The sequence below is a fragment of the Oncorhynchus keta genome, chromosome 23 (assembly GCF_023373465.1).
Source record: "Oncorhynchus keta strain PuntledgeMale-10-30-2019 chromosome 23, Oket_V2, whole genome shotgun sequence".
In the NCBI taxonomy this organism is placed as follows: domain Eukaryota; kingdom Metazoa; phylum Chordata; class Actinopteri; order Salmoniformes; family Salmonidae; genus Oncorhynchus; species Oncorhynchus keta.
The window spans coordinates 28306870-28554567 of NC_068443.1; the positions used below are offsets into that span (position 1 = coordinate 28306870).

Consider the following 247698-nt stretch of genomic DNA (forward strand, 5'->3'; position numbering starts at 1 on the left):
ACAATTTGATTTGATTTGATTTTGAGCATCTCAGGATAGAAGGGTAAAATGTGTTTATACCACATTGTTTAGATTTCTATGTTTTAACGATAGGGCAGTTTGACAGCTGGTGTTCAAAATCTACCCTCATGATGGTATTGCTGGATATTATCTGCAAGTATAACTTCGTACCTTTGCCTTAATAAGGATTGAGTAGAATACCATTATGGTATTTAAAGTAGTCTATCAAACCAATAATCAAATAGGACCTATCCTCCTGTGACTGAGAATGTATCTTTAAGACACAACAACGAAATGCCCATCTACCTGGGTGGGCATTGTAAGATTTGACATCCCTGTACACAGTGTGAGACAGCACATACACTATAATCAGCTGCAGAGTACAGACCACACAGAGTTGCCCTGCAGGTAGAATATTGCTAGCACATCGTTTTTACATACTTCATTATTTATCCTCATTGTCAACTTCTTAAAATAGCCACTTAGAGAATCTGTAACAGGCATACTTGAATAGGATTCTATTTATTTCATTTTTATTTTTTAGAAACGACACATTTCTTTATACCCCACAGTTAAACAAGTGACTCTTACTATCTACAGGATGTCGTAAAGCTCGTACCTGGGATGAATGCAAACTTCAGACCTAGCTACTATAAACATTAAAGAGGACCATTAATACTATCCAAATCTCCCTGAAAGACTGCAAAATGAAATAAACAGTGCAGACCTATTTTGGGGTTTTGATAAATCCTTGACAAAGCAACCATTCATAAACAGTGAAACAAATCTAACAATTTGTCCACCTACTTTAACATCCGTGGACTGACAAACATGACATAAAACCAAACCAACCATTTAATGGCAGAACCAATGCCTTCAGAAAGTATTCACACCCCTTGACTTTGGTAAATAGGTACAAAAAGAAAGAAAAAGCAGACATTGAATATTGCTTTGAGCATGGTGAAGTTATTCATTACACTTTGGATGGTGTATCAATACACCCAGCCACAACAGAGATACAGGCGTCCTTCCTAACACCATTGCCAGGGTGGAAGGAAACAGTTCAGGGATTTCACCATGAGGCCAATGGTGACTTTAAAACAGCTACAGAGTTAATGGCTCCTATCACAGGAGAAAACTGAGGATGGACCATCAATATTGTACTCTACAATACTGCAATACAATACTAACCTCTACAATACTAACCTAATTGACAGTGAAAAGAAGGAAGCAAGTACAGAATAAAAATATTCCAAAACATGCATCCTGTTTGCAGCAAGGCACTCAAGTAATACTGCATAAAATGTGGGAAAGCAATTCACTTTTCGTCCTGAATACAAAGTACCACACTCCATATTTACAAGCATAGTGGTGGCTGCATCATGTTATTGGTATGCTTGTAATCGTTAAGGACTAGGGGAATTGTTCAGGATAAAAAATAAACTTAATGGCACTAAGCACAGTCAAAATCCTTGTGGAAAACCTGGTTCAGTCTGCTTTCCACCAGACACTGGGAGATTAATTCACCTTTCAGCAGGACAATAACCTAAAAACAAGGCTAAATCTACACTGGAGTTGGTTACCAAGAAGGCAGTATATGTTCCTGAGTGCCCAAGTTACAATTTTAACTTCAGATATCTCCCCCCAGTCATTACTCAGGGTTTCCAAAGAGGAGTCTCTCCCCTCTCCATTCCCTCAGTTCAATAGTCCTTATGGGCCATATGGTGTATGGTGCTCTCTTATAGATAACTATCTTATCAAACATAATCTAGTGCAATTGTTGTCAATTGTGATTGATAGGAGACATCATGACATGGGATCTGGAACTTTTTGGGGGCAAAGTAAAATGGTTTAGTTCTGTTGAGATGAAGCTGGATTTCTAAGAGGTGTTAGGTTATAGTCATGCTTTCTGGAGGCTACTGGTAATACACTTTTTTTAGTTTCATTGACAGATTTTCAATTGAATGTTTGTCCACGTTGAATCGTTTGTTTAGCACTTCACCTCACATCTACAGCCATCATTCAAATAATGTTTTGTCCTTCTCATACCACAACTGGTTTTGACCATTAAAGAGGATATAAAGACATTTTAGTGAGCTGTAAGCTAACAGCCAAGGATCACAATAAAACACAGGCTAGTCTGTATTCCCACTGACTGTAACTGTTAATAAAAAAAAGAGAACAAAGCTACGTTTATTGGGTTTGATCCTAAATGCCAAATAAATAAAGTTTCTGAATAGTTTCGGAGCAGCGTCTGTTAAGTCACTTAGGGTGGGACCACCAGGAATAAAAGGAAGTGAGATCCCTAAAGCTCAAGCAAGAAACTCTAAATCCAAATATCAGGTGTATTAGGGTACAATTTTGAGGTGACTTGTATTTCTTAAAAGCTCTGTCTGTTATAACATTAAAACGAAAATCTTGAAACTAGGTCAGAGGCCACTATACACACACTGCTGTGTGACTACCACTAAGACCCTAGGCACTGTCACTGATCTAAAACTTTCAAATGCGACCCAAATTAACTACCAAGACAGCTAGGGCCTCACAGACACAATTAACTACCAAGACAGTCAGGTCCTCACAGACACGCCCATGACAAGCTTGGGCAAACCAGACGAGTGCTTTCCTCATTAACTTCTTCATCAATAGTCCATCAATTCCTCTCATTAGCTAAACATTTGCTTTGTCTATTTTAACTAATTCTGGCAGCACATTACATTTGGCCCGTAAATCCAAATGAGATTTCACCTGTCAAGGGATGAGGGGAAAAGAAGAGTGACATTTCTCAACATAGGCCTACAGACCAAAACCACCGTTGCTGATACATTTCTTTCAACATTTATAAAAGAAGTTGTGATCTTGCCATGTAAAAAGGATCAACCTTTAATCATGTTATAGCATGTTGTATTCCAGTGAGGAATGGAGAGGATGTGGACAATGGGAGAGGCATGAAGCCATTATCATACCACCCTGCATACCACTGCTGGCTTGCATCTGAAGCTAAGCAAAGTTGGTCCTGGTCAGTCCCTGGATTGGAGACCAGATGTTGCAGGAAGTGGTGTTGGAGGGCCAATAGGAGGCACTCTTTCCTCTGGTCTAAAAAAATATCCCAATGCCCCAGGGCAGTGATTGGGGACATGGCCCTGTGTAGGGTGCTGTCTTTCAGATGGGACGTTAAACGGGTGTCCTGACTCTTTGAGGTCATTAAAGATCCCATGGCACTTATCGTAAGAGTAGGGGTGTTAACCCTGGTGTCCTGGCTAAATTCCCAATCTGGCCCTCAAACCATCACGGTCACCTAATAATCAATTGGCTCATTCATCTCCTCTTCTCTCCCCTGTAACTATTCCCCAGGTCGTTGCTGCAAATGAGAACGTGTTCTCAGTCAACTTACCTGGTAAAATAACGGATAAATAAATCAAATCTTTGGCGTCCTCCATAGGCCACAGGTAAGAAGATTCTGCGTAGTTCTTATTAACTAAAGGGGCTCATGTACACTGAGTGCACAAAACATTAGGAACACCTTCCTAATATTGAGTTGCACCCCCTTTTTTCCCCTCAGAACAGCCTCAATTCGTCAGGGCGTGGACTCTACAAGGTGATGAAAGTGTTCCACAGGGATGCTGGCCCATGTTGACTTCAATGCTTCCCGCAGTTGTGTCAAGTTGGCTAGATGTCCCTTGGGGCCATTCTTGATGCACACAGGAAACTGTTGAGTGTGAAAAACCCAGCAGCGTTGCAGCTCTTGACACACTCAAACCGGTGCGCCTGGTACCTACTACCATACCCTGTTCAAAGGCACCTAATTATTTTGTCGTGCCCATTCACCCTCTTAATGGGATACATACACGATCCATGTCTCAAGGCTTAAACATCCTTCTTTAACCTGTCTCCTCCCCTTCATCTACACTGTTTGAAGTGAATTTAACAAGTGAGATCAATAAGGGATCATAGTTTTCACTTGGATTCACCTGGTCAGTCTATGTCATGGAAAGAGCAGGTGTTCTTAATGTTTTGTACACTCATTGTATATCCTCATGGTAAATCTATGTGCTGTATGGATTCAGCCAAGCTGAATGTCCAACAAAAGGCTCTCTCAGTAAATTAACCCAAACCGCCAACTCCATCTGCTGATTCCAACCTCCTGAATAGCAGCTAGGGGAAGATAGCAACAACAACGATAAAATCCATTTCAAATGTTAAATCGAATACAGTACACGTACAGTAAGAGGAGAATGTGTAAAATTAAGGGGGGGGGGGGTATAGAGGAAATGAAGTGAGATTCTGCCACTGAAATTAACATTCCTTTGACAAAGGCTGTGAATAACAAAAAGGGAATATTCTCATGAAATTCAAACCGCGGCTGACTGGGACTCATCAATGTTAGAAAACTGGCATTAGAACAACCAACTAAATGGAACACAGCAGCCTTTTGTAGTGTACTCTTCTACCCCCACAAGTACATTGAAACCATACTTACATATTTACAGTTAATGAAAGTCCCTCTCCATGGAATACATGCCTTTCCATCATGTTACTGTTCAGGGTTATGGAGGTTATGCTTAGTGGGCCTGTTATCGGCTCTGTTCACCCACTAAAGGAGTTTAATAATGTCAGACCAGGGCTACTGTCAGTAGGAAAATGTATGGGGGGAATCATGCCATCTGCAACTCATTCACACGGGTCCAATGAGCTACTATAAAGCAGTACCTAAATCCAATGGATTACTTCAACATCAGAAGTATGTAGTTGATTTTATAGGAGAGTGATAACAGTCAAACTCAAAACAACAAACCTAACTGCAGCCCTGGCTATAATGTTACCTGAAAGAATACATCTCCCTATGCTAGCAGCTCATGACTAGGGGCCAACAGTTTGAAAACGTGTAACCCTTATCATGAATGCAATAACATTTTCTAAAAACATTCCTAAGTATAGTATAGAAAAATCAAAAAGACAAATGGAAGCCTGTGTGAGTGTTTTTGGTTGAATGGAATGCAAGTGGCTGCTGAGGGAACAACGGCTCATAATAAATAAAATCAAATTGTATTGGTCACGTGCGTCGAATACAACAGGTGTAGTCGACCTTACAGTGAAATGCTTACTTACGAGCCCCTAACCAACAATGCAGTTAAAAAAAAATATGAGTAAGAATAATAAATACAAGTTACGAGTAATTAAAGAGCAGCAATAAAATAACAATAACGAGACTATACACAGGGGTGTATCAGTACAGTAGTCAATGTGAGGGTTAGTTGGTTAGTTGAGGTAATATGTACATGTAGGTAGAGTTTTTAAAGTGACTATGCATAGATTATAACAACAGAGAGTAGCAGCTGTGTTAAAGAGAGGGAGGGGGGGTAGCAATTTAATTAGATGTTCCGGAGTCTTATGGCTTGGGGGTAGAAGCTGTTTTGAAGCCTCTTGGACCTAGACTTGGAGCTCCGGTACCGCTTGCCGTGCGGTAGTAGAGAGAACAGTCTATGACTAGGGTGGCTGGCGACTTTGACAATTTTTACAGCCTTCCTCTGACACCGTCTGTGGTGTAGAGGTCCTGGATGGCAGGAAGCTTGGCCCCAGTGGTGCACTCTGGGCCGTACGCACTACCCTCTGTATTGCCTTGCAGTTGAAGGCCGAGTTGTTGCCATACCAGGCAGTGATGCAACCAGCTCTCAATGGTGCAGCTGAAGAACCTTTTAAGGATCTGAGGACCCATGCCAAATCTTTTTACTCTCCTGATGGGGAATAGGTTTTGTCGTAACCTCTTCACGACTGTGGACACTAAGGAACTTGAAGCTCTCAACCTGCTCCACTACAGCCCCGTCGATGATAACGGGGGCATGCTCGGTCCTCTTTTTCCTGTAGTACACAATCATCTCCTTTGTCTTGATCAAGTTGAGGGAGAGGTTGTTGACCTGGCACCACACAGCCAGGTCTCTGACCTCCTCCCTATAGGCTATCTCATCATTGTCGGTGATCAGGCCTACCACTGTTGTGTCATCAGCAAACTTAATGATGGTGTTGGAGCCGTGCCTGGCCATGCAGTCATGAGTGAACAAGGAGTACAGGAGGGGCCTGAGCACACACACCTGAGGGGCCCCTGTGCTGAGGATCAGCATGGCGGATGTGGGGCGTCCCGTCAGGAAGTTCAGGATCCAGTTGCAGCGGTAGGTGTTTAGTCCCAGGGTCCTTAGCTTAGCAATGAGCTTTGAGGGCACTATGGTGTTGAACCCTGAGCTGTAGTCAATGAATAGCATTCTCACATAGGTGTTCCTTTTGTCCAGGTGGGAAAGGGCAGTGTGGAGTGCATCATCTGTGGATCTGTTAGGGCGGTATGAAAATTGGAGTGGGTCTAGGGTTTCTGGGATAATGGTGTTGATGTGAGCCATGACCAGCCTTTCAAAGCACTTAATGGCTACAGACGTGAGTGCTACGTGTCGGTAGTCATTTAGGCAGGTTACCTTAGTGTTCTTGGGCACAGTGACTATGGTGGTGTGCTTAAAACATGATGGTATTACAGACTTGGATAGGGAGAGGTTGAAAATGTCAGTGAAGACCCTTGCCAGTTGATCAGTGCATGCTCGCAGTACACGTCTTGGTAATCCGTCTTGCCCTGCGGCCTTGTGAATGTTGACCTGTTTAAAGGTCTTACTCACATCGGCTGCGGAGACCGTGATCACACAGTCTTCCGGAACAGCTGGTGCTCTTATGCATGTTTCAGTGTTATTTGCCTCGAAGCGAGCATAGAAGTGGTTTAGCTCGTCTGGTAGGCTTGTGTCACTGGGCAGCTCGTGGCTGTGCTTCCCTTTGTAGTCTGTAATAGTTTGCAAGTCCTGCTACATCCGACGAGCATCAGAGCCGGTGTAGTATGATTCGATCTTAGTTCTTTATTTATGCTTTGCCTGTTTGATGGTTCGTCTGAGGGCATAGCGGATGTTACGGATGTTGGCTTCTGGTTGGGGTATGTACGTGGTCACTGGCAACGAGCACTCTGCAGGCAGGCTGCCCTCCAAAGGGATGGCGCGACACAGACAGAACATGCTTTCCATCCTGCAACCTCTGTTACAAATAGACTGTGTGATTCTTCTTGCTCTGGACTCCAGAGAAGTGACATGACATATACCGAGTTCATATTAGCTGCTAACATAAAATACCATTTTTGGGGGGTTGGATATAGTAATGGTAGGATATACTGTAGTATTTCTTTCAATCTTCTATTTTTACTGTTATTGTTTTGGTGACCGTACAGCATTTATTCCAGTTCAAAATAGTTTTGCAAAATACTTTACACATCAGCTTGTGCTGCTATCCCCTCTTCTTGTATTCACCATTGAACTAGTCCGCGTCAGCAGGATATTTATAAAATATTTATAAAAGGTGCCCCTTTTATTTTTGAGCACATGCCCGCCAAAAGCCCAGCCTATGCCGTAGCAATGTGATACCATATACAGTTGAAGTTGGAAGTGTACATACACCTTATCCAAATACATTTAAACTCCGTTTTTCAAATCCAAGTAAAAATTCCCTGTCTTAGGTCAGTCAGGATCCCCACTTAATTTCATCACATTCCCAGTGTTTCAGACATTGGGTTTACATACACTCAATTAGTATTTGGTAGCATTGCCTTTAAATTGTTTAACATGGGTCAAACATTACGGGTAGCCTTCCACAAGCTTCCCATAATAAGCTCGCACACTCTTTTTCAGTTCTGCCCACAAATGTTCTATAGGATTGAGGTCTGGGCATTGTGATGGCCACTCCAATACCTTGACTTTGTTGTCCCCAAGTAATTTTGCCTCAACTTTGGAAGTATGCTTAGGGTCATTGTCCATTTGGAAGACCCATTTGCGACCAAGCTTTAACTTCCTGACTGATGTCTTGAGATGTTGCTTCAATATATCCACATAATTTTCCTAGCTCATGATGCCACGTATTTTGTGAAGTGCACCAGTCCCTCCTGCAGCAAAGCACCCCCACAACATGATGTTGCCAACCCCGTGCTTCACAGTTGGGATGGTGTCTACGACTTGCAAGCCTCCCCCCTTTTCCTCCAAACATAAAGATGGTCATTATGGCCAAACAGTTCTATTTCTGTTTCATCAGACCAGAGGATATCTCCAAAAGGTACGATCTTTGTCCCCATGTGCAGTTTCAAACTGTAGTCTGGCTTTTTATGGCCATTTTGGAGCAGTGGACTCTTCCTTGCTTAGCGGAATTTCAGGTTATGTTGACATAGGACTCGTTTTACTGTGGATATAGATACTTTTGTACCTGTTTCCTCCAGCATCTTCATAAGGTCCTTTGCTGTTTTCTGGGATTAATTTGCACCTTTTACACCAAAGTAGGTTCATCTCTAGGAGACAGAACGCATCTCCTTCCTGAGCGGTATGATGGCTGTGTGGTCCTTTTTTCACGGCCGTTGAAAGAACTGGACCAAGGTGCAGTGTGGTGAGCGTACAGTGTGGTGAGCGTATTTAGAAAAGATGACGAACAAAACAATAAACACTACAAAACAAACAGTGAAGCTAAAGGCTATGTACCATAAACAAAGTCAAATTTCCACAAAGACAGGTGGGAAAAGGGCTACCTAAGGACAGTTCTCAATCAGAGACAACGATAGACAGCTGTCGCTGATTGAGAACCCTACCTGGCCAAAACATAGAAATACAAATAATAGAACATAGAATACCCACCCCAAATCACACCCTGACCAAGCCAAATAGAGACATGACAAGGATCTCTAAGGTCAGGGCGTGACAGCCCCCCCCCCAAAAAAGCAAAAAAAGTGTTTTTACAGATGAACGTGGTACCTTCAGGCATTTGGAAATTACTCCCAAGGATAAACCAGACTGACTTGTGGAGGTCTACAATTTTTTTTCTGAGGTCTTGGCTGATTTATTTTGATTTTCCCATGATGTCAAGCAAAGAGGCAATGAGTTTGAAGGTAGGCCTTGAAATACATCCACAGGTACACCTCCAATTGACTCAAATGATGTCAATTAGCCTATCAGAAGCTTCTAAAGCCATGACATAATTTTCTGAAATTTTCCAAGCTGTATAACGGCACAGTCAACTTAGTGTATGTAAACTTCTGACCCACTGGAATTGTGATACAGGGAGTGCTAAGTGAAATAATCTGTCTGTAAACAATTGTTGGGAAAATTATTTCTGTCATGGACAAATTAGATGTCCTAACTGACTTGCCAAAACTATATTTTGTTAACAAGAAATTTGTGGAAGGGTTGAAAAACGAGTTTTAATGACTCCAACCTAAGTATATATGCCATTTAGCAGACGCTTTTATCCAAAGCGACTTACAGTCATGTGTGCATACATTCTACATATGGGTGGTCCCGGAATCGAACCCACTACCCTGGCGTTACAAGCGCCATGCTCTACCAACTGTGCCACAGAAGGACCACTAAGTGTATGTAAACTTCCATTGTCAAATATATATTTAGAGACAAACAGATGCCGGTGAATATTATAACCAACCTCGACACCTAGTCTCTGGTGATGCTGCCTGTCCATTAGGCAAGTGTGGGGGGGGCTGTGGTGTTGGTATGAATTCATGCTGTTGCTGAATTCATGGGTTTCTATTGTATTTGCGTCATTGTTGTTATGTAACAAACCAATATGCTTAGCGATTCAATTCATAATAAACACAACACTTTGGTACTGTTTAATGATTTTGCTCTATCCCTACCTTAACATTGTACATGTGTTGCACAATGATGGTGTGATTTATGCTTTCATGCTGGCTTAGCTGAAGAGTTGCCAATTGTTTTCTAGAAACAAAATATCTGTGTTTGCTTCTTTTTTTCGAGCAGTTAATGTGGACATTTCTCAATGGTAAGCACAGTGTTTGTGCCAAATTGAAGTGGTTTATAAAATCTGTGTTTATTTGATTTCAGACCACATAAGGATGTCCATGTGTTGTGTTGTAGTAGTTTATGTAATGAAAAAAAATCCTACAGTACAAATCCTCCTGTAACGAACGTCTGTAATCTAGAACTAAATTCACACTTCAGATAGACTGATACATGTTTGCTAATGTGATTGGAAACTTAATTCCCTGATATGACTAGACTTGTGTTTTCTTCATGAACGTCCGTATTTTTCTTGGCTTGAGCTCACCATTAAATCCAAGCTTTCTCCGATTGCCTTACAGCACGTATTACTACTGTCCTGGACTGGTAAAATGATTAATTGCATCCATCGCTGCTACTGTGACAGGAAACATATAAAAAAAAGTGTCTAAAACTCAAACTCAAAAGTTGGTAGTGACGGGGTGGGGGCAACATGTGTGGGGGTCATGTTGAAGTATTATGATTAGTTCCAGCCTAATTTGTTTTTCAAAGGAGGAATGTCTCTCATTATCTATCTCTATTCTCATTCCATTATTGAGGAGCAAGAGAAGAGACACTCCCAAACTACTGCCCATTGGCCAAAGGCATTTCGGAAGGGGATTTAACTACTTGAGGGAAAGGCTGTTGCTTCAGGAGCCACAGAGACATTGGTTATAAGGGCCCCTTCAAACTCATGCCCTGAGCTTGTCAACAGGTGTCAGAGAGAGAGAAGAAATAGAGTGACAGATTCTCAGGCTTTCAGAGGAGGGAGTCACAGGGAACTGCAACGGTGAGTGAAACACTGCTTTATGTCATTGTTTGATTGTTTTATTCTTGAATGTTCAATTTGAGAGGCTTTGTAATATGTGCATAAACATTTTATATGACTGCGAGTTTTTTTTTAAATTAGAGGTTGCATCTGATTTGATACATTGTTATTCATATTTGACCTGTTTAACATTTTACATACATTTTCATTTTCTTTTAACAAATGCAATTACAGACAAGATTCATACTTACTATTGAAATAAGTAATTACCTTGAAAAAGTTACACTTACTACGAAATAAGTCATTTGCAACATTATTCCCGTTTGAGTCATTATATGACATGTGATCAGGAAGCATATCGTTTTCATCAGAGCAAATGAGATGTTAACATATAGTAGTCGTCCTTGAAACAAAGTTTCACAATAATTAGAACAACTTCATTTACAAAGCTCTTTCAGTACAAGTTATACAGTCAAATAGAAAGAAACAAAGAAACAAAAATAAATGGGTTCGATTTCTTTTGATATTTTGCATCAACACCAAAAAAAGTGCACAAGCTGTAATTTAGGCATCAAACCCAATACGTTTAGAGGTCCATTTCCTTGTTAATAAAATTGCCTTCTCTCACTCCTCACATTTTCATCACAGACTAAACTCCAGCCTCCCTGGTACCAGACGGAAATGCTGGGCAGTCAAGCATCAGACGAAGCATTAACAAATTATACTTCAGTCAGTCAGACATAGAGCCAGTGGGGAAATAGCTGAAGTGTCAGCTATGTCCTTACCATGTAGTAAATATGTTGTTAATACAATATACAGCTTCAGTAGAATAATTGTATTTCTTTTTCTTTTCTTGTAAACCATTTTATTGAAGGTGGATTTTTTTTCTTCTGAAAATAAATAGTTTCAACAAGCTTCATAGACATGAACGGTGCTTGCCTGTGGCTCAACTTGATGAAATGCTACTGTACTGGCTCAAAGTTATCTTGGAAGCAGTGATAAAACGAACAACAGATGTAGAGCGTTGCCTGCAGCTAGCCATGAATGGGGTGGTTTCTAATATGTGATCATAAGGCCTACATAAAGCCAATGGGGTGACTATTGGGCTTTTGTAACCTTATCAAGGTTTTTTTGTGGTTTGGATGGCAGGACCAGCAGACAGAGCAGGGGGATATGAGTTTGAGCTCAGACTTACTCTAATTGCTTTCAGCTTTTTCTGCCTGCCAGTAAAGGAAAATTTGACAAATGTTGCAACCACATAAAGACCATGAGCTCTGAGCTCTTCCCCCTGTGTGCAGACTGCAGAGCGCTAAACTTTTCATCCCAGGCTTGTTGGTCCAGTGCAATTCCCCTTGAAACGGAAAAGAACAGACTGCCTTTTATCTGTCTGTTGGTTAATGTGTCTCATGAGAGGATGGGGCATTGCACACAGTCTGTCCTTACTTGCTTCCCTTCCTTTCTCTCCTCCCCATGCAATGATTTTGGAGGGAAAATTGGGTCCCTGTGAGGATCTGATATTGATTGCATTCACAGTCTGAGCCGGAAGCGTTTCTTGTTAGTGTGTGAGGGGAAACATTCTACCTCCTCTTATTCCGTAAGTAGATGATGCACAACGGTGATACACTTTTTGGTAAAATGCAGCTTCCCTTTCTTGAACCTTAACAATGAGAGGAGTGAGTCTAACATTTTTAGTAGCTGTTTGAAGTTTACTACCAGCACAACTTGCCAGTCTGCAATGCATGCTGGAATTGCTTAGGTACATTCCTGCCAATCCCGGTTGGAAGTCTGTCAAACTTCACAGCTCGTCGACAAGCCTGCAAAGAATGGAGGTTGAAAAGATGGGACAGACATCCTTGTGTCTGACTATTTGAATTCCTTGTTATGTGAAGGTAATTCCCCTGTGTGTCCATGCCAACTTTGAGTGCGGAACTGCGGATACTGTTTTCTCGAATCCTTTGAGACTGCTTCGGCTCTTCCATGACTGCACATCTGACATGCTTCACATAGAATGTGTCCCAAATGGCACCCTATTCCCTATAGCAGTGGTATTCAACTCTTACCCTACAAGGTCCCTAGCCTACTGGTCTTATGTTCTACCTGATAATTCATTGCATACACCTGGTGTCCCAGGTCTAATCAGTTCCTGATTATAGGGGAACAATTTAAAAAACAGTGGAACTGGCTTTGAGGTCCAGAGTTGAGTTTGAGGGCCCAATAAGGTGGAATAGAGCAAGGTTTCCCAAACTCAGTCCTTGGGACCGCAAAGGGTGCACATTTGTGTTGTTGTTGCCCGAGCACTACACTGTGGATTCAAATAATCAACTAATCATCAGGCTTTGATCATTTGAATCAGCTATGTAGTGTTAGAGCAAAAAAATAAATGTGCACAACTTGGGGTTCCGAGGACCGAGTTTGGGAAACGCTGGAATAGGTTGTCATTTGGGACACAACCATGGATTCACTGACTAAGGAGAATCTTTGGTCTTACTGCTGTATCATTCCTGACATTCCTTCCCTGCAGAGATTTAGGAGATCATGGTAGCTGGAAGAAGGTCACATTGGAATCTTCTCTAAGACAAATAAAAGCCTTAAAATGGCAAGCATCAAATAAAACCTTGACAGTAAACTATAAATGAGCTTGTTAAGGATCTGTGTGCGCCAGCGCCTGGTGCCATTCCACAGGGCTGTATAATGTTCCTGTGATGTGGGTTATTATAAGGCTGTCATTGACTTGCTGGTCTTTCCCCTTGGTCTGATCTATGTCCTGGTTGCTGATAAAGTGCCATCTACTGTAATTATTGCCAGAGAGTCAATGGGGATGAATGGCCATAGCTGTGATGTCATAGTCTCTACGGTCTGGCTACTCTAACCTCAAGGTTTTCACCCACTGAGTTGGATAACAGACACAGGACTCGTAGCAAACATGGTGGAAAGTTTGTGTGGCAGTAATACAGTTACTGTAAGTCATTAGCAACATAGCCAACATAATTTCTCCCAACACGTTGCTTACTGATACTACATTTTCACAAGTGTTGAGCAATTTTCCCTCTGTGAAGTCTACCGTTGGATGGAAGCTTAATGCCAAGGGTTATTTGACTAAGAGGTCACTATTAGACTAATGCTAACCACTTTCATTCAGGTAAATCCTAGCCATTTTCTTATTTAGGCTAATGTTCGCCACTTTCATGTTAGCCATTTTCATTTATGCTAATCACAGAAGAAAGAGAAAACCCAGATGTGTCACAGGGGGTATAAACTTGAAGCATCCAGTGAGGGCTTCTATTCAACACCTTAAATGGTAATAATGAAGTCTATTGGCAGGCAGAGGGTCAAGGAGGAGCAAGAGCTCATCATTTTCTCATAACGATCTGAATGCAGTTTTCTGTTCCAAAACTAGAATCTGTTACAAACAGAGCACACTTTTTGTAGATTTGACTCCTTGCCAAAGTTTTTAAAAATGGCGTGGTTTAGGAATGTAGGGTGAATTTGAGTTCTTGCACATGCACACTTCAGAGATTAGGCATTCCCTAATGTAAATATGCAAATACATGCTAAAGCACGTTAATAGGATCATGCTAGCTCTTGCTTGGCTCTGCCCACCTCATTGCCTGTTCTGACTACTGTGCTTTATTGGCTCCTATTGTAAATGATGCCTCTGTCCTATCTTGGGTTAGTTATCATAATATTTAGGCTAATGTTAGTGGTAAGGGGTGCGTAACTGGTGGCAGGGAAGTCAGACGCAGGAGAGCAGAACTAGGCAAAAGTCGGAGCAGTTTAATTTCAAAACCAACGACATAAAGAAATAACCAACATGGGTACAAAAACTGTCCCGTTGCACACTGCAGTATCACAAACATACTGTAAACTCTCCAGGAGCATCTAAGCCATTATGTCAAACTATGAACATCTACACTAATGTTGTAGGCTGCTTATGATGCCATAACACCTATGCCATTGTGCTTATCACTTATAGGTTACTTTCACAATCCTTCAGGTGACTACATGGACCAGCCTCAGATACTGTAGCACCACTTGTGTCACAGCTGACACCAACGTAATGAATTCAACCTGTAGATGAGGTTGCTAGTGTTGTATGATTGATATAATCATTGATGAAGATTTCTTTATACTGGTTTACAATGTTACAGGAACAATCGCTTTGCACTATTGGTCTACTGTACACCACTAGGGTAGCCTAGTGGTTAGAGTGTTGGACTAGTAACCGGAAGGTTGCAAGTTCAACCCCTGAGCTGACAAGGTACAAATCTGTCGTTCTGCCCCTGAACAGGCAGTTAACCCACTGTTCCTAGGCCGTCATTGAAAATAAGAATTTGTTCTTAACTGACTTGCCTAGTTAAATAAAGGTTAAATTTTTTTTTTTTAAATATCGTTCCCATAGTTTCAATATACCATATGTGAGTTAAGGTTAAAAGCCTAGTATTTGTGCATGGTTGAGTCATTTCACTTCTTTGATAGTTCCACATTGTGTGCTCCCAATTATCTATCCCGTTAGTGTTTTTGCGCAACATGCATATTTCATTGACCAATCAACATTCTTTTAAAAGTACCCTGCGCAATTTATTAAAGCATGTATGCTATTACTGTGGAGTTTCCAGTTGTCAAGCACCACGGCCTCTCTTTTAGAGGAGAGCGGAGCAGACAGTCACTTAAGTTTGGTTTTCAGTTTCCACAGACCACACAAGTTCAGACATCGACTATAAGTTGCTCCACGACCAAATTTCGAATGGCTACGTGCCAAGGACGCAGCGGTTCAATCGAACATGCTTGAGAAACAGGTAACCTCTTATTCACCATAGAGGTTTGAACCAAATCATTTCTGAAGAAGTCTTTTCAGATATATATTTGGCCTATTATTTTGATAGCATATAATTTCTCTTTCTGGGGATGTCAAAAGCTGGATGACATCACTGTCATTAGACATGACATCTTTTGGAAGACAGTGTTCCATGCGCCTTGAAGCCCTTATGGTTGGCTGAGCACTATTAATAGTTAGGAGCTTGGGATAAAAGTGTTTCGTTTCGAGTGATGATTGCTGGCTTTCTGCTGGAGGTTACGAGATTGCTTCATGTCCCATTTGTAAAACATAGTCTGCCTTAACTAGAACGAATGTGACTTCTTTAACAATCTTGTAAAAAAAAGCCATGTTCTCTCTGGAAAATCCCCCATAATAGACCAAAAAGGTGTCAAGACCAGTGCTCTTTGTGCATGTCAAAAGTTGCATATCAATTTCACCAATTATTCCACTTATTTTCCCCTCTAGCCATGACCACTAGACTTCACTGGCTCACAAGAGCCCTATGCCTGATAAGCATACTGTGCACTGTCACTTCCAAGTATGTGACAGAAGATTATTCATCCCCCGCTGAGAAAGAAGTCACCTTCAGCCACGTCTATAAGATTGACCTGGCCAAGAGCCCTGAGTGTAAACTCGCCTTGCAGACCCTCCCTTCTCAACAGGACCAGTTTTCAGGCCTGCAAGAGCTGGAAGGGGGTGCTTCTCTGGACGGGGAAAACAACATCGTTTTCAGGCACCAAATCAACCTCAAGTCCCCAAAGTGTGACTGTGATGAGTCGGAGAGCTTTACTTCTCTGCTGTACAGAGTCAACGGGCTGGAGGAGGAGGTGGAACATCTGAAGAGTCAGTGCTCCCAGGGCTGCTGTGGTGGAAAAGGTGGTGGAGCAGGAGGTAAGCCTACAGTGCAGTCCATCACCATGAGATCTGACAGAACATCTATATTCAATAGCTAAAATACATTGAGTGTACAGTTTTTGACACATTCAACCGGGTGCAGCTGATACCTACCATACCCTGTTCAAAGGCACTTCAATATTTTGTCTTTCCCATTCACCCTTTGAATGGCAAACATACACAATCCATGTCTCAATTGTCTCAAGGCTTAAACATCCTTCTTTAACCTGTCTCATCCCCTTCAGCTACGCTGATTGAAGTGGATTTAACAGGTGACATCAATAAGGGATCATAGCTTTCAGCTGGATTCCCCTGGTCAGTCTATGTCATGGAAAGAGCAGGAGTTCCGAATGTTTAGTACACTCAGTGTATATCTGAAAAAAAAAATGTGGAACTTAATCCCAGATGTTATTTAAAACTGTGAAACTGGTCTCCCATGTGGTGCAGCAGTCTAAGGCACTGCATCGCAGTGCTAGAGGCATCACTACAGATCCGGGTTCGATCCCTGGCTGTGTTGCAGCCGGTCGCTAGTTGGGAGGTGTTATCTCCGACACATTGGTGCGGCTGGCTTCTGGGGTATGCGATTAGTGTGTCAAGAAGCAGTTTGGCTAGGCAGGGTTGTGTTTCGGGAGGACACATCGCTCTCGACCTTCGCCTCTCCCATGTCCCTACGGGAGTTGCAGCGATGGAACAGGACTGTAATTACCAATTGTATATCACAAAATTGGGGAGAAAAAGGGGTAATAAGTACAAAAAAATATATATAATTGTGACACTGTTTGATGCACGGTCACTTACATTACACTTACAGTACAGACACTTCAGATGTCACATAACGCGATTTCCTAAACTTCCACAGGTGTGGACACTAGCTGTAGTGGCCACGGGACCTACCAGCACAACACCTGCAGTTGTCAATGCAACCCTAGCTGGGAGGGTCCTGACTGCTCCATTTCCACCTGTCCTGATGAGTGCAACGACAACGGCCGCTGTGTGGATGGCAAGTGTGTCTGCCACGCTGGCTATACGGGGAGTGACTGCAGCCAGCTGATGTGCCCAGGCGACTGCAACGATAAGGGACACTGCGTGGACGGCAAGTGTGTTTGCTTCAGCCACTTCACTGGCGAGGACTGCAGCGAACAGAAATGCGATCCTGACTGCATCCACGGCACCTGCGTGAACGGAATGTGTATCTGTGACGAAGGCTTCTTTGGGGAAGACTGCTCTACAGGTAGAAGTTCTGATATAGGCTGAGGTTATAATCAGGTCATAATGTCTTATTCATTATTATATAAAAGGGAAAACGGATCCAAGATCAGCACTCCTAGTTTGAAATGGCCTAGATCTACATAGCAAACTACCTTTTGTTGATTCGCAGAACTGAAATGCAGAAAATCTACAGCTGTAGGATCCTTAGGGTTCTAAGGTTTCATAAACACTTTAAACTTGCCATTAGGTACTGGTTATTTGATTATTAGTTAAATAGCAGTTAAGCAGAAAATTTGCAGTCAAAACATTCTGTCAGATAAATGCACTGCTTCCTCACTTGTGAAAGTGACAGCAATTGCTGCAGCCTCAAACTGTCTAAAAATTTCACTTTGTTAAAACCAAGTTTGTGCACAGACCCATGGTAGCTGGTCAGCTATTGCACTCAGCGATAGTAAGATTTTCAATCTGTGCTGCAAGAGAACTTTGGAGAGATTTATAGTAATGTGCATGTAGGAACTGTTGAACTGTTGCTTACAACAAGAACAGGGACGTGTCAAGGGGGAAGAGGGAGGCTATGTGAGTTTACGAGTTAGATTTGGAGGATAAATATTATGAGTATAGGACAAAAGCTACAGTATACTGAGACATTTTCTGTTTTGTGTGATCAGACCTTGAGGTGCATCATCATCACCAATGCTGTTTTCTTTTTAGTGACCATCAAAAGCAATGCTAACCATATTTCACAACTATGATCGAGACTGGGATCTGAATTTAGGCCTTTGGAGATTTGTACATTGATAAAGAACTCAGACACATTTCAAATAAATCATCTAGAGAAAACCTAAATAGTTTTATTCTGCCCACAAAATGCCTTGGTGGATTTCTGTGGATTGGTAAAAGCCAGATCAATGTCCTACAGATGCTGCATGTGGATTTGTAAAAGCCAGATCAATGTCCTACAGATGCTGCATCTGGATTTGTAAAAGCCAGATCAATGTCCTACAGATGCTGCATGTGGATTTGTAAAAGCCAGATCAATGTCCTACAGATGCTGCATCTGGATTTGTAAAAGCCAGATCAATGTCCTACAGATGCCGCATGTGGATTTGGTCTGCTTTCCATGTACGTCTCCTGAGTTGTCCCTTAATGCTCTTTTCACCATGGTACAGTAGACTCAGTAAAAACAGGACCTTATGTGAGTAACTGAAAAGTGGGATGTCTCACACCGACAAATGACAGTTCCATGCAGAAATGTACATTCACATTTCTGCTTCACATTTGAGAATCACATCCATTTTCAAACTAGTGGTCTTGAATATTATTTGAATAACATACTGTACCCTTTAGCAATGCCCAAATGCATTGACATTATGTATGGTCACTTTTAACTACATGGAAACAGTACATGTGCTTCCCCACTTGTTTTTCATATTAATCACGACAGAGAACACTGAGCAGCACACGTTTGGCCCAGTTGATGGAAGTCCTACTTACAGTTGTCTCAAAAAATGTTTAACACCATTATGATGTGTCTTTGGCTGAGAACCTGCCACTGTATGGCAGCATTCGCGCAAAACTGAAAGCGCGAACCACTGCTTTTAATCAGGGCAAGGCGACCAGAAACATGACCGAATACAAACAGTGTAGCTGTTCCCTCCGCAAGGCAATCAAACAAGCTCTCAGTATAGAGACAAAGTAGTCGCAATTCAACGGCTCAGATACAAGAGGTATGTGGCAGGGTCTACAGTCAATCACTGACTACAAAAAGAAAACCAGCCCCGTTGCGGACCCCGATGTCTTGCTCCCCGACAAACTAAACAACTTCTTTGCTCGCTTTGAGGACAATACAGTGCCACCGACACAGCCCACTACCAAAACCTGCAGGCTCTCCTTCACCGCAGCCAACGTGAGTAAAACATTTAAACGTGTTAACCCTCGCAAGGCTGCCGGCCCAGACGGCAGCTGGCTGGTGTGGTGTGTTTACGGACATATTCAATCAATCCCTATCCCAGTCTGCTGTTCCCACATGCTTCAAGAGGGCCACCATTGTTCCTGTTCCCAAGAAAGCTAAGGTACCTGAGCTAAACGACTATTGTAGCACTCACTTCCGTCATGAAGTGCTTTGAGAGGCTAGTCAAGGATCATATCACCTCCACCCTACCTGACACCCTAGACCCCCTCAAATTTGCTTACCGCCCCAATAGGTCCACAGACGACGCAATGGCAATCACACTGTACACTGCCCTAACCCATCTGGACAAGAGGAATACCTATGCAAGAATGCTGTTCATCGACTACAGCTCAGCATTTAACACCATAGTGCCCTCCAGACTCGTCATTAAGCTCAAGACCCTGGGTCTCGACCCCGCCCTGTGCAACTGGGTCCTGGACTTTCTGATGAGACGCCCGCAGGTGGTAGGAAACAACATCTCCACCCCACTGATCCTCAACACTGGGGCCACACAAGGGTGAGTTCTCAGCCCTCTCCTGTACTCCCTGTTCACCCATGACTGCGTGGCCATGCGTACCTCCAACTCAATCATCGAGTTTGCAGACGACACTACAGTGGTAGGCTTGATTACCAACAACGACGAGGCGGCCTACAGGGAGGAGGTGAGGGCCCTCGGAGTGCGGTGTCAGGAAAATAACCTCACACTCAACGTCAATAAAACAAAGGAGATGTTCGTGGATTTCAGGAAACAGCAGAGGGCACCCCCCTATCCACATCGACAGGACGCTAGTGGAGAAGGTGGAACGTTTTAAGTTCCTCTTCGTACATAACACAGACAAACTGAAATGTTCCACCCACACAGGCAGCGTGGTGAAGAAGGCGCAGCAGCGCCTCTTCAATCTCAGGAGGCTGAAGAAATTGGACTTATCACCAAAAACACTCACAAACTTTTACAGATGCACAATCGAGAGCATCCTGTCGGGTTGTATCACCGCCTGGTACGGCAACTGCTTCGCCCTCAACCGTAAGGCTCTCCAGAGGGTAGTGAGGTCTGCACAACGCATCTCCGGGGGCAAACTACCTGCCCTCCAGGACACCTACACCACCCGATGTCACAGGATGGCCAAAAAGATCATCAAGGACATCAAACGCTGCCTGTTCACCCTGCTATCATCCAGAAGGCGATGTCAGTACAGGTGCATCAAAGCTGGGACCGAGAGACTGAAAAACAGCTTCTAACTCAAGGCCATCAGACTGTTAAAAAGCCATCACTAACATTGAGTGGCTGCTGCCAACATACTGACTCAAATCTCTAGCCACTTTAATAATTAAAAATTGGATGTAATAAATGTTTCACAAGTCACTTACACTTACTCATCTCATATGTATATACTGTACTCTGTACCATCTACTGCATCTTGCCTATGCCGTTCGGCCATTGCTCATCCATATATTTATAAGTACATATTCTAATTCATTCCTTTGTTGTTGTGAAATTGTTAGATTACTTGTTAGATTTTACTGCATGGTCAGAACTAGAAGCATAAGCATTTCGCTACGCTCGCATTAACATCTGCTAACCATGTGTATGTGACCAATAAAATGTGATTTGATGATTTGATTTGTAGATGTATGATTCTCTTCTTTATGAAGTCCAAATATAATTTCATAATTTTCTTCTTCAAATTATGCCTCCCTCGTTATCAATCAGTGAGGACAAAAATGTCAGTTCCTTTTGCTTTTTCCGAATCTTTAGATGTTAATTTATTTGTACTTTTGCCTGTTCTGAAATATTATTTAAGGGCATAATTGTTACTGGCAGCGGTTGTAGAAAACGGCAGCAACAGTTGTATTAACTGCCACTGGATGGAAATGCTCCTCCTGAAGAGAAAGAAAACATTGAGCTTCCTGCCTTTAACATATGGAACAAGGTCCAAGCCTGCTGTGAATTCTTTCCTGGTAAATGTGGTCTCCTTAGCACCTATTTCATATTTCCCCCAATGTACACACACTTTTTCTGCACTTTAATTCCTCGAATTCAGCACATACGCTCGGTCGTCTGTGTCCGTATTTCCCTGTATCCGCAGGAATATCTTGGCTTGGAAAGTTTGCTTCGTACACTGCTGACTGGCCGTCTCCTGGGCTCTTATTCATGTTATTGAAAAGTCCCCCCATACTGTCTGATTCGCCCGACCCTATTTCCACCATCTTGATTGAAGGATCGTGTCTAGATACAGTATCACGCTGTAACTGCAGAAAATGAATATGTTTTCCCCAATTTTCTAAATTGTGTTTTCCTTAAATCAGATATGTTATTTCTGTCAGAGTAACATTGAGTGAAATGTGAAAAGAGTAAAAAAGAGAGAGCAATAACATAGTGAACTTAGTACAACCCACTGACTTCGCCAAGAAGTCCGGAATTCTTGGCGTAACAACTGAAGTGTTGGACTGACAGGCCCCCATGTTTATCCTGGTTGGGGCTACCCCTCAAATTCATCACAATAACATAGTGAGTAACATAGAGTTTTGAACCTTAACTAATCATACCTCTGTGTCCCCCTCAGTGTCGGGCCCTAACGGCCTGCGTCTGGTAAGGGTGACTGATAATTCTCTGCTGGTGGAATGGGAGGCTGTGAAAGCAGCAGAGTACTACATCCTTACCTGGCACCCTGAGGGCAATGAGGCAGAGCTGGAGCGGTTCACCGTGCCCAACACAGAGACCTCCTACCTGATCACAGGACTCAGCCCAGGTGTCACCTACATAGTGCAGGTGTACGCTGTCATCAAGGAGATCCAGAGCGAGGGGGACAGGATCGAGGCGACCACAGGTAAGGGAGTGAAGTGAACTACAGAGGAAAGTTCAGTATGTTTCTCATAACATTGATTTTCATATGTTACTCAAAAGTCCAGGTGCTTTTGTTTGTGGTAAGTGGTTCTGAATGCCAATTTAAATGTCCTGTCGTCACATAAAACTCTCTATGTACAGATCACCCCAATAACCCTGAATACTGTTTGTACTAAATGATTCCCTTAGTGATCGTTTGCTTACCATTAGGTTTAAGGTAATTACACCAGTCAGCCTAATTAAAAGGAAATGAAGCCGTAGACACATTTTATGGAAAGAGAGACACAGAGCACTGAGCCTTGGGCCCTGGGCTCTGCTTGTGCGGTTAGCCATGGAAAACATCTCAGTGCATGACATTCCTGTCTGGGTATGAGAAAAGCCCCGATCATCCGGCTATGATGAAGAATTAGCGTGAGACAAACAGTTCTCAGTCACACAATATGCTTAACTTCAAACGTTATCCTTTTCAAATGGTTTTAAATCATTTTTTTTTCTGATTAGAAAGAACTGTTAAAGAACATTAGCCAGACTATTTTCCCTGGCCTGGAATGGATTTATATGCAAAATCACATATAGGAAACCTCATAGAAATCAGTAGGAAACATGCCCTGGTCCTTGGTTCTGTATGATAGCGATGACACTCATGGGTACCCTATTAGACGTCTCTCATAACTTGTATCTAACTATAACACCATTAGTGACAATTTATATGTCAACGCAGGTGACATTTAAATGGCTAAATGTCATTATTCTGGCATATTCTAATGAGACTATGTTGAACCTACACAGAGGTGTCTGGTATTGATGTTATCCGGGTATTGGGCCAGACTGAGGACTCTATCCAGGTGGACTGGCAGAACCCTGCAGCACCTCTGGACCACTTCAGACTGACCTATGCTAACCCTGACGGGCAGGAGGACGAGCAGAACGTACCAATGAGTGCAGAGGCCAGGACCACCCACACCATCGTAGGTATGTAATTTAAATTAGAGAACACCATCTGAAATAGATTTGAATAGAATAGTGTGAGGCCCGATGCAGGACATGAGAATCGGGTACAGGGAGTGAACCATTTAATACAGACGGACATTTAACGGAACGGGCACAGCGTCTGGACATAAACACGACACGACAAAATGCTACTTCAGGGAACAACACAGAGGAGCAGACATATACACAGGGGCAATCAACACAGTGAGGGAGTCCAGGTGAGCCCAATGAGCAGAGCTGCGCGTAGTGATGGTAACAGGTGCTTATGATGACGGGTAGCCTGGCACCCTTGAGCGCCAGGGAGGGGGAGCGGGAGCAGGCATGACAAATAGTCCATCATATTTTACAACCTTTGAATAGAATAGGACTTCATGTTTTACAACTGCTACCTGTGTAACTGTCTGTTCACCAATGGTCTCCACCTCTCCCCCATTTGAGCAGAACACGCATAACCCTTTGAGTATTCACAGATCTATGTACCCGTAACGGCTAATCATTCCATTGTGTTCAAATGTATTGTGGTAGATTAAGAACCTTGAACTACTATGAGGTTTTGCAAACCTGTATGCTTACTTGCCCTGTGTGTGTGTTATACAGGACTGCAACCTGGCACCGAGTACCTCATCACAGTGCAAGGCATCAAAGGGACCATCGAAGGGAAAGCCTCCTTCGCCACCGGGGTCACAGGTGACTGCTGCTGATACTAAACAACAGAGACTCTCTGGGGGTTTCAGAAAGTGAGGAGACAGTGTCTGCGTCCCAAATGGCCCCCTATTCCCTATATAGTGCACTACTTTTGACCAGTGAGCCCTGGTCAGAAGTAGTTCATAGGGAATAGGGTGCCACCTGGGACATGGGTACTGTATCCAACATCAGCGAGCGGTAACCACCCTCTGTGGCCCACTGGACCATAGTCCAACTCGAAACCACATGTGGGGGGGACGATCTCAATGGACATTGAAAGGACTATAACCAAATCAAAATGATGTAGAAATGATAATAGACCTTCATTTATAGTCTCTTTTCACTCTGTCCAGCTTGCTAATAGTCATCGTAATGGAAGCTAGACTGTCAGGGAGCATCAAAAATTCCAAAAGCGTTAGATAAAGGACTATTTTTGCACATTTTGACGGCAAGGCAATATAATCCATTTTAAGTGCGGCCCCCTGGACCTCGTTGAAGACCGAATGTGGCCTGCGGAGAAAATGAGTTTGACACTTCTGCTCTAAACCATTCCCAACTCTACTGTGAGAACAGAGGAGTAAAATAGGCACAGAATGTGTTAGAGTCCATAGCTTAATAAAGTACAGTACTGTACCCTGGTATTAGGTCTCACTACAACAGCCAATGATAGTAGAATATGAACGTGGTCAGGAAGACTAATAATTATGGGTAGTGATTATGGGTCATAAATCACAGTTTAATCATCTGGACAGATTCTAATGATCGTGGTAAGAGTGTCTGGACCAGGATCCGAGCCCTAAGGCCAGTGTAGTCCATGATTTACATAAGCCACCTGGTCCTTTAAAAATATGGGAATCACTTCTTTGGATCTCACAAGCATTCTCTTGAGTATTTTGCGTGAGGATGAATTCATAAAGGATGTTAACTTCTACAGCCGGTCCTGCCAACCCGATACCTGCCACTTATTTGACCGACTGAAATGACTGTCTACAATTGCAGCTTGGCCTGCTCCTTTTGTTGGCTGTTTATTTCTGGAGATGTATTACAGTAGTTCAAAAGCAGAGCTGTCCCTGTCTCATTACGGTGATGGTGCTTTTTGTTTTCTCGACCCTCAGGTGACATTTCATGGGTTTCATTTGGGAGTTAACCATTGTAGCGTTTCCGGGTTTGATGGTTGTCAGTTGTCTTTCCATTACCTCACACATCCGTCTTCACAGAGCTAATCTTCACACAAGACAAGGTGGCCTGTCTCAACTTCCACCACGGAAACCTTCACTTGAGGAGTCGCACGAAAGGCTTATAGTGATTTTGGAAGTTGGAACTCCAGAGTTCCCTTAGATAGGCGTGGAATTGTTTCAAGATGAGTGTGTGTGTCGGGAACTTTTAAAAGGTCACCTATTATTGCTACTTCCCAGTTTGTTCTCCTCAGAGCGATATAGTCACACACGCGATAGAAAAATAGGAAAATTCGAACATAATTACAATCACACAGAGGCAGTTTATTGTGACTGTCTGTGAGTATATGAGCCTCCTAATAACCGTACAGAGTATGAAACTGTATCCTGTGGGGCCACCCCTGACAGCTCACATTATGTAAGCCTCAATTAGAGGAGCTTTGTTCCTTCCTCTCAGCAAGTTATACATCACAGAACATTTTCTCACAAGTGGCCGGTCCACTTACAACAAGAGGGGGAAATGGCTTTTCAATTCCTCTCTCTTTCAGGAAAGATCTGCTATTTATTTACTGTGAAAATCAGCTAGAGTGCATTGTCTTCTTTTATTGAATGGCATTATAGTATTTTGTGAAACAAATCTCTCTCTTCTCCTGTCATAAATCATAAATCCTTATTTCATAGACAATGAAACGGTGGACTACGACGTTAGACCTTGTAACGTGTGCACTGTTCCTGCGTCAGTATTGTTGCCAGGGCTCAGTAAGGAGAGATAAATTGTAGCAACCTGAAAGCATTCGGGACAAGCCAAAATCAACAGAATTGCTACCTGTCACAGTAACCTGCCAGAGGATTGTAAAGGCTCATAAACACAACATAGTAGTCTACTGGTGCTACCGCATCAGATTCAATAAGGTTTACACAGGAGCGGCCATATAACTAGAAGCAGATGCATGGCTAGGTGAAAGTCAGGGAAAGTGTTTAGTCTTCATCATGGTCCCTGGACTCTAAGGCCATGTGGAGCTGTGCGGTACAGCTGGGCTGCAGTCAGTGATGTGGGCAGAGAAGTACTCTGGCATCTTTCAGAGTTAGTCTGAGGCACTGAAGTTACTAATCTCTCCTGCCACCTAATTGCAGTGTGGATGGACTCACGTACAGACTGACCCACATGGGACGAATTGCACCCTTCTGGCTCCTCGAGCACTAGACTTTCTGCTGTCATTGTCCGTTTAAATAAAGCTTGTGAATGGGAACAAACTACTAGCAGCTTTCTCCCCAGCCTGTAAGGATGGTAAGGAGGCCTACTGATGGATAAGCTGTTTTCCACATGGTAAACCGCAACCGGTGTTTTGTAGTCTCCCCACTCAGCTACCGTGGCAGCAGAAGCTTGAGCTATCCAAAGCCGTCATACATCACGACATGGCCTCGCCAAACGTGGTCTCTTCCCACGGAAACATAACACCTACCAACGTGCTGATCTGTTTAAGCGTGAGCAACCAAACATGGGAAAGGATCAGAAAGCTGTGGCACGTGTGGCTGTCTGCATTTTTAACTCCTACACGGTACATAGGCCGTTCTCTGATACTGATACTATGTGTAACTCATTTGCATTTTCTTGTGATTAACCCCTGCCAGCTTGTCAAGCAATGTACCCACATACAGTGGCAAAAAGACAGCAGCTAAACCTTATAAGTGCCTCCCGATGCCGGCACTCTCTCTTTGGACGCATCAATAATCAGTTTTCAGGATGCGGATAGCGTGGTGACATAGAGCTGACCTTGGAGGAGTCGCAGAGGGATAGCCTAAATGATGATTGCTTTTACATGTCTTCTCACTTCCTCTCTCTGTCTGGCTGCTGATGCCACTGATGCTTGCCTTCCCTGACCCCCGTAGAGCTGCAAGCTCCATTCACCTCACTCACCCTGCTCTGCTGGGTGCTCCTCTCTGGATCCTCCCTGTCAGTCTGCTCACATCCGCCATATATCTTCTCTGTCCCCTGAGACCTTAAGCCCCTTGACTTCCTCGTCATAGAGAGAGCGTGCCCCAGCAAGCATTGGCCCCATCTGGGTATTTGGTTAGCAAGGTGGGCACAGGCTAGCCCACACCAAGCCCACACCAGCCCAACACGGGCTAGCCCACAGTAATTCCATATCAGCCCAACAGAGACTATCCCAGCGTGGGCTAGCCCACACCAAGCCCACACCAGCCGACACAGGTTAGCCCACACCAAGCCCAACACAGTCTATCCCAAACCAGTCCCAGCTAGAGGCGGGGGCTCATTCGAATATTTGGTTCCAGTTAAAGTGTTCTGTTGTGTAATGCCCACATGTTTTAAAATCTTGTTTACAGCCAATGATGAAGTCTCAAAAAATACTTAAATAACATACAGTATGAGTTAATAGTTTCTCTTGTAAAAATCTATGTATTAGAGATGGGCATTTCGAGTCTTTTCGGTGAGCTGGCGCATGTGGCTCTTCGTTTATGATGTTAAAAAATAGCAAATCTCCAATGTAAAGCCCAAAAGGTGGTCTGCCTTTATGTCAGATCATGAAATGCAAGTTCAAAATATGTTTTTAGTTGGCCAAATTCTTAGATGGCCTGTAGTTATTATTGTTAATATTTTCCATGCACTGAAAAAATGTGCATGGACCAGCATGACGTGCTGTTTGTTGTTTCTGCAGTGAAGATTCACCTTCAGAGAATTATGTTGTAAATTAGCTGAAGGGAGGATGGCTCATAATAATGTCTGGAACAGAGCGAATGGAATGGCATCAAACACCTGGAAACCACGTGTTTGATGTATTTGATACCATTCCATAAATTCTGCTCCAGCCATTACCACGAGCCCGTCCTCCCCAATTAAGGTGCCACCAACCTCCTGTGGTAGTAGCAGTATGAAAAATCAGGGAGCCAAATGAAGACTTGTGCTGGGAAAAGATTGGCTTATTTCAGGCAAAGTAAGGACTGCCTTCAACAGATATGAACTGCCCACACACATGCCTTAGGGACCAACGTGAAGCTGATGAGCAAAGGCGCATTGGCAACCTATATATGGTCAATATTTTTACTCGCATTGGGCCAACATTGTGCCAATATAGATGTATATGCTGGGTCTGCGTTCCTCTTCCAGCCTGCTCCCAGGGTCTCTGTCTGCTCCTCACAGGAGTGAAGAGCCAAACAGAAAATCATTTGACCGACTTGGATAAAATGAATGCTTGAATGGTGTTTTATAAACCACATACCTGATTGTCCTTATAGAAAATAGTGATTCTTCATACAACGTCTTTTCTGCCTACATCCTCATATATGTCAACAGATCTTGACGATCCTACTAACCTCTTGACCGAAGAAGTGACAGAGGATACCGCTACCGTGGAATGGCAGAAGGTACAAGCAGAGATCGACGGCTACGTGATCAGCTACAGCTCTGCTGAGGGCTCCAGTGGGGAGATCCCTGTTGGGGCAGACAGCACCTCCTACAGGCTGACTGGGCTGAGGCCTGGAGTCATCTACACAGTCTACATCTGGGCTGTCAAGGGCTCCCGGGTCAGCAGGAAAAGCTCCACAGAAGCTGAGACAGGTAAACTGTTAACCAAATGCCTGACTTGTTTATGTTTCAGTTCTTGAAATAGTCTTAAGTGACGTCTGTCTTTATACTTTGGTCCTGATGGCTTGTCGATGAATGGGAGAGAACTTCTCATCCTATACTTTATGTAGGTCCTTTGTGCAAGAGGACATTTTTTAAATGTTGGGGTCTTGTGGATAGTTCTTAGGGCTGTATTTTCACTTTTAAAGGGATGCACATTACAAAATGACAACATGGTACAAAAAAAAAACAGCCAGCCAGACTTTCACCCTCAGCACTTTTATGAATATTTATCTTCTTTACATCTTTTCCAAGAGGGAAACTCTTGCTCAGACCTGTGCTGGGCAAGCTATTTAAAGTAATTAGGTCGACACTTCTTTTGAAATGAGTTTATCATAGCCTATAGCTGTGGAGCATGTTTGTGGAAATGTTTTAGAGACATTTAAGGAGAGCTTAAGGGAGCTAGAAATGGTTCCTTCCTCATTTAATTCTGCTCATTTGAAAGAAACACCAAACATATGCTTCCCTTGTGTGTCAATGTGATGGGATAAAGGGAGGAAGCAGTAACGGCTTGGTGGGGCTATTTCAATAACCCCTCTGTTCACCTAACTATTTGTTTAACTTTCACTTACTGGCAATCCAGTCAGCAAAATACTATCAAATACTTGAGATCGACGCCATACATAAAGGAAAGAGAGAGAGAGAGAGAGAGAGAGAGAGAGAGAGAGAGAGAGAGAGAGAGAGAGAGAGAGAGAGAGAGAGAGAGAGAGAGAGAGAGAGAGAGAGAGAGAGAGAGAGAGAGAGAGAGAGAGAGAGAGAGAGAGCCTTTTAACCGCTGTTTATGGCATTAAAACAGAAGGCTCAAGTACTATACCAGCTGACTCCCACCATCAGGAAATACAGGCTATAGATAAGCACTGTGTAGGGAATCTCCTCTTGGCTCTCTTAGTTAAAAAATATCACACCCAGTGGTACTATACTTTCCGTATCAGTGTATACATTTCCTCCCCCACAATCCCATTGATACCAAAAGTAAACAATATGCTACATTAGGTTGTAGGTGAGGTTTGGTCGTCTGGCCTTCAGGGACTGTTGGTGTGGGACATTGGAAGCCTATTGGAAGCCTACAGCTGCATTGTCATGGACGCCTGCTTCAGTGAGAAAATGAAACAGACATAGTACACTAACCTGTCCCATAAGTCAAACAAGGGGATTCAACATGGATACAAGCATCTGAGAGCGGTGAAATTCAAGCAGGGCTCCCCATGTTTCCCATGTTTGGTCTGCTGACTGGATGGGGGTAGGTTGGGGAAGGCTAGGATGACTGGATCAGTAAACGTAGATGAACTGTGACACAGGACTAATGGAAGGTGGTCCATAGAGCTTTCTGCTCTCAAACCAGTGTTAACAAGTGTTAACACACAGGGTGGTTGTAGGTACACTTTAAGGTAGGGTTAGTCATTGAGGTTACAGTGAACACTGATAATTCATTGAAAAATACCTTGAAAAATATATTTAAAAAAATACATTGTTAAAGATCTTCATGTGATAACACTGCACTGGTAGAATGACATAACATATGCTTTAACATAGTTCCTAACACATCTAGCTTTTAGTGCCTGCTACTTACATAGTATGTGCTGAAACTACTGAAATTAACTCACACGCATACCTCTCCAGAACTAGATGTTCCTACTAACCTGTTGACCAGAGAAGTGACAGAAGACACAGCGACAGTAACATGGGATAAAGTCCAGGCTGAAATTGACGGCTACCTGATCAGCTACAGCTCTGCTGAGGGCTCCAGTGGGGAGATCCCTGTTGGGGCAGACAGCACCTCCTACAGGCTGACTGGGCTGAGGCCTGGAGTCATCTACACAGTCTACATCTGGGCTGTCAAGGGCTCCCGGGTCAGCAGGAAGAGCTTCGTTGACGCTGAGACAGGTCAATAACTCGTCTCGTGATTCAAAGTGTTGAAAAACAGTGTAGATATGGATGTTACTTAGAATAGGAAGTGTTTGTGTTAGATAATTAATCTGGGACTATACAAAGTAGTGTTACCAGTAAAAGTGGCAAAGAGATAATCAATCAAACTTGTCTCACATATCCTTAGTCATTCCACAACTGACCATCACAGAAAATGATGTATTCTAATAATATGTATACTCAAAAATAGATTACACTTCAAAATTGAAGTTTGTCTGATGTTTTTAAATCTTAATGTCAAGATTAGTACACTGTCTGCACACCATTGACTGAGTACATCCAGCTATATTCCCCAACCTCCTTGAAACAAATTTGCATTGCAAAAGCTTGAAATGATATAGTGATAATCTTTCCCAGGTAATTTAGAATTTTGCCATATAGCTGCAGCTACAAAACGGATGGCCTGTAACGTGAATTTATCTCAACAGATGATCACTTTTGAGGCCTCAAAACATCCAACGAACATTGCTATTGGGTTGTAATTCCCCAATAATTCAATATTAGTTTGTTAATTATTCTATGCAAAATACTTGTGCTACTTTTTTAACAAATCCTGACATGAAAATGATCTCGCTCTTGGGAAACACAACTTTTATTCTCTCAGATGAAATAAAAATGTAATGCATGGTAGACTGTGTATAGTAATAATCCATTTACTAATGGTTCTCCAGATCTGGATGCTCCTACTAACCTCTTTACCAGAGAAGTGACAGAGGACACAGCTGATGTGTCGTGGGACAGACCTTTAGCGGACATTGATGGCTACCTGATCAGCTACAGCTCTGCTGAGGGCTCCAGTGGGGAGATCCCTGTTGGGGCAGACAGCACCTCCTACAGGCTGACTGGGCTGAGACCTGGAGTCATCTACACAGTCTACATCTGGGCTGTCAAGGGCTCCCGGGTCAGCAGGAAGAGCTCCACAGAAGCTGAGACAGGTTTTCTATCTGAATTTTCATGATAATCCCACACATTCATTGTCCAATGAGAGAGATAGTCATTTCTGAACAAGAGGTTATGGTGTTTTTGTTTTTCACCTTTATTTAACCAGATAGGCTAGTTCTCATGTAGGATAGTTCTCATAGGCTAGTTCTCATTTACAACTGCGACCTGGCCAAGATAAAGCAAAGCAGTGTGACATAAACAACAACACAGAGTTGTATAAACAAACATACAGTCAATAACACAATAGAAAAAGTCTATATACAGTGTATGCAAATGGGGTAAGATAAAATAAAATAATAACAATTTAGAAATTAAACACTGGGGTGATAGATGTGCAGAAGATTAATGTGCAAGTAGAAAAAAATAACAGTACGGGGATGAGGTAGTCTGATGGGCTATTTACAGATGGGCTATGTACAGGTGCAGTGATCTGTGAGCTGCTCTGACAGCTGGTGCTTAAAGTTAGTGAGGGAGATTTGAGTCTCCAGCTTCAGTGATTTTTGCAATTCGTTCCAGTCATTGGCAGCAGAGAACTGTAAGGAAAGGCGGCCAAAGGAGGAATTGGCTTTGGGGGTGATCAGTGAAATATACCTGCTGGAGCGCGTGCTACGGGTGGGTGCTGCTATGCTGACCAGTGAGCTGAGATAAGGCGGAGCTTTACCTAGCAAATATTTATAGATGACCTGGAGCCAGTGGGTTTGGCGACAAATGAAGAGAAGGCCAGCCAACGAGAGCATACAGGTCGCAGTGGTGGGTAGTATATGGGGCTTTGGTGACAAAACGGTCGGCACTGTGATAGACTGCATCCAATTTGCTGAGTAGAGTGTTGGAGGCTATTTTGTAAATTACATCGTCGAAGTTAAGGATCGACAGCATAGTCAGTTTTACGAGGGTATGTTTGGCAGCATGAGTGAAGGATGTTTTGGTGTGAAATAGGAAGCCGATTCTAGATTACATTTTGGATTGGAGATGCTTAATGTGAGTCTGGAAGGAGAGTTTACAGTCTAGCCAGACACCTAGGTATTTGTAGTTGTCCACATATTCTAAGTCAGAACCGTCCAGAGTAGTGATGCTGGAAGTGCAGGCAGGTGTGGGCAGCGATCGGTTGAAGAGCATGCAATTCGTTTTACTTGCCATTAAGAGCAGTTGGAGGCCACGGAAGGAGAGTTGTATGGCATTGAGGCTTGTCTGGAGGTTAGTTAACAGTGTCCAAAAGGGCCAGAAGTATACAGAATGGTGTCATCTGCGTAGAGGTGGATCAGAGACTCACTGATGTATACAGAGAAAAGAGTCGGCCCGAGAATTTAACCCTGTGGCACTCCCATAGAGACTGCCAGAGGTCCGGACAACAGACCCTCCGATTTGACACAATGAACTCGGACTGAGATGGAGTTGGTGAACCAGGCAAGGCAGTCATTTGAGAAACCAAGGCTTTTGAGCCTGCCAATAAGAATGTGGTGAGTCAAAAGCCTTGGCCAGGTCGATGAATACAGCTGCACAGTATTGTCTCTTATCGATGGCGGTTATGATATCGTTTGGGACCTTGAGCGTGGCTGAGGTGCACCCATGACCAGCTCGGAAACCAGAATGCATAGCGGAGAAGGTACGGTGAGATTCGAAATGGTCAATGATCTTTTTGTTAACTTGGCTTTCGAAGACCTTAGAAAGGCAGGGTAGGATAGATATAGGTCTGTAGCAGTTTGGGTCTAGAGTGTGTACCCCTTTGAAGAGGGGGATATCCGCTGCAGCTTTCCAATCTTTGGGGATCTCAGACCGTACGAAAGAGAGATTGAACAGGCTAGTAATAGGGGTTGCAATAATTTTGAGGGATAATTTTAGAAAGAGAGGGTCCAGATCGTCTATCCCGGCTGATTTGTAGGGGTCCAGATTTTGCAGCTCTTTCAGAACATCAGCTATCTGGATTTGGGTGAAGGAGAAATGGCTTGGGCGAGTTGCTGTAGGGGGTGCAGGGCTGTTGACCGAGGTAGGGTTAGCCAGGTGGAAAGCATGGCCTAGCATAGAAAAATGCTTATTGAAATTCTCAATTATCCTGGATTTATTGGTGGTGACAGTGTTTCCTATCCTCAGTGCAGTGGGCAGCTGGGAGGAGGTGGTCTTATTCTCCATGGACTTCACAGTGTCTCAGAACTTTTTAGAGTTTGTGCTACAGGATGCAAATCTCTGTTTGAAAAAGCTAGCCTTTGCTTTCCTAACTGCCTGTGTATATTCTATCCTAACTTCCCTGAAAAGTTGCATATCGCGGGGGCTATTCGATGCTAAGGGCAGTCAGGTCTGGGGTGATCCAATGGCCATATCTGTTCCTGGTTCTAAATTTTATGTCGCATGCTTATTTAAGATGGTGAGGAAAGCACTTTTAAAGAATAAACAGGCATCCTCTTCTGACGGAATGAGGTCAATATCCTTCCAGGATACCCGGGCCAGGTTAATTAGAAAGACCTGCTCACTGAAGTGTTTTAGGGAACGTTTGACAGTGATGAGGGATGGTCGTTTGACCGCAGACCCATTACGGACGCAGCCAATGAGGCAGTGATCGCTGAGATCCTGGTTGAAGACAGCAGAGGTGTATATGGAGGGCCGGTTGGTTAGGATTATATCTATCAGGGTGCCCGTGTTTACAGATTTGGGGTTCTACCTGGTAGGTTCATTAATTATTTGTGTGAGATTGAGGGCATCAAGCTTAGATTGGCCGGGGTGTTAAGCAGCACGAGCTCTGAAGATAGATGTGGAGCAATCAGTTCACATATGGTGTCCAGGCAACAGCTGGGGGCAGAAGGTGGTCTATAGCAAGCCGCAACGGTGAGAGACTTGTTTCTGTAAAGGTGGATTTTTAAAAGCTCAAATTGTTTGGGCACAGACCTGGATAGTAAGACAGAACTCTGCAGGCTATCTCTGCAGTAGATTCCAACTCCGCCCCCTATGGCAGTTCTATCTTGTTGGGAAATGTTATAGTTAGGGATGGACATTTCAGGGTTTTTGATGGCCCTCCTACGCCAGGATTCAGACAAGGCTAGGACATCCTGTGTGGAGGCATAATCATCTTTGAGGAGCTGTCAGGTTCCTTCGCTCTTAGTGGAATTCTGGTCAACCCAAACCAACAGTTCAAGGATCTGCTCAATATGAGATACAAACAGTGACATTTATTGGAGAATAGAGATGGAGGAATGTAAGGCATGATAAATAGTTCTTCATCAGCTGTCATATTCTTATTTTGCCATCCAATTACTGCATCTGGATATTTTCATTCATGCATTCTATTTGACTAAATGGCTTGTGTTTTGGGATGTTCTCTCCATAGAAATTGACGCACCAAAAAAACTGAAAGCATCGGATGTTAAACTGAATGTAGCTACCCTGACCTGGACTGCTCCCTTAGCCAGAATCGATGGCTACATCCTCACATTGAGAGCTGAGGATGGCAGTTTGAAGGTACTAATTCTCAGTAACACACACTCTAGTTGTGGGCATGGAAATATGCAATGTCATGATATATGTGTGTAGCTATAGAAACCTATTATATAAGCCAGTTGTGTTTTTTTCATAGCTTTCGGTATTGGAGATCACAATTTAATTTCATCCTATATGAAAGGGAAAGGAAAGGGAAAGGGGGATACCTAATCAGTTGAATGCCTTAACTGAAATGTGTCTTCCGCATTTAACCGACCCCCTCTGAATCAGAGAGGTGCGGGGAGCTGCCTTAATCGACAAAGTTACTGTTGGTGTGCATCGTGTACAAAATACAAGTATTCTCAGTGTTATACCCCTGACCTCTAGTGGCGAAACATTTGTAAAAACCAACGTCAGTGGTCTTTAGTTCTGTGTCAGTGACTCTTCCTTGTCTCAGTGAATGATTGCAATTCCACTGTGTTCTGAATAGGCTGTGGAGAAGAAGCTGAGGGCAGGAGAGAGCAGCTTTGCCATGTCGGACCTGGAGAAAGGAAATAACTACATTGTTACCCTCCTTGCTTACAGAGGACCAAAGAGGAGCAGAGTGATAGAGATCACATTCAAAACAGGTACACTGTGCCCTCTATGATCATCATCCACACACCAGACTAGTCTGACTCAGTGTGGGGAGACGTTAGCATTTCACTACACTCTTGTACTATAATTTCAATTTGATTAGTAATGTTTCATTTCTTTCTCATCTTACAATTAATTGGTCACTTGTGAAATATAACTGAAAGCCAACTTTCAGGGCAATTAGCTTTGCTGCTATATCAGAGTAAATTACTTGACACATCGTTACATATTTCCCCCCCCCCCCTGAATCCCATAACGTTATAGTTTACTGGCATCATTGCACTTGTATCCTTCACAGTGGGTTTGTTGTACCCATTCCCCATGGACTGTACTCAGATTAAGAAGAATGGTAACGTGGCAAGTGGAATCTACACCATTTACGTCAACAGTGATCGCACCAAGCCCATGGAGGTGTACTGTGACATGGACACTGATGGCGGTGGATGGGTGGTACGCTCAAGCTAAAGTACATTTTGATTGATGGTATTGATGACTGAATGAAAAAAAAAACTGTCTGGATAGATGGACCATCGATTTAAATGTGTGCGTGAGCAGAGACTGAGACCTACAGTACATCACTCCCCAGGTGTTCCAGAGACGCAACAATGGACAGATGGACTTCATGAAGCGCTGGAGACAGTACATGGCTGGTTTTGGGAACATGACTGATGAATTTTGGCTTGGTTAGTACTGTATAAACATCCTTTTCATCTCCTGTATCTCAATAGGACTGTTATGTCCCTAGGAGTTCCTCTCATGGAATTGATATTGACGATAATGATGATGTAAATGTAATAAGTCCTCAAAGTTCTCTTACTCTAACCCACAGGTCTGGACAATATCTATGAGCTGACCAATACTCCCACGCAGTACGAGCTGCGAGTGGACCTTGGTGTGGGTTCGGAGAAGGCCTATGCTGTCTATGACAACTTCAAAATAGCCCCGGCTAAGCAGAAGTTCAAGCTGACCATCGGTGAATACAGTGGAACAGCAGGTGGACCATCTCTTTGTATCTTTCTAACAATTAGTTGAGGAATACAAGCATAAATATTCCACACATTAAACAAACTCAGGGCTCCAACCCACACGCATAACCAATTACCACACAGCTGTGACTGTAATGAACAGAATTTTCACAATGGATGCTGTGAATCTGGTATATGATTGTTTTCCAGGCGATGCCATGAGCTACCATCAAGGTCGCCCCTTCTCCACGGTTGACAATGACAATGACATTGCTCTTGGTAACTGTGCCCTGACACATCGTGGTGCATGGTGGTACAAAAACTGTCACCTTGCCAACCTCAACGGCAAATTCGGAGACAACAGACACAGCATGGTAAGACTTGTGCGGCATAGTTTTTTGGGGGTGTAGTGCAAGATCGTACAAGCAGATGGCGCTGATAGCATAATACAGAATCCATGGTAGTTGCACGTGAGTGTCTGGTAGGGGTTTTCTATTCTTAGTGTGAAATGGCTGTCCTAGATTTATCAGCTTCCATAAAGATACACTTTTCTCAAAAAGCCTTATAAATAGCAGGTGTTTATAGCTAACTTTCATTCTCAGGGAGCCTAACAAGAACCTAACAAGAACTGTTTTGTGAGGAAATTAAAGGGAATTGTTTTGTCATATCAAGTTATACCATCCCTCTCTTAATGAGATGCATAATATGTTTGTGTCAGTATTGATGAAGACATCACCGACACAGATAGAACTTGATAGAAGTTTCAATCTGGATCATTCTATATTTTACCTTATTTTGATAGATATGAGACAGTATGAAATCCTCTTCAGTGTGTAGCAGTTACTAGTATCATGAAACATCTGGCTGACTGTGGCTAATGTGTTGTCCTGTCTCTCTTTCTAACCTCTACCAGGGTGTGAACTGGGAGCCATGGAAGGGTCACCTGATGTCTCTTGATTTCACTGAGATGAAGATTCGGCCTGTGGGCACTGCCAGGAAGAGGAGGTCGCTTAGAAGCAGTACAGCTCCCAGGAAATAGTCCCTCTGATGAACTAAAGCAGTCAATGGGAACCTCATTACAAACCAGGCAAAGTAGCTAGAACCTCAAACCAGGAACATCAATCTATCTCAAGATTATTGTAACTTACTTTATGTTAACATATCATATGGCTGCAGCCATAAACGTCTTTATTTTTCATAGGATATTTTGTATTATATTGGTTTATTTCATATATATTATGAACAAGTGAACTGCAACTTTCACTGTATAGTGTTATCACATGGGCAAAGTAAAAGGATTTCGTATCTTGGCTCTGTCCTAAAGCGGCATTCCTCGCAGACGTAGATTCTTAGCAAATGACCTCTGTCCTATTGTACTGTATATGATTACATGTTATAGGCTGGCTCCATGGCATAAAACAGTCACCACATTCATAACACTGTCTGCTCCTATTATGCATAATCAGTTAGATTACCCAATGATACCGTGTTTTTAGAATAGTTATACTGCTCTTGTTCACATTCATAACATAGCATAGACCCTGACTCTCTGTTCTAAGTTCTGGTCTCTGGCCTACCCAGCCTACAGAGTTAGCTACATTTCACATTTCAGATGTTTTGCATAAGAAATAGAATGTATGACATGCTCCTTTGTAAGATTGTATTTTCAAGTGTGTATTGTAATTGTGTCGTTCCACGAAGAGTGCCTTTTGGGTCCCTTTGATATTTTAAGTAGAAATTAAAAGCCTGCTATATTAAATGAAGTACCCTTTAATATAGACCACATGGATAATTCAATCAATCGGATTCCTAAAATGAATATAGGCTTGCTAAAATGCCAAAATTCAGCATTTTGACATGTCCCTCCATCAACCCTGTATCACTTCTAGGAAGATTTTAACCGACTTAATCCCAAAATGTCTCCAAGTTTTACCATCATTGTAAAGCCCTACTTAAAGTGTTGCTATGACAGTCATTTCTGAAGGCTATTATGTATTTCATGTGATTAGTGATTAATTTACATCTGTTCCTCGTTTTAAGGTCAACACTTATGTGAACTGAACATGGTGAAACTATTCCTTTTAAAATATTTTTTTTGCGGAAGAAACATTGAATATCTAATAGTCAAATCATAGAGTAAAAGCTTTTTAGGCCATTTTCGGGTGTTTTGTGGTTTCAAGCATAACATGTCAACCTTTTTACCCATAGATCGACAGGCTATAGATGTTTCAAGTTCATTTTTTGGTGAAGCTTGCATCCAATCGCCACTGCCTGTTGCACACAACATACTGTACTTCCATTCCTCCTGTCACAGGGGAATTTATGACTTCAGAAGATATTGTCAGCCCTGTTACTTTATTTCACACTTAATAGACATTTACTATAGTCATTTGAGATGGGGAAACATGATTTTCATGAAGTTGAATGTTAAAAAAACAAAATGTTAAAGTTAGGTGAAATCAAACTTTTTTTCTTTCTTCCTATCTTTTTTTTTTCTTATACATTTCTCAAAAGGTAGCAAATTGGTGGAACGACCCAGTTGCTGTGTTATATTGAAGTCCTTTTTAGCACTATGTAACGGCTCTCGTCGAAAGGAGTGGACCAAAGCGCAGCGTGGAAAGTGTTCATGATTTTATTATCCAAAAAACACTCAAACAAAATAACAAAAACGAAAGCGCCCAGTTCTGTCAGGTAACAGACACTAAAGAGAAAACAAGACCCCACAAAATCCAAAAGGAAAATGACAACTTATATATGATCCCCAATCAGAGACAACGATAAACAGCTGCCTCTGATTGGGAATCACACTCAGCAAAAACCAAAGAAATAGAAAACATAAGACTTTCCCACCCGAGTCACACTCTGACCTAACCAATCATAGAAAATAATAAGGATCTCTAAGGTCAGGGCGTGACACACTAGCATCTATGCCTGCAGTGACAGAGAGTGCTATTTGAATGGGACATGACGTCACACAGTGTTTATCAAAAAGATGCAGTGCAGTTGATGTTAATCAACTAATTCAATTCATACTTGAAGAGGAACGAAGTAGAACACGTTTGATTTTCACCATCTCTTTCCCAGAAACAGGGTTAGACAGAAAAAGGAAAAGGTTAGATATACCAGAAAAACAGAATAGCAGATTTGCAGTTTCCTTTTGTTGAATGACTATGGTTTTCTCTTTGAAAGACACAGTCTAGAAGAACCTACACTTGAGTTGTGTATCATACCACAAGTTGAAGTTTCTCAACTTCCCCTGGTTTCTCAGCTGTCGTTTCAATGCACTGCTGAGGAATGATTTCACACATTGGACTGTGTGAATAACAATGCAAGAAAGATATTCACAAAGTTAAGCGAGAATGAAAAAGAAGGACGAAGAGGATGGGGCCTACTGTGGAATATTCTAGCTGAGCTTTTGAAATGTCTCACAGGAGCCAATTGATGCAATAGCTCATTGAACCACATTGATTGCAAATTACTATAAAGAAGATTGGTTCCTATAACAGCACTGCGGGGCAAATGAGCTCTTAAAGAGATTATCTAATACTTTTTAGCCACTAGTCTGAAAGTAACACTCACGAGCCAAAAGTGGTCCCCGACAATTGCGTACTACCGTATGCCACATATGTGCAGATATGTGCACCACATCATTGCTCTCTCTCTCTCTCTCTCTCTCTCTGCTGTGTCCAATGAGCTGTTGGGCCAGTCCTGCAACCTCATTAGATAATGAAGGGCAGGTCTCTTGCTAGAAATACACAAATGCGAGGGGCTGAAACTCATTGGCTAGAACTCTAATTTCTATGGAGACTAGGAATTAGGAATTGTGAATAATTGAGGTAAAACAGTATTCTGCTCTTAGATTATACATGTATGAACTACACATTCACACATCCAGCCCAAAGTGGGAGGTTTAAAAATACTTTCTTAGTCGGCAAAGTAGCGTAGCATGTATTTAATGCTGAGATGAATGTAATAGGGATGGAAAGGGAAGGAAATGCCTCACACACAGTTCTTCACACATTTTTATCCAGTTAGACACATGTAATCTCCTGTAGAAAAAATAAGTAAAACAGTTTTACCCTGAGAATGACTCCTTTATGCGCTTATTCCTGCTTCAAAGGTTACTTCAATTGTCAATTAACATATGCTTATTTTGTCATCCCTGCACTTTTGTGTATACATGCAGCAGTGTTTAGAGTCTGTGGCTATTTACCTCACTCACAGAGAACAAGTTCAACATGAGGTCAAGTTTGGTGCTCAGATTCCAAAGTGGCATCTGACAAACAGTCTTTTTCATACAACAGAGTACCTACCCATGAGCATACACTGAATCTCCATTGAAGTGTGTGTGAGGCTAAGGGAAGGGTTGATGTAATTTTTCCATGAGTGGTAGTGTAGTATTCAAACAAGACTTGTTTGTTTAAAAGTGGAGTACTGCTGGGGTTGGTGGGTTGTGTCATGGCAGACAAACTGCCATCAGCCCACATAGACTTTCCACTGCATGTCTGTGCTCTGCCTCTGAATGTCTGGGCCTGTCAGAGCTGTAGGACTCAGCAACACGGCATGTCTGACAGAGAGTAGGAAACCCCCAAATCATTATCTCGACACATAGAATTGGCTAGTCGCTGCTCCAGAACCAGACTATCACTACATATCAGTTTGGAATGACAACAAGCATCCAGAGTGTGTGGATGCTAATGCTTTATGTTGGTTACCAAATATCAGATTCAATTATGATACATTTGCCCAAGTTCTCGAGGGATGAAGTCAATTTACGCAACAAACAAGATAACAGAAATCTAGACACATCTATTGTGAACCACACATGAACCAACCAACAAATAATCAACAAAGCTACAAAAATACTTTATTTTGTCCCTCTTTTCTCCAGCTGTTTTGTAAAATCAAATGACAGGATAAATGATTCACGCAGCCGCCAGTGTGGCCTGAGCTCATAACTCGAAAAGGTATCACCTCAGCGATTTCTTGTGTGATGACAAACAGACAGATTATATAGGTAACTGACAAAATAAAGGAAACATTTGAGTAAGGCCTAGACTCAATCAGATCAAGGATTAACTGGCGGTAGCCGCCACCCTCATAACTGATGTTCTGGCGGTGTCGAAGGTGTAACTGCGTTTGGAGCTGTCAAATTGGAGAGCAGCTGCTCTTGATCATTGTAACCCATCAATCACCCTTGCATTAAAAGTTCAAAACGAGAGTGTAGGCTATACAGAAATAATGATGTTCAAATCAAAAATCATTAAAGTAATGAGGATTTCTATCAGCCTAATCGAGGTGTAGATTACATCTCACATTCCAGCGTTCAAACCTGTAAACAAGGCTGCAGGAGATTTATCTTAATGCGACTCCGTGCAGTCAATGGCAACGTCCCCTTTAGGTAGGCTATAATGCCAGGAGCCGCTTGTGGATTTGACAGCTGTAACACAGTTCCACCTCAGACACGTCAAAACAAGCGCTATCTGGATGTCGGCTAAAGTGGATCTGATTGAATATAGCCCTGCATGAGTGATACCAATTATATTGAAAGCAAGTACTTTTACGCAGGTGTGGTTCCTGAGTTAATTAAGCAGTTAACATCCCATCATGCTTAGGGTCATATGTAAAATGCCCAGTTTCCCATTGTTTTGGCATGACTAGAAGAAGAAATCTCATTGACTTTGAAAGAGGGGTCTCAAAGGAGCTTAGGGGGGTTTAAAGTGTGTGTGTGTGTGTGTGTGTGTGTGTGTGTGTGTGTGTGTGTGTGTGTGTGTGTGTGTGTGTGTGTGTGTGTGTGTGTGTGTGTGTGTGTGTGTGTGTGCGTGCGTGCGTGTGTGTGTGTGTGTGCGCGTGTGTGTGTGTGTGTGCGTGTGTGTGCGTGCGTGTGTGTGTGCATGCATGCATGCCTCATTCACCAGATCATGCCTGAGACAGAGTTTTCCACCACCATGAACAAAACACCAAATTATGGAATTTATTGTGGGAAAACGGTGTTGTGTCCCTCCAATGGAGTCCCAGACTGTAGAATCTATGCCACAGCACCTTGAAACTGTTCTTGCAGCTTGTGGTGGCCCAACGCCCTATTTATGTTGGTGTTTCCTTTATTTTGTCAGTTACCTTTATGTTCTAATGCATAATTTGTCTCGATCAAAGTTTAGTGAATAACTAATACAGAAGCCTATTAGGCACAAATTAAGGATCTTAAAACAGGGATAATAAAAAAAATAACAAATGAAACTGATTTGTCATCGGATTTGTAAATCAATTATAAACTTCTATTTGCATACATTTTTATTTGATTTAACTAGGCAAGTCAGTTAAGAACAAACTCTTATTTTCAATGGCAGCCTAGGAACAGTGGGTTAACTGGTCTAGGAACAGTGGGTTAACTGGTCTAGGAACAGTGGGTTAACTGGTCTAGGAACAGTGGGTTAACTGGTCTAGGAACAGTGGGTTAACTGGTCTAGGAACAGTGGGTTAACTGGTCTAGGAACAGTGGGTTAACTGGTCTAGGAACAGTGGGTTAACTGGTCTAGGAACAGTGGGTTAACTGGTCTAGGAACAGTGGGTTAACTGGTCTAGGAACAGTGGGTTAACTGGTCTAGGAACAGTGGGTTAACTGCCTTGTTCAGGGGCAGAACAACATATTTCTACCATGTCAGGTCAGGGATTTGATCTAGCAACCTTTCGGCTACTGGCCCAACACTCTAACCTCAAGGCTACCTGCCGTCCCAAAATGTGTGCATTTAGCACACAATGCCCCATATGCACACAACTTATATTTTATCAACACAATGGTGTAGAAAATACTGAATGACGGCATAGTACCTCAACTATGATATGCCAGTAAATATCACTACATGTGAAATGATGGCTATTGGCACTGAGGGATAAAGATGTAAGAAGGATCCACTTGAGAGCCTGGAGATAATAATAATAACAACGCATAATGATTTTATGAACCAATAGGGACAGTGCAAGACAGTACACATGGCAATGTGAGCATAAGGTAACGTAACACATGGAACTGTTGGGTAGAAACACTCTACGGGAATGTAAATGGAAGATCTCAGTGCTTCACTTTGTTCTATTAAATTCAGCGATTGATAGTCAACTCAGGAATGGAATTGAGATCTCCATTTAGTGGATAAAGCAGATACAGCAAAAGATTTCAAAGTAGTTACATAAGTTCACATTGTTCACATTGTAAGTGCAATAACTGCAAGTGCTTTGAACTTGAAATGGTCTAACCTATAAAAAAAACATGATCTTTCTAACCGAATCACAATACTAGATTGCTGGCCTCCAGCATTGGACATAAAAAGCAGTCCTCAACCTTCTGGTTGAGTGCACACTCTAACACAGGGGTATTCAACACTTACCCTTTGAGGTCTGGAGCCTGCTGGTTTTCTGTTCTACCTGATCGGTAATTGCACACACCTGGTGTCTCAGGTCTAAATCAGTCTGTGATTAGAAGGAAACAATACAAAACATGCTGTGGAACTAGCTTCAAGGTACAGAGTTGAGTTCGAGAGTAACACGTACGTGCATATGCACAGGCACACATATACATGCACGCACACACACAATCAATCACATATTGTTGGCTCTTTTAGTCTCTTTCAGGAGTTTCTGTGGAGCATATTGAACACCAGTGCCGGCTCCAGGCATAATCATGGCTGAATACCGACTGGGCACGCAGTTCACGTTCCTAGGGGCCCTGACCTCCATGGGGCCCTCGTTGATTTTGTTCGTCACTGTCACTCAAGTATCATTAAATCATGGCAAAATATGTCGAATTGCAGGAAAGTTGCTTTCAAACGGTCAAAAAACGTATCTCTACCCCATGGCAAAATGTGTAGAATGGCATGAAATTTGTTATAAAATTGCAAAAGTTCTTTCTGCGCCATGGCAAAATGTGTAGAACTGGAAAAAGGTGATTTAAAACGGCAACATTTTCTGTACACCCCAAGGCAAAATGTGTAGAATTGCAGGAAATGAACTTTAAAACTTAAAAACAAATATCGCTTAGGGCCTTTAAAAGGCTAAGGCCTGGCCTTGCCCGGCATTATGTACCTGTACCTTGCAGTAAAGAAGAGCTTCATATAAATACAAAAGAATGAAACCTGAACATCAGTCACGACTACTACACCATCGTCAGGGCAACCCTGTCTTGTGTCATAGGTCCTGTTTTGACCGAGATCCACAAGTCTTCATTTTTGGGACTCTTCTTCTTCTTTTTGTCTGAGTTTGCTGTGTCTGAACTTGGGCTGTCTCCGCAGCAACCAGTGGAGTTGGCCCGGCGACAGCAGCAGCAGTGGCAGCACACCACCAGAGAAGTGAAGAGCACCACCATAGGCAGGGCTAGCAGCACCACCAGGCAGACTGTATTGTAGATCCCCTGGTCATGCTTGGTGGTGGCCACCTTCCACAAGTTACTGAAAAAATCCAAGATGTCTTCCTGCATGGTTCACTGACAGTGAGTGTCTTAGCAACTCCTTTTGAGGGTCATCTATTGAAGAAGTCAACCACAATAGCAAACAAGGATAGATTATTGAATTAGTCAGCCAAGTGTGTTGCTGATACCAGGAAGGGGATTGTTTCTATGGTGATTTGACCCTGAACTAGTGCTTGTGAACTCTTGACAGTGAAGATGTTGCTGATATAGTATCACATGCCAAGGGAGGATAGCAAGAGACTGGAAAATTCATTGATGCAGGGAGAATCTCTTTATCCTCCCCTCCTTCCTTAAGTGCCTTGTCTGGGGGTTTAAAGACCGAAGCATTATTTAAGAAAGTTTGAAGACCAAAGATTAAGTTTTATGAGAGATGGACGTTTTCCTTTGAAATCCTTCAGTTGCTGTAATGATTCCGATCTTGCCTCGCTGCGATGGGAAGGTCTATGGAGTCTGCCTCTCAGAGTAGTTTGTTTGTGTCCCTCTTTTGGGATTTGGGGATTCTACCTCAGGTCCTCTGAAGTCTCCTGTCTATTTTAATCCACTCTCCTCTGGCTCTGAGAGATTTTCTGCGGAGAGAAATAGAGAGAAGAAGGTGAGCAGAATGAACTCCAGTCCCCCTGGTGCGTCTTCACTCTCTCCCCCCTCTTCCCTCTCCTGCTCAAGTATATTATTCAGCTTTACTCTCATTAAAGTTGGAGGAGAAAGTCATGGCTCTGGCTGCCTGATTGCACCATAGAGGGAAATGCACTCGTTCTGGACTAATTTAAATGTACCGGCTAATGGAGCTCTGAGGGGATTGGCCTTGATGGACAGAACCTAGCTTTGATGGTTTTGACTTTAACATTAACTGATTGTAGCATTCCACTGCAACTTGGATGAACGGTAACCCTTATGGCTAGCCAGGAGGTCAAATGGTAGCTGTCTCTTGTTTATAGGTTTACGGTGACTAGGATTATGGATATTAAAATGTTGGCCAGGTTTTTCCTCTGTCATCTATTGCCTGCTCCACATTCTAAGCCAAATGTATCTGACTGCAACTGAACTGCAAATAGGCTGTGCATTGTGTTTTATGTCTCACAGCCCATAGGTGAAATCGGTTTACCCATAGTCAGTTTCCCTTCCGTTCCCGCATCACTCAACAGGAAACAGTGCGCTGCTGCTATTTTGTAGCGTTGAAGTAAGAAGGCTGTACCTACTTGCAGTTTGTCAACATTAAGGTCCCCATTTCCTCTAAACGAATTTGTTCACCAAATCCATTAAATGTAAGCCTATCCATTACTCATGTATGAAGGCCTTTGCATTTCGTGTTTGATGAAGTTGAGCCTGATGTTGAGACAATACAGCCCACTAAATGATCACACATAGGAAGACGTGTTGACTGGAATAAATGAGTATCACTATGACTCATTAGCATTTCCTAGCAAGGTGTGAGAACGTTTTTCTCACCAAAGATCAAAATGGTCACAGGTCATTTGTAGGGCACACCACGTGTACTTACAGAGGCTGTGAAGACCTTAGAGACAAGTTTTCAAACATACATTGACAATTCAAATAATTCATTCAAACTCAATGCTTTTAATGGGGAGAAAAGATATCGATGTCTTATTCTTCACCCCAACATCCCCATTTCATCGATCATGACATCATATTATCTACGTTGTAACCTGGCCAGGCTGTAGAATTCATGTAAAATAACAACCATGTAACATAATTACCTAACATTGTCTTGGCCTAGGATCAGCGGTAGACAGAAAGATACTTTCAGTGGCAACACAAAGCCAGGATGGGGCAGAAACTGTTATGACTGCATGCATAAGCTACAGCTATTTAGGAAGCTTGAGACCCTGCTCTGCCCAACCTAAAAGCCTGAATGACAGACGGCAATACAAGAGCACACAGGAATGGCCCAAGGCAATCAGTTGTTGCAAAAACCCTTTTGACTCGTCAACACAAACTTGAAATGTGTGATTTGACATTTTTATCCTCTTATTAATGTGAGACAATCAACATTCTTTTGCAGGGACAGTCAGTAGTTTAGAGACACGGAAAGTCACATTCACAATTCACATCTTTACTCAATATCGCGGTGTCATGGTAAGAAACACAAGATGGAAAATTTTTTATGGGAACAGTTGGGACTGTGAAGAGACAAACACAGGCACAGACACATGCATGCACACACGATAACATACGCACTATACATACATGGATTTTGTGTTGTAGATATGTGGTACTAGAGTAGTGGCCTGAGGGCACACACTTATTGTGTTGTGAAATCTGTTGCGAATGTATTGTAATGTTTGTCAAATTGTATAACTGCCTTGATATTGCTGTACCCCAGGAAGAGTAGCTGGTGCCTAAGCAGCACCTAATGGGGATCCATAATAAATACAAATGCAAACATTATCATATCGCCTCACAGTATAAGACAGGATATTGTCTTAATGCGTTACAGCTCATGCCGAAAAGGTAACCTCCGAGTCAGTGGGAGTGAAATAGTGTAAGCGGTGGAGGAGGGAGAGAGCATGACATGATCTTATGGTGAACCTTAGGTTTGAACCATCACCAAAACTGTACACGGCTCAACGCCCAAGACTATATTTAAGATGAGGTTTACGTTACTTAAAAGAGTCATGCTGTAGAATGGCACTGAGTAGTGACTGAACAGCAAAGTATCATCTGGTACGTCACAGTACCTGTTGAACTGATCAAATCGAATCCAATATTATTTGCCACATGCATCGTAAATAACAGGCGTAGACTAACAGGGAAATGCTTACTTCCTGGTCCTTCCCAACAATGCTGAGAGAAAGAAATAAATATAGAAAAGGAATAAGACGTAATAATAAATACACAATGATTAACGATAACATGGCTCTATACATGAGGTATTAGTACTGAGTCAATGTGCAGGGGTATGAAGTAACTGAGGTAGATATGTACATAATATATGTATCTACAAATAAAAACCATGGAGGGGTGATGGAAGGGACGTTCCAAAACAACAGACTTACAGTTCACACATAGTATTATAGGTATATTCATTGGCTCCTGAATCACAGGTACTCAACCAAATAAGATCAAGAGCTTTTAAGGTCTTTTGAAATGTAAACCTTACCGGCAAACACTTCAGAAGTCCGGGCCAGTAAAGCTCCTCTTCCTCCTTTCCTCTTCCTAGTATATCCTCTTCAATATCTGCTGCTGCTTATTGTTGATATACTCTAAGCTCTCAATTTTGCCCCATACTTGGTCTCTATTGAATTACGCTCTTTGTGCCTCTCTCTTCCTCTCTCCCTGTGTGTGTCACTCTCTCAGGGCAGAGTCACTTCTCCCTGCCCTGCCCACCCTGTGTAAGAAAGGGCCCTCTGTCTGTGCTCACACTCCCTTGCCTGACGCGCTGCATTCTTGTGTTTACTTTATACACACAAGTTCCCAGTGATGTCAGAGAGAGAGAGAGAGAGAGAGAGAGAGAGAGAGAGAGAGAGAGAGAGAGAGAGAGAGAGTCTCGCTGGTCATAATTCATTTGATTTGTCTGCAGTTTTTCAACAGTTTTTCAAAAGACCTGCTGACTTCAGAGTATTTGAACACTACCAAAACATAATTATGAAAGGCGATCTAAAAATAACCAAAACACCTCACCCTTTTCAGCCCCACCTCACTAACTTCAATTGGACAGAGGAAATGAAAGTGTGTGTGTGCATGTGTGTTTCCTGTATGCTCAGGGTGTGGACAGAGCAGGGAATCAGGTGAAGCAGAGAGAGAGAGATGCACGGATGTGTGACTGTTCTGTAGAAAGTTGTGAGAGGTCATGTGACCCTGATTGCGAGGAGAATGGACCTCATACATTTCCTTTCGGGATCCTAAGTGGTGCAGCGGTCTAAGGAACTGCATCCCAGTGCTAGATGTGTCACTACAGACCTGGGTTTGATCCCGGGCTGTATCACAACCGAGTTTGGGAGTCCAATAGGGCGCACGCAATTGGCCCAGCATCATCCTGGTTTGGGGAGGGTTTGGCAGGTGTAGGCCATCACTGTAAATAAGAATTGGTTCTTAACTGATTGCCTAGTTAAATAAAGGTTAAAAAAATGTATTATCCATGGCTATAGCAAACAGGAGGCACTTACTGGTAAGAGACTGTCATATCAGGAAACATACACACTTTGACTCTCTCTCCTGTACAGTAATTCACAGCAAGTGATGAGGAACAGGAGGGAAATGACCCACTGAAAGGTGCTCTTCGGAACCAAATAGGTGCTCTGACTGACACCAAAAAGGGTATCGGATTTTTTCAACCTCGTACTGATCCTTGAATATGCTGGCCATACGAGTATCTGTGTTTCATGACCATAGTATTCCAACAGTTCTATACTAGAAGGTGAGCTTTATTCTGTTTTCTCCAAGCCATGATTTTAATTGGCATTTAATGTCATAATCTACGCCCAGTTCCTTGTCTGTCGGCTATTCTGTCATACATCACATTGAGGGGGTGTTGACTGCATCGTAGGGTGCGGAGAGTAAAGAGGTCCAATAACTGTAAGCAGGCTAGACATCAGGATTTAGAGATAGTTGGAAAAGCACCACCACATTCAACTCTTAAAACTATGATCCCCTTTACAGTTGAAGTCGGAAGTTTACATACACTTAGGTTGGAGTCATTTAAACTCGTTTTTCAACCACTACACAAATTTCTTGTTAAGTCTGTTGGTTCATCCTTGGGAGCAATTCCCAAACGTCTGAAGGTACCACGTTCATCTGTCTCAAGATATCAGTCAGGAAGTTAAAGATTGGTCACAAATTCACCTACAAACAAGCAAGATTTCTGGCTCTCACAGACCTGTAAGATGCTCCTCTGTCCTCCACTCGTTACCTGTATTAATGGCACCTGTTTGAACTTGTTATCAGTATAAAAGACACCTATCCACAACCTCAAACAGTCACACTCCAAACTCCACTATGGCCAAGACCAAAGAGCTGTCAAAGGACACCAGAAACAAAATTGTAGACCTGCACCAGGCTGGGAAGACTGAATCTGCAATCGGTAAGCAGCTTGGTTTGAAGAAATCAACTGTGGGAGCAATTATTAGGAAATGGAAGACATACAAGACCACTGATAATCTCCCTCGTTCTGGGGCTCCACGCAAGATCTCACCCCGTGGGGTCAAAATGATCACAAGAAAGGTGAGCAAAAATCCCAGAACCACACGGGGGGACCTAGTGAATGACCTGCAGAGAGCTGGGACCAAAGTAACAAAGCCTACCATCAGTAACACACTACGCTGCCAGGGACACAAATCCTGCAGTGCCAGACGTGTCCCCCTGCTTAAGCCAGTACATGTCCAGGCCCGTCTGAAATTTGCTAGAGAGCATTTGGATGATCCAGAAGAAGATTGGGAGAATGTCATATGGTCAGATGAAACCAAAATATAACTTTTTGGTGAAAACTCAACTCGTCGTGTTTGGAGGACAAAGAATGCTGAGTTGCATCCAAAGAACACCATACCTACTGTGAACATGGGGGTGGAAACATCATGCTTTGGGGCCGTTTTTCTGCAAAGGGACCAGGACGACTGCTCCGTGTAAAGGAAAGAATGAATGGGGCCATGTATCGTGAGATTTTGAGTGAAAACCTCCTTCCATCAGCAAGGGCATTGAAGATGAAACGTGGCTGGGTCTTTCAGCATGACAATGATCCCAAACACACCGCCCGGGCAACGAAGGAGTGGCTTCGTAAGAAGCATTTCAAGGTCCTGGAGTGGCCTAGCCAGTCTTCAGATCTCAACCCCATAGAAAATCTTTGGAGGGAGTTGAAAGTCCGTGTTGCCCAGCAACAGCCCCAAAACATCACTGCTCTAGAGGAGATCTGCATGGAGGAATGGGCCAAAATACCAGCAACAGTGTGTGAAAACCTCGTGAAGACTTACAGAAAATGTTTGATCTCTGTCATTGCCAACAAAGGGTATATAACAAAGTATTGAGATACAATTTGTTATTGACCAAATACTTATTTTCCACCATAATTTGCAAATAAATTCATTAAAAATCCTACAATGTGATTTTTTAATATTTTTTCTCATTTTGTCTGTCATAGTTGAAGTGTACATATGATGAAAATTACAGGCCTCTCTCATCTTTTTAAGTGGGAGAACTTGCACAATTGGTGGCTGACTAAATACTTTTTTTGCCCCACTGTAATTCCGAAGTTGTGGCAAAATGGCCTAAGGACAACAAAGTCAAGGTATTGGAGTCATCACAAAGCCCTGACCTCAATCACATAGAAAATGTGTGGGCAGAACTGAAAAAGCGTGTGCGAGCAAGGAGGCCTACAAACCTGCCTCAGTTACACCAGCTCTGTCAGGAGGAATGGGACAAATTTCACCCAACTTATTGTGTGAAGCTTGTGGAAGGCTATCCAACACGTTTGACCCAAGTTAAACAATTTAATGGCAATGTTACCAAATACTGATTGAGTTTATGTAAACTTCTGACCCACTGGGAATGTGATCTGAAATAAAAATCTGAAATAAAACATTCTCTCTGCTATTATTCTGACATTTCACATTCTTAAAATAAAGTGGTCATCCTAACTGTCCTAAAACAGGGAATTTTTCCTAGGATTAAATGTCAGGAATTAAAAAAACTGAGTATAAATGTACTTGGCTAAGGTGTATGTAAACTTCCAACTTCAACTGTATGTGCTAGTATATCAACCTAGTATGTCTCCTAATCTTATTGGATATTTAGGGAGAGGCTAGATGTTGCACTGCATAGCTGCATTAAACATTACGCCGCACAGCTTATGAGCTTGTCTGCTAATGAAAAGTAAACCAAGAGGACTGTATTGGCATCTGACAGGATGCCAAAAAAAGGCTAGGCCACTCCGTTGCTAACCAGTCCCAAAAGCAAAACAGGCCATGAGTCACTCCTGTAAAATGTTTCGGCCCAGTGCTATGAAAACAGTAGGAAGGATCTGAGGAGCATACAAAGTGGAGTTGATGGGGATTATTCTATATTTGGAAGTACCTCTCCCCCTTTTCAGTAATGGCATAGTACAAAAAGTAGTTATTAGCTCTGATGGAAACAAAGGCCTTGTTTGGGTACTTTTCGATCCACTTTCTGACGGACTGGTCCAATATACAGCTGTGTTAATGCCACTGAACTAAATGTATTTGACTGTGTCTGTAATATCAGATAGACATTGAAGAGATTATTGATTTTGAAAGTACATCAATAAGTATCCAATTAATTCCAGGCCAAAGGTCGAGGTACATTTGACCACATGATATATTGGACACACTGTATGAACCGGTTGGTTATTCCCAAATGACTCATGTCTTCGATCCCCTTAGTCAAGTCTTTTAAAATGCAGAATTAAGAAGGTACCTGTCCAAACATGGATTAAGAGACTCTACCAATGTTTTGAATTGTTATTCCCATTTGTTCACTACAAGGGTATACTGCCTGGTACATACAGTGAAGTAAATCAGACAACATCTACAGTATAAATAGAAGTGTCTGATTGGCAGTTTTAGGAGGAAAGCAACAAGACCGAGTCATGAACTTGTGTAGTCATGAGATTACTTAGAACACTGTGAACAGACTTCCTGTTTTTCCTTCTGTTGCATTTCTCAATTTCTCAATAAGTTACCCAGTATCACTATGTGGTCTGTACACAGAGAGGAAGAAACTCCACAGAAACTGGTAAAGAAGTGCGTAAAATTGTTATTTTTCAAGTAATAGTTAGCTACATTATTGTATTCACAATGAGTTGCAAGTTCAATGTATACTGAACAAAAGTATAAACGCAACATGCAACAATTTCAAAGGTTTCGATGAGTTACAGTTCATATAAGGAAATCAGTCAATTGAAATAAATTAATGAATCCCTAATCTATGGATTTCACATGACTGGGCAGGGCTGCAGCCATGGGTGGGAATGGGAGGGCTTAGGCCCACCCACTTGGCAGCCAGGCGCAGCATATCAGAATACATAAGTGCTTTATTACAGACAGAAATAGGGTTGCGGATGTGAGGCTGGTTGAACCTACTGCCAAATTCTCTAAAACAACGTTGGATGCAGCTTATCGTAGATAAATTAACATTCAATTCTCTGGCAACAGCTCTGGTGGACATTCCTGCAGTCAGCATGCCAATTGCACTCTCCCTAAAAACTGGAGACATCTGTGGTATTGTGTTGTGAGACAAAACTGCACACTTTAAAGTGGCCTTTTACTGTCCCCAGCACAAGTTGCACCTGGGTAATCATGCTGTTTAATCAGCTTCTTGATATGCCACACCTGTCTGGTGGATGGATTATCTTGGCAAGGGAGAAATGTTCACTAACAGGGATATAAACACATTGGTGCACAACATTTGAGAGAAATAAGCCTTTTCTGCGTTTGGAACCTTTCTGGGATTTTATATTTCATCTCATGAAACATGGGCCCAACACTTTACATGTTGCATTTATATTTTGGTTCAGTGTAATTTCCCACACTGTCATGAAGAAGAAAACACCTTTCATGTTCATTTTCTGTCCAATAAACACAATCCAGTCTCCAGTATTTTTCCTTAATTGAGAGGCTTGGTTAATGTCGGATCTCTTTTGTATTATGAATGCCACTGACATCCATTTTCCACGTAACTGTCATTAGTCAATCATTATATGCAACTCAAATAAGTAATCGTTTAATTGCTGGTAATAATCTATACAGTTCCCATAAGGAAACATGCCGCAACATTTCTAACTAGATTGTTTTATACATTTTCTAAGTTTTCTTGTTTTCTAAATTTGTTATTCAGGCGTCTTATGATAACAAGCACATTTCTCCCCTTGTCTAAAAGAACAGACACATTGTAGAGAGTTTCCCACCAGGCAGTGGGTTGACCTCATGTTCTTTCCTGGCCTAAAATACTTCATGAGCAATGAGCTCTCTTGAAATAAGACAAACATAACAAATATGAGCTATAGCTCCGAGCTCGTCTGGAATCTGGAGGCACATGCTACACAGCATGATTTCGATTATGATTCGATCATCAATGTAAAATTGAAGTAAATAAGGAACCGTAAGTGGCAGGTAGCCTAGTGGTTGAAGCATTGGGCCAGTAACTGAAAGGTTGCTGGATCAAATCCCCGAGCTGACTAGGAAAAACACTCTTGTTGTACCCCTGAGCAAGGCAGTTCACTGGGTGCTAAAGACATGGATGTTGATTTAAGGCAGCCCCCTGCACCTCTCTGATTCAGAGTGGTTGGGTTACATGTGGAAGACACATTTCAGTTAAAGGCCTTCAACTGACTAGGTATCCCCCTTCCCCTAATAGAGGTGAAACATAGTGCTTTCCATCATCAGTGCTTGACTTGGGTTGTAACAAGTGCAGGAGCGGATGTCTTCCAAGTCGGTCTATTAGACTACATTCACAAATGACATTATACTATAGAGACCTCTGATTATTTGCTGTTAAAATGGTTTATACACGGTTACATTTTTAATGACTTCTCCATGACTTTCAGCCAAATTCCATGACTATTATTATAGCCTTCACGACAAAGTAAGCACTATTTACACTGGAAATCTGCTGTGTTTGATCCCATGTAGACCTACCACCTCCTGCCGTTGTGCCTTTGATCAAGGCACTTAGCCTCCCCACATAGAACTGCACTGGTAGTCACATGTTGCTAACATGTGGTCAACCCTACATCTGGAGATCTCCTGGGTGTGCAGGCTTGGCTTTTTCAACATTACATCCAAATACTTTTATCTTTATAAAATTATTTCGTCATTCAATAAATCAGGGATGTTGGGCGATTAGGCCTGGCTCGCAGTTGACGTTCCAATTCATACCAAAGGTGTTCATTGGGGTTGAGGTCAGGGCTCTGTGCAGGCCAGTCACGATCTTTCACACCAATCTCAACCAACCATTTCTGTATGGACCTCTCTTTGAGCACAGGGGCAGTGTCATTCTGAAACAGGAAAGGGCCTTCCCCAAACTGTTACCACAAAGCACAGAATCGTCTAGAATGTCATTGTATGCTGTAGCGTTAAGATTTTGCATCGCTGGAACTAAGTGGCCTAGCCCGAACCATGAAAAACAGCCCCAGACCATTATTCCTCCTCCATCAAACTTTACAGTTGGCACTATGCATTGGGGCATGTAGCATTCTCCTGGCATCCGCCAAACACAGATTTGTCCGTCGTACTGCCAGATGGTGAAGCGTGATTCATCACTTCAGAGAACCCGTTTCCACTGCTCCAGAGTCCAACGGCGGCGAGCTTTAAAACCACAATGCTTGGCATTGCACATGGTGATCTTAGGCTTGTGTGCGGCTGCTCGGCCATGAAAACCCATTTCATGAAGCTCCCTACAAACAGTTATTGTGCTGACGTTGCTCCCAGAGTCAGTTTAGAACTAGGTATTGAGTGTTGCAAGCACGGACAGATGATTTTAACGTTACGGGCTTCAGCATCCGTTCTGTGAGCTTGTGTGGCCTACCACTTCACGGCTAATCCATGGTTTCTTCTAGACGTTTCCACTTCACAATAACAGCATTTACAGTTGACGGGGGCAGCTTTAGCAGGGTAAAAATTTGATAAACTGACTAGTTGGAAAGGTAGCATCCCATGACAGTGCCACGTTGAAAGTCAGTGAGCTCTTAAGTAAGGCCATTCTACTGCCAATGTTTGTCTATGCAGATTGCATGACTGTGTGCTCGATTTTATACACCTGTCAGCAACATGTGTGGCTGAAATAGGCGAATCCACAATTTTGAATATTTTTCTCTCTCTACAGGTATTTCAATGATAACAATTAAGGAACAACTATAAAGTCTCAGTAAGCTAACATTCTTTTTTGTCCTCAAATATGATTTATTTCCACGTACTTTTGTATATATAGTGTATGTTTCAGAGGAGATCTATGTACAGCAAGTCATCCGTTTTGTCACCAAAGCCCCATATCCTACCCACCACTGCGACCTGTACGCTCTCGTTGGCTGGCCCTCGCTTCATAATCGTCACCAAACCTACTGGCTCCAGGTCATCTACAAGTCTTGCTAGATAAAGCCCCGCCTTATCTCAGTTCACTGGTCACCATAGCAGCACCCACCCGCAGCACACGCTCCAGCAAGTATATTTCACTGGTCACCCCCAAAGCCAATTCCACCTTTGGCTGCCTTTCCTTCCAGTTCTCTGCTGCCAGACTGGAACGAACTGCAAAATTTGCTGAAACTGGAGACTCTTATCTCCCTCACTAACTTCAAGAACCAGCTGTCAGAGCAGCTCACAGATCATTGCACCTGTACATAGCCCATCTGTAAATAACCCATCCAACTACCTCATCCCCATACTGTGTTTATTTATTTATTTAGCTCCTTTGCACCCCAGTATCTCTACTTGCATATTCATCTTCTGTACATCTATCACTCCAGTGTTTAATTGCTATATCGTAATTACCTCACCACTATGGTCTATTTTATTTCCTTACCTCTCTCATCTTACCTCATTTGCGCACACTGTATATATACTTTTTTTGTACTGTATTATTGACTGTATGTTTGTTTATTCCATGTGTAACTCTGTGTTGTTGTATGTGTCAAACTGCTTTGTTTTCTCTTGGCCAGGTCGCAGATGTAAATGAGAACTTGTTCTCAACTAGCCGACCTGGTTAAATAAAGGTGAAATACATATAATTTTTTTTTTTAAATTTGGCTATTCTTAGAACATCTTTACATGGCTATGTTTAATAGAATGCCCACTCTCCATTGCTATTCAATGAAGACTCCGCCTTCATTCCGCTTTTTTTGCCTTATCTTTTCACTTAACGTTTCCTTAACATTGAGTCAGTTGCACAAACATTTTAAGATAAATTTCCCTCTTAAATCAAGTGAAAAGGTTAAGGGTCCCCATGAGGTCAGTATGGATATCAATGTAAAAGATGAATGTTGCTTTCCTCTGCCCTGGTTGCAAAAGGAAAACATCAACCTTTACTTTTACTAGTTTACAACTAGTCTATGAGACCAGGCTGATCAACCAGCTAGCTAGGTGTATAGATAGCTGGCTACTTAGCTAAACATTGGAAGGTACACAATCCATGGCTACAAAGCTAGCTGGCTAGCTAGTTACCTTGACATGCTAGAAAGTCATAAAAAAAAGTTACCGAAATAACAATTTCATTATCTTCTCGCTTCTCCTGTCTTGAGTGTAAAAGTTATATTTTACGATCTTCCAAAATAAATGCGATCTCTTTGAGGAGACGTTGAGCCAGTTAATCGGGTCGTGTCCATGGTAACCTGAGATTATTTCCGCTGTACATGCCTTCAAAACTACCGTAAAATCAAATCAAATACATTTGTGTTCATCAAATGCTTCGTAAACAACAGGTGCAAATAACTTTAAAATACTTACTTACGGGCCCTTCCCAACAATGCAGAGAGAAAGCCCCTTATGTATTCCCTTACCTAACGTTTGATGGTCTCTAATGCCGTTAAACAATTCCCTCAGTTAAGGGGAAATGATTAATTCAAGTAAATCCTTAAGGGAAACACTTAACATGTTGTATGCAACCGGGCCCAGAGCTCTGAGGCAGAACGATGAAGACATGCTTGGACTCCCTCCAGAGGGGTAGAGAGAGATCATCCAATCATAAATCAGAATTAAGGTCTCCAGGACAAAACACATCTTACTTTGGAGCTGATGAAGCAAAGCATGAACAATGCTTGCCCAGTCCACAGCCTTATGAGGCAGTCTTGTGATTGTATACAGTGTATGCTGTGACATGTTAATACATTGGACAAAAGGGAATGGTTCAAATAGGCCCATGGATGGAAGGAGGAAGGGATTTCTACACAGATGGTACCTGTGAGCATCAATTTCTACATGGCTGGGAAGTTAACAAAAGATTGTACTTTGCAGAGTAGGTCTTTACCTTCTGGCCATGTTGTCTTATGCACAGATGCTCTCTGTCCTGTGTTGTCTCTTCACTCTGCATGTAATGAGACTCAACTCAGACAAGAAGATGTACATTCCACATGCAATTATTAAGTCTTTCATGGTCCTCTCCATGGACCGTTTATCAACATATGAAGACCGTCTTATAATTAAATGCTGACATAGTTTGCCTTTGTAATCATGGCTATTGATGAGCCTACAGTCATTTGCTGGTAGAGTTGCAAAATTCTGGTAACTTTGGCAAAAATCCTCCAACTGAAATTTCTGGATCATCTGGCTATTTTGAGAAACTTGATGGAATTTTACAACCGTGGTCAACACACCTGTTCAGTTCATGACCAACTAGTCTACATTCTCACGGTCAGGTCACACTCCTCGCTGACTACACCTTCTTCTTAAGAGGGGAATGGAGGAAACAATGTGGTCTCATTGTGGTTGCTGACCTAAGCTGCCCCACTGTATCAAGTATGTGGGTCAGCACCCTGACATGAACTGCCTGTTCTAAACCACCGCTAAAGCTCTAGATCTTTCTTCTAGACTCGGATCTTTCATCTCCTCTCTCCACTGTGCAGACATCATGCAACATGCAAAAGGCACAGCTGTCAGAGTAGATGATCATCAGGACTGAGCCTTATTGGTTGAGCAATGACGCCGTCTCTAATCAAGTACGAGAGTACATTGAGATACAGAAAAGAAAAGCTATAGACTCTGACTTACATTAACTCTAATACTAGATATAGTTCCTTTTTAATGCAAAACCCCATATATATTGGCTAAGTGTGATACAGTATGTCCCCACATCACAAGATGTTTCCTACTATATACCGTCCAATCAACGGTTTAGGACTACAACTCCATGTGATCAGTTCAATTAATGATATCATCACCTTGCACACAAACTTACCAGATCACTGAGTAAATCATGGCCTACAAGAAGAGAAAAAGCAAGAGAGAGACAGCATTCCATGCAGCCAAATATTCTTACCTCTTATTTGTCTGCCTCCAATGGAGTTGTCCCTAGTCTTCTTCATGCCCTGCAAACATGCATGTTGAGTAGCCCCACTGGCTTACTAAATGTTAGCTAAGTCAGAAGTATCAATGCTGTGCATCAATCCATTTCCGTCCCTCAATTCTCAATTAAGCCAACGTGTTCTACGGCACTATTACCCAGTCCAACGGGGAGCAGCACCTCCTCCCATTCACTTGTCAGCCCCAATTTGCTTCCGGGGCTCAGTCAGTTGTGAAGGCAATGCAAGCCGCTCAGCCAGTCTTGGGGCTGGTTTTACAGTGCCGCCTTTCATCACATTCAAACCAGTGATCTGTGAAATGACTGGAGGGATGACTGTAGGGAAATGAAGAGGGGTGAAGGGGCCTCATGACCCATTAATGGTTGGCATCTTTAAACGGTATGTGTGAGACAATTGAACAATTAAGCAGGAGTGCACGTGTTAATAGCAGCACATAAGAATACCTATTCTGGTGTTACGCTCAAGCTCGCAACAGACAGCAGACATCTAGGCGTGAATGACATTTACCCAATGTTACTGTTTGTTATAGGGCAAAAGTTCAAGTTCATCATTTTTTTACGACAGAATATTGCAATATCTTGTGACAATCTGGTTGTCATATGGCAGTCAGTGACATGTTGGTTTTGATTAAGGCAGAAATAATTCTGTTTTTCAAAAGCAGCGCTAACCATGGTATATTTTGGTGAGGACAGAATATAGCTAGCCATGGCTTGGGCCTAATATTTGATCATTCCCACAGTATGCTGTCCTGTTTAAATCATAACTGCTTCGTGTAATTGTAATTGTGTTGTTCATTATTTACTGGACCATTTCTGCATGCTAGCCATTTTTAATGAATTAATGACTAATTAGGACATGCCATCATTATATGCCTACAAACGATTTATCTGTAAATATGAGCATGCTCTCAAATACAGTAGTGTATAGTGTTCAACATTATACAATTCTGAGGTGGATACTGTTTTGTGTGTTTAAGCATGATCCTATGCAAATTGTGTGACCTTGACCTGGTCATGACCTTATTCACTATGTAGTGCACTACTTTTGATCAGAGGTCTATGGGTCCTGGTCAAAAGTAGTGCACTATATGGGGAATAGGGTGCCATTTTTGGATACAGCTTGTGTCTGTGTTAGGCTCCGACTCTGTGGTTCAGTTAGCGTCTAGTTTGATGGCAGACCCTTTGCTGCAGCCACCACAGAGAACCCCATCATCATCACAACAAACTATAAGTGTGAGTTAATGAGAAGACATTCTTTGTAAAAAAAAATAGGCCAAGTGATAAGAGTATTGAATTATTTAAAAAAAACTATTGGCGTGATTTAAATTATTGTTAGATTGTTGTGTTTATTTATAAAGCATGTGAAAGGAAGTTGAGACAAAAAAGGACATCTGAAACAAGAACTGCACTTGTAAACAGCAAAATTGACAATTGGAATATTTTATTAATATGTAGAAAATGTATTAAAAAAGGAACTATACAGTACATGTTTTAAGTTAAACTAGAACTAATCTCATCAGTAATATCCAGGATTATCCAACACAATCCAGATACTCATCAAAAGAGCTTTTCCACAGTCCCAACCTTCCTTCACATTCTTCATGGCAAATAATACAGATATTATAGAACTGGGATCTTAATCCAAACAGGTAAAGTACACATTTCAACAATCCTTGTGGCTATTTCTCAGCTAAACAGTAATGTTGCATCAACTGACAAATGAATTACATAGCTGTGTCTAGTAGTCATAAATACAATGAAATAAATAAAGGACGGGAAATGATTCCACTCATTAACTATGTCTGATTAAATCACACAACAAAGGGACAGATTGTGGGTTTGAGTTGGGATCCAGTGTGAGTTGTTGCTCCAGTGCATTGTGAACCTGTGATTGGTAAAGTAATGGGGGGGAAGATTGACAATTCTGAAACACTAGATTATCTTTTCCATCTGCTATGCATCTGCTATGCAAATGATTAATAGAAGTCTGTAGAAGTATGTTCTCAACCTTGTTGGATAAATGCAGTCTTTTGATTACACTCCCCTCACACAGACAAATCTTCAAACCTTCTCTCAGATGTCAATACAAATATCTGCATGCTGTGCACCAGATAAAACAGAGAGATACTTCATAGTATCTCATCTGTTCAAATAGAAGAGCAGACCACATGTTAACTTGGCCTCTGGTTATGGCATTCGAAAACAGGTTGTGTCCTAAATAGCACCCGATTTCCTGTTTAGTCAACTACATTTGACCAGGACCATAGGGCTCTGCCCAAATGAGCTACTTTTGATCATGGCCATAGGGTTCTGGACAAAAGAAGTGCACAAAATAGGGAATAGGGTGCCATATGGGATGCAACCCAAATTCACCTATTGATCTGATCCTCCTACCACAGCTCCTGGGTAGAGCAACAGCAACAACATTCACTTGGAATGCATACTAAGAGGGGAACAGCAATATTAGTCCTACAGCATATCAATAGGTGAAATGTGTCATTCTGATTTTAAAAAATGATGTAGGCTATTTCATGTTAGATCATTTACTTATCGAATATGAGTGGCGTGTGACATATCCATGTCGAAGCACTTATTATTCTAGGCCAATGTAATCATCTTAAAGTGATGGGATAATTCACCCACAATCTGTTTTTTTTGTACAGCCATGCAATTGTCCCTTAGTTAATTTACATATGGACTGTGATGAACTGTGATTAAAGCATTAGAGTATATTCTGCGAGGTGGATTATGTGGTGAACTAAAGTCCTATTATGTCAAAATACATTTCAACTCATGGCTATATGACGCATCAGAACCATAGAAATAGAATCACAGTGGTCTGTGTTATTCCCATTCGAGTTATTCCATTCTATAATCAGAACTATACATTCACCCTCCTTCAAGTGATGGCATGGAAGCAATAGTAGGAACAATAGTAGCAGGTTTAAGAGGCCGGACGTGGTAATCACATTATTTCACATATTATTCTGCTTCAACGATGTCTGGTGGAGGTCTGACGACGCCTGGGAGAGGTATACTTGATCTACATGACTCGGTTTTCACAGCTTATGGAGTTAGTAACAGCATCGCGTATACTATTCCTGTCAGACACGTGCGTTGTGTTGTCTACAGTAGTCCTGAAGTGCAAAGGCACGGAAAATAACTTTATATTCAGCATATTGATATTCTATTATCTTTCTTACTGACAATACATTTTCTTCTGTGAAGAGTTTATCTCGCTTTTATTACCCTCCTCAGTATTTCCCGATCTGTTTGTAATTATTTTTTTTTAGCACTCAGCATTTTCGCAGCCATCATTGATTACATGCATTTGTATTTGAGGTTCCCTCAATAGCTAGATGTCCTATTACATCACAAGCCAATAACAGTGTCCTAACGCTCTATTACCTTTCCTGCAAAATGTAAGCAGAATTCTGTAGATATTCTCTCTTTAGTCACTCCAATTGAAACATAACTTTACTAGCTCAGACTTGAATTCTTGGCAGAGGTTCTGGGGGTTGACATACTGACAAGCATAACAGGGGTGTGAAGGAGAAGGCTATGCCTTGCAGAAAGGAACCATAACATAAATAACTACTACATGTCCCAAAGTTTGGAATAGGCCTTCTGGATAATCTTGTCAGAACACCTCACCTAACCAAATGTTTTTGTGGACAATAACGCTGTACAATTCTGATTGATTGACTATTATAAATTCTGAAAAACGGCGTGACATTTTTGGGGGGGGAGGAGTCCATAAGCATTCGGGTTAGAATTTGGGCACACCAGGATTTGCCAAAAGAGACACCTCTTTTGTTACATAAAGTACATTCCATCTGTTATCTACAGAGCTTCATCACTCTCATTCCTTGCACAAAATGCACTGAGACATACAGTAGTTAGTCTATGTAGTTAATAAACAAGTACACAACCTATTCTAGTAAAAACTAAACAATGTCTTGCTCAGGGAGTTTGGACGCATTGCATTAACAGCTCTGAAACAGTTACTTGACAATTGGAATTCTGAGGAGAAATTCAACACTTAAATACAAGAATATTCTCATTACACATTTCTTGTTACCATGGAAGTATTGCTCATACTGTTAGCATGCAATAGCCTCCTCCCTTCTCAAAACAAGTCTGTCTTAACAACTATGATTAGAATAATAGGGGAAGTAGTATCAGCTTTTCATAAAGCTCCTGATTCCTATACCAATATATTAGTACCAGCAGTCTACAGGATGGACAATCACCAAAGTTTTAAGTCATCAAGTCTAAAGGACAGTGAATTACCAAACACATACACAGTCATTATGTTACAAACACACTGTGTGGTTGGTGGAGTTTGTAGAGATTGGGTGAGAGAAAATAAAGTTAATTGGTCAATAAGAAACACACAAAAACGGAGAACAATGGTAAATGAAATGGTTTGATGAACATGATTGGATGATTAGAACAGTGTATTCATCCATCCAATGTACATTGAGGACAAAGGGGTTCGCTATAGCAGGCCAAATGGTACTTGCTCTGGTGGCGTAACACAGTTAGACGGTAAATACGGGTGAGACAGGAAGAATGTACTGTATATAGGACGACTATTGTACACCATAACATAATAACTGTGTAGAAATGAGCTCACCAGTTTCAATTAATTTTGACAAAGAACAAGTGCTCAGAATGTAACCATGACAATTGTTTCTGAGATTAAAACCAAGAATCCCCCCCCCCCCAAAACAAATCTGCTGAAGTGAGGATGAGGTTACAAAGAAAGGGGGCTCTGTTGACAGTTTCTCTTCAGCAAATCTTTGGTTTCATGTCGGAACAATTTTTAGCACCATCACTGCAAGTAACACAACGAGGAAACATTTTAGAGTGCTAATTCACATACAGTATCTTTATACCACTTTATATTTGTTTGTAGAGTTGGAATTTCCTCAAGGAGAATACTGTGTGTGAATATTGGTCAATAATGTTATATATTTGAGTTATGCAGGGCAGTATACAGACCAGTATTGAATGACAGTGGTCATACTATGTATAACCTCAGTGCAAATAACTTGCTCACTGTTGTTTTCTTAATAAATGGGCACTGGAGATAAGTTTGTACATTTCAAGTTGTGCACAATCATTGTTTGGTGCTCAACGTTTCTTCCATTCCAATCAGGGTGTGGATTTAGGATTTTATTTTACATTCAAAAGTAAATTGGCCACATGGACATAAATATGTAAATAACTGATGTTGAATCCACTATTACAGGCTGGTACAGTATGTCACTTGGTGATGGCTAATACTGATTAGCTCATTATGAGTGGCAATGTTTTGTCTATGACCAATGAATTGCTCCATGCAGGCCTTTGTCTATAAAACTCATGGAGGGTTGCTATTTCAATACAAATCTCAATAACAAGGCATCAAATCATATCATGTAATAAATGGACGTTTACCATATCAGTTATAAAAATAGAGATATCTTACATGTTTATGGGCATATAGAATTTGGTTAAAATGACTATTTTAAACGGGAGAAATAATCTTAGCTCTCGTGTACTCGTATTTTATAGATAGAGAGAAGTTCATGAACTCTACTCTGAGCTCACCAGGACAGGGCAACTGGCTAAACACAAAAACCCAGTGGTTTACATCTCTTCCTATATTAGCAAATAGATACAGTAGCCTCAAAATTCAGATTGACTCACACTATGTTTCACTCGTTTCACTAGTGGAGTGAAACAAACACGAAACAGAACTGAATTCAGTCTGGTTTTCCGGGCTAGCGAACACAACCATTGTCATTCAATTGTTTTAATAAATGACATAGCTCATCCTATTGTCTTTCAGCCTTATGTAAAAGTGGGAACAGCTAGCTGGATTGGGGGTAAGAGTGTACAGGGGTAAGGGGTTTATTCTGGAGGAGTGGACCTCCTTCGCTTGCCACTGATGCTGCGGTAGTTAAATGGCCTCATCTTCATCTCTACGAATGGGATAGAGAACTCATGACCCTTCCAGTTATGCCAGTTGATACCCTGTAAGATCAAGAGAGGACATTGGTTAGAAACCTACACTGACATACTGTATTAGTTATGTAACTTTCGATTACATATTGCTTATGTGCCAAGTGAGATAGGTTTAGATATGGTTCTCAAATGGACAGTTCTCTTCTAATTTGAACGTAACAAATGAAGGCTTTCTCCTTATTATCAGACCAACCTTTTTTCTTACAATGGTATTTCCTATAGTATTGAAATGTTCAGCAACATTTTGGACATTGGAACACATTTTCCGTATATTTTGTGGTTTGAACTCACTGTGGTCATTGTAGCTCAGCATTCAATTAGTGGATTAAAGTATGCAGACAGTCTTATCTTACCTACAGTACAATGTCGCTAGTTCCTCTTGTTATGTCTTTCTGGTTTCATTTCATGTCATCATAAGGTTGAGGAGATTGGGAAACTGCTGAATTTGTGTGATGTTGCAAGCCTTTTGTAGTAGCCTCACCAAAAGCTCTTTTCAAGATTTGTACTTTTTAACAAAATCACACTGGTGTAAAGGCAGCAGGAGCTTTAAAGTAAAATACAAAGGAGCTGGCCTTACTGCCTTCACTTTCTTTATGTCTCTAATTGAAATGACAGGGACTGTGGTGTTTAATGTCAGTCGTCACCCCTCAGTTTCAGTATGGAGTACAGGGACACGCACCTGACTGTGTCTCGACTCGCCATATTTTCCATTCAGGTTGGCCCGATGGCAGTTTTTGTACCACCAGGCTCCTTTGTAGGACAGAGCACAGTTGGTCACAGCAATGTCATTGTCTCTGTCCTTGGTGGAGAAGGGACGGCCTTGGTGATAGATCAGTGCATCCCCTGTGACAGGGAATGGAAATAAATGAAATAGAAGGAAGCAGCACAAGACATGGGCACACTGACAGTCTGAACTGAATAAAACTGCAGGGCTGGAGCCAAGCGGTGGGTGGATGGGTTTAAAGAAGTACCTTCAAGACACCATAAGAGAGATGGAAGAGAATGGCTTTTATGGTTTTCTAAAGAAATTTATTTTGATCGTCAATTGCACACAAGGCCCAACCAATACTTGACTTCCTCTTTTAACCCAACCCCTCTAAATTGGAGAGGTTTGGGGTCCTGCCACAATGGGCGCCAAGGGAGCTGCTGTTGTGGTGGGTACGGGGACTGGTTAACTGCCTTAATCAAGAGCAGAATGACAGATTCTTCATCTTGTCGGTTCGGGATTTGAGCTAACAACCTTTAACTGCTAGGCTATCGGGTTCAGTATTAAGCATCTCTTCACTGTTCAAAGTAATATACTGTACATTTAATCGGGATACCTAGTCAGTTGTACTGAATGCATTCAAATGAAATGTGTCTTCTGCATTTGAACCCAAACCCTCTGAATTAGAGAGGTGCAGGGGGCTACTTTAATCAACATCCACGTCTTCAGTGCCCAGGGAGCAGTGGGTTAACTGCCTTGCTCAGGGGGAGAATGATTTATACCTTGTCAGCTCGGGATTCAATCCAGCAACCTTTCAGTTACTGGCCCAACGCTCTAACCACTAGGCTACCTGCCGATCAGTTGGTTGATCTTAAATCAGTGCCACATAGAGTAAATAAATGCTCACCAGCTGTGCCATTATACTCTCCTATCCTGAGTTTGTATAAATTCCTGGCATCACCGATGGCGAATTTGTCATAGTTGGCATAGACTGACTCCTGGCCATCCTTCATGTCGATCCGGAGCTCGTAGCGACCTTGAGCTGCAAGCTTCTGTATGTTGTCCAAACCTGAAGAAGAAAAAGAGATAACCAATGGCCGTTCAAATTATAAACTGGGTGGTTCGAGCCCTGAATGCTGATATGCTGACAGCCGTGGTATATCAGATCGTATACCACGGGTATGACAAAACATGTATTTTTACTGCTCTAATTACGTTGGTAACCAGTTTATAATAGCAATAAGTCACCTCAGGGGTTTCTGATATATGGCCAATATACCACAGCTAAGCACTGTGTCCAGGCACTCCACGTTGCGACGTGCTTAAGAACAGCCCTTAGCCGTGGTATATTGGCCATATACCACACCTACTCGGGCCTTATTGCTTAATTAACTCACTCAAGTCTGACATAAACCTTTACCTGCACCTTGACATGGTAAGAACCGATGCACACAGGAAATGACATAGAGATAAGAGGAGGTGGACAGTGAAGTGAAATTTGTCCATATCTTCTAGTCAACAGTCTTTGGTCCATTTGGCCTTGCTGCCACTGCTGCTGCCAGCCCAGAGCCCAGCCAGGCTGTGATAAGGACCAGGGAGATTAGACCTTGCTTTCCCAAGATAACAAATCTCTCCTCTTGGCAGGGATGTTTCAAGTTTAACCTCAAGCTAGAAATCATATGATGTTGTACATGCCTCATGATAGCAGATAGCAGTTATTTTTTACCCCACGAAAAACTTGAAGCCTCTGATGATAAGCATTGGACTGAACGAGGGAGAAACTGGGCTCGGGCTCCGACATGTCAGCAAAAGATACAATCGGCATTACAAACAAAAGAAATCCCTGGTGACAGGGGAAAAGCAATTGGTGTAATAAGATTTGTTAAACATTGAGTGAAGTCCAATTTGCCCAGTGCATAATGCAGGATCATCTGCTATTAACCTGATAGCAAAGCTTTTGCGTCAGCCTGATTAGAAATAGCCAGCAGGATTAAAAATGCATTTGGAGGCTGTATTCTGTTCTCATTATATTTCATAAATTAATTTCTCTTATCATTTTATTACCCAGCTTACTCCTACACTTCCACAGAAATTAAGAGGCAAATTAAAAAGAGCGAAAATGATCGCATATTGCACAACTGCATCAGTTTCTTTATAATACGTCCTCAAATTGACAATATATTTGGCCGGGGTCGGGTTAGTCAGTCAGACTAATGGATAGCACCGCAGCTGAAATGAAAATGTTCTCTTTTCAACTACTGATAGTAGCATCCGTTAATTCCTGTTTCTTCACTGTGAGGCAACCTTAATGTGAAATGTTTCCCTGTAGAAAGAGCTATTCTGTCCATAGCAGGATAGTTCAACCAAATGTCAGGTCTAACACACAGTCTCTGCGGCACGATGTCGGATAAAAAAAAAAGATCAGATGCTGTGTGCTTACATCATCTGAAGCCCCACTACGATGTCCTCTGAGAGCACCACTATTCTCTTGAGGTCATAGCTTTACCATATCAGTGTCAGTCACAGGAATGGTACAGTACATGGCTACAGTGCTCCTGTCATGGCAGGAGGTGTTTTTGCAGTGTGGACAGACAGTTATCTATTAGTACGAGACTGGGCAAGGAGGAGCATTGGGTGTGCTTGCCAGAGCCAGAGGTGACCTCCTACTGTGTAGTTAATGACAGACAGGGGATATGGGATGGGCCTGGCAGTGTAGACTGGAGCGGCAACCTAAATGGCACCCTATTTCCTATACTGTACACTGCAACTCTTTGGTCAAAAGTAGTGCACTATATAGGGAATAGGGAGCCATCTGGAATGCAGCCTGGCTCAGCCAGAGCTGACGCCTACCGTCCCCAACAGGAGTGAGCACAGCACTGAGTCAGCAGAAACGAAACAGGTCATAAGGAATATCTACTGGGTGAGAAGTGCTTTTAGCTTTTACCAATCAGGAATGAGTCAGGATTCATACTGTTTTCCCAGCACATTGGATCTGTGTGTCATTAGTAGATGATATACTGAAGTACATCTTGGGTAGGAACGCAGTGGCAATTGGTAACATAGAAAGAGGCATGACAAAGACTGGGGACTAATCTTCTGCAGGGTCATCGATATTCTGCAATATTCTAAAGTAGGGGCATCAAACTCATTCCACGGAGGGCCTAGTGTTTGAAGGTTTTTGGTTTTTCCTTTCAATTAAGACCTAGACAACCAGGTCATGACCTAGACAACCAAGTGAGGTGAGTTCTTTACTAATTAGTCCTCTTAGTTCATCAATCCAGTCCAAGGGAGGAGTGAAAACCCGCAGACACTCGGCCCTCCGTGGAATGAGTTTGACACGTGTTCTAATGGTTAAATTCATTAACAATCATTTTTTTGGTTATGAAAGTGTACTCTACTTTAATTATATTTTTCTAATAAAATTACAAAAACTAGTTCTCAGGGTTGGGATCTCTGCTATGAAATATTGATGTTGACGTCATCTTTTATCTATTTACAAAAACAACAGCATGAAAACTAGCCCATGAAGAAACATTGTTCATTTCTAGCTTTTCTAATGAATATAATTATGGATGTTATAATGAATTTTGCAGAAATATTCCAGAGTGCATCAAAGGAGAGAGCCCTTTTGTTTTGTATCAAAATCAAAGCATTTATGAAAAACAATTACCATGTAATCTCAAAGAGAAATGAGAGCTGAATACATCCATTAATAAATCACAGAGCTAGTATTTGTGAAGTAAAGTAATGAAAGAAAGAGAGGAGAGAGAGAGACTAGAAACAACAGACTAGGAACAACAGACTAGAAAGACGTGTAAATTAAGTCAACTGTTAATTCTGAGGTGGGAGAGATAAGCAGAAGCAGAGACTGCAACACAAACACCCCCTATTCCTATATTAAATAGTGTAAGTAGCCCCAAGAGATACCTCCTAATAATAATAAGTGTTATGGGGCTGAAATGAGCTGCTGAGAAAACTTACCGAGCCAGAATTCATCCTCTAGGTTCCCAAAGCCGACCCTGTAGTCACTCCACTTCCTGGAAAAGTCGGTAAGGCCATTCTGACGACGTTGGAACACCTGGAACACAGACCAGATACAGAGTGAAGACCAGGTGGCACCACTCTGATTCCACCTACAGCCGTGTCCAAAAGTTTTGAGAATGACACAAATATTAATTTCCACAAAGTCTGCTGCTTCAGTGTCATTAGATCTTTTTTTACTATGGAATACTGAAGTATAATTACAAGCATTTCATTTCATAAGCAAAGACTTTTATTGACAATTACATGAAGTTGATGCAAAGAGTCAACATTTGCAGTGTTGACCCTTCTTTTTCAAGACCTCTGCAATCTGCCCTGGCATGCTGTCAATTAACTTCCGGGCCACATCCTGACTCATGGCATCACATTCTTGCATAATCAATGCTTGGAGTTTGTCTGAATTTGTGGGGTTTTGTTTGTCCACCCGCCTCTTGAGGAGTGACCACAAGTTCTCAATGGGGTTAAGGTCTGGGGAGTTTCCTGGCCATGGACCCAAAATATCGATGTTTCCCAAGCCACTTAGTTATCACTTTTGCCTTATGGCAAGGTGCTCCATCATGCTGGAAAAGGCATTGTTCGTCACCAAACTGTTCTGTGATGGTTGGGAGAAGTTGCTCTCGGAGGATGTGTTGGTACCATTCTTTATTCATGGCTGTGTTCTTAGGCAAAAGCAACCCCACACATGAATGGTCTCAGGATGCTTTACTGTTGGCATGACACAGGACTGATGGTAGCACTCACCTTGTCTTCTCTGGACAAGCTTTTTTCCGGATGCCCCGGACAATCGGAAATGGGATTCATCAGAGAAAATGACTTTACTCCAGCCCTCAGCAGTCCAATCGCTGTACCTTTTGCAGAATATCAGTCTGTCCCTGATGTTTTTCCTGGAGAGAAGTGGCTTCTTTGCTGCCCATCTTGACACCAGGCCATCCTCCAAAAGTCTTCGCCTCACTGTGCATGCAAATGCACTCACACCAGCCTGCTGCCATTCCTGAGCAAGCTCTGTACTGGTGGTGCCCCGATCACGCAGCTGAATCAACTTTAGGAGACGGTCCTGGCGCTTGCTGGACTTACTTTGGCGCCCTGAAGCCTGCTTCACAACAATTCAACCGTTCTTCTTGAAGTTCTTGATGATCCGATAAATGGTTGATTTAGGTGTAATCTTACTGGCAGCAATATCCTTGCCTGTGAAGCCCTTTTTGTGCACGTGTTTCCTTGCAGGTAACCATGGTTGACAGAGGAAGAACAATGATTCCAAGCACCACCCTCCTTTTGACGCTTCCAGTCTGTTATTCACACTCAATCAGCATGACAGAGTGATCTCCAGCCTTGTCCTCGTCAACACTTACACCTGTGTTAACGAGAGGATCACTGACATGATGTCAGCTGGTCTTTTGTGGCAGGGCTGAAATGCAGTGGAAATGTTTTTTTGGTGATTCAGTTCATTTGCATGGCAAAGAGGGACTTTGCAATTAATTGCAATTCATCTGATCACTCTTCATAACATTTTGGAGTATATGCAAATTGCCATCATACAAACTGAGGCAGCAGATTTGGTGAAAATTCATATTTGTGTCCTTCTCAAAACTTTTGGCCACAACTGTACATATTGACAAAGTACATGTCCCAAATGGCACCCTATGCACTATAATATTGGGTGCTGTTGGGGTTTTGTCTGTAAGGTATATCTCCTGCTATGAGACACTTACGATCCAGCCTCCTTCGTCTGTGGTCATATCACAGTAGACCTGCACTCCCTGATTGGCGTCTCTGTTGATGTAAATGGTGTAGACGCCGCTCACAGACTCCCCGTTCAGCAGATGCTGGGCACAGTTCTGAGGGGTGGCAAACAGACGGTTTCCTGGAGCGGAGAAGAAAAGAACACATGACATAAGCTCAACATAATGGAGAATGACGAGGACTGGGCCTGTATTCATAAAGTGTGTCATAGTAGGACTGCTGATATAGGGTCCGACTTTTTAGATCATAATGAATAAGATGAAATGGACAGGGGGGGATCTGATTCTAGATCAGCTATCATACTCTGAGATGCTTATTGAATATGGCCCTGAAATCTGGATAGAGTGTGGAGTGGGGATGAATGGTGTGTGTGTGTGTGTGTGTGTGTGTGTGTGTGTGTGTGTGTGTGTGTGTGTGTGTGTGTGTGTGTGTGTGTGTGTGTGTGTGTGTGTGTGTGTGTGTGTGTGTGTGTGTGTGTGTGTGTGTGTGTGTGTGTGTGTGTGTGTGTGTGTGTGTGTGTGTGTGTGTGTGTGTGAGAATGTGTGAGAATGTGTGAGAATGTGTGTCTGCATGCATGTGTGGTTACCTGTTGTGAAGGCTGTAGAGATGATATCGCTGGTCTCTAATCCTCTGGCAGCCTGCAACCTCACAGTGTATTCTGTGATCTCTGCAAGGCCCTCCAGACGGATCCACGTGTCTTCTGCATCCAGGATCAGCTCCTGTAGCACCACACACACACCACAGTGGGGAGAACACACAGATAAGGGAACAGTAACTGATCCTAGATCAGCACTCCTATTCTGAGGCGCTTTTTGAATGCAGGCCCTGATCTGATAATCCCTGTTGTTATGAATAGGAGTGTAAGCACAGCATTTACCTAGGGTTTTTATCATAATTTATGGGCCTGTGAGTGGATACGGTACAGCAAATAGTTTTAGCTAGATCCAATCCAAAGTGTACAGCAGACAGTAACCCATAGCGGTGATACCATCTGACTCCTACCAACAAACAACAAAAGCACCCAGGCACATTTACAGACATAAAAGATTTATGTCAGGCCCATATAAATGTTGAATTCATTTTTCACTGTTGTTGGCTCTTGTACAACTCTGCCCTGTGTTTTTCTAAATGATAAGAGGGAGAACTGAAAAGGAGAGGAAAAGGACCTTATCAGACACTGGTGCTATATAAGGAGCTGCCAGGAAGAGGAAGAAGAATGGCTATTTCAGTCTAAAACTCAGTTCCCTTTCATTGTTTTTGACAAATCCACTTTTATCAAGCTTATCTTCTGTCGCAGAGTGGATGGCATACCATTTTTCTCAGAGATCTCTTTTTCTGGCAGATGAAATAAAAATATGAGCTCTCTAGGAGCTGGCCGTGACAGCAGCGTTGAACTGCTGAATCTGATGAGGCTTTGAGCCATATGAAATATCTATGAAGAACTGAATGAAATATTCAGCCATTTTGGAAAAAGTGACACATTTTAAGAAAACATGTTGGGTGAATTATGCAGCTATAGTTTTTTTGTTAAGAGCATTATTTATTCTAATCTGGAAGGTCAACATATGATTCATAATCAAACTAACACAGATCACTGTGGTGAATATGACGATTATATTAGCAGAGAGAACAGGTTGGGAAGAATTTATGGGGACTGAAATGAACCTAAGCAGAGTAAAACAACAGAGCGTGTTACTAAAACCAAATCCTCTGTGCATGACTGACACCCACTGGACAAACACAAGCACCAAAAACACACGAGGTCAATATAGTGTTAGTGCGTGTTCGTGAGTGTGCATGCATGTGTGTTGAAAGACATATACAATTGAAGTCAAACGTTTACAGACAATTAGGTTGGAGTCATTTAAACTCGTTTTTCAACTACTCCACACAATTCTTGTTAACAAACTATAGTTTTGGCAAGTCGGTTAGGACATCAACTTTGTGCATGACACAAGTAATTTTTCCAACAATTGTTTACAGACAGATTATTTCACTTATAATTCACTGTATCACAATTCCAGTAGGTCAGAAGTGTACATACACAAAGTTGACTGTGCCTTCAAACAGCTTGGAAAATTCCAGAAAATTTTGTCATGGCTTTAGAAGCTTCTGATAGGCTAATTGACATCATGACATCATGACATCATCACCTCCACAAGTCTGGTTCATCCTTGGGAGCAATTTCCAAACGCCTGAAGGTACCATGTTCATCTGTACAAACAAAAGTACGCAAGTATAAACACCATGGGACCACGCAGCCTCATACCGCTCAGGAAAGAGACGCGTTCTGTCTCCTAGAGATTAACCTACTTTGGTGCCAAAACTGCAAATCAATCCCAGAACAACAGCAAAGGACCTTGTGAAGATGCTGGAGGAAGCAGGTACAAAAGTATCTAAATCCACAGTAAAACGAGTCCTATATCGAAATAACCCAGCAAGGAAGAAGCCACTACTTCAAAACCCCCATAAAAAAACAGACTATGGTTTGCAACTGCATATGGGGACAAAGATAGTACTTTTTGGAGAAATGTCCTCTGGTCTGTTGAAACAAAAATAGAACTGTTTTGCCATAATGACCATCGTTATGTTTGGAGGAAAAAGGGTGAGGCTTGCAAGTCGAAGTACACCATCCCAACTGTGAAGCACGGGGGTGGCAGCATCATGTTGTGGGGGTGCTTTGCTGTAAGAGGGACTGACTGGTGCACTTCACAAAATAGATGGCATCATGAGGAAGGAAAAGTATGTGAATATATTGAAGTAACATCTCAAGATATCAGTCAGGAAGTTAAAGCTTGGTTGCAAATGGGTCTTCCAAATGGACAATGACCCCAAGCATACTTTCAAAGTTGTTGCAAAATGGTTTAAGGACAACAAAGTCAAGGTATTGGAGTGGCCATCACAAAGCCCTGACCTCAATCCTATAGAAAATTTGTGGGCAAAACTGAAAAAGTGTGTGTGAACAAGGAGGCCTACAAACCTGACTCAGTTACACCAGCTCTGTCAGAAGGAATTCACCCAACTTATTGTGAGAAGCTTGTGGAAGGCTACCCGAAACGTTTGACAATTTAAATGTTAAACAATTTAAATGCAATGCTACCAAATACTAATTGAGTGTATGTAAACTTCTGACCCACTGGGAATGTGATGAAAGAAATTAAATCTGAAATATATTATTCTCTCTACTATTATTCTGACATTTCACATTCTTAAAATAAAGTGGTGATCCTAACTGACCTAAGACAGGGAATGTTTACTAGCATTAAATGTCAGGAATTGTGAAAAATGTATTTGGCTAAGGTGTATGTAAACTTCTGACTTTATCTGTATATATATATATACACTGCTCAAAAAAATAAAGGGAACACTTAAACAACACAATGTAACTCCAAGTCAATCACACTTCTGTGAAATCAAACTGTCCACTTAGGAAGCAACACTGATTGACAATAAATTGAACATGCTGTTGTGCAAATGGAATAGACAACAGGTGGAAATTATAGGCAATTAGCAAGACACCCCCAATAAAGGAGTGGTTCTGCAGGTGGTGGCCACAGACCACTTCTCAGTTCCTATGCTTCCTGGCTGATGTTTTGGTCACTTTTGAATGCTGGCGGTGCTTTCACTCTAGTGGTAGCATGAGCTCTGGATAAGAGCGTCTGCTAAATGACTTAAATGTAAATGTAAATGGAGTCTACAACCCACACAAGTGGCTCAGGTAGTGCAGCTCACCAAGGATGGCACATCAATGCGAGCTGTGGCAAGGTTTGCTGTGTCTGTCAGCGTAGTGTCCAGAGCATGGAGGCGCTACCAGGAGACAGGCCAGTACATCAGGAGATGTGGAGGAGGTCGTAGGAGGGCAACAACCCAGCAGCAGGACCGCTACCTCCACCTTTGTGCAAGGAGGAGCAGGAGGAGCACTGCCAGAGCCCTGCAAAATGACCTCCAGCAGAACACAAATGTGCATGTGTCTGCTCAAACGGTCAGAAACAGACTCCACGAGGGTGGTATGAGGGCCGACGTCCACAGGTGGGGGCCAGATAACACCAAGATTGCCAAATTCGCCACTGGCGCCCTGTGCTCTTCACAGATGAAAGCAGGTTCACACTGAGCACATGTGACAGACATGACAGAGTCTGGAGACGCCGTGGAGAACGTTCTGCTGCCTGCAACATCCTCCAGCATGACTGGTTTGGAGGTGGGTCAGTCATGGTGTGGGGTGGCATTACTTTGGGGGGCCGCACAGCCCTCCATGTGCTCGCCAGAGTTAGCCTGACTGCCATTAGGTACCGAGATGAGATCCTCAGACCCCTTGTGAGACCATATACTGGTGCGATTGGCAAGACAATGCTAGACATCATGTGGCTGGAGTGTGACAGCAGTTCCTGCAAAAGGAAGGCATTGATGCTATGGACTGGCCCGCCCGTTCCCCAGACCTGAATCCAATTGAGCACATCTGGGACATCATGTCTCGCTCCCATCCACCAACGCCACGTTGCACCACAGACTATCCAGGAGTTGGCGGATGATTTAGTCCAGGTCTGGGAGGAGATCCCTCAGGAGACCATCCACCACCTCCTCAGGATCATGCCCAGGCTTTGTAGGGAGGTCATACAGGCACGTGGAGGCCACACGCACTACTGAGCCTAATTTTGACTTGTTTAAAGGACATTACATCAAAGTTGGATCAGCCTGTAGTGTTGTTTTCCACTTTAATTTTGAGTGTGACTCCAAATCCAGACCTCCATGGGTTGATACATTTGATTTCCATTGATAATTTCTGTGTGATTTTGTTGTCAGAACATTCAACTATGTAAAGAAAAAAGTATTTAATAAGAATATTTCATTCATTCAGATCTAGGATGTGTTATTTTAGTGTTCCCTTAATTCCTTTGAGCAGTGTATATACGTATATACATAAAAAAAAGTTTAAAAGCTCGTTAAGATGAAGACCGTGAGGACAGTACAGTGTTGGGCTCTTCGTCCCAAATAGCATCCTATTCCTGATATAGGGCACTATTTGACCAGGGCACATAGGGCTCTGGTCATATGTTGTGCACTATATAGGGAATAGGGTACTATTTGGGACCCATTCTTGGGCTCTGCCTGAATGATGTAATTAGTTGAGAGCGATATCTGCTGTAGAATATCAGGGGAAATTGTTCTTGGTGAGTCATTAATAGGCATATTGCAACGGAATAACCTTCCTAATCTACTTTATTAATATTACTCAGCTACATCAAAGAATGTAATTAAAATGAAAACGTTTCCAGGAGTCAAATTAAAAGATCTAAACGGCTCTATTGCCGAGTAGAGCTGTGCAATGGATCTGTACTAAGCGGTCATTTGTCTGGGAGATATTTACACTGTTTTGATAGCTTCAAAACTCTACCGGTAACAGTCATATTATGGCTCTTGTATTATCAATCATATCTCCTGGGAGGACCTTTGGCTTATTGATTGAGCATCGTGTGGGAACTTGATTGGAAACTCATAGAAAAAGACAACTCCTACCAAAAAAATACACGTCGTATAAGTACAAGGTCACAAATACGGACCACAATACAATAAACACTTACTCACAAACAAACATGGGGGAACAGGGGGTTAAATAATGAACAAGTAATTGGGGGGATTGAAACCAGGTGTGTAAGACAAAGACACAACAAATTGAAAATGAAAAGTGGATCGTGGATGGCTTGAAAGCCGGTGACGTCGACCGGCGAACGCCGCCCGAACAAGGAGAGGGACCCAACTCTGCGGAAGTCGTGACTCCTTGCCACTCATTGTCATGCCAATGTTTGACTTGACAATGACAACAATGGAGAAAACAAGAGCACAGATAGATCTGGGAAAGGCTAGTATTTTGGAAGCTTGTAAAGCTTAACACGTAACACGTATGGCTCATATTCATTTCCCATTTGAGCCGCTTTGGCTTGATACTACAGTTCACAGTTCAGTGTGTGTCTGTGATTGGGAACTCTTGTTAATAAAGGTAGATACGCCCTACTGTTTTCTGCCTACCTTTCTGCTGCCATCGGCTGATTTGTATGTAAGCATGTAGTTGTCTATGTCTGCGATGGGCGGTTGCCAGGAGATGAGGGCACTGCGGTGGTTCACCTCACTGGCGGTCAGGTTCAAAGGAGCGTCCATGGCTAGAGGGGAGAAATCAGATAGCAGATAACTATGTCCCTGTTCCATTGAGTCAAATCATTAGTGGCTACAGTATGCCCATTTCTAGTATCCAAATACTGTACTTAAATTGGAAAAGTTGCCCAATTGTGATCTATCTCCTAATTTGATGAACACCCCTCTAGCGGACCTTAGTTGGAGTCATCCTGCTGCGAATGCATTCTAATCGTCCTTAACCCAGCATCCTTTACTGCTCAAAACTCATCAGCCTACCTGTGCTCAAGGGCTCATGGACAGATTTTTCACCTAGTTGGCTTAGAGATTTCTACCAGCGACCTTTCAGTTACTGGCCCAACACACTTGAACACCTGCTGCACACTCTTTTTCCGGTTTCACTCTTTTCCCTATCTCGCTCTCCTCCTGTTGTCCTCAGGTGTTTTCAGGGGAGATCTATGACAGTTCAGTAATTAACAGTGTTTTACCACTGATAGCCTCAGGCCTCTGGACTGAAGGACTTTCTACATGAGATGCAATGACATCTCCACACAGCAGTAGTACCCACTAGAGAAATCACAATGTGGGTGTCCACACTACCATATCTGTCTCTTCGAGGTCTTATCTGACAGACTGCCATTCTCCTCCTCTCTCCTCAACATGACTGCAATGCCTGAGAGGGCGTCAATCTTAATTTTCCTTTCATCCCCTTTCATTTTGATTTAAACTTTTCAAGCCATGACAATGCCTACACTTCTCTCTTGTTTGTTTCTTGTTTGTTCTCTCTCTCTCTCTCTCTCTCTCTCTCTCTCTCTCTCTCTCTCTCTCTCTCTCTCTCTCTCTCTCTCTCTCTCTCTCTCTCTCTCTCTCTCTCTCTCTCTCTCTCTCTCTCTCTCTCTCTCTCTCTCTCTCACTACACTATTCTGAGAGAACGGTGGTGTTTTTGGACATATAATGTAGAGGTGTCTCAACATGCAAACAGATGGCAAGTGAAGTAATGGATTATTACTATATGATAAGAAAACTTGTTTCCATCAAGAAACAATTAATAAGTGAATCCCCATGCACTGGTTCAGGTGTATACTAAACCAAAGTACTTATTTTGAAGACACATTATAATTTCTAAAACTTCCCTAAATAAAATCTCTCTCGCTGGTCAGGTCTTTTAGAAAGTGAGTCAGCAAATAACTTTATGTTCATAAGAGGCCATCAACACAGGCACATTTTTATCAGAGCATAACAGTCAGTGAAAACAAAGCGTAAGCGGAGAGTAACAGCATCGAAAATTAAATAACACCCAAATTAAAAATGTAAAAAGTCTCTGAAGTCTGGTGAACTTGGCTACCCCATTCAGTGATTACGTGTCAACATCAGAGAACAAGGCTGGCCCTTGAGTAGCAAAACCAATGGCCTGTGACACTTTTAGACAAATTAATTTGTCGAAAAACAGTGTCTATAAATAAGGTTTTGCAAAGGGAACTGGTTGATTAAATAAATATAGTGGAATTGCCCCTCCCCATAGGGAGACTTTTACCGCAAGACAAAAAAGCCCCAAAAAGCTACTAGTTTTTTTTTCTCTGAACATTTGTTTGTGTACACTACACAGGCAGCAGCCCACTTGGCCTGAAAATGTTCATGTGGTTCCACTATAGTGCAGCCTGGGCCGTGCTGCTCCCTTGGGGATATTAATGCCCTGCTGCTGACAGAAGTGTTTTGTTCATGAAACACTGAAAATAAAGTTCAGGGCCCGGTTGCACAAAACATCTTAAGTACATTTTCCCCTTATCTTTTCCCTTAGAGTTTCGTAACTTTAAGTCAGTTGCACAAAACATTTTAAAGCAAATCTACCCCTTAAATTAAGTGAAAAAGTTAAGGGTGCCCATGAGGTCCCTTAGGTGCTTCATTGAGTATGGATATCGATGTAAAACACATTTGTGGAGGTGAATGTTGCTTTCCTCTACCCCGGTTTCGAAAAGAAAACACCCATCGGCAAGCTAGGTAGCTAAACAATGAAAGGTGCATAATCAATGGCTACATAGCTAGGTGTCTAGGTAGCTACCTACTCTGCTAACTTGACGTTTTAGAAAGTCATAGAAACAAGTTCAGAAAAAAGTAACAAAAAAAACATGTTTCATTATCTTCTGAATCAATCTGTTTCTCCTGTCTTGATTGTGGAAGTTCTATTTTGCGATCACAAAATAAATGTAATCTCTTTGATGAGAAATTCATTCAGTGAATCAGGTCTTCTCCATGGTAACCTGATAGTCTTTCTGCCATATATGCCTTCAAACCACAGTAAAACACTTAAATTATGCCCTTCCCTAATGAAATATTTGAGGTGCTCTATGCAACACCCTTAACTTAGGTAAGGGAACATTATTCCTTAAGGTAAACCCTTAAGGGAAAAACAGATGTTTTATGCAACTGGGCCCAGAGCCCCAACTCTGCTAATCTACACCATCTTCCTCCCCTCCTCTTCTCCCTTCCCTAGAGTGGAGTAGGTATGATATGATTGGCTTGTGAAGATTGTTAGCTAGCAGTACGGTGTCCATTTTTAGGACAGCCTCAGTCCTGGCAAATGAGATTATTTTGTTTTATGTATGAGATTGAGGTTGTCCTAATATGAACACTGTATACCAGCATTAGAGACGTGGTCAGTCCGTGATCACACTGCAAGGGCCTCAATGAGAGGGGAAAGGATTCCTGTTGCTAATTAGACACACTTTAACTAAGAAATGTGAGAGGGCACACGTTAGTTGAATAGAAGTATGTTTCAAGGAGTTTTAAGTAGCTTGCCTTGCTCTCAGTAGTCTTTGTGGGCTAGTTCTGAATGGGTAGGTGGAACAGTAAGTAGCTAAGCAAGTAAAGTACGTGACATACGTGTTGCAAAGTTGGCGATGACCGTTCCACTGGTCAGGGGTCCCTTGGTAGCATAGAGGGCTACAGAGTAAGTGGTGCTCGGCAAGAGCTTAGTGAGCTGGTGCTCCTGTTTCCCACCCTCCACCAGGAAGGTGTCAGCTGTCACTTAAGGAGAAGGAGGAACACAAAGACTCACATTAGAATAGGAGACTACATGAGATTGCAAACAAACCTGGATTTTATGATTACATTAAACAATTTGAGTATATAACAGTTGCCTAGGATATGCGCAGTCGCTGTCAGGGTTGGTAGATTGGGGTTATTATTGGTCAGGTTTAATTGCATGTTGCTGAAATCAATTTCACTTAAATTCACAATTTCTTATTTGCTTGCACGACTAAACTTTGTATAACCAATCTAGATAAATTGCCTGTTTAATGAATGGCTTACTATATCCTTAGAAATAGGTTCCGTGTTGATGATGAAAAGTAACAGGTTAACAAACCATTTCTGCCAAGATGCTATTGCCTAGATGAGTTTGGATTAGTAAATGAGAAATCACACTTAATGAACACACTAGAGTCAATAGAGCACATTGGCAAGAGGTTGCTGAAGAACCATCATTTGTGGCCATATTGATGAAAGCGGCATCGACTAACAGGTTGATGTCTGAGCTGATTTACAAGTAGCTGTCCTAGGCCGCAGCCCAAATGGCAGCCTATTCCAAATATAGTGCACTACTTTTGACCAGAGATCTATGGGTAATAGGGTGCCATTTGGGACACAACGTTAGACTTTCTCTCAGAGTCGACCTGGCAGGAGTCCACCTAAAGACTCAGGGTGCTCCACACGCTCCACCCCTGTGGCGGAGATACATAGTGTGTGAGAAGAGAATAATTCTGCCTACCCTGGTTGCAGGTGAGGGTGAGCACGTAGTTGTCAACGCTGGACAGAGGAGGGTTCCACTGCAATAAAGCTCCTTGTGGGGTAATGTTGAGGGCTGTCAGTTCCATTGGCATGTCCATCGCTGCATCAAAGAGATAAAGTGAGAGAGATAAAGTGAGAGAGATAAAGTGAGAGAGATAAAGTGAGAGATGAATACAAAAAAGTGGGTCAGAGGGGTTCACAGATCCCACCCCATCACTTTACTAAATTCCATTGACTGTATGTTCCAATTACAGACCACCATGTGGACTATACTGTATAATTCTGCAGAGAAGTATATAGTCCACATGGTACTGCAAGAACCATTCTTGAGAACACAGAAGAAAACAGCTGGCATCCAAACATTAATAGTTCTAGACCACACCCTCATTAATGGGAAACAGCTAAGATCGTATCTAGGAATCATAATCACACTGCCTCACATCTCGCACCATGGATAGAATGGGTTTAATTAAACTCATTACTTTAAATATTTAATTGAATCCAATGAAAGCTGACAATTTGAAATGAAATAAAATGTAATTAGATTAGACTGAGTAAGCCAACACTACTTAATTAATCAATCAAGTATGTAATAATCTATTCATCAATCTCTGTGTAGTTATGATATGGCTGACGATGTGCCCCAACCAGACCAAAACCTTGAAGGGTATCCAAGGACTTCAGCACACATTCAATACCCCATTTATACCACATCCATAAGCAGAAGCCTATATAAGCATTGTATAAATTAAAGAATGTAGTGTAGCCTATGGGGTAAAAATGTGTTACACATTGCCCTGACTGTGTGAAAGCTGGTCAGCTACAGTATCAATACAATGCAGAAACATACAACCAGAGTCTGCTGAGCCACAGTACGTCTCTGTCCCAGCCACAGCCATCAGCTGGACAGTTGACTCCAGTCCAGTGAATCGTGGACACTAATTACCTTTGGAATTGCAGCGAGTGCCTCGGAGCTTGACATCGGTCGCTACCCGGCAGGCAGGACTCTCCAGCGACTGCAGCAAACTTTCCCTTAGTGCGAAGGATCTTAACAAGTTGACTGTGTTCGTGCTTCTGGCCTGCAAGTGGGGCGCCGACCCAGTTCGGGGCAGAGCTTCTCATCTGACAATCTGGATTTCGAGGCACTTTTATCAAATTCTCATCTCTCTCTCGTATAGAAGGTGAGAACCCTCTGCGCCCCATTTGTCAGATAGAGCGCCTCTCTCCATAATATGTTTTATCTCGCTCTGGCTGAATCACACCACAGTGGAATGATATTCTTGGGGCTATGACCCTGTTTTAATGAGCCCTGCCATTTGTCCTATAATGCTCCTTCACACCAATTTGTGCAACAGGGCCTGAGATTCATCATAGCGTCTGCGTTAGCAGAATTCTAGTGTTCCTCTGACAATACGTTATTAGAAAAGTAAACTCTATAACTACGAAATGGTATTGTGTGCTTTTTTTCTAGTTTTTAATTACACTGTGATACTGTACACTCCTAGATTTTTTTTGCAAAAGGATCCTGCGGCTGTCCCCATAGGATAAGCCTTTTTGGTTCCCAGTAGAACTCTTTTGGATTCCAAGTAGAACTCTCTGTTGAAAGGGTTCTACATGGAACCAAAAAGGGTTCTACCTGGAACTCAAAGAGGTTCTCCAAAAGGGTTCTTATATGGGAACAGTCAAAGAACCCTTTTGGCTCCATATAGCAACTTTTTGTTGTGAAAATTGAGATAGTTTTCTTTTTTCTGTGTATTTGGGGTCTTATGTAGCAGCAAATATGTATTTACTAAGCATTTGTATTCTATTCAAGTGTAAAAAACAACAATACAAATAAATTAGATTTGGGTATGTCATTTTAGGCTAACATTGAAAAAAAAGGGTCCGATCCTTAAATTAATTTAATGATGCCACTCTGGCATTTTATTTCTCCAGGCTATCCTCTGGCGTTATTACAGTAGCAGCACCACAGGCCCTGCGTCATTATAAGAAGAGTTGGCAAATGCAGAGCACTTTCTTCCGCTTTAAAAGTAGAGAGCAGCACAAGCAGAAAGACTTTAATTTTGCTCTTTCTACTTCTCACTCTATCCATCTCTCTCTGTCTCTCTCTCTCTCTCTTCTGTCTCTCTTCTCTAGTTATGAGCCTGCTGATTTTGGAGCAGAAATGTCTAACTGGCTCATCAGTATGCGGTGGTGCACTGCAGGATCAGCTGGATGATTATGCATGCAGTGGAGAGCTGGTTAAGCCCAGGTTAGTGGAGTTCACTTCACACACAGAGGAGCTGCTGCAGCCTACACACCTCTCTCTGGTGGCTCACTATCAGTGAAATATATCTCACATCTCACACAGATCAATGCTGAGAGGTCTATCTGACTGACTGACTGGCTGATATACTGACAGAGGAAATGCAGAGACAGATAGGAGGAGAGGCTACCAATTATAAGGTCAAGGGGGTAACAGTAACTACATTCACTGCGGCAGCAATGAGAGGCATGTAGCCAGACATTATTCTACAGTCTGTATGTCTGTGTTGGAACACAATTTCTCAGTGTGCAGCTGGCGAAGTGAGCGCTCCACAGAGTTGGTACTAGGAATAAAATTCACCGAAAAGACAGAACGTTCCATTTATCTTTGAAATAGGCAATGTCTGACTCCAGAACATTTTGTCCCCCCATCTCAGACCCCTAGGCGCAGACATATAATAACAAGGCTAGCTTTCATTTTTGTATACAAGCTAAATTATTGAACAAAACAGGATTGCATTAGTTGTTCTGTAGAATTGTGCAGGATGTGGAGACAAAGATTCCATAAATACAATGTGTACTCAATGTGTGCATACTGACCTGTGAAGACACTGGTGGTGATGGACTTGCTTTCCTGGCTTCCCCTCACGGCGTTCAGGTTGATCTCATACTCTGTTGCTGGGTGGAGGCTGGACAGGGTGTAGTTGGTCACGTCGTTGTCAATCACGATGCTGTCCACTCGCCCTGAGGAAAATGAAATGAAAAGTATTTTAATCTCATTTCGCACTGTTGCTGCTGTCATGCTATCTTTCCTCCACGAGACCATGGAATAACAGTTTGGTATTTTATTTAAAGGCCCAGTGCAGTCAAATGTCACATTTTCAACTGAGGAAACTAACACTGTTAAAGGGGTGGAAAAAGTGATCCGTTTTATTTCCCAATAGTTGTTGGTTGAAAATACAATCTACACAGGACCTTCTAATCAGCATGTTTTGCACAGATGGAGTTTTGGCTTTGCCTGGTGTGCGACAGACCAATAACAAAGCAAGTTCCTTTCAGGTTACATATACCTCCCATTAAGCCCCTCCGCTCTGGTGGATTGGTCCACACTGTGTTTAAAGCACCTCTTTGGCGCCCTTCCCCTCCCCGCACAGACCCCTCCCAGACAGTCTTGACAAACATTTTGCTTGAGAAATGTTTTTTGTTGTTGTTTGTTTCATGTTGACCATTGAATGGAAAACTAATCCAGTAAGTTATTTCATTATTACCCAGAATGATTTTATATGAGGATCAAAATGGCTGCATTGGGCCTTTAAGTAACTTTTCAAATAAAACATGTCTTAGCCTACCTCTTGCTGATTGGTAGGACATCTTGTAATAGTCAAAGGGGGCAAAAGGTCTCAACCATGATATGATGACAGAGTCTTCAGTGACATATGACACAGTCATCTCTTTAGGTGGGTCCATTCCTACGACAGAGAATAATAGTACATGTTACACTTGTTGAAATTGGGCCAAATTGAATAACTCTCTCTTAATTGAGAGAACACGTTGGAGATTATGGTGAAATTATCAGACCAAAGGTGAAGACACAACAGTTCACCTGACACAATACTGAATCCAAACACTTTTACTGTATGTGCATTTGACATTTCCTGTACTTTTCACAGCATTTCTTAGTAACGAAATCTGAAAATACTCTGGATACAATAAGTAACATAATATGATGATAATTTACATCTTGCACAAGGTGCAAGATACGAAAAAATGATTACAAGGGTTTGAGTGAGAGGTCTAACTGTGGCCACACACCTCTCCAAACTGTGCACAGTTCCTAAGTCATTTCAATGCTCTTTTATGACTAAAGTAAAGAGCTTTCAGCTATACTTTTTTAAATATATATTTTTTAACTCTCATAGCTTTGCCATTGAGGAACTGAAACAAGCACACTTGAAATTGATTTGGTTTGGAACACAGCCCTGCATCCCCACCATTACACAATTACTGTTGTTGTTTACTCAATCCAAAAACGTTCCATTAAATCGCAATCTGGGTCAGGTGTACATCATTTCAAAGCTTATTCTATTGACAACGTGGCTAGCTACATTTTAAAATACAATTGTACAGTGTTAGGCTTTCAAAAGGCACTTCAAACAAAGAAATTGTCATTTTGGTGGGCGTAGAATGGAGTCATGAGCACATTCAAGTATGTTTTCTGTGGCAAATTTTGATCACAATATGACAAACATAGGCTCATTCTGTTCAGGACAACACAGGGTATAACGCATGTCATCCTTGCAACTATGGATCAAACATAGTTGTCATATGGAAATGTTAAGTGCACATTTGGAGTCGTGTGTGTGTGGTATGACATCAAAGCGGTTCTTATTATGATGCTCAACATCTCATCTTTCAGAACACATCGACTCCTCTCAATTTACAACATTTCCCTCCTCAGACAACAACAAATGTGCAAAAGTGAAGTGGAGAAACTGAGCTCTGACATCCTGTATAGCATGTTACAGTAAAGCCACTGCTTTCCAATCTAGGTGCTTATCAATGATAAAATCAGTCATTTTCAACCTGAATTCGGGAAGATGGACTGTGAGTGGAAAGGGCTATTAAGCCACACACTATACACTCATATAAGACACTCTTGACATTTAACTTAACCTTCTTATCGAAGCTGCTACCTCCGTGTGTTCAATATATTTCAGCACTTTGAAGTCTATGCTTTCCATATATGAAAGGAAAGGGTTTCAAGGGAAGACTGCCACTACCTCTCTCTCCAACCAAGGTGGCTGAATTGAGGAGAAAACTGAAGAAGGAATTTGGCAAATTTTGGAGGGCAGTGGAAGTTAAATGAAGTGTATATACAGACACTTCTTTATTGATATAACCAACACATTTTCCTGTCATAGTGTAAGAAGCACTGTGTTTATCCTGCACATTGGGTACATTATAAAATATGTAGGTAAATAGCATGCTGTGCTGGCCAGAGCCAGGAGAACAGTGATGGATATTTGCATTGTGATCAAGTGCTGTTGCCCATACGGGATTAGTTCATGATTTGTTTCTGTCCCCAGGGCCATTACTGCTGCGGCAGCAAAGGTTACCAGAGACCATGTGAGCAAACAGTTAACCTCTAAAAGTCTAAGCCTTTGGGGAATGGGGGGGGTACAAACCAGTTAAATGTAACTAAATGTAATTGAAAATATAATCTATGTAACCACCAAAAGTAATTATTTATCATGAGAGGGCCATAAACAATAACTAGTCATGTTGCACACTCAAAGAAATATGAAATATATCACCTTTCTGGAAAACATTGTTATAAATTGTTTAGGTGTAGTCACTTTTGAGGACACAAGCTCAAGTACACAGTACAAATATGATACATGTTATATGATGTATTTTCGATTCAATAAAACTGTAGGCTTGGAATGACCTTTATGCTTTCTAAATATAGTATAATCAAATTATAAAATGACTATAAGATTTCACCTTCCTTATCACTGTAAAATGCATAGTTGTGTGTTTTGTGATAAAAAACATCTGCCCCCATCCCTGTGAGCATCCCACAGAGTTATAGCTTGGCTTACCGAACTCGTTAGGACCTCGCCTTGCATCTCATATTAATTACATCCATCTATGACAAACAGAAAGTGTTTTTTACATTTAATTTAATTTGAATTATTTTGGATTAGCGGCTATAAATCAATCTCTGAATGTGCTACAGTGAATTTTTTTTGATCAAATATTGAATTTGGCCTTTACTTACTATGGCCCTTAGAAACACTTTGAATAACACATTCATAAATGGAAAAAAAGACAGTCAAAAAATAAATAATAAGGAATAAGGTTTTGAAGTGTATGTCCTATATCTAGGAGATACAGTGTCTTGCGAAAGTATTCGGCCCCCTTGAACTTTGCGACCTTTTGCCACATTTCAGGCTTCAAACATAAAGATATAAAACTGTATTTTTTTGTGAAGAATCAACAACAAGTGCAACATTTTTCAGCCCCCTTAAGTTAATACTTTGTAGCGCTACCTTTTGCTGCGATTACAGCTGTAAGTCGCTTGGGGTATGTCTCTATCAGTTTTGCACATCGAAAGACTGATTTTTTTCCCATTCCTCCTTGCAAAACAGCTCGAGCTCAGTGAGGTTGGATGGAGAGCATTTGTGAACAGCAGTTTTCAGTTCTTTCCACAGATTCTCGATTGGATTCAGGTCTGGACTTTGACTTGGCCATTCTAACACCTGGATATGTTTATTTTTGAACCATTCCATTGTAGATTTTGCTTTATGTTTTGGATCATTGTCTTGTTGGAAGACAAATCTCCGTCCCAGTCTCAGGTCTTTTGCAGACTCCATCAGGTTTTCTTCCAGAATGGTCCTGTATTTGGCTCCATCCATCTTCCCATCAATTTTAACCATCTTCCCTGTCCCTGCTGAAGAAAAGCAGGCCCAAACCATGATGCTGCCACCACCATGTTTGACAGTGGGGATGGTGTTCAGGGTGTTGCTTTTACGCCAAACATAACGTTTTGCATTGTTGCCAAAAAGTTCAATTTTGGTTTCATCTGACCAGAGCACCTTCTTCCACATGTTTGGTGTGTCTCCCAGGTGGCTTGTGGCAAACTTTAAACAACACTTTTTATGGATATCTTTAAGAAATGGCTTTCTTCTTGCCACTCTACCATAAAGGCCAGATTTGTGTAATATACGACTGATTGTTGTCCTATGGACAGAGTCTCCCACCTCAGCTGTAGATCTCTGCAGTTCATCCAGAGTGATTATGGGCCTCTTGGCTGCATCTATGATTAGTCTTCTCCTTGTATGAGCTGAAAGTTTAGAGGGACGGCCAGATCTTGGTAGATTTGCAGTGGTCTGATACTCTTTCCATTTCAATATTATCGCTTGCACAGTGCTCCTTGGGATATTTAAAGCTTGGGAAATCTTTTTGTATCCAAATCCGGCTTTAAACTTCTTCACAGCAGTATCTCGGACCTGCCTGGTGTGTTCCTTGTTCTTCACGATGCTCTCTGCGCTTTTAACGGACCTCTGAGACTATCACAGTGCAGGTGCATTTATACGGAGGCTTGATTACACACAGGTGGATTGTATTTATCATCATTAGTCATTTAGGTCAACATTGGATCATTCAGAGATCCTCACTGAACTTCTGGAGAGAGTTTGCTGCACTGAAAGTAAAGGGGCTGAATAATTTTGCACGCCCAATTTTTCAGTTTTTAATTTGTTAAAAAAGTTTGAAATATCCAATAAATGTCGTTCCACTTCATGATTGTGTCCCACTTGTTGTTGATTCTTCACAAAAGAATACAGTTTTATATCTTTATGTTTGAAGCCTGAAATGTGGCAAAAGGTCGCAAAGTTCAAGGGGGCCGATTACTTTCGCAAGGCACTGTATACAGTAAGAAAGCTCAGGAAATGTTTTGTTTTTTTCGGACACATTTAACCCCTTATTTTTGTTGACACAACACTACCTCCATTTGTTTGTACGTGTTACCTTCAGACGAGTCCCATGACACTTGTGTGGGTCGTAGAGCACAACAGAGAACATCATCATGTTCCTGAGAGTCTCCCCCTTTCCATTTGGATGCTACAGACATTTTAGTGAGAAGACCGATATACGCAATGTCTCATGGTCTGACAAACACTGCAGTAGCTCGGCCAACATATGCAGATTTGGTGGATTGAGAAGCGGCCCAGGCAAAAACCTGAGATCTCTAGCTTAAACTGACGGATTTTGATGGGGATTTTTTTATTATGTTACTTAGATTGATGCTCAAGTGCGAACGGGTGCGTGAATAGAATCTTAATTAAAGAGACTTATAAGGTCGGCATGCATTATGGAAGGGAGGGATAGAGGGATTGGTTCTCTACTGTTGACTGAACACAGAATTGTTTTTGATAAACCAACACCCCCACCCTCCCATTTCCATTACAATAACCAATATTATTCACCAACATTGAGGACAATTCATAAGTTAGGCTTCAGCTTCATTTAAATTTTGCAAGTATAAAACAGCGGCGAATGCCTATATTTTATTTATTTCCCAATCAGCAATGGAGGCTGCTGTAATAGCTCTGAATTTAAACTAAATATTCATGTGACATAATGTGGGCAAACTGAAGACAGAATGCAGCAATGAGATGTGCTTCTAGAGTACAAGTCTAACCTGTATTCACCTAGGTCTGTGTCCCAAATGGCACCCTATCCCCTATATAGCACACTACTTTTGAACAGAGTTCTATGGGCCTTGGTCAAAAGTAGTGCACTCAATAGGGAATAGGGTACCATTTTGGATGCATCCTATGTGTTGCACTACAACACATGGTACAGTAAACATGTTGTCATCCCTTTATTCAGACTTAGCATAAGAAGTGCCACTTGAAAACATAAAGAAATATGTCAACCTTCAAAGACAGCCAGGCACCACAGCATGCCCACCAACCCTTTGGTTCATTTGCATATAATAACGTGGCTTGATAACAACAAGCTGAAAATAGCAACGCAATAACAAGAGCAGTAATCAGACGGCAGTGTGCAGGTGGCTCCATAGTGTTTATAGAGTTGTCCGGTCCTCCTCAGACAATACACATTTCCTTTTACTTGGCAGCTGCGACTGTGAGTAACAGCCTGCTGATGCGACAGCTGAATATTCCCGACACCTCCACGTTCAAGCAGGGGTAATTAAGAGAGGATTACACACAGAAGCATTAATAAAGAAATGAAAGGTGGTTCTGTGTTTCATCAGTAGTGCAGCTGGGAGTGTAATAATCTTAATGAGCAAGAGACATGCCATAAAAGTGTCTGGGTGGTGTTCTCTTCTGGAGCTAGACGACTTGCTGACAAACAGAACAAACCACAACAAACTCCAAGCACGTACAGCATGCACAATGGGACGTGTGTCGTCTGATGTAAAAAGGGCTTTATAAATACATTTGATTTGATTGATTGATATCCTAAGTACGAGAGGTTTGTACAGGAAACTCTAAGTATGGGAAAATGCTGTCCTTCGTTAGCAACTGTCTTGTGTCAGCAAACCGTCAGCCGAAATCAGACATCAATGCACCCTGTGGTGAGTGTGGTCAATCAATGTATACAACGTTGCAGCAGTTTTGCATTAGTCAGTAGTTTAGTGTTGTTGTTGTCCTTGAATGAACCATATTGAACCATGCGAACCTTCAGTATAGTTCTGGGTTGTATGCAATAGGGCACACCGTAGCAAAACTTTTTTGTCATTGGACAAGTTTAGGTAGTCTCTCCCTGTCTCATTCTGTTTTCGTCCATTTGGTGACTAATGAATACAACCCTATTTCCCTTTTTTTATTTTATTTTATTTCACCTTTATTTAACCAGGTAGGATAGTTGAGAACAAGTTCTCATTTAGAACTGCGACCAGGCCAAGATAAAGCAAAGCAGTTCGACACATACAACAACACAGAGTTACACATGGAATAAACAAACATACAGTCAATAATACAGTACAAAAAAAGTATATGTACAGTGTGTGCAAATGAGGGAAGATAAGGGAGGTAAGGCAATAAAATAGGCCATAGTGGCAAGGTAATTACGATATAGCAATTAAACACTGGAGTGATAGATGTGCAGAAGATGAATGTGCAAGTAGAGATACTGGGGTGCAAAGGAGCAAAATAAATAAACAAATAAAGTAAGGGGATGAGGTAGTTGGATGGGCTATTTACAGATGGGCTATGTCCAGGTGCAATGAACTGTGAGCTGCTCTGACAGCTGGTGCTTGAAGTTAGTGAGGGAGATAAGAGTCTCCCTTGCAGAGATACAATAAGTAGCCTACCTGTGGTGAGCGTGGCTGTGACAGCTTCAGACGTCACCTCTCCCTGTATGGTGATAAGGCTGACTGTGTACTGTGTGGAGGGCAGGAGACCCTCCACAGAGGACCAGGTCTTGGATCCATCCAGGGTGACCTTGGAGGTGTCAGTGCCGTCCTCAGAGCTGTAGCTGAGGATGTAGAGGTCTGCGGGTGGGGCCGGGGCGCTCCATGCAACCGTCACCGAGTCCCACGTGATGTCAGACAAGTAGAGAGCAATGACAGGGCTGAAGCCTGAAAGTCAAAGGTCAAAGACACCAGCTGCATGGTCATAAAGGGCTGTATTTCATTTGAATTTATTTGATCTGTTCATCTGCTGTCAATATGGCTGGTGGTGCTGGGGTTCTGAGGATGGCAGGCAAAGGACAATCAGTCAGTCAGTGGATGGCTGGTTCAGAGGCAGGCATAGCAGGGGAGAGTCAGTCAGTCAGTGGATGGCTGGTTCAGAGGCAGGCATAGCAGGGGAGAGCCAGTCAGTCAGTGGATGGCTGGTTCAGAGGCAGGCATAGCAGGGGAGAGTCAGTCAGTCAGTGGATGGCTGGTTCAGAGGCAGGCATAGCAGGGGAGAGTCAGTCAGTCAGTGGATGGCTGGCTGGTTCAGAGGCAGGCATAGCAGGGGAGAGGCTGGCTGTCAGTCAGTGTGATGGCTGGTTCAGAGGCAGGCATAGCAGGGGAGAGTCAGTCAGTCAGTGGCTGGCTGGTTCAGAGGCTGGCAGGCATAGCAGGGGAGAGTCAGTCAGTCAGTGGATGGCTGGTTCAGAGGCAGGCATAGCAGGGGAGAGTCAGTCAGTCAGTGAATGGCTGGTTCAGAGGCAGGCATAGCAGGGGAGAGTCAGTCAGTCAGTGGATGGCTGGTTCAGAGGCAGGCATAGCAGGGGAGAGTCAGTCAGTCAGTGGATGGCTGGTTTCAGAGGCAGGCATAGCAGGGGAGAGTCAGTCAGTCAGTGGATGGCTGGTTCAGAGGCAGGCATAGCAGGGGAGAGTCAGTCAGTCAGTGGATGGCTGGCTGGTTCAGAGGCAGGCATAGCAGGGGAGAGTCAGTCAGTCAGTGGATGGCTGGTTCAGAGGCAGGCATAGCAGGGGAGAGTCAGTCAGTCAGTGGATGGCTGGCTGGCTGGCTGGTTCATTGGCAGCCTTGGCAGGGGAGAGTCAGTCAGTCAGTGGATGGCTGGTGATTAAGAAGCAGGGGACAGTCAGTCAGTCAGTGGATGGCTGGTGATTAAGAAGCAGGGGACAGTCAGTCAGTCAGTGTATGGCATGTCTGGTCAATAATGGACAGATCCCTCTGGAGGCTCTCTCCCTCTCAGTGAGACGTGGATATGAAGAGCTGAAGATGACAGACACACAGAGTAGGAGACCAGTGACAATGGAATGATGACGAACACAAAGGGAAAGAAGGATGTCAATGTTTACAGTAGAGATGGGATGAAAACACGTCCGTCAACGAGGCTTGGCTGTTTTTGAAAGATTCACCAATAAAAGACACTGAAAGGCGTGTGTTGTCAAAGCAAGAAGCAATGGAAAGATGAAGACTACCAAGACAGGAAGCAATGGAAAGATGAAGACTACCAAGACAGGAAGCAATGGAAAGATGAAGACTACCAAGACAGCTTGCTGCCTGATGTAGACAGATGTACAGGAGTGCGAAGAAAAGAGGGACAGGAAAGATAAATGGAGTAAAGAAAAAAAGCAATAAATAATATATTTTCTCTGCTGGATAGATGAATGGATGAAGGATGGTGATGCGATTAGCAAGCACATGTAATGAGCACGTTAGCTAACTGTGAATTATTTACATGAATTGTTGCATCAAAGATTGACACTGCCTAATAGCTTGATTTGTATTCACCTTCCCAACAGTAGTTCCACATTGCATGCATAGCAAGCCTATTCTCTAGTACAGCAGTCATTGCTACACTTCAGCTCATAATTGCCTGTTCGGGTATAGTGATGTGGGAGCTTCACTGAATAAGCTGACCTTTAACCAGTGTATTTGAAAAGAAATAGTTATTAATAGACTACATATTTTATTAATCTAATAATACAATATATTTCCAGGTTCCTGGAACTGGTACATGTGCAGATACAGTACAGGCTGTGTCCTAAATGGAATAGCTAAATGGACCAGAGACCAAAAGAATCCATAGAAGGGGTATATAACCTATGACCTGTTAACTCATGGTGTAAACGCTGTTTATATGGTTAGACTACTTCTAGCTCTGCTCTTAATAATAGTAGAATGTGACGTCAGTTATGTCACTTACTTGGCCCTTGTACAATACAGTTACTGTACCTGTGAAGGCATCGATGGTGGCTGCAGTGCTCTGCTGCCTGCCTCTCTGGGCAGCTACAGTGATGGTGTATTCTGTGCCTGGCTCCAGGTCATCGAGAGTGGTGGTGGTCACGTCCTTGGGGACAGTAACCTCCATGGTCAGTCCAGATGAGGAGGTGTAGGTGACCATGTAGTGGTCGATAGGCCCCTGGACCACCCCCCACAGCAGGGTGATGGTGTTGTCTGTGGACGCTGTCACAGTCAGGTCCATGGGGACATCTAGACCTGAAACACACAGTAAAGAGTGGTTCAAGTGTAATCAACCGAAGTTGTTAGGAATTTGATTTAGTGCAGCTAATAAAACAAAGAGACAAAAATACACATTCTGTAACTAGACTCATTTGCATAGCCTATAAATAAACGCATGTACAGTAAATGGTATTTTGACGCTGTTTTTTCATGCTTCAATGAAATTCAAACAAACAAAACACGTAGGGTACAAAAGAGAACAGGGTGGTGAATTTCTGTTTACTGATACTGGTAGTTGTGATTTTCTGTGTCAGATCACTGATTTGCACAGATGAGCCAGGCGATTAACTCACTTACCAGTTCTGGCGTTCATTGTGGCAGGAGAACTCCGGTTGGTGCCAAGCATGGCCGAAATACCAATGCCATACTCTGTACCTGGCAACAAGTCTGTGGGTAGAGAGGGAGGAAGAGAGAGGGAGAGAAAGGGAGGAAGATAGAGGGAGAGAGAGCGAGGGAGAAAGAGAGAGTATGACAGATGGACGATGAGAGACACAAGACACCGAGCCAACTATTGATTTTAATTAGTATGTGAATAGAAAACGATTAAACATTAGCTGGTGATGTGAATGAATCTCTCCATGCAATACCCTGGCGGACAATACAGTATGATGATATTAAAGAGAAAGGATTAGCAAGCAGATGGAGCCTTACAGACCTGCCTATTAAAAACTGCGTTAAAAATGAAGGGCTTGCCAAATACCCTGTTCATCAATACGTTTTCTTAAGATTTGTGTTAACCTTTTTTCAACTGCATAATTAATCAGTAAAGTAAAAATTGCTATTACATCATTGAGCTTATAAGGTTACAGAAATGGAGAGAGGAAAGCATTGATAGATGTCATCCCACAGACAATGCGTTCCCTTATTCTGATATTCCCTTTACATAAGACAGACATCTGAAAACTCATGTCTGGAAACCTATCAGTACTTTGATAAGAATTGAAATAAAAATCCACGACATTAGAATCTCGCTCAGTTATTCAACAGACGTCCTTATCATATCACACTAAAGCATGAACGTTATCTTATATATATATATATTTTTAACCCCTTTTTCGTAATATCCAATTGGTAGTTATGATCTTGTCTTATCGCTGCAACTCCCCAAGGACTCGGGAGATATTAGGTTGAGAGTCATGCATCCTCCGAAACATGACCGGCCAAGCCATGTTGCTTCTTAACACACTGCTCGCTTAATCCGGAAGCCAGCTGCACCAATGTGTCAAAGGAAACGCTATCCAACTCCCAAGCGTGGTCAGCTTGCAGGCACCCAGCCCGCCACAAGGAGTCGTTAGAGCACAATGAGCCAAGGAAATGGCCCACGGACTAACCCTCCCCTAACCCAGACAACGCTGGGCCAATTATGTGCCGCCCCATGGGGCTCTCGGTCATGACCGGTTGTGACACAGCTTGGGATAGAACCCGAGGCTGTAGTCGTGCCTCAGCACTGTGATGCAGTGCCTTAGACCACTCTGCAACTTCGGAGGCCCCACATTATATTATTTGTCTTAAAAACAGAGGTGTAACATGAACTAAAGTTATCCCCACCAGTGAGTGTGGTTCTGCTGGTGGGTCCATCGTTGCGTGGAACGATGACCTTATCATACCGCTCCCCTGCCAGGGTGCTGTAGACCACCTGGTACCCCTCTACGTCCACCTCGCTGTTGTCCCATTCCAGCTCCAGGGTGGTGGAGGCCTTGGACAGCACCTGCAGGTTCTTGGGTGCGTCGATCTCTGAGAGGAACAACAGAACTGACAATGTTGGGGCCACTGAGACCAATCATCAGAAGTTGGACATGGTTTCCACATGCAGTTTCATCAGTCAGTCAGATAGTAAAACATGACAATATGACCATAGAAATAGAAAATAATTATAGATAATAATAGATTTTAAAATATTACATTCAAAGTGACACTTATTTAGATGGCTATGACTGGTATTGTTTCTGCCCTGAATACATATTTAAAAAGCATGCCAGTAGGCCTACATGTTTGGCATTCTTTAATGTATTTGTAATGGAAGACATTCTGAAAATGTAAAGAGCTTAACAAATAGTACAGGATATTTGAAGAATGTAGAGTTATGTATAAAGTGCTGTTTGTGTTCACATGAAATACACTTAATCCATCAAACATGGCATGCACAATGATCTAGAAGCAGCTGTTGTATGGTCCAGCTGTTTTTGGCGGTCCTCACCGGTACTGAATTCTGTGGAGATGGTTCCACTCTCATTGCCCTTGCGAACACCACTGATGGACACCTCGTAACGCGAGCCTGGTCTCAGCACCTGCAGGGAGTACTGGCTGAGGGTGGGCTGCAGACGGAAGGTGGTCTTAGGCCCGTCACCCCCCACCAGGCCATAACGCAGTACTATCTGGTCCATCTTAGCCTTGGGATTGGTCCACTCCACGAAGGCCACCGTGTCCGAGACGTCACGCACTATCAGCTGAGTCGGCCCATCAATCACTGTAAGGGATAGCATAGATAAATATGGAGACAGGGTTCATGATCTAGAGATCCATATGGGTAGTTAGCATACCAGTACCAGTCAGAAGTTTGGACACCTATTCATTTCAGGGTTTTTCTTTATTTTTACTATTTTCTACATTGTATAATAATAGTGGAGACATGAACACTTCGGATTAACACATGGAATAATGTAGAAAAACAAAAAGTATTAAACAAATCAAAATATATTTTATATTTGGGATTCTTCAAAGTAGCCACCATTTGCCTTGATGACAGCATTGCACACTCTTGGCATTCTCTCAACCAGCTTCATGAGTTAATCACCTGGAATGCATTTCAATTAACAGGTATGCCTTGTTAAAAGTTAATTTGTGATTTCTCTTTCCTTCTTAATGCGTTTGAGCCAATCAGTTGTGTCATGACAAGGTAGGGGTGGTATACAGAAGATAGCACTATTTGGTAAAAGACTGGGTCCATATTACGGCAACAATAGCTCAAATAAGAAAAGAGAAACGACAGTCCATCATTACATTAAGACATGAAGATCAGTCAATTCGGAAAATGTCAAGAACTTTTAAAGTTTCTTCAAGTGCAGTCGCAAAAACCATCAAGTGCTATGATGAAACTGTCTCTCATGAGGACCATCACAGGAAAGGAAGACCCAGAGTTACCTCTGCTGCAGAGGATAAGTTCATTAGAATTACCAGTCTCAGAAATTGAAGCACAAATAAATGCTTTACGGAGTTCAAGTAACAGACACATCTCAACATCAACTGTTCAAAGGAGACTGTGTGAATCAGGCCTTCATGGTCGAATTGCTGCAAAGAAATCACTACTAAAGGACACCAATAAGAATAAGAGAATTGCTTGGGCCAAGAAACACGATCAATGGACATTAGACCGGTGGAAATCTGTCCTTGGTCTGATGAGTCCAAATTTTAGATTTTTGGTTCCAACCGCTGTCTTTGTGAGACGCAGAGTAGGTGAACGGAGGATTTCTGCATGTGTGGTTCCCACCGTGAAGCATGGAGGAGGAGGTGTGATGGTATGGGGGTGCTTGCTGGTGGTACTGTCTGTGATTTATTTAGAATTCAAGGCACACTTAACCAGCGTGTCTACCACAGCATTCTGCAGCGATACACCATCCCATCTGGTTTGCACTTAGTGGGACTATCATTTGTTTTTCAACATGACAATAACCCAACACACCTCCAGGCTGTGTAAAGGCTATTTGACCAGGAAGGAGAGTGATGAAGGTCTCCATCAGATGACTTGGCCTCCGCAATCACCTGATCTCAACCCAATTGAGATGGTTTGGGATGAGTTGGACTGCAGAGTGAAGGAAAAGCAGACAACAAATGCTCAGCATATGTGGGAACTCCTTCAAGACTGTTGGAAAAGCATTCCAGGTGAAGCTTGTTGAGAGAATGCCAAGAGTGTGCAAAGCTGTCATTAAGGCAAAGGGTGGCTACTTTGAAGAATGTCAAATATTAAATATATTTTGATTTGAAAACACGTTTTGGTTTACTACATAATTCAATATGTGTTACTTCATAGTTTTGATGTTTTCACTATTTTTCTACAAGGTAGAAAATAGTTAAAATAAAGAAAACCCTTGAATGAGTAGGTGTGTTCAAACTTTTGATTGGTACTGTATGTACAATTCACACTAACACGACATGAGGAAGTCATGTCTAGTTGTGTACCAAACAGCACCAGAATTGATACAAAAACACGGATTTGCACATTTAGAAACGTAAGCTTAAAAGAAAGTGATACTAGGAAGAGCAGTGTGCAGGTTTCACTTTTCTTTGAAATTATCGCTTTGTTCCTATGCACCTGCAAGAAGATATACCAGATATACCATGTGTGTGCCTTTCTGAAATTTGAATCACATTTAGAAAGGTAAAATGAAGCTGTTGGCAGTGAATGCAGTTAATTAATTGCTGACCATGTAAAACAACACAAGAGACTTGGGGCGTTATAGAAATAGGTACTGAAAATACACCCAATAATCAAATTGTCCCCATGTCAATTGTGTGGATCCAACAATAATTAGATTAGGGGAAAAACTGGGGGAAAAAACACATTATGCTGTTGGCTATATGAGCATTAAAAAAACAAACATTATTGGAGGTGGGAGGAACATTTGCTGCAGTGTAGATCTACTGAACAGAACACTTATTTCATAGCAGTGTCATTCTGGGAGGGAACAATGTCAGAGTGGTGATTAGTCACATGTCTCTCAGAGTGTGCTAATTGGCTTCCCATAGAATTAACTTGTTTTTCACTGAGGCTGCAGCAGGGGAACATCTGCTGCTTCAACAGACCTTGTAACAAAGCTACACCTCTCGCATGCTTCTGACCCAAACATTAACACCTGGAACACCTACTGTACCTGACCTTCGAAACTCTTCCTGCAGCAAACCTGACAGAAAAGAGCGTATGATGTTTCCTTGAAGATTGCAAAAGGGGTTTCAAGATTCTTGGCCAAGAATGAATTCCCTCATTCCCTCACCAGAAGTTTGATATTGTTTCATTGTTTGTCTTTCCTCGAAGAAGGATGGCTAAATCTTTACACCCAGAAATAATTGAGTCACTTCAAATGTGTCTTTATTTATCCAATAAGGTATCTGCGGGTGGATATGTTGAAAAATGTATGAATGCTCATGAATTATGTACGGCCTACTTAATTACAACTGACAGTGGGCCAGGGTTGGAAAATGAATGGTGTTTTCACTGCAGACACGTAACTTGAATTGTTATGGAAACATTCAATTGAATCTACTCCTACTGTCTGGAACTGTCACTCTGAGGAATTCCTGGGGGAAGTTTACATTGAGTGCATAATTGCTGGCAGACCAAGCCATTCGTCAAGGTGACATGTTCAGTTAGTCTCAGCTGTGTGATGCATGTGGTGTGTGTGAGATTTGTATGTGTGAGTTCCCCCCATCTTGAGTGGTCTTTGTCTGAGCTACACAGATTAGCCTAAAGACTGTCACATGGTGAGAACAGGGTATGGGGTGGGGATACCGGAACATATAGAGACAACATATGAGAGGCAAAGAGACTCATTTTCAGTGTCACAGGGTTTAGCCTATGGGACTTCCTAAAATGGATGCCATACATTGAGACGTCCACAGGTCTACGCACTCGAACACCCACAAGTAAGGATATTTCTACAACCAAATGTTTATGTATAATAGTAGATAGATAGAAGTTTGATAATGATGGCTTTGTGAGGTTTATGGGATCACCGACGAAACCGTACATACACGTGGTGACGATGGCGGATACGGGCTGGCTGCGGCCCTGGTCCCTGAGAGCTACCAGGTTGACGGTGTACTCCTCCCCTGGTCTCAGGCCTGTCTGGTGGAATGAAGTAATGGTGCTGGGCAGCTGGGCTGTCATCCCTCCATCATTGTCCTGTCAAAGAACACAGACAGGCAGAACCCTCTGGCTTCACTTGGGCTCCTCTTGTTATATACAGTATGGTTTCCAAATGGAACCCTATTCCCTATATAATCCACTACTTTTGACCAGGGTCAATAAGGATCTGGTAAAAATGTCTGCACTATAAAGGGAACAGGGTGCAATTTGGGACACACTTTCTGGCTTCACTTCGGCTCCTCTCCTGGGACAGACTACTGCATTTGGGGCACTGACAGTTTTAAATACAATTTACTGCAGTTCTACACATTTTTCTATCATATGCTATCTGAGAGCCCCCATTCTCCAGGGGGAGACCCAACCTCCCCCCAAAAAGGTGCCCTGCGTGCCTGTTCGGTAATCTGGCCCTGGTCCTCTCATACATACACAGGTTAACAATCCCACCTGCTGTTGATGGAGGAGTGATGCATGGTTCCATGTGAGCTACTCCCCCAGACAGATGTTTATGCAGAGGAAGGATCTGAATAAGGATCTGAATAAAACTCAACCCTTACTGCTCTGACGGGCACCAAGTTATGGCATCTATAAATATGATATTGGGATTGGCTTTATGATAAATTCTGCTTGCGTTGGTTGTTCTTTTGGTGGTTAATCTCCAGGTCTTGTTAAGAGTTCTGTGGTAAATGACTTAGTAAAAAGGGTGATGTGCACAATGTTTGATTGACAGGATGATGAAAGATAGGTGCAGTGTACTGTGTTGATTTTCCGGTTACTGGCCCAACGGTTGAACAGCTAGGCTATCTGCTGGTTAGAGCATTGGACTAGTAACCGGAAGGTTGCAAGTTCAAATCCCCGAGCTGACAAGGTACGAATCTGTTGTTCTGCCCCTGAACAGGAAGTTAACCCACTGTTCCTAGGCCGTCATTGAAAATAAGAATTTGTTCTTAACTGACTTGCCTAGTTAAATAAAAAATAAAAAATAAAGCATTGGTATAATAATATTGGGTAAAAAAAACAGTGAATATATTCATTCCAGGGTCACTTCGTCTCAGATAACGGCTGTTGGTGTGGGGTGACTCAGTGGGCGAGCTCTCATCTCTTTGTGCTTTTGGCGCTGTGAACTCTTGTTTGTCCCCAGCCGCCACTTTTATGCTCACATCCATTACGTTATTGTTAATCTTTTCTTTTGGATTAAATCCAGAGGGGTTGAGACTCTGACTTCTAATGTGATTTCTAAGTGACGACGTTGAGTCTGAACTCAGACCCCTTATGGAGAAGGAGCTAGCTTGCAGAGTCTACTGTAGTAGGCAGCCTCACACCCAATGATGTAGATTAAAGTGCACTGTGACCCAAAACACTCCCATGTCGCTTTGTATTCATAGTCTGTCACCTCTAAAAGAGCTTTCCCGAGTTTGTTTCCATGGCATTTATGCTTTTCATCTAAAAGCCCCAGCTTTAAGTCCTTGAGCCCAGCCAAACTTCTATCCTCCTAGCTGGGAACACCTAAAGGAGAAAGTCAATTATAGAGAGAGGGACTGAGGATAAGAGTACCTGGTGTTTATAGAGGGAATTAAAGGGAAAGCTCTCCTAACTTTGAACCTGTGGCTAATATGGCTATGGGTTTTAAAATGTCTCCTGCTTGCTGATCCACCTAATCGTCAATAAGCCTTGGGCAATCCATCATCTAATTTGGGACTTTAAGTTGAAGGGTAAAAAAATCAATCCCCTCCCCAAATGTTCCACTATTTCTACCATCCAAGAGTAAAAATGTAACCATGGATCATATCAAAAATTATAATATAATGTTGCAATATAATGTTGTAGTAAAAAAATATAGTAATATAATGTTGCTATTTTATCCTGAGATGTAAGCAGACTGAGTTGAAAATGACAGGTTTTATTGTTCTGTGTGGTGTGTTGTTGCTGTTCAGCATACTGCTGTGTACAGTGCCACACTGCTCTTCCCAGAACATCGCCAAACCTGAATTCTTTCATCTCTATGGGGAAGCTGTTCTTGAATACATTTTTCTTTCAGAAATACCGTAGGTAAGGTTGATGTCAACATTTCTATGGTTTTGATTAATGTTTTATACAAACTTCTGTTTTGTTCAAATTCAAACCAGTTTTCCACCAATCCCAAGGCAGAAAGATTATCTGCATGGTCGGGGATCCTAGAGATAGGGTGGCAGGTAGCCAATTGTTCCTGTAAGTCACTCTGTATAAGGACATCTGTTAAATGTAACAAATGTATGTAACAATATGTCTACCCTGTAACTTTTTATTTTATTTTTATTTCACCTTTATTTAACCAGGTAGGCAAGTTGAGAACAAGTTCTCATTTACAATTGCGACCTGGCCAAGATAAAGCAAAGCAGTTCGACAGATACAACGACACAGAGTTACACATGGAGTAAAACAAACATACAGTCAATAATAAAGTATAAACAAGTCTATATACAATGATGGCTAAATAACAACATTCAACAACATTCATTCATTCAAATGTTTAGCGATGTGGCCAGTATTGAATAAATATTTCTCCTCTCTGTTGGTGAAACCTTACCTTTGGAATGAAGCTTATTTCCCAGCCATCAAACGAGTAGTAGAACGGTTGCCACTGCACCTCCACGGCCGTCTCTGTGATGGATTTGAAGACTAAACCGTCTGGATTTGAGAGATCTTTGAGGCAAGGAGAGCTGTATTATAGGCCTCCATCTTCTGTATGCTCAATAAATCTCCCTTTTTACTACAGAGATTTCCATGCGTAGGGGCAGGGGGAAGAGGACCTCACTCTGTGGCTAAAGTTTCTTTCTTAGTGGACTACAACAGGCCAGGCAGCAGGTGCACATCCATTACTTTTGAACAAACTGTTTAATTAATACAGTAATTGTTTACATGGTCCCTATATAAAATGTTTCTTCATTTGGTCATCTTTGAGGTATAAACACGTAATGAAAACACAACATGTCCAGATCAGTCATATGAAACATGAAATAACTTAGCAAAAAATGAACGATTCAAAGCTTAATAATTATATTATAGGGAGAGAGAGAAAAAAAACTTAATTGCATGAACATACTCCTGTCTCTATTTACTTGATCATTTCAAAATTAGTGATAATATCAGAACCAGGAGTGTTGCCTGCTGATGAGAGTTGTAATTTTTTAGCAAAGGCCCCATCAGTCCGTGACAGATAATTGAATGTTTACTGTGTAAACATGTTCTATTCTGGGCCTGAGTGAGAGTTCTGCATATGTCTGAGAAATATTGACTGGAAACTGAGAGCCTGCGGCAATTTGCCAATCTGGCATTTATACCCAGCAGGTGGCAAGAGTCTTATCACATCCTGTTGGCAAAGATGGGCCTCCTCCTTACAGGACTTTTTTCAAAACTTGTCTGTGAAAGTATGTGTGAGTTTTTGCGTTGTTGTTGTGGAAAATCTAAGTGCCCAGATTTCAATGGTGAGGACAAGGTGCCTAGTGTATACAGTATAACAATGGTTGTTTTGTTTGTAGGTAAAATTTACGTGACATGTTTCAATTCTGCCAAGTTGCATTTTTTTCCCATAGCGTCCATAGTACAATCACTTTTGCGTGTGAAAAGTTTCAAGTGTTCTGACCTTGGCGTTAGCTAATGGGGATCCTAATAAATCAACTGAAATCAAAAATCCCTCCCCGGTCTGTGATGGTACAATAAACCTTCTAAGACCACTTTCCTGTAAAAGAAGAAGTGTGATAAGTTGTGGATGTCTGTATGTTGTAGTACTCAGGTTGACACCTGAAAGGAAACCTAAGCAGAAAAAATTGGACTTTGTGGAGGACTTAAGCAGAGGTCCCAAATAAAATAGAAAAAGAAAATGGCTGCCTGTTGTACTCACAGGTTGACACCTGAGCATTGGCAGGAACACTGATGATGTTGTTGAGCACAGCGTAGACGTTGATGTTGTACTCGATGCCAGGCTCCAGGTCTGGAATACTGCAGGTGGTGGTGTTCCCAGGGACCCTGATCTCCAGCTGGACCCCACCTGGGCTGGTGGCCACGTAGGTGACTAGGTAGTCTGTCATCAACACCGACCCCTCCCACTCCAGGTCAATGGTACGCTCTGTCACTCCCCGCACACGCAGATTCAGATCCGGAGCCACTGTAGATGAAATGTTGTGTGCATAGTATGAAATCAAAACCTTGCAAACCTGAACTTCCATGCATTATATTGCACCTACTGTAGCAGGTGAAGACTGACTTACTTATTTTCGCTTAGGTCCCACTTGACCCACATGTGCTGTATAAATAACACATTCTGATGTGCACTTGACTTCCAAATGTGTGTTGAAATCACCCAAAGTGACCCAAAATGCAGAGGAAACATTTTAACTTACAATAGCCAAGTGGTGCCACTACCACAACTAAGCTTGCATATGAGAGTGGATTCGTGGAAGGGATTGATATTCTTGGGGGCAACTGGGACAGAGCCATGCCATAAGCCTGAGAGGGTTTGAGTGTAGAATGCAAATGAAGCCCTGCATAAACAGGAGTGTATAAGTTTACAGCTCAATCAGAGAGAGTGAGTAACAGATCTTGTCCTGAAGGCAGCTATTGGTGTGGGACTTTCCTCTGTAGATTGGGCTCAGTGGTGGTGGTGGAGCATTAAACCCTCCTAGGGGAGCCGTTGAGGGACTCGAGGAAGAGTTTGAGTTACTTGCACACGACAGATGGAGCCAAGCCTGCCTCCTCGAGACTGACCCTGGAGTGAGGAGGAGAAGTCCTGCGGCATCACTTAGGAAGATTTATCGCATGGACGAGATTCAGTCTTAAGTAAGATACAAAAAAGTGAACCAGTAGTACGGTGATTGATATGGGGTATAGGGAGTGAGCACTTTAACTAAGCTTTCTAACAGAATGAAGAGAGTCTCCATGTGAAGCCAATGCTTAGATGCTTAGAGCAACGTTTCTTCTGAAGAGCTTTGGGTACATTCCAAATGGCACCTTATTGTCAATTGTAATGCACTTCTTTTTGATGTCCCATAGAGCTCTGGTTAAAAGTAGTGCACTATAAAGGGAATCGGATGCCATTTGAGATGCAGTCTTACTATTGTATTTGACATTTTTTTAGGGGGTAGATCAGCTTTAATTTTGCCGACAGATTGTGGGTTCTATGAATGTAATTTCCATTCGCCCATATACATATATATCTGTATGTATATATTTTCCTAACCCTACTACCCCTCGATTAATTGGAGTAAACTAATGGACAAGGCTTCTACTTCCAGCGTATACATACAATACATATATACTTATATTTTTCCTTCTTTTTAGTCCCACCCTTCAGCTACACTCAGCCCTTTCCATCTTGCTCTGAAAACCATCAAGTGATTACTAAATGCCATATATTTTTCAAGTGTGCTGTAATGTTTCACAAAAGTTCTGAACCTTTTCATTCTCATAGTTTCTACAGATTTAAATCAAATAAAATTGTATTTGTCACACCGAATACAACAGGTGTAGGTAGACCTTACCGAAATGCTTCGGAAAATGCTTACTTACAAGCCCTTAACCAACAATGCAGTTCAAGAAATAGAGTTAAGAAAATATATATGTATATTATAAATAAAGTTTTTTTTTTAAAGTAACACAATAAAATAACAATAACAAGGCTATATACAGGGGGTAGCTGTACCGAGTCAATGTGCGGGGGTACAGGTTAGTCGAGGTAATTTGTACATGTAGGCATGGGTAAAGTGACTATGCATAGATAATAAACAGCGAGTAGCAGCAGTGTAAAAACACAGTGTCAATGTAAATAGTATGGGTGGCCATTTGATTAATAGTTCAGAAGTCTTATGGCTTGGGGGTAGAAGCTGTAAAGGAGCCTTTAGGACTTAGACTTTGGTACTGCTTACTTCTGTAAATGTGATATTTCCGTTTCTACATATGCAAAGAATTCTAAATACCTCTTTTTGCTTTGTAATTATGAGGTATTGTGTGTAGATTTAATACATTTCATAATAAGGCTGTAAGATAACAAAATGTGAAAAAAGTCAAGGGGTCTGAAAACTTTCCGAATGCACTGTATATTCTGGAGAGTATTTCATATTTTTTGCTTATATAATTTAAGGCAGAGCCATAAGTAAATAGGTAAAATGGGATATGACTAAATTAATAAGGGTGATTTTTCCACAAATAGACAGGTTTTTACTTTTCCATGGCAACAAGTTCTAACTTTCTATTGAAATGTATAGCAGTGAGATTGTTTCTTTCTTTCTGGAAATTAATACTGAGTATGTCCACTTCACCATCAGACCATTTTCTTGGTAAACTACACAGTATCGATCCAATACGTAATATGGTACACTTATCATAGTTAGGTTGTTATCCAAAGAGGTTTGATCAATTATCTAGATCCTCTATGAGGCTGTGCAGGGATAAAATTTGGATAGATAACACCTTGATTGCCATAATAAATAGATATGCTGACAGTGGACAACCTTGCTTCACTCCCCTTGACAGTACTGTCTGAGAAGTAGTCATTATTTACTATTTTACAACTGGGGTTACTATTCTCCAAAATTAGGCATTTTTATATAAATTCTAGTCATACTTTCTCAAAAGCCTATTCAAAATCAGCTATGAATTCTATGACACAGTCTTTGAGACAGGCCAGACCCTCCCTCCAGTACTAAGCCTACAGTATAGCTGCCTCTCATTAATCACAGAGAACAGCTTCTACCCCCCAAGCCACAAGACTGCTAAACAGTTAAACAAATGGCCATCAGGACAATTTGCATTGACCCCCATGCACTGGCTCTATGCACACTCACTGGACTCTACCCACCCACTTACACATACTACACTGATACTCCAAAACACACATACAAACACTACACATACACACACACACATATATATTATCAACCCACACACACACGCAGGCGCACACACACACAGTTTCACACTCTTTCACACTCTTCACCTACGCTGCTGCTACTCTGTTTTTTAAAATCTATCCTGATTGCCTAGTCACTTTTACCCCTACCTACATGGATATTTTACCTCAATTACCTTAACTACCTCGTACCCCTGCATATTGACGAGGTATTAGAACTCCTTGTATAAAGCCTCGTTATTGTTATTTTATTGTGTTACTATTTCCTTTTTTTTTATTTAGCAAAATGTTCTAACTTTTTACATCTACATTGTTGGGAAAGGGCTCGCAAGTAAGCATTTCACAGTAAAGTCTACACCTGTTGTATTCACTGCATGTGACAAATACAATTTGATTTGATTTGATTTGTATGGGTCAGCAGAGGGAGGAGGGGAGTGAACCATTGTACCGCTGCACTGCGCTACACTGAGGGTCAGCAGGGTCAGGACTCTGGCATGATGAGGCCAATGCCCCACAGCACAGCTGAGTACCACATCACGCCACTGTTTTCCGTTTCCATCCATCTCACTTATTATTGCTCACAGCAAACAGACTCGCTGCTTGACTGATCTTCTTTTTTTACAGGGCAGCGAATGACTTATGAAAGCGTAATTAGAGTTTAGTGTTTTGGGACTGTTTATCGGAAATTCTAAATAGGCCAAAGGTCATTGTATTACGCAACATTATGGAAGATTGTTGCATTGTTTAAACTGCTGTAATGAGGTTATCCTGAAAATGACACACAACATTGAAGTTAGCTATGCTTTTCGGAGTGAATACATTAATGAGGACATGGTGAAGACGTGTGGCTCCCGAGGAGGGTAAGCAAAGATACTTCTACCTCTGGTGGATTGAGCTATCGATTCCAAATTCATATTCTCTTCCATCACTCAGTTCAGTTGAGCAATAATGGAAAAGGGTGATTCAAAGTGCAGGTGTCATGAAGACCGAGTAGGAAAATCAATTGTCTATTTAATGCAGCTGAGCTACTGTATGGAAGTTGAAAGTGTAGGTTTTGTCAAAGAATGTTTGAAGTCAAAAATTGTTGGTTCTGGAAAGGCAAGGTCATTGATGTGTTCTCTCTGGCTGAAAATGTCTGTCAGTCAGTGAACAACTCTGTTAACAAGAGGAGGCGAGAGGATTGACAGGCTCACATGCAACCACCTGACTACTCGTGAGAGCTCCTGTACAGTATCTCTCTGGCACAAACTTCAAAACCATTTGCATTAGGAACAGTTGAAGTCGGAAGTTTACATACACCTTAGCCAAATACATTTAAACTCAGTTCTTAACTATTCCTGACATTTAATCAGAGTAAGAATTCCATGTCTTAGGTCAGTTAGGATCACCAATTTATTTTAAGAATGAGACATTTCAGAATAACAGTAGAGAGAATGATTTATTTCAGCTTTTATTTCTTTCATCACATTCCCAGTGGGTCAGAAGTTTACATACACTCAATCAGTATTTGGTAGCATTGCCTTTAAATTGTTTAACTTGGGTCAAACGTCTCAGGTACCCTTCCACAAGCTTCCCACAATAAGTTGGGTGAATTTTGGCCCATTCCTCCTGACAGAGCTGGTATAACTGAGTCGGGTTTGTAGGCCTCCTTGTTCGCACATGCTTTTTCAGTTCATCTCACACATTTTCTATAGGATTGAGGTCAGGGCTTGTGATGGCCACTCCAATACCTTGACTTTGTTGTCCTTAAGCCATTTTACCACAATTTTGGAAGTATGCTTAGGGTCATTGTCCATTTGAAAGACCCATTTGTGACCAATCTTTAACTTCCTGACTGATGTCTTGAGATGTAGCTTCAATACATCCCCATCATTTTCCTACCTAATGATACCATCTATTTTGTGAAGTGCACCAGTCCTTCCTACAGCAAAGCACCCCCACATCATGATGCTGACACCCCCGTGCTTCACGGTTGGGATGATGTTCTTCGGCTTGCAAGCCTCCCCCTTTTTCCTACAAAAATAACAATGGTCATTATGGCCAAACAGTTCTATTTTTGTTTCAATAGACCAGAGGAAATTTCTACAAAAAGTTGGATCTTTGTCCCCATGTGCAGTTGCAAACCATAGTCTGGCTTTTTTATGGCGGTTTTGGAGCAATGGCTTCTTCCTTGCTGAGCGGCCTTTCAGGTTATGTCGATATAGGACTCGTTTTACTGTGGATATACTTTGTACCTGTTTCCTCCAGCATCTTCACAAGGTCCTTTGCTGTTGTTTTCGGATTGATTTCCACTTTTCGCACCAAACTACGTTCATCTCTAGGAGACAGAACGCGTCTCCTTCCTGAGCGGTATGACGGCTGCGTGGTCCCATGGTGTTTGTACTTGCGTACTATTGTTTGTACAGATGAACGTGGTACCTTCAGGTGTTTGGAAATGGCTTCCAAGAATGAACCATACTTGTGGAGGTCTATCATTTTTGTTCTGAGATCTTGGCTGATTTCTTTTGATTTTCCTATGATGTCAAGCAAAGAGGCACTAGTTTGAAGGTAAGCCTTGAAATATATCCACAGGTACACATCCAATTGACTCAAATGATGTAAATTAGCCAGAAGCTTCTAAAGCCATGACATAATCTTCTGGAATTTTTCATGCTGTTTGAAGGCACAGTCAACTTAGTGTATGTAAACTTCTGACCCACTGGATTTGTGATACAGTGAATTATTAGTTAAATAATCTGTCTGTAAACAATTGTTTGAAAAATTACTTTTCACGCACAAAGTAGATGTCCTGACTGACTTGCCAAAACTAAAGTTTGTTAACAAGACATTTGTGGAGTGGCTGAACCACTTAGGTTGGAGTCATTAAACCTTGTTTATGTCAACTTCCGACTTCAACAGTACATTTGTTTTGGGGGGGTTAAAAACAACTGTGACAACCTTTTAGTCATGCATAATCATTTTCCAATATGAGACATTTTAGCAAAGTGGTGGAGTCATAATGACTAGAATTTTGAATGATAGTGATGTTAAGGCAATTAGCATTCTATGATAGGTAAACTCATCCTGTGAATGCAGCTGCTTTGTTTTTACATTTTCACATCGCCAAATGCCTAATTTAAATTCCATAGTCTCATTATTTTCATAGTAGGAGAAAATGGGGCTACAAAAGCATATCCGGATTTTTCTACTTTGATAATATGAAACACTTACAATACAGGCCAACCTATGAGTCCTGAATAAGCGCTGGTAATTGAATGGCCTCTTTTTGCATTCCGCAACCTCTCCCACATGCGCCTCTGCTATTTTATCTCTAATTGCAAAGAAATAAGCTATTTTACCTCCAGCAGGTTCTGCTGAAAATGAGGTAGAGTATAGGTAGTATAGGCTCTTTTTCATTTCACTTGTGAGATGACAGATGTCTATAGCAAAAGGAGGAATCAGTACTGGCACACCGGGATATGAGGAGGGGTGGGAGGGGTGGGAGGGGGAGAAACTGCGTTACGCCAGTGTGAATCAGCAGCCTTTTCCTGAGAATTAGCTGTGAATCCAGGCTAGTGTGATTCAGATATTGCCTCAGCTTCAGTTAATGTGACTTTTGACAAATGAATGCTGTTACACAGCAAGCCATCACCAATTTTATAGCTACTATTTGAAACACAGAGGGGCTGCAAGAGGTATTTGACTACTGTTTTGTAGGGAAAAATCTGTGGATTCAGCTGCTATTGCATGGAGAATATTGCTATTATCTGTAAAAACATAATTCTTGGAAATATTTGGCAGACACGCAGGCTTAGATATCCCCAAAGAACCAAATGCAGACTGAGACAACTTCTTACCATAACCTCTGTGAATATTCGACCTGTCACCAAATTAATATAGATGATTCAGAGTTCGTTTTGATATTTCAACCTGCGTGTCCTGATCGTGTCTGGTGTGGATAGACAAAATCAACATGCAAGCGGACACACGCGTGTGCCCGTTCTAGTCAGCAAATTAGACTAATGCTTGTCTCATATAACCAAATATCCACCCATATATCCAACCTACGAAACAACAATGGCAAAAAGTATAAAGGTAAATAATCCTCTCAGAGGAGCGACTGTGTCTTCCTGTTGTTCCCTTTCTCTCACCTAAAGAGCAGTCGTCTCCAGCGAAGCCCTCTTGGCAGGCACAGAAGCCCTCCTTACAGATGCCCTTCTGACTACAGTTGTTGGCGCAGTAGGCCAGAGAGCAGTCTTCTCCAACATATCCCGGGCGACACTGGCAGGTCCCATTGGTGCACAGGCCCTGGTCAGAGCAGTCATTGAGGCAGCGACCAAGCGTACAGTCCTCTCCAGTGAAATTCTCCTCACATATACACTCCCCGTCCATGCACAGCCCTCGACCGGAGCAGTCCGCAGGGCAGCGGGGCTCCGAGCAGTTGTCCCCTCCGAAGTCGCGGTCACAGACACACTCGCCCTCCACACACTCTCCCTGTCCGGAGCAGTCGTCTGGGCAGCGTGGCTCAGAGCAGTTCTTGCCCGTCCAGCCGTCCTCACACACACAGCCACACAGGTCCATGTTGAAGCTGCCGTGACCACTGCACTGGGGGATGAAGTCCAGGCGACCTAGAGGAAGAAAGAAAGACTCAAAATCACATCACTAAATATACCGTATGGTTTACTAATGCTAACATCGTCTGTTGTAACAGTGTACATTTTGAAAAAAATGTAACAGTGTAACAGTGTAAAATAAACCTATGAACCTAAAAAAATGCTATATAACTTTGTTCTCAAGCTGTGTTCACACCCATTGTATGTAGTGATCATAATGTAGTGGCTATATCTAGAAAAGCCAATGTGTCAAAGGCTGTGCCTAAAATAGTGTATAAGATTTTCAGACAAAGGGTTTTGTAGTGATTCCTATGTTGAAGATGCAAAAAAGGCTTGTTGGTCTGATTTGTTTTGTTGTTGATGTGCACTTGATGCATTTATGACATCGTTTCTTCCAGTTATCAATAAGCATGCGTCTATTAAAAAACTGCCCAGCAAACAGGAGACGTCCTGAGGACTTTCGGTGATGTTCCTATAAGGTCCCTTAATGGTTTTGGTGTGACGTCATCCCACTGACGTTCTTAAACATTCTAAGAACGTTGCTTGATGGTCCCAAGGGAACGTTCCCTTGGGGACCTTTGTCTAGGTCCCTGTCAGGACCATGTCAGGACCTTATTAGGACATTCTCAAGACTTTAATTTTACTAGTCTTTCAGATGTCACGTGATGGTCCCATGTGATGGTGCGAAGGGAACATTCTCTAGGGGACCTTTTTATAGTTCCCTATTAGTCTCGGGGACCTTTTTAAGACATTTATTTGGACGATATGTGATGGTCCCCTGAACATTCTTGCTGTTTTGTCAGTTCCCGGTTGTCCCAGGGACATCCCCCAAGATGTTTTTACGATGTTCTTTGTACGTTGTGTCATGGTCCCCCGAAGGTCTCCTGAGCGTTCTTGGCACATTGTGTCATGGTCCCCTGGAGGTTTTTGTCACCTGATGGTCCCAGGTGTCCCAAACCATTATAAGTAATGTAATGGTATGTGGGTTTTAAGGTAAGTGGTACACTCTTTTATCAATAACAACATTTGACATAATCACTTGATACTGCCTTTTCAATATGCCCCAACCTGGGACCCATAAAATATATTTCTAACCACCAGGTGATTATCCTGGGACAAACTGGGAACTAGACAAAAACATCAAGGGGACCATGACACAACATCCCATGGACCATGACACAACATCCCAAGAAAGTCCTAAACATTTCCTCAGGGCACAACCAGGGACTAGACAAAACCTCCAAAGAACCATGGCACAACATTCTAAAAACGTCCCCATGACCAACTGGAGAAAGTTTCTTTAAGACCATCAGGCGACGTCCCTGGGACAAACCGGAAAATAGACCAAAACATCCAGGGGACCATGACACAACGTCCTAAGAATGTTCAGGGGACTACGACACAGCATCCTATGAAAATCCCGGGGCCAATAAGGAACGAGACAAAAACTTCAGGGGACCATGGCAACGTTCTGACGACTTTAGGTGACCATTTTGTGACGTCCTAGGAACGTGCTAATGACTCATTACTGTTTGCAGGGTGACTGTTAACTGTTAAGACCCCTGGATAAATAAGGAAAACAAAAACAGTTTTGTTGAGAGAAATGAGGCAACGGGAGTGGAAAATACGCCAGGCTGCACATCTGATTAGCAGACATATTGTACATGTAGAAATTATGTGACTGAACTGACATACCACCAGGGGTGTTTTCACAGTCATCAAGTCTGAGCTGTGAGGGGAACGGCACCTCAGTACCTCCAGGCTCTGATCAGGCCCTACACCCAAACAAGGGCACTGCGTTCATCCACCTCTGGCCTGCTCGCCTCCCTACCACTGAGGAAGTCAAAACTGTTCGCTGCTCTGGCCCCCAATGGTGGAACAAACTCCCTCACGACGCCAGGACAGCGGAGTCAATCACCACCTTCCGGAGACACCTGAAACCCCACCTCTTTAAGGAATACCTAGGATAGGATAAGTAATCCTTCTCACCCCCCCCCCTAAAAGATTTAGATGCACTATTGTAAAGTGGCTGTTCCACTGGATGTCATAAGGTGAATGCACCAATTTGTAAGTCGCTCTGGATAAGAGCGTCTACTATATGACTTAAATGTAAATGTAAATGTAAGTCCAAAACAAATTTAAGGCAACACACAGAATTTTATAGAGTCGTGGTTACATGGAACTCCCATTTCAAATTACACAAGCAAACAGCCGAATTTGCAAACTTTTCTTTTTAAACAACACTTCACGGCAGGATGCCCCTCCGCTATCTGACCTAAATAACTTGTATGTATAGCCTATGTCAATTGATATGTACAATGCCTTGCGAAAGTATTCGGCCCCCTTGAACTTTGCGACCTTTTGCCACATTTCAGGCTTCAAACATAAAGATATAAAACTGTATTTTTTTGTGAAGAATCAACAACAAGTGGGACACAATCATGAAGTGGAACGACATTTATTGGATATTTCAAACTTTTTTAACAAATCAAAAACTGAAAAATTGGGCGTGCAAAATTATTCAGCCCCTTTACTTTCAGTGCAGCAAACTCTCTCCAGAAGTTCAGTGAGGATCTCTGAATGATCCAATGTTAACCAATGTTAACCTAAATGACTAATGATAAATGATAAATACAATCCACCTGTGTGTAATCAAGTATCCGTATAAATGCACCTGCACTGTGATAGTCTCAGAGGTCCGTTAAAAGCGCAGAGAGCATCATGAAGAACAAGGAACACACCAGGCAGGTCCGAGATACTGTTGTGAAGAAGTTTAAAGCCGGATTTGGTTACAAAAAGATTTCCCAAGCTTTAAACATCCCAAGGAGCACTGTGCAAGCGATAATATTGAAATGGAAGGAGAATCAGACCACTGCAAATCTACCAAGACCTGGCCGTCCCTCTAAACTTTCAGCTCATACAAGGAGAAGACTGATCAGAGATGCAGCCAAGAGTCCCATGATCACTCTGGATGAACTGCAGAGATCGACAGCTGAGGTGGGAGACTCTGTCCATAGGACAACAATCAGTCGTATATTGCACAAATCTGGCCTTTATGGAAGAGTGGCAAGAAGAAAGCCATTTCTTAAAGATATCCATAAAAAGTGTTGTTTAAAGTTTGCCACAAGCCACCTGGGAGACACACCAAACATGTGGAAGAAGGTGCTCTGGTCAGATGAAACCAAAATTGAACTTTTTGGCAACAATGCAAAACGTTATGTTTGGCGTAAAAGCAACACCCTGAACACACCATCCCCACTGTCAAACATGGTGGTGGCAGCATCATGGTTTGGGCCTGCTTTTCTTCAGCAGGGACAGGGAAGATGGTTAAAATTGATGGGAAGATGGATGGAGCCAAATACAGGACCATTCTGGAAGAAAACCTGATGGAGTCTGCAAAAGACCTGAGACTGGGACAGAGATTTGTCTTCCAACAAGACAATGATCCAAAACATAAAGCAAAATCTACAATGGAATGGTTCAAAAATAAACATATCCAGGTGTTAGAATGGCCAAGTCAAAGTCCAGATCTGAATCCAATCGAGAATCTGTGGAAAGAACTGAAAACTGCTGTTCACAAATGCTCTCCATCCAACCTCACTGAGCTCGAGCTGTTTTGCAAGGAGGAATGGGAAAGAATTTCAGTCTCTCGATGTGCAAAACTGATAGAGACATACCCCAAGCGACTTACAGCTGTAATCGCAGCAAAAGGTGGCGCTACAAAGTATTAACTTAAGGGGGCTGAAAAATTTTGCATGCCCAATTTTTCAGTTTTTGATTTGTTAAAAAAGTTTGAAATATCCAATAAATGTCGTTCCACTTCATGATTGTGTCCCACTTGTTGTTGATTCTTCACAAAAAAAGTTGATTCTTCACAACAGTTTTATATCTTTATGTTTGAAGCCTGAAATGTGGCAAAAGGTCGCAAAGTTCAAAGGGGGCCGAAATACTTTCGCAAGGCACTGTATGTAAAGTACCAGTTAAAAGTTTGGACACACCTACTCATTCAAAGCAAAGCACCCCCACACCATCACACGACCTCCTCCATCTTTCATGGTGGGAATCACACATGTGGAGATCATCCGTTAACCTACTCTGCGTCTCACAAAGACACAACGGTTAGAACCAAAAATCTCACATTTGGACTCGTCAGACCAAGGGCAGATTTCAACCGGTCTAATGTCCATTGATCGTGTTTCTTGGCCCAAGCAATTCTCTTCTTATTATTGGTGTCCTTTAGTAGTGATTTCTTTGCAGCAATTCGACCACGAAGGCCTGATTCACACAGTCTCCTCTGAAGAGTTGACTATTCTGTTACTTGATGTGTCTGTTACTTGAACTCTGTGAAGCATTTATTTGGGCTGCAATCTGAGGTGCAGTTAACTCTAATGAACTTATCCTCTGCAGCAGAGGTTACACTGGGTCTTCCTGTGGCGGTCCTCATGAGAGACAGTGTCATCATAGCACTTGCGACTGCACTTGAAGAAACTTAAAAAGCTCTTGACATTTTACGAATTGCCTGACCTTCATGTCTTAATGTAATGATGGACTGTCGTTTCTCTTTGCATATTTGAGCTATTCTTGCCATAATATGGACTTGGTCTTTTTCCAAATAGGACTATCTTCTGTATACCTCCCCTACCTTGTCACAACACAACTGACAGGCTCAAATGCATTAAGAAGGAAAGAAATTCCCCAAATTAACTTTTAACAAGGCACTGTCGTGGCTGAATCAGAATTAGTTAGGAAACATTGATAAATAGGATGTTTAATTTACATAATAATGCTTATGTGAGATGTTTGTCATTAGGATGTCTTCTTTTGGATAATACTGTTGGCAGTTTGCAGTTATCCCTTCTCTGCTAGGGCTTAGTCACTTGGGGCCCAGAGAGGGGAGAGGTCAGGCGTGTCTTCATATGTCAATGTATCTGTTAAACCATGTGAAGGGCTCCACAATGTCTGTACACCAGTCACTCCCTACTTTTCCCATTGGGGGGAGGAGTATGGCAGTGTCTGGAACTATTGTATGTCCCCTCTGAGGTTGCCCTTATCTTGATCTAGTACATGACCTAAGAGGCTCACTGTCTTTTCTGATCTTGTCCAGGAGGGGGTGTATTTGAGATGGGTGTATCTAGAATTGACAATTGATATATGCCATTGCATGAGGTAATGGTTTGGTACTATGTTGTACCAAGAACTAAATGAGAACTTCGTTTAGGAGACCAAACTGAACGATAATTTATAGCTAATGCTATCTAGCTATTGGATACTCCTCTTTCAAGTAAAAGGTTCTTTGTGTAATGTTCCTGAGATCTGGGTTTCGTCATGTGAGTTGAGATGGGTGTGTCTTGGCTATAAATTACACTAAGAATTGTTTTGTAAGCACTCTCAGATAATTATTTTATAGACACTGAATTGATCTGAGAGTCAAAAAGGGCTATGGTGAAGCTCATATAATTAAAGATGGACTATAATATAACTCTGATTTGTGTGTGGTTTGCCATCTCAATGTTTAGTAATACAGGAAATCACCACGACAGCACACCTGTTAATTTAAATGCATTCCAGCTGACTACCTCATGCAGCTGGTTGAGAGAATGCTAAGAGTGTGCAAAGCTGTCAACAAGGCGAAGGGTGGCTACTTTGCAGAATCTCAAATATAAAATATATTTAGACTTTTTTGGTTAGTACATGATTCCATACTATATGTGTTATTTCATAATGTTGATGTCTTCACTGTTATTCTACAATGTAGAAAATATTTTAAATAAAGAAAAACCCTGAAATGAGTAGGTGTCTAAACTTTTGACTGCAAGAATGAAATTAATATACTGTATATGACAATGTAGGCATATATTATAGGTCTCCCTGTCTTAATATTTTGTGATTACAGGACCTTTATCATTTCCATAGTCTTCTTTTAGATGAATGTAGCTCTGTCCTTGAGCTCTTGTCTATTGATGTTGGCTATTGTGTCATGTTTTATGTGTTGTGTGTATCCGCTGCTTTTAGAACAGCTAATGAGGATCCAAATAAAATAACAAATCGCAAACCCCCAGGCTTTATATCCTCGTGCTACTTGAACCAAGATGCTCAGTAACTGAATAAATAAAAACCTAACATTCCACATTGGCCTCAAAGTAGCCTATGACCAGGGTACAGTAACTCTAATAACAGTGTCAAGCTGTGCTATTATTCCCTACTTACCCATGGCTGAACTCTCCTCACAGCCACAGTTGCCAGAGCTGCACTGAACTCTGAGCAGCGACACCTCTCTCTCCAGCATCTCGATGCGGGTGGCCAGCTGCTGCATGCTGTTGGCTGCGGGACAGGCGCAGGCCTGTTTGGGGATGTTGATGCGGTGGGTGAAGGTGACCTGGCTGTCTGTGTCCACTGTCTGCTCTGTGAACTCTGTGGGGTCCTCCCCACCCCCACTGGACATTGCTCCCCTGGAAGCCTGACTGGGTGGAGCCGCTGCTGATTCAAGATCCACAGAGCACAGAGACTCCAGGGGAACATTGATGTTGTACACATGGTTGAAGACCATGGGCTGCTCCTTGACTGTCTGGTTGTTAAGTGGGCTGGTGGGGCCACCTGGAGGGGCCTGTCGTCTGACCCTGGTGGTCCGGACCAGCTTCTGCTCCTCACCGGATAGGGATGGAGCAGGCTGGGACCCCAGAAGGAGTAAAGCCAGAGCCAGGCCCAGCAGCCAGCCACGTGCAGGGGCCATGGTGAAACACCACAGCGTGAGAACCTTGGGCCTATCTAGGGCTCTCCTGACACCACCGTAACTTCCGGCAGACTTCTGATAGGATCTATAGAGGAGAGAGAGAAATGGAAAATAGTATTTGATCTATTGTGAAAGAATAATTGCCTTGGAAAATAACTGGATGCTTATGGGATGTTTTTCGAATCCTTAAATATACGTATTTCTGCACACAACACAATATTTGATCTTTCTCACAGGGGAGGGATGTTGAAATATTGAGCACATAGAACATGTTGATATGGATTCAATAGAGCCTGGCTTTAGTGATTTTTCTTTCCACTGTAATCCTCTCTCTTCAGCAACTGGGCTTGAGGACAGGAACATACTACAGAATGAATCACATTGAGGGACTGATTCCTGTCTAGAAAAGCCTGTGGTCAGAAAGTGATTATCTGCGATTACATTTTTCCATCTCTGTTAGACTAGATGGAGAGATTTTCTCAAAGCTCAATCAGCAGAATAAAAATGTGAGTCGTACACTATACGACACACACTTAGGATCAGTTCATGGAGAAAAAATGACTTTGTACGAGGACACAAATCAGGACAGTATGTAAGGTTATGTCTCAAAGATGTATGTGTAGGAGGTCAAACACAGCATACCAAGAAGCCTACAGAGGCTGAATACATGCAGCCTTTTCAAAAGTTTGTATCTGAAACTGTAACGACTTCTGCCGAAGTCCTGTCGTCTCCTCCCTTTGCCCGGTCTCCCTACGGCCCTGTTTACACACGTCTTCCGGCACTACGGGGTGCCTGAGGATATAGTGTCTGATCGGGGTCCCCAATTTACGTCAAGTGTCTGGAAGGCGTTCATGGAACGTCTGGGGGTCTCGGTCAGCCTTACTTCAGGTTTTCACCCTGAGAGTAACGGGCAGGAAGAGAGAGTTAACCAGGATGTGGGTAGGTTTCTGAGGTCTTACTGCCAGGACCGGCCGGGGGAGTGGGCGGCGTTCGTGCCCTGGACAGAGATGGCCAAGAACTCGCTCCGCCACTCCTCCACTAAACTTTCTCCATTTCAGTGTGTATTGGGGTATCAACCGGTTCTGGCTCCATGGCATCAGAGTCAGACAGAGGCTCCTGCGGTGGACGACTGGTTCCAGTGCGCGGAGGAAACATGGGACGCCGCCCACGTCCACCTTCAGTGTGCTCTACTGCAACCGTCACTGCAGTGAGGCCCCGGTGAACACCGGGGGACAGGGCCTGGCTCTCGACCCGAAACCTGCCCCTTCACCTGCAATGCCAGAAGCTGGTTACGTGGTTTGTGGGGCCATTTAAAGTCCTGAGGAGAGTGGACGAGGTATGTTATAGGTTGCAGGTTACAGCTGCTGGAGCCGCGCGTCAAGGGGGGTACTGTCAGGACTTGTGCCGAAGTCGATGCCTCTCCTTGTTCGGTGCTCGGCGAATTGACGTCACCGGTCTTCTAGCCATCATTGATCTATGTTTCATTTTCCATTGGTTTTGTCTGGTGTTCTTACACACCTGGTTCCAATCCCGTTCATTATATGTTGTGTATTTAACCCTCTGTTTCCCCTCATGTCCTTGTCAGAAATGGTTTATTATTATGTTCATGTTTTATGGATTGGTTCGCGGTGGGTTCTTGTACCTACATTTATTTTATTACGGACTTTGGTTTTGGAGTTTGTGTTTTAAGTTATTAAAATACTCCATTTATACCAAGTTTTGATTCTCCTGAGCTTGACTTCCCTGCCACCTACATACACGATGTGACAGATACTGAAAATTGTCTTGTTATGTTTTGTTGTTGACGAATGCCCCGTTGTGAAGTGAAAGGGAAGTCAACCTTTCATGTTATTTCCTTGTTATGTATCACAAATCAGGGCAATTCCCATTGACTACATCTTTGAAACCAACCACAGGTATGATCTTTGGTTCTTTGTCTTTGCTACATATCTTTGAAGGTTACTTATGACCACGCTACAACCTCAAGGTGAGAGTACACAACAGATGTGGTGCATGTGTGCTGATGCTGAACTGAAATAGTCATTATACAACTAAAGTCATCTAGGGATTGGGAGATCCTGCATGTTCCAATATGCTGTTTTACGTACTGTAACATATCAGGCTTGCCTGCTATACCTTTAAATACACGGCTTTGGCCTTGGGAACGGGTACATTATTAAACCTCCCCCCACCTGTAGAGAATGGGAAATGTTCCGACCTCTCCTCATGCGAAAAGATCCCGTTTGACACGACGCAAGCCATTTAACCAGCAAATCCACCAAATAAATGAGAACCAGAAAGATGAGAAAGAAATCAAATGGACAAACCCAACTGGAACATTATTTTCACACCCATTAAGTAGTGCAGGGTCCCTTTGATTAAAGTGAAAATGAATGGCCCTGAATGGCTCTCTGACTCACTCTCAACCACACACACAGGGACTTTTATAATGGGCCTGCTCCTCTATGCCACAGCAACGGAGATACACCAACATGCCCCCATTGCCCTGCGCTCCAGCTCAGGAATCAGGGGCGTTGAGACTATGGTTGGATAGAGATTCGATATTCATAGGACGTTTTCCTCAGGCCTTTAGGTTTCTGCAATTGCAATGAGGCCACAGTGTTTGTAGACAGATGTGTTTTATCAAGGCCTGTTGTCGGGCCTCAATTAGGACGCCTCTCAATTAGAAGCGACAAAGAGGAGGATGAGGATCAAAGGCTCGGGGGCAACAGCAACGACTATTTCAATTTATTGTTCAAGGGCAAGGTGTTTTAACACACATTTCTGCCCTGCCTGCACTTATAGGTCATCCTCCTGACTGAGCGTAATGAGAACTGACGGCATAGAGGCTCACAATCCGTCCATTGGGTCGCCTACCGCTGGACGGGTGGAAGTGAGGAGGCATTATGGGAGCTGGGAGCACGTTGACAAGTCATGAAATTAGTTTGGGGCTACTATGGCACATTGCCATTTTAAGCTATACCCTGTAATGACTAGTAGTATAAAAATTAGTAGTGTACCTGCTAAGGCAGATGACCAGTGAACAATGGTGTCGGTTTTATTGAAACTGGTCATTTTCTTGGGAAATTGAATGTGAATTGGTTTCCCGGGCCGACCCCCTGCTAGCTGGCATGATCAAAAACTCACTGAGGCATAAAGCAATTCTGTTCAAAGTTGATGATCACGAACCCTAGAAAACTGTCTGTTTCAATATAAAACATTTACGAATTGTACTTTACATATAGACATTTGGGTATACCCCTCTGACAAAACCCTCTGACAGGACACTCAGTAAGCATCTGCAGCTTTGGAATGCCATTGACAAGCAATAAGTGTCTATTTTTGAACATGATGTGGGCTGGCAGATAATTCACAAAGAAAGCAATTTCAATTTCATTGTACACCCAAAAGCAAACAACCTTGGGTAAAACCTTGGGTTTTGTTCTTAGCCATATACATTCCCCCTTAACTTCTGTTCTTTCAGAGACTATAGTCATAAAGCTGAATATCCCTTCCATCCAAAGCCTTCTTTTTATGGCTCAGGCTGGAGATGATACAAGAGAAGATATGAAAAATGCTCCCGCGTAGCCTAGTGGTTAGAGCGTTGGACTAGTAACCGTAAGGTTGCGAGTTCAAACCCCCGAGCTGACAAGGTACAAATCTGTCGTTCTGCCCCTGAACAGGCAGTGAACCCACTGTTCCCAGGCCGTCATTGAAAATAAGAATATGTTCTTAACTGACTTGCCTGGTTAAATAAAGGTAAAAAAAAATAAAAATAATTATGCACAGAATCAGGTTTTGTCTTAATGATGTAGAGAGAGGTTTAAAAAGATGACTTTTCTCATAAAGTTGCAGCGAAGACAGTGAAGAGGGATGACTAGAGAGAGTCTATATACAGTAGAGGACTTTTCCACTGGAGATACATTCTCCACTCCTCACCACATATCATAGAGGAACAAAAGCTGAGTATCATCACAGGCATTAATGTTATGTTGTCACACATTTTAAGCAGCCATTCCAATAACAAATATACTTAGCCTCCCTTTATATCAGCAGCATTTGCTTTCACCTTGGTATTAACATAACATTACCATCAAGCCGAACCATGCAATAACTCCTGTCTGTTGACGGCCAATAGCACTTTTCACCTTAATTCTCACTGAGAACAGATAGTAGACTGGCTGGCTTGATTGAAATGTCAGGACGAGGAGCATGTATGACAAAAGCTCATGTGGAATAGCATGTCTGGACATTTGGAAATTGAGAATTCCGTTAGTTGTTGTCATACCTGTGTAACAGTGTATTAACAGTGACATTTCACGTGTAGCGCCATTGTTTTCATAAGTGTTCATATAGGATGAATGTTTATGATGCAAATGGAAACCTACATCAGTGTCTGTTCAACAGTAAATATAATCAAAACCCTGAGCTGTTCTTGTGTTTTTTGTGAAATTGGCCTATTACTCTGACTCTTGAGGGTATTTACTTTCTAATGAGCTCATCAATGAGGGTCATACAGTAGGATAAAAATACAGTGTAGGTTTAAGATGCTGAAAGCTACACAGTGTTACTGCCAGAGTAGGTCAAAAAATACATTAACCTTTCCCTAACATAACGCACAATCCTATTTTTCTGCTAAGCATTCAATCTGTAGATGTCCTACTCATGCTGTATTAAGGAGATAGCGGAGATGTTGCAGGAGCATACTTTCAGTGTGTAATGATGAGTGACCTTCTGAATGACCTGCAGTAAGGTTTTATATTAGACAAAAAGGCACACAGATTGATTGCTCTCAAATTCAGGCACAGCACACTTCAAGCCTGCAGGTTTGAAGGAATACAAAGGCTGGTATACAGCACAACGCCAGGACAAGATCATTGTTAGAAATACATAATGTTACTAGGCTACCTCTAATCAACATCAAAGAAAGGCAAATCATTCCTTGAGGAGTTAACATTTCATCTGACATCTATTGGGAATAGAAGTTTCTGTAAAAATGTTCTATTCAACACTTTGCTCTCCTTTCGATCTGCTTTCATTTCTCATTCAGCTGACATTACCTTGAGTGGTTCTTAAAGAGGGGTTACACAAGCTATTACACCACCTGCTGCATTATATATGAGAGCACCATTGATGTTCCTAACCTCCCATGTGCCGTGCTAGATCACAGTGTCTCCCGGCGCCCTCAGGGAAGAGCATCCTTGTTGTAACTCTGAGGCGACGCTCTGCATATCTTTATAAACTCAGCTTATCCGAGTGGAAAAGAGGCCTTAAAGCCTTTTAACTTCTCTCCCCTACTCCTCACTTCTCCTCCCTACTCCTCACTTCTCCTCCCTACTCCTCACTTCTCCTCCCTACTCCTCACTTCTCCTCCCTACTCCTCCCTTCTCTCCCCTACTCCTCACTTCTCCTCCCTACTCCTCACTTCTCCTCCCTACTCCTCACTTCTCCTCCCTACTCCTCACTTCTCCTCCCTACTCCTCACTTCTCCTCCCTACTCCTCACTTCTCCTCCCTACTCCTCACTTCTCCTCCCTACTCCTCACTTCTCCTCCCTACTCCTCACTTCTCCTCCCTACTCCTCACTTCTCTCCCCTACTCCTCACTTCTCCTCCCTACTCCTCACTTCTCCTCCCTACTCCTCACTTCTCCTCCCTACTCCTCACTTCTCCTCCCTACTCCTCACTTCTCCTCCCTACTCCTCACTTCTCCTCCCTACTCCTCACTTCTCCTCCCTACTCCTCACTTCTCCTCCCTACTCCTCACTTCTCCTCCCTACTCCTCACTTCTCCTCCCTACTTCTCACTTCTCCTCCCTACTCCTCACTTCTCCTCCCTACTCCTCACTTCTCCTCCCTACTCCTCACTTCTCTCCCCTACTCCTCACTTCTCCTCCCTAATCCTCACTTCTCTCCCCTACTTCTCACTTCTCCTCACTACTTCTCACTTCTCCTCCCTACTCCTCACTTCTCCTCCCTACTCCTCACTTCTCCTCCCTACTCCTCACTTCTCTCCCCTACTCCTCACTTCTCCTCCCTAATCCTCACTTCTCTCCCCTACTTCTCACTTCTCCTCACTACTTCTCACTTCTCTCCCCTACTCCTCACTTCTCCTCCCTACTCCTCACTTCTCCTCCCTACTCCTCCCTTCTCTCCCCTACTCCTCACTTCTCTCCCCTACTCCTCACTTCTCCTCCCTACTCCTCACTTCTCCTCCCTACTCCTCACTTCTCCTCCCTACTCCTCACTTCTCCTCCCTACTCCTCACTTCTCCCTTCTCCTCTCTATTCCTCCCAGTACTGAACATTGTGTTTATATACTGTATGTCCCGTAGAGGACTTTCTCTCTGCAAAGACAAGTGAGCCTTGGGGGACTAGCTACTACCTGGATCCGTCAGTAGGTCAAACTTCCTGTTAAACATACTGTACTAGGGCTTTCCAGAATAATCTACGGTATACTAACTGTCAGAGTCACTTCATACCCAATGTCCTGTGTCATAATGGAAAACATGGGGGGGCAGAGCACCAGAGGGATGCTGCGATTCTGCTGCTCCCTATCCTCCTAGCGTCTGTTTAACTCCATCTTTCGCTTGAAATCTCTCTAGCTGTCCTCCTTTATTTCACACGGTATATCGGTCCAGACCTGAACTGCTGAATAAAGAGGTGTCTGTGTGTACGGTGCTGAATCACTGATGGAGTTGGGTGAGCTGGGTTGCTACAGAGCTCGGGCAGGCTCTAGCTAGCCGCACCACAGAGAGGCCCAGACAGGCCCAGCCAGGCCCTGGGAAGTGAATTGGTAACCCCTATTTGTACAGGTTAATGTGCAAACATCCCGACATGCACACTGTAGCAGTAGCCAGCCTCCACAGGCGCTCTGCCCCTCTCTACCTTGTAAATCTCTGTATTGCAACATTCCGATTCAATTATCATTACTCCAGTAGCACTTGGCAAATTGCCTTGTCTTTCAGGATCATTGGCCACTGCTCACTTTCAGTACCTGCGACCTAAAAGGTTTGAAGATCTCCATTACACCTCAGTCCTTAGGCCTTTTTCACATAAGGACGCGTGCCATTACTACCTGATCACATTGTTTAAAAAATAAATACAGCTTAACAAAGTAATATTTGGAGAAGTTTCTTATCTGCAAATTACAAGGGAAATGCAATATTTCTGAATAAAATAAATACCCCGTCAGTCCTCAGTAGCCTCAATAGTGCAGAGTGAGCAAGAAGTCACCTTTTGGCTGATATTGCAATGAAAGAAACATGCCATCTGCTAAAATATGCTATCTGCAAGAATGTTACTTAGTGCTTTGATAAAAGGTAGACAAGATACAGATCAAGAACATAATTCTGAGCTGCTATCATTGTTCCTATCTGTCAGAGGAGAGGCTGTGGGACCAGCTGCTGCAGCAGATACAGAGGGCTCAGGGGGTACAACATGAATAATGACCAACCAAATGGTTCCCTGTTTAATGGAGGGACAGTAAAGCATAACACAGCCTGGATCCCAAATGGCACCCTACTTAGTGCAGGGCCCATAGTATATAAGGAATAGGTTGCCATTTGGGACTCAGGCACAGTCCATTTAAATGCTGCTGAAGACTCACTTTGTTCATGCCGCTATGATTCAGGAGAATTTAATTTCATATTTGTCCCACCAGGTCAGAGGCTGCAGGCATGCTGGGCACCATGGTGACGGTCTGCTTTTAAAGGAACTGCTTCTCTTGTGATCTATTGTTTCAGACCATATATTTAAAATATGTCAAAATACATGTCTCAGTATTGTTTTCCATTCGTGCAAATGTTGTTGTGAGGAACATTTTTTCTGTCCAAGTTTAAAATAACACAATAACACAATAACACAAAAATATTGAATGTGTGATCCACAAGGTGTCTTTCGAAGAGGATGCATGTTCTTTATTAACTCGAGGACTGAGTTCTGTCCCTTGGGTCCTGCAGCAGTATTGCTGTCGTTAAAGCATTTGGGAATCCCTATAAGCCCACGACTGCTAATGATTCAGACCCAACTTCATTCCAATGAACCCATGTTTCTGTATCTGCTTTTTCTTTCCTAACCTGACAGTGAATCCCACTTATGCAAAGCATCAAATAATCTGTCAGTGCTGTGGCTTCTTCTTCCCTCTTAGGATACAGCACTGTTCTGTTCCAACCCAACCCGCCTTTTTGAAACAGTCTTGTCTCCGTCACCTTCTCTCGTAAGTCATTTTCTCCTTTCATCTCCCTCTTTCAGAGGAGACTGTTTTTTTTGCGGGCCAGAACTGACAGTTACTGTTCTGCCTTTCATGAAAATATAAGAAACGTCTTCTCTCTGCCTTTGTGCAACGAGAAAGAGTCAGAGATGAAGGCAGGATGAAATGACGGAGCAACATAATACAAGAACATAATACCACAACAAGGTGCCAGAGAAATGATGAAATAACTACCGGAATCAAGACGGGATAGATGTGTTTTCTTGTTGGTGCCTGTTTGAGTTAGATGCCAAACCAGAGGAAGACATCAATCCTTTTACACCGTTAGGATTTAATTCAATCATAAAAAAATATATAGGTTTCAGTGATACAGTGATTTTGTTTGGACGGTGCAACATGGTATTTTGAGGGTCTAAGGATGATATCAAAGTACAAGCCTCTAGTATGCACAGTCCACTACTGTTTATGCCTCTTTTCTTCCACTCGGGTAAATGGAAATCTGTCCGCGAGAGGTTTTCAGCATCACCTTGTAAAGATCAACTGAAGATAAGTTACCTGTCAACTCGGATAGGTGGAGAAAATAACACGCTGCAAGGAGAAGAGAAAATAGGATGTGTAAATATGCTCAGAGACAAGTTGAACATTGAGTTGACTTTCATAAATATCAAACACTTCTACACAAGAATGTTAACAACAAAAGAATGGACATTGCTAGCATTGGCTGACTCATAAAGCTTTGTTTTATCCTGACTTTCACCTAGTAATATTTGACTGGTTATGATTAATAAGATATTTTAATATACCTATAGAAGTTTGGAAACAGGCCTTTTGATGCCGTGTAGAAAGTTGAAAGTGTAGATAGTGAAACCAATCCATTCCCAATCATCCATTATTGATCAAGCCAGGGTTATATTGGGGTATATTGGGTTAGATTGATAATGAAAGATTGATAATGAATCACCACTATCTGTACCAGGGGATTTCATACAAGGGGCATGAAATCCTTCCTGAAATATCTCCAGATCTAACTAATTAACAGGCAGCTGTTAGACCACTAGCTCTACCTTATCCTGGGAGGACAACTCGTCAGCCTAAGGGGCTGTGTGTGTGTGTGTGTGTGTGTGTGTGTGTGTGTGTGTGTGTGTGTGTGTGTGTGTGTGTGTGTGTGTGTGTGTGTGTGTGTGTGTGTGTGTGTGTGTGTGTGTGTGTGTGTGTGTGTGTGTGTGTGTGTGTTACTGTCACCACCATACGTAGTCATGCCTGAAGCCTTCACTATGATGGGGCCACTAATCCCCATTGGTTAGAAATCAGGGATCAAAGGCTTCCAGTGGCTGGTACTTCACCTCCATCTCATGCTTGCTGCTCCACCACAATAACAACAGTTCCTCTAAGTATTTCAGTAAGACATTAAAGATGCAATATCCCAGAGGGATCTAGACTAGAGTCTCTGATCCCACTATCGCCGCCACACATAAAAAAATACTCATCTACTGTTGTGTGGAAAGAATACATGAATCTCCACAGTACGATATTACCGACTCACTGCTAAGCCCTGGCTGTATCTTTGTGATCACGAGTTTAAAAAATGAAGTGTTGCCAAGTCAGTCAGACAATTACTCTTGGTCTCTTGAGCCCCACAATGCTCTGCAGCATGCACCAAGGGATAACTCACTTTTTCAACCAGTTGAGGAAATTGGAAGTTTAATTGAAGATGATAGAAAACGAGTCACTAAATGCTCAAAATGTGTATACTAGTACAGTATCTTTATAACAAACCAGTACTCTTTCAATTTAATCCCATTTCTGTATACCCGAGGGATGCACTTAAAAAGCAATACATGTCAACACAATATGCATGCTGAAGGCCAAGCCATGAATACTTAATAATAAAGCATATCTTTATGGTTGATGTTGTCTTAACTTGAGCGTAAGCAGTGGTCCTCTTGTGCCAATGTCTAATCCTGCACCTATCAACACACAGAGAGAGGTGTTAAAGGCGAACACACACACCCTGGCCATGAGCTCTCTGTCAGTCGGGGTGAAGAACAAACACACCACACCAACACTCTGCTGCAGGGATACACAAAGTAGCGAGCAGGATGCTTGTCTCAACATGAAAAGAGAAACCATCCTCATTTGCTTTCCTCGCCTTGTCTCTTCCTCAGGGCCTTTGCTTACCTACTGGGAGATAAAGTGACAGCCTTTGCAAGTTGTGTTGTCAGCTGTAAGGAATTGCAAATGCACTTTTTTTTCTCATTTTCCCTCCCTCTTCGACAGCTGTGCCGTTTTATTAAATACACTGAGGATGGCTGCAGGGTTAGATCTTAACATGCCATGGTGCTGATGATACCTATCTCAGTGTTCCTAAGAGAAAAGAGATTACAAGTCCCATGGCTACATTGGGAATCCCTCCACGTTGTACTATTGTACCACAAACACACACATCGGCACGTACACGCACACACACACACACACACACACACACACACACACACACACACACACACACACACACACACACACACACACACACACACACACACACACACACACACACACACACACACACACACACACACACACACACACACAGAGATGCACAGAGTTGAATATTTCTCTGCTGTCCCAGTCCCATAGGAGAACAGTATCAAACATGCACCCTGGCACATGAGCGCACACACACAGGCATGCACTCACACACACGCACATACACAGAAACACACACAGACACTGTTTAGTATTTCTCTGCTGTCTCAGTCCTGGAGGAGGAGAACGATACAGATAATCCTGTTTCAGGTAATTCACTTTTATGTGGTTGTGAGAGAAAGGGATTTTAAATCATTCAAAATGCTTCCTGCCTTATTGAGCATGTCAGAGCTGTCCTGGCTGTCCTGCAGTGTATCAAAACATAAGACATACTGTACTAAAACTGTACAATATTGAGATGGTTGTTGTAAGACAAATTCTCTCAGTGGCCTACATGGTCAAAATAAAGGTAGCTAGATAAATAAATAATAGGCTTTCCGTGGTATATTATCTGTGGAATGCATTAATGGCTTTGCTATGGCAATATTACTTGGACATGTTTGCTTGTACTGTATGGTGATCATATGATGGAAATTGCTATGCGCTACACTATTTTTATAGAACTGTTTTTCAGTATAACAATCATTTCCTCAGCTTGAGTAAGGGTTGCAGGATCTATATTCAACCTGTCCAATGTTGGGTTTGGTCCTCAGAATATTAGGACCTATTGGCTCCTAATCATTTTGAAAGCTCTGCTACAGTATAATCATAATTTTCACCAAACAGAATTGCATATTATTTAGAATGCAAAATGAATTACGCTTCAAACTATTTATAAATGAAACATAACACTGAACACATTAAAAACTTTGGGTTATTAACTGGAAAGATAGAAAATATTAGACATGATATGATGCTGACATTTTGGGGGGGAAATTGTCACGTTGCCAGCGGTACTACCACTGTAAGGAGAAGGAGAGAGCCTCTACAGTACTACTTGTGGCTGGTCTCTCAGTGTGAATCATTGCTGATACCTTGGAATTTGTAATCTTTTGGAGATCCTATTTCCAATTTGTTGATGCAGCAGATGGATTGCCTCACAGTCATCGTTTATCACCTGCCACGAGAAACCTACTTTGTCCCTTTTTATTTGAAAAATGTGCTTTAAACCCTTTTTTAATGTATTTCTAAGCAGTTTCCTCAAACAATATACAGTAAAACTTTCCTCAAACAATATAAGGAAACCTTTGCTTCCAACATTGTACCCATTCATATTCTCGCTCTGAATTCTAGTCCATAACTGGAGTTTGAAAACCTTGACTAGAGAACATCAAGTTCAACTTCAATGCAAAACAAAACAAAAAGGAAAAGCCAAACAATGTGAAAACTTCTCACGCTAGTGAAAAAATATATTTTTTAGATAATGATAATGCCTCGTGCCTCAATACACAAATGACTATGCATAATACAGTACACTGAATGTACAACTTACCTGGTGAAGCCGTGGATTGTGTATGTGTGCCGTTCAGAGGGTGAATGGGCAAAACAAAATATTTAAGTGCCTTTGAACGGGGTAGTAGGTGCCAGGGGTACCGGTTTGAGTGTATCAAGAACTGCAACACTGCTGGGTTTTTCATGCTCAACCGTTTTCCATGTGTATCAAGAATGGTCCACCACCCAAGAACATCTGGCCAACGGCAGGCCATTGATCGAAAACGGATCATTGATGAAAGAGGACTAAGGAGGCTGACACGAATTGTGCAGAGCGACAGATGGGCTACAGTTAGTCAACTGACAGTCCAGTACCAAATTGGTGCCCAAAGACCCATAAAAGAATGTGCGAATGTGTTTTTTTCGGCAGAATAATGCCCCATGTCACAAAGCTAGGATTGTCCAGGAACGTGACAGTGAATTCAGCTTACTGTAGTGTCCTGCCCAGTCACCTGATCTCAATCCAATTGGGCATTTGTGGGATGAGATGGAACGAGTTATTCATAGTGGAGATTCACTACCTGCCAACTTGACACAACTGTGAGAAGCATTGGAGTCAACATGGGCCAGCATCCCTAAGGAACGCTTTCGATTAAATTGAGATTTTCAATTTATGATGCTTTTTTTTTTAAATAAAGGATATTTTTGGTTGCCTGGCTAACTCCTTGCTCAGGCCAAACACGCCAACGGACGTTAGTTTCTTCTTCGCAATGAGTCTGGATCTGAGCACCTCGCCGACGATTTCTGGAACGCAGACACATTCTAAATGTTCTGAATGGTCCCAGATACCAATGGGTTGGGACAGAGTCAGAACACACATGGATAAAGCAGCGTTTCGAAAATTTGCCATTGGCATTGCTCCACTGATTGGTTAGAAATGATCAAATCGCTGATGACTTTATTTTGTACCACATCCCTAATTTTGACGTCAGCACAAACAACTTTAATGATGGCAGTCTCAGACTGAAGTAGGTGGAGAGCATAGAGCAGCGGAATAATTCAGTGTGAGTCGTTAGGCAATATTTTGGGTTGGCTAGAAGGATAATTACAAGCAGAAAGAGCCATTGTTAGCAGTTTAAGACTATCTGAGTATCGAAGGCCTTTTGATACCAGCTTTTATTAAAGAAACTACTAACTGGAATGATGAATTCAACACTGGTTGCAAAATCCATAACTCTCGCCAACTTGCTTGCTGAATTAGGAAAACAATAGAAATGATGACAGTGGCAGTGTGCTGTATTATATGCATTGCAGCAGGAGAAAAACCAACACGGTTGAGGGTCTACTGAACTGAAGTAAATCCTTTTTAGTCCAGCAAGGCTTAATATAGCTCTTTATTTTACAGTCAATCAATCAATCAGATTGATTTATAAAGCCCTTTTTACATCAGCCAATGTAACAAAGTGCTATACAGAAACCCAGCCTAAAAACCCCAAACAGCAAGGAATGCAGATGTACTGTAGAAGCACAGTGGCTAGGAAAAACTCTCCAGAAAGGCAGGAACCTCTGAAGAAACCTAGAGAGGAACCAGGCTCTGAGGGGTGGCCAGTCCTCTTCTGGCTGTATCAGGTGGAGATTATAACAGTACATGGCCAAGATGTTCAAATATGCATAGATGACCAGCAGGGTCAAATAATAATAATCACAGTGGTTGTAGAGGGTACAACAGGTCAGCACCTCAGGAGTAAATGACAGTTGATCATGATCATGACCATGATCATGATCATTCAGAGTCAGAGACAGCAGGTGCAGTACAAGGTAGCACATCCGATGAACAGGTAAAGTTTCCATAGCTGCAGGCAGAACAGTTGAAACTGGAGCAGCAGCAGGTGGAATGGGGTGGACTGGGGACAGCAGGTGGACAGGGGACAGCAAGGATTCAGCAGGCCAGGTAGTCCTGAGGCATGGTCCTAAGGCTCAAGTCCTCCAAGAGAAGAGAGAAATAGAGAAAGAAAGAAAGAGAGAGTTAGAGGGAGCATACTTAAATTCACACAGGACACTGGATAAGACAGTAAAACTATTCGAGATATAACAGACTGACACTAGCCCCCCGACACATAAACTATTGCAGCATAAATACTGGAGGCTGAGACAGGAGGGGTCGGGAGACACTGTGGCCCTGTCCGACAATACCCCCGGACAGGGCAAACCAGGCGGGATATAACCTCACCCACTTTGTCAAAGCACAGCCCCCACACCACTAGAGGGATATCTTCAATCCACCAACTTGCTACCCTGAGACAAGGCAGAGTATATAGCCCATGAAGATTTCCCCCACAGCACGAACCCGAGGGGAGCGCCAATCCAGACAGGAAAATCACGTCAGTGACTCAACCCACTCAAGTGATGCACCCCTCCTTGGGACGGCATAGAAGAGCATCAGTAAGCCAGTGACTCAGCCCCCGTTATAGGGTTTGAGGCATTGAATCCCAGTGGAGAGGGTGGAACCGGCCAGGCAGAGGCAGCAAGGGCTGACTTGCTTCTTTTGTAGAACCTTTCAATTGTCTATGGAGTTAACTTTTCTGGGTTTAAACATTTGTGCAACTAGTCTATAAGCTTGCTATCACTGCATACAAAAATGCCACATGCATTTTTAATGTTATGCGAGACCAAGTATGTCTTGTTAGATACTTTTTAGTTATCAGTTTAATATATGTATACTACTGTTCAAAAGGTCACTTAGAAATGTCCTTGTTTTTGAAAGAAATGGTGATGGTTGCTGATAATGGGCTTCTGTATGCCTATGTAGATATTCCATCAAATAAATCAGCCGTTTCCAGCTACAATAGTAATTTACAATGTTAACAATGTCTACACTGTATTTCTGATCAATTTGATAGTATTTTTAATGGACAAAAAATGTGCTTTTCTTTCAAAAACAAGGTCATCTCTAAATGATCCCAAACTTTTGAATGGTAGTGTAGATATAAGTCTATTCCATGAGCGATGAAACAGGATTTTGGAAGGAAACACAATAGTTGCTGAAGGGTGTTTACAGAGCTAAGCTAGCCATTAAGTGAATCCTCAGTTAATCAGGATGCCAACTCTCACTCAGCAGTCTCAGGTAGGATTAACCTGAACCCAGCGGACTACAGGCCCTTTCCACAGTTATTCATCTGGGTTTTGCCAGTTCCCAGCAGGGCAAGGGTTGGAAAAAAATGGCAGTGAATATCTATGACTATCTGACATTTCTGCATTGATTAAAATTAAAATCCATAAATCCATCTCTTGGCACTGGCCGCTATAAATTACAGCCCTGGATTTAGAGGCAATAACATAAGACAATCTTTCTAGTGGGGTGATGGGGACCAAAAAACTTACCTCATTCAAATGCATCTTCACAATGACATGCCACTTGCTCTTTCTATTGAGATGGACAAAAAGCAGACATGTTTCAGCTTGAAAGGAGACTTTTCTTTCTTCATGCCTGCCAGACTCAAGGATCTTTAAAGTGTTTTTATCTCTTGCATTTCATTGAGAGGCAGGGTTCAATGAAGAACAGTTCTATAGAGTAGTCAGAAAACAGCAGGAAGTGAACTAGCGATGGGCAACATATTAAAATCAAATGGCTTTTACCCTAAAACGCATCGCAAAAAGGTTTGATCTGCACAGTCCATTCAGTCAGTTATTTATCTTCCAAAAATGTACAACATTAGCAACGCCTTAAAATAAGCCCATCATGCACTCCTGGCTGGGAGCTGAGAGCAGTGTTGTGTTTTTTCCCATGCTTTCAAAGAGTAAATGTATCCATCAAAGGCAGCATAAAAGAACTGACAGTTCAAGTAATGTGCTGTAGGCAGGCCATGTCTTATTAAGAGGTTTTTAATGGCTTTATGGCTCGTGGCAAACACAACAACAGCCTTCTGGAGACACTCATAACCTGCTCCTGCACTTCCACTTCTCATAGCAGCGAAGGTAAAGAGGCATACAAGCCACCGCTGATTCGCTACAAGACCCATTCCCTCAATGGAGACATTTCTCATGCTATACACACCATAAGCACCTTACATATGTATCCCCTGCCTATCAGAGATTGTTGCAAGGAGGTACAGATTCTCAAGACCAAACCCGTCTACCATACTTGAGAAAACGCTTTATAGTATTGTTGGATAAAAAGCAAGAGACCGTGGAATTAATTCATTTTACACACCTTTTTTGAGCGTTACAGTACAGAACCTTGCAACAACCCGCCACATTAGATGTGAGAAACAATAGACATGATTTTAGATCTATCGGTAGGCTAACACTTTATACACAGGGCCTTTATACACCCAGGGCCTTTATATAGGGTTTATAAAGCTTATAAAGGGTACCTTAATATAAAGTATTACCAATCTATCCGTATCAGTATAGTGAGTCAGGAGCATTCCAATAAAGATAGCATCTATTACATCTAGTGACTACCTACAGTACCCTCACTCTCTCCTTGGACTGCAGCCCACTCATAGGCAGAGAGGTGTGGGGAGCAGAGTGTGTTTGGGTGGGAGGTAAAGACAGGAGGCCAGTCATGGATTTCCTCCAGGTTGAAACATAGAGGCAGAGAGCGTGAGAGAGAGGGAAAGTGCCCTCCTCAATCAATTGCTATTGACCCTTATTACAGTAGGGATAGGAGTAGGAATATGCCTACCTCTGAGATAAAAACAAGCATTTGTTTTTTTGCTTGTTTGGTACCCCTGCCTGTTATACAGTACCATATGCTGCCCTCAGTAACAAGTAAGATGTCGTGTCAATTAACATTGTGAAAAATGTTTGGGTCGGCAATTGGAAGGTTCATTACTTGAGTAGCCTTAGGAATGAGTGCTTAGGTGAGCTCATTGGAAATTGTAACACAATCAATGTAGCCATCTATTTGCCCAGCTTTCTTAACCTACAGAGGCTTCCTTAGATATTTGTCAGTTGATTTCAGATCGGATGCCGTCACACAATCTTCATGGATTTGGTTCCCAGTTCTACTGAATTCTGCCTTGTTCATATAGTCAAGGCTCAAATGACCAAACAGAGGCATACATTACGTTCTTTACCAAACTCATTTTGAGATTAGTGAGTCACAGAGATCACTTACAGTAACAACTGACAACTGAAGTTTGGAGGACCCACATTCGGGGAGATCATTTAGAGGAAACAAGGTGGATTATGGGATTAATGGGGAGTGTTCAAGGTCCACAAGCAATATGTTGAAAGTGATTCCCTCCTGTGCCTCAGAATATTCACTGCAGGACTCACTCAATGAATTTTGGCAAATGAAGCTCTCTGCATCCTATATATTAAACGTATGCATCTGAGATGGAGATGCAACTAAGACTGACCATTTCCGTGAGGAAGTTGTAGAAGTATTGGTTATTTATTTGACCGTCTCTTAAAGTGCGTTGAAAAGTTTGCAGACATAAAATAAACACATGTTCTAATTGGCTGATTAGCTGAGACAATATCTCACAATGAGTTCTGCTGTGCACCACAGTTCTCACGGAGACATACGTCAGGCCTTTGTTCTGCCGGTCAGCTTGACAGTGTCTTGACAACGGCACAGGCAGACTTCTGAAGGCTTCTGTCACAACTGTCACAAGCATCTGAGACACACCTATCACTTCAAAGACGACATTGCCTCCCTGGACGGAGGACGGGGCACAACCAAAAGTATTTTGGTATGCGCATAGAGTTCTGACTGACAATGTGTTAGCTGGCAAATATCTGACCTTTCGATTACGGTTTATAAACCAAGGCAGCTCATGGAGGTTGATTTCTCTGCTTGGATGAGGCAGCAATAGATGGCTATATAGACGTGTAGATGCCACACCACAGGCAGTATTCCACTTCATCATCGTCCGGGACAAGGTTATTGGCTGTGAAGCCAACCAACCCTCTGGTGGTGTCTAGACTAAAAGTGGACTGTGCTGGCCTGGATGTCAGATGTGGATTGACATATTGGACTGGCCTGTAGAAGAGGCCAGGATCTGATCGATGCATTGGGATGCATTGGGCCGTTGGGCTGTTGGCGCTGTGTGGAGGGGGAGCATGGGGCGCATTGATGGTGCTGCCTGCCCTTGAACACATGCTGTCTCTAAACAGAGATCAATTGGCCCAGTTTTGTCTGTGGAAGTAGTGCGCAGAACGGATGTGTATCAGGGGAACTGTTGGTGAATCAGTCCTAAAATCAGCCTCATGTTCTTTCTCTCCTCAGAGGGGAACACTTGAACACCAGGGATTTTACTTGATGTACTCTGGCATTCTACCATAACACATTCTCTGTCAATGAATGTACTACTTCAAAGACAGTTATTTCACAGAAAAACCCTCATGACCTATACTGTCTATTCTTTATTGATTATTTTTTGCTTTGTTATCAGATGAGAGTTCCGCTTCATGGATCATCAATGTGCAACTCAGAAAGCATCAACTGATATAGCTGAAATTGTTACAGTACATGAACCGAGAAGTCGTTTTATCTGGTATCTTAAATTGTCCTTTTTCACCATGGTTAAATTATGTTTGTTGGTTTCAAACTAAAGAAATTATGGACACCTGCACCTCTATTGGATATTTTCCTTTTTACAAATTTGAGGAATGGCAACTGCATAGTGAGACCCAACAGCATCCATATACTGTACTGGGAGGATGCTGTTCTCAATACTGATGGAAAGGTCACACCAATGAAATCCTCTTTTTAAATCAGTATTCATTAAGCCTCGAATTCAAGACAACTAGGATAAATTATTTGCATTTTAATATATGTTTTGCCTTTCTGCACTGACTGCATACAATGAGTGCTCAAATAGGATAGCACAGAACACAAACATAAGAATAAGAAGCTGCCTTTGTACTGTATGTAAAAGGTCCCACAGATGGACCCTGTGAGCATATGGCTCTGCTGGAGACGCGGACATCCATCATCTGCAACGTTGAGAGTGGAAATGAGGAACACATTATTCTATTTTTAGGATTTTACATGGGGAGGATACTACTTTGTTATCGCCCAACCAAATTTGTTGGCAGAGTTGATTTTTAAAGGCAATGGATTACTCCATCTGGGAGTCATTTACTGCTAAGGTCAAAGGTCATCAAAAGTCATTTTTACTGGAGGATGTTTTCCATACAGTGTGAAATACCATCTACTCAACTATGGTACATGGTGGCCACTCACTCCAATCACCATGGAAACTCTCTGCTGAACCCGACATTTTGGGTTGAACGTTTAGATAGTAGTTTCAAATGATTATCATAGCAATACTTAGAAATGGTCATCAATTGTATTAACAAATATCTACTTACTCAATAGCTTACTGAACATGCTGCATTGTAAATCGTTACTTTAATGGCCACTTTCCATATTGCATCATGCAGTTATTTTAATATCTCCTGGGCTAGAAACTATAAACTTACAGGAACTCAGGGCAACTATATAGTGTCACCAGCAGAGGGAGTCGCCTACAACCATGAAACAATTCACAAAGCCAGAGGTTACATCCCAATCAACTGCACTACTATTATCTACTACAATAGATATTGAATAGGGTACTATTTGGGATACAGACAGGGAATTGGCAACTAAAGGGTCCAAATCCCTCACCATCAACCCCAATTACACTTTTAACATGTTGAAGTCTGGACATAAGTTCATCAGAGAAAACCAGCTATTTTGGACTATCATTAGATAACGCATGCATTGTCACTTCGCCTGAAGTCCTGAAGTCAAAACCACTGATAACATTTTCATTTCTTTTTTGTTTCCTGTTTTGTTGGATTGCATTCATTTTAAATGACATGGGGATCGTCATAATGGCACGTTACAATGAAGGCATACAAAAACTGGCAAGACCTAAACCATACCATCGCAAGTCAAGTCAATTGGCAGGAGACCTTGCAAGGAATGTGAAAGGTTTTGATATGCATATAATATGTTATGCATATGTTGGTTAAAACCTCTTCCGTTTGTGTCTTCAGTTTGCATATAAATAGTGTTTTGTCTCTAAGCAACTTTGTACTCTCAGTCAGCTATGCTCCAATGCTCATATGCCCATATGCATACCTGCCAAAACAATCGTAATTGAAAGTCAATATACCTACATGAAAGTTTATAAATACGTGTTTTAGATTAATCTTTATCACCTACAGTGTCAATCTAAATTATACTGAGAGCATAGAGGGAAGAAGAAAGAATATAATATGACAGATTAACTAAGTGGTTTAACCGACTTGTATAACACTAACAGGAAAAGTATTTTCTCTGTGTGGGGGGCATGTATGCATGCATTAAGGATATTAAGGATATTAAGGATATGGCAGCTGATGGACTGAACAGAAACACATTGGTTTAACTTAACCAAGAGAAGTAAACACATTCTGATAAATGCTCTGCCCAGTGTGACATTAAATAAGTCAAAGAAAGTGGTCCATCGTGTGAAAAACTGTAATTAATGTTCTTCGATAATGACAGCTTCCTCGTTGTCATGCAGCAAAGGCAGGTCATTTGATTTCATGGACTGAGACTTTGAATTGACTTTATCACGAGGAGGAGACCAACAAAATGCAATGACGTGGAGAATTATTAGTCTCACGGCTGAATTCTGACATGGTTGAAATCCAATCACTTAAGTCAATGTGAACTATTCATAATTGAACTTCTACGGATTATTAAATACAGTATGTATAAAAAAGTTACTTTCCATCAGACCTGCATTCAAATACTATTTCAAACATTTCAATCACATACACTCAGTGTACAAACCATTAGGAACGTCTTCCTCATATTGAGATGCACCCCCTTTTGCCCCCAGAACAGCCTCAATTTGTTGGGCATGGACTCTACAAGGTGACAAAAGTGTTCCACAGGGATAATGGCCCATGCTGACTCCAAATCTTCCCACAGGTGTGTCAAGTTGGCTGGATGTCCTTTGGGTGGTGGATCATTCTTGATACACATGTAAATCTGTTGAGCGTGAAAAACCTTGCAGCGTTGCAGTTATTGACACACTTAAACTGGTGCACCTGGCACATACTACCATACCCAGTTCAAAGGTACTTCAATATTTTGCCTTGCCCATTTACCCTCTGAATGGCACACACTCCCAATCCATGTCTCAATTGTCTCAACACGTAAAAATCCTTCTTTAACCTGAAGTAGATTTAACAAGTGACATCAATAAGGGATCATACACTGCCTTGCAAAAGTATTCACCCCCTTGGCGTTTTTCCTATCTTGTTGCATTACAACCTTCATTCTAAAATCACACACACAAAAAAAAAAAAATACATGTAAAAGTGATGTGTGCATATGTATTCACCTGCTTTGCTATGAAGCCCCTAAATAAGATCTGTAAGCAACCAATTACCTTCAAAAGTCACATAATTAGTTAAATAAAGTCCACATGTGTGCAATCTAAGTGTCACATGATCTGTCACATGATCTCAGTATACAGTGGGGCAAAAAAGTATTTAGTCAGCCACCAATTGTGCAAGTTCTCCCACTTAAAAAGATGAGAGAGGTCTGTAATTTTCATCATAGGTACACTTCAACTATGACAGACAAAATGAGAAAAGATTTTTAATGAATTTATTTGCAAATTATGGTGGAAAATAAGTATTTGGTCAATAACAAAAGTTTATCTCAATACTTTGTTATATACCCTTTGTTGGCAATGACAGACGTCAAACGTTTTCTGTAAGTCTTCACAAGGTTTTCACACACTGTTGCTGGTATTTTGGCCCATTCCTCCATGCAGATCTCCTCTAGAGCAGTGATGTTTTGGGGCTGTTGCTGGGCAACACGGACTTTCAACTCCCTCCAAAGATTTTCTATGGAGTTGAGATCTGGAGACTGGCTAGGCCACTCCAGGACCTTGAAATTCTTCTTACAAAGCCACTCCTTCATTGCCCGGGTGGTATGTTTGGGACCATTGTCATGCTGAAAGACCCAGCCACGTTTCATCTTCAATGCCCTTGCTGATGGAAGGAGGTTTTCACTCAAATCTCACAATACATGGCCCCATTCATTCTTTCCGTTACACGGATCAGTCGTCCTGGTCCCTTTGCAGAAAAACAGCCCCAAAGCATGATGTTTCCACCCCCATGCCTCACAGTAGGTATGGTGTTCTTTGGATGCAACTCAGCATTCTTTGTCCTCCATACGCGACGAGTTGAGTTTTTACCAAAAAGTTATATTTTGGTGTCATCTGACCATATGACATTCTCCCAATCTTCTTCTGGTTCTGGGATTTTTGCTCACTGTTCTTGTGATCATTTTGACCCCACGGTGTGAGATCTTGCGTGGAGCCCCAGATCGAGGGAGATTATCAGTGGTCTTGTATGTCATAAACTTCCTAATAATTGATCCCACAGTTGATTTCTTCAAACCAAGCTGCTTTCCTATTGTAGATTCAGTCTTCCCAGCCTGGTGCAGGTCTACAATTTTGTTTCTGGTGTCCTTTGACAGCTCTTTGGTCTTGGCCATAGTGGAGTTTGGAGTGTGACTGTTTGAGGTTGTGGACAGGTGTCTTTTATACTGATAACAAGTTCAAACAGGTGCCATTAATACAGGTAACGAGTGGAGGACAGAGGAGCCTCTTAAAGAAGAAGTTACAGGTCTGTGAGAGCCAGAACTCTTGCTTGTTTGTAGGTGACCAAATACTTATTTTCCAACATAATTTGCAAATAAATTCATGAAGAATCCTACAAAGTGATTTTCTGTTTTTGTTTCTCACATTTTGTCTGTCATAGTTGAAGTGTACCTATGATGAAAATTACAGGCCTCTCTCATCTTTTTGAGTAGGAGAACTTGCACAATTGGTGGCTGACTAAATACTTTTTTGCCCCACTGTATATAAACCAGTTCTGAAAGTCCCAGAGTCTGCAACACTAAGCAAGGGGCACCACCGAGCAAGCGGCACAATGAAGACCAAGGAGCTCTCCAAACAGGTCAGTGACAAAGTTGTGGAGAAGTACAGATCAGGGTTGGGTCATAAAAAAATATGAACATCCCATGGAGCCCCCTTAAATCCATTATTTAAAAAGTGTAAGAATATGGCACCACAACAAACCTGCCAAGAGAGGGCCGCCCACCAAAACTCATGGACCAGGCAAGGAGGGAATTAATCAGAGAGACAACAAAGAGACCAAAGCTAACCCCGAAGGAGCTGCAAAGCTCCACAGCGGAGGTTGGAGTATCTGTTTATAGGACCTCTTTAAGCTGTACACGCCACAGAGCTGGGCTTTACGGAAGAGTGGCCAGAAAAAGCCATTGCTTAAAGAAAAAAACAAGCAAACAAGTTGTTTTTTTTGTTACCAAAAGACATAGAAGATAGAAGCTACTCTGGTCAGATGAGACTAAAATATAGCTTTTTGGCCATCAAGGAAAACACTATGTCTGGCGCAAACCCAACACCTCACATCACCCCGAAAATACCATCCCCAAAGTGAAGAATGGTGGTGGCAGCATCATGCTGTGGGGATGTTTTTCATCGACAGGGACTGGGAATCTGCTCAGAATTATTGAAGGAATGATGGATGGCACTAAATACAGGGAAATTCTTGAGGGAAACCTGTTTCAGTCTTCCAGAGATTTGAGACTAGGATGGAGGTTCACCTTCCAGCAGGGCAATGACCCTAAGCATGCTGCTAAAGCAACACTCAAGTCTTGAAGAATGGGCAAAAATCCCAGTGGCTAGATGTGCCAAGCTTATAGAGACATTCCCCAAGAGACTTGCAGCTGTAATTGCTGTAAATATGGCTCTACAAAGACTTTACTTTGGGGGGCGAATACAGTAGCTTTGCACGCTCAAGTTTTCATTTTTTTGTCTTATTTCATGTTTGCTTCACAATAAAACATATTTTGCGTCTTCTAAGGGGTAGGCATGTTGTGTAAATCAAATGATACAAACCCCCCAAAAATCCAGGTTGTAAGGCAACAAAATATGAAAAATGCCAAGAGGGTGAATACTTTCGCAAGACACTGTAGCTTTCACCTCGATTCACCTTTTCAGTCTATGTCATGGAAATAGAAGGTGTTCCTCATGGTTTGTACACTCAAATGTCCCACTTTTTAATACATTTTAAAATGTCAAATACACTGACTCAAATACACTCCCATGCATTTAAAAAAGTACTTGTTTTGGGTTGTGTATTTGAAAATACTCAAATACACAGAAAAGTATTTCTAATATCAGATACTCAAAAACATATATTTGAACCCAGGTCTGCTTTCCACAAAAAATCATGACTATGCATTTCAGTTGGGCAGGTACAGTATAATTAGATGTTTACCTTTTCTATGATAGGAACTTATTTTCACATAAATCCTATTTGATACTATCACACATTCACAACATCCTTTAATAATCTATGGTGTCATCACAATGAGAAATGAAATATATTTTCAGTGCCAGAAATGGGAGAACACAAATATTTCTATAATTCTACAGTGGGGGTAATCTAGTCTACAGTATTCCTCTATGTGAAGATATTAAGATTCCATTTGAATTGAGAACGCTCAGCAGTTTCCCCAGTTCCCTTTCACAAGTTCACATTTTTGCTGGCAACAATAGACATTCCATGGTAACTGTTCGTGTTTGCTGCCTATTCAATGGCAGAGGACTTACTATTCAGACTATTGACCTCTGCAAGCCATTTAATAACTACGGAAGAAAAAAACAACAGTTGAATTGAAGTGCAAATATGGTCTGTACTGGGTTGTGTGTTGTTCTAAATGGTTCGGAAATGTCATATTCACTCAAGTAAAATTAAAGGAAAATAAGAAAATGTGCTTTAATTCAACTAAAATGGACAGCATATACTGTGTAGACTTCTTTAATTCAACTAAAATAGACAGCATATACTGTGTAGACTTCTTTAATTCAACTAAAATGGACAGCATATACTGTGTAGACTTCTTTAATTCAACTAAAATGGACAGCATATACTGTGTAGACTTCTTTAATTCAACTAAAATGGACAGCATATACTGTGTAGACTTCTTTAATTCAACTAAAATGGACAGCATATACTGTGTAGACTTCTTTAATTAAACTAAAATAGACAGCATATACTGTGTAGACATCTTTCCCCTAACGGTACGGCATGCACGTTGTGACAGCTCATTGCTTTGATAGGACTGAAATGTGAGACTGATCACAGAAAGGGCTAACCAGTTCTGTACTTTGGCCCAAGCACGAGTGCTTTCCAATTGGAACTCCTTTGGGTTTGTGTGAACCATAGTTTCTTATTACTCCACTACATGGACTTCCTCAACCCAGTGCTCCTGGCTCGACACCCTCTACAACACAACCAACCCAGACATCCACTAACAGCATCTATCATGTAGACAGAAGTGCTCAGTGGCTATTACTCCTCAGCAGCCTACATAAAACCAGGCAATTAAATGCTATTGGCCAATTGGCTCTACACTTTCTTTGATAACAAAAATATATTTATTTTATTTTATTCAACCTTTATTTAACTAGGCACGTCAGTTAAGAACAAATTCTTATTTACAATGACGGCCTACCAAAAGGCAAAAGGCCTCCTGCGGGAACGGGGGCCTGGGATTAAAAATAAAAATGGATAGCATGTAGACATATATCCTGTAGTGTGCTGTGTTTTGTTGTTTTACTGCATTGATTGATAGGAACTAGGAACATAAATATTTAGCTGCACCCGCCATAACAACTGAGTCATTCCAACTGAGTCATAACAACTGAGTCATAACAACTGAGCCATAACAACTGAGTCATTCCAACTGAGTCATAACAACTGAGTCATAACAACTGAGTCATAACAACTGAGCCATAACAACTGAGTCATTCCAACTGAGTCATAACAACTGAGTCATAACAACTGAGCCATAACAACTGAGTCATTCCAACTGAGTCATAACAACTGAGTCATAACAACTGAGCCATAACAAGTGAGTCATTCCAACTGAGTCATAACAACTGAGTCATAACAACTGAGCCATAACAACTGAGTCATTCCAACTGAGTCATAACAACTGAGTCATAACAACTGAGCCATAACAACTGAGTCATTCCAACTGAGTCATAACAACTGAGTCATAACAACTGAGCCATAACAACTGAGTCATTCCAACTGAGTCATAACAACTGAGTCATAACAACTGAGCCATAACAACTGAGTCATTCCAACTGAGTCATAACAACTGAGTCATAACAACTGAGCCATAACAACTGAGCCATAACAACTGAGCCATAACAACTGAGTCATAACAACTGAGTCATAACAACTGAGTCATTCCAACTGAGTCATAACAACTGAGTCATAACAACTGAGCCATAACAACTGAGCCATAACAACTGAGCCATAACAACTGAGTCATAACAACTGAGTCATAACAACTGAGTCATTCCAACTGAGTCATAACAACTGAGTCATAACAACTGAGCCATAACAACTGAGTCATAACAACTGAGTCATAACAACTGAGTCATAAGAACTGCTAAACTGTGCAACATTTGATTTGATTTTCTACTTTGCTTCAGTCTTAAATGGCACCTTATTCACTATTTAGTGCAATACTTTTGACCAGGGTCCATAGGGGGTCAGTAAGGGAGTATATATGGGGGTCTATAGAGCGTCTATAGGGGTGTCCACAGGGAGTCTGTAGGGGGGTATATATGGGGATCTATAGAGCGTCTATTGGGGGGTCCACAGGGGGTCTGTAGGGGAGTATATATGGGGGTCTATAGAGCGCCTATTGGGAGGTCCATAGAAGGGTCTATAGGGGGTCTATAGGGGTGTCCGTAGTGGGGTCTATATGGATGTCTATAGGGGAGTCCGTAGGGGGGTCTATAGGGATGTCTATATGGGGGGTCTATATGGGGGTCTATAGGGCATTCCGTAGGGGGGTCTATAGGGATGTCTATATGGGGGTCTATAGGGGGTCTATAGGGGGGTCTATAGGGGGTCTATAGGGATGTCTATATGGGGGTCTATAGGGCATTCCGTAGGGGGTCTATATGGATGTCTATAGGGGAGTCCGTAGGGGGGTCTATAGGGATGTCTATATGGGGGGTCTATAGTGCATTCCGTAGGGGGGTCTATAGGGGAGTCCGTAGGGGGGTCTATAGGTGGTCTATAGGGAGGTCTATAGGGGGGTCTACAGGGGAGTCCGTAGGGGGGTCCATAGGGGAGACCGTAGGGGGTCTATAGGGATGTCTATAGAGGGGCTATAGGGGAATCCGTAGGGGGTATATAGGGATTCTATAGGGGAGTCTATAGGGGGTCTATAGGGGGTCTATAGGGATTTCTATAGGGATTTCTATAGGGATGTCTATAGGGTTGTCTATAGGGGGTCTATAGGGGGTCCGTAGGGGGGGTCTATAGGGGTGTCTATAGGGGGTCTATAGGGGGTCTATAAGGGGGTCCATATGAGGGGGGTCTATAGGGGGTTGATAGGGGTGTCTATAGGGGGTATAGGGTGGGGGGGGCATGGGAGGGTCCATAGTGGGGCACATGGGGGGTCAATAGGGCTCTGGTCAAAAGTAGTTGGGGTCATTTGGAGCAGAGACCCCTTGGTCACTGCTTTGAAATGGAGATGGATAATTCAAGACTGTGACAGTTCCTGTGAATTTGGAGCTGATGAAGTACCTCTCATCAGGGCCATGGACTGCATCAATGGGGATCTTACAAGGAAATAACAGGTACTCAATGTGTCCAATCTGAGTATTTTCACAGGGAATATTTATGATCACTTTTCAAGTTCAGTGGGCACCTACATGGCCATTGACACTCTAGATGGATGCCTCTTTAATATTGTGTGTTATGATAGAGTATGTCTGTGCTGTACAGTATGTAGGGTGGTTATCTGATGCATCCTGGATTCAGTGGGCATGGTCATGGCCACTCTTTGTGGAGGCCTCTGTAAGGTACAGTACTTGTAAGGAAAGATACAGTATGTTTAATGTCTGTCCTGTGTGTAGGGTAGTTACTGAATCTAACACAAAGGTCTATCCCTCTTTGGCTGGGTCTTACCATTGAACATTGCCATCTCGGCAACTGTGGGTTTCTCCTATGTAACAATTGGAAAAAGGTCTCATTCATTAAAGGCCGCCCTGACTTTCCCAGTCAACTCAAAATAAGCCACCAATCAAGCAGGAGATGTAGGTACACAATGCAGCAAACCATGACCAGCAGCGAGCTCCGGTTGAAATGACAAATGCCTCTGTGTCTCATTAGGCAGGTAAATTATATTAAATCTCAACTAAAACCATATTCAGTTGGTGTACAGTCCTTTTCCAAGTTTCTGTGAAGCTGACGGATTCTCAGTCATTGAAGGTGTTCCATTATTCAAAGCTACCCAGAGGGAGAGGGGTGGGAACAAAGAATACCACAGCATTATTCACGTCTACACATCTGTATGTATGCAGCGTCTGCCTACTGTAGGTACATAGTACAGGGAAATGTAATAATTTCAGCCAAGGGAATTGACTAGTGTTCTTTAAGCTATACACAACCTTCAATGTCAGTTGAGAACAAATTCTTATTTGCAATGATGGCCTTCCCCAGCCAAACCCTCCCCTAAATGCGCGCCACCCTATGTGAGTCATGATCACGGCTGGTTGTGAAACAGACCAGGATCGAATCAGGGTCTGTAGTGACGCCTCTAGCACTGAGACGCAGTGCCTTAGACCGCACAAATGTAGGATCTTAATTTGATCACCTTGTTGCGGAATCACGTTTTTGAGGTTTCTGAAGTTTGTCATTTCCACTTTCAAATTTCAGACTTGATTTGAAAATCAGACAATCCGTTCAAAAAAATGTCCATTAATTGTCCAAATGACAATGAATATTTCCTGGATTGTTTTCATGTTGTAGCAAACTGCCTCAAATGAAGATCCTAGGTCCTGAAATATAACAATACATGAAGGAAAAGACAAGTCATCAAAATAGACACGACACAGGATTCAAGACCAAAAGAAAGACGTGTTGAACAACTTCAAATAAATCACATTTAGATCACTTCTCTATCAGCATTGAACAATCTCACAAAATGAAAACCAACACATTCCAACATAATGCATTCATTCAATAACAAATCCTTTTTTTAAATAACAATTGCAGGTCTCAGACTTGATTCACAATCGTATATAAATGATTGCAGGGAGCCAATTCCTTTTTTGTCCAATGACTAACCTTCCTGTTGCTGACCATGCTTGGATTGATCCGAGAACACTTGCACCCACTGCACCTTTAACATCTGATCTATCCCTCTCACACACACCACATCTGATCTATCCCTCTCACACACACCACATCTGATCTATTCCTCTCACACACACCACATCTGATCTCTCCCTCTCACACACACCACATCTGATCTATTCCTCTCACACACAACACATCTGATCTATTCCTCTCACACACACCACATCTGATCTCTCCCTCTCACACACACCACATCTGATCTATACCTCTCACACACAACACATCTGATCTATACCTCTCACACACACCACATCTGATCTATACCTCTCACACACAAACCACATCTGATCTATACCTCTCACACACAACACATCTGATCTATCCCTCTCACACACACCACATCTGATCTATACCTCTCACACACACCCACATCTGATCAATCCCTCTCACACACACCACATCTGATCTATACCTCTCACACAACACATCTGATCTATCCCTCTCACACACCACATCTGATCTATACCTCTCACACACAACACATCTGATCTGTCCCTCTCACACACACCACATCTGATCTATACCTCTCACACACACACCACATCTGATCTATACCTCTCACACACAACACATCTGATCTGTCCCTCTCACACACAACAGATCTGATCCCTCCCTCCCACACACAGCACATCTGATCGCTCCCTCTCTCACACAGCCAGAGTGGCACTCGACTTCTTCAAGCCCTGTTAGCACAAGATACCAATTTAATATTATCAATCAAACTAGTCATATCTCAAGTATGTATGATGCATTGCTGCAATCACTTTGCATGTTTGATACTAAAGTGGCTCATTGGTCATTGGTCATTGACCAGATGCACTGAAATCACCTCCCTAACCTTTCCTACTGATTTGTTTGGACTAGTGATGTTGAGTGATGAAAACAAGCACTTAGTTGGCCTGAGCCATCTGGATGGGCAAGTACGTACATACTGTACATTGTTGCATGGCAGATCAATGTCTCCTGTGTGTCCCAAATGGTACCCTATTCCCTACATAGTGCACTACTTTTGACCTGGTCAAAAGTAGTGTACTATATAAATAACATTGTGCCATTTGGGATGTACTCTTGCAGTCTGGCTGCAGACAGGGCCCAGGCAGAAAGCACAGGGTTCCTTTCTATCGCAGCAGGCTCTGTGGCATTCAAGACATACGATACACCTTCAGAATCCCCCCAAATCAATGCACATTTGCAACAACCACTGTCCGGTTCCTATCTGGAGTAATTAGAAAGGAAAACATGGATGGTGGAAGACCAGGGATGCTTCCCAAATGATTTAAAAACATTTGTATTTAGCATACATGGCAGCTGAATTGCATATACAAGTACAACAACATCTACAATCAACAATAAATGGTGAGAGTAACGGAACTGGAAGGTATGATGGATCATCAGGGAAGCATATCTGATGGCAGTGCGTTCGGAAGAAGCATTGATGGTCTGATTATCAGATGAGCAGAGGAGAGAGCCGGTCAGAGTAGAGAGACAGTCAGAGTAGAGAGACAGTCAGGCCCATTGCCTCAGCAGCACACCTTGCTTTCCCATCACGTCCCCCTTGCTCCGGGCTGGTGATGGTTAGCTTAGCTGGCTAGCCACTACTCTCCACTAACACCCCTGGTCAAAAGCAGTGCAACATAGAGGGAATAGTGTGCCATTTGAGACGCAGGCCTGTTCTCCCTCCATTCTCTGTGTCTCAGCTCCAACGGTAAATGGCCTGTCTGATGGTCTGTCTGTGGATGTAGACATTGTTGATAAAAACAAAGGTGTAGAGAAATGTCATTATTGAATGGTGTTTATGCTGTACAGTAAATGGTTTGATCCTCTAGTTTTCCATCTTGTAATTCTGAAAGATGAACTGCATGTAATCTGCATGCTTTCTCAAAGTTTTGGATTAAAGTGTTAACCTACTGATAACAGTATTAAACATACCATTGGTAATAGCAATGGCAGGAATTGCTGGCAGGTCAAATCTATGCGGGCACTGTGCTCTGTGTGATGTCTGTGTTGGACTTTCCATTGTATGATTCTGTCAGAAACATTGTCTGCCTCGAACGAACGCTTTTATTAGGAAAGGGTTTCAAATAATGCCACAATGGAGAATAGAATATAAATAGAGATCCTATTAAATTAGTATTTAAAGTAGAATTCCTAATTCTATGATAATGTACTACTACACTAACTCCTTTGAAATGAGTTCTGTGTGCCATAGTCATGGGGTATTACATTGAATTGCTCAACATTCTGTGCACAGATTGGATTAAAAAACAAAACAATCCTTCTTGGAGTCACTAAACCAGAAATATGTGTTACAAGAGGACCAATATCCTTTCAAAGTTATACCACCAAATGTGCCACTGCCGAGAGTGCGGTATCCACGATAGTGGGAGTTAAACATCTCTTATGCTAATAATACAAAATGGTGGCTTGCCACAACTGAGACAAAATATCTCGTTATGGGCCATAAGTCATATAGTCAGAAGTGAATCCATGCATTCACTGACAGCTAATCATATTTACCTCCTCTCAAATGTAGCCGATGACAACAGAGCCAATAAATAATCCCATAATGCCAGTTTCAAGCAAGTTGACTAGGTGATGTCATTCATCATGGTAAATGACACTATCGCCACCTGAAACTAACCTGATACCATCAAAGATCCTTGAAGCATGGGCTCAGTTTGATACAGCTACTTAGAGCAAACTAAAATGCAAACTAGGAATTATCAGCCCTTAGTGACAACATGAAAGACAGGGAAGACTTAGAAAGAAATGGAAACAACCCAAACACAAGGGTTTTGCACCATATAGAGAGCCGGCCTTGACTCAGTCTGCACTGAGCCGTCTCTGTGCTGCCAATCCTCCTGAGCCTTTTAACCTGCTCTTGAGGTCATAAAGCTCCGTGATCACATTTTCTTCCCTTTAAACACAGTGCTCTCATGCACAAAGCACATGACAGAATTCATTACATTCACTCTGGTCATATTCAGCAGCAAAGGCCACATTGGGTTCTGGTCAAAAGTAGTGCGCTATATAGGGAATATGGTGCCAATTAGGACGCAACCCTAAGTGTGGTGATATATTTCCCTCCCTGCTCTTTTACAAGGTCAGTTCTCAGCTTGAATTAAATATTTATTCACCACGAAAACAGATTGCACAATACACAGCAACACATTCAAACAAGCACTTTTAGAGTGAAGACGGATGAAGTGAACAGGATGTCAAAGCATGCATAAATATCAACAAATTCCCCCCCCACACCAATGCTATAAATTGTTATCCTAACCTGAGAACAAATAGATGTTTAAATCAATAAACCCCATGTCAATCCACTCCAACTGCTTTTCTGGAGTTCAAAGGCACAACTACAAAAATAAAGAACAGAGCTCAAATGAGAGAGCAATAGAGCACACGACGGCTGAAGTGATGGCTCAAAACACAGATTAAGAAAAATAGTCCTTCTACAGCAGGCATTGTCTTGGGCTTCCCGTCAAATTTGAGTGGTGGTTCTTGGTTTCCATAGATAGCGCTCGCTACTCCGAATGAAAAAGTACTCTACCATCTTTCAGTGCCGTCGTTGTTTGAAGCACTCTGGATGGCATGGTGCTTATTAGCAAGTCAGTTTTCTTCCAGTTCCTGTACTTTGTTTATTCCCAAAATAAGCATGTCTTCTCACACAAAAACAGAACCTTTTAAAAGCAGACCCTTTATACAGGTAGTAAATGATCACAGCTCACAGCAGCTTGTCTCTCAGCTGGAGAAAAGATCATACGATTATACATATTTTTTTCACCCAGGAATAAATGTATCAGTCTTTCATAGGGACACCAATATAAAAGCATTGCCTTGATTTCACCTCAAAGCTTGACAATAGTGAAGCAAAGAACAGGCCCGTTTTTGAGGGTTCTTGTCAGATTATTTTCATGGAATCTGGCAGCGAGGCAATCAACAGCGGCTGCATGGGTTGCACTTCACACAAGTACACTTGTGTGTTTGAGGACTGCCAATGGCACATTAAACCTGTGCTTCTCTAAACCCCCTGCTTGTTTGTCGGCATGCCACGCGCCTCTCTCAGTATCACATGGCGTTTGCTCCACGCTTGCGAAGAACAGCATATTAATGAAGCCCAGTTTATTGGAGTGGGTGGGCTGAAGGAGACATGACGTTAATCGTGAAGCTTGCATTTGAAGAAGCCATGCTGCTGCTGAGTACCAGGGAAAGGCAGAGAACAGAAACAGAAAGGGCCCCTGAGAAACCACCCACATGTATTTAAGAAATCTAGGGCACAGTTACTGGAATTTTTAGTAATTTTGGTAATTAACAGGTAATCTATGGTAATCTATTGTAACTTTGGTAATATATGCTTGAATTCATTTTAGAACATTTATTCATATAGTATTCATTTTTTATATCTGTGTCCATATTGTCCATGCGTTTCTAGTAGATAGACCATATGGTTGAAGAGAAAATAGACTACTTAATGAAAAACACAACTCTTCCAACTATTGACTGTGTTTACAACTGCAAATAGTATGACAACAAAGACATATTGGCATAGTAAACAAAAAAGTTAAGTATATTAAATATAAAATATATAAATATAATATATATATATTTATTAAGTGTATTTCTTACTGAAACCCTCACATTAAATATCAATGATATTCATTATTTGATGGTTTACAGTGCCTTGCGAAAGTATTCGGCCCCCTTGAACTTTGCGACCTTTTGCCACATTTCAGGCTTCAAACATAAAGATATAAAACTGTATTTTTTTGTGAAGAATCAACAACAAGTGGGACACAATCATGAAGTGGAATGACATTTATTGGATATTTCAAACTTTTTTAACAAATCAAAAACTGAAAAATTGGGCGTGCAAAATTATTCAGCCGCTTTACTTTCAGTGCAGCAAACTCTCTCCAGAAGTTCAGTGAGGATCTCTGAATGATCCAATGTTGACCTAAATGACTAATGATGATAAATACAATCCACCTGTGTGTAATCAAGTCTCCGTATAAATGCACCTGCACTGTGATAGTCTCAGAGGTCCGTTAAAAGCGCAGAGAGCATCATGAAGAACAAGGAACACACCAGGCAGGTCCGAGATACTGTTGTGAAGAAGTTTAAAGCCGGATTTGAATACAAAAAAGATTTCCCAAGCTTTAAACATTCCAAGGAGCACTGTGCAAGCGATAATATTGAAATGGAAGGAGTATCAGACCACTGCAAATCTACCAAGACCTGGCCGTCCCTCTAAACTTTCAGCTCAAAAAAGGAGAAGACAGATCAGAGATGCAGCCAAGAGGCCCATGATCACTCTGGATGAACTGCAGAGATCTACAGCTGAGGTGGGACACTCTGTCCATAGGACAACAATCAGTCGTATATTGCACAAATCTGGCCTTTATGGAAGAGTGGCAAGAAGAAAGCCATTTCTTAAAGATATCCATAAAAAGTGTCATTAAAGTTTGCCACAAGCCACCTGGGAGACACACCAAACATGTGGAAGAAGGTGCTCTGGTCAGATGAAACCAAAATTGGCAACAATGCAACACCCTGTACACACCATCCCCACTGTCAAACATGGTGGTGGCAGCATCATGGTTTGGGCCTGCTTTTCTTCAGCAGGGACAGGGAAGATGGTTAAAATTGATGGGAAGATGGATGGAGCCAAATACAGGACCATTCTGGAAGAAAACCTGATGGAGTCTGCAAAAGACCTGAGACTGGGATGGAGATTTGTCTTCCAACAAGACAATGATCCAAAACATAAAGCAAAATCTACAATGGAATGGTTCAAAAATAAACATATCCAGGTGTTAGAATGGCCAAGTCAAAGTCCAGACCTGAATCCAATCGAGAATCTGTAGAAAGAACTGAAAACTGCTGTTCACAAATGCTCTCCATCCAACCTCACTGAGCTCGAGCTGTTTTGCAAGGAGGAATGGGAAAAAAAATTCAGTCTGTGCAAAACTGATAGAGACATACCCCAAGCGACTTACAGCTGTAATTGCAGCCAAAGGTGGCGCTACAAAGTATTAATTTAAGCTGAATCAAAGTAATTTTTCAGTTTGTGATTTGTTAAAATCCGGTCCTTCTGTAGCTCAGTTGGTAGAGCATAATTTAGTGGGTTCGATTCGGGACCACCCATTTTATGCAGACTTTGTGATTTGTTAAAAAGTTTGTTTGAAATATCCAATAAATGTCGTTCCACTTCATGATTGTGTCCCACTTGTTGTTGATTCTTCACAAGAAAATACAGTTTTATATCTTTATGTTTGAAGCCTGAAATGTGGCAAAAGTTCGCAAAGTTCAAGGGGGCCGAATACTTTCGCAAGGCACTGTATGTTTATGATAATGTTTTCCAGCTTTGTCATCCATTTTTTAATTTAAAATAGTTTTATTAGATTTAAAATATATATATTTTACATGTGATAAGACCTCACAGGGCCAGAGTGAATTACAGACACCTGTGATAATCTGAAGTACCCAAAAGGGCCAATAGATATCACCTGATATAATTCCATATATTCCTTTAAAGTTACCAAAATTCTGGTAGTTTACTGGTAAACTTAGTAATATACCCTCCCGTTGCGCCTTCATTTATTGGAACAGATGTCTGAAATGATAACACTAGGAAATAATACTTCCTCAAATATAAGATGAATATGTTTGATATTCAATTTGATATCCACCAGGGTATTGACTGTCAGAATAATAAGAGAAAGAATCAATAACATTATTGCACTATTTTATCTAACAATAAAATCACATGTGAAAAGCCATGACATAAAGGGTGTTAATGTATGAGACTAGGGCTGGAATTCAATCGGACATGCACTAAGTTAAATGCACATTGCAGTGAAGGTTTTGTTTTAATTCAGCCCTAAGTTTGCCCTGGGTGTCAATGTTCCTACAACTATGGGTGGGACCATTATTCACTTCTTAAACATGTTCGAACAATGGATCTTTATAACAAATACACTTTAGAGATAGCAGTGCAAGTGGGCCCCACATCACAGATCATGAAAGCTGAAGGCCTTGCGGTGACAAAGCCTGCTAAGCGGAACACTCATTTTGTCCTCTGCTCTATTTCGATGTGCCACCCACAATCCTATACCCAGGTCACTGGGTGAAGTTGGATGAAGTTGGGTGATAAAAAGAACCCGGCGTCTGCTTGCCTGGCAACTCTGCTATTTGTCAGGAGATGAACTGAGTGCTATTTTTCCTCATTACAGAACAGCCTCCAAATGCCTCCACTAATTTTACCACCAATCCCTCAGGGGGATCCTTTACTGGAGTAGCTGGCATAAGTCATTTTTATGGCCGGCACTCGGCCTCGATCAGCCCGGACCGGTGATGTTTTAAACCCACCTCAACAAGTAAATCTGCCAGCTTTAATTAAAATAGCTTCTTTCTCTTTTTGTCCTCCATGACATGACGGTCCCAAAACTTCCAGCGAGCTCTCTCAAAGGGCTGACCCTCAGAGATATGGAGGCAGGTTTTATGACGAGCTTGCAAAATGTTCCTTTCCTTGACCTGGTTTGTAAAGTTAAGAACGAGGAAAAGAGGTTTAAACTCATTTTATTGTACTTTTGGATTCAATTATACCAACACAGACTATATGTATTTTGTGTGTGTAGAAACTAAAATAACTTGAGATTTAGTTTGACACAAAATGCATCTGCACACACTGCAAAATCTCTAGGCGTTTTCTTGCAAAGTGGTTCCCAATGAAAACAAAAAAAGAAACAGACATCCAGTCTCTTGCCTGCAGGCCAAAGTCTCTTGCCCATTATATAGCTAAAAACAGCACTATTCATATCATTTCCCCTTGCAATTTGTCTGAAGGCTCACATTGACCTATATTGAGTAACTTATTTATATCATACATCTGCATGGGATTATGAGTTTAGAGTCACATTGCATGATAACGTATAAGGTGCATCTTAAGAAGATAACATCATACAATTGTTTCATCTCTTACTATCTCTAAAATTGTGGTTCTAAACCCAAACTCTAAACTTCACAATGTGGTATTCATGTCATACAACAACATACTTGTCAGCCAGCTCCACTTGTGTTTGGATAAATAATTACCCTGGGAGATGTGTGTCCTTTGAAATGATTTGTGAAAAACAAGCGAACCCCCAATTGAGAACACTGGGCGTGTTGTCGAAACAGAACGGAAGCCCCCCCGAGACAGGCACTAACTACCTCCCCTCTCCTCTTACTGAGTGTGTCTTAGCCAGCTGAGATATAACTTCCATTGGTGGCACCAGACCTATTATCAGAAGATGACAGAGGGCCCCAGTCTAGCATGGTCAGGCTAATAAACATCCTTTATGTGGCCAAGTCTACTTTGTAGAGCTACAGGAGACAGAACAGACAGAGCCACCAGTGGCCCATTGATTTCATGGATAGTTCACAGTATTTACACTTCCACCATCTATTGCATCCCAGACAGGGTACTATTGTTTTGCCATGCACAGCCCGCTTATGACACTTATTCTTTAAGACATGTTCCATTAGGCGTGACTGACATACCGTATAGTAGGGAGTGGCTACAGGGCTATAGGCCAGCAGCAGAATACATTTCTTATACCCTGATCTTACTCTTGGTGACACCGCACTCCAGCTACTCTGTGTTATAGGCTAAATGCCCTTACAGCTAGTGCAGTAGAGGTGGTAAAGAGCACACATCACAGTCAAAGTATCTGTCCAGCATGCTGCTTCAGCACCCTGGATAGCTACCCCCACGTACTATTGTTCTACAGAGGACACACACTGGGAGGTGAGCGAAATACAGCTTCGGTTAGTGAAAGGCATAGTAATACCATTACGTTCTATTCAATGACCTGCTAGAAAAGGCTATATTTAAGCTGGTGTAACTTTGATTGTGTTTGCTGCCTTTGGAACTGCCCTTTAGTCCTAGTGCAATTTAATGAGTTATTACTGAGCTGCAGCCAGGCAAGCCCTGTGTTAAACAGACTAACAGGCCTTCACAGGCCTCTGTATTGATGTCCAAATCGCATAAGATATATGAATAATACAATGAGTGATTTCTTAGGAGATATTTCTTCAATAAATCAAAAGAAAGTAAATCAATATTATATTCCACAAAACAACAGGACCCTTGGAAGATACGTCTGAATGAGGACTAAAAGAGATCTGTGTCTATAGAAACCAAACGGAGGGAGCCAGTGAACCTATTTAAACCATCAAATAGTATTTGGCTTTAAAAGTTGACCATAGTACATCTGTAAAATGTTGTCTAAAGCCTCTGGACCAAATAAATCCAATAAACCCACTTTTAGAACAGGATAGTCAATGTATCAACACAGACCTTTATGTCCTGTAATGGTACAATTACCTTCATTCACTGTGTTACTTTGCTTTTAGTTGGTCTTTATTTTGTATTCTAAAACAAGATTTTAAGAACACTCTCAGGAGTCAACAAAAGGATGGGAGATAATGCACTGCTCCATATCAGGTCCTTTCATGAGAGGAAAAAGAACTCCGCTGTCTGTGGTACACATGTCAGCCTAGGCCTTACTTCTGTAATGTTATATTTCAGCATCCAACACAGATAGACTGCCATTAATACAAACATCTCAAAGCCTATTGAGATCTCGAAGATGACTGCTATTCAATCATTTGAGTATACAGTAGCATTAGCTGTGATGGAGACAGATACAGTATATTTTCAAAAACACTGTATAACCAGATGGATGCTGGATATAAATGAGACATTTTCTACACATCACCGACTCCCAAGGTACAAATTATATTTACTTTTGACAGGCTGTTACCATATTCATTTTAGCATGACGAGCGCGTCATATTTTTTTAACAAAATATTCAAGTTGTCTCTTGAGTATCATTCAGGTTCATCATGCATAATAGATGCGTCTAACATAAGTTTCCTTCACAGGCGAGGACGGTTTGGCACATCAACTTCACCACACAAAAAAAAACTGAATGCAATATGTTTGATAATGGATGACTTTTTGTTCACTTTGTTTGTAGGTTACAGTATTGGGATATACAACTACTGTAAAAGATCAAAGGTAAACACATGTATTAACCCATAAACAGGGACTACTACACTAAATGGGGCGGCAGGGTAGCCTAGTGGTTAGAACGTTGGACTAGTAAAGTTCAAATCCCCGAGCTGACAAGGTAGAAATCTGTCGTTCTGCCCCTGAACAGGCAGTTAACCCACTGTTTCTAGGCCGTCATTGAAAATAAGAATTTGTTCTTAACTGACTTGCCTAGTAAAATAAAGGTAAAATTTAAAAAATCATGTGAAGGTTAAACTTTACTCAGCATATTCCCAAAGAGTACATAGGCCCTCTGATCAACAAACATCTAACCACATCCAGTGGTCAGCTGAGACAAGTGATCAGGAAGCATCTACCTGCTATTTATACATAAGTTTGTATCGCCCCAAGTCTATTTCCAAGAGAAATCAGTCTGAGGTCTTGATGAATTGCTCTGCGAGCAACGTTTGATGAGAGTTTTATTGATCAACAGATTGGCTGACAGGATGATTGATTAATGTGGTTGTTTATTTTGGTGTACCCTACCCTCCTGATTGAAGGTTTGGGAGAAAATAGCAGCCACGTGTCACAGAGTAGTAAATATCTCCCAGCGACAATAGCAGAGGTAGCTATATCTCAACTAGCTATATCTCAACTAGCTATATCTCAACTAGCTATATCTCAACTAGCTATATCTCAACTAGTTATATCTCAACTAGCTATACCTCAACTAGCTATATCTCAACTAGCTATATCTCAACTAGTTATATCTCAACTGAGGAACAGATGTGGACCAAGATTTCTGCTAAAACTTGAAGTACGGTTTGGGTGATATACTTATACTGTACACTTAATGATAAACATACTCCACTATACGCTATTTCTCATGATGACATTACATGAACATTTGATGAATTATGGGCAAAATTCCTATTGTGGCATGTTCAAATCTATTACGTACACTTACATAGAGAAAATGAAAACAAAAACATGGTCTCTGATCTGGACGAAATACGTGACCCACATGAACCACTGAAATCAATGGAGTGTTTTTAAAGAGCAGGATTACCCTGCAGCGTAAGGATGACATGATCTATGTATATCTCATTAGCCCCCCATGATGACAGACGTATGACGCAGGGATTAATGGCCGGAGGTAGAAAGTGAAATTGTCCCCCAAATTGTACCCTATTCCCTTTATAGAGCTCTACTTCTGACCAGGGCCCAAAGGAATGTTCAAAAGTAGTTCACTATATAGGGAATAGGGTGCCATTTGGGGTGCAAGCTGAGAGTTATTGACATGACCTTTGCAGCTCTGTTTGGAAGCAAATGGACGGACATCTTTGTTTCTGAAATGATCCTGTTTGACATTCCCACCTGCTGTCACCCTTTCTCAGAAAAACATGTAAAACTATTGCAAAGACAGGTACTGTAGCTGCCTGTTCATATCAGAATCCATCTGCAACAACATAGGCTATAGCAAGGTTTTACACATTCTTTAACTGCCAAATTAGAATTTTATATTCTTACTAATTTATGTAATAAATATGTCTCATTATAAATTGCTAATTCCTCATTGGTGAATAGTGGCTATGGTGCAATTCCGCTGCCCAGGCAAAGTCAGAAAGTGCTAAATACATAAAGTGATATTTACAACATCCTTAGACAGTGTCATCTTGAATGATGGGATTTTAATGACAAAGAAGTTTTCAGTCCCATTAGAGAGCCACGAGTGCCATAAGCATGGATAATGGTTTGGACATTTAACACATTAATTCAACATTATCTGGGATGGAATGATTGAGGAAAGGGGGAGGAGGTGGCGAGATGCTTAATATCTGACATTACATAGCGTCAGCCTTTACAACAAGCCTTTGGATGAATTTCTTCCAACAAACACAGATGCTTGCATTTGCCTTACGTTTACCTTCTAACTTTCTCTCTTCGTTCGGTTGTTCAGATAATTATTGATCGGGAGCTTGTGTACCATTCATCTCACTCCTGCTGTCCTGCTGCCAACTTGATGGGAGGGCCCCAGGAGCTCTCTGCTCATTGATCCAACTTCCTCACTGTGGGAGGGGCCATACTTTAACAGGGATGTGTCCCAAATGTCACTCTATTCCCTATGGGCCCTGGTCAAAAGTAGTGCACTATGTAGGGAATTAGGTGTAATGTGGAATGTACCCATATTCTTAACAGGTCAATACTCCTCCCTATACCCACCAGGGGAACGGCTTATGAGCTGCTCAAGTGTTATGATAATGAAAATAGAAAACTTGTCCTAAGGTGGTATTTGACGGTTGCTAGGTACTGCTTTGTCTTATCATGTTCTAAGCTTTTCCCTCGTTTGCATGTCACCCATCCTTTAGTGGCGTCAGAGGTTGTCACTGAATATCTCTACTGAACGATCGTAAAATGTCAAGGTTATGTAAAAGGTCTTGTGGAAATTCTTTATGGGATGGGAGGTTCAGAGCGTGAGTTAAGAATGTCGTCCTTCTTAATGTCGAGTTGTGATAGCACCGTAGGCAAGAGATTTTCTGTAACACCGTGCACAATATTAAAGAATATCTTCTGGTCTCATTATCCTTGGTGTGCTGGTTGTTTCTGCAGCTTCTCAGAAAAAGGAAAAGTCGTTTCAGTTGCTGTAGATGCGAGACTCCATAACCAATGTTTCATTTGATATTTCGGAAAATCTGATTAAAACCAGTCTTCCACAAATAATTAACGATGAGAGGATATCATTCATTAATCACATCCTATAAAACTTCCTACTGGCCTGGTTGCAGTTCAGTTTTTGCTTTAGCCATTAATAGCCAACTCCTGTCGTGTTTGCTGTTTTACCAAAAATGTCATATTTGACATGCTTTGTGAGATTTGTTCTCAGCCAGTTTTCAAGAATAAAATGCAAAGTTCACAACCTCAGCATACACCATATTGTGTTGTTGCTAGGGACATAGGCTTGGTGATTTATTGTGTGGCTATAAAGTGGATTTTATCAAACCATTCACATGTACAGTCACCCAGAGTCCTGTCTCTATTGATGTGCAATAGCAGAGTGATATACTGCTTGCATTAGAAGTGGCGGTAGGGTGGAGTGGAAAGGCTGTGATAAATTAATGGCCTCCGTATCCCAATGACACCAACAACAGGGTGTTATTACAAATGCTCAGCCCCTGGATGAAGTTAAATGTACTTTTTGTTGATGTTATCCCAATGGTACTCCTTCATAGGTATGGCATGCATTGATACTTTTTTGAAAATGTATGTAACGTCTTGACAACTCTCCATACAGCTAATATCTTGAGAGGTTTAAAGAATATGAGAAGGTTCCAGTGTTTTGCCAGACATATATTTGACAAGACTTAGCTGAAAGAACACTGGAGGGGGGTTCACCCTCTACAATGCTACACGACAGGAAAGCAAGCAATTAATGTAAACCGTTACAACTGTGAGAGGAAGATTGCAAGATTGTTATAATACTGTAACTGCATCAAATGGTTGTTTTATGCAACAGAATAGGGGATTCTTAGAGCTCTATTGTGTCTGTGTGAGCTGAGAGTGGGCCTCTGGGAGTTTAATGCTGACAGTAGATTTACAATGCCTTAGGTGATAAACCTAACAAGTCACATTCCATTCATGTGAGGGAGATTGCTGCGGTACCACGGTGAAGATGGCTCCAGTATGGATAATTATGAGAGGAACTTTGTTTTGGGGGCCAGACCCTGGTTTCTACACAATGGTAACAGTTTTTAACGCAGATATTGTCTGCTGTGAATTATTAGTATCTTTCATATGAATCCTAACCTTGTGACCCATTCCACACATCTGTTGTTTGTCATGAACATTCATGATGGTGTATCTTTGCGATAAAAAGGTGTTGTATTCTTTGTGTCAGGGTCCTCAACGAATCACCTACGGGTGGGTCGTCGAGCAGCCATCATTATCGCAGAGCATGCAATCGATTCACTTTGTATGTGTGTGTTGTATTGACCTGCTCCCATGTTAATAAGTGAATAAAGATTTAGTTTAAGTATAACTCTGACTTGTGTGATAAGTTTGTCTCTCCTCATTTGATAAAACAGAAATTAATCACTATACAACCAATTGCAAACACAACCATGCTGTTAACAGTCAGATGTTTAATACAAGGTAATTCGTTATTTAGTATCACGCAGAGCTTCAAACTCTGTATTCTGTATTCACTCCTGTTAGTTACCTTAAGCCAGACTGTATTGAAACAAATCTACAAATTAAGGACTTGCAAACATTAGTCTGGGACTCCCTGTAATAAAGGACAGATGTAGTAATGGACATCTAATCCATACAAGCAAATGGTCCTTCTTGTTGAGACAGAACGCAGAGTTTGTCAGAGCTCCTTATTAGGGACCCTTGGTCTTTGTCATAGTTGTATAGGGTTGACCTTGGGTATAGCGATCTACCTGTGAGTATGCACTTAATTTCCATTCCAGAGAGACAGGCTGCACTCTTTGGTTCAAATGAACATGTGTCCTAGTACAACATGTCTCCTTCATAATACTCTAAGTAAGGAGTCTGAGTACAAATGCACTGCACTGTAGGGAAAACCATGAACCAGAAGATAGAACACAAAATTAATATGCATCTCCTCGTAACTTCAGAGGTTGGATAATGTCATTCACAAGAGCACAAATATAATTCAGATTATTCTCATTCCCTACGTATGCATAAACTCGCATCTACACTACTGTCCGGTGATGTTTATTTCTCCCTGCCTGTTCCTGATACAGGTTTAGCCTAATAATACAGGGGGAGGTAGTCATTTGAGCCGAGGCAATTGACTCGTGTTCTTTAACCTATACACAACCTTCAATGTTTTTTTTTACTAGTCAAGTCAGTTAAGAACAAATTCTTATTTTTCTTATTTTACAATGATGGCCTACCCTGGCCAAAACCTTCCCTAACCTGGACGACACTGGGCCAATTTTGCGCCGCCCTATGGTACTCCCGATCACAGCCGGTTGTGATACCCGGAATCGAATCAGGGTCTGTAGTGACGCATCTAGCACTGAGATGCAGTGCCTTAGAACGCTATGCCACTCGGGAGCCCTATGTCAATAGCTCAGCATTGTTTGACTCAGTGTGAAACATGCCCTGATGCGATATACTTGGTGAACTGACCCTCAGATTTCGTGGTTGCTTTCGGCAAAGGCTGAAAAATGGCAAATCAGCATATAAACGACTGCATAATTTCTCCAGCATTAAAACCAGAGTCCATTATATTAATTAGAGAGGCTTACGTATGCGGCAGGCACCGGGCAGGTGATGAATGAAAGGCTACTGTAGGAATAAAGCTGGCCAATAATATAGTGAGCATTAGAACAACTGTTCCTTTTTGTTTATGGTGACCTTGTAATGAATCACAACTGCTCGAAGGGGAGGGGAAATGTCGCTGAAACATGCAGGAGCGGGAGGAAAGAGATTGAACTCTCCTAAGATCTAACAAGGGAAATCTTACTGTATAAATATGAACCTTGCCAGCAGCAACCTGAGCCTTCAAAATGATGTTGATACAAATATATTAAACATTGCAGTGTTTTGTTGTAGTGGGGAATGTGGATTGGGTTGGTGGAGTGGTTTCTTACTTCTCTAATTCATTTGTGTTACATCATCAATGAGCAGACAGTGTATACCAGCGGGATGCATATGAAAGTTAACATTTTTCTCAAAAATGTCAAATATAACTCTTGCAAACAGAGAGCCTGATATTGTTTTGCTTAATTTCACCCTCTCAACTCTCATTATATTGCCTCTCTATTTACAGCTCCAATAAGAAATGCTAAACATTGTTAAAGTAATTCTGACTCATCTGCAGAGGAATAGTTTGAAGCTTTTGTTCAAGTCTGCCATTTTGGATTAAATTAATCACTGCAAAATAATGTTTTAGGACAGTTTATGTAACCAAGTTCATGACAACAAAACAGTAACAATTTATTACTATGCCATTAAAACAATGGAAGGAGAAGCATAATTATAGTGCCCATCTGCCATAATTCCACTTTGGGAAAATGTATTCAAACACTGATGCAGAATTGTATGATCATTGGGCTGCAACATGGCTATTGATAAATAGTGTACTTTGTGTGAACACACACAGACACACAACACACACATACAGGCTTGATAAATGAGTTCCACGATATTCCTAAACCTGAGGGGTTTGATTCATTTCAGTGTCAGTTAGGGGTATTAATAGCTATCCCTAATTGATTTAATAAGTGCATTGTAAACAGTATTCAGTTCAGTTATAACCCAGGGCAGTAAAGCTCCCTTGCTGAGACAAGCTTTCATTCATGGCTTACAACCAAAATGACCCTGTCCTCCTCTAGCTGTTATTCCCTCCCTCACAACTGACAGAGCAGATTTCACAGACCTGTGTGTAATGTGTCATTCACCACATACAGCCTCTCACCAACCACATCAACATCTCTACTCCCATAGTGGTAGGCTTATGTATTGAAATGCTGCAATGCTTTCTGACTCTTTAACACCTGCCTGTGTAAAAACACATTGTCTTTATTCAAGTTCATTGGCTCCACTAATAATATGAGGAATAGAACCCCATGAAACCCTCCCACGGCGCAAAGTGAATGACCTTTTTGTCAGAGCATTGACGTACTGTATCTTGGGAGAGAGAGACACGATGACACTGTTATGGGATACTAAAAGGAATATGGGAGCTGTGGGAGAGAATCAAAGCTGTGACCAGCAACCAGCAATTGCCAGGGACAGACCCAGAGCCAGCATCAGTCTGCATCCCAAATGGCAACCTGTTTCCTACATAGTTCACTACTTTTGACCACAGCCTGATCGGCCCTGGTCAAAAATAGTGCACTATACAGGGAACAGGGTGCTATTTGGGGAACAGCCCCAGATCCAGAAAGCTGAGGAGATGACTGTAGCCAGACTGGGGCTGGACTCTCTCTCCTGGGAGCCTCTTACATCTCTGTCTGCCAGGAGGTGCAGGCAGAGTAATAGAGCGGACCCAACTGCACCTAACACATACTCCTGAGTGTTCGTCCAGCCAAAAGAGATGAAAACCAGCAGCTGTCTTGCAGCCAAGACCCTCTATCTCTCTCCAATGTTCTCTATCTCTCTCTCCCTCACTCTCTCTCCACAGACTCCACAGTCCATGGCGAGGGGGAGAGAAAGGCTAGAAACAGCTAACTTCTGTATTCAGGAAGGTAGATGGCTTTGGACACGGTTGAAAGAGGCTTCTAATGTTGGCTTCTGCAACACTTCCATGACTGTGCAAAAGATTCAGCTGCTTGGCAAAGAGTGCTGGCTAGAGCCAAAAAGAAAGGATCGCTGTTGTAGCCATACATAATTAAAACTGAGCTTTTATAGCAATGAATAGGCTGTATTTTTGTTTGTTTGTTTGTTTGGACTTCTCTTAAGTGGCACTGTATTGCATGAAGTGTACTTTACCCGCAAGGAAGTCTCTACGGAAGCCCTGAAGCCCAAGGCCCCCCCAAAAAAACGTAAACTCATGAAATGATCTCATCCAAACGACTTCATAAAAAATATATATATATATTCTTAGCATCTCGTTTGAATTACCTAGTAAAAAATAATTACTGAGTAGTTCAAATTTGATACTAAGTTGGTTGATCAAGATTTATTATATTGTTCTAACAACTTAATTGTTATTTAGTGTAATTAGGGCTCATTTGCTATGCAGCGCCTGTTGTGCTTGTCAGACCTCTGCTGCAGCGATCCATTCACTGATTCCATCAATTGATATGATTATTAATTGACAGTTCTTTGATAGCCTAAATCAGGGCTGCTATTGAATGCCAGATCATGTAAAGGGTTGCATACAATCACATCAAATGTGGATCTCCTGTTTGTCAACCCATCGTTCAGCACGCTATTGACCGCTACATCTGACTGCTGACATTTTCATATGACTCCATGAGTGTGGAGCAAGGAGTGGAGTGTAATTTGTTGGGAGCAGCCAGAGAAGATAAAGGTAATAAATAACTGCAGCCGTCAAATTATTTGCCCAGAGAAGCAAGCACCAACAAGCTTCATAAACATGGGAAATCACACATGTGAAAGCTTAATTACATAAAGTGGGAATATAGCCATAATATAAACAAGAGAAAGGAGAATGGAATATATTTGAAAAGTCCCCCCCCCCCACACACAACAAAATACATTGAGATGAAGACACCACCATGTGTGGATCACACATTTTTTTGTATTTTCCCCAATTTCATGATATCCAATTACGATATTGTCTCATCGCTGCAACTCCCCAACAGGTTTGGGAGAGGCGAATGTCAAGTGATGGGTCTCCCGAAACATGACCCGCCAAACCACACTTCTTAACACCCACCCGCTTAACCTGGAAGCCAGCTGCACCAATGTGTCAGAGGAAACAACGTTCAACTGACAACCGGAGTCAGCCTGCAGGCACCCAGCCTGCCACAATCATGTGAGTCACTAGAGCACAATGAGCCAAGTAAAGCCCCCTCGGCCAAACCCTCTCCTAACCCAGATGACGCTGTGCCTTAGACCGTTGTGCGGTCTAATATAATTGTACATTATTATTATTATAATATAATTGTATATTATTATTATAAAATGCTGTAATCTTCCAATTGTGAATTAAGAATTGGGTGGAAGTAGGCTAAATGCAATGGCAAAGACTAGGCCTATCTACACAGGCAAGAAAGGTAACAACTTTCTTGGGACTTTCTTGGGATGTTGTGTGAGGGTCCCCTGAATGTCCCCAGAACATTCTTGGGACATTGTGTCATGGTCCCTTGGAGGTCGTTGTCTGTAGTTCTCTGTTTGTCCCAGGGACATCACCTGATGGTTGCAAAGAAATGTTCTCCCCTCCCCGATAATATTTTTTACCCGGGGTACAAGCACCCTTGTTTCATTACACATCACCCCTTGTTACTGTTGCCAGGCCCATCAAGGTCCAGATTGGTGAACCACTGATCCAGTCACAGCTCCTTGTTTTTTGGAAATGCTAGGGACACCCACAAACAATGCATTTAATAAATCTTCTTAGGGCAAGGCGTCCCGTAAAAAAATTGATTATTCTTCTTAACCTTTATTTAACTAGGCAAGTCAGTTAAGAACAAATTATTATTTTCAATGACAGCAGGTTAACTGCCTGTTTAGGGGCAGAACAACAGATTTGTACCTTGTCAGCTTGGGGATTTGAACATGCAACCTTTCGGTTACTAGTCCAACACTCTAACCACTAGGCTACCCTGCCGCCCCGGTATAGGTACATACAAGTGTCTTATATTGGTTGAACGCTTACATTCTTGTTAATATAACTTCACTGTCCAATTTACAGTTGGCTTTACAGCGAAAGCATGACATGCCATTGTTTGAGGACAGCGCCACCCATCAAAATATTTTTTACCCCGGCAGAGGTTTAATAAATTCACAAATAGTGATTAAATATTCACTTACTTTTGAAAATCTTCCTCTGATTTGTCATCCAAAGGGTCCCAGCTATAACATGTAGTGTTGTTTTGTTCGATAAAATCCTTCTTTATAACCCAAAAAGTCTGTTAAGTTGGCGTCATCAATTTGAGTAATCCACTCGTTCAACATGCCAAGACAGGAATCCGAAAATCTACCCCTAAACTTTGTTTCAACAAGTCAAAATATACGTTTCTATTTACATCCGGCAGCTCCAGCCGAATTAAGTACTAACCTAGTATCTTGTTTGAAGCACTTAGTAAAAAATGTACATACAGTTTGGTCAGAAATCATTGACACGCTTGATAAAGATGAGCAATAATGACTGTATAGAATAAATAATTCAAATACTGAGCTATATTCTATGCAAAAAAATGGGTACTGGCACCGTCCGCACTATCCTCTCTAGAGCTTTCCTGTCGGATGCTAAGCAGTTGCCATACCTATTGTGCAGCTGTAAAACCTTTTGAAGGTCTGAGGGCCCATGGCAAATCTTTTCAGCCTCCTGGGAGGGAAAAGGAGTTGTCATGCCCCCTTCACAATTGTGTTGGTGTGTTCGGATCATGATAGATCCTTCGTGATGTGGACCAGTAGAGGCTCCTCAGTGAATTTCATAAAAATAAAAATTGAAAAACATTTAAAAAGTTACAATTTTAAGATAAAACTTTACAAAATATAATGACGTCACCAAATAATTGATTAAAACACACAATTTTGCAAAGAAGGTCTACAGTAGCCTCAACAGCAATCTGTAGGGTAGCACCATGGTGTAGCCGGAGGACAGCTAGCTTCCTTCCTCCTCTGGGTACATTGACTCAATACAAAACCTAGGAGGCTCAGGGTTCTCACCCCCTTCCATGGACTTACACAGTAATTATGACAACTTCCAGGGGATGTCCTCCAACCTATCAGAGCACTTGCAGCATGAACTGACATGTCAAAGGATCAGAGAATAAATATAGTACTGAAAGCAAAAGCTACAGCTAGCTAGCACTGCAGTGCATGAGATGCAGTGAGTAGTAAACTCAAAGAGAGAGAAAGACAGTAGTTGAACAGTTTTGAACAAATTCATTTCTTCCAAAATGAAGGAGACGCAAGAGAAATAGAGAGAGAGTGTCATTTTTTTCACTTTCAGTTTCACTTACATAGCTAGTAAATGCAGCTAGCTAGTTTAGCCTACTGAAATACCCTGCTCAAACAGAGGGGTGCTATATTGGCTAGCTGGCTATGACTTTCCAACACAAGACTGGAACTCTTCCTGTGCTGACTTTGACGTTACTTTAGCTTATATGGTGACAACTGTGTGTAGCAGTTTGGCTTGGAAAGGTTTTTTCACCTGGTCACATACAGCTGATGTGTTGTGCATGGAAGTTCACAAGCGAAGGGGCAAAGTGAGAGAAGGTGAGCGCATTCATGTGTGAAGGAATACAACGTGGCTGCTATGAAAGTGAACTGTGTTTACGCATGATCAGAGGTGTATTCATTCCTGTTGAGAAACGTTTCTTAAACGGAAGCAAGCGGAATAATAATAATAATAATAAATGCCATTTAGCAGACGCTTTTATCCAAAGCGACTTACAGTCATGTGTGCATACATTCTACGTATGGGTGGTCCCGGGAATTGAACCCACTACCCTGGCGTTACAAGCGCCATGCTCTACCAACTGAGCTACAGAAGGACCATGGGGATGGGGATAAACATACCTGCATTTGTACAATAGAAACTCTCGTTTTCAAATGTTGGACTAATGACAGGGAAAATTTGAGTATCATGTAGTAGCCTAAACCTATCGCTGTTACATTGAACTGGATGAATGAAATATGAATGAGAGTCAACCAATATGCTGTAATAGAAATAAGGCCATGCTCATGGAAAACAAATCGTCCTCCCTCATGTTAAACGGCACTGACCACCACTAATGTGGACACATAGGAACTTGAAGCTCTCGACCCGCTCCACTACATCCCTGTCTATGTGAATGAGGTTGTGCTCGGCCCGTCCGTTTCCTGTAGTCCACGATCAGCTCCTTTGTCTTGCTGACGTTGAGCGAGAGGTTGTTGTCCTGGCACCACACTGCCAGGTCTCTGACCTCCTCCTTATAAGCTGTCTCATCGTCGTCGATAATCAGGCCTACCACCGCCGTGTCATCGGCAAAACTAATGATGGTGTTGGAGTCTAACGACTTAGTAATGATGTTGTTGGAGTTGGACGATTCACTATTACCAATAGCAGGGGAGGATAGGATGTCTTGGGGGTATAATATTTGACCCTCTGTAACATTCTCACTCTGGCAGCAGTAACGTGTGGTAGGTAGCTTATCGGTTAGAGCTTTGGACGAGTAAACAAAAGGTTTCTAGTTTGAATCCCCGAGCCAACAAAGTGGAAAGTCTGGCTGACCTTGAAAAACAACACATTTTACTGCACCTATTCGGTGTATGTGAAAATACAAATGTCCTTTTTTGTCATCCACATCAATGTAGAAGTGTCTAGAAACATATTCTGTTCTTATTTACAATATAAGTGACTCCAAAAGCACACAAAATATTATTTACCGTTCATTTCACAAAATAGTCTTAAACACAACCAAAACAAACTGCCCATGCAAATCTAACAGGTTTGTAGAGTCAAAAGCTTGATGCAGTCATTGCGTGCTCGGAATATGGGATCAAAAAGGTAGGGATGTTGATCCCTACCTTTTTGAGAAAAAAATATTTATATTTGCTAAACAAAATCTCTTTCTCTGAGCAATTGTATTAATATAAAATCATATAATTTACCAATTTTTAGGAGCATACAGAATTTGAACTATTTATTTAATTATTGCTCATCGTTATCAAAGGTGTAAATAATTTTGGACCCCACTGTATATACAGTACCAGTCAAAAGTTTAGAATAATAGTGAAGACAACAAAACTACTAAATAACACATATAGAATCACGTAGTAACCAAACAAGTGTTAAACATATCAAGATTTTTCAAAGTAGCCACCCTTTGCCTTGATGACAGCTTTACACACTCTTGGCATTCTCTCAACCAGCTTCATGAGGTAGTCACCTGGAAGGCATTTAAATTAACAGGTGTGCCTTGTTAAAAGTTAATTTGGGGAATTGCTTCCCTTCTTAATGGATTTGAACCTGTCAGTTGTGTTGTGACAAGGTAGATGTGGTATACATAAGATAGCCATATTTGGTAAGAGACCAAGTCCATATTATGGCAAGAACCGCTCAAATAAGCAAAGAGAAAAGGCTGGCCATCCTTACTTTAAGACATGAACGTTAGTCAATCAGCAACATTTCAATAATTTTGTAAGTTTCTTCAATCGCAGTCACAAAGACCATCAAGCGCTATGATGAAACTGGCTCTCAAGAGGACCGCCACAGGAAAGGAAGACCCAGAGTTACCTCTGCTGCAGAGGATAGGTTCATTAGAGTTAACTGCACCTCAGATTGCAGCCCAAATATATGCTTCACAGAGTTCAAGTAACAGACACATCTCATCATCAACTGTTCAGAGGAGACTGTGTGAATTAGGCCTTTATGGTCGAATTGATGCAAAGAAACCACTACTAAAGGACACCAATAAGAAGAAGAGACGTCCTTTGCCAAGAAACACAAGCAATGGACATTAGAAAATCTGTCCTTTGGTCTGATGAGTCCAAATCAGATTGTTTTTGTTCCAACCGCCGTGTCTTTGTGAGATGCAGAGCAGGTGAACAGATGATCTCCTCATGTGTGGTTCCCACCGTGAAGTATGGAGGAGGTGGTGTGATGGTGTGGGGGTGCTTTGTTGGTGACACTGTCATTGATTTATTTAGAATTCAAGGCACACTTAACCAGCATGGCTACCACAGCATTCTGCAGTGATATGCCACCCCATCTGGTTTGCGCTTAATGGGACTATCATTTGTTTTTCAACAGGACAATGACCCAACACACCTCCAGGCTGTGTAAGGGCTATTTGCCAAGAAGAAGAGTGATGGAGTGCTGCATCAGATGACCTGGGTTCTCATTTATAAACGTGGCGTAGTCACAAAAGAAGGCGTACGCCACATTCTAAGCAAACTTTGGGATTTATAAAACAAACTTGATGGGAGAATGTGCGGTCCTCCACGGACACATTGACTCATACTGTACATATGCACATAAACTCGAGAAATGAGAAGCTGCGACTCCGATAGCAGAAGGATGGAATTCGAGAAACGCTTTGAAAGTGATACCATTGTGTAAAATAAATCCAAATATTACCTCTCACGTATTATATATAAAGAGTTCCCTGGAGTGCACACAAAACAAACACACAAAAAAACACAATTTAGGATAATAAATACAAATGGAGATATCTGTTTTTGCAAAAGAACCCCTCAAATATGTTGCACAGTTTCATTGGGAATCATATTTAATTGAATCTGTAATGATTCATCAATACTTGCATGTTATGAAATGTATTCTCATAAATAATAAGGTCAACAGTAGGACAAATGAAGCTTAAACTGATGCCATTTCCGATGCCTCCGTCGGGCATACACGAGTGTACAGTTTCATGTATTGTTATCACATGTTCGTTGCGCAGAACTATCAATGTGATAATGGCACTGTCATTGTCAGTTACAATCAGGGTAATCACCACACCTGAAGGTGTTACGCAATTGGGTGACTTTGACATTCAAATGGGTGGGTATTAAAAGGCATTCAATTCAGACCAGCCAGATTTACTGGCCAATGATGATGAGTTGCTTATGAGCCGGTTCCGATTACCAAGAGCTGTTCTCTTGGATCTCTGTGATGTAGTGGGCCCAGCTTTACAGAGAAGCACCCGCAGAAACCAAGTCATGCCTGTCCCACTTCAACTCCTTGGCAACCTCGTAAAATAGTGTTGATGGTGTCTCTTTGCATTTGCTGGAATGCATTTGTGAGGCCAAGGCAGCTGGAGAGTTGTGACGCACGAGGTGCAGTGGAGACACCGGGACTGGGCGAGCTGCAGCACCACCGACCCCGCAGGAACACGCAGCGACTAAAAACAATAGAACATGTCACAATTGTTCGTGTAAATAAATGTTTAAACACAACTTGAATGCATTTGGTTTACTCCTTTCAAACGAGGGAATACTAATTACATACCTGGATCATCCAGTGTGTCTTGCATGTACGTGTTCCTCTCCACCTCCGTCACTACTCCACTCAGGAGGGATTCCCCTATAATACCGGCAAGTCGCTCATCTTGGGGGTTGAGCTCCGGTGTCCCCTTTCCCCCGCCCATGTCACAAACACTTTGTCTGTGTCAGGCTATGCGCCTTTTGGCCTCCACTTATGTTGGCCCACTTCTTTTTTATTTCTGAGAGGGTCCGACCTTCTGAAGCAGCAGCATTCACAGCGTCTGCCACATGCTGCCACTCCAACGCCTTTTTTGACACACTGTGTCCACCAAACAATATATGTTTTCTTGCTTCAACCTCCCCTGCAGTCAGTATGGATGAATATTAATTAGGGGCGTTTCACTGACTATATATTGGCAACTATGGTCGTTAATAGGGTGGGACAAGACGCTCGCTCACGTGCGCCAAATTCTGAGTTGATTGTGATTTATAAAGGGAAACCGGCATGGGACGTGCGTGCGCACTGTGTTATAAATCACAATATTTTTGTGCATAAATATTTTCTGTGTTTCGTCCGTACGCCACCTTTTGACGTGAATCCTGCTCACAGTTTTATAAATGAGGCCCCTGGCCTCCAGCATCACCCGACTTCTACCCAATTGAGATGGTTTGGGATGAGTTGGACCGCAAAATGAAGGAAAAGCAGCCCACAAGTGGTCAGCATATGTGGGAACTCCTTCAAAACTGTTGGAAAATAATTCCAGATCAAGCTGGTTGAGAGAATGCCAAGAGTGTGCAAAGCTGTCATCAAGGCAACTGGTGGCTAATTTGAATAATCTAAAATCTACAATATATGTTGATTTGTTTAACACTTTGTCATGACGTGCCCTGGGGAAAGGATCATAGTAATAAATATATAATCAACTATATTTCCACTTTTGAGAATGTGGGAATGGTCCGTGGACACTTAGGGGACAGTTATGACGAGTGTGTTTCATTTGGTGATCTCATGAAGGACAGGAAACACACATTAACTTCTTGAGGCACCCATCCTGTTTGCGGGATCATTTTCATCAACATCCGCTGAATTTCAGAGAGCCAAATTCAAATTAAATTACTAAAAATATTTAATTTTCATGAAATAACAAGTGCAATATATCAAAACAAAGCGTAGCTTGTTGTTAATCCACCTGGCGCGTCAGTTTTCAATAAAGCTTTTCGGCGAAAGCATACCAAGCGTTTATGTAAGGACATCTCTCTCAGTAGACAGAATATTACAAACAGCTAGCAGCCAAGTAGATTGGTCACGATAGTCAGAAAAGCAATAAAATGAATCGCTTACCTTTGATGATCTTTGGATGTTTGCACTCACGGGACTCCCAGTTACACAATAAATGTTCCTTTTGTTCCATAAAGATTATTTTTTATATCCAAAATACATCCATTTGGTTGGCGCGTTATGTTCAGAAATCCACAGGCTCGAGCGGTCACGACATCTCAGACGAAAATTCCAAATAGTATCTGTAATGTTCGTAGAAACATGTCAAACGTTTTTTATAATCCATCCTCAGGTTGGTTTTACAATATATAATAGATAATATTTCAACCGGGACTGTAGCTTCTTCAATAGGGGAGAGAGAGAAATGTCTGCTCCAAGCTGTTGTGCATGCAAAAACGCTGCTGGCACCCAGCCATACAATGATGCGATGTGATCTTTCTCGCTAATTTTTCAAAATAGAAGCCTGAAACTATGTCTAAAGACTGTTCACACCATGGGGAAGCCATAGGAAAATGAATCTGGTTGATATCCCTTTAAATGAAGGCAGGCTATGGAACAGAGAGCTTTCAGGAAAAACAACACTTCCTGGTTGGATTTACCTCAGGTTTTTGGCTGCAATATCAGTTCTGTTATACTCACAGACAATATTTTGACAGTTTTGGAAACTTTAGTGTTTTCTATCCTAATCTGACAATTATATGGATATTCTAGATTCTGGCAGGCAGTTTCATTTGGGTACGTTTTTCATCCAAACATCAAAATACTGCCCCCTACACTCAAGAGGTTAAAGTATACATTTCCCAGCTATCAGGTTTACATCTAAATATTGGAAAACTTATGTGATTAAACATGAAACTATTTGTGAAAAGATGTATTGTGATATTAACCACCTAAATGAGAGTGTGGATTTTCGAACAGTAGATATTGGTTACGAACAATGATAGAAAAGTCCCTAGTGGGCTAAGCCCGATAGGACGGCTTGGTAGGCAAAGGAAAGGGGTGGGGACTGCGAAAGAGCGGGAAAGACAAAATGGATTCACTACACACAGTCTATAATTATATTAGTTGAAATGCATGAACGGCCGCTCATTCTGAAAGAAATTGCAATGTACATATTTACGCCTGGATGTCATTGTTGTCTCTCCATTGAAAACACTCAATCACCCTGTAGAGTTTATCAGAGTCTCTGATTAATTTTCCCAGAAGCCACAATGTCTTTCGTTGTTGTAGGTGGTTAGAATGGATACTTCAGAGCACCATTCGGAAATGTTCTCGTAGAATAGCTGCTTCAGCGGTTGTCGGTATTCTCGTTCTAGACTTACGTCATTTCTAGCTGCAGACCAGTAATTTGTGTAGTCTAGAATTTGCTCTTATTCTGAAGTGCTCGATAGTCTCAGAGTTTAACCATTTCCAGCCGTGTAGCCAAAACTATGCTGTATGGTCTAATGGTCTATAGAATTGTAGCCATTCCAACGTGGGGACTCTGTCCTGGCGTTCTCTGACTTCTTAACCATTAGAGACGTCCGGGCTTTCCGTGGATCTCTTTGGCATAGTTGTAGTTTAAACAATTTCACATGAAGAGTCAGCTGCATGTTTTCTAGTCTGGTGTGAAGGGGCGGTTCTATGACGCCTAATGTGATGCCTGGGCTCACGGGGGTGTGGCCGCTGACTAGTTCATCTTTATTAATAATTTGGACGAGATAATTCCAAGAGTACTTTTATTGTTTTGTTTTAGGCTTCAGGGCTTCCGACAGTCTCAAACTTATGTTGGTAAACTCATTTTAAAAAGACATACCTCATAAAACAGTAATAGTTAGAGACCCACACTGCAACATGACATCCTGAAGTAAAGAGAATTCAGTATGGTAGCGTTAAAGCCTTTAAAAGATGCTTAATTTTAATGTTGGCTAGACAATAGCCATTTCCTAAAATCAGATCAATCCTTAGCCTGTCAAATCACAGCACCACACCGCCAGATTGAATCCCCAGGCAGCCCAGAAAATAGGGTACCTCAGGTGGAATGATTTACCTGTTGAGCAGAAATATACTTTGAGTGCCACCATTTATCAATAAGAGCCCTGACATCATCTACCGAAAAGTCATAAACCGACACAGCAGAATCCAAATGGAGGACATTCATTATTTCTATTGGTGTCAACCTCCGTTATGGCAGGCCGCTGCTGCAAAGTGGCCATGTAGCCAGCCCACCACTTCACACATTTACGTGGGTGGTCACAATTTCTCAGTGGCTGACCAAGGAAACAGCTGAACCACAAGGTAAGATGTATCTATATAACATGATACACTTGGTGCTTTTTGCCCATACTGAATTATGGTGGTTGGCCCTAACAGAGGCTAAAAAGCCCTGTGCTCTCTGGCTCTAGCGCTACTCTTGTAACCAGCCCAGGTAAAGCTCTATTGACCCCAGACCTGGTACCAGAGCAGATGGTAATATCTATTGATTTTGGGTCTGTAACACCCAACAGCACAAACAGGATAAGCAGGGTAGTGTGGGTGTGTTAGCCCTCTTCTAAAGGTCTGGGCCCAGCCTACATAATGGCCAAGTAACACTCCACTGACCCCAGACCTGGTACTAGAGCAGGTTACATGGTCTGAACCCAGTCTATACAATGCCCAGTCAACACTCCACTGACCGCAGACCTGGTACTAGAGCAGGTGATATGATCTGGGCCCAGGCTCCATAAGGCCACTGTACTGTTCCATAGCCAGCAAAATGCTCGCCACTCAATTAGTGCAGCTGCCCCAGGCCCTATGAACCAGCCAATTGGACAGATCACTTGGCAGTGTATGATTTGCTACATGATTTGGCTGCACCATACCGCAGACTCATTCAAATGCAGGTTGAGGTTATTTTACTGGATGAAGTATTCTTTCTGAGGGACCACCACAGGTTCATAGGTTCATTGCCTTGCTCAAGGGTACAACAGCAGGAGTTCTGGCTATCCCCCACATTCGAATTCAGCCATGGCTGTGTGGCAATTACCTGAGTGTGTTGTGTGTCCACCACACACCAGTGTGAACAATGTTGACCACATTTAATTTACAGAGCTGGAGTCACAGCCGGTGAGTCCAGCAGCCTCGAGAGGCCCTCTCCACCCCATGTGCCCTTCATCTCGGCCTGACCGGTTCCCATGGCAACCACATTGACATGGGGTGGGAGTGGGGGGAGTCACAAAGTCAAAACATCCAGGCAGAAATGGCAACTACTTAAACAAGTCTCAATATCTATAGCTTTGTTTCTGAATGTCACTTTTCAGCCCCAATAATCTACTGATGTCCCAGCTAATGAAAAAAAGTTTGATATTTTTGTTCTGTTTTGATTACCCAGTGACAGCAACTACCAATTAAATCCAGTACAAATGTAGGCTACGTTTTACGATTTGCACAAGGTCTAAAATTATTCAACACACTCATAATCTTGCAATTCTGTACAAATGTCATTATGGTATTAATTCATGCCAGAAATGTTTAAATGCCAACTAGCTACAGCGCAAGAAATGCACTTAGAGGCATTGTAAGGGATTTAGGATGTGAAATTGGACTTCATTTAAATGACATGGTGGATTAAATGAGATGGACGTCATTAATAAATGAATACGGTATGAATAATGAATGAACAATGGTTTAATGGATTTTAAAGAGACAATGCATATTTCTTCAATTAATTCACATTCCATTCTAATTTATCATATCATTATTTCTGGTTTCCTCAATTCTGAATTTTTATGCAAAAACTAGTGAATGTAGTTGCCATTCATAATCACACCCCAAAAACGTTTGATGAGGGCTTTTCTCCATTGGTCGGTCACATACTGTGTGCTTGTAACTGCAAAGTCTTTAAACTTTTGATGTAAAATTCACTTCATTACCATAAATGTCTTGGCCTCAGAGTGCTGTTTATGTAGCCCTTAATAAAAACAATCAGAAAATGATAAGTCATCCTTTTCCCCAAACAGGGAAGGCAAGCTACAGGCTACATGCCGACGAGCCTTATAACGTACTCCACGGGAGTAGAGGAGCACATTTCTATTCCCAAAAGGCAGAGCATGTTGTGTTGCACTGAATACTAATCCATTCCGCCACCTGCTTTCTGCCAGGGGAGGGGCTGAGTGGTCAAGACACTCAGGTTGTTTTAGTACTTAATCATACCTCTCTCCCCTTCCAGTGACAGATGCACTGAAGGTTTTATAACCATAGGGATGCAATGTGTACCATATGCATGAACCTTTCTCGCAATATGGTTGAATTTGAACTGTTAATGGCACTTGTCAAGTGCTTGAACATGACAATGCATTTTACTATTGTGAATGCGGCATTGAAAATGTTGAATGAAACAGGGAAGCTTTTATTGTAGAGACTGTTGCGACCGCACGCAGGCACTCATTCACTACCTCAGCTCAGCATCTGGTGCCACTCTAAACAGGCGATTCTTGGACAATCACTTATCTTGTCACAGTGAGACCAGAGAGTAACTGATAAAACCTTAACGACCCTTCACAGTGGCTGCAAGTAACACCACTACCTCTTGGCCCATCAACAGTCTACTGTCTGTGTTCCATCGCAGTGACCTAAAACATAGACATATTTTCCCATCTTAATTATCCTCTGGGGAATTGACTGACCACTATGGGGATATACAGATCCTATCTCTTTATATGCCTAATATTTAGACCTGGTTAATCATCGGCTAAACAGTCACATTCTGTGTTGCCTTTTATCCCAACTGCCAGAGGTACTTATTGATCCCTGTCAAATCAGTCCATGCTTTGGAAACACCTCTGAGCTAGAGGAGAAGTAGAACACTGGTATTAGCATGGGGATGCTAACACCCCCATCCACCATACTGGCACATACATACAGTATTTGACAGATATGGCACAGTGAACAAGGACTTTTTTGTTTTGTTTTTGCAATATGCCTGGCATGGGCCAACTTTGTGCTGGAGCCGTCAGTGGCCCCAAAATTAATTAAGTAACTAGAAACTAGAGCAGTGTAAGTGTTCAAAAACATCCTGCTTAGTTGGTAGAGTATTAACAACACAAAGGGATAAATGGGAGCACCTAGTCTCGGCCAAGGTGGACAAAAACATGGATTGGCTTGTGTTGTCAGCCCAAGGCACCGGGATGTTAAGGCACGCCTCAGTCTGGAAGAGCGACTGACTCTTGGCACTTGTAGGTCCAGCCGGTCAGCGAGAGGAGCGGTGGTGTCTAACTGTGACTAACAGCAGCCTCACACAAAAGAACAAGGGAATTAGTATTCAAAGTGGACACGGACTTCTGTTAAACTTGTGATGTTAAACATTGTGGATGTGTGAGAGCTGCGACAAACGCAGTGATTTGAAGATAGACTTGTATCTACGCCTATCAAGACTTGAAAAATAGAAAAATAGAAATTGCATTAAGTCATGGTTGTGATGAAGTGTAGGAATGATGTGTTATTAGGGGAGCAAGTAGCCTAGTGATTAAGAGGTTGGGTCAGTAACCGAAAGGTTGCTGGTTTGGATCCCGAGCTGACTCGGTGAAAATCTGTTCATGTGCCCTTGAGCAAGTCACTTGCTTTGGATAAGAGCTTCTGTAAAATGTTAATTATGGTACTGTGAAGAGTGCTGCTTCACTTCGTTGAGGTGCGTTCTGAGCTTTTACTTGATCACTGTCTGAGACAATAGTGTTATCTGGAACACAATAACACATCAATATTATTGATTAATATTACACCTATTTTCATGCAGGTATTGTGTTTATAATATTTGACATGATTTTACATTTTACATGTGCTTAGTTACCTGTGTAATAACAATGTAGTGACAACATTTCATTAACATGCTGGGTTAAGTCTCTTACATCTCTTACTCCAACTAAAAAGAGCTAACCCGGGAATTACTGCCAAATTCCAGGTTAAGTCATCTATTGTTACAATTCCTCTGGATAAATTGCGCCATGGGTATGCTGCGCTACTATCATTTTGAGTTGACACTGTTAAATTGTCACATTGAATGATTTCAAAGCGCGTAAATTGACACAACGTGTCACCATCCAGATTAAAAGGGCAATCTCGTGAGGACAGAACGATAAAGGGAGTTATATGGCCTGTAGACAATTCTAAATTAATAAAAAGTATAAAGATAAAATATTAAGGTGTGAAATATATGTTTGATATACAGTGGGGCAAAAAAGTATTTAGTCAACCACCATTTGTGCAAGTTCTTCCACTTAAAAAGATGAGAAAGGCCTGTAATTTTCATCATAGGTACACTTCAACTATGACAGACAAAATGAGGAAAAAAATCCAGAAAATCACATTGTAGAATTTTTTATGAATTTATTTGCAAATTATGGTGGAAAATAAGTATTTGGTCACCTACAAACAAGCAAGATTTCTGGCTCTCACAGACCTCTAATTTCTTCTTAATTCCAACCCTGATCTGTACTTCTCCACAACTTTGTCACTGACCTGTTTGGAGAGCTCCTTGGTCTTCATTGTGCCGCTTGCTCGGTGGTGCCCCTTGCTTAGTGTTGCAGACTCTGGGACTTTCAGAACAGGTTTATATACAGTGGGGCAAAAAAGTATTTAGTCAGCCACCAATTGTGCAAGTTCTCCTACTTAAAAAGATGAGAGAGGCCTGTAATTTTAATCATAGGTACACTTCAACTATGACAGACAAAATGTGAGAAACAAAAACAGAAAATCACTTTGTAGGATTTTTCATGAATTTATTTGCAAATTATGGTGGAAAATAAGTATTTGGTCACCTACAAACAAGCAAGATTTCTGGCTCTCACAGACCTCTAATTTCTTCTTTAAGAGGCTCCTCTGTCCTCCACTCGTTACCTGTATTAATGGCACATGTTTGAACTTGTTATCAGTATAAAAGACACCTGTTCACAACCTCAAACAGTCACACGCCAGGGCCAAAGAGCTGTCAAAGGACACCAGAAGAAAAATTGTAGACCTGCACCAGGCTGGGAAGACTGAATCTGCAATAGGTAAGCAGCTTGGTTTGAAGAAATCAACTGTGGGAGCAATTATTAGGAAATGGAAGACATACAGGACCACTGATAATGTCCCTCGATCTGGGGCTCCATGCAAGATCTCACCCCGTGGGTTCAACATGATCACAAGAACGGTGAGCAAAAATCCCAGAACCACACGGGGGGACCTAGTGAATGACCTGCAGAGAGCTGGGACCAAAGTAACAAAGTCTACCATCAGGCACAATGAAGACCAAGGAGCTCTCCAAACAGGTCAGTGACAAAGTTGTGGAGAAGTACAGATCAGGGTTGGAATTAAGAAGAAATTAGAGGTCTGTGAGAGCCAGAAATCTTGCTTGTTTGTAGGTGACCAAATACTTATTTTCCACCATAACTTGCAAATAAATTCATTAAAAATCCTACAATGTGATTTTCTGGATTTTTTTTTCTTCTCATTTTGTCTGTCATAGTTGAAGTGTACCTATGTTGAAAATTACAGGCCTCTCTCATCTTTTTAAGTGGGAGAACTTGCACAATTGGTGGCTGACTAAATATTTTTTTGCCCCACTGTATATCTTTATGCCATATTTACAAGAGAAACCCAACAGACAGAGGTACATGTGATGTACAGTCCCTCTAAAGCACTGCTACACCACATAGCCATCCTGCTGTGAGGGGAGGGAGTAGATAGAAACACTAAAGCTATTTTCCTCCCATCCCATTATATTCTTACACATTTTCTCCTCACTCCAATAGGATTCTATATTATATTATTGCTCTGACATACAGGTATATTGAAAATTATAGACAGGATGTGAAAATCACTGACCTTTGAAGAGCTTTAGAATGCAGCGAGGTTGGGGGGGGGGGTTGTCATCCCAGGTTAAGTTCCAAAGGGCATCCTATTCCCTCTATAGTGCACTACTTTGTCCAGAGCTCCATGGGCCCTGGTCAGCAGTAGTGCATTACATACTGTAGGGAATGTGATGCCATTTGGGATGCAAACCCAGACTCTTCCTCATACATGTCTTACAAGAGAGGACAAAGGTAAATGTTCCAGCATTAACAATAGGAGCGAATGGGATCTTACATGTACCTCCCAATATGTGATTTTACCCAATTTCAAGCATGAATGCCTCAATAAGGTTCATGCATTCCTTTTTAAATATTCTCCGAAAACATTTATCTAATTCGTTTCATGGCTCCTTGCTTCCACATCCTCTCTGGAACATTCACCGATTAATGGACAAGCAGTTGGACATGGTTAGTATTGCTGGCTAGAGCGACTATGGTAGGGATACATAGTGAGTATTGCATGCAGCACCATGCAATATGCAATACAAATAGTATAGACCAGCTATTGTTTCGATGTATTTTTTACACTGCTCATGCTGATAATTGGAAAAGAAAATAGCCAATTAACTTTTCTTGTCTTATTGTTTAATATATATTTTTCTTCCCATACAACAGTTTTGTTTTAGATGTCTTAGCATGCTTTTTTTTCATTCGCTATGCCAATTCCAATTAGAATTATCACACTTCAAAGGGATCCTCATTTTAAGACATCCCAAGCTAGTGAGAAGAGAATTGCAGCCTACTCTGAAATGGTTGCTGTCTTATCGCCATAGACAGACTTCTCTTTTTCAGCATGCTGATTTCAATGTCTGGTTACCAACACTTTCAATAATTCCATAAGCCTATTCCACAAATAATAAGTATCCCTACACATCATATGAACAATCACCCATAAATTAAAACATAATTTGTACCTCATTGATTAATATGTCTAAATTTGAGGGAACTGCTTGGTCAATTATTCAACAACAGAACTACTTAATCAGGCCTGCATCATGTTCTTTGAGCTGTGCTACCTCAAGGCATAAAGAGACACTAATTGAGAACAACCCAGTGCTTTCCGTGGGGGAGGATTTGAGAAGTTGGGGCGTTTAAATGCCTGGTGTGTGTCATGATGTCTAAGGAAATATTGTAAAGGTCGTGGGTTTTTTTTCTGGGCCCTAACTGTCTCGCTTCAGTCTACAAAGTCAATGCACATTGAGGTCAAGCGGATATTGAGTGAAATCAGTGGAAATGCTATTTTATTTCACTAGCTCCCAAGGACTTCACAAAATAAATGGTTAACTTAATCCATATATTCAACATCTATGTCTAAGTATTTTTCCAGTGGACTGCTAAATCTTCTATACACTGAAGCTGGTCTTACTGGATCTGTGAAAGATGTTCTCTTTCTCTGAGGCTGGTCTGACATTTGTCCAAATAGCTTAATTGGAACAAAGCTCCATGCCAGTCCCAATGTCCTCCTCTCCTCTATGAAAGCCCTTTGCAATGCACCACTGACTGAATGCTGGGCTGAGGCGAAGAATAGCTCATTGTGGGATCTCTCTGGGGTGGACTGGCTCATGTAATGAGAAATATGAATGCAGACTGACTTGAGGAGGTGTGACTGCTTTTAAATGCTGATGATCAGACTGCAAGTGGGAGGTGTGACTTATTAAACCACATCCAGCCTTTGAATCTGCTTTATAGAGAAGTACAACAGCATGTTCTCTGTTATGGTGTAGGAGAGGATGTCCACATGCTCACATTCACAGTAACAAACTGTGAGGTTTATTTGTTAGATTTCATAGATCATAAGAACCACTTCAGTATGATATGCTTTCTAAGTTCATTTAGCCAGTTTGAAGTTGGGGAAGCAACGGAATACAAAATACATGTATGTTGTTCAGTAGACAGTTATTCTAGACAAACTAGTCAAAGGTCTGTTATCTAGAATACCTCAGTCATTACTGCTGCAGGTTTTCTACAAAAACCTGCGGCTTTCAGCAAGAAGTATTGAATATCATGCAACACAGAATGTGTTTTCAGACAATAAAGCCAACTGTATTTTCACCCGTGGCCACCAAGAGAACAAAAATATGGATTTCCCCTCTCCAGCTCTGAATACCCACGGTAAACACTTTTCAAGTTTTTAAGCAAGCATTGGCATCCCTCCACAACTACCATCTATTCAAATATTATGGCAACCAACATTTGTTTGTATCTCAATGTTAAAGCTTCAGCCTCAGAAGCTCTCTTTTGTGATGAGTGCACATCAATTTTCACCATCCTCAGCAGAACAATCACCACACCACTGACCGAGCAAGTGAAACAAACAGGGTTGATAGATAATGGCCAGGCTCTCAAAACACAGATACTGGTGAAGCTGTGATGCTGAGAAGTAGTCTTCCTTTCCTTTAAACTATAGAGCAGGATGGAGAGGAGTTGGCAGCAGACATAGCTATGTGAGAGCGGTCCTCCATCTGCCTGCACAGATGGGGAGAACTAGCGACTGAAAGACCACCAACACAAGCAAACCTCATGCTTTTTTGATCCGTGTCTCAACTAGCAAGAGGAAGGAAAAGGTTGTCAACAAAGCACGGAATATCAATGTGTCCGACCACTGTCTAACTGGAATTAAAATGATCTAACTGGCCAACAGCTGCAGGGGGGCTGGAAAGCCAGAAAGTCAGGCAGGCATAAAGGCAGGATGATGGGAGTGAGGCAGCCAAGAGAAAAGTGTAATTGTTGGGCTCTCAATGATGTTTGTTTAATTACTGGTTAAATTTAATCAGCGCCACAGCTGTAATTACTACCACTGCCCAGGAGCCATCAGGAAGTCCTTTGTATCAAGCCATTCTGATGCCGCTGAAGCCCAAAATTATTAAAACAGCAGCTTTTAATTGTTCCAGTAGTCTACTGTAGACACAGTATAAACTGTAGAAACAACACTGTAGGCACAGTAGAAACCGTAGAAACAACACTGTAGGCACAGTAGAAACCGTAGAAACAACACTGTAGACACAGTAGAAACTGTAGAAACAACACTGTAGACACAGTAGAAACTGTAGAAACAACACTGTAGACACAGTAGAAACTGTAGAAACAACACTGTAGACACAGTAGAAACCGTAGAAACAACACTGTAGACACAGTAGAAACCGTAGAAACAACACTGTAGACACAGTAGAAACCGTAGAAACAACACTGTAGACACAGTAGAAACCGTAGAAACAACACTGTAGACACAGTAGAAACTGTAGAAACAACACTGTAGACACAGTAGAAACTGTAGAAACAACACTGTAGACACAGTAGAAACTGTAGAAACAACACTGTAGACACAGTAGAAACTGTAGAAACAACACTGTAGACACAGTAGAAACACCTGTGTAGACACAGTAGAAACAACACTGTAGACACAGTAGAAACAACACTGTAGACACAGTAGAAACTGTAGAAACAACACTGTAGACACAGTAGAAACTGTAGAAACAACACTGTAGACACAGTAGAAACACCTGTGTAGACACAGTAGAAACAACACTGTAGACACAGAAGAAACAACACTGTAGACACAGAAGAAACAACACTGTAGACAGTAGAAACATGAATACTGCCCACGGGACCGTGATAACTCTATTCCCCATTGGCTTGTCATTGTCCATTCTGATGCAGGCACAGTGAACCACATGGACATTTGTTGTACACAGTGTCCTTTGGCAATAAGGATTTGACATCGACAATGAAAGCCCCCTGACAGGATTCACTAGTGTAAGCAAACTGAGCATATAGCACACAGAGGCGGTTTCAAAGGGTAAATGACAGCCACTAGCTGAAATAAAACACATTTCCAAAATAAGTATGTAACAAAATACTGCAGACAACAAAGACAGTGTACCCTGGTGTATTCTGCTAATTGCTTATTCCTCTACATCTGATTAATTAGGATATGTCTATTTTAGCTTTTTTGTGGCTAAAAATAGAAACAACTCAAATTATGCAATCATATTTAAGTGCCCTGCATACTTTTGTACCATGGCGAGTGCGATAAATGGAACAATTGTTGTTTGTTTGTGTGTGTGTGCGTGCGTACGTACATGCGTGCATGTGTGACTGTGTGCGTCAATGTGCTTAGAATGGGAAATGTGTAACCTATAAGAACATATTAGGTTAATGACACCCTCCTCTCTAATTGCTGGAACAAATAGTTACTTTAGTCCTTAATCACATATCAATTAACTTGGGAGGGTCAGTGGCAGTGCAATCCTGATTGGTTTCCACATTATATAGGCCTAAAGCACATATAGATTTAGATAAGCAATGAAGTGATACAGCTGTGCTTCCATGCTGGGTATCTGTCTACACGCTATTAGGAAGCAACATCTGATACTGCAATACAGATAAGAAGAGAAAGAGAATCTAAACACCCCAAACATATTTACCCTTCAGCTAAGGTATCTCTTGGGTAGATATCTTTGCATCTAAGAACATCCTGCATTGCATGCTGGGGAGTGCCGAGACTGAACTTTAAGCTTGCCTCCTCCTTGGAGATGCTGCATGGACCAGAGGTCTACAGCAAACATCCTGTTTATGTTGCTCTTCACACTTGGTATTTAAAAACAGGTTTGATTCAGAGAAGAAGTATAGCTAAGAGTTGTAAACGTTTGCAGGTGATCTCCAAGAACAGACCAGGGATCAAGAAGGAAGAAAGTATAACACCAGCATAATGGACGCTGTGGATAATGGAAGAAATCCAGTTTCAGTTTCAATCTCCCATCCCACTAATGAGAAGTCATTAGCATGGCCCTCCTCGTTCCCTTACGTTTGGAGGAGGAACGGTGGATAAAAATGAAATTGCTTAGACAAATGCTTGTAAAAGAGATACTGTATCTTCTCCTCGAAATGATTTATTTGAAGCATCATATTGTAGGCTACACAGAAATGATGCCAAACTGGGGCTGATGACCTAATCCCATGAATGGTGTGAAGATCAACATTTTAAAAATGCTTCAACAAATATAAAGAGTATAGGTCTAAATATGATACTTTCTATCGTCTGATCTTCGAAGTTTTCTAACAAAATATCAAAAAGAAGAAAAACAGATGTGGGCCTATCTTTCAAATAGTTTTTAGCTGAAAATGGATGGTCTTCATCATCATCCCTCCTAACCTTTGATTGCTGTTCTAGTGTTCTCTGGGCTTTCTATCTAAACAAGCAGTAGCATTAAAGCTAATCAAAAGCTTCTGTCCAGCTACTGTAAATCATATTTGATTTATGATGTTTTTTTCTCCCCATTTCCTCCGGGTTTATGGCATAATCAATCGCCCGGTTAGCTCAGGCATGATCAAACAGAGCTGATAAGACAAATGTTCTTTGTCAGTGAGTAGTATTTAAGTGGACTTTCTTAGCCCTCCATCGATTGCAGATTTTCTCTGCTCAGCACTGCTATTCAAAGCAAACTGTGGGCAGTCAGAATCTATCTTGCCCGATCAGACTTCCGACCACCAAACTGCTGACTTGTTGCTCACCCACTGTCACTTAACATTTATCTGAGTCTGGTATTGTGTCTGTGCTCAATAAGCATGCAGACTTTTCGAATAGAGGACACACACACACCCAGAACGTTCCTACAGTATGCAACCAGCCAAACAGAAACAGCGTTGATAAGATCTGCATAATTCATATATTCATCATAAACGCATTAATGAAGACGGTCATGGTCTAAATTCAACAATAGTGCGTTGTTGCGCCGGAGGACGGTCTCCAGAGCTTTTCTCCACAGGCCAGGAGCCTGGCTACCGCTACAAGCCAATGCACTTTAACTCCCCCCACTGGCGAGGAGAGAAAGCCATGCTACCACAGCTGCATGATAATAAGTGACATTGTACATTTCAAAAGGGCTCTAACTCTATCTCTCGCCAGGGAAACAGAGGGCTGTGTAGGTAGGAAGATTTGCATCAGCCTGAGTCTGTGTGTTTCTGTTTCTGTGTTTTCTGTTTTCTCTACTCGGATATTGTGAAATGGAAATGCTTGTGTGGCTTTCTCAGCGAGGGGTTGAGGCGAATCAGTGCAGGGTCTATAGACCATTTATCAAGCAGATTGAGAATATGACAGAATGGAACATGATGACCACAACGGAATGACCAAGACTGTGTGTGGAAGGTGTATATCCCAGGGCATCCACATAGCGTCTCCATGCTGTATCATCATTGTGCATTGCATGCATCCACTGTCATTAACTAATGACCTTTGATTTTAAGTTTTAGAATATTGTTTTTATTTTAAAGTCTTAATATGGGATTTCATGATAGATGGAACCAGAGACTATCAGTCCTCAGTTGCTCTGTTGTTCAAAAAGCTGTTAATCACAATGTCAGTCTATTTGTTACAGGGGCCTAATACAAACACAATGATACAGATGTTGGTGGATCTGGCTATTGGTATGTTTTGGCAGCTCTGTTTGTTTGAATATATTATCTGATTGATGATGCAAATGATTGAAATATCTCCATTTGAATGCTGAATAATGAGGAGTAATGGGGGAAACTTCCCTAACACGATCACTGCTGGGCGCAACAGAGAACTAAATCCCCAGGATTGAAATATTATGTACATTTTTAATTACCACATAGACTAACATAATCGTGTTGTTTGGCTACCCATTGGCACTCCGGTAAATATTAATTATTCACATAGAGTGCAAAAAGAAACGGTCCTGAGCTCTAGAGTAGTATAATAAGCTGATGGGGAAAAGAGAAAGAGCATGATGTGAATATTTGTTACCGAACCTAATGAATGAGTCTATTTCTAAATATGATTCACGAAAGAAAGAAAAGTCCACAAGGAATTGGTGACTGTTTTTCTATCAATTATCTTAACATATTATGCCTTGTGATTTTCCAGCCATTTTACACATATTCACATTCATTGAACACTGTATGGTTAGCAAGCTAGATGTAACCGTGGGTGAAATAGAGAGAATGGTATGTACATTTTGAGACTTTGGAAAACCTTTGAAAGCATGGCTCAGGCTAATGACGCAGGGCCACAGGGGAGAGGGGAATTGAGAGGCTGTAAGGTATGATGAATCTGAAGATTGATTACTTTCTACCTACAGACTAACAGCCAGTCTACATCCAATTCGTACACAGCACGAAGGTAGTGCCTAAAATAACCAAATTATATCTCTCAACAGAGAAAGATTACTCTATACCTGCAGACTCTCTCGGGCACCACACAGAGGTGGTGCCTAAAATGTACCAAATTATATCTCACAGTCACAACAGTGAAAGCACCAACAGAGGTATTTTGCATTGGTGTGAGATTTCTGTACACTGTTAATCATCTGATAGGGTCCTAGGACACCCCCTCACCAGATTATAATATCAATACAATATCTAACATCAAACCCCCAACTCTCTGCCTCTTGGAGAATATGCTCAGCTGACTTCGACAAATTAGACACCTGAAATCTACGATAATAACCTTCGATGGGTGATGCTGTCGAGTGGAACAGCAGATATATATCCGTGTATATATTTTTTAAAGAACAGCGTGAGATAAACATATTATTTCTGGAGATCGAGATACACCATGACATCCTGATCTGACTATCATAGCATTACAAAATAATTGGATGTGTACACAGTATTATTCTTTTTTTATTAAACAGCAATAAAACTTGGCTAAGATTTGAATGGGGGAAATAAACAAAAATACAATGATAGCAGTGATTTAGGTTCAGACAACAATGTGATCCAGACTCAGTGACTAGGTAACAGTAACAGATCTGGTGTTAAACAGTTTTTGACATGAGGCACTAAAACTTTTCACACATGTAAACAGCAGATTAAACATAGAGTTCCTTTGATATTTTCTGAAGAAAAATCATGTAAATATTTGACATATAGCATCTTATTTATGAGCCAGTTTGCTAGAGCAGGAAAATAATCCTGCAGCAACAGGATATGTGAATGATAAATGTGGGTGATAAATTAATGAATATTTTTGGTAGGGGTTGATACATTTTTTGTAAGGGAAAATCAAGTCTGAAACAAAAAGTGGAAATTACAAACTTGAGAAGCCTTTTTAAACCTAAAAATACACTACACGTTTTTCTGCAACAGGCGGATCAAATTAAGATCCTACATCTGTAAATGACAATCCCTGCTTTTCTTGCTAAGTGATCCATTCAGAAGCCTCAGAATCCAGCGTAATTTGGAATAAGTGTGACATGTGTGACACTTTAATAAAGGGAATACTAAAAAGGAAATGCTTGTCATAATTAGAGACACGTAGTGATATTATGCTCATGGTGTTCCCCCAAAACAGCTTAGAAACACAAATGAGACATACAACTTTGGTTGGCATTAACTTAGTTATGAGTATGTCTCATATTGTATCCACGGCACACAGATAAAAGCTATACATCTAGAGTACTCAATAGATGTTACACATAAGTGATCAATTGAACATTGTTAGATAAGGTTTTGTAATAATAGAGAATAGATTAATTGTTTTTAGAAAAATATTTCCATATGGTATAGTATAGGTTAACTAGGTACAGAGCAGCAAACTAGGTTTTTAAAAATAGGTTTCATGAACAATACAGATTTTTTTGTGATGTGCAGGTTCTTTTGGATTTCAGGAAAACAAATGTTTTATTGTTTGAATAATAGCCTGTGAAATGTAATCAATATCATTGAATTTAAGATGTGAAATTGCTCTAGTGCTTGATCGAAGTCTAAAAACAGAGTGTTTTAGTTTCCTGATTTTGTCCACTGTTTAGTCCCTGCTTGGGGGTCATTAGCCTTATATTGTTGTGGCCCATCTGCTCTCATCGTTATGTTTTTATTGATATAAAGCCCCCTATTATTTTGTTACCTTGCCACCCTCAACCAAACCCCCGCCAGGAAAGGAGCTACACCTGCCATACATTTCACCATAATTTAAACATGCAGTGTAACTTACCTAGTTGGAGAAATCAGCCAGATGAACAATTTCAATTTGCCTCGGGTTTATCTCTATCTTCTCTCTGGTGCAGGTCCCTTTTGCTCACTCTACACTGATCTCCAAGAGGTTTCTTTCTCACTCTCCCAGTGTCTTTTGGCGACTATATCGATCTCTCAGCCAAGTATCAATCTGTCAGCCCCGTTTTTACTACGGCTGCTCAGTTGTGAGCTCTCCTTTCTCTCTGCCTCTCACGGCTGCAGTGGGGAAGCTGGGCAATGTCTACTTCTCGCTCTTGCTCTCTTTCTCTGCCTCTGTCTCTCTCTCGCCTTGCTTTCTCTCATTGTGCTGTATTGATCTCTCTGTGCTGTTCCTCTACTAGTGCAGCCCCTAGTGGGCGTTCCAGACACTGCTTGTGGCCATCTCACTATGATTCTCCCAGCTCAGCACACATTGACAAGGGGAGGGGAGGCAGGAGGGTGCCTGGGCAAACGCATGATACATCTGAAGAACTAAGTGCAACCTGAGCTGTCAGCAGGCGGCAGGACCCCTGCCTTCAAGAAAATATTCTGTAACAGAGATGTGAATTCATGTTTCAGCAGGCAATCATAACCAAATAACTAGACACAGAGGTGAACAAACACTCATTGATGCTTCTACCTGACTGACAAGAAATTGATTAAAGCCCCATGAGGGATATATCAGTGGAATGATGATGGTTGTGAACTTTTTAAAGGTTGTGGTTGAAGTGTCACGAAGTTGAAGCTTACCCTTTCACCACTAATGTCTTACCACTTAGTTGGACAATTCTGATACTTTCTGAAAATCATAACAGGTCTAACAGGAAAATTCTATTTACCATCTACAATAATCCATAATCCAGTTGGTGGTATCAGACATAGCCACACTTTCTTGAAGAGGTAGAGCCTTGGTCTAATGCTGCATTCATAACATCTCGTAAAACAGCATTTTTTAAATTGAACCTTTATTTAATTAGGCAAGTCTGTTAAGAACAAATTATTATTTACAATGACGGCCTACCCCGGCCAAACCCTAAACCAGACAACGCTGGGCCAGTTGTGCACCGCCCTATGGTACTCCCAAGCACAGCCAGTTGTGATACAGCCTGTAATTGAACCAGAGTCTGTAGTGATGCCTCAAACATAAATATCACTGTCATGTCTACCTCTGAAAAGCCTCCCAGTAAAGCAATAAAAACAATTAATAATCCCAGAAAATAGCCCACATTAACATATGTAGCCTAAGAAACAAGGTTCATGAAATCGATAACTTTCATATACTGAGTATCTCTGAAACTCACTTAGATAATACCTTTGATGATACAGTGGTAGCAATACATGGTTTCATCATCTTCAGAAGAGGAAGAGGTGGTGCCATTTATGTTCAGGATCATATTCCTGTGAAGCTTAGAGAGGATCTCCTGTCAAATGCTGTTGAAGTAATACAGGTTCACCTGCCACACCTAAAGCCCAAGCTTGTGGGAAGCTGCTATAGACCACCGAGTGCTAACAGTAAGTGTAAGGATAACGTGTGAAATGCTTGTTAAGGTATGTGATATCAACAGCGATTTATATTTTCTGGGTGACCTAAATATTGGCTGGCATTCATCAAGCTGCCCACTAAAAAAAAAACTTAAAACTGTAACCAGTGACCACAACTTGGTTCAGGTTATCAGTCAAGAATGAAATCATTCACATGTATTTATCACATCTTTACCAATGCTGCAGAAATCTGCTTTAAAGCAGTATCCAAATCCATGTAGAAATCATAATATAGTAGCCATATCTAGGAAAACCAAAGTTTCAAAGGCTGGACCTAATATAGTGCATAAGAGGTGATACAAAAAGTTTTGTGATTCCTATGTTGAGGATGTAATGAATAGTTGCTGGTCTGTGGTGTGTAATGAGGAGCAACCAGACACTCCATTTGAACCATTTATGAAATTGCTCATTCCGGTTACTAATAAGAATACATCCATTAATTCTTAGGGCTGCAATCCCATTAACGAGATCGATATGACAACAGCCAGTGAAATTACAGGGCGCCAAATTCAAAACAACAGAAATCTCATAATTAAAATTCCTCAAACATACATTTTATACCGTTTTAAAGGTAATCTGTTGTTAATCCCACCACAGTGTCCGATTTCAAATAGACTTTAGAGTGAAAGCACCACAAAAGATTATGTTAGGTCACCACCAAGCCACAGAAAAACACAGCCATTTTTCCAGACAAAAATAGGAGTCACAAAAAGCACAAATAGAGATTAAATGAATCACTAACCTTTGATGATCTTCATTAGATGACACTCATAGGACATCATGTTACACAATACATGTATGTTTTGTTTGATGAAGTTCATATTTATATACAAAAATCTGAGTTACATTGGCGCGTACGTTCACTAGTTCCAAAAACATCCAGTGATTTTGCATAGCCACATCAATTTTACAGAAAAACTCATCATAAATGTTGATGAAAATAAAACTGGTACACATAGAATTATAGATATACCTCTTAATGCAACCGCTGTGTCAGATTTCCCAAAAACTTTACTGAAAAAGCAAACCATGCAATAATCTGAAAACGGCGCTCCAAATTTTTTTTTTTATCTGCAATGTTGGAGTCAACAGAAATCAGAAATAACATTATAAATATTCCCTTACCTTTGATGATATTCATCATAATGCAATCCCAGTAATCCTCGTTCCACAATAAATGTTTGATTTGTTCGATAATGTCCATTATTTATGTCCAAGTAGATACTTTTGTTAAGGCGTTTAGTACACAAATCCAAACGCTCGTGCAGGTCCAGCCGAACGTCGGACAAAAAGTTCAAAAAGTTATTTTACAGGTCGTAGAAACATTTCAAACTAAGTATAGAATCAATCTTTAGGATGTTTTTATCATAAATCTTGAATAACGTTCCAACCAGAGAATTCCGTTGTCTGTAGAAAAGCGCAGGTCGCTCTCATGTGAAATGCGAATGACCAGGACCTGGCTCTCTGACAGACCACTGACTCAAAGAGCACTCATCTGGCCCCACATCACAGTAGAAGCCTCATTCAAGTTTCTAAAGACGGTTGACTAGTGAAAGCCCTAGGAAGTGCAACATAACCAATATCCCACTGTGTATTCGATAGGGCTGAGTTCAAAAACGACAAACCTCAGATTTCCTACTGTTTGGATTTTTTCTCAGGTGTTTGCCTGCCATATGAGTTCTGTTATACTCACAGACATCATTCAAACAGTTTTAGAAACTTCAGAGTGTGTTCTATCCACATGTACTAATAACATGCATATATTAGCAACTGGGACTGAGGAAAAGGCTGTTTACTCTGGGCACCTTATTCATCCAAGCTACTCAATACTGCCCCTGCAGCCATAAGAAGTTTAAAAAATTATTGTAAAAACTGTTAAATTGGTGTGGATTCATGTGGAATTTAACTATTTTAAGGTAGAGGGATGAGGCAAAATTCATGGAAAATGAGTATGGCTGCACAGCCGATTGGCAAACATACTGTACATTGACAAAGAAACTGTACTTTGAAACAAAGATAAATTACATTTTAAAAAGTATAGTAAAATTGGAACACCTTACATGAAATGTTGGCCAAAAAGGCAAACTCGGCTCAATCAATCATTGAATCAGATGGTCCTCATTGGCAGGGTTAGTAAACTTAGGCAGGACATGCCAACAACTAATTTGGAACCTAAACATCCATGCATAACTAACCAAATTATGAAAGACAAGCGATGTCATTTTAAATTCCGTGAACTGAGTGTGGAAGAGGTGAACAAATATTGTTGTCTAGCAACAATGACAAGCCACCTGGGTCTGACAAATTGAACGGAAAATTACTGAGGATGATAGCAGACGATATTGACACTCCTATTTGCCATTTCTTCAATCTAAGACTACAGGAAAGTGTGTGCCCTCAGGCCTGGAGGGAAGCAAAAGTCATTCCTCTACCCAAATATAGCAAAGCACCCTTTACTAGCTCAAACAGCCGACCAATAAGCCTGTAACCAACCCTTAGTAAACTTTTGGAAAAAATGGTGTTTGATCAGATACAGTGCTATTTCACGGCAAACAAATTAACAGATTTTCAGCACGCTTATAGGGAAGGGCATTCAACATGTACGCCACTTGACTGATAATTAGCTGAGAGAAATTGATAGTAAAAAGATTGTGGGAGATGTTTGTTAGACTTCAGAGCAGCTTTTGACATTATAAATCATAATCTGCTGCTGGAAAAACATAGAAGTTATAGCTTTACATCCATTGCTATATTGGGGATTGAGAGTTACCTGTCTAACAGAACAAAGAGGGTGTTCATTAATAATGGAAGCCTCTCCAACATAATCCAGATAGTCAGGCATTCCCTAGGACAGCTGTCTAGGCCCCTTACTTTTTTCAATATTTACTAATGACCTGCCACAGGCTCTGAGTAAAGCCTGTGTGTCTATGTATGCTGATGACTCAATGCTATACACGTCAGCTACCACAGCAAGTGGAATCACTGTGACACTTAACAAAGAGCTGCAGTCAGTTTCAGAATGGGTGGCAAGAAATAAGTTAGTTCTAAATATTAAAAAAAAAACTTAAAGCATTGTATTTGGGACCAATCATTCAGAAAACCCCTAAACCTGAACTAAATCTTGTTGTCACGACTTCCGCCGAAGTCGGCTCCTCTCCTTATTCAGGCGGCGTTCGGTGGTCGACGTCACCGGCTTTCTAGCCATTGCCACTCCGTTATTCATGTATCCATTTGTTTTGTCTTGTTTCCCTTCACACCTTGTTTGCATTTCCCAATCAATCCATATGTATTTATTCCTCTGTTCTCTATCATGTCTTTGTATTACGTGTATTTTGGAATTGTGGATATTGTTACGCACATTACTTTTTATCTATGTTCCGTGTTTGGGCACATTTTATGTTACTTTGTGCTGTCATTTTGGACCGGAATAAAAGGTGGGCCTGTTCACTACACTCTGCTCTCCTGCACCTGACTTCGCCTCCTATACACACTCCTAACACTTGTAATGAATAATGTGGAAATGGAGCAAGTTGAGGTCAGAACACATTGATGCAACAGTAGCTAAGATGGGGAGAGGTATGTCCATAATAACGAGACATGCCCCCAGAGGTCTCTTCACAGTCCCCAATTCCAGAACAGACTATTGGAGACGCACACTACTAGATAGAGCCATGACTACACAAAACTCTATTCCATGTCAAGTAACTCATGGAAGCAATAAAATTAGATTTAAAAAACAGGTCAAATTAAATACAAATACATCTGGTAATTACTTGTGGGAAACGTGTCTATCATCTTTGAGCTCTGATTACTCCCAGATGCTGAACTCTGACATTCACATACTACAGAAATTACCTCTATAACAGCATTTTTGGCAGTTAAATGCAACAAAACAATTAAATGCAAAAAAACTATCTATTAATATGGGTTTTGACAGCTTGGTCTCATAGACTAGACAAGAAACAAAGAGATCTTCTGTTGAATCTGACAATTCATCTTGATGGTTGTACAGTCGTCTCAAATAAAACTGTGAAGGACCTCGGTGTTACTCTAGACCCTGATCTCCCTTTTGACGAACATATCAAGACTGTTTCAAGGACAGCTTTTTTCCATCTACGTAACATTGCAAAAATCAGACATTTTCTGTCAAAAAATGATGCAGAAAAATTAATCCATGCTTTTGTTACTTCTAGGTTAGACTACTGCAATGCTCTACTTTCCGGCTACCAGGATAAAGCACTAAATAAACTTCAGTTAGTGCTAAATACGGCTGCTAGAATCTTGACTAGAACAAAAAAAAATATCATATTACTCCAGTGCTAGCCTCCCTACACTGGCTTCCTGTTGTAAAGGCAAGGGCTGATTTCAAGGTTTTACTGCTAACCTACAAAGCATTACATGGGCTTGCTCCTACCTATCTTTCCGATTTGGTCCTGCCATACATACCTACACTTACAAGACGCAGGTCTCCTAATTGTCCCTAGAATTTCTAGGCAAACAGCTGGAGGCAGGGCTTTCTCCTATAGAGCTAAATTTTTCTGGAATGGTGTGCCTACCCATGTGAGAGATGCAGACTCGGTCTCAACATTTAAGTCTTTATTGAAGACTCATCTCTTAAGTAAGTCCTACGATTGAGTGTTGTCTGGCCCGGGAGTGTGAAGGTGAATGGAAAGGCACTGGAGCAAAGAACCGCCCTTGCTCTCTCTGCCTGGCCGGTTCCCCTCTCTCCACTGGGATTCTCTGCCTCTAACCCTATTACAGGGGCTGAGCCACTGGCTTACTGGTGCTCTTCCATGCCGTCAATTGAGTGGGCTGAGTCACTGACGTAGTCTTCCTGTCTGGGTTGGCGCCCACCCTTGGGTTGTGTCGTGACGGAGAGCTTTGTGGGCTATACTCAGCCTTGTCTCAGGATGGTAAATTGGTGGTTGAAGATATCCCTCTAGTGGTGTAGGGTCTGTGCTTTGGCAAAGTGGGTGGGGATATATCCGGCCTGTTTGGCCCTGTCCGGGGGTGTCATCGGATGGGACCACAGTGTCTCCTGACCCCTCCTGTCTCAGCTTCCAGTATTTATGCTGCAGTAGTTTATGTGTCGGGGGGCTAGGGTCAGTCTGCTATATCTGGAGTATTTCTCCTGTCTTATCTGGTGTCCTGTGTGAATTTAAGTATGCTCTCTCTAATTCTCTCTTTCTCTCTTTCCCTCTTTCTTTCTCTCAGCGGACCTGAGCCCTAAGACCATGCCTCAGGACTACCTGGCATGATGACTCCTTGCTGTCCCCAGCTCCAGTTTCAACTGTTCTGCCTGCGTCTATGGCACCCTGACCTGTTCACCGGACGTGCTACTTGTTCCAGACCTGCTGTTTTCAACTCTCTAGAGACAGCAGGAGGGGTAGAGATACTCTCAATGACCGGCTATGAAAAGCCAACTGACAATTACTGCTGAGGTGCTGACCTGTTGCACCCACGACAACTACTGTGAATATTATTATTTGACCGTGTCCTGTTATAATCTCCACCCGGCACAGCCAGAAGAGGGCTGGCCACCCCTCATAGTCTGGTTCCTCTCTAGGTTTCTTCCTAGGTTTGGGCCTTTCTAGGGAGTTTTTCCTAGCCACCGTGCTTCTACACCTGCATTGCTTGCTGTTTGGGATTTTGGCTGGGATTCTGTACAGCACTTTGAGATATCATCTGATCTAAGAAGGGCTGTATAAATAAATTTGATTAAGACATAACATATTAAATGTAACTCTGCCATTCAAATTAGTATGATATGTTGCATTTGGTATGATACATAAGACAGATGGTCGGGTGGGTGATTGGTCAGGATGATTGGTCAGGATGATTGGTCAGGATGGATGGGTGGGCGTATAATGCAAATGTCTAGCAACCCGAAGTTTGCGAGGTTTGAATATCAGCGCAGAGAACTTAAGCATTTTAGCTAATTAGCAACTTTTCACCTACTTATAACTTTTTATCTACTTTGCAACTACTTAGCATGCTAGCTTCCTCTAACCCTAACCATAACTCTTTGTCATACATTTTGCAAATTCGTTAAATATTGTACGTTTTACAAATTCATAACATATTTTACATTTTTCTAATACATAATACAAATTGTAATTTGTAACGTGGACATCCGAAAATCAATACATGCCATACATAACATACTAAATGGAGTGTCTCAGATGTACATAATAATAGGAAATGCTCTGAAACCATGTTGGTTTTGAAAACTATAATTTGTTTGTGAGCATGATAGCTGTACTTTTAATTAAGGGTTGACACAGCTAGTTTTCTATTAGCCAATCAGTGTTCTCAGCGACGTCAAGAACTTGAATGCACAAAACGTATTGCTTCCACATTACAAGTAGTGTTTTCCGAGTTTCCCACTTGACATCAATGCAACATATACAGTGGTTCCTCCTTTAAAATTCAATACAGCCCAGTACTGCTTACCTGACATGATATCGTCAATACAGCCCAGTACTGCTTACCTGAGATGACATCGTCAATACAGCCCAGTACTGCTTACCTGAGATGACATCGTCAATACAGCCCAGTACTGCTTACCTGAGATGACATCGTCAATACAGCCCAGTACTGCTTACCTGAGATGACATCGTCAATACAGCCCAGTACTGCTTACCTGAGATGACATCGTCAATACAGCCCAGTACTGCTTACCTGAGATGACATCGTCAATACAGCCCAGTACTGCTTACCTGAGATGACATCGTCAATACAGCCCAGTACTGCTTACCTGAGATGACATCGTCAATACAGCCCAGTACTGCTTACCTGACATGATATCGTCAATACAGCCCAGTACTGCTTACCTGAGATGACATCGTCAATACAGCCCAGTACTGCTTACCTGAGATGACATCGTCAATACAGCCCAGTACTGCTTACCTGAGATGACATCGTCAATACAGCCCAGTACTGCTTACCTGAGATGACATCGTCAATACAGCCCAGTACTGCTTACCTGAGATGACATCGTCAATACAGCCCAGTACTGCTTACCTGAGATGACATCGTCAATACAGCCCAGTACTGCTTACCTGAGATGACATCGTCAATACAGCCCAGTACTGCTTACCTGAGATGACATCGTCAATACAGCCCAGTACTGCTTACCTGAGATGACATCGTCAATACAGCCCAGTACTGCTTACCTGAGATGACATCGTCAATACAGCCCAGTACTGCTTACCTGAGATGACATCGTCAATACAGCCCAGTACTGCTTACCTGAGATGACATCGTCAATACAGCCCAGTACTGCTTACCTGATGAGATGCCATCTTTAGCCCAGTACTGCTTACCTGATGAGAATACAGCCCAGTACTGCTTACCTGAGATGACATCGTCAATACAGCCCAGTACTGCTTACCTGACATGACATCGTCAATACAGCCCAGTACTGCTTACCTGATGAGATGCCATCGTCAATACAGCCCAGTACTGCTTACCTGATGAGATGCCATCTTTAGGATACGTCAATACAGCCCAGTACTGCTTACCTGAGATGCCGTCTTCGTAGGTGTCCACTTTGACTTCCTTTGTGTCGGAGAAAAGTTGCTTTCAGAACAATTATTTTGAAAATTGAAAATTGAAAATAAAAAAGGTTTTGCTCTTGACAAAATGCCACTCAGGGGCAGAATGATGACGTGTGGAAGAAGGAAAGGAATGAGATGGGAACAACAATTTAATAGCTGAACAATAGACTATTCAACCTTTAATAAAGAATAGTATAATAGCCAAGCTAGGTGTGAACCCCCCCCCCCTATCACAAACCAGATTTGCCCTAACGAACATAGGGTAGCTTGCTACTCAATGTAATAAAGTAATGACTTGTCAAATAAGTTACCTTACACGTTATGTTGACTGACCATTTGTTAGCTACGCTGTCCTTACGAACCACATAGCATATCATAACAGCAGTATGTATGTACCTGTATGTTAGCTAGCAACCTAACGTTAGGTTTTAAAGGAGGAACCACTGTAGGTCCAGAGGGAGGAGCAGGGCCACATAGGCCTATCTTGTGAGGGGTGCGGGCAGGTGCTCAAAATGAATTCCTTACACACATAATCCTCTACTGCTCCTGTAGCCAAATTTCAACGTGTATTTTTTTTTAACAAAGGCTCTTATTTTCTGCAAGAACACACTTTTCCCAATGTAAGCAAGCTTGCTAACCTACTAACCTACCTACTAGAGGAAAAGGGTGTGCCGCAGTATGTTTTAAAGGAGTGTGGGGGGAGGAGCTATATCAGCTGATCATTTAATCTAGCTAGCTAGTTATGCTGTTATAACAATCTAACTAGTCTTTATCTGTGATTGAAGTTTGTCCTGCTGCCGATGTCTGCATCTTGACCTACTAACAAACAAACAGTCTAATTGAACCCTGACCCTGGCCGTGAGAGACGACCCTTGCAGGACAGTGTAGTCTGTGAGCTCCCGTGGATAGCCTTCCTCCCTCAGGACGGCGTTATTATTCCTTACGTCTTTTGTCATTTACATTAAACATCCTCCATTCAGGCTGCAAAGGCAACATTTGATTATATGAAAACGATACTGTGCTGAACGACCAGTTGAAGAACGGTGGGATTATGGTGTCCCAGAGAGGGAGATTGTGTATAGAATGTGCTGCACGAGTTTTGCGATTTCAAATGGTCACATCTATATTGATCAGGCCACACCCACCAAACAGCTGTTGAAGAGCGGTGCACACCTTTTGAAAAAACATGTCCTTCAGTACAAACCGTCATACAATGTAGCAAACGTTGAAACTAACTGAATGTACCCCAGGGATTAGATCCCAGCCCTATAATCCTATCTGTACGCATGACTAGGGAGGAGTTTCTTATTTTGGCCAACCAACACCTCTTGTTTGCTTTCCCATGGAGTCCTCCAATCACAACACAAGCCTAGACGTAGCTCGTCAGCAAATCTACAGGACTGGAGGACTGCTGCTATATCCTCATCTTCTTTTCAAGTATCTGATGCTGATGTTGTGACAACTGAGCAACCACAGGGCTGTTTCTTGCTTTCAACATGAATAACACTTTAAGAGCAGTGAATGAAATGTGTTTCAAATGTGTTTCAAAACAGAATAAGTGACTGCTACCCTTGCTCAAAAGCAGTTGTGGAAAAAGTACCCAAGTGTCATACTTGAGTAAAAGTAAAGATACCTTAATGCACTTAAGTAAAAGTAATCCAGTAAAACACTACTTGAGTAAAAGTCTAAACGTATTTGGTTTAAATATACTTGTGTAATTCCTAAAATATTGTTAAGTATCAAAAGTAAAAGTATAAATCATTTCAAATTCCTTATATTAAGCAAACCAGGCAGCACCATTTCCTTGTTTTTTTCTATTTACGGATAGCCAGGGGCACACTCCTACACTCAGACATCATTTACAAATGAAGTATTTGTGTTAAGTGAGTCTGTCAGATCAGAGGCAATAGAGATGCTTGGGATGTTCTCTTGATAAGTGCATAAATTGCACCTTCTTCCTGTCCTGCTAAGCATTCAAAATGTCACTAGTACTTTTGGGTATCAGGGAAAATGTATGGAGTAGAAAGTACATTAGTTTCTTTAGGAATGTAGTGAAGTAAAAGTTGTCAAAAACATAAATAAAAGTAAAAAACATAAGTAAAGTAGAGATACCCCAAAAATATTTACTTAAATACACCACTGCTCAAATCACTGAGAACTGAACATTTTGTGAACAGATATTTACTACAGTGTTTCCTACAGAGAGGAACATTGTATTCATAAGCAGCATGATAGCTCTGCAGAAACCAAACAGCTGATAGAAATGCAGATAAATAAATGCATAAGGTATCAGTGCTGTACGAGCAATAGTCCTTGAGATATAAAGAGAACATCATAGTGAGGTTTGAAGTAATGAGAAGGCATTGGGTTTATTATTACTGTATTAGTGCACCGCATTTCACTCTCAGTTCACATTGTCAGATTAATTAAGAATGCATATGAATTAAGAAAATAAATTACACCTCAATATATGCATAGAGTACTGAAATTATTGTTTTCATTCTGATGAATATGCATTTTTCACATTAATATATCTTCTGTTTCATCCACACCTTGATATACATAAGCCTAACAAAGAAACTATTTCAACAGAATAATAATATAATAATATATGCCATTTAGCAGACGCTTTTATCCAAAGCGACTTACCAATATAAGGAGATCAAAGGCTTTCAGACAGAACTTGTACTTGGGATACTGTCTAATACAACACACACAAAAATCCCCAAATATTCTGTATAATATAACAGCAGCACCTCATCCCCAGCATATGCTCTCATCTTGGAGGGGCATTATCAATGTCAATTCATGGAAGTGAAGATTTCCAGCACTGCTCAGAGCCTAAGACTGGGGGTATGAAGCAACAGATTAACTGGCTTTGGCGGGTCACTCAGCTTTAGCATCTTGTGTGTGCCTGAGGTTCTGAGTTAGAGGAAGAGACTCTGTCTGACAGGTCAAGGATAAGCTCGTCATAGACTCTCCCTGAGATTTTAGACCTGTATTTATTGACTGATAAAGGTGAACTATCAGCATTTTAGGGACAAGCACTGACATAAAATGCTGTTACAAATCAATTTAGTTTCAAACATTCCTATTCTAGGTGAAACCACAACACAACCTAGATCCACAGAGAACTTGGATGCATATCACTGCCGAACATGAACAGCTCACCTAATCTCCTAATGGGTACAAGGGTACAAGGGTATCAGCAGAGTAATGGAGCAAGATAAAAAATCTCCAGCAGCACACATTATTAAAGTTACTTTCAGCGAGGGGAAGTTTAAAATGAGCTTGTGTCGTGTTGACTGTATGGAAATAAAGACACTTACCGCTAATCAATAGGGTTTTCCCAATGTTTGACGTTCAGATGTGAGAATGCCAAATAATCCAGTTACTGTATGCTGAGCTGCCACAAATACATTGTGGCCAGAGGAAACCGTTTGCATTTCCGAGAGAAATTAGGCAGGAAAGTGAGTAGTGATAAGGTCATAGACTTAGACTAGTCAATGGCACACAATCTCTCTATGGAAGGATGTAATGCCAATAGGCTCTGTTATTCACGTTACTGGAATTGCAAGTGCAAAAACATTATTGCATCCTTAGCTAAAAATCCAAAGTCCATTATAAAATAATTGAAGTATACCTACACACGCTATTACAAAAGACGGTAAACACTTTACTTGACACCCAGCGTCATAACATATTATGACACAGTCATAACCAAGTCATAATATGTCACAACAGCTGACATAACATTTCAAAACCTGTCATAATATGGTCATAACACTTTCATGACCCATATATTTACACCTGTTGTGATATATATTATGTTATTTCATGGCTGGTTATGACAACTACTGTACATAACTGGCAAAAAAATGTCCCTTTCATTTGAACGTTTTTGTTGTATTGTATTGGTTGTATTATAATATTTTAAATAACTATGACACTATCATAAATACACTTTATGACACTATCGTAATGCATTATGGCCATACTGTGTAACTTTACTTAGACTAAGAAAATACAACTTATGACACTGTCAAGAAGCATTATAACCATCATAATCATATAAGCCGTATCAGGTACATGCCCTTATGTCAGCCAACAGTCAAAAAGAGAGTGTCTTGTTCTGCTCCTGATATCTGCTCCTGCATTCACCCAAGTCATCAGAAACAGAGCATTGTGGTATGTGCATGTCTGACATCAATGTGTGCAGAATTACAATGAAGAACTTCAGTAAATGTTGTATAACATAAACACACTGTTGACAAGTAGGCTTTGGTGTAATGTAATGTTTTGCATTGTGTGGTAGGTTTTGTGTGCTTTGACGCTCTTATGTAGGTGTCATAACTAGCCATAAAATAATTACCATGGTAGGTTTTGTGCTTTTTGACACTTTTATGTAGGTGTCATAACCATCCATAAAATAACGCAATATTTCACAACAGGTCTAAAAATATGTGTCATTAGTTTAGGTGACCTAAACTGGAACATGCTTAACACCCCAGCCATTCTACAATCTAAGCTTGATGCCCTCAATCTCACACAAATTATCAATGAACCTACCAGGTACCACCCCAAAGCTGTTAACACGGGCACCCTCATAGATATCATCCTAACCAACTTGCGCTCTAAATACACCTCTGCTGTTTTCAACCAAGATCTCAGCGATCACTGCCTCATTGCCTGCATCTGTAATGGGTCAGTGGTCAAGCGGCCTCCACTAATCACTGTCAACGCTCCCTGAAGCACTTCAGCGAGCAGGCCTTTCTAATAGACCTGGCCCGGGTATCCTGGAAGGATATTGACCCATTCAGTAGAGGATGCCTGGTAACAAAATGTTAATGCCACCATCTTAAATAAGCATGCCCCATTCAAGAAATTTAGAACCACGAACAGATATAGCCCTTGGTTCTCTCCAGACCTGACTGTTCTTAACCAACACAAAAACATCCTATGGCGTTCTGCATTAGCATCGAACAGCCCCCGTGTTATGCAACTTTTCAAGGAAAAGAAACCAATATACACAGGCAGTTAGAAAAGCCAAGGCTAGCTTTTTCAAGCAGAAATTTGCTTCCTGCAACACAAACTCAAAAAAGTTCTGGGACACTAAAGTCGATGGAGAATAAGAACACCTCCTCCCAGCTGCCCACTGCACTGAGGATAGGACACTCTGGCACCACCAATAAATCCAATATAATTAAACATTTCAATAACCATTTTTCTACGGCTGGCCATGCTTTCCACCTGGCTTCCCCTACCCTGGTCAACTGCACTGTACTCCCCACAGCAACTCGCCCAAGCCTTCCCCATTTCTCCTTCTCCCAAATCCAGTCAGCTGATGTTCTTAAAGAGATGCAAAATCTGGACCCCTACAAATCAGTCGGGCTAGACAATCTGGACCCTTTCTTTCTAAAATTATCTGCAGAAGTTGTTGCAACCCCTATTACTAGCCTGTTCAACCTCTCTTTCGTGTCGTCTGAGATTCCCAAAGATTGGAAAGCAGCTGCGGTCATCCCCCTCTTCAAAGGGGGGGACACTCGAGACCCAAACTGCTACAGACCTATATCTATCCTACCCTGCCTTTCTAAGGTCTTTCGAAAGCCAAGTCAACAAACAGATTACCGACCATTTCGATTCCCACTGCACCTTCTCTGCTATGCAATCTGGTTTCAGAGCTGGTCATGGATTCACCTCAGCCACGCTCAAGGACCTAAATGATATCATAACCGCCATCGATAAGAAACAATACTGTGCAGACGTATTCATTGACCTGGCCAAGGCTTTCGACTCTGTCAAACACCACATCCTCATCGGCAGACTCGATAGCCTTGGTTTCTCAAATGATTGCCTCGCCTGGTTCACCAACTACTTCTCTGATAGAGTTCAGTGTGTCAAATCGGAGGGCCTGTTGTCCAGGCCTCTGGCAGTCTCTATGGGGGTGCCACAGGGATAAATTCTTGGGCCGGCTCTCTTCTCTGTATATATCAATGATGTCGCTCTTGCTGCTGGTCACCATAGCACCCACCTGTAGCACGCGCTCCAGCAGGTGTATATCTCTGGTCACCCCCAAAACAAACTCTCTCCTTCCAATTCTCTACTGCCAATGACTGGAACGAACTACAAAAATCTCTGAAACTGGAAACACTTTTCTCCCTCACTAGCTTTAAGCACAAGCTGTCAGAGCAGCTCATAGATTACTGCACCTGTACATAGCCCATCAATAATTTAGCCCAAACGACCTCTTCCCCTACTGTATTTATTTATTTTTGCTTTTCCCTCCCTTACCTCACGTCATTTGCTCACATCATAGTCTTATTTTTCTACTGTATTATTGACTGTATGTTTGTTTTACTCCATGTGTAACTCTGTGTTGTTGTATGTGTCGAACTGCTTTGTTTTATCTTGGCCAGGTCGCAATTGTAAATGACAACTTGCCTACCTGGTTAAATAAAGGTGAAATAAAATAAATAACAATTACAGGGCTTCTACCATGTGACAGGTCAAGACAAGTTTTGTCAGCTGTTGTGACGTATCATGACATGGTTATAACCGTGTCATAACATATTATGACGCTGGGTGTCAAGTAAAGTGTTACCCAAAAGACTTAAGAAAATCTTTAGATCTGATTGGAGATCTGATAATGCTATTGTTCTCATAAAGGTCAAAAAGGTAATGGCACAGGATTGTAATGGATTGCTTAATGCAGAACACATCAAACAATGTTTGTAGACAACCAGTCATACTACTCACCTGTGACATAGTAACCAGCAGTACTAACCATTAGCAAATAATCGTGAATTCTATACTCTCATACTGTAGAATGACACTCTCTCAACACGGATTAGCCTGTATGTCCCAGTCCCACACGGAGTCTGCCCTGACAGTCACTAAAATGTTGCCTTTGACACTGTACTCTTCATAAAACATGCATAGGCTTCTTGGGCAATTAAAAAAGGTGATTGTAATGCAAATCACTGTGCGGTACATGCGCTTTCAATTAAATCATGACAGCAAATAGACTTCTCAATCCTTGAAGGTCAGGACTCAGGATGGGGCTCTTAGCAGGACAGCAGGGGACTGCAAATGTAGTGCTGCCTGGTTAAATTTTTCTCTGACCTGCATTACGCCTGTATGAGCTCATTTATGTTTTATTATGATATAGGATTCTTAAAGCACTTGTATATTATTGAACACCCATATGGGAATGATTTTTTAAAAAGTTATTCAAAAACCCTGTGTAGCCTACTATACCACATACTATACAGCTGACAACATGATGTCTACTCACACAACCATACCAAAAACCAAAGTTCTTTCAATCCCTGTACCACAAACACAAGCAGGAGGCAGACAGTCAGTGTATACGGTTCTTTTGTGTCTTTATTTTCTTAGTATTAAAATGGGTTTACAGGATTAAAAACAACACAGAACAAAACATAAGGAAAGGCCCGGGCCCACTCACACACGTTAAAGTTCATAGTTGTTTGGAATGGAGTGCTCTTCGCTTCGGCGTTGGTATCATGGGGTTCCGATGCGGTAATCGCGGCCTCTGCAGACTCGTCGTAGCAGGACACATCTGGAGAGGGTGGAGAAAGCTTTATCAGGAACATCATCATACTGGAAGTCATTGGTACGCACTTAAATGTTGTTTGGCTCTTCATCCAGAGCAGGGTCATTCTGTTGAGATCGTCCCGAGCAGTGTCACACTCATCCGGTCCCCTCTCCCCAGATGCGGCGGCGGTAGTGGTGGTGGTGGTGGTGTGGCTGTCGCAGCCTGTGACAGCTGTCCTCTTCTATTGCTGGCTTGAAGCTCTCCTGAACATGTGCACGGGCAGATCGTAACCCCAATACTCTCAGGTGTGGGGGGCGTGGCTCAGGCCCCAAATTAACACTCATTCCGACAATGTGAGACAAACACTAAAAGGGGATTAACGATTTCAATGGAAAGGAAGTCATTCAAATAAGTAAATAAGTTATCCAAAACTGTACACGCTAGGAATAAATAAATATTAAAGCACTGAAGTCAATAAAAAAAAATAATAAAGGACACGAGGGAAAAAGGATTAAATAGAACCATAGGCACCCGTGACACATATACTGAGTGTACAAAACATTAGGAACAGCTTCCTAATATTGAGTTGCAATGCCTTTTGCCTCGATTCGTTGGGGCATGGACTCTACAAGGTAACAAAAATGTTTTACAGGGATGCTGGCCCATGTTGACTCCAATGCTTCCCACAGTTTTGTCAAGTTGGCCGGATTTCCTTTGGGTGGTGGACCTTTCTTGATACACACGGGAAACGGTTGAGCGTGAAAAACCCAGCAGTGTTGCAGTTCTTGACACAGTCAAACCGGTATGCTGGGTATCTAGTACCTTTCTCTCTCTGGTAGTCCATTGGTTTCGACTATGATAACTTGTGCATGTCACTTCGGTTTATTGTGAGTTCTTGAGTGGCTCAGGAGTCCTAGTTTTGAAGCGCAGACTCTGAGGCATGAGGGACAGACATATGCTTCTGCTGGGGTTGTGGGTCCGGTTATGCGGGAATGACACTTTGTTATGGCTGCAGTTCGAGGATTGTTTCTATCCTGCTCGAACTTGTCTATTGCTGTGAGGGTTTTGGGATGCCAGGTTGATTGGGTAGAGGTGATGCCTGTGAGTTGGCTGGGTCTGGATATTACAGAACTTGAGGTCGTTCAAGGTAGTATTTGAAGCACGTTTTAGATCGGTCTTCCAGTGCTCCTGCTGCAGCCTCACCAAAGAAGATCCTTCTTGGGAGACGGTTGTTGGGCATCCTGATGGTGTGGCCGGTTCATTGGAGCCGTGCCTTAATGATCTTAGCCTCAATGCTGGTGCTGTTAGCTTTCTGTACTTTCTCCATGTTGGATACCTTGTCTTGCCACCGGATACCCATAATACACTACATTGCCTAAAGTATTTGGACACCTGCTCATCAAACATCTCATTCCAAATTCATGGGCATTAATATGGAGTTGGTTTCCCATTTGCTGCTGTAACAGCTTCCACTCTTCTGGGAAGGCTTTCCACTAGATGTTGGAACATTGCTATGGGGACTTGCTTCCATTTTGCCGCAAGTGCATTTGTGATGTCTGGCACTGATGTTGGGCGATTAGACCTGTCATGCAATCAGCATTCCAATTCATCCCAAAGGTGTTCGATGGGGTTGAGGTCAGGGCTCTGTTCAGGCCAGTCACGTTTTTCCACACCGATCTCGACAAACCATTTCTGTATGGACCTCACTTTGTGCAAGGGGGCATTGTCATGCTGAAACAGAAAAAGGCCTTCCCCAAACTGTTGCCACAAAGTTGGAAGCACAGAATCGTCTAGAATGTCATTGTATGCTGTAGCATTAAGATTTCCCAGATTAGTATGTCGAACTGCCAGATGGTGAAGCGTGATTCGTCACTCCAGAGAACGCCTTTACACTGTTCCAGAGTCCAATGGTGCCAAGCTTTACACCACTACAGCCAATGCTTGGCATTCCACATTGTGTTCTTAGGCTTGTGTGTGGCTGCTCGTGAAGCTGCTCGTGAAGCTCCATGAAGCACCCGAAGAAGAGTTCTTGTTCTGACGTTGCTTCCAGAGGCAGTTTGGAACTCGGTAGTGAGTGTTACAACACGAGGACAGACGATTTTTACACACTATGCACTTCAGCATTCGGCAGTCCCGTTCTGTGAGCTTGTGTGGCCTATCCCTTCGCCGTTGTTGTTCCTAGACGTGTCCACTTCACAATAAGAGCAATGACAGTTGACTGGGGCAGCTCTAGCAGGGCAGATATTTGACAAACTGACTTGTTGAAAAGGTGGTATCCTATGACAGTGCCACGTTGAAAGTCACTGAGCTCTTCGGTATGGGCCATTCTACTGCCATTGTTTGTCTATGGAGATTCCATGGCTGTGTGCTCAATTTTATACACCTGTCAGCAACGGGTGTGGCTGAAATAGCTGAATCCACAAGTATGAAGGGATGTCCACATACTTTTGTTTAGTGTAGATCTCAGCCATTGTCTATGGAATGTCTCCAGCCAATTGATGTGGCAACTGTACAAGGTCCAAGTTTCCAATCCATACAACAGAGTTGTGATGACTACTGCATTTTAGATTTTCATCTTTGATGAAAGAGTGATGGTATGCTGATTTAGTATCCTGTTCCTCAGCCTTCCCAATGACTGGCTTGCTTTCTGGATTCTGCTAGTTATTATTTGGTTAAGTGAGCCATCCTTGGAGATGGTGCTCCCCAGATATGTGAAGTGGTTGACATTCTGAAGCTCAGATCCACTTAAGTGGATGCTGGGGATCACTGGGCTGGACAGGGGTGAAGGCCGAAACTCTTGCAAGCTTCATCAAAATTGTCTGCCAAAGATTGGAGATATGCCTCTGAGTCTGCGAGTAGGGCACAGCAAAGAGGACAAGATGTTCTTGTGTTTTGTGTTTTGGTCTTTGCTCTGAGCCTGCGTAGGTTGTAGATTGAACCATCATCCCTGTGTCTGATGGAGATGCCTTTGTTAAGGTCCTTAGCCAAGTTTTTTCAGGCAGACAAATTTGTGGAGGATCTTCCATAACCCATCCCTGTTCACCGTGTCAAAAGCTTTGGTGAGATCTAAGAACATGCAGTAAGAGGTCCATGTTTTGCTCAATACGTTTTCATTGTATTTGTCTAATGGTAAATATCATGTCCGTTGTACTGTGACCAGGCCTGAATCCACATTGCGCTCCTGGAAGGTTCTCTTCTGACATGGAGGTTAGCCTATTAAGGATGACTCAGACAAGGATCTTGGCAACTATGGAGAGAAGTGCGATCCCTCTATAGTTGCCACAGTCTTCTTTGCTGCCTTTGTTTTTATACAGGGCAACAATGGTCGTGTCGTGTCTTTACTTTCATTAACTGAAGACTTTTAGTTTTTATCAAAGATTCTCTGTAATTAGCATTTCGTGATTAACTAATCAGGCAAATGTAATTCACTAGGAAGTCGGGGCACCAAGAAAAATATTCAGATTACAAAGTTATAATTTTCCTAATATAACTTTTCAGATATTTTCAAACCTGATCAATAGTCTTCTGAATGAATTAATTATTTATTTTACCTCACGTAAGTCTCATTCCAAACGTCGTAAATTGTTGGTTATCTGCACGAACCCTGTCTTCACTATGAGTCATCCATACAGCAATTGTCTTAAATCATTTATTTATTGACTAACTAAACAATCACAGAAGTGCACACACAAACAAACAAAGTAAATTTAGAAATTATAGAGGAATGTGCCCTAGTGGGCTAAATCGGCATGGCGGCATGTTAGACAAAAGGGGAGTGGGGGTCAGCTGAGAAGTCAATATAGAGTTGATAATTATAACAATTGAAATGTTGATCCTTTGCACATGAACACTCACTCATTCGGGAACAATTGCAATCAATATATATATTTACACTCAGTGTGTCTTCTTGATCGCTGTTGAAAAGTTTGTTTATTTTGTAGAATTGTCCGTTTCTCTCTCTGTCGTTGTTAGAATGGATGGTTCAGAGTGACATTCATTCATGTCGTTATGGATAGATGTTTCGGCGTTTGTCGGTCTTCACATTCAATGATACCGAATTCCTAGCTGCAGACTAGTAATTAATATCAAGACTTGTTCTTATTCTGTCGGTATTGATAGTTTAAGAGTTTAACCTCTTGAGTGTAGGGGACAGTATCTTGATGTTTGGATGAAAAACGGACCCAAATGAAACTGCCTATTTCTCAGGCCCAGAATCTAGAATATGCATATAATTGTCAGATAAGGATAGAAAACACTCTAAAGTTTCCAAAACTGTCAAAATATTGTCTGTGAGTATAACAGAACTGATATTGCAGGCGAAAACCTGAGGAAAATCCAACCAGGAAGTGCTGTTTTTCCTGAAACCTCTCTGTTCCATTGCATGCCTTCCCTCCATTTAAAGCAGTGCTTCTCAATTGCTTTCTGTTACGCCCCCTAGGAAGAAGTAAACATTTCGCGCCCCCCAACTCTCTGCCGCGACTGTAAATAGTATAATTTGTCTATAAAATTGTTATAAGTACACCTATGCATAACATTGTATCCTTATTAACATTAAAGAAAATAAAAAAATAAAGAAATATAGATCAACTTACAACAAAGAATAACTTTATTAACATTGTTTTTTAGTCTGTAACAGAAAAGACTTAAAGTGCATCAATTTGCCTGAAATTTCAACAAAAATTAAATAAATCCTTATTTAAACTGTAAACATTTTTGGACCATTTGATTCTGAAAAATATAATGTAATTTAATCAATAAATAATAATACATTCAAATTGATCAGCAACATTAACTCAGGATATGAAACACTTTGACCTATAAAACAAAAATGAATAAAACAATTTGTGCTGATTTTTTAAAATCAAAATGAGGAAATCAGGATTAATGGCTGCAATGAGCATGTTTTGCAGAGGAAAGCTTTTTGAAGCGGGGTTTGAAGCATGACACCGCAACTCTCAGCTCCTGCTCAATGTTTAGCTGGGACCTGTACTTGGTCTTCAGTGCAGCAACAGCAGAGAAGCCAGTCTCACAAAGATAAAATGTTGCAAAAGGAAGAAGAATGCCCATGGCCCTCTGCCCTAAGAGTGGATACTGCCTCTCTACACTCAGCCATAATTCACTCAGTGTCTGTGATGTGAACCTCAGTCTCAATGTGGAGTCAGACGTCATATCAATGAACTGGTCCTCCTCTGCAGAGCTGAAACCAGTTGGAGCTGGTGCATTGAAAGGATCTCTCACCCAGTCATATTGGGTACTGTTTTCAGGGAAGTACTTTTTAAAGAATTCCATCAGTGATGAAATATGCTCCTGATTCACTGAGGTGGCACCATAGTCAGTAGTGTCAACAAATTCATGCAGGTTCTCGAATGAATCAGTATTTCCTTCATCATGTCGCCTGCCCCACATTGCAAGCTTTTGAGTGAAAGAGCCGATCTTGTCTGTGATCTGAGGGGGGTGTTTATCATTCCCTTGAAGCTGTAGATTTAGTTCATTTAGCTTTCCAAATATGTCACTCAGGTAGGCCAGTTTTGCCAGGAAGTTCTCATCACAATTTTTTTTCTGCGAGGTCATACTTGTGCTCCTGCTCCGAAAACATTCTTATCTGCTCTCTGAGCCCAAAAACTCGGGACAAGACTTTTCCTCGTGACGGCCACCTTGCTTTACTGTGAAACAGCACAGCTTGATGTTCAGCTCCCATCTCCTCACAGATAGCAGAGAAGACTCTTGTTTTTAGTGGTCTGGTCTTTATAAAATTGACTACACCTACAATGTCAGTCATAACCTCACTTAAGTCAGAGGAAAGGTGCCTTTATGCCAGTGCTTCTCTGTGTATAACACAGTGTGTCCACTCAGCATTAGGTGAGGCCCTCTTGATGAGTGCCCGGAGTCCTTTCCATGGTGTATCTTAAGGGTTTGTTATCTGCACTTCATATCTCTTGCTCTGTGCTGTGTGCTCTTGTTCAAAACCTACTCCCTGCGGCAAAAATAGCATGTTCCCCAGGGTCACACACGCCCCCTGGCAGCGCTCCGAGCCCCCCCCTCGGGAGCGCCCCACTATTTGAGAAGGACTAATTTAAAGGGATGATTCCTTTTCCTATGGCTTCCACATGGTGTGAACAGTCTTTAGACATAGTTTCAGGCTTTTATTCTGAAAAATGAGCGAGAAAGATCACATCGCATCATTGGATGGCTGGGTGCCAGCATAGTTTTGCATGCTTGAGTAGCTTGGAGCAGACATTTTCTCTCTCACTCCTATTGAAAAAGCTACGGTCCGGTTGAAATTGTATCGATTATATATTGTAAAATCAACCTGAGGATTGATTATAAAAAACATTTGACATGTTTCTACGAACATTACGGATACTATTTGGAATTTTCGTCTGCCCCGTCGTGACCGCTCGAGCATGTGGATTTCTGAACATAACGCGTCAACCAAATGGAGGTTTTTGGATTTAAAAATAAACTTTATGGAACAAAAGGAACATTTATTGTGTAACTGGGAGTCTTGTGAGTGCAAACTTCCAAAGATCATCAAAGGTAAGCGATTCATTTTATTGCTTTTCTGACTTTCGTGACCAATCTACTTTGCTGCTAGCTGTTTGTAATGTTTTGTCTACAGAGAGAGATGCCCTAACATAAACGCTTGGATAGCTTTCGCCGAAAAGCTTTTTTGAAATCTGACACGCCAGGTTGATTAACAACAAGCTAAGCTGTGTTTTGCTATATTGCACTTGTGATTTCATGAAAATTAAATATTTTTAGTCATATTTGGCGCTCTGCAATTCAGCGGATGTTGACGAAAATGATCCCGCTAACGGGATGGGTGCGCCAAGAAGTTAACCACGTGGGATGGTTCAAAGATTCAGCAATCTGGTCTCAAACCTTGTCCCTCTCATTATCGAGGTAAGCAGGTCTGCCAGCTTTGTCCTCTCGTAATGGAGAGAAACATGGTCTGCAACCTTTGTCCTCTCGTAATGGAGAGAAACATGGTCTGTTCAGAAATTCTCAAGGTGGGGTTTTATTCAGAATTGCAGAAAAGGGCCTGTCCTAGGATGCCCGACCCTAACTGGGCTCATGGGCGGTCCTCCGATTTAGTTAAACTCAAAAGGGAATTGGAGTTTCCTTCATTAAAAAGTCCAAAATCACATTACACAATTTTACAAACAGTATCATCCTCACTCATTCATCTTATACAACAATTAGATGTAAACCTCATATCTGAGGCTATTATATAAACAGCGTTATGGTAATGTGGCCGCACTGTCTCGCATGAGCCCCACAAAATTGCACCAAACGGACCAGTTCGTAGCTGGATTCTTCACTGATCTTTTATACCTTCTCCGGAACATAAATGTTGTTCGGACCTCAAGTTCTGTGAGGTGGATGAAATTCCTTTGTTCTCTATGAAAATTCACTCTGTCTCTATACTGTGGCCATGAGGAGATCATCTCCTGCAGAAATGTACAACCTCTCTGACCACAGCAGCTTAGGTGTAGGAGACAGAGAGAGGGGGATGGTACTCGCTGTACCCAAAGAGGGCAACGTCATGACAGTTGCATTCTTGTAGTCCTGGGGCATTTCCTCGATTTCCCAGATGCTGGTAAAGATGTCATGGAATACTTTTGCCGGTATTGAGCAAGCAGTCTTATAGAGTTCGGCCAGGATACCGTCTTTACTTGGTGCATTCCCCAAGATCATCATGCTGATAGCTTTTTCAGTTTTCTCGAATGTAGGTGGATTGTCCAGGTGATGTTGGATGGCCTTTTGGGGCATCAGGTTTATGGCTTAGGGGTTGACAGTGGATGGTCTGTTCAGGATATTGCTGAAGTGTTCCACCCACCTCTCTGCAATATTTCTTTTGTCTCTGAGGATGGTTTTGCCATCTGCTGATCTCAGATGTGATGTGCAAGACTTCACAGATTGTTTTGAGCTATTCAAAGAACTGTTTGGTGCAGTGTGTGTCTGCATACATTTATGTGCATCCTGCTAGTCCCTCCCAACGTTAATCTTGCACCTACTACCATACATCAAAGGCACTTAAATATTTTCTCTTGCCCATTCATCCTCTGAATGGCACACATACTGTCACGGCTCTCGTCGGAATGAGGATCGGACCAAAGCGCAGCGTGGTAAGTGTTCATGATATTTTATTTCTCAAAAAACGCTCGAACAAATGAACAAAGTGAAAAACCGAAACAGTTCTGTCAGGTGCAGACGCTAAACAGAACCTAACTACCCACAAATCACAGGTGGGGAAAAGGCTGCCTAAGTATGATTCCCAATCAGAGACAACGGTAGACAGATGCCTCTGATTGGGAGCCACACTCGGCCAAAAACGAAGAAATAGAAAACAAAAAAATAAAGAACCTAGAATGTCCAACCTTGTCACACCCTGGCCTAACCAAAATAGAGAATAAAAGCCTCTCTATGGCCAGGGCGTGACACATACACATTCCATGTCTCAATTGTCTCAAGGCTTAAAAATCCTCCTTTATCCTCTCTTCCCCTTCATCTACACTGATTGAAGTGGATTTAATACTTGACATCAATAAGGAATCATAGCTTTCACCTGGATTAACCTGGTCAGTCTATGTCATGGAAAGAGCAGGTGTTCTTAATGTTTTGTACAATAAGTGTATATTATCCAGCTGATATTATCACTTTGATGCTGGATGTGATAATAAGTTGTATGTGTGAGCGGAAACTTTGGGGCAAAATTCAGTCAACCTGCCAAAACTACATAAACACAGATTGAATTGAGCCTTTCATAAAGCCTATTTATTGGCAAACTCTTCCATCCAGCCTCCTTGCCTCCCAGCCTGCTTGAATATCCTTTCCTCAAATACCAGCAAACAATCTATCTCGGAAAATTCTGGCTGAGGGAAAACCAACAACACACAGTCAATTGAATCAGTGGCAGCTTGAGGTGTGTGGTGTGTATCCCCTGAACAGATGGATGGTCTGATTAAGAAGGTTGATGCTGAGAGAGAGGCAGTATCTGTAGGAATCCCATCTTTAGCAGCACCTGAGATGGAAGACATGCGGTGCGTCTCTTCCAACATTTGCAATTAGCATAATAGAGGTGTACTTTCACTAAGAAAGTAGCTACAACTGCATTGGGTATGAATTATGCCAGGAGTTGATATCTGATTCTGCACTATAATTGAAACTTTGATCATCGACTCCCTTATTTTTACTTGGGTTTGTGATGCTTTGCTTGATTTCCTACAATCACCTCACAGTTTGCGCCTATACCTGGATAGTTACATTGTAATTACCGTAGTAACAACATTGTATTAACATGTTATTTACTCTGTATTTACATGGTATAGAATTGATCCCTTTAGAAAGTGTTAAGATCTTTATGAACATTTTACAAAGATTTCATACAGCAGTCCCTGCAGACTACGTTGCTTGTCACTCAAACACAGACAAAAACAACAATGGAATTTCTCACTTTGTAGGATGGTTTTGAAGTATTGCTTTTCATGAGTTGGGCTTGAAAAATCCACTTGTGATGCAGAAACCTGTTTATAGCCTGCAGCATCTCCAGCTGGGATGGGTGTCAAGAAGGATGCATGTTACTATCTCCCATTAATACTAATCATCCGTTTGGTGGTAGTAAGATCCAGAAAACCACAGTACCAAAACTGAAACAAGGGAAAATATTCTGAATATAGTATGCCATAAAGGCTTCTTCCATTCTTCTTCCATATTTCTTTTTTTCCCCCTTTTTTGGGGGGGATGAGATTATTGGATGATGGTTGTTTTCTTACCCTCTGCCCCTCTTAGCTGGAGGGCCCTGTTTGTTCTTATCTGTTGCCGGGTGGGCAGGCTGGATGCGTTTCCGATGTGTTAACTGGGTTCCCAAAAGGGTAAATCAATACAAGGCATTCTTGTCCTTCTTAACGTCTCTGGATCAATATGACTGTTTGTTTCAGCCCTTCAACAGATACATATGGCTCAGGGCTCTGAGGTAGTTTACAATGGGATTCATATGCATGTGATTAGCTCATTGCAAGTCAGTTGCACTTGATATTAAGATAGAAATAGTATCAGTACCATTTCAAGGTAAAAGCAACATTATTAACCAGTCATGCAGGGCACTTGCCCAGGGACCCTGACCTCCAAGGGGCCCCCATTGATTTTGTTTGTCAATTTTACTCGTGACAAAATGTATAGAATTGCAGGAAATTAGGTTTAAATCTCCCATAAGAGTCTAAGCCCTGTCTAAGCTATGGGGGTTGGGGGGGGGCTACTAAGCTACTAAGCTACTGTATATGGAGTTGTTTTAAGAAGGTCATACCAAGGATCATTTTGCTTTTTGCTTTAGAATTTTAAGACCCCTTGAAGAATACAAATATATATATGTAACATTATAACTTTAGACCGTCCCCTCGCGCGAGCCAGGCACCCTCTGCACACATCAACAACAGTCACCCACGAAGCATCGTTACCCATCGTCCACAAAAGCCACGGCCCCTGCAGGGCAAGGGGACCTACTACTTCAAGGTCTCAGAGCAAGTGATGTCACCGATTGAAACGCTATTTAGCGCGCACCACCACTAACTAGCTAGCCATTTCACATCCGTTGAATATACAGTACAGTGCAAAATTTTAGACAGGTATGAGAAGATGCTGTAAAGTAAGAATGTTTTCAAAAATAGACATGTTAATAGTATATGGTTAACAAATTTCAAAGTAAGTGAACAGATGAAAATCTACATCAAATCAATATTTGGTGTGACCACCGCCTTCAAAACGGCATCAATTCTTCTAGCTACACTTGCACATAGTTTTTGAAGGAACTCGGCAGGTAGGTTGGCCCAAACATCTTGGAGAACTAACCACAGTTCTTCTGTGGATTTAGGCAGCCTCAGGTGCTTCTCTCTCTTCATGTAATTCCAGACAGACTCAATGATGTTGAGATCAGGGCTCTGTGGGGGCCATACCAACCTTTCCAGGACTCCTTGTTCTTCTTAAGCTGAAGATAGTTCTTAATAACGTTTGCTGTGTGTTTGGGGTCATTGTCATGCTGCAGAATACATTTGGGGCCAATCAGATGCCTCCCTGATGGTATTGTATCATGAATAAGAATCTGCCTGTACTTCTCAGCATTGAGGAGACCATTAATTCTGACCAAATCCCCAACTCCATTTGCAGAAATGCAGCCCCAAACTTGCAAGGAACCTCCACCATGCTTCACACCTCCACCATGCTTTCATCTGCTGCGGTAAGTTCCCTTGGCCAACCACTGCGTCTACGGTCCTCAACGTTGCCCGTTTCTTTGTGCTTCTTCAGAAGAGCTTGGACAGCAAATCTGGAAACCCCAGTCTGCCTTGAAATGTCTGTCTGGGAGAGACCTTGCTGATGCAGTATAACTACCTTGTGTCTTGTTGCTGTGCTTAGTCTTGCCATGGTGTATGACTTTTGACAGTAAACTGTCTTCAGCAACCTCACCTTGTTAACTGAGTTTGGCTGTTCCTCATCCAGTTTTATTCCTCCTATACAGCTGTTTCTGTTTCACTTAATGATTGTGTTTCAACCTACATATTGAATTGATGATTATTAGCACCTGTTTGGTATAATTGTTGGTGTGATTGTTTAATCAAACACCTGACTATATGCCTACAAACTCCCTGGCTTTGTGTAACTGTACCTTGAAGAATTGATGCTGTTTTGAAGGCAAAGGGTGGTCACACCACATATGGATTTGATTTATTCACTCACTTTGCGTTTAGTTAATTGATAAATATAATCTATTAACATGTCTATTTTTTAAAGCATTCTTACTACTTTACAGCATTTTTTCACACCTTCCTAAATCTCTTGCACAGTGCTGTATAAAAAAATGATTTTATGATTTTTTTTTTTTTTGGGGGCTATCAGCCCATGCAAACGCATTGAATTACAGATTCACTACATGGAACAAAAGATAGTGCCCCCCAAAAATATCCAAAGGAAGTTTGTTCTGAACTGTCTGTCCTATATCTGAGAGATATAAGAAAGATCAGGAAACATTCATTGTTTGACTTGTACTGTATTTAACCCCTAATTTATGGTACTAAACAGTCTCCATATATACTGTACTTCCATAAATCTTTTGAACTGGTACCGGGGGACCTTCAGACTAGAGTTGTGAGGCTTGTGGGGAAAACAACCAACATGTACATGTTAATGAGAGTCTCACCTTTCCATAGAGTGGTCATAGTCTCAATAATACTTTGTAGGCCAAACCGTTCAGGCGCAACAGATGATTTTGTGAGAAGACCAATTTTCAGGATGTCTCATGGTCTGACAAAATGTGTACACACCTGCCAAGAGGGGGCCATATAAATGGGGGGGGCTGAAATTCTAGAAACAGCCGTGAATAGTATTTACAGATGGAGTACCAGCACCAGGTGGCTTTGAAAGAATCCTTATCCGGTGTATGTATAGGAAATGTGTTTTACGCAACAGACTTCAACAGAATAAGAATAGTTTTCTATGAAAGTATTATGTACATGCCAAGTTGTTGAAAAATGCTGTAAAATGTAAATCTCTCTTTACAGTCATTCAAAGTCTGAGGAATCAGTTCACTCTTATCTGATCCTGTATAGCCCAGCTCCAATAGACAGAGACATTTTCTAAAATGTAGAAATCCACAGGTGTTACTTCCATTACAGACCTGAAGGACACCAAGCGGCGCTGTTGGAGACTTTGGACACTTCTAAATTTCTTCAGCCTCCTGTTGTTGAGGAGGTGCTGTTTCACCTTCTTCACCGGACTATCTGTGTGGGTGGACCATTTCAAATTGTCAGTGATGTGTACTCCGAGGAAGTTTTTCACCTTCTCCACTGCGGTCCCGTCGATGTGGATAGGGGCGTTCTCCCTATGCTGTCTCCTAAAGTCCACGATCAGCTCCTTAATTTTGTTGATGTTGAGGGATAGGTTACTTTCTTGGCACCACTCCGCCAGGGCCCTCACCTCCTCCCTGTAGGCTGTCTTCTCATTGTTGAAAATCAGGCCTACTACTGTTGTGTTGTCTGCAAACTTGATGATAGAGTTGGAAGCATGCTTGGCCACACAGTCATGGGTGAACAGGGAGTACAGGAGGGGGTGAGGACTCAGCCTTGTGGGGCCCCTGTGTTGAGAATCAGCATAGTGGAGGTGTTGTTCTATCTTCACTACCTGGGGGCGGCCCGTCAGGAAGTCCAGGACCCAGTTGCACAGGGCGGGGGTTCAGACCCAGACGAATGATGAGCTTGGAGGGTACTATGTTGTTGAAGGCTGAGCTATAGTCAATGAACAGCATTCTTACATAGATATTCCTCTTGTCCAGATGGGATAGGGCGGTGTGCAGTGTGATGGTGATTGCAGCATCTTTGGATCTATTGGGGCGGTATGCAAATTGAAGTGGGTCTAGGGTACTGTATTTAACCCATAATTTATGGTACTAAACAGTCTCCATATATACTGTACTTCCATAAATCTTTTGAACTGGTACCGGGGGACCTTCAGACTAGAGTTGTGAGGCTTGTGGGGAAAACAACCAACATGTACATGTTAATGAGAGTCTCACCTTTCCATAGAGTGGTCATAGTCTCAATAATACTTTGTAGGCTAAACCGTTCGGGCGCTACAGATGATTTTGTGAGAAGACCAATTTTCAGGATGTCTCATGGTCTGACAAAATGTGTAGAACTGCAAGAAATTTGCTTTAAAGCTGCAAATTTAGTCACACCTGCCAAGAGGGGGCCATATAAATGGGGGGCAGGGGGGGGGCTGAAATTCTAGAAACAGCCCTGCATAGTATTTACACATGGAGTACCAGCACCAGGTGGCTTTGAAAGAATCCTTATCCGGTGTATGTATAGGAAATGTGTTTTACGCAACAGACTTCAACAGAATAAGAATAGTTTTCTATGAAAGTATTATGTACTTGCCAATTTGTTGAAAAATGCTGTAAAATGTAAATCTCTCTTACAGTCATTCAAAGTCTGAGGAATCAGTTCACTCTTCTCTGATCCTGTATAGCCCAGCTCCAATAGACAGGGACATTTTCTAAAATGTAGAAATCCACAGGTGTTACTTCCATTACAGACCTGAAGGACACCAAGCGGCGCTGTTGGAGACTTTGGACACTTCCCCAAAAAGGGACAGAGAAAAAAAAAGATGAATTAGCATTGAATTCTTGAACTGCTTAGAAAGTGCTAAGGGAGAAAGCTTTGAGCAAATAATTGGATTTCAGTTTGGACAATATGAAATGTATCATGTGTTCCCTGAGCCACACTGGAGGTATCAGCTACAGCAAGACTGCTAAGCCACAGCAGGGATTTCTATTTCACATGCTGGCATAAAAGGGATGGAGGAAACTCTGCTGTAAGCTTCCAACAACCTGAGAGGAATAGTCTCGATATTTTCATGCGTAAACATGGGAAAGAAAATACTCTAGTTAGTACTTTTTGATGAAGGCCTACCATAAATATTTAATGTGAGAGTTTATGGTATTCATAAACATTGATGTAAAAGTAAATACGTCTCTATTAACTGTGTCCATTTGGGAAATTATATTTTTTATTTTGTGGTATAATCAGGGGACTTATAAATATGGTACATTAGTCTTTGAATAATGAATGTATCCTAATAATCCCAAGAGCTCATAATATCTTGAAATAGAGTAATTTAAAGATGGGGTTGTTTGTGATTGACGGCTGTTTATAACATATGATGTAGTGTCAGGTAGAACCTGACCCAGCAGGAGTGACTTTTGACCATAGATTTAAACTGTGATTAAGGTTCAATTTCAATAGAATGTTTTGTGTACATTCAAGTACGATGTAACACAAAACATGTATTAGGCCAAAAATGTGTACGATTTTAACGATCTCTTACACACATTAACATTTTAATTAGACCACATTTTGTAAGATATTGAAGATCTCTTGCACATAGGAAAGTCATTATATCCACTGATGCTGCAGACATCGGTTTTATAGAAATGACATTGGTGATGGAAATAGACTCATAATCACAACAACAAAAAACATCAGTCTCTCGGTCCCAGCTTTGATGCACCTGTACTGAGCTCGTCTTCTAGATGACAGCAGGGTGAAGAGGCCGTGGACCGGGTGGTTGATCTTTTTGGCCTACCTGTGAAATCGGGTGTTGTAGGTGTCCTGGAGGGCAGGTAGTGTGTCCCCGGTGATGTGCTGGGCAGACCGCACCAACCTCCTGAGAGCCCTGCAGTTTGCGAATGATGCAGTTGTCATACTAGGTGGTGATACAGTCCGACAGGATGCTTTCAATTGTGCATCTGTAAGTTTGTGAGGGCCTTAGGGGCCAAGCTAAATTTCTTCAGGCTCCTGGTGTTGAGGAGGTGCTGTTGCACCTTCTTCACCGGACTATCTGTGTGGGTGGACCATTTCAAATTGTCAGTGATATGTACTCCGAGGAAGTTTTTCACCTTCTCCACTGCGGTCCCGTCGATGTTGATAGGGGCGTTCTCCCTATGCTGTCTCCTAAAGTCCACGATCAGCTCCTTAATTTTGTTGACGTTGAGGGATAGGTTACTTTCTTGGCACCACTCCGCCAGGGCCCTCACCTCCTCCATGTAGGCTGTCTTTAGGCCTACTACTGTTGTGTTGTCTGCAAACTTGATGATAGAGTTGGAGGCGTGCTTGGCCACACAGTCATGGGTGAACAGGGAGTACAGGAGGGGGTGAGGACTCAGCCTTGTGGGGCCCCTGTGTTGAGAATCAGCATAGTGGAGGTGTTGTTCTATCTTCACTACCTGGGGGCGGCCCGTCAGGAAGTCCAGGACCCAGTTGCACAGGGCGGGGGTTCAGACCCAGACGAATGATGAGCTTGGAGGGTACTATGTTGTTGAAGGCTGAGCTATAGTCAATGAACAGCATTCTTACATAGATATCCCTCTTGTCCAGGTGGGATAGGGCAGTGTGCAGTGTGATGGTGATTGCATCATCTTTGGATCTATTGGGGCGGTATGCAAATTGAAGTGGGTCTAGGGTGTCAGGTAAGGTGGAGGTGATATGATCCTTAACTAGCCTCTCAAAGCACTTTATGATGACAGAGTGAGTACTACGGGGCGATAGTAATTTAGTTCAGTTACCTTTACTTTCTTGGGTACAGGAACAATGGTGGACATCTTGAAGCAAGTGGGGACAGCAGACTGGGGTAGGGAGAGATTGATAACACTCAGATTGATTGATAACACCTCCCGCGTGGCACAGCGGTCTAAGGCACAGCATCACAGTGCTAGCTGCTTCACAACAGATCCTGGTTCGATCCCAGGCTGTGTCACAGTTGGCTGTGACCGGGATACCCATGAGGTGACCCACAATTGTCTGGGTTTGGCAGGCCTGGTTTTCCTTGACCCATCACGCTCTAGCAACTCCTGACACGGTTGTAAATGTCTTACTCATGTCAGCCACAGGGAACGAGAACCCACAGTCCTTGGGAGCGGGGCTGGTTTTCCCTTTGAAATCTGTGATTGTCTGTAGATCCTGCCAGATAAGTCTTGTGACTGAGCCGTTGAATTGCAACTCCACTTTGTACTGACGTTTTGCCTGTTTGATTGCCTTACGGAGGGTATAACTACACTGTTTGTATTCAACCATATTTCCAGTCACCTTGATGTGGTTCAATTCTGTGGATCACACTTTCAGTTTTGCACGAATGCTGCCATCTATCCACGGTTTTTGGTTTGGGTAGGTTTTAATTATCACAGTGGGAATAACATCCCCTATACACTTCCTTATGAACTCAGTCACAGTGTACGTGTATTTGTCAATGTTATTCTCAGAGGCAACCCTTAACATATCCCAGTCTGCATGATCAAAACAATCTTGAAGCATGGATACCGATTGGTCAAACCAGCGTTGAACAGAACTTAGCACGGGTACTTCCTGTTTGAGTTTCTGCCTATAGGAAGGGAGGAGCAAGATGGAGTCGTGATCTGATTTTCCGAAGGGAGGGCGGGGAGGGCCATGTAGCCATCCCGAAAGGGGAAGAAACAGTTGTTGAGAGTTTTGATGTGCGAGTACTACAGGCAATGTGTTGATAGTACTTTGGTAGCGTTTTCCTCAAATATGCTTTATTAAAATTCCCAGCTACAATAAAAGCAGCCTCATATGTGGTTTCCAGATTGCACAAAGTCCAGTGCAAGTCCTTTCACATTGCAGCCAGTTAAGCTTATAGGAATCCAGTCCTGCCAGTGATCAATTGATAATCCTCCTTGGCACCCTGTTAACCAGCAAGTGAATGGACCACTTATCCCAGAAGAAGTGGGGGAAGTTAGCACAATGACGGGAAGTCTATCTACTAGTATGATAGCAGTTACCATAGACTTCCAGTCATTGTGCTAATGCTAGTTAGCAATTCCACTAACGTTAGTAATTATATTCCTTCAAACTGCACGCAGAGACATACAAATGGTATCCACGAGTTCATCTGACTCTAGGGAAGTAGATAAATGGCTTATCTGCCAAAATCCTAAGTTTCATTTTTGTATCCCAGTTGTACACAGGGCTGGTGTCGCTGGACTTGTAGCTGTAACCAGGAACTATGAATATAATAAAATATATTATTACATCCGATTTTTTAAATCACTAAGGATCACACACACACACACTAAAACATTATTATATCCACTGATACTGCAGACATCAGTTTTCTAGAATTAAACATTTCTAATCCTAGATTTCAGTAGTGGGCACTATTATTGACAATTCAATATGATAACGATATGAGCAAGGCATGCAGTTTTCTAGAATTAAGGATGACATTTTTCACCCTAGTTATTAGTGGATATCGATATGAGCAAGGCATATTGTGTTATCAGTTTATCATTGCTTTTAACCTCATAAATGTAATGGCAAAACATATATTTCCTCCTAAGTAGACATAGCCAAAAGTAACTGCTATTCGTGTGTAATTACATGGAAAAACGTGGTATATTTGGAAAGAAGACATCTGGGAGATTATGAGGAAATGATCAGAAGATAGAAGTTACATAGTTAAGAATACACAATATCAACTTGAGCTGGAAACACATCAGAGGGCTTCCACAAAATGTGAACAATATCAGAAAAAATGGGATTGATTGACCTAACAACTAGAAATGGGATTGATTGACCTAACAACTAGAAATGGGCAGATGTTTTAGTAAGTGGTGTCAGGGGTGGTCACGGGACGTTTCCAAGTGTCCCTAAACCTCTCCAAAGTGGCATATGTCTGTAAATTAGACAATTACAGTGCTATTACATATTTTTAATCCTTAAATGCAATTTGTTCAGTATAAAAATGAAATTTCCACCATATCAACCTCACTCAAACATTGTGGTGATGTTATGCGGTATCCAGGGTACATTCAAGTGTCCTTTCAACCTCTCCAAAGTGTGTCTGTATGTGGTAATTGCACTATTTTTGCACACTGGATGTGCCTAAAAGTTATTGTTCACTATAAAAACTAAATCTCCACAAAACCAACCTCTCTCAAACATTATAGTGGTGTCAGGGGACATAGGATATGGATGCCTACACTGTGTAAGCAGGCAACATATTTTTGATTCGAAAGATATAGTCACTCAGTAGACATTTGATGTTGCCATTAAGTCATACATCATCAGATACATTGGCATAGGCTAGATTTGTTCCTACCAACCTAAGGGTTAATTTGATACCCCCCCCCATGTAGCTCTAGCTCAAACACAGACTTAATCGAAGCTTACCTTGTGACATGTTTGCTGTTTGGTGAAAACTTTATGTAAAATAAACATTTAGAGTCTCGGGGCTGGTGATCAATAACGGTAGGCCACAGGCAGACAACTAAGATATTCGCATGATCTGTGGAGTACCAGCTTTCAGTGTGTTTCAACATATTCCATGTTTATTTCGTTGATGCTTAACAACACTAACCGCAATGACCTCTTGAAATGAGGTCATTGGCTAGGCCTACACTTATAAATGAATATGCCCATATATGGTAGTACTTCTTGTTAATCCAACCGCTTTGTCAGATTTCAAAAAAGCTTTACGCCAATTATCTGAGGACAGCGGCCCGCATACACCAGCATTAAAAATATTTCCAAACCAGCAGAGGCGTCACAAAAATCTGGAATAACGATAAAATAAATCACTTACCTTTGAAGATCTTCCTCTGTTTGCAATCCCAAGGGTCCCAGCTACACAACAACTGGTCGTTTTGTTCGATAAAGTCATTCTTTATATCCCAAAAAAGTCAGTTTAGTTGGAGCATTTGATTCAGTAATCCACCCATTCCACTCGTTCAACATGCAGACAGAGCAATCCCAAACGTTACCGGTAAACTTTGTCCAAACAAGTCAAACAACGTTTCTAATCAATTGACCGGGTTATGGTAGTAGGTGCCAGGCGCACCGGTTTGTGTCAAGAACTACAACGCTTCTGGGTATTTCACGCTCAACAGATTCCCATGTTTATAAAGAATGGTCCAAAGGACATCCAATCAACTTCACACAACTGTGGGAAGCATTGGAGTTAACATGGGCCTTCCCCGTGGAACGCTTTCGACACCTTGTAGAGTCCATGCCCAGACTAATTGAGTCTGTTTTGAGGGCAAAGGGGGGTGCAACTCAATATTAGGAAGGTGTTGGTATACTCAGTATATATTACATGAGTGTTCCTGGGGGCACACATCTCTCTCGCAGACCTTCTCAAATGGTCTCAACTTAGAAATAATATTTGTTTCATATTCATATTATTCACAACCAGGCTACAGCTACAAATCCTTTGACACCACCACCATATACAAACAGTCTAGACTCTAGAGAGGTGGCATTTTGTTTAAAGGTTACAGCGAATCATCAATGTTTATGCAGATTAATCCTTGCAAAGTCATCTGTGTGTGATCTACTGTATCCCATGAGTGAAAAGACCATTCAAAAAACTATGCCACCTCCCCTATACCAATTCCTCTGCAATTTTCCCCCACCTCTTTTGGGATAAGTGGTCCAGTCATTTGCTGGTGAACAGAGAGACATGTGATTTTGTTTGTCTTGAACTTCAGACATTTTCCATCAGCAATGTCATTTATAGAAAACTGATGTCTGCAGCATCAGTGAATATAGTTAGGTTCATATGCAAGAGATATTCAATGACATTAGAACATTTGGTCTAACTAAAATGTGTATAAGAGATCTTATATAATCATACTGTCACGCCCTGACCTTAGAGAGACGTTTTATTTCTCTATTTGGTTAGGTCAGGGTGTGATTAGGGTGGGCATTCTATGTTTCCTATTTCTTTGTTTTTGGCCGAGTGTGGTTCCCAATCAGACGCAGCTGTCTATCGTTGTCTCTGATTGGGAATCATACTTAGCTAGCCTTTTTCCCCACATGTGTTTTGTGGGTAGTTATTTTCTGTTTTGTCTCTGTTACTTGACAGAACTGTTCGCTTTCGTTTTGTTACCTTGTTCGAGTGTTTTTTTGACAATAAAAACAAATCATGAACACTTTTCAAGCTGCGCTTTGGTCCACTCCTTCCGACGACAGGCCTTACACATACACATTTTTGGCCTAATAACAATTGAAATGTTACATTGTACTTGAAAGTACGCACACTGCTCTATAGAAATCGACCCCTAATCACAGAGTTTAATCTGTGGTCATAAATCACACCTCCTTGGTTAGGTTCTACTTGACCAGTGACGATTTTAGCATGTAAATCTTGGTGGGGCAATCTCCCCAAAAATGTTTTAGATGCATGTCAGCAAAGCCACTACACAATACATTCATTGCACTATAATGGTGACAAACAGTGCCCACAAACTGTTAGGGCCTACATAAAGCTGTCCCAACAGCAGTCCCAACACCTTACTACTGCTACACCTGGCTATCAGCAGAGCCTTGTCTGGCAGCGAAACAGTTAATTCACCTCATCTACTTCCTTTAAAAAAAAACATAGCTGATATGGCTGATTAGCTTAAACAAATGTGGTTCATACTTTTCTGGATTTTTATAATTAGTATTTCTGTATTTGGCGCTCTGCAATCTCACTGGATGTTGGCCAGGTGGGATGCTAGCGTCCCACATACCCTAGAGAGGCTAACAGCTTACTACACAACATACACTTAGTATTACTTTCTTAGTTACAGTATACATTTCTTCCTGACATATTACATCAACTGACTTGCCTAGTTGAATAAAGGTTAAATAAAAAATGCAGCAGCATATAAGACATTTTTGGACTCACTTTGTTGTGCTGTGCTCACTTGAACAGGAAGGTAGCGCGGCGGTACTTCGTGGGCAAATTATGTCATCAAACTTTGTCTTCATAGTCTGGCATTTTCTGGATTTATGGTGCTTTCAAGAAAACTGGGAATAAAACAATAAAACAAGATCAAATCATGATGTCAGTGATCTTCAGGTTGGAGCTCTAGAAAGAGGGCAGAGTTCCTGAGTTGGATGACTGTCCAAAATAAAATGCAAAACGCCCAATTCTTTATTTATTTTGCTAAACAGGTGGGGCTCAAAACAGATGGGGTCGCCACTGTACCTGATATGACATCATATGTTACAAACAGCCATCAATCCCAGACAACCCCCACAAATCTCATTTATCCTAACATATAGTCTAGTTAAGATAACTAAAGCCCACAACCACAGGAGCACACACCCCAACCTAAATACCATCCCCCCAAATCATTCCCCCACAAACCCACAAGGTTTGTTTACACCCAAGGGTAAAACCGTGTGTGGAAAGCATGTGGTAAACCCCCCCGCATTAGCATTAACACATTTTGACAGATTGGATCTTATACTAGCTACTTGTGTCTGTTTCCTTACTGCCATCAGTGCCATTTGAGTGAAATGCCAATCTGACAGTCCGGTATAGCAGCAGTCAGAGTTTTGATAAGAGGGACACTGATGTGATGAGATGGACACTGCTGTCCTAAATGAGTCACCTGGGGCCTTTTTCCTCTCAGCAGGAGGGTGGTTGACGTGTCATTACAGTTACACTCATTCAGAATACTGGCGGTGGGTCAACCTCTGTTTTATGTGGTTCCCTCTCGTTAACCATCAAATCAGTCCCACTTGCCATTGTTATACTGACAGTAATGTGCCTACTATTTTAAAGCCTGTCAAGCCAAACTGTCTGTATAAGGGCACAAGGCGACACCCAAATGCAGACACAGGAGGCAGATGGTAGAGCTCCGATATAGTTATTATTACAAAGGGAGTAGGCAAAGGCAGGGGACAGGTGAGAGTTCATAAACCAGGTCAGAGTCCAAACAGTACCAGACAATAGGCAGTCTCAAGGTCAGGCCAAGCAGGGGTCAGAAACCATATCCGAGTCCAAAACAGTACAAGGAGATAGACAGGCTGGTGGTCAGGCAGGCGGGTTTGGAGTCAGGACAGGCACGGGTTGAAACCAGGAGGACTAGAAACAAACAGAGACCGGGGAAAAATAGGCACGAGGAAAACCGCTGGTTGACTTGGCAAACAAGACAAATTGGCACAGAGAGACAGGAAGCCCATGGATATATACACCGGGGATAATAAGCAACACCTGGAGGGGGTGAAGACAATCACAAGGACAGGTGAACCAGATCACGGTGTGACACTTTGAAGTCTGGAACCATCAATTAGCTGTCATTACTGGCAGTAAAAAGATGAGAGGCAAGACAACGGTAATGTTTGTATGAAAGTTTTTGCCAAAGTGCCATGAAATAATAAACAAAAAAAAGAAAATGCACTCAGTGAAACAACCTAGAAAAGCCACGGAAGGGTTATGGAATGTCCCCTAAGAACAACAGGGTTCCTGTGACTATAATGACACGAGTGTGGGCAGAGAATAGAGAGATAACTGCTGCATATTTCATTGTAAAACAAAAACAAACATCTCTCATAAGAAGATGGAGCTAGTGATATGATCTCTCTGCAACGTCCTATTGTTTCCTAATGGGCTGCGCATGAAAACACTCGAATCAAAATTTCAAAAGCAAACATAAACAAATCGGGGCTATGTGTACTTAGAGTTTGTCGGTTTGTCAAGCGTATTAGCAATCGGAATAGTTCTTGTCTCTGTGTTATTAATGAAATCCATCAATGATGTAGATGTGCAGGGTGTGACTTAAGTAACTCAGTAACATAATAGAACGAGGGTATACAGGGTGACAGATAGTGGTGTAGTGGACAGTATACGCTGGTATACGCTGGTATACCAAAAACATTTTTTCAGTAAGCATTGCATATACTCACTTATTAAGGTCTTCTGGTAGATGGAAAAGCTTTCTCAAATTAATGTGAACTAGCAAAAAAAAAAGTGGCCTTTGGCCTACCTGGCAGAATGATATCATGATTATTTGAATCATTTTGGTGGCAATTTGTTTTGCAAACTCCATCTCATGTGCTACAGAAACACCACTAATAAAACAACAGTGCTAGGTGCCTGTGCACTTGAATGAAAGGGTAAAAACACAAATAAAAGTACATTTATTAGATTTCGCCCAAACCTCAAAAGTAGTCTCCCGACATGGTTTAAGAATTGTTAGGGATTTAGGACAACCAATTTTGTTGTTTTCATATTAAGAAAACTGCATTTAAGAGAAAAAAAACAGAGAATAAAATGAAAAATCTCATCTGACTGTTGAGAGCCTCATTTATCTATTTCAATAGTATGCCTACTATTAGCATACTTGCTCAGTACAGTTTAAGTGCCATGAAATAATAAACAAAAAATATATATCTGATAGAAGAAAATGCACTCATCGAAGCAACCTAGAAAAGCTACGGAAGGGTTATGGAATGGCCACTAAGAACAACAGAGTTCCTCCTACTATTAGCCTACTTGCTAAGTACAGCTTGGGTTGACCTGACTGTGAAAGACCAATATGAGATTTATCATTTTAGGTCATTCAGAGTATATGCCAGATATGTCTCTCATAGAATTCTTCACACAGGGCACCTTTCCTTTGCTGGGCGGACCGTTTGGCAAATTATGGGCAAATTAGAGTCTACCCACTTCTCCAGGCACCACTACACCACTGGTGACAGACAGAACCAGGGCCATGCCAGACATGCCAGCATTTCTGATCTCATGTGGGGCCTTTGATAATTAATCTGGACAGTGAGAAGCTGGGTGGCATCAGGTCTGACATGTTCTACCCTCCTACTGCACAGTGCCCTTGAGGTGGCTATTTGCATAATCATCATTGTCATGGCTCATAAGCTGGAAGTGCAGTGTCACTGTTGTGTTTGACAGACAATGTGATGGAACTGTGTGGCCGTGGGTCATGTAACTGCCTGGTCATATTGTTTATATGAGACAGCTAAATCAAAACATGTGTCAGTGATGGTTGAATGACACAAGACGTGGTCATTTTCTTAACTGTCAGTTACCTAAAAATGTCCCTAAGACATGATAAGGGTGGCTATAAGTTGAGGATACAAAGTGAGTACTGGATAGATGTGGGATAATTGAATGATATCTTATGTCTCCTTGATTGTAAATTACAATATAATTTAATTAAAACTGAAGAACAACACGTCACTCTCCACAGGCATTTATATTGCCCCCTGGTGGTGACTTTACTGCCAGGCACTTCCGAAAAAGATCAATCCAAATTGATTCGGCTATGATTTTCAGAACAGTGGGAGCGTGCCTTGTGCCTATGTCAGTTGTCTCACACACACACACACACACACACACACACACACACACACACACACACACACACACACACACACACACACACACACACACACACACACACACACACACACACACACACACACACACACACACACACACTTGTCCTAGATAGGGTGCTTTCGTGATCAGTGCTTGACATCTGCAAATTAAATTACAGTCATGTGCACACGGCTAGCAACAGCAGGCCGGCCTGCCTGCGGCCATAGCTCTGTCCTTGATGAGGGGGCTGAAGGTCAGTTAATGAGTGTTATTTGAAACTGCCCTTTCATATTGATCCACTGAAGCTGATAGGACAGTAATTAACTTTTTGTAAAATGTAAAGGCTAAAATAAATGTGTTGCACTGCAGCACATGTGATCTAACACCTAGCGACAGTAGATTTGAATTTACTGCAGTAACCTGGATGAAAAGAGAAACCATGCAGATCACATTTAAATTATTCAATGTTATTTTCTATTTCAAAGTTTCGAAGCTTTGCAATATGCTCAATTAGGGTGGAAAATATATAACTTTGGCGAACTACCAAAACTCATCAACTGTATCGTGCCTATGTTATCATGTTAGTAGGCATGGTGAGAGATTTGATTCCATTTCTAGGTAGAATATGTATTTGAATATATGGTTTACTTTGCAATCACATCTGTACTTATACAATAAATGTTCAGACTATTTCCTGCACCACTTGTCAAGCGTCTTCAAAGAGAGCTTGAGCTCTTGACTGACACTATTAATGTTATTTTAGTTAGCTAGAGTGATCTTGAAAAGCTGTGATAAGCATCCCCAGCATCTCCACTCTCCTGTATCATGTACCATTTGTGTCTCCCCTTAGTGCTTGAGCCATTAGGATAATGGTCACATCTGGTATATGGTAGATCGAGTCAAATCCGCCCCAGAGAAATCCAACACTGTGCCCTCGATGCCACTCCTCATCCCATGGATTTTAAAAGGACCCCATCAATCATGCGCTTCGGGCTGCCTGTCTCTTTGACAGACAGAGATAGGGAAGCATTGACACCTTGTGGCCAGGCAGAGGGCTGGGAATTGAGTAATGACACCATGGATTTAAAGGGCGGACAGGCAGAAAGTTAGTCATTAGCAGAGGGCATGTCTTGGGGGTCCTTTCCTGGAGGCGAGTAGTATGTTATAATGGGGATGGGGATCTCTCAGCTCTTTAGTCCAGAGAGGTGCCCTTTGAAGCAGAGATGCCTTACTGACAGCCAGGCTATTATATAATTAATGCTTGGCAAAGGACAGCGACTGAACAGAAAAACAACATTGACACATTCCTTCAGGATACGCTAAATTCAAAGAAGATTGTTCTGTCGTTTAAGCCTGTTTTGCTTGTGAACGTAAAATGACTAATTTCACTGAAATATGAAAACGGTTAATATGCAGCTACCTCTGCTTGTTTCCCATTATAAGTAACCTCTAATCAATGTCCTTCATAGTTGGCTTTCTAAATCCATTCTGTTTCGTTTCTGTTTAATAAACCAGCCCTGCGACATGCCCTGTCTAGAACTGCGTTGAGTTCCAGCGTTAGCCTTCGTCGCTACCATGGTATCCAAAGCTGAAGGTGGGAGTAATGGAGAGGACAGTGTTTCTCTATCACAGGTGAAGGATATTTTTAAACAAACAGAAAGGGTTCTACAAGCAGTTGTTCCAAGAACAGGAAAATAGGTTCAAGAGCTTTGTTCAAATATTGATGGACTCAACTGACAAAAGAATGGATGATCTGACCAAAGAGGTCCAGGACCTTAAGAACAGTTTGCAGTTCTCCCAGGGAGAGGTGAATGTCCTGAAAGAGATTTGCAGCAAGATGACACATTGTAAGTCCTCTCGAGATGACTGTCTGTGAATTATTATTAACAGTGACTGAGAAAACAGACTATCTCGAGGGACAATGCAGGAGGAATAACATCATTGAGTCCTCACATGGGAACTGGTCCAAGTCTGAGGAGAATGTAAGACAAATGATCACTGAAAAGCTGCAGATGGATCATACAAAGATTGAAGTGGAGCTGGAAAACATGTAACCAGCCCAGGTGACAGGCCCAGGCCGATAGTGGTCAATCAAGTTCCTGAGGTTTAAGGGCAATATGGCTGTTCTGGAGAGAGCCAAGATCTTGAGAGGTACCAACATCAATAGTGTTGGATCTGTGATATCCAATTTTATTGATCATACAGTATCTTCACTAATTATTTTGCTCCAAACCATTATCAGTTTCCATTGTCTGTAGAGACCATTCCATTGTCTGTAGAGACCATTCCATTGTCTGTAGAGACCATCCCATTGTCTGTAGAGAACATTCCATTGTCTGTAGAGACCACCCCATTGTCTGTAGAGACTTTCCCATTGTCTGTAGAGACCATTCCATTGTCTGTAGAGACCATCCCATTGTCTGTAGAGACCATCCCATTGTCTGTAGAGACTTTCCCATTGTCTGTAGAGACCATTCCATTGTCTGTAGAGACCACCCCATTGTCTGTAGAGACTTTCCCATTGTCTGTAGAGACCATTCCATTGTCTGTAGAGACCATCCCATTGTCTGTAGAGAACATTCCATTGTCTGTAGAGACCATTCCATTGTCTGTAGAGACCATCCCATTGTCTGTAGAGACCATTCCATTGTGGCAATGACAAGGAAAGCCAAAGTGCCAAAGGTTTGTCCTTAAGTAATTTATAAGAAATCATACAAATGTTTTCTCAGTACTCTTTTGTTGAAGATGTAAAACATTTATATGTGCATGATGTGTGTGAGGAAGTGAATCCATTATTCATGCCAATTGTTGATAAGCATTCAAGTTAAGAAGCTAACTGTTAGAGCTCCCTGGATTGATGATGAATTGAACTGATTTGTGACATTCTATACATTTTGACATTTTGTGACTAAACTTAACAAAAATAAGAAGAAATTATATTACCAAAAAAAAATACATGTACATAACTCACTATGAAAAACGTATTTGGAGTACCTTAAAAATATAATGTGCAGAAAACCCAATTATTCCCCATCGTTCATTGAAGTTGATGTGTAATTTATAACAAAACCTTTCGGTATTGCTAATCATTTCAAATACTATTTCACTAGTAAAGTGGAAAACCTCCAAAGTGAAATGACAATATTGAACAGTGAGCCATTGAACTTTTGTATAAAATATCTAATAATGAAGGAGAAGGGTTGCTGTTTTGAAAGGTCAAGTTAGTGTGGGAGAGGTGGAAAAACGATTGATAACCATCAATAATGATAAGCCACCAGGTATAGACAATCTTAATGGGAAACTATTGAATGGTACCAGACTGTATTGCCAATCCTATTTGTTATATACACTGCTCATAAAAATAAAGGGAACACTAAAATAACACATCCTAGATCTGAATGAATGAAATATTCTTATTAAATACTTTTTTCTTTACATAGTTGAATGTGCTGATAACAAAATCACACAAAAAATTATCAATGGAAATCAAATGTATCAACCCATGGAGATCTGATTTGGAGTCACACTCAAAATTAAAGTGGAAAACCACACTACAGGCTGATCTAACTTTGAAGTCAAAATGAGGCTCAGTAGTGTGTGTGGCCTCCATGTGCCTGGATGACATCCCTACAACGCCTGGGCATGCTCCTGATGAGGTGGCGGATGGTCTCCTGAGGGATCTCCTCCCAGAACTGGACTAAAGCATCTGCCAACTCCTGGACAGTCTGTGGTGCAACGTGGCGTTGGTGGATGGAGCAAGACATGATGTCCCAGATGTGCTCAATTGGATTCAGGTCTGGGGAACGGGCGGGCCAGTCCATAGCATCAATGCCTTCCTCTTTCAGGAACTGCTGACACACTCCAGCCCCATGAGGTCTAGCATTGTCTTGCATTAGGAGGAACCCAGGGCCAACTGCACCAGCATATGGTTTTACAAGGGGTCTGGGGATCTCGGTACCTAATGGCAGTCAGGCTACCTCTGGCGAGCACATGGAGGGCTGTGTGGCCCCCCAAAGAAATGCCACCCCACACCATGACTGACCCACCGCCAAACCGGTCATGCTTGAGGATGATGCAGGCAGCAGAACGTTCTCCACGGCGTCTCTAGACTGCCACGTCTGTCACGTGCTCAGTGTAAACCTGCTTTCATCTGTGAAGAGCACAGGGCATCAGTGGCGAATTTTCCAATCTTGGTGTTCTCTGGCAAATGCCAAACGTCCTGCACGGTGTTGGGCTGTAAAGCACAACCCCCACCTGTGGACGTCGGGCCCTCATACCTCCCTCATGAAGTCTGTTTCTGACCGTTTGAGCAGACACATGCACATTTGTGGCCTGCTGGATGTAATTTTGCAGGGCTCTGGCGGTGCTCTTCCTGCTCCTCCTTGGAGGAAAAACCTTTTTGCCACAGCTCGCATTGATGTTCCATCCTGGATGAGCTGCACTACCTGAGCCACTTGTGTGGGTTGTAGACTCCGTCTCATGCTACCACTAGAGTGAAAGCACCGCCAGCATTCAAAAGTGACCAAAACATCAGCCAGGAAGCATAAGAACTGAGAAGTGGTCTGTGGTTATCACCTGCAGAACCACTCCTTTATTGGTGGTGTCTTGCTAATTGCCTATAATTTCCACCTGTTGTCTATTCCATTTGCACAATAGCATGTGAAATTTATTGTCAATCAGAGTTGCTTCTTAAGTGGACAGTTTGATTTCACAGAAGTGTGATTGACTTGGAGTTACATTGTGTTGTTTAAGTGTTCCTTTTCTTTTTTTTGAGCAGTGTATTTAATCAAAGCCAAAAAATGCGTGTGTCCACAGGCGTGGTAGGAAGCTAAAGTAATTCCACTGTCTAAAAATAGTAAAGCACCCTTTGCTGGCTCTAACAGCCGCCCAATCAGTTTGCTGCCTGTTCTAAGTAAACTTGATGGAGAGGATTGTGTTTGACCAGATACAATGCTATTTTGTCAGAGAACAAGTTCACTACTGACTTTCAGCATGCGTATAGAGAAGGCCACTCAACTTGTACAACACTGACTCAGATGATTGATGGTTTGTTAAAATAAATGGATAATAAGATGACAGTTGGATCTGTGTTGCTATCTTTCAGTTCAACCTTTGAATTTATTGATCATAAAGTGTTAGTAAAAAAACATACTTGCTATTGCTTTACATTACCTGCCATGACATGGTTGGAGCGTTATTTATCAAATAAAAGCCAGGGAGTATTCTTCTAACATCAGAAACTGTTGAAGTCAGAAGTTTACATTCACTTAGGTTGGAGTCATTAAAACTAATTTTTCGACCACTCCACAAAATTCTTGTTAACAAACTATAGTTTTGGCAAGTCAGTTAGGACACCTACTTTGTGCATGACGCAAGTCATTTTTCCAACAATCTTTTACAGATTTTTTTACAGGTTACAATTTTTTTAACATTTTTTTACAGATTATTTCACTTATAATTCACTGTATCACAATTACAGTGGGTCAGAAGTTTACATACAGTAAGTTGACTGTGCCTTTAAACAGCTTGCAAAATTCCAGAAAATTCTGGCTTTAGAAGCTTCTGATAGCCTAATTGACATAATTTGAGTCAATTCAAACTCAGTGCCTCTTTGCTTGACATCATGAGAAAATTAAAATAACTCTGCCAAGACCTCAGAAAGAAAATTGTAGACCTCCACAAGTCTGGTTCATCCTTGGGACCAATTTCCAAATGCCTGAAGGTACCACATTCATCTGTACAAACAATAGTATGCAAGTATAAACACCATGGGACCATGCAGCCGCCATACCGCTCAGGAAGGAGATGTGTTCTGTCTCCTAGAGATGAAAAGTGCAAATCAATCTCAGGACAACAGCAAAGGACCTTGTGAAGATGCTGAAGGAAACAGGTACAAAAGTATTTCTATCCACAGTAAAACGAGTCCTATATCGACATAACCTGAAAGGCCGCTCAGCAAGGACGAAGCCACTGCTCCAAAACCGCCATAAAAAAGCCAGACTACGGATTGCAACTGCACCTGGGGACAAAGATTGTACTTTTTTTAGAAATGTCCTCTGGTCTGATGAAACAAAAATATAACTGTTTGGCCATAATGACCATCGTTATGTTTGGAGGAAAAGGGGGATGCTTGCAAGCTGAAGAACACCATCCCAACCGTGAAGCATGGGGGTGGCACCATCATGGTGTGGGGGTGCTTTGCTGCAGGAGGGACAGCTGCCCTACACAAAATAGATGGCATCATGAGGTAGGAAAATTACGTGGATATATTGAAGCAACATCTCAAGACATAAGTCAGGAAGTTGTATCTTGGTCGCAAATGGGTCTTCCAAATGGACAATGACCCCAAGCATACTTCCAAAGTTGTGGCAAAATGGCTTAAGGACAACAAAGTCAAGGTATTGGAGTGGCCATCACAAAGCCCTGACCTCAATCCCATAGAAAATATGTGGGCAGAACTGAAAAAGCGTGTGAGAGCAAGGAGGCCTACAAACCTAATTCAGTTATACTTGCTCTTTCAGGAGGAATGGGCCAAAATTCACCGAATTTATTGTTGGGAGCTTGTGGAAGGCTACCCGAAATGTTTGACCCAAGTTCAACAATTCAAAGGCAATGCTAATTGAGGGTAAGTGTAAACTTCTGACCCACTGGGAATGTGATGAAAGAAATAAAAGCTGAAATTGTCACGCCCTGACCATAGAGAGCCCTTAGTTCGGGGTGTGACTAGGCGGTGTTCTAGTTCAATATTTCTATGTTGGTGTTTGGTATGGTTCCCAATTAGAGGCAGCTGATAATTGTTGCCTCTAATTGGGGATATTGTTTTGTGTTTGTGCATGTGCATGTGCACCACTACTTTCACGTTTCATTATTGGTTTATTGTTTTTGTTTAAAGTTTCACCGTAATAAAGATGCAGAACTCTACACACGCTGCACCTTGGTCAGTCTTTAATCATGAGCGTGACAGAAATAAATCATTCTCTCTACTATTATTCTGACATTTCACCTTCTTAAAATAAAGTGTTGATCCTAACTGACCTAAGAAGGGGATTTTTTTACTAGGATTAAATGTCAGGAGTTGTGAAAAACTCAGTTTAAATATATTTGGTTTACGTAAACTTCCGACTTCAACTGTATGTACACTGCGGAGTCCCTTATGGCAGTTGCCCTTGGCCACTTCTCTACACTAGCTAGAATGACTATGTATGCGGAAGATTCCACACTCTACATGTCAGCACCTGAAGCCAGTGAGCTCACTGAAATTCTAAATAAGGAGTTACAGTCAGAATCAGAATGGGTGATTAATAATAAACTGGTCTTAAATACATCAAAAACTAAAAGCATTGTCTTTGGTTCAAAACATTCTCTAAGACCTAAACCTCAACTGGAGTTATACATAAAGAGTGTGCTCATCAGTGGTGTAAAACACTTAAGTAAAAATACTTTAAAGAACTACTTAAATATTGAAATGATTTATACTTGTACTTTTGATACTTACGTACACTTTAGCAATTCCCTTTACTTTTGAATCTTACGTATGTTGAAATCCAAATAATTTTAGACTTTTACTCAAGCAGTATTTTACTGGGTGACTTTCACTTTTACTTGAGTCATTTTATATTAAGGTATCTTTACTTTTACTCAAGTATGACAATTGAGTACTTTTTCCACCACTGGTGATCATTGAGGAAGTTGAGGAAGCTAAACTCCTAGGTATAACACTGGATGGTCAATTATCATGCTCAAGTCATATTGATAAAGTTTTTGTGAAGATGGGGAGGGGTATGTCTGTTATAAAAATATATTCTGTGTTTTTGACACAAAAATCTACTGTACTAGTTGTTCAGGCTCTGTACTTGTCCCACCTTAATTACTGTCTCAGACACTCATACAACACAAGACATGCCACCAGGGGTCACTTCACAGTTCCCAACTCAAATAAATTCACAGCAAAACACAGAGCCATTTATACAGAGCCATGATTGCATGGAACTCCCAATTACTTAAGCAAACAGCAAAACTATCTTTAAAAACGGATTAAGCAACAACTCATGGAACGGCAGGGACTGTGAGAAGACACAAAGACACATACTTTTTGTTGTTTTTGTATTGTTTGTATATCGTTGCATTTAACATTTGTGTGACTGTCCTTGTTTATCCAGTGTATCAGCATTTTGTGTTTAGTGTTTTTTGGTGGACCCCAGGAAGAGAAGCTGCTGCTTCTGCAAAAGCTAATAGAGATCCAAATTTAAAAAATGAAGAGATCACTTGCTCCAAGTTAACCTGAAACTGTACAAGTGAAGGATTGTCAGAGATTTTCAATCTCTAGTACTCCTGGTTAGCAAAAAAAAACTAATAGAAAATGAATTACTCTGATATTGCCTTCCTAAACAATCATTGGTGGAGGGGCTTTTGGGTCTGTTGAGAGGCTATGGAGTTATCATCAGATGACTGCAACGAAAGAGTTACAGTCTCACTGAGCAAAAAACATCACTACTTTATCAAACAGATTGCAGGGGAAAGTCAGGAAAGCTCAGAAGGAGTGGTACAGACGTATGGGGAGAACTCAATTAAGCTTTCCAACATGATCTCCCCATGCTTTAATAACCCCATGCAGAGTAGGTACACTGTGGCTGACTGGCTGTGTCCCAAATGGCACCCTATTCCCTATATAGTGCACTACTTTTGACCCAAGCCTTATAGGTCAAAAGTAGTGCATTACTTAGATAATAGAGTGCCATTTGGTACAAAGCCCCCCGCCACGTCCCGCCAGAGCTGGTACAAATGTTAATAGGATGTAGTTATGCTGTTTTCATGACCCGTGGTTAAGGACATCACTGAGGGAGAATGTCTGACATTGACCTTGGTTAACAACATAAGAATGGCACTATATTTCCTATTTAGTGCACTTCTTTTGACCAGGACCCTGGTCAAAGTAGTGCACTAAAGAATATGGTACCATTTGGGACACAACCATCGAGCTATTCATGAACACCATATATCCTCCTGCTCGTTCATCACCCTGAGTTTGCAGTACATCACTCTATAAAAATGTGAAATCGAACAATGTTGTAGATGTGAAAAGGAGGCCAAAGCTAAAAAGCTCTTGCGGTATTTAGCATGTCCCATCAGATAAGGCCTCAATCTGCTAAGCACACCAGCACTGAGCAGCGGAGGGCAATTGAGCCTGCATGTCTCTGTTTTTTTCAATCAAATCCAATTACTTGTTTGGCTCGGAGAGCGGCAGAGAGCGGGAGGAGGGCAGGGATGCATAAACAAGGCCACCTCCAGCTGACTACGGTACCCAGCAGTTTGTGGCTGACTGGGCCATATCTCAAATGGAACCCTATTTCCCTTATAGTGCACTACTTTTAACCTGGGCCTATAAGGGCTCTGGTCAAAAGTAATGCACTGTATAAATAATAGGGTACCATTTGGGATGTACCCTGGCTGCAGCTCCAGGCTCTGTCAGATGTGCATCAGGGCTCCAACTCATCTGGTTCACACTGTTCTGCCAAAGCCACTGGAAATTACAAACAACCACAAGCCATGGAGACCTGAGATAAACACATATGGCCAAACATCAAACCCGCATGGATTCTTGTTTACTCCCCTTCCAGTTTTGGAGGAAAGTGCCATCAAAGTCCTCTTGATGTCAATATGAAAAAAGTATCACACTGTGTTCTGAAACTAACTATTACTCTAAGAAGTGTTATTATCACTTAAAAATGCATCATAAACTCAAAAAGATCTCTACCCCCGTCACACCTGTGCATTGAGTGCCAACAATTCTAGCACAGAAAGACCAATAATATGCAGCACATTTCTGCTGCAGTAATTCCTACTGTCAATGTGTCACAGATATGGTATAAACTATTTTAGAACACCCCAGTGGCGTAAACCCTGGAGAGTTGATGAAGCACATATTTCTCTATGGGCCATGGTCAAAAGTAATGCACTAAATAGTGAATGGGGTGCCATTTGGGACACACGACTCACTGACGCTGTCATGGGACAGAAAGAGGGAGAACAGCTCAGGGGAACAATGCTCCATAGGGAAGTAGTGTACTGAATGTCTGTGGAGAAGTTGGAAACACTTGCCTTGAGTCCTAGTTCTTTGTCTCAGCAACAATTACAATTTTGATCCAAATGACCTCCACCCAATAATTGGTATGGAAGTCAGAGATCCCTGAGCTGTTCTCTCATTTGAGTGTCAGTGAGTGTCTCCCTGCATCTGAGATATAAGAGAAGGGAAGAGGAGACTACTAGGAGAGGAGAGGAGACTACGAGGAGAGGAGAGGAGAGGAGAGGAGAGGAGAGGAGAGGAGAGGAGAGGAGAGGAGACCAAATAGCTTCAAGTATTTAACTTCAAGCTGCTCTCAAATTTCACAGCCATATTGTACGGGTGATTTATTTCATTTTCTTCCTCTACTATTCCATGATGTGCATGTGGTGTGGTGTGAAATACAGTGAGCTCCAAAAGTACTGGGACAGTGGCACATCTTTCGTTATTTTGGTACTCCAGCACTTTATACTTGAAATGATACAATGACTAGGTTGAAGTGCAGACTATCAGCTATAATTTGAGGGTATTTTCATCCGTTTAGAAATTACAGCACTTTTTGTACATAGTCCCCTTATTTTGGGGGACCAAAATTATTGGGACAAATTCCTTTATATGTGTATTAAAGTAGTCAAAAGTTTAGCATTTGGTCCCATATTCCTAGCACACAATGATTATATCAAGCTTGTGAATCTACAAACCTGTTGGATGCATTTACTGTTTGTTTTGCTTGTGTTTCAGATTATTTTGTGCTCAATATAAATAAATGTAATAATGTATTGTATCATTTTGGAGTCAATTCTACTGTAAACAAAAATAGAACATGTTTCTAAACACTTCTACATTAATGAGGATGCTACCATGATAACGGATAGTGCCGAATGAATCGTGAATAATGATGAGTGAGAAAGTTACAGAGGCATAAATATCAACCCCCCCCCCCCAAAAAAGCTAACCTCCCTGGTTATTGTAACGGTGATCGGTTAGCATGTCTTCAGGGTATGATATTTGTGCATCTGTAGTTCGGTGTCATAATCAACTTCAGTGGGAAAATGCTCACCTTCAATGGCCACTGGCACGCTGGAGAAGTGTGCTCTTCACAGATTAATTGCGGTTTCAATTGCACCAGGCAGATGACAGACAGCATAGAGTGTATGGTATCTTGCGGGTGAGCGGTTTGCTGATGTCAACGTTATGAACAGAGTGCCCCATGTGGCAGTGGGGTTATGGTATGGGCAGGCATAAGTTATGGACAATGAACACAATTGCATTTTATCAATGGTAATTTGAATGCACAGAGATACCGTGACGCGACCCTGAGGCTCATTGCCGTTCCATTCATCCACCGTCCTCACCTCATGTTTCAGCATGATAATCCACGTCCCCATGTCGCAAGGATATGTACACCATTCCTGTAAACTGAAAATGCCCCAGTTCTTCCATGGCCTACATACTCACCAAACATGTCACCCATTGAGCATGTGTGGGATGCTCTGGATCGACATGTACGACAGTGTATTCCAGTTCCCGCCAATGTCCAGCAACTTTGCACGGCCATTGAAGAGGAGTGGGTGAACATTCCACAGGCCACAATCAACAGTCTGATCAACACTATGTGGAGATGTGTCGCGCTGCATGAGGCAAATGGTGGTCACACCAGATACTGACTGGTTTTCTGATCCATACCCCTTGTTTTTTTTAAAGGTATCTGTGACCAACAGAAACATATGTGTATTCCTAGTCATATAAAATCCATAGATTCGGGCCTAATTTATTCATTTCAATTGACTGATTTCCTTATATGAATTGTAAATCAGTAAAATCATTGGAATTGTTGCATGTTGCGTTTATATTTTTGTTCAGTGTACTACTACAGTGAGCTCCAAAAGTACTGGGACAGTGACACATGATGAAATTATACAATGACTATGAAGTTAAAGTGCATTTTGTCAGCTTTAATCTGAGGGTATTTTCTTCCATATACGGTGCATTCGCGTGAAACTGAAAGCGCGAACCACTGTCAGGGCAAGGTGACCGGAACCATGACCGAATACAAACAGTGTAACTATTCCCTCCGCAAGGCAATCAAAAAAGCTAAGCGTCAGTATAGAGACAAAGTAGAATCTCAATTCAACGGCTCAGACACAAGAGGTATGTGGCAGGGTCTACAGTCAATCACGGATTACAAAAAGAAAACCAGCCCCGTCACGGACCAGGATGTCTTGCTCCCAGGCAGACTAAATAACTTTTTTGCCCGCTTTGAGGACAACACAGTGCCACTGACACGGCAACTAAAACATGCTGACTCTCCTTCACTGCAGCCGACGTGAGGAAATCAGAGCATGCGCAGACCAGCTGGCTGGTGTGTTTACGGACATATTCAATCAATCCCTATCCCAGTCTGTTGTTCCCACATGCTTCAAAAGGGCCACCATTGTTCCTGTTCCCAAGAAAGCTAAGGTAACTGAGCTAAACAACTACCGCCCCGTAGCACTCACTTCCGCCATCATGAAGTGCTTTGAGAGACTAGTCAAGGACCATATCACCTCCACCCTACCTGACACCCTAGACCCACTCCAATTTGCTTACCGCCCAAATAGGTCCACAGACGATGCAATCTCAACCACACTGCACACTGCCCTAACCCATCTGGACAAGAGGAATACCTATGTGAGAATGCTTTTCATCGACTACAGCTCGGCATTTAACACCATAGTGCCCTCCAAGCTCGTCATCAAGCTCGAGACCCTGGGTCTCGACCCCGCCCTATGCAACTGGGTACTGGACTTCCTGACGGGCCGCCCCCAGGTGGCGAGGGTAGGCAACAACATCTCCACCCCGCTGATACTCAACACTGGGGCCCCACAAGGGTGCGTTCTGAGCCCTCTCCTGTACTCCCTGTTCACCCACGACTGTGTGGCCACGCACGCCTCCAACTCAATCATCAAGTTTGCGGACGACACAACAGTGGTAGTCTTGATTACCAACAACAATGAGACGGCCTACAGGGAGGAGGTGAGGGCCCTCGGAGTGTGGTGTCAGGAAAATAACCTCACACTCAACGTCAACAAAACTAAGGAGATGATTGTGGACTTCAGGAAACAGCAGAGGGAACACCCCCTATCCACATCGATGGAACAGTAGTGGAGAGGGTAGTAAGTTTTAAGTTCCTAGGCTTACACATCACAGACAAACTGAATTGGTACACCCACACAGACAGCATTGTGAAGAAGGCGCAGCAGCGCCTCTTCAACCTCAGGAGGCTGAATAAATTTGGCTTGTCACCAAAAGCACTCACAAACTTCTACAGATGCACAATCGAGAGCATCCTGTCGGGCTGTATCACCCCCTTTGCCCCGCAACTGCTCCGCCCACAACCGTAAGGCTCTCCAGAGGGTAGTGAGGTCTGCACAACGCCTCACCGGGGGCAAACTACCTGCCCTCCAGGACACCTACACCACCCGATGTCACAGAAAGGCCATAAAGATCATCAAGGACAACAACCACCCGAGCCACTGCCTGTTCACCCCGCTATCATCCAGAAGGCGAGGTCATTACAGGTGCATCAAAGCTGGGACCGAGAGACTGAGAAACAGCTTCTATCTCAAGACCATCAGACTGTTAAACAGCCACCACTAACATTGAGTGGCTGCTGCCAACACACTGACTCAACTCCAGCCACTTTAATAATGGGAATTGATGGGAAATGATGTAAAATATATCACTAGCCACTTTAAACAATGCTACCTAATATAATGTTTACATACCCTACATTATTCATCTCATATGTATATGTATATACTGTACTCTATCATCTACTGCATCTTTATGTAATACATGTATCACTAGCCACTTTAACTATGCCACTTTGTTTACATACTCATCTCATATGTATATACTGCACTCAATACCATCTACTGTATCTTGCCCATGCCGCTCTGTACAATCACTCATTCATATATCTTTATGTACATATTCTTTATCCCCTTACACTTGTGTCTATAAGGTAGTAGTTTTGGAATTGTTAGCTAAATTAGTTGTTGGTTATTACTGCATTGTCGGAACTAGAAACACAAGCATTTCGCTACACTCGCATTAACATCTGCTAACCATGTGTATGTGACAAATAAAATTTGATTTGATTTGAACCGTTTAGAAATTGCAGCACTTTTGTATGTAGTTCCCCCATTTTAGGGGACCAAACAATGGGACGATTGTACTTATATGTGTATAACAGTAGTCAAAAGTTTAGTATAAATGACCAACAGAAATGTGCTTATCATGGTAATACATTATTTGTTTAATAACTTTACTTCACCAACAAGATTATTGAGGGCATATTCAATACCCAATAGAAGCTTATGTCTTTATGCAATGAAATTACAGCCAACATTTTAAACAACAATAATCCTGACCTCAAAACTAACCTTAACTTACACAAAATTCTAGGGGTAGAAGAAAAGTATGTCCTTCCTTGACACACTCTTCAAATCCAGCTGTTTTGTTTTGAGTGGCTTGCAGTAACAAAGGGAGCAAAGTTACTAATGGGCAGGTATTTTGTCAAGGCAATTTTGAGGAGACTGCTGGAGACAGGGGTGGTGGTAATTTTGCATCCACGAGCAGAATACAAAGGCTGTTCAGAAAGGACAATGGCTGCCTCCCGAGTGGCGCAGTGGTCTAAGGCACTGCATCGAAGTGCTGTGGCGTCACTACAGTGTGGGGTTCGATCCAGGCTGTAGTGAGAGTCCCATAGGGCTGCGTACAATTGGCCCAGCATCACCCGGGATGGGGGAGGGTTTGGCCGGGGAGGGGGCTGTACTTGGCTCATCGCGCTCTAGTGACTCCTTGTGGCGGGCAGGGCACCTGCAGACTAACTACGGTCATCAGTTGAACAATGTTTCCTCCGATATGATGGTGCAGCTGGCTTCCGGGTTAAGCGAGCGGGTGTTAAGAAGCACGGTTTGCCAGGTCATGTTTCGGAGGACGCATGACTCAACCTTCGCTTCACCCGTTGTGGAGTTCCAGTGATGAGACAACATTGTAAACACGAAATTGGGGAGAAAAAGGGGGTACAAATTTGACACTAAAATAAAAAAACGACGGACAATGAAAGCTCTCTGCTGTTCTGTTCATTGTGAATTCTGAAGTCAATGGGTGACAATACAAGCTCAGGAAAATTGCAGTAAACACATCTACTTCACAGAAGTGGAAAATAGATAGTGAGATTGGGGTGGAAATGACAGAGTATGGTAGCAGAACTGACAGTCTGATTACAGGTGGGAAGACAAGAAATCTCCGTCAGAATCAAAGGTGTCAAATAGAACCTGTCTGTTTACAAGTCAAATGACAGACTTCTAGACTACTTACCCTGCTGCTTAAACACTTTTGTAAATGTCAGTAGTGTGTGTGTGTGTGTGGGGGGGTGTATCATTTTACGATAACCTTTGATCTTACTGAATATTGTTTTCACTGACAAAGAGTAAATGGATAACCTTCCCCCTTCAGAAGTCATATTTACTGTCTTATGAAATAGATTAATAAATAGCACAACACTTAAATTCATCCATTTAGACAACATTCAACTTTTGAGGGTACTAAGTGTAAAAAGCTTCTCACATCAATGCATAAAAACAGAACTAATGGTATCTTAGGCTTCAATCACACTAATAAGCTATTGTTGAGGAAGCCGGTCATTTACTCAGTGTTGAAGTACCAATCTATATCAGTCATTAACGTGTTGAAGTCTAGATTTCTTTCCAGAGAGCAGTTATTGTCTTTTAATCGGCATCTTAAATGCCTGGATCAGTTATCTGATAAAGAGATGCCACCTCAGTGGATGTGCTGTGCAGATCACGGTAAACAACTGAGGCAG

The 247698-nt window shown here is 41.8% G+C and overlaps 2 protein-coding genes and 1 long non-coding RNA gene across 7 annotated transcripts; 1 reads left to right on the top strand and 2 right to left on the bottom strand.

Moving 5' to 3' along the window:
- Positions 1 to 10433: 10433 nt before the first annotated feature.
- On the top strand, positions 10434 to 38853 carry LOC118402113 (tenascin-N-like). Of its 2 annotated transcripts, XM_035800024.2 has the most exons (16): positions 10435 to 10638; positions 15899 to 16324; positions 17187 to 17558; positions 22052 to 22315; positions 23122 to 23304; positions 23920 to 24009; positions 28495 to 28758; positions 30445 to 30708; positions 31422 to 31685; positions 35009 to 35139; positions 35588 to 35726; positions 36032 to 36183; positions 36320 to 36416; positions 36563 to 36727; positions 36909 to 37072; positions 37612 to 38853. In XM_035800024.2, exons 2-16 carry the CDS (start codon positions 15901 to 15903, stop codon positions 37735 to 37737), a joined length of 3099 nt encoding a protein of 1032 aa, XP_035655917.1. In that variant the 5' UTR covers positions 10435 to 10638; positions 15899 to 15900; the 3' UTR covers positions 37738 to 38853. The 2 variants fall into 2 exon arrangements, with proteins under 2 accessions (XP_052332937.1, XP_035655917.1); XM_052476977.1 differs by lacking the exons at positions 30445 to 30708; positions 31422 to 31685 and having other exon boundaries at positions 10434 to 10638.
- A 21695-nt stretch (positions 38854 to 60548) lies between these two features.
- LOC118402540 (tenascin-R-like) lies at positions 60549 to 190739 on the bottom strand. Of its 3 annotated transcripts, none has more exons than XM_052476979.1 (23): positions 190437 to 190739; positions 133851 to 133893; positions 117782 to 118389; positions 111113 to 111589; positions 103980 to 104243; positions 102666 to 102781; positions 99988 to 100138; positions 96440 to 96709; positions 95791 to 95976; positions 94540 to 94629; positions 93955 to 94218; positions 91629 to 91895; positions 85132 to 85251; positions 84383 to 84526; positions 81519 to 81638; positions 80633 to 80776; positions 77651 to 77781; positions 72213 to 72345; positions 71596 to 71747; positions 69827 to 69923; positions 66753 to 66914; positions 65819 to 65982; positions 60549 to 65148 (listed from the first exon to the last, which is right to left on the bottom strand). In XM_052476979.1, the coding sequence occupies exons 2-23, from the start codon at positions 133853 to 133855 to the stop codon at positions 65026 to 65028; spliced, it is 4188 nt and encodes a 1395-aa protein (XP_052332939.1). In that variant the 5' UTR covers positions 133856 to 133893; positions 190437 to 190739; the 3' UTR covers positions 60549 to 65025. The 3 variants fall into 3 exon arrangements, with proteins under 3 accessions (XP_052332939.1, XP_052332938.1, XP_052332940.1); XM_052476978.1 differs by having other exon boundaries at positions 95791 to 95994; XM_052476980.1 differs by lacking the exon at positions 133851 to 133893 and having other exon boundaries at positions 95791 to 95994.
- Positions 190740 to 206915: 16176 nt separating this feature from the next.
- LOC127911118 (uncharacterized) lies at positions 206916 to 229571 on the bottom strand. Of its 2 annotated transcripts, none has more exons than XR_008077625.1 (3): positions 229372 to 229571; positions 228326 to 228447; positions 206916 to 207118 (listed from the first exon to the last, which is right to left on the bottom strand). It is a non-coding gene; the product is annotated as an uncharacterized LOC127911118 (long non-coding RNA). The 2 variants fall into 2 exon arrangements; XR_008077624.1 differs by having other exon boundaries at positions 229038 to 229571.
- Positions 229572 to 247698: the final 18127 nt, after the last annotated feature.

Excerpts from the sequence above, each read along its gene's own strand:
- LOC118402113 (XM_035800024.2), top strand. The coding sequence starts at position 15,901 with ATGACCACTAGACTTCACTGGCTCACAAGAGCCCTATGCCTGATAAGC. Across the intron at positions 35,140-35,587 it reads CTGAGGATGGCAGTTTGAAG|GCTGTGGAGAAGAAGCTGAG; the intron begins GTACTAATTCTC and ends TGTTCTGAATAG. Across the intron at positions 36,417-36,562 it reads GACTGATGAATTTTGGCTTG|GTCTGGACAATATCTATGAG; the intron begins GTTAGTACTGTA and ends TCTAACCCACAG.
- LOC118402540 (XM_052476978.1), bottom strand. Across the intron at positions 102,782-103,979 it reads CAATGCTCAGGTGTCAACCT|ATCTCTCAAATCCAGACGGT; the intron begins GTGAGTACAACA and ends CTTGCCTCAAAG. Across the intron at positions 66,915-69,826 it reads AGAGGATGAATTCTGGCTCG|GTTTGGACAACATACAGAAG; the intron begins GTAAGTTTTCTC and ends TTTCTTCTTCAG.